Source organism: Rattus rattus, chromosome 15 (genome assembly GCF_011064425.1).
Source record: "Rattus rattus isolate New Zealand chromosome 15, Rrattus_CSIRO_v1, whole genome shotgun sequence".
Lineage (NCBI taxonomy): Eukaryota > Metazoa > Chordata > Mammalia > Rodentia > Muridae > Rattus > Rattus rattus.
Window position 1 is genome coordinate 33,916,768 of NC_046168.1, and position 284,006 is coordinate 34,200,773.

Consider the following 284,006-nt stretch of genomic DNA (forward strand, 5'->3'; position numbering starts at 1 on the left):
CAGTTGGCAAATGTAAGACCTTAACTAACAGTAATTTATATTACATAGAAAAAAAGCTAAACTACCAGCCCAGGCTCTACAGTAGCCAGTGTGACAGCACATGCCAGTAATTCCACGCACTCAAAAAGTTGAGACAGAGGGTCACTTAAATCGTCTGGTACTCTGGGTAACACAGTGAGACCTCATCTGAAAAATGAACAGAAACCCTATCAACCTTTCAAAGCAGTAGTAATCAGGACAAAATCGACTAGAAAACCCAGAAATAACCCCTGTGCAACCAGCTGGTGCAAAGGCTAATGAACAAAGAATGAATCGTCTTTGCAACAAATGACTCTGAAATAACTGAATACTGACATGGAGAATTATGGAAGAATCTAGACAGAGTCTACCTTTTAGAAACCTAAGTAAGTCAAAGGCCTAAATGTAAAACGCTAAAACTCTGAAAACCTAGAAGAAAGGGGAACACTGAAAATACAATCAACAAAAGGAAAAACTGCTAAAAACAGACTTGATTAAAACAAAAACAAACAAACAAACAAACAAACAAACAAACAAAAAGCCCTGCAACTAAGAGGGACATGAGGGTAACTGCCTATAATTTCAGTTCTACAAAGAAGCCAAGGTAGGATGGTCACAAGTTTAAAGCCAGACTGAGATGTGTAGTAGGACTGTCTTAAAAAAACAAAACAGGGCTGGAGAGATGGCTCAGAGGTTAAGAGCACTGACTGTTCTTCCAGAGGTCCTGAGTTCAAATCCCAGTAACCACATGGTGGCTCACAACCATCTGTAATGAGATCCGATGCCCTCTTCTGGCCTGTAGTCACATATACAGGCAGAACACTGTATACATAATAAATAAATACATCTTTAAAAAAAAAAAAAAAAACAATGGCAACAAAAAAACCCCAAAGAAACAAATAAAAATTCAAGAGTTGCGTAGAGTCAGAGCAGGATAGAGTAGCAGGATAGAGTAAGCAGCAAAAGCCTGGGTTCAAACAAAACCCAAAATCTGTTTTTGCAAAAGATACTGTTAGAAGGCTGGGGAGGTGGCACTGGTACTTAAGAGCACTGGCTGCTTTTACAGGGGATCAGAGTTCAATTCCCTGCACCAACATCAGGTGGTTCACACCTCTCTGTAACTCCAGGTCCAGGAGATCAGATGTCCTCTTCTGACATTCATGGCCACTGGTAACACACACACACACACACACACACACACACACACACACACACACACACACACACAGAGAGAGAGAGAGAGAGAGACACATAAATAAAAGCAATCTTTTTAAAAAAAAATCCTATTAAGAAAATGATAAGCAAAACCAGAAATTGGGGGGGGGAAAACTTGCTATTACCAATATTAAAACATATCTGATGACAGGTCAACATGTGCAAATAAGTCATTTATTTATTTATTTATTTATTTATTTATTTATTTATTTATTTATTTATTTATATGACTACACTGTTGCTGTCTTCAGACACACAGAAGAGGGTATTGGATCCCATGGTTCTCAGCCACCATGTGGTTGCTGGGAATTGAACTTAGGACCTCTGGAAAAGCAGTCAGTGTTCTTAACCACTGAGCCATCTCTCCAGGCACTACAAATAATTCTTATGAATAAAAAAACCCACTTAAGCCTGTCTTCTTTTCTCCATCTGAGGGGGTGCGCGAATCCCCAGTGGTGGCCGTGCGCTCAGCACCCCTGCAGCTCTCATGCCCTTCACGATGGCGGGCATCCTGTCGAGGATATTTTCGACATGAAAGACATTGACCCAGAAGGCAAGAAATTTGACCGAGTATCCCAACTGCATTGTGAGAGTGAATCTTTCAAGATGGACCTCATCTTAGATATAAACATTCAGATTTACCCTGTAGACTTAGGTGACAAGTTCCGGTTGGTTATAGCTAGTACTTTGTATGACGATGATACCTTGGATGATGGTGAATACAACCCCACAGATGGCAGACCTTCCAGGGCTGGCCAGTTTGAGTATGTAATGTATGGGAAAGTGTACAGGATCGAAGAGGACGAGAGCTCAACTGAAGCAGCCACACGTCTCTCTGCATGTGTGTCCTATGGCGGCCTGCTCATGAGGCCTCAGGGCCTCAGGGCGACGCCAACAACCTACATGGATTTGAGGTGGACTCCCGAGTCTATCTGCTGAAGAAGAAGCTGGCGTTCTGAACTTCTGGGAAACCAGACTTGCTGCTTAGTCACTCGGGTCATGGACATTGGTCAAGCCTGTGCACAAGCTGTTGGTGTTCACCTGTAAACGTGATTGGGGGCTCTGTGCCCACTGTGGTACATTTTCAGTTTGTCTGAATTCAATGGAAAACTGACTTGTCTGTAAAAGGCCAAGTGGGAGAGCTTAGCATGAATCTGAAGTTGTATATTATTTTAGTTAAAGTTTACTTTTTCAAAAAAAAAAAACCCACTTAATTAAAAACTGAGAAGACTTGTACAGTTCTTAAGGGGAAAGTACCCAGTGTTTTAAAGTAGATTGATTAAGCTAGCAACTATTATCAATACCAACTTGAAATCTTTACTAGTCAGTAGAAGTGTTCCCAGCAAATGTCAACCAATTATGTAACTACCAAGTTTGGAAAATCCCTTGTCCTGCTGCAACAACCATGATAAACAGGCAAGGCTTGTACTAGCCTGGGACCTTCTACACCATCCACTGTGCTGGAGAGGTTGGAGGGTCCAAGCTCAAGCTTGAATAAAGACTCTATGCTTTTGCATAAAAGATGGAATTCTGGTGGTTTCTGGTGGTCTGTGGGGATTTCATGTGTATAACACATGGCGGTTTTTAAAAGGACAAATTAATGAAACACTAAAAAATATCAGTGGTTGTCAAGATCAATAAGAAGGAATAGACAGAACAGACTGTTTTTAGGGTAGGGAAATTATTCTGTTTGGCACTACAATGGTAGTTACATGCTATAATATGTTTGCCAAGTCCCATGAAATGAACTGCATCAAAAGTGACTCTTCATAAGAACTATAGGAGATACCAATGTATGTTCATCAGTTGTCACAAGACTACTACTCTAATGTGGGATGTTGATGGAGAGAGAGGCTGGTGTGTCTGAGGAGGCAGGAATATATGGAAGCTCTGTAGTTTTGTTTGGTTTTTCTGGGAACCAGAAACTGACCTAAAAAGAAAGCCTATTAGAACAACAACAACAACAACAACAACAACAACAACAACAACAACAACAACAAAACAAAATTCAAGAAGGCTGATAAAACTACTGCACAATAAGAAAACCATTGAGATGAAGGAACATTTATTATTACACTTTAGAACCATAGAACGTATATCCTGAAGCCTTCTAGGGAGACCGGGCAGAAGGATAAATAATCTGAATTGCACTAGACTTCTCATCAGTAACCTAGATGCTGGAAGACAATGAGTTAATGCTCTCAAAAATGTTGCAGAATAGAATTTTATTCTTTCCAGTCCACACCTTCACCTGCAACCACAGATCAGCACAGGAAGACTAACAGAGTCAACTAACCTGGACCTCTGGGTGTTCTTAGAGACTGAGCCACTAACCAAAGAGCTGGACACACAGTCAGCAGACACGCAGCTCAGTCTCCATATGGGTCCCTCAACAACTGTAGCAGGAGCGGTTCCTAAAGCTGTTGCCTGACTGGTCTCCAACAGGGCTGCCTTGTCTGGCTTCATGTGCCAGGATGAGCGGGGACCAGGAGAGGGGCAGCATTTGGGATGTTAATAAATAAATAACTACTTTAAAGAATAGAATTTGATTGCACTGGAGGTTGTCCTCTCAAGGGCTCACATATGGCAGGCAAGTGCTGAACCACTGAAATGCATCCCTAGATTTAGAGTTCATTCTAAAGGGCAAATTAAAAACACTATGTAAAAACATAATTTTTAGCTATTTTTATTACTAACAAATACTTAAAAAACACAGATTTTATTGCAAATTAAAATGACTTGATATGAAATCTGAGAACTTGAGATTTGGTATTTATCTGAGAACTGGTATTTAGGGGGTAATGCACTTTTGGCTTTCAATTTTAGTATGTACAAGATAAAATGCCCCAGGAATGTTCATGAAAATACTCTGTATGCGAAATACATTTAAATTAATCTGAATTCTTTGAGGATAATGTGGGTGGATTTAATCATCTGTTGAAGATGGAAAGCAAAGCAGTAAAGAGAAAGGATGATCTTCTGAGGGTCTGGAGTTCAGCTCGGTGGTGGACTTGCCTACACTGAAAGGCCCTGGGTTCAGTCCTCATTACCAAGAGAAAAATCCTGAAATGCCAATTGCCCCTCTCTCTCTAAAGCAAAAGAACCTGAAAGAAATCTAAAGTAAAACTCTCAACTTCTTCAATTCCAACTAAAGCAGTAAGGTGATAAATCTTGTTGGTATATAGAGAAATGAATATTAGTAGTAAGCATCAAATGTTTCATAACATTCTAAACTTTAATTATTTTTAGCATACTTTATATATTTGAGATGCATGTGAAGAGGAGAGGACAACTTGAAGGAGTTCTCTGGATCTACCTTGTGCATCCTGAGAATAGAACTCAGGTCATCCGGGCTTGACAGGACCACCCTAACCTACTGAACCATATCATTAGTCTGAGTTCTAACCACAACCCCCGAGGCAGCTGTCCTCATGTCTAAGAAGGCAGACCCAAAACTCAGTCAGGATGCTTTCACACTTATCATTCAACCTGTCTGCCAAATCTAACCAAAGATGGTGAGAGCTCTCTCTGCAAGGGCTGTTTTCTGGTTTGTAGGGTTTGTAGTTTGTTTTGGAAAGGAAACTAACAGTCATGAAGTAGTAAGGGGATGCATTTTCCCCCAACAATAACACTGCCCGCTATGTTGATGTATGCTGCCTTGTTAGGACTAAAAAAAAAAATACCTGACAAAATTCTCCTCTACCCACAGATCCAGAAATAGATATCCAGTAGATCTTGGCTCCCTCAGGGATTGGGTTGCCATTTAGGGAGTGTGTGTGTGTGTGTGTGTGTGTGTGTGTGTGTGAGAGAGAGAGAGAGAGAGAGCGAGAGAGAGAGAGAGAGAGAGAGAGAGAGAATGCATCCTCTGCCATAAGAAATGTGAGGGTGTCATTGTGATGCTTATTTCTCCTGAAGTTTGCTGGGAAAATGTTAGTTTTGAGGAAGTATAAATAAGAAAACAAGTTAGAGGCCCTAAAATATAGGGGGAAATCTAAAATGTACCATTTTAATTTTACATTCACTTTACCCGTCAGAAAGTATTTACAAAAAGCCTTATAAAACTTCTTTTTTGGTAATGCAAGATGGCCTTGTATGTAGGGGTTGAATGCTTTAGTCACACAATTCTCCATTTGTTCTAAGTCTAATAGTTCTATTTTTAGAAACATGTAAACTACTGGATTTTCTGACTAAATTAGATTAAGATATTTGACTGGGGAATGTGAAATGGAATACTTCCAGGTCATGAATTTGGACAGCTTACATTGAAGGAGATTTAGGAAAAGAAGTATTATTGAGAAACAGAGACATAACACAATTACAAATGGGCAGTTCACAAAAGAAGTAATAATCTCTAAATATGCATATACCTAACAATGAGGCTTCAAAATATAAGAAACAAAAGCAAATGGAGATAAAGGAAACATAAAGACACCCACTACATTCAAAAGGCCTGGGCAACTATCAGAAATCAGTAGAACAATTAAGTTTTAAAAAACCTGTGAAGTACCTGGGGCTGGTGGTATAATTCTGTATTGTATTTCCTCAGGAGACTAATTCAGAAAGATAACAAATCCTCCCTGGACTACAGAGTGAGTTAAAGGTCACCCTTGGTATTTTGTTTCAAAAGCAAAAATAAAAGAAGGGTTCAGTGGTAGATTACTTGCCTAACTTTTCTAGCACATGGAGGCCCTAGGGTTAGTTCCTGGTACCTAACACACAAGAGAGTAGAGTATAAAAAGAATGACACTATTGGGAGCTAGAGAGACAGCTCAGCAGTTAAGAGCACATCTTGCTCTTTCAGAGGACCTGGGTTTGGTTCCCGGCATCTACATAGCAGGTCGCAACTATCCATAGTCTAGATCCAGGGAATATGACGCTTCCTTCTGATCTCTGTGGGCATCAGGCAAGCAGGGCACCTACATACAAGCAGATAAAGCACCCAGAGATATACAATAAAAAATAAATGATGATTGTTGGACCAACTTAATAATATTAACTTTTGGGGATTATTCCACTTAGCATCATCAGAATATAACAAAATAGAATAGCATGGACCTAAAGACAAATTGAGTCTAGAGAATTAAGTGCATGCAGCTTAAAGTAGCTGCAGAAAGTAAATTAGGTAGTATGAGGGGAAAATATAATAGAAGACACAAGAGTGGAGAATCTATTTTTTCTTTATAGACACAGAGTTTCTGTTTGAAATGGTAAAAAAAAAAAGGACAGGACAATGTTGATGGTTAGAAAATAATGTATTTTTATTGAAAGCTATTGAGTTGTTCACTTAAAATGGCTAACACCAAAATGACTATGAATTTTTTAATATAATAAAAATCAATTGGGTCAAAAATATGAATTTGAAAGAAAGAAAACAAGGAAGGTTTGGAGGAAAGAAAGCAAAAATGATTTAATTATATTAAAATCTAAAAAAATAAAAGTACTAAATGTTCAAAACAGTATTATTTTAAAGTACTTGCTCATTTAACAATTTAGAAAGTATAAGATTACTTTAGAGCTTTAAAAAAAATCAGTTGAAAGAAAACCATATTCATTATATAGTGTCTGATCAGAAGAGGGTTTTAGAAAAGCAAACAATAGAAAGATAAGAAAACATCTCAAATAATTAGAAATCAAACAATGAACTTCAAAGTAAACCATGTGCCAAGGAAGTAATTTCAAGGAGATTTTAAAATATTTAATAATGAAGCATATCAAAGTGTATAGAACACATCCAGAATTAGAAGAAACATAGACATAAATGTTCGTGTTTGCAAAGAATGTGCAAAATCAATAACCAAGACTTTATGTAATGACCGTATGTGAAAAAGAACAAATCAATGCAGAGCAAGAACAAAGAGAGGAATACTAAATGCAGGACAGAAGTAGAAGACGTTGAAAACAGAAAAATAATGAAGTAATGAGACAAAACACAGATTCAATGAAAATATCAAGGAATTGATAAATGGTTACCCAAACTAACAAAGAAAAAGGAAGAAAAACAAGTTATCAACCCTAAGAATAAAACTGAAGAAATTTCATGGGGGAAAGAGCTGGACTCTGAGAAGTGCGGTCAATCCTGAGAGCTCAGAGGAAACAACTACTTCTGCCCACATTCCTGACCCAAGAGAAAATTGCCTAGTACCATCTGTGCCCTCTGGGCACAGAAACCTAAGAGCAATCAAGGGCAGGACTCTTCTGGTTTCTGCCTGTGCTGGGAGCGGAAAGCCAGTTGCCAGGAGCACCTACACAACTGAGAGCAGAGGTAAGAACAACTTTTCTGCTCCAAGCGACCCTCCTGGAGGCTTCAGGTCACACGAACCCAGGAGCAGCTCTCTGTTCCCAGATCCAGCTGTTAGAAAACAGGTCTACAGGAGTGCTGACACACAGGCTTACATGAGGATCAAGCCACTGTCAGAAACAACAAGACAAGCTAACACCAGAGACAACCTGATGGCAAGAGGCAAGCACAGGAACCTAAGCAACAGAAACCAAGACTACTTGGCATCATTAGAGCCCAGTTCTCCCACCAAAGCAAATACTGGATATCCAAACACACCTGAAAAGTGATTTGGATTTAAAATCACATCTCATGATGATTTATTTTATTTTTTTAAAATTATTTTATTTATTTGTATATGAGTACACTGTGGCTGTCTTCAGACACACCAGAAGAGGGCATCAGATCCCATTACAGATGGTTGTGAGCCACCATGTGGTTGCTGGGAATTGAACTCAGGACCTCTGGAAGAGCAGTCAGTGCTCTTAACCAACGAGCCATCTCTCCAGCCCCTCATGATGATTTATTAAAAGTCTTCCAACCAAAAAGAGCCCAGGACCAGATGTTTAGTGCAGAATTCTATCAGACCTTCATAGAAGACCTCATACCAATACTGTCCAAACTATTCCACATAATAGAAACAGACAGAGTACTACCAAGTTCCTTCCATGAAGCCACAAATACTCTTATACCTAAACCACACAAATACCCAACAAAGAAAGAGAACTTCGGACCAATTTCCCTTATGAATATTGATGGAAATACTCAATAAAATTCTCGCAAACCGAATCCAAGAGCACATCAAAACGATTATCCACCATGATCAAGTAGGCTTCATCCCAGGGATGCAGGGATTGTTCAAAATACAGAAATCCATCAACGTAATCCACTATGTAAACGAACTCAAAGAAAAAAACTGGACAATCATTTCATTAGATGCTGAGAATGCATTTGACAACATTCAACACCCATTCATGAAAAAGGTCTTGGAAAGATCAGGAATTTAAGGCCTGCCCCTAAACATAGTAAAAGCAATATACAGCAAACCAGTAGCCAACATCAAATTAATGGAGAGAAACTTGAGGCAATCCCACTAAAATCAGGAACTAGACAAGGCTGCCCACTCTCTCCCTACTTATTCAGTATAGTACTCGTAGTCGTAGCCAGAGCAATCATACAACAAAAGGACATCAAGAGGATACAAATTGGAAAGGAAAAAGTCAAAATATCACTATTTGCAGATGATATGATACTATACATAAGTGACCCCAAAAGTTCCACCAGAGAACAACTAAGCCTGATATACAACTTCAGCAAATTGGCTGGGTATAAAATTAACTCAAAGAAATCAGTAGCCTCCCCCTACTCAAAGGATAAACAGGTTGAGAAAGCAATTAGGGAAATGACAGCCTTCACGGTGGTCACAAATAACATAAAATAGCTCTGTGTGAGTCTAACCAAGCAAGTGAAAGATTTGTATGACAGAAACTTCAAGTCTTTGAAGAAAGAAATTGAAGATCTCAGAAGATAGAAGCATCTCCCTTACCCATGGATTGGCAGGATTAATATAGTAGAAATGGCCACTTTGCCAAAAGCAATCTACAGATTCAATGCAATCCCCATCAAAATCCAACTCAAATCTTCATAGAGTTAGAAAGAATAATTTGCAAATTCATTTGGAATAACAAAAAACTCAGGATTTTGAAAACTATACTCAACAATAAAAGAACTTCTGGGGAAATCACCATCCCTTACCTCAAGCAGTATTACAGAGCAATAGTGATAAAAATTGTATGGTATTGGTACAGAGAAAGGCAGGTGGAATCAGTGGAATAGTATTGAAGACTCAGAAATGAACCCATACACCTATGGTCACTTGATCTTTGACAAACGGGCTAAAACCTTCCAATGGAAAAAAGATAGCATTTTCAATAATGGTGCTGGTTCAACTGGAGGTCAACATGTAGAAGAATGCTTATCACCCTGTACAAAGCTTAAGTCCAAGTGGATCAAGGACCTCCACATCAAACCAGATACACTCAAACTAATAGAAGAAAAAGTGGGGAAGAGCCTCAAACACATGGGCATTAGGGAAATTTTCCTGAGCAGAACACTAATGGCTTTTGCTCTAAGATCAAGAATCAACAAATGGAACCTCATAAAACTGCATTGAGGCTAGCAGTACTGAAAAATGAGTGGGGGCCCAACTATGAATGCAGACAAAAAAAACCCCAATCTTTAAAATTAGTATGCTGACTGCAGCAATTTATAAAGCTGATGATGTTTTAGGACAAATTGAAGGCTTAGTTAAGGACTGGAATGCTGGATTAGTTTTTTTTAATGAATATTACATTCATTTATTATATCAACAGAAAAAAAGAAAAGCTACCATCCCAAACCAACAACCAGAAACAGACCCAAAAAATCCATACCAGAACTTCTAAACAGATTTATCAAGCAACTGGCAAGGACACTACAGGTTAATGGGCAAGAGTGCTTGCTGCCCTTCCAGAGATTAGGTGTTAGTTCCCAGCACTTACATAGGGAAGCTCAGAAATGTCTTTCACTCTAACCACATGGGATCCAATATGGTTAGTGGCTCTTCTTGTCTCCACAAGCATTTGCACATACGAGGAACATATACTTATAGATATTTACACACGTACACACATATGTAAAAGTTAAGTCTTTTAAATGTTTATCAAATTATGTTGGGCATGGTGGGTTGCATCTATAATCCTAATAAGGAGGAGGCAAAGCCAGAGGATGACCTCAATTTTTGAGGACCATATAATGTGTACTGTGAGTTCTGGGCCAAGCAGAGCTATATAAGATGACTTTGTGTCAAAACAAAACTACCCCTCCTTTTGAAAAAAATCAATAAAAAAGATAGAAGAAAACACCCATGTTTTAATTGACAATACATGTAGCTACTATAATGGCAACTGTCTAAATGCTTCCGTCTAAGATTGGGGCAAAGAGGGTGTCAGACATTCTCATTGTGTCTAATCTCTGAGTCACAGAGACAACCCAGCACAATGAAACAGGCAGGATAAGGTGAATACGAATTACAACTAAATAGTTCTGGGCTGATGAAATGCTATGTGGCAGTTTTCTAGAGCTATGATTATTTATATATGTCCACCTACTCTCCCTGCTAAATGCAGTCTTCCACTCCGGAAGATTCAATGGACATGGACATAGGTCACCTGAGGTCCAAGAACTATCTTTCTATTTGAGAACTAAGGTTCAAATATGATCTCTTAAACGATGGGTAATGATGAAAATGAGCATTAGTTACCTGTAAGAGTGGCCAGTTAAAGGCTGACGCAAGTGAAGAGCTGCACATTGTAGGAGCAGGAAGCTATGCTATGAAAGCAATCAGATTAATGGTGGCAGCTGAAAGTGTATCATCAGTGACTTTTCTCTGAAGACTTACTATTCTATCACGTGCAGTCTTTAGGCTGGAGTGTGGTTCAGGACCTGTGCACATTAATAGCAACACTTAGTGACTATGCAGGAAGACAGTGAGAAGATGAAGAGGAGTCAAGAACTCTCGTGCTTGTCTGGAAAGGCAGGATAAAAAGCTGACCTAATCTATATATGCCTTCACAGGAGCACCCAGAGGCTTGTCTCCCCCTGGTGATTCTAGATCCTGTCAAATTGGCAATATTAGCCATCACAATCTTCATGTCTGTTTTGTAGTAGTGCTATGGTGTTTTGATTACCACACTGTGTAGTATTTTTGAAGTTAGCCTTCTGTTTTGTTCTTTTTGTTTGAGATGGCTTTTGGCTATGGCGGTTCTTTTTTTTTTTTTTTTTTTTCTTTTCTTTTTTTTTTTTGGAGCTGGGGACAGAACCAGGCCTTGTAACTTTGCTAGGCAAGCGCTCTACCACTGAGCTAAATCCCCAACCCCTGCTATGGCGGGTTCTTTATGGTTCCATATAGGATTTTTTTTTTAATAAAGCTCTGTGAATAAGTCATTAAGATTCATTGTTTGAATTCTTTTACAATTTTATTCCTTTATTTTCCTTCACTTTTGTTTCATGTGTTTATTTTTTTTTTAATTTTCCAATAAAACTTTATTTACAAAAGCAGGTAGAATCTCAGGCTTTGCTCTCAAGTCTCCCCTCACCCCATTTTATTTTCCATTTATCATGTGTTTATTTTTACCTTGTGTAGCTTATTGGTTGATACCTACTTCAAAGCCTTTGTCTGATCATTTTAACATACATGTCATCTTGAAGTTTGTATCTATCTTCCCCTGGAGAATTAGACATTTTTTTTTCCTGGATCTTCATTTTTAGAGTAATTTTATTGTGTTTAGGACTTTTTGAATATTCATTGTTTGGGATGAGTTGTGTGAAAACTTTGAAAGTATTATCTTAAAGTAATTATTGCTACTTTTGCAGACAAGCAAGTTTTAAAAATTTCCGTCTGTAGACAGGGTTTCTAACCTTTCTAGTTCTTTGTCATTTTTTATCTGTACAAGACTTACACCTCCACATACACTTTCAACTTATGTTGGGAGTTGGAGAGTTTGCTTGGCCCCAACTGGTGATTGGCATACAGTGAGTAGAGGTCAGAAGTGTTGTGAAACATCTTACATTGAACAGGACAGAACAGGGAGTTATTGGTCCAAAATAGCAGTGGTGTTGAGGTGGAATGACTTTATTCAGTTTTCAAAGTTCTTATAGTCCTGCCTCAGGCCTGTCTCATGTACACATAGCTCATTGGTGACTTAGGACTTTGGGAGCCTCTTACACATTTTGGGGTCACTCTCTCTCTTCTCCAGTTCACTGTTTGCCAGGATTCTTTTCATACTCATTTATAGAGGTCTCTCTTTTACAGTTCTATGCAGACAGGTAGTTTCCTTTACAAGTTTTAGTACCCTGTACTATTATTGCTACTAAATTCTGCAGTTCAGGGTTTTTTGTTTGTTTTTGTTTTTTGTTTTTGTTTTTAAGAGAAGAAAGGCCACGGGAGAAAAGAGAGAGAAAAGGAGGAAAACTCATTTTTCTATGTTTCACATGTATAGATGTTTTAAAAGCATGTATGTTAGTGCACTGTGTCTGCGGAGGCCAGAAGAGAGCACTGGATCCTTGGAACTGGAGTTACAGATGGTTGTGAGCCACCATGTGAGTGCTGGGAATTGAACCCGGGTCTTCTGAAAGAGCAGCTGGTACTATTAACCATGAACACCATGTCTCCAGTCCTGTGCCGTTTCCTTAATTTCCAAGTCCATGCTGCAGTCTGTCCACTGTGTTCACTTTGTAAAAGCCTAAGAAGTGCTTTAACATACATTTTATCCAGTTTTGATTTGTAATTAGCAGGAGACAGAGACTACTGTCAATGTCCTCATTCTTGGTCAAAACTTGAAGTTTTATTCTGTTAGTTAATCTAAGATAAAATGCCAAGGATATGTGTAGAGATTTGTAAAATTAGTATAAAGAAGCTCTGGGGAGATTACACAGGCCAATAGAACTCCATCAGTAGTTGCTGGGGGAGGAAAAGGATAAGTGCTATGTATAGACAACTAATCAAGTATACTCTTAAAATAACTGGCTTTAGTCAAGACACAAACATTCTAGTTATGCTATGATGTCTTGATATATTTTCTCATACTCTTCTTCAAGGGATAGCTTTGCATAAATATCTTTCCATGGTGCCTAGGATTGTGACTCAGAAATCATTTTACTCAGAGCCGTAAGCTAGGCACTCCATGGAGCACTCTCAATGCAAAAAGTCGTGTGCTGTGAGTGAGCTTGCTGTTCCAAGCCTCCACCTCAGTTAGAACAGCCCCCATTGTAATGTGTTTTTTCACATTTGGGCTGTTATAACAACCAAGATTTGTATTGGTAAATAAAAGCATAGAATCATAAGTAAAATCACCAGTTTACAGCAAACAATATTTATTGCAATTCTCTTTGTAATCTAATTACTTTCAGGAGAAGGTTCAACTTGGTGCTTTAGCATACATCTTTAACAATTCTGTTCACACTTTCACAGTTTTACACAGAAATAATTCAGTTTAAAGAATACCAATTTCTGATGTAAAATACCCTATCACATAAAGATGGTGCCCTTCTCTTTACTGATGTAATAATATCTATACAGCATTAATATGCCTTTTGTAACATGTGGTTTTATTTGAACATTTTTCAACTGTGTCACTTTTTTAGACTTAAGTTTCGCTTTAAAGGGGAGCTGTATTATTCCAGAACGTGGGAAGACAAATTTATTTTCCACAAGGGAAAATAAAAGCAAAACACAAAACAATACTATAAAATTCTGTTGCTTACTTAGGCTTCAAAGTCTAAGGCCAACTTTTTTTGAGGAAAAACAAAACACATTAGTAAACACCAGACAAGAGTCAGAGGGTGTCTGCTGAGATGGCTCAGGGTAAAAGTACTTGCTGCTGAGTCCCGCAGCCTGAGTCTGACTTCCAAAACCTCATGGTGGGAATGAAAACGGACTCCCACATAGTAGTTCTCTGACCTCCATACATATGCTGTAACACACACTCATCTACACATATACACACAAAATAAGTTAATTTTAAAAAGAGTGTTATATAAAATAAGTATACATCTTATAATTGATTCTGTCATATTTATGATGAGTTACAGTGGTTATTAAAATATACTTAAGAATTTCAAAATAATTAAAAGCTTATGGATACAATAGGGGATCAGCAGAATGGCTGGGTAAAAGTATTAAGCATCTGTTCCATACTATACTTCCATATAATCATGAAAAGCCCAAACCAAGCTCCCAGGTAGGGTGGCAGCAAATATACAAATACAAAATGTATAGATTAACCATAAATACCTACAGTAAGAAATATGTGTGGCCATGCTGATAAAAATCTAAGAACTATATTTTAAATTTTTGGGAGAAGATGGTATATCACAAAACTCTGTCTAAATTAAATTATACATTTAAAACATTTTGCTGCTCAGGACAGTACATGTCTGAAGTCCCATAGCCTCATGTGGCTGAGTCAGAAGGATCACTTTAGTCCAGGACTTTGAGGGCAGCATGGGCAACATAATCAGAACCCAGTACAGGGGTTGGGGATTTAGCTCAGTGGTAGAGCGCTTGCCTAGAAAGCGCAATGCCCTGGGTTCAGTCCTCAGCTCCGAAAAAAAGAAAGGAAAAAAAAAAAAAAAAGAACCCAGTACAAAAATAAACAAACAGAATAAAACAATTGCAGCAGAAGAGGGGTGGAGTAAGATGCTCCAAGTTACTTTATAAATCATAGTTAAACGCAAATGGTTAAAATATTTTAGAAACTTTAAACAAAGAAAAGGAATAATTTTGGTTAATGACTGATCATATATATGGTAGAAGTCCTCATAAGACGATCTTATATGGGGCTGACAGAGTATATACTCAATCTGTGTGAGATCCTGAGTTCAATTCTCAGCACTTAATAAATAGTCATGGTCTGGCAACATTCCTAGACATTTATAGCCATTAAGTACACTAAGTGTTTGTACAATAATTGCCTAAGGAACATACTTCTGGTGTGTGTGTGTGTGTGTGTGTGTGTGTGTGTGTGTGTGTGTGTGCACGCATGCACAGACTTTTGTGTCTAGCACTTTACCTTCTTACCTTATTGGCCCCATTTTCTGTTTTTAAGAGATATACAACTACATCTAGAATAGAAGAGTTCAAGAATATATATAATTTGTATCCATGTATACCAATCATTAAGAAAAGTAATGTTCAATGCTGCTAACAGAATTGTTTAGCAATTTAAAGGCTGGAGAGATGGCTCACTGGCTAACAGTGCTTGCTGCCATGCCTGATGATTTAAATTGAATCCCCAGAACTCAGATATTAAAAGGAAGGAACCAACTCCCCAAGATGCCCTCTGATCTCTACACACATACTGTGGTGCAGTGTCCCCACACATGTATGCCCCACACTCACACACATAAATGAACATTTTAAAATTGTTTAGCAATTAGAGAGCACACAATTTTCACTTTATATCAATATTTATTCCAATTAGACTTAAAATGAAAATACAGAGAACCAGGACATGGCAGAAGAGCAATAGAGCAGAGTGAACAAAAGAAAATAGAACTGGAGGCTGGAGAGAGGGTTCAGCAGCTAAGAGCTCTGGCTGCTCTTCTAGAGGACCTGGAACTGATTCCCAGCATTTATATGGAGCACTTACTCTCTGTAATCCCAGGCCTGGGGAATCCAATGCCCTCTTCTGAAACAATTCATTTTCTATTACATGCATGGGACATACATAAATACATCCAGGCAAAGCACCCACACACTTGAAAAGTTTGTTTGTTTGTTTGTTTGTTTGTTTGTGCATGCCTTTAATCCCAACACTCAGGAGGCAGAGGCAGGTAAATCTCTGAATTTGAAGCCAACCTGGTCTACAGAGTGAGTTCGAGGACATCCAGGGCTACACAGAGAGATCCTATCTCCAAAAACCTTTTATAAATAAATAAAAAGGAACTAAATATATTTTAAACCTTTAGAACACAGAAGGACATTATATACATAAAAATAGGGAAACTCTAAAGAAAAAAATGACATAATGACAGAACTTTTAAAAGAAAGTATTTGGTTGTTAAAAATGTTTAAAATGCAAAAAACTGGTAAAAATCTGCAATTAGTGAAAGGTTACAATGAGGTATGTACATAAAAAGATACAAATGAATTTAGGAAAAAAAGTGTAAAACCAGTAGACAAATAGATGTAAAGCATAAATTAATGCATAGAAAACTAAAAATCCTGAGCTGGTGGGATGGCTCAGTGAGTGAGAGCACTTGCTAAGGACCTGGATTCAGTTCTTAGTACCAACATGGTGGCTCACCATCATCTGTAACTCCAGGCCGAAGGGAATCAATGCTCAATTCTGACTTCACTGGGCACTAGGCATGCACATGATGTACATACGTATCGTTTTAATACATGTAAGAGAAATCTAAAAATTTTTAAAAAGTCAATAAGTATGGGAAAACTCAGCTTCAACATCAAAATTAAAGGTATATAAATAAATTAAAACAAACTCAAATATAACGAGCCAGCTGGTGCTAGGACGAGAATAAAAGGCACAAAAATGTTAATAGTGGCATTGTATGCTTGTATTAGCATTTTGAGAAAGAACTTAGCAAAACAACGTTCCCAAAAAGTGTTAAACTATTGTGAACTGATCACTTCTAAAGAAAAAAACTCTAAAGAAAAAAAACAAAATAAAACTACCTTTATATATAGAGAAGTATATAACAGCCAATAGGATGATGGTTAAATAAAGAATCATAATTGTCTGTAATGGAATATTATGCAAGATATATAAGCTGAGAAAAACAGTATATAAGAATTATATATGCAGCATGTAAAATAATCAAATGTTTGCACAGAGGAAAAAGATCAAAAGATATACTGCAGGCATATCCATGGTGATTTTTGTTCTATTCTTACTTTCTATATTTTCCAAAATATTAAAAAATGTAAGAAATATTCTTATAATCAAAAGAAACATGATTGCTGCTTTTAAAAATGTTAGGTATGTTGGGGCTGAAGGAATGGCTCAGTGTTTAGGAGCACTGGGTGTTCTTCTAGAGGATCCAGATTCAACTCCCAGTACTGGCAAGGCAGCTCACAACTGCCTGTAACTCCAGTTCCAAGGGTTCTGACACCCTCACATAGGCAAACATATGTACAAAACACTGATGCACATTAAATAAGTAAATGAATAAATAAATAAATATTCTAGCTATGCTCTAAGGGAACATATGAAGCAACAAAGACAAGGCCACATAAATCAAATGTATAAATTCAGCAAATAAAATATTTATATTATATGCAAATTTAAAAGACAAAGGACAAAAAATCATGTTTACAAATAAAGTGTACATAAAATAAAAATTGGGCATGGTAAAACTAACAGAGTAAGGAGGATCAGAAAAGTTACATAAGAACTTTGAGTCCAGATTATCTACATTAGAACTATTTAAAAAAAAAAAAAAGGTGGGTGGGAGTATAAACAATCCATGACTCTTCTAGCTACAGAGATTTCCAGGAGATCACTGAATGGTGAGAATGGAATGTCAAAAACATTCTTGAGTTTCTAGGTCCTTAGAAGGGCTTGGAGGTGGGACTGATGCATGATAAAGAATTGGGATTCATCTCAAGGAGAGGCTCAAGGCCTGACACTATTACTGAAGCTATGGTGTGCTTGCAGACAGGAGCCTGGCATGTCTATCCTCTGAGAGGCCCAACAAGTAGCTGAAAGAGTCAGATACTTAATACCCAACCAATAGACAGAAGTCAGGGACCCCTGTGGTTGAATTAGAAAAAAAGCTGGAAGACGGTGAGGAGAGGGGCAACCCCATAGGAAGACCAGCAGTCTCAACTAACTGGGATTCCAAGATCTCTCAGACCAACCAGGCAGCGTACACCAGCTGATATGAGGCCCCTGACACATTTCCAGAAGAGGACTGCCTGGTCTGGCCTCAGTGAGAGAAGATGCACCTAACCCTCAAGAGACGTGAGGGCCCAGGGAGTGGGGTGGTCTGATGGGGTGGTGGGTGGTGGGGACATGCTCTTGGAGATGGGGTAGGAGGTATGAGATGAGGAACAGTCAGAGGGTGGACCGGGATGGTGATAATGACTGGACTGTAAAAAAAAAAAAGATTAAAGAATAATAATTTCTAAAAAATGATAAAAGCTAAGTAAATAGTGGACGAGAGCTGATCATTTACCCAATGAAGAGACTTAAAGAGAAAGATGTAAAGAATCTGAAAAGCAGTGGTTCAGAAAGCAACCTTCGCCTTGGAATTCAGGGGAGTACTGTTTTCAGGCAGGAGGGGAAAAAAAATCTAGATTGGAGACTTGGAAAAAAAAAATAGGAGGGCATGTAGCCAACTGTGTGTGTTATTATCACTGCCCTGACCTGGGTTTCCCTCTCTTACTATGGTCACAAATAGACCATCTCAGAATGTTCACAAATACAAAACCCTCTACTTTTGGCATTTGCATTCTTGGACTTGGGGGTGTGGTAGCAGTGAGGTCTCCAAGACAGCAATGACATAAAGCAGGGGAGTAATTAGTTTACAGAAATCTCTTTCCTTCTATTTCTCCATTCTATTTCTAAGGTCAATGCAAGTATATTTGCAGTTGAATGGAATAGAAGCTTCTAAGAAATACAAAACAGATGTTAGAGGAGAACATTTTAGGGTGAGTCAGGAGAAGTGTAAGGGCACTGTGTCCTCACAGCCTGCTATATCTTTTCTTGTTGTGATCTTGACAGAGTCCCAAATTCCCAAGTTTGCCTAGGCAGGACCAAGGCTGTAGTAAATCTAAAAATGTCAAACTATATTTAATCCCAAGCCCTAATGTTTCTAATGGAAAGAAAACTCTCCCCCCCTCCCTTCCTCCCTCCCTCCCTCCCTCCCTCCTTCTCCCTTCCTATCTTCCTCTCGTCCTCTGTCTCTCTGTCTGTCTCTGTCTCTGTCTGTGTGTGTCTGTCTGTCTGTCTCTGTCTCTCTCTCTCAGCTGATCTCAGAAGAAATACTCTTTAAAAAAGGAACATTTTCTTCCTGATTCACTTGTCTGACCTAGAAAAACATGTAAAAATAAATGGGGGGTAAATATTAATCATGCAAAACTAACCTCTTGAAACAGAATGGACTCTAAATTCTCATAACTTTCTGTTTACTAAAGTTCTTTAGAATCTAGGAAAGTTGTACATTTTAAAAAATATGATGCCCTTTGGAAAACTTCATTAACAATAGTAAGTATCACACTTTCCTGGATGTGGCCTAAGGTTTCTATAGGGACTTAGCTGTATCACACTCTTACTACATTTATGGCATGCATTTTTGGGATAGTATGTAATTTATGAAACTGACATACAATTGATGTTCAATTAATAGTATGTATCTATTTTATGTGAATTTTATGTGTTCTGGAAATACCATAAAATGATTAAAGTTGAGGAAATATAAAAATATAGCTAAGGGGATAGGGAGATGACTTGGCAGTTAAGAGTACTTGCTGCTCTTACAAAGGACCTGGACTCGATTCCCAGCACCCACATGTTAGCTCACAATTGTGTATAACTCAAGTTCCAGGAAATCTGATGCCCTCCCTCTTCTGGCCTCCATGGGTACCAGGCATACACGGAACTCATGTATATGCAGGCACATATTCATACATATAAAATAAAAATAAATAAACCCTTTAGAAGTATAAGTAAAATGTATTTCTGTAGGAAAGAAGCAACTTAATAATTATTTAAACAATCTGGAAGTGTTTCTTGTGCTTACATGTTCATGTTTGTGAGGGTGCATGCCTGTACAGATGTTTATGAAGGTCAAAGGTCAAGTACTGGTATAGTTACTTGTGATCCATCCACCTTGTTCTTGAGACAGGGTTTCTCACTAGCCTGGAATTTACTGCTTAGGCCGGACTCATGCAGCAAGCCCCAAGGACCAGACTTTTCATTTCCCCAGCACAAGGACTACAAACGACACCATGTTCAGCTTTTTTTTTTTTTTTTTTTTTTTTAAAATCCCAATGTGGGTTTTGGGGGTTGAAATCAGGTCCATAGCAAGCATTTTACCAATTGAGTTATTTCTCCAACCCTGAATTCCTTAATTTGTTTGAAAACATTTAGGGATTTTTTGTACAATTCTCTTGGAAATAAAAGATATATCATGCATCAATCTGTTATTTCTTTAAATGCCCCACTATAGATATTTTGTATAGCCAATATTTTAAAAGTATATACTGTTTCCAGTTTCTCTTCTTCATATTTACTTGTGAATAAAACTTTTTTCCTGGGATACAGTATTTTGTTTTCTTTTTGTGGAGAACTACACCAAAACAGTAGATCAAAGCAAGAATCATCCTATTAGTTTATGATTCTGAAGTATAAGCAATACTTGAGGAATCAGCCAGCTTCTTATTCCCTGTCTCATCAAAAGCTGAGGTCAGCAGGTACCTAAGTATTTGAGAGGTTAAAGAAGGAAGGCTGCAAATTTAAGTGTAGCCTGAGCTGTATAAAAGGCCTGAGCTGGAGGAAGGGAGCTGGACTTCTGGAATGGGCCAAGTCTGAGTTGTGTGATCTCAACGTCTGATGGATTCTCAGGTGCCTTCCATGTGACTTCTTCTGGTGCTCAATAAGCTTGGGGTTTTTTTGTGCCATGTTGATTTCAGTTTAGTACAACTTCCCAGAGCACAAATCTGGTAATTGCCAGATACTCTCAAAACATAGGCCTGGCATAGTGCCTACGTTGCACCCTATTGGTAAAAGCCTCAGCCTGGCTTCAGTGTGGATGGGAGCTCCATTAGAGTATTTCAGGAGACATAGGTCACAGGAAGTCAATTTTGGAGGCTACCTCTCATAACATCCCCCCCCCAATCCTTGCAAAAGAAATTCTATAAGCATTTGACCAAGTATATTTTCTACGAAATAACAAATAAGAGGAATGTGCATGTAAATTGTTTCACTCTTTTGAAGTCTACACCCCAATCCAATTTCCCTACGATCTCTTCCAACAACTCCTCATTCCAATTCTTCCAGTGCTGTAGTTTCCTCACTGTAGGTTGGAGAATGAGTCTCATCTAAATGAAAAATTTCCAGAGGTCTGAATCCATAAGTCCAAAAAAAAAAATATGTGACCAACTTTAGACTGTATGTTTGAACAGAATTACCAAGTTTATAATCTTTAATTTCTGACTAAGAACATTAAAAAAATTCTTCCCAGGAGTGGCAAGACACATGCTTAGCATATGTGAGGTCCCAGCCTCCGGCCTGAGCAACAACAACAAACCAAAATAAAACAAACTCAAACAAGCCAGCAAATCCACAGACCATCTATGGTTATTCTTCATCCTAAAGAAAAGTTGTGTTTAATTTTCAGGATAAGAAAAAATTTCAGGATAAGAAACTTTTTTAACTACTGTTTTGTTTATGAAAACATTACACCCTTTAAAAGATTTTCTTTGTTGGACAACCTTTACGAATTTGCAAACTACGTAACACTCCATGGATGTGCCTGTTCTCCTTGCACCCAGGTCACCTGCCTCTCGTCACTTCAGTTGTAGTCATATGTGCTAATGTGATGATTGCATCTTTATTTTTCTCACTTTGCTACAAATCATGGAAACTCCAAGGGATACCACTGGTTCTTGGGCCCAGTATTTAGGAATGGTTAGCCAATCCAATATCATTAAACACTGTCAAGGCCTTCTTTACTCTGAACCTACAATATCATTTTACATCTTCCCCTAGGGATCACAATCATGTTGATCCTTCTCTTGCAAGGAATCATTTAAATCTGTTCTGATGCAAACAATCCAATGCATTTTTGGTTCTCCATTCAGATTCAACAGTGTTATAGAGTCAGTCGTTGCAAATCTTCCCAATATTACTCTGCTCCATTCTGGTTCCTTCATGATTAGTGAGCAAGTAAGCTTGTTATGATCTTGAGCACATGTTTTCCCATCTGTGGTATAGGCATAGGCATAACACACTTTGAAATTATTATATACATCTTCATTTCCACATGTATGTCTCTATGCCATGTATGTAGGGGATCTTCAGGGGCCAGAAGATATCAGATACTTCAGAGATACCCGGTGGTTGTAAGCTGCCTCAAATGGGTGCCAGGAACAAAACTCACAACTTCTAGAAGAGCAGCAAGTGCTTTTAACTTCTGAATGATCTCTTTAGCCTTTCAAATTTTTGTTGTTTGTTTTGTTGTTGTTGTTTTGTTTGTTTTTATTTTGAGACAGGGTTCTCTATGTAGCCTTGATTGTCCCAGAACTTGCTCTGTGGACACAGCTGGCCTTGAACTTAGAGCTCCACCAGCTTCTGTCTCCCCAGTGCTGGGATTAAAGGCACATGCCACCACTTCCTAGAACCTTTTGTTTACATTTTAATTGGACGATATATAAAAGTCTGAAGAGTCGTGCCTAGACCTTGGTAAGCTATTTGTATACACTTTAATAGACTAAGTTTTAATATAGAATATCATCTTCTGCTACTTTTGCTTCTAAGAGAAAAGTTAGTTTATTCTATAACATTTGTACATTGGAAGCAATGAATAATAGTCATACATGGTATTAGTATTTTGTAATTGCTTTGGGGGAATCTTAATATCCTTCAGAGTGATTTAAACTATAACTCTTTTGAAAAATTAGACATAATTATACAATAGAATTTTACTTTTTAAGATTTCTCTACCAGGGTTGGGGATTTATCTCAGTGGTAGAGCGTTTGCCTAGCAACCGCAAGGCCCTGGGTTCGGTCCCCAGCTCCGAAAAAAAAGATTTCTCTTTATTTTTTTTATGTGTATGTGTGTATGTCTGTGTTAGTGTATGCCTTATAAGTATGGTGCCCTAGAGGCCTAGAGGGAGTCCTGAGCCTGACCTGGGTGCTGAGAACCAAACACTGGTACTCTCCCAGAACAGCAAGCACTCTTTAACCATTAAGTCATTTCTCTAACCCTCCTGTCTCTAATAGAATTTTAAAGATGTCATGGTTCTGTTATACTTGGACACTTTTTAATGTAGAAATAAATTTAGCTTGGTGTCAGGGCATTCACCTGTAGTTTGGGTTATTTAGGAGACTTGACCTGTCAAAAACAAACATCTACTGTTAGGATATAAGTAATGGCATGTTACAATAGTCAGAGTAGCCTTGTAAGTAAATAAAGTACATATATACACTTCACATACACTGCATGTAACGTTGTCAACTGCTTATCTTTATTGGTGTCTTGTCGTCTTAACTATCTGTACTTTTCCAAATGGAAAACAGCATAATATTCAGTTCTCTGAGGGGGAAAAAAACCCAAAAACCCCAAGAATACCTAAAAATGGTAATAAAATAAAGGACAAGCAGTGTTTAGGAAATTTATTTCAGGGAAACGGCCAGATTATTTTAAGCCCTATGCTTAAAAATAAATCTAATTCACATGACTGACTTAAAATACTGGGCCAAGAAAAGTCACTGCAAAAGCATTTAATGAAATACCTGAAGTTTGTCCCTGTTTTTTATTTTGGCCATGACTTTCTGTGAAGACTTACTTCCTAACTTGATTTACACAGTGGACTTTATAGCTAAACATTTCTTGTATCTAATAAAATGAAGAAATAAAAAATTTCCAACAATGTACTGTTTTCCTAATTGGTCCCCTTGCTGATGTATTGTTCAGATGCTATGCATTGCTATTTCAATATCGGGACATTTGTTTTATCTGTAGTATTTTTCAGTGTGCAGTGAAACATATCCACATGTCAACCAGAAATCTTTCATTTGACCTATGATGAAACCCATGGGTTGATTAGAAACAAATACAGGTTGGACTCCTGCTGAAGGCAGGGAAAAACATAATCAGAAACCTTTTTCAGCCTGTCACCCTACATTAAGTGAAAAACTGAATTAGGAAATGCCCATTATTTTCATATCCTTCTTTATTTGTAATAAAAAAAAACCCCACTTTTTAAAGTTTTACTAAATGCCCTGCAGTTGTGCATCTTAAAGACAGGACAAAACTACAAGTTGCTGTGAGAAACGAATAGAAATAGCTTACAAACATCGATTTTCCTATGACTTTTCCCCCTTTAATTAAACTGCATTTGACTTCTATTGATTCTGTCTTCCAGAATCAACATTTTAAGGCTCCCCTGACACACAGGGTTTGGGAACGCTGAATGCGTGGTGATTTTCCTACTGAATCTGCGTGGTGGGCATCAAGGAGAGCCCACCAGAATGCTCCGGAAAAATCCAAACTCCACTGGTGCCGAATAACTTTCAGGTACCGTCAGAAGCAAAGCACCCTCCTAGCCCGCAAAAAGTATCTATCAGTGATAACAAGCGCCTTCTTTTCCTGTCAGAAGTCTCCCGACCAGAGGCCCAGTGGAAGCAAATCTGGGGCGCCTGCCAGCTCAGCCACCAGAAGCTGGGAAAAGTTCCCTCCTCCCTGTCCTCCACTGGGTTTCCGACTCCTCTTCGCCGTCCGCCTGCCAGGCCCCGCCCGCGTCCGGCTCCGCCTCTCTCCCCTCCTTCCTGTCGCGACCCGGCCAGCCCCGCCCTGGCGGGCGTCTGCGTGCGCGTGCGCGAGCGCGAGGCCCGCTCGCTCCCCTTCCGAACGCCCGCGCCGCGCATGCGCACTGCGCGCCGGCGGTCTCCGTTTGTTTGAACAGGAAGGCGGACATATTAGTCCCTCTGAGCCCTCCTCGCCCCACCCCCCCAGGCATTCGCCTCCGCGACTCGCCCTTTTCCCAGCTCGGACCGCGGCCCCTCCCAGAAGCTCCCGCATCAGCAGCCGCACGGACCCTCTGGTCGCCTTCCTCATCGGCCCGCTCCAGCTAGTCTTCCTCTGAGACTCCCTCGGGCCACCGACCTCACCCTGCCCCGCCGGACACCGTAACCCCAGCAGCGACCGGATAAAATGGGAGAGTGAGCCTGTTCTGTGGAGACCAGCTCTTGGCCGAGGATAAATCAGTGCGTCTTACCGGGCCGAGTGGAACCCGGGATGCAGGGCTAGACAGCCGCTAGCGCCTCAGAGCGGAGTGGGGCCGGCCTGGGGCCCAGGCGGCAGCTGGCGCAGCTCCTCACCCGCCCTTCGCTTTCGCCTTTCCTCTTCGCCCTCCCTGGCTGCCCCGAGGGAGTCTCCACCCTGCTGCGCTCCCTCTTCCCGCCGTTGCCCTTCTCTGGACTGGGCCCCGCCATGGCGAAGGCAGCCGGGGCCCGCTAGGCTGAGGTGCCTCGCCGGAGCGACCGGGCTGCTGGCGACGGCGCTGTCGGCTGTCGCGAGGGGCTGCCGGGTGGGATGCGACTTTGGGTGTCCGAGCGGCTGCGGGTCGCTGTCACCCCCAGCCTGGGGTCTAGAGAGCAGAGGTCCCCTCAGTGAGGGGAAGGAGGGGGAACCGGGCGCACCTGGTGACCCCGAGGTTCCGGCTCCTCTGCCCCGCGGCTACAAACCCACCGCGGAGGAAGTTGGTTGAACTTGCTTTCCGCTGCGGGTACGAAGGTATCGTCACAAGTAGCAGCATCATGTCGACTGGGGACAGTTTTGAGACTCGGTTTGAAAAAATCGACAACCTGCTGCGGGATCCCAAATCGGAAGTGAATTCAGATTGTTTGCTGGTGAGTGCTGCTGTTTTCTCTGGGTTGCCTTGGGTTGCTGTTTGCAGTCTAGTTAACTGCAACGAGTCTCAGGTGTGCATAGTCATCTTGGGAAGATGCCAGATTTCTCTTTTGCAAGAATTTTAGAGCGCCAGTAAATCTGTTGTTCACCCCCTCCCCTTTTTTAGCAATTTCATTGGTTCTATGCTACCTACTCTGAAATTCTGGTTTTGATTCAGCTCGTCAGTCCACCGAGCATACCTAGAAAGTAAGATCGCAGCCTTTGTATCAGAAGGTTAACACGTCAAAGTTTATATTGTGTAGTTTGTTAAAAGACAGTCTTAGCATTAACCTCGCCGATTAGTTTGACAGTATTATTGAAAAATGTACTTTCTATTTATAGAATTAGGGAATTTATACTTGGACATGATAATGGAAAATTGATATTGAGGAAGTGATTTTTAAGATAAAAATTTTAGGTGTCTTGAGGCTAAAGAAACTGTTGAACGTTAAATGCCAACACCTACGACAACTAATCTTAGGCCAACACAAGTTTGGTGGCTTTTAAAACACTGTTAGTAAATATATTTCACATATATTAAGAATCGTTTTTTGTTGGTGGTGGTGGTGCTGGTGGTGGGGTGTGTGTGTGTGTGTATGGTAGTAAACTAATTATTGCCACTTTAAAAACATTTTAAAGTTTTTAGGTCACAAAAAGCCAAAATCCTACCATAAAAATTACCCAGTTGTTGATAGCAAAAAGAATTATTTGTAAACAATAGGCATTTGAGTACTGCCAATACAGTTATCAACGTAATTTCTCTGTTTACTACTAACTGAAAATTGTATACGAATATTTTTAGTTTTTAAACAATCACAAGATCTCAAATGTTTCAGTGTCTATCTGGACATGGAGATTTTAGAGAATTAACGTTGTATACTCAATAGTTTGGAGATTTAAGAATAATGCCATTCAGAGAGAGAACATTGTAAAATTTTATACTGAATCAGGAAATTTTGTAGATTAAAATTAGTGTGTATTTCAGTTATTCTAAAGTATATTCAATTATTCTATACTTTTAATGTGTAAGGTTTCTCATTAAAGCTTTCAGAATTCCTCTAAACATACTTAACTATACATTGCTAATGTCCATGTCTGATGTAATTCTATAAGTTGTTCTTAGGTTTATTATTGTTATTAGTGGTCCTGACAGTTGAACCCAGCACATGCGAGGCATGCACTCCACCATCGATCTGCTCATCCTATTTTACTTTTCTGCTCCTCCTGTTAGGAAGGAGATTATAAGAAGGGCTTCCGAACTTTCTTTTTTATTGCTAGTTTTCTCTCGTTACAGTATCATCAGTAGGAACCCGAGGAGAGTACAAAGGAAATAAATGCACAGTACATGGGCTCTTTAGAAAGAGTTGAATCTGCATAGGAAAACATTTTTATATACATGTGCAGAAACAAAGTAAGCAGTTTACAGATTGAGAAAACAACTGGTTAATTCTAAATGATTATTCAGTATTTTTTCAATCAATCATCTGTCTATATAATGGAAACTGAAGGGGAAAAAATTGCTGTGAGTTGAGAGTGCCAGAGTGTGCTTTATGATGAATTGGCTACTGAATTGAGGATAACAGATAGAGGGTGGATGGGCATCCATGAATGACCGTGACATATTTAGAAAAACAAGATAAAGTTGGGAGGATAGGGTTAGATTTGGAGAATTAATTAAGTGTAATTAGGCTATCACAGAGTGAATGAAGATTAATCCAGTAGTTCTATGTAAGATAGGTTTGTATGGAAAAAGACTGGGAATAAGTGAGATTGGAGAATTTTCAGATTAACATAACAGTCCTCACTCAATTGGAGCCCTGAGCTAGGACATGAAAATGAAGAAGGAAGAATTGATGGAACATGATTGAGTTGAAAGAACCCAGGGGCACTAGTCCAATGACTCCAAAAATATTGAGCCTGAGTTCTATATATTAAAAATGGTGAAAATAATCAAGTTTGGGAATTGCTTGAGAATAGACCTACTGATATATTTTAAATTTGCTATATTTGACAAGATAGTGGGATAAGTGTGGAGAAATTGCCTGTAGACTATTGTAGATGTGGAATTAGACTTAAAATAGCAAGTAATGACTTGGAAATCATGTCTATAGAGTACAAATTGTAACTGATATAATGATAAGGGATAACCTAGAGAGAGATGAGATGATAAGGGTGGTAGATGAAGGTTGAATAAAGAGTCAAAGAAGCAACTTACTCAAGGTCTTCAGTGTTAAGGTAGCCAAGTACTAGGAGCACAAGACTTTAAAGGAACATTCAGAGAATGAATTTGATTACTTTCTCTGTTTTCATCTTATAATCTTGATTGTTTGAAAATTCCATTATCGAAAGTGACCATTGAAATTTTACTATCAGGTCACAGTGAACTTGAAAGATTGGAATTTTCTTTGGAAACAAATCTGCTTTCCAGTTTTATAATGTCTAGCATGAATTTTCTTTGTACAATATTTTATGTTTATCATTGAGCATTCATTCATTTATTCACTCACTCATTCCCTTATTCTACTATCCATAGTGACTTATCAGATCCCTACACTTTCCTTTTGTGTTTGTGTAGAGTTGGACCTGTTTTAGATTGGAGGTTAATACTCCTTTCACCTCCATTGCCTCTCTAGCTTTGTATTTATGTGTACCATGTGCATATAGGTGCAATTAGAGGCCAGAAGAAGGATGTCAGATCCCTTGGTTCCTGTGAGTCACCCATTTGAGTACTGAGAACTGAACTCATGTCCTCTGTAAGAGCTGAAAGAGCTCTTAGCAGCCCTCCAGCCTCTATCTAGATTTTTTTTTACCCTTGTTGACTGATTTCTGATTTAGCTGATACTTAATGTTCATAATATTTGCCACATTGAGTACTTGCCATTCTAGTCTTTTTAAATCTCATTATTGATATGTTGTGAGATTGTTTGCTTCTAGATCCATTCTTCAGTAATGAAAGGTTTCAAACTTTTTGCTGGCAAATGTATTTAAATCTAATTTTACTCAGAAAACACTTTTTTTTTTTTTTTTGGGGTCTGGGGCAATAATAATGCTATCAGTTTTACTTGGAAGAAACACTAATAAGTGGATGTCCAACCATTTCTTCAAGAGCATGACTTTTTTTTTTTTTCTCTTCTTTTTTCTTTCAGTTTTCTTCTATCTGGGGAAGTGTAAGATATGTAGGTTGATGATGGGGAAGGAAACCGTATTACTTAAACAGAATATGAAAGGCAAATGTAAAGTGAAGGTTTGGATGCTGATTTTCATTTTTTTCCCCATGAAATTCTTTTTTTCTGTATTTTTAACTAGTACCTTCCCCATAGTTTCATTGCAGATTTGTTTTTTTCTCTTTGCCTTGAATGTAATGGATAATTCATTCCAAACTTGAAACATCAGTTTCTTATCACTTTTTCCATTATCTATAAATCATTTTATTTACATATTTATTTTGTGTGTGTGTGTCTGTGTGTCTGTGTGTCTCTGTGTGTGCGCCTGTGTATCTGTGGTTGCCATTTGGATGTCAGAAGACAAATTTTGTGGAGTTCTTTTTTCTACCTTTATGTGGTTGCTGGAGAAGTAACTCAGCTTGCCAGACATGTGCTGCAAGCATCTTTATTGACCGAGCCATCTCATTTGCCCTTTATTCTTTTATTTATTCTAAATCATAAACATTCAACTGTCTTTTAGGTATCTCCACTTGAACATTATATTATAACCCATATTTCTTATATTCTAAAATAAATTATTTGTTAGTATCACTACTATCACTAAATTGGGCATTTTGTTGTGAAGTTTTTGGCAGTAGTAGTCTAGCTTTTGAGTTATTAAAAAAGACTGAGTAGATTGCTGCATAATTTCCTTACCAGTTGGATTAATTACATTTGAGAGCAATGCTTCTGTTAGTAGAAGGAAAGCACTTAAATAATTAAGTCTTTGGACCTCAGTGCCTATGGTTTATAGTTGTCTGCCTACTGATGTTCAAAGTTACATACCTACTGTTGTCCATAGCTGTGTGCCCATTAGTGCTCATAATTTCAAGGCTATGGGTTTTACTAGTGTTAGTAGGACCAAACCTTTTTTGTTTGAACATTCGTTTTATTTGTTTTGTTTTAAAGAGATGGGATTTTGTCTTAGTCACTGTTCTATTATTGTGAAGAGATACTATGGCCAAGGCAATTTTTATAAAAGAAAGCATTCAATTGGGAACTTGCAGGAACTTGGCAGGGAGCATGGAGGCTAGCAGACATAGTATTCAAGATGTAGCTAAGAGATACATCCTGATCTGCAAGCAGAGAGAGAGAGAGACAGAGAGACAGAGATAGAGACAGACAGAGACACAGACAGACGGGGGTGGGGGGGGCAGGCGGCAGGGGTGTCAGAAAAAGACAGACAGAGACAGTCAGAGACACACAAACACACAGATACTGGGCCTGCTTTGGGCTTTGAAAACTCAAGGTCCACTCCCAGTGACACACCTCAACTAAGGCCACACTTCCTAACCCTTCTATGAACCTGTGGAGAACATTCTTAACTCTAGCCACAGGTTTTCACTGTGATGCTCAAGGTAGCCCCAAGAACTCCTTGGGCAAGCAATGAAATTCTTGTTTCATTCTTGCAAACATGGATACTTTAGACTAGACTGTTCTGATGTTCTGATTGTTAGTTTATTGCTAGGACATTTAAAAAGCAATCCTTTTATATTTACATTTAGTAAATCTGTAGATCTGAATGTGAAGTTAAATCTAGGCCTTGTCATTTGTGAACTGGAGGATTTTAGGTGAGTTATTTTATCCCCTGAAAGTTCATTTTAGCTTCAAGAAAATGAGAGAGAGATTATCATATAATTTGTTATGCAAATTAAGTAATCCTGTTATGTATTGTTGAAACATCCAAACCAAATATAAGTGAAAATGTAGACAGTAGATAGATTTGATTAGGGGAGAAGTTTTTGGAGACTGTTCCCTTAGTCGTGTTTTATTTTGTAGTTATGGGCATTAAGCCTAGGACCTTGTGCTTTCATGACAGATGTTTACCTTTGAGTTACATCTCCAGCCCCTTTGTCAGGATATGGCTGATTGAGTGGTGGTTTGAATAGGAATGGCCCCCATAGCCTCATCTGTTTGAATGCTTGGTCATTAGGGAGTGGTGCTACCTGACAAGAATTAGGAGGTATGGCCTTATTGGCATAGGTGTAGCTTTGTTGGAGAAATTTGTCACTGGCAGTGGGTTTTGAGGATTCGAAAAGCCCACTCTAAACCCAGAGACTTTCTTCCTGCAGAGCTCTCAGCTACCATTTCTACCTGCCTGCTACCATGTTCCCTGCCTTGAGAATAATGGACTAAAACCTCTGAAACTGTAAGGGAGTCCCCAATTAAATGCTTTCTTTTATCAGAGTTGCTGTGGTCATGGTGTCTCTTCACAGCCATGGAATACTGACTAAGATAGTACCTAATTTTACTAAAGTTTTAGATTAGTATGAAAGGCAGTTGGGAGCTAATTAGTTAAGATTTAGTTTTCTCGTTTTCTTTTTATTTGTGTCTTCTGTACTTTCAGTAGGTCTTCAATAAAGGAGGGGCCTTTTTGCACTACAAGAAAACTGGGTATATAGAGCTCATAGTGAGAGTCAAGACATGATTCGTATCATTAAATTTTTTTAAAAAAGATGTATTTATTGTATATGAGTACACTGTAGCTGTCCTCAGACACACCAGAAGAGGGCATCAGATCTCATTACAGATGGTTGTGAGCCACCATGTGGTTGCTGGGATTTGAAGTCAGGACCTCTGGAAGAGCAGTCAGTGCTCCTAACCTGCTGAGCCATCTCTTCAGCCCAGACTTTATACTCTTACAGTTTAGTTTTATATCATCGTTATAAATCTTGGTATATATTCAGTGAAAACAACAAATTCTATAGTAGAAATTACAGAAAAGCTTACATGTCAGAAAGTAGTCAAATAGGGCTTTACTGAAGAGCCATTAACATCACTTTCCTATTCTGGTACTGAACAAAAAAAAAACCATCCAATTAGTATAGCTAATAGTAAAGCTGTTTATAGTATGTATGTTCATGTATAAGAGGATAGATATCGGTGAATTATTAGCTCATCACTTACAGGCATTTAAGTGATATACTTAGCCCGATGACCTCAAAACCCACATGGTAGAAGGAGAAAACTGACTTCTGCTAGTTGTTTCTGACCTCCACTTGTGATATGTATGCCTGCCCACACATACTTTCTTAGTCACTATTGTAATGCAGTGAAGAGACGCCATGACTGTAGCAACTTTAATAAGGGAAAGCATTTAATTGGGGACTTGCTTACAGTTTCAGAGGTTTAATACAATCATAGCAGGGAGCATGGTGGCAGGCATAGCAGGCATGGTACTGGAAATGTGGTTTGAGAGACACCTTCTGATCTGAAGGTAGAGAGAGTGAGGCTGGGTCTAGCGTGGGCTTTTGAGACCTCAGAACCTGCCCCAAGTGACTGTTCTTCCAGCTAAGTCATGCCTCTTAATCCTTTAGTGCCACTCCCTGAACACTAAGCATTTAAATACATTACTCTGTGGGACCATTCTTATTCAAATGACCACATATACACATACAAAATAAGTCTACATTTTAAAAAAAAAAGGACATCTAGGTAATATTGTAATTTATAATAGGAAATTTTTTTAAAAAACATGTTGTTGGGAGGATATAATGAAAAGAATATTGGATTGAAAGTTCAAGGCATTCTCATAGTCTTGTCATTATTAACTGTTTGTAACCCATTTCTTGTCAGTTTCTTTTTGTAGAATAACAAAGAGTTGTATCAAATAAGTTAATGATGTCTTTTGTATTTGTGCGGTCTATAAGTCATTATAATTTTTAAATTATCTTTGTGGATGGAGAGATGTCTTAACAGTTTCAAGAGCACCTGTTGCTCTTGCAGAGGACCCAGTTTGAGTTCCTGGCATTCAAATTGTGGTTCATAACAATATGTAACTCCAGTTCCAAAGAGCTCTTATACCCTCTTCTGACCTCCAAGATCACTAGGCATGCATGTGACGCATATACATGCATGTAGGCAAAACAGTCATGCACATCAAGTAAATCTAAAAAAAAAAGTTGAAAATTTATCATTGGTTTATTATTTAAGAAATAAAATTTACAGATTTAAATGATGTTGGGTTAGGAATACAAGTATAGGAACTATCTTTGGGTCTTTCTGTTTTTGGAAGTTTTCTAAACTGATTTTAATTGTTCTATTTGGCACTTGGTTTTGTATTTTCTAACTTCTTTTTATAACTCTAGGGCAGTGGTTCTCAACCTTTCTAATGCTGTGACTGTTTTATATAGTTCTTCATGTTGTAGTGCTCCTCCCCAGTCATAAAATTAATTTCATTGCTACCTCATAACTAATTTTGCTACTGTTATAAATCATAATGTAAATATCTATATTTTCCAGTGATCCTTGGAGACCCCTGGAAAGGGTTGTTTGACTTTCCCCAAAGGGGTTGTGATCGACAAGTTGAGAACCACTGCTCTAGTAGCTTATGCATTTTGAACAAAATTGATAATCAAGATACTTGCTTTTATATCTACTATAATATATGTGTGAGCACAGAGTGGTGGTACAAATTTGTAATCTCAACACTTAGGTACAAGCTGGAGGATCAGGAGTTCAAAGTCATCCTCAGCTACATTGTGAGTTAGCCTAGGCTGCAAGAGATCCTATCTAAAAAACAAAACAGAATACAACCACCCACTGAGCAGATGAATAAAATATGTATATGTATTTTATTTTTCTAATACGTGGCCCTTTTCTGTTTGGAATTATAAAATACAAAGCGTATTTTCTTATAATTGCTAAATGATTATTAGTAGGAGGCTAGGTTCTCAAAATCTGATATTGTAGAGAGGCAAGAGGTTGTCTTTATTCTTATCATTATTTAAAAGGTTGGCTAACCTGCAGCGATACTTCCTGTACTAACTTTTGGCACGAGACTGAAATCTTTTCTCAGATTGTTGTCTTATACTAACTTAGAAACAGTGGATCATATTAACTTTTTTCCCCCTATCATTCATTCACTCAATAATATTTGCTTGATATAAACTCTGCTTGGAACTCTAAAAGGCATTGGGGGCACCGTGGTGAGTTTAAAAAAGTAGATCCAGCTTTCATGGAATTCATAATTGTAGGGAAAGGATTAACTAACATCTATCACACTAAGATAGTGTTGGTAAGGCTTGAAGGGGAGGTAGGATATATGTGACCCATGCTTTTATTTCAAGGTTTGGGATATATTAAAAAGACTTGTGGTAAAGCTGTCTGAGTATATGAGTTTTATATATGAGTCTGGATTTTCTGAATTAGATTCATTTGAGGAACTTTGGTAATTTATACTGGTTTCAAACATACAGAAGTAAGATAATGTGCCCCTATTGGCCAGAGTTTGTATTTCTTAGACTTTTGTGATGCTTCACTTATCTATCATTCAACCTTTTCTTACTGGGTGAGATGCTAAATTTTGTTTTATTATTTCATCCTTGAGATGCTATAGTATCTTGTAAAAAACAAAAGGACACATTTTTATAACCACAGTGAATTATCATATCTAACACAAACATTCCATGTTATTATTAATTTCAATTTATGTTTACATTTCTGAATATCTAAAATAGATTTTTTTAACTTTTTATTGATTATTTGTGAGTTTCATATCATGCACTACAGCCCTGATCATCTCCCCATTCCCTCATAAATCACCCTTTGCCCTTGCAACCACCTGCCCAATCTCTCTCTCTCTCTCTCTCTCTCTCTCTCTCTCTCTCTCTCTCTCTCACACACACACACACACACACACACACACACACACACACACACACACACACAACAATAAGAACAACAACAAACAAAGCATAGAAAACATCTCATCATAGAAACTGTAGTATGTATCCCACATATATCCCTCTGTCCACACATCTTCATTTGCAGATGTTCCTTGCTGTGAATCAGTGGTCTGGTTTGAGATCTTTAGCTTTTGTGACACCATCAATATTGGATACTTATTGGAACTCCTCCTGGTTATTCTGTTGTTGCCCTTTGTCATGGACATCTTGCATCTTTGGAACAGCAGGACTAACCCTTTCACACATCCCAACCATTTGTAGATGATGGAGATTTGGGAGTAGGCCAAGTCAGAGCTCTGGATCTGGGCCTGAGTGGTAGCTGAACTAACTGGTTAGTCCACCAGTTCCCTCTTATCTGTACTACCAGGGCAGACTCTGTAGCACAGCTCTCCTGCTCTCACGCTCTTGGGCTGGCTCTTACTCCCATGCCTCTAGAACCAGTTCACTGTGCTGCCCAGTTATGGTGAAAGACCCACTCTCCCAAATTCTGCAACCTGTGAGGGGCTGGGCCAGCTTTTCACACCTTCTAGGATCACTCACCCATGCTTTCTTCAGGGCCAGCTCCACTGTGTTGCCCAGGCAAGGAACCAGACTAGTTCTCTTACTTTCATGACTCCAGGGCCAGCTCTTCCAGTTACTGCAGGTGATGAGGGGTTAGGAGGAGGGCATTACCTCACAGTAGACAAGTGATGGAGCAAGCTCCCTTGTCCTCTTTCTGTCAGGGATGGCTCACCTGTGCCCTCTCTAACAGGGCTAGCCCTAATGTGCTGCCCAGGCAAAATGCAGGTTTGCTCTTCTAAGTGCTGCAGCCAACAAGGAACAGGGCTTGTTCTCCTGACTACCTCAGGTTGCAAGGGGCAAAGGGGCAGAGGGCATCTCCCCCTGACCCAGGTTACTTCACAGCAGAGAGGTGGCAGGGCCAACTCTCCCTCACTTTGTCCTCAGGCCTGGTTCCCTGTTCTCTTCAACAAGAGCCCTCACTACTATGCTGCCCAGGAAAGGTGCAGGGCCCACTCTCTCAAGCGCTACAGGCAGCGAGGGGCAGGGCCACCTTACCCCCCTGCCTCAGGTAGCAAAGGGTGAGGGTTGAGGGCATCCTCCCAGGGCTACCTCACAGCAGAGATTGGCAGAGTCCGTTCTCCTTCCCTTATACCCAGGGTCTGCTCATTTGCACCCTGCCACCAGGACTGGCTCTATTGTGCTACTAAGACAGGTGCAGGGTCCACTTTACCAAGTGCTACAGCTAGCGATGGGTAGGACTAGCTCTCCCCAGGTCATGACCCTGTGGGTAGCTTTACTGACCGCCAGATCTGTCAAGGGATGACAGTAAGAAAGGGCATCACTTCTGTACCTCTGCACCTGTGCCTCTCTGCAGCAGACAAGCAGTGGGGCCAACTCTCCCAGACTCAAGTCCTTGGGGCTGGCTCACCCCTGGCTCACCCCCACCATCAAGGGCAGCTCCACTGTGCTGCCTGGGTGAGGTGCTGGTCTCGAGTGAGAGATGGGGCCAACTCTCCCAAGCGTCATATCCCCTGGATATCCACACGGTCCCCGGTGGATGTCCTGACCAGAGACAGCCCATGTTCCCTCGTGGTAACATGAGCCATGAACATTGACACTGACCCCTGCTGCTGCATACCCATGGACTCAGACATGGCCCCCAGTGGCAGCTCAGGCAGGGATCCCATCATGGCCCCATATGGTGGGACTGGCCACTCACAAGAGGCTATTCCTCTCTACCTTTGAGTCTCTAGTTCCATCTCTCTTCCTTAATACTTAAGCTGCTCTTTCCCATCTGACCACCACATATTCACATTGTGGTGGCTCCTGCTTAGCACAGGCTGGCCACACAGCTGGTGGGCCTCTGGGTGACATTCTCTACTCCATTCACCACTTGCTGTGTGCGCTATGTGCTGGAGGGCAGGTCTGTGGGTGCCATGCTAGTCTGCAGGTCTCTGTCTTCCTCTTCTGGTGCTGCAGTATCTGGATTTGATTTGATTTTTATGAGTTGTAGGCATGAGACAGCTTTGGCCACCAAGCCAGGCATCAAACTAGGATGAACAAAGGACTGCTCTCTGCCCAAACTGATAGAAGACCACCACCACCAAGGTGTCTTTTTTCCCTTTGTCCCCTGAGGATGTTCCTGGTTTTGCTTTTTTTGGTCTTTTAAAAGTCTTTAAATGTAGAATCTCCCTATTTCAATTTCTCCTCTGTCAACTGATACCTTTTTGAAGAGACCAGGGCAGTGATACTATATAACTGTCTTACTAGCTAGATTTTCCTATTCCTATACATACCATATTTCTTGGATAAATTGATAAATCTAAAACCTTGATTTAACTTTGTTGGACTTTTTAGTAAATATTTTCATACATGTGTCTGTTTTCTTTTGTAGCACAGCAAAAAGCATGTATAATTTTAGTATTCCTTCCACATTTATTAACTAATTCTGTTAAGAGAAGAACTTGTCATTACCTGTGGCTATTTACCTTTAATACAGTTCATGATACAAAGGATGAATGCTTCAACTTTTAATTGCTACTTTGCAGAGGGAAGGCATTTTTTGTGCCTTGCTGTGAGAGGCTTGGCTTAGACAAACTGTTATAAAGGTAAGGTAGAACTCAAGGAAACCTTTCAGTGAGGTGATGATGCAGTGCCCTTGGGACTACCTGCCACTGTCATAGGGTCTGAAGGAATGAGAGAAGAGAGAGACTGGGGAAGGAAACTTTTTGGAAAGGGCTCACAGGTTCTAAGTTGAAACAAGCATTTTGATACAGCAGTTGGCAATAAAAGGAGCCCAGGGCATGTCTCCTGGCCTTCTTCTCAGGCCTAAAGTTTCCTGTGGTCTTTCATTACCGGAAAATCTGCTGGGAGTAGCTTTTTCCTTCTATCATCTGGGTTGCATGGATGAAACACAGGTTGCCAGGCTTAGTTATGAGTGTCTTTCCCTGATGAGCAATCCAGCTGACTGGACTGTTTGACGTATTTTTGACTAATAGTAGTCTCTTGATGTTAGTTCTCTTTCTCTCTTCTTTATTAATTCACTTATTTTATGTATATGAGTATACTACAACTGTTTTCAGACACACAAGAAGAGGGCGTCAGGTCTCATTACAGATGGTTGTGAGCCACCATGTGGTTGCTAGGAATTGAACTCAGAACCTCTGCCATCTCTCCAGCCTGATATTAGTTCTCATATTTGTATGATCCTAATAATTTTTGGCAGAGCCCTTGATTTTGCCATAAAATGATTAGGCTCATCTTGCAGGTTTCTTGTCATGGACTTGAAAATTAGCTATTATTCCAAGAAAATTTCTTTTTGATGATGTTTTGAATTGTCATTGCTACTGGCCTAGCCTAAGTTGTTTCTTGTCCTAGTTTGGTCAATAGAACTTTGTAATATTTTATTTTTGAATTTTAAATAGCTTACTGTTATTTAGGTTATTTCAATGCAAATTGTTTTTGGCATTTAGGAATTTATTTTCTCCCCCCCCTTCACTTCAAGATATAGTTGATAAATTCTCATTTGTATATGTTATCTCTATCCTGTTTTTTCCTTATTTTTATGTTTTAGTTTTATATGAAAATATTTTTAGATTTATTTTTATTTTATATGTGTGTTTTGCTTGCATGCATATCTGTGCACCATATGCATGCATGGTGTTCATGGAGACCAGAGGGTATTGGATTCTCTGGAAGTAGAGTTATACATAGTTGTGAGCCACCATGTAAGTGCTAGGAATCTTAGCATGGATCTCCTGGAAGAGCAACCAGTACTCTTAACTGCCCGACCATCTCCTTAGCCTTCTATTTTTGTGCTTTAAAAAATTCATCCTAGCATCTCTTATAAATACAAATACACATGGACTTCATGTATGTATAAGGAATATATTCATTTTTCTACCCTTTTCTGACTTAAAAATATTGAACTGTGGAATGGAAATCTTCATTCATTTTGTAATCGAATAGTGCCCTACTTTGTGGCTATTAATATTATTTTTTTCAGTCTCATATCCATGATTACTATGTTAAATATTTGCTGTTAGTAATATTGTATATGAGTTCATATTTTACCATGTTTATTCACACACACACACACACACACACACACACACACACACACACACACACACACACAGAGGTTTGTGCATCTTTACTCAACTAAAATCCATTACTGACAGAAGTATTACTTGATCACTTATCCATTGACAATTTGGATCTTTTATTCAATGCTATATTAAATAGTCAGGATAGACTAATAGTTCCAAGTTGCCCAAAAGTTTAAGTGAGAGTTAGAGAATATTAGAAACCTTTATTTAGAATGCGGAGTGTTTGACTTCCAACTTCAAATTCTCTGTGGACAAGAACAGACCATTCTTTTATTTATATTCATAAAACATATTAACATGTTTTGTCCTGTTTGTGCTATGAATTCAGTATTGGTATCTATAAATTTACCTCAAAGCTATTAACAATGGAAGGCTTAAAGAAGAATGAATGCTGCTGGAATAATGCTCTTTCCTTTGTGTGATGGATGAACATCTATCTTCTTCTCCCTCAGAAGATTTGTTCTGCGTGTTATGTGAAGAATGGTTTAGTCTCAATCCAGAGTGTCTTTATTTAAGTTGATTTCTAAAAGTGAGATTGCACCATCGAAGGTATATACATACATAATTTTGCTCATTATTTTATGAGTGTCTTCTAGGAATGATACTATTCCCATAGTAATAAATGAGATTATCTATTGTTCTTACCAATAGTAATGCTTTCCAACTTTAGTAGGTTGAGAATTAGTATCTTAGTGTAATTTTAATTTCCTTTTCTTTTACAAATAAAGTTAAATATATATGTATATATTTAATTTACTTATTTTATGTATGTGTTTTGCCTACATGTATACATATGTATACCACTTGGCATGTCTGGTGTCTTCCGAGGATAAAGGTTGGTTTTTTGAAACTGGAGTTAGACATGGTTGTGAGTGACCATGTGGGTGCTGGGAACTGAACCAGAGTCCTCAGCAAGTGCTCTTATCTGCTGAGCCCATCTTTTCATATTGCTATGAACTTTGAAATTTCTACTTATTTTTGTCTAGCTTTACAACTCCCCCCCTACATTTCAAGGATTCTTTATATATTAATAGTCTTAGTCCCCTTTCTATAATAAAAGACATAGTAAAAAGAGTAAAAGGAATTACTCATCTCATCCAACTTCTGTTTCCATTACTTGCTTGTAATAAACTCATAGTGGTACAGAGGGTAAGAGCATGAGTTGGGTAGGATTGGTTCTGAAACCAACAAAGTCAGCTACTTATTAGCCTGGTAATTTGGGCAAATCTCTTATGAGTTTTAAGATTCAAGCACATCATCTTCAAGTAAGAGTAAGCATAGTTTTTTCTTAGAATTCCTAGGAGTGTTAGAAAGAGTAATGCCTAGACAGTGCTTATGTAGTTCCTGATACTGAGTCAGTATTAGCTATCATTGTCATAATCCATGTTGTTATATATCTTTATTTTTTTGTCCTTGTGTAAAAAAATTTTTGGTTGATCAAGTGAATTATTAACTACCCCTCATTCAACAGTTCAGCTTTTTATTTAGTTATGATATTGAACATATTATCTAACTTATTTGAGCCTGAAGGTACATAGTTTATAAACGTGAGGATCATAATACCTCCTAGGTTTTAATTATGCAGATGAAATGAACTGGTGTCAATATTTACTTTTCTGAGGTCTATAGAGACCAGGCTAGCTCAGGGGTTACAGAGCCCTAGCTGCCCACCTCTGCCTCCCAAGTAGTGGGATTAAGGAGTTATGATGCCACACTGACTAGGTACTTAATCTTAAATGGTCCTTGACTGTGATCTTTGTTTTCTGTTACTGTTTCCTCCATCCCAAGTCCAAATATTAGCTCAACCGTTTTAGACTAATGGGCTAGTCTAGCAGTTTTCTAGTTGTGATCAGTACTTCTTTCTTTCTTTCTTTTTTTTTTTTTTTTGGTTCTTTTTTTTGAGCTGGGGACCGAACCCAGGGCCTTGCGCTTCCTAGGCAAGCGCCCTACTACTGAGCTAAATCCCCACCCCCTCAGTACTTCTTTCTTAATCTCAGCCCTACATGTTTGTTTTGTCTTCATTTACACCATTCCCCAGAACAGATCTAGACTTTTCTATAGTATTTCATCTTGTTTTTACCATTCTGCTCACATAGTTCCAAGGCCTTTTTCTTGCCTTGACTTCTTTTACCACTTTTTTCATCTTTTAGTCTTAACATTCATTGTAACTGTTGGATTTTCATGTTTTGAGCTCTTTCCGTATTTATCATACCTCTTCTATGGTTTAGAATTCCTCTATATAGTTGTCTTGTATCTGTTTGTGTGCTAGCTTTACCTTTAATGAGAATTTCCTAAGATCTCAACTGAATTTTGAGTATTAATTCTATGCATTATAAATAATTATCTTGGGGTTGGGGATTTAACTCAGTGGTAGAGCTCTTGCCTAGCAAGTGCAAGGCCCTGGGTTTGGTCCCCAGCTCTGAAAAAAAAAAAAATTATCTTGCACACACTCTTTTCTTTTTTTTCTTCCTCTGAAATAGTTTGTGAGTGATACAACCCAGCTTAAATTTTTGCATGCAAAATGAATTTATAGATATGGAGAAAACTGATGTGATGAAATGTGAAGATTCAGTAGCTCTTTCTCTTCTCTCACTCTCTTAATATTGGCATCATTTCTTTCTCATCAGACTGGTTTTAGTCACACATGAAAACACTACTGCCCAGAACACCAGAGTGTCTTTGACCACTAACTTCAAGTCAATGTAATAATATAAAAAATAAAAAAAGTATAGTGGTCTTTTACCTCGCTTGGTCCAACACCGTGGTTCCCCAAGGTATCTGCTTGATATCTTGATGGAAACACATCCCAACTCCTCGGTGGCCCAGTGTCTCCTGCTGCTGCACACTTTGCTACACTCAAACCTTCACGTAAAAGAACACACAACACAATAATCTTTGACCCAACTGGTAAGATATAATTGCGCACCTAAACATACAGAGCCCAGTACCATCCATCCCTTAGGAACCTTAATAACAACCTGTAAATACACAGTGCGGAATCTTAACGTCAGCCTCCATCGTTCCTGCCACGGCTTCTCTCCTGTCCCTCCTGTCTCTTCTTCTCTTCTAGTCTCCTCCTCTTCCTTCAAACTTCTCTCCTGCCCATCCTTCCTTCTTCTCCAGTGACAGGCCTCCTTCTTTCCTGTACCTGCCCCTCACCTGTACTTTACAAATTCAGTGGGGAGAAGGTTCTGGTGAAGTCACCTGATTCCTGAGTACATGACTAGGCAGCTATACTTGGGGCAGTGGAATTAGTATCAAAATACAGATAACTTCAGGGCAAGCCACAACAATTGACTGTCAAGTCTAGATCTTAGAAAGAAAAATTGGTTAGAGTTGGAGAGATGGCTCAGTGGTTAAGAGCACTAGCTGCTCTTCCAGAAGTCCTCAGTTCAATTCCCAGCAATCATGTTATTGTAACCATGGCTCATAACCATCCGTGATGAGATCTAGTGCCCTCTTCTGGCTTGCAGTCAGAACACTGTATACATAAATCTTTTTTTTTTTTTTTTAAATTGATTAGTTAAGTGGACAACCAACTTAAGTATAACCAGTCAGTTATGATGAGGATCACACAAGAACTATGGGAATGGCCAAACAGTTTCTAGGAAAATGACAACAGTGGGAGAAGGTAGATGGTATCGTTGATGTTCATCATTTATTCTTAGATGTTGGCTGAGTAACTTAAACTCTCCTAAACTGCAGTTTTCTCAGTGTATAAAATGGAATTAAGAAGAAATTACTTAATAGGTTGTGATGAGAATGATATAAGATAAGCTTTGGACATTTTCCATAGCAGTGTTTGAAACCTCATAAAAACAGTGGTATAACCTGATAATTAGTTGGCTTTTGGTCCTCTTACCAATGTGTCACATATTCACCTGGTCTGGCTGCAAAGGTTTTTACCTGTGGGTGTTTATCTTGCTGTTGCAGGTTGCTCACTGGCCTTCTAGTGGTACCTTATTCAGACACATCTCCAGTATACCAACAGTTTTACTAAGTCGAAGTTAGTAACCTCATGTATCTCTTAAACAACAGGCTTGTTACTTCCTCTCTCTTCTGACAGAGTATTCTAATTAGTTCCAAGGACTGAATTGAAAACCACCATCTGGGATCTTTAATGCTGCTTTGCTGTGAACACTGTTTTTGGATGACATGTTGAAGGATTTTCAAATGCTTGTTCATTGGTCAACTACCTCAGAACCAAATACATTTACCATGTAAGAACAAGCATTCATAGTAGTGGAATTTGTATTCTTAGTAGGGCTTAGGTAAATGTATGTATGAATTGCTAGAAATTATGCCTCCTCTCCTGCATCTGTTTTGGGAAACTGCTGGTAAGAAATCAAAGCAAAACAAAGTAGGAACTAATAGAAAAAGTCTTGGATCACCCCCCCCCCTTTAATTGGAAATACTCTTTTTAAAAGAGAAAAATAATCACTAGGCTATGGAGAGGATTAGCATATTCTGTTGGCAGGAAAGACTGGTTTGTTTCATTTTGCTTGTTAGACCTATGTTTTGTTCTGAGAATCAAATTTGATATAGAATCCAAGGAAAGTAGATAGATTTGATTTTTAAGTTTTACTTGGTGTGTGTGTGTGTGTGTGTGTGTGTGTGTGTGTGTGTGTGTGTGCGCGCGCGTGCTCGTGCTCATGAATGTTATTATGTATAAAGGTGTGTGTTGTGGGGGCAGGGGTCAGAGGATGATTTGGTAGGAGTTACTTCTCTCCTACCATATGGATTCCATGGAATAAGATAATTGTCTACTGAGCACTGAGCTGCCTGTGGAAGCAGCAGGACAGAATCTAGGAAGAGAGGCAGTGGCCATGCTTCAACTTTAGAGAAACAAATAGCTGTCTTGTCTGCATAATTACTTGAAAACCCCATGTACCTGGGATGTGGATTTATGTGTTGTCTCCAGTGCATTGACTTAGTGCAAAGCAACCCATTTCATTGTTTTGTGTTTTTTGAGGAGGACATCAAGGAATTGGAGCTCTAATAAAGCTGCTTTACACATAAAAACAATTTCAAGGAGATAGTGTTCTGTGTGGACACAGCCAGTAACCATCTTGACATTTGGGTAACTTGAACAATGTCTGTTAATGGGTATTAGCAAACAGAATTGGAGGAATGTGCTGAGGATCAGCTACTCAGCCAGTGTTCTTGGTTTTCAAATAGTTGACATCAGGCTGCTACTACTGTGAATTTGATGTAGAAATAAGCAAAGATTGGAATGTGGATGTTTGCAGACTCATATGAGGTAATTTTATTGTCTGCAGAACTTGTCTTCTGTAGTGTATGTAGGCTTGGGAAATCGGCCATCATCACTAGCCTTTGAAAATTCATCTGTGGATGAATTTTTTGTTATATTGAATGGTGATTTTTCCTTGCTGTGGTTTGTTGACACCATTTGCTTTTCTGATATTAGCTGTGTATCATGACTGTTATTGTTGAAGAGATATTGTATACATTACTCATCCTGCAGATTCAAATTCAGGATGATCCTGGTTTCCAAGTAAAATGTCTAGTGATGGGTACCAGCATGGTAAGTCCTCTAGTTTATCCTGGGCAATCAAATAGACCTTTAAACACCCATATGTATATACATAGACCTCCCCCCACACACACACAGTCACAATCTTCTGTTAAAACATGGATTTGTAGTGTATTGCTAGACAATATAAGTAATCGAAATATGAAGCATGGTGTTCTGAAGGGTAATGGTGAATAGTTATGGAGTGATGATTAATGACACTATTATGCATATCATTCAATATTAAATAATAGTAACATGTTACCAAGTTAGGTAGAATAAAATAGGGAGTACCTTAGTTTGCTTTCTATTGCTGTGATAAACTAGTACCAAAAGCAACTTGAAAAGGAAAGTGTTTATTTCCGTTTAGAGGGCTTATTTCATTGAGGGAAGTCAGAACAGAACAGAAACTTAAGGCAGGAATTAAAGCTGAGGCCATGGAGGACATCTGCTTACTGGCTTGCTCTCTAGACTCATTTTTAGATATGTTGCTTATATTACCCGGGACTACCTGCCTAGGGGTGGCACTGCCCACAGTGGATTGGGCCTTCCCACATCAATCATTAATCAAAAAGATGCCTTACAGACTTGCCTACAGGATAATGGAGGGTAATGGGGACAGTCGACCTATACTTATTTGTGGCTGTAAGGATAAATATATAAAATATAGCTTAGGAATTATGATTTAGTGAAGTTAGAAGTTATAGGTTCTCCTCCCAAGATCCATGACTTAGTCTCAAGTAGTTGGCTAGGTTTCCAGTACCAGGTATTGTTTTCTTCCTGTTGTGCAAACTTAAGTCCAGATAGAGAATAGTTGGTTACCACCAAGGTATGCATGCCACTGTTGTATCCTTTAGGTGCCATGCTAGGTTATAGCCAATACAGCTGGGTGGGACTATTTGTTACTTCTCTCCATTGGAATCTTCTGTTGTACCTTCTGATAACAAGTAAGTCCTCAGCGTTGAGGCCTTTGGGTCAGAACAAGCCAGGATCCATTGGGTCTTGTGTTTGAAGTAAATGGTATTTTCAGCAGTAGGGACTAACCTTTAATCCCTGGAAGGCAACCAAAGGCAACAGCAGTAGTTTATGTTTTGGAATTTCTTGGACAATCCTGATGAACAAAAGGGGGCGTTTCAGCCTGCTACTGGGGTTCTGTTAATTTATGGCTCTTGTGGGAGCATTTTCATTCCAGATGGGGAATTTTACTATCTATGTAAATACAGACTTACACGTATTATATGTAATTTTAGGTATATAGATAATATTCCTTAAGACGTTTCAGACATCTTTACAACAGTAAAATGTGTTTTATTTAATTTTACCCTTTTCTCTTTTCTACTTGTTTTTATTTTACTCCCTCTTTTTTTCTGTATTTATCTCCCCTCTCCCTAAATAAAAACCTTCCTTTACCATTTCCTCCAAATCACTTTTTGTCCTCCCCGAGACAAGGTTTCTTTGTGTAGCTTTGGCTGTCCTCAAACTCACTGTGTAGACCAGGTTAGCCTCGAACTCCCAGAGTTCTGCCTGCCTCTGCCTGCTGAGTGCTGGGGTTAAGGGCATGTACCACTGCCCAGCTTCAAATCTCATATTTAAAACCCCTTAACCTGGGTATTTGGGAGGGCAGTGTTAATTTTGATTAAGACTGGTGTGTTGGTTTTGTTTTTTCATTCTGTGGGTCATACTTTTTGTGATGTCTGAGATGTCTCTATTAAGCTGTAGATCTCAAAGATTTTACCTTAGTTTTCCCTAAAGGTTTAATTTAACATTTAAATCATCGAGTTAATGTAAATTGTGAAGTTTAAGTTGAAGTTCCTTTTTGTTGTTGTTGTTGTCGTTGTATCAGAGTCATCCATTGAATTGCTCTTCTGCAAAATGATTTGGTTATGCTTTATTGGTCTTTCTGGTGTTCTTCCAACCCCAGTCTATTTTCAGCTTTGTCCCTCTGTGAATAGTATAGAGTCTTGATTATTATGCCTATGCAATAAGTCTTAAAACTTGGCTAAAGTGGTTTCAAAATTTTATTGCTACTATTTGGTTCTTTGCCTTTCTATATTATTTTAAAAATGTGACCATCGCTGTGAAAATGCTTGTTAGGATTTTATAGGAATTGCATTAGATCTATAGTGATTACTATTTTGGGAGCACTGAGGTCTGTTTCTTTTTTTGATTTATGAACACCATATTAACTATTCTCATTTATTTAAACATTTATTCTGTTGGCATTTTGTGATTTTATTTTATTTTTTTAGAATAAATCCTGTATGTTTTGTTAGTTTTTTTTTTTTTAAAGAAAATTTTAAAAAATTTAACCTTTTAAAAAATGTATGTGGGTATTTTGCCTGTATGTACCTTTGTCATGCAGTGCCCTCTGAGGCCCGAAGAGTGCATGGGATCCTCTGTGAGTAGAGTTGAACCTTAGTCCTCTTAGGACTCTTGCCTGTTAGATTTTTTTGTAATACTAAAGTAGTTCCTTCTTATGTGAGCAGATGTACAATAAATAGTATTACATTTTCATTTTCAAGTGCTCATTGTTAATATTTAGAAATGCAGTTAGGTTTTGCATGTTAATCTTTTGAGACCACTAGTTCTTTGTTGTTTGGGGTCACCTATAAATGTTAATAAGCTTAATTCTGTTTCAGCCTATGTGGTGTTTTTAATTCCCTTTATTATTGAACTGGCCGCAAGTTTCAAAACTGATAACTGAAATGTCTCACTCTAGACTCTCCATCTTTGAAGGAATGCATTTGTATAAGTGGAGATTTGCTTTAAAGAATGTTTTATCAAGTTGAGAAAGTCAGCTATAATTTTCTGAATTTCTCTTGAGTAAATATTGGACTTTTTCAAATGCATTATTTGTATCTGTTAACATAACCAGGTGATTTTTCTCTCTAAAAATTTAATGAGCCAGTCTGTAGTAGTGGTACAGGCCTTTAATACAGGTACTAGGGAAGCAAAGGCAGGTGCATCTCTGTGAGTCCAAGGCCAGCCTGGTCTACAGAGTGAACCATGGCTACACAGAAAAAAGAAACAACAACAGCAGCAAACCTGGTTGGGGGGCGGGGGAGGGTTTTGTTTTGTTTTTTGAGACAAGGTCTCATGTAGCCTTGGACAGCTTTGAATTAAAAAAACAAAACAACAACAAAATTCCTACAACTGTAACCCCAGATCATGGGATTTACCACTCTTACAGAGACATACTTGGAGGTGAAACGCCAGTGCACATAAAATGAAAATAAAATAGTCACTAAGAAGCAAACAAGCCATGGTAATGGCATAATCCCAGCTCTTGGGAGGTAAAGGCCATGGATGGATCTCTCCTGAGTTTGAGGCCAGCCTGGTCTACAGAGCAAGTTCAGGGCAGCTAGGTCTACACAGAGGGACTCTTGTCTTAAAAAACAAAACAAAAAATAATTAATGTGTATATGTATGTGCCTGAGTACATGTATATGTATAGTACATATGTGCAAGAGCCTACAGAGGTCAGAAGATGGTATCATATACTTTGGAACTGGTTACAAGTGGTTGTGAGCCACCATATGGCTTCTATGAACTAAATCCAACACCCCTGCAAGGACAATGATTGCTCTTGATGATTGATTGGACCTTCTCACTGGACCCTGATCTTGAATTCCCTTGAAGGGAGCAGAGGCTAATCTTACTGCTCTATCTCCCAAATGCCAGGATTAAACTGCTCATAGTATTGAATTATAGTGGTTTACAGTTTTTAGAAAATCTTTTTAAAATTTGTTTTTAATATGTGTGGGTGTGTGCTATGTCTCAGCACATGTGTGGAAGTCATAGGACAACTTCTGGTAATCATTTTTCTCCTTCCATCACTTGGGTCATTCAGGTTGAACTCTGATTGTCAATCTTGGTATTAAGTGCCTTTATGCACTGAGCTATCTGGCCAGGCCCTGTTTCCTTTTTAAATACTTTTTAAGCCTTGTATCTTTGGAATAAGCTCTAATTGTTTTTATATATCATTCTCTTTATATGTTGCTGGTCTACATTTGTGAATACTTTGTAGCCATATTTGCAAAACATACTGATTTGTAGTTTTCTGCTTCTTCTGACTTTGATATTAGGTTATTACTGGCTACAAAATGAGTTAAAAGTACTCTTCTTCCAGTTTTCTAGAAGAGATTGTTTAAAATTGGTGTTAATTCTTAAAAGGTTTTATAGAATTCTCTGGAGAAATCATCAGGCCCCAGGCCTCTTTTTTTTTTTCTGGTAGGAGTTATATAAGTAATATATTCATATTTTCCTCTGTATAATTTTAATAATGTTTGTTTTCTGCAGCTTCTTTTCTCTGGTTTGCTTTAGGTTTAGTAAGCTCATTGTCTAATTTTTTTTTTTTTTTTTTTTTGGGGGAGAAAGAAATTCAGGTTGTGATTGAAATTCTTTACTCTTTGTTTTATGCAAGCTGGCAATTAACACTTGGGTTTTTCTGCAGCCCAGCTCTTTTCTGATCAAAGCATTTAGTGGTATACCCTTTTTTTCCCCAACATTGCTTTAGCAGAATTTTACATATTTTGGTATGCCATATCTCCATTTTTTATTGGATATTTTTATTTACATTTCAAATGTTATTCTCTTTCCCGGTTTCCCATCTTTTTTTTTTTTTTTTTTTTTTTTTTTTTTTTTTTTTTTTGGTCAGTTCAATATATATTGTTTGGTATTTTTTATGAGACTTCCTTTGTCTGCTGAATTACTTAGAAATCTGTTATTTTCCAAGTGGTTGGATGTTTGTTTATTGTGGCTTGATTACAGTTTTATCAGAAAACGTCTTGTATGTTTTTAATTCTTCTAAATGGTTGAGATTTGTTAAGTAAAGGAGACAGTATGCTGGTAAGCACCTGTGAGCACTTAGAAGCAATGTGAATATTAAGCTAGAGAGGTAGCTCAGTGGTTAAGAGCACTTTCTGTTCTTTCAGAGGACCTGGGTTAAGTTTCTAGCATGCACATGGTGGCTCATAACCATCTGTAATTCAGTTCTTTAGGACCCATCACCCTCTTTTGCACATGGCATGCCTGTGGCACACAGACATAAAAAGGGAAAGCACTTATACAAATAAAGTAAATAAATAATTTTTTTAAAAATGAATGTATACTTGTTTTAGGGTGGATGTTTTATGTCAGATCCTGTTGTTTCCTGTTCTTTTACCTAGGTCTGTCAGTTGTAGAAAGTGAAGTGTTTATTTAGGTTGCCAATTTTTTTGTGTATTTTTTATTTCCATTAGTTTTTGCTTCTTCATTTCTAGTTCCATAGGTATGTGCATTGACGTTTAAGATAGCTTTGCTTTCTGGTGGATTGACGCCTAACACAGTGTCATTTTTGCACTTTGTTTTGAGAACAACATTTAAGAGATGCTGTTGGAACTTTTCTCTCTTTTGTTGAATGTGTGTGCTTAGTAAATCTTTAATCTTTTTGTCTTTCAGCTTAATGTGTATTACATTTGAAGTGAATTTTGTTTGCTTAGTAAATCAAATGTTTAGGCTTCCTGGAGGATGCTTTTTGTACATTTATTTTATTCTTCTAAATTAAGGCATGTTTTTCTGTGCCTTTGTCTATTTGTGAGTTTTAAAATAAAAAATTAACTATTTGTTACAGTATGTTAACTTTGAAATCATGTTAGCTTTTTCTACTTTCCAGAGTATTGTATTATCTTTGTTTTTTGAAACAAGGTCACTTCTCTTGCATGTATCCCAGGCTGACTCTTGAACCTGCTTTGTAGATGAAAATGATCTTGAACTTCTGATCCTTTTTCCCTATGGGCTTGAGCAATTGTGCCAGTTTTTCAGTGCTGGGAATCAAATATATAGAGCTTCCAGCACATCATACAATCACTCTACCAATTGAACTACATTTGTAGTCCTGGTTTCATTACGATTGCAGTACCTCTTTGTTAGTTATTACTCTTAGTTTTTATCCGATGTCTGTCTTCAGCTGTTTGGATGGAAATTTCTTTTACCACCATTAGATGTACAAACACCAAAACCACATAAGAGTCTCACCCAAAAACAAATCCAAAACAAAACAAAAAACAAACTACCCCTCTTAGTCTCTGAACTTACTCTATGCTGGCCTATTCTTTAACCACCACCCAGCTCTCTAGGCTTGTCTTGTGGAAAAACTTTAATGCTTAGTTTTTAAACTTTTTTTGCATTAGCGTACAGATGGGATGATTTTATAAATATTGTCATATACATGACTGCTTTTGAGAATACAAGTCCCCCAAATAGTCTCACTGGACTTATGTAGTCTATTGTATCAGAAATCTCTCAGAGGAGACTACTCTCTGCCACCATTCCTGACTCTAGAGGAAAATGCCTAGTGCCATCTGGGCTCCCTGTGCACAGGGTCCCGAGCGAAGGCGGGGCAGGCCCTACTGGTTGCTGCCCTCACAGAGAGCTGAAACCCGGCTCTGAAGAGTGACTCCAGGCCCGAGACCAGAGGTGAGACCAACTTTTCTGCTGCAAGTGACCTGCCTGGTGGACTCAGGACACACTGAGGCAAAATTCCTCCGGGACCGGGCCCTTCCGGTTTCTAGCTGGGGCCCAAACCTTGCTGATCCTGGCCCAAGCTCCCTGCTCCCAAACCCCGTGGGAGAAAGAGCTCATCACCCAGAATGGTGGGCACTGCCGAGACTGCAGGGCAAGAGAGACCACCAGTACTGCCCACCTTTGCCCACATCCCTGGCCCAAGAGGAAACTGTATAGGGCCTCTGGGAAAAGGAAGATAGGGGCACTCAATGCTACGATCCAGACACCACTCGGATCTGAAGGGACCTGGTCGAACAGTTCCCTGCACCCAAATCCCGTGGTAGGGAGAGCTAGACTTTCAGAGGGGCAGACACACCTGGGAAGCCAGAGGAGACTACTCTCTACCCACATTTCTGACTCTAGAGGAAAACGCCTAGCGCCATACGGGCCCCCTGTGCACAGGATCCTGAGAGAAGGTGGGGCTGGCCCTTCTGGTTGCTGCCCTCAAGGAGAGCTGAAACATGGCTCTGAGAAGCAATTCCAGGCCCGAGACCAGAGGTAAGACCAACTTTTCTGCTACTAAGTGACCTGCCTGGTGGACTCAGGACACATGCCCACAGGAACACCTGAAGACCAGTAGACAGGAACGACTACACGCCTGAAAGCAGAACACTCTGTTCCCATAACTGGGTGAAAGAGAACAGGAAAACAGGTCTACAGCACTCCTGACACACAGGCTTATAGGACAGTCTAACCACTGTCAGAAATAGCAGAACAAGGTAACACCAGAGACAACCTGATGGTAAGAGGCAAGCACAGGCACCCAAGCAACAGAAACCAAGACTACATGGCATCATCGGAGCCCAATTCTCCCACCAAAGCAAACAACACTGAATATCCAAACACACTAGAAAACCAAGATCTAGATTTAAAATCACATTTGATGATGATGATGGAGGACTTCAAGAAAGATATAAAGGACTCCAATAGAGAAATGCAGGAAAACACAAATAAACGAGCAGAAGCCTATAGAGAGGAAATGTAAAGATTCCTGAAAGAATTACAGGAAACCACAAACAGGTGAAGGAAGTAAAAATGGAAATAGAAGCAATAAAGAAAACACAAAGGGAGACAACCCTGGATGTAGAAAACCAAAGGAAGAGACAAGGAGCCGTAGATACAAACATTACCAACAGAATGCAAGAGAGAGAAGAGAGAATCTCTGGAGCAGAAGATTCCATAGAAATCATCAACACAACTGTCAAAGATAATGTAAAACAGAAAAAGATACTGGCCCAAAACATACAGGAAATCCAGGATACAATAAGAAGATGAAACCTAAGGATAATAGGTATAGAAGAGAATGAAGTAAATATCTTCAACAAAATCATAGAAGAAAACTACCCTAACCTAAAGAAAGAGATGCCCGTAAACATACAAGAAGCCTATACAACTCCAAATAGATTGGACCAGAAAAGAAACACCTCCCATCACATAATAGTCAAAACACCAAACGCACAAAATAAAGAAAGAATATTAAAAGCAGTAAGGGGAAAAGGTCAAGTAACATATAAAGGCAGACCTATCAGAATCACACCAGATTTCTCACCAGAGACTGTGAAAGCCAGAAGATCCTGGACAGATGTCATACAGACCCTAAGAGAACACAAATGCCAGCCAAGGTTACTGTATTCAGCAAAACTCAATTAACATAGATGGAGAAACAAAGATATTCCATGATAAAACAAAATATACAAAATATCTTTCTACAAATCCAACCCTACAAAGGATAATAAATATAAAACCCAACACAAGGAGGCAAGCTACACCCTAGAAAAAGAAACTAATCGTTTTGCAACAAGACAAAGAGAAGACAAGCACACAAACATAATCTTATATCCAAACATGAATATAACAGGAAGCAACAATCACTATTCCTTAATAACTCTCAACATCAATGGACTCAATTCCCCAATAAAAAGACACAGATTAACAAACTGGATACACAGTAAGGACCCAACATTTTGCTGCCTACAGGAAACACACCTCAGAGACAAAGACAGACACTACCTCAGAATAAAAGGCTGGAAAACCATTTCCAATCAAATGGTCTGAAGAAGCCAGCAGGAGTAGCCATTCTAATATCGAATAAAATCGATTTTCAACCAAAAGTCATCAAAAAAGATAAGAAAATCCACCCAGATGAACTCTCAATCCCAAATATCTATGCCCCAAATACAAGGACACCTACATACATAAAAGAAACCTTACTAAAGCTCAAAGCACACATTGCACCTGACACAATGATAGGAGATTTCAACACTGCACTCTCATCAATGGACAGATCATGGAAACAGAAATTAAACAGAGACATAGACTAAGAGAAGTCATGAACCAAATGGATTTACAGATATTTATAGAACATTCTATCCTAGAACAAAAGGATATACCTTCTTCTCACCACCTCATGGTACTTTCTCCAAAATTGACCATATAATTGGTCATAAAACAGGCCTCAACAGATACAGAAAGATAGAAATAATCCCATGAGTCCTATCAGACCACCATGGGCTAAAGCTAGTCTTCAATAACAATAAGGAAAGAATGCCCCACATATACATGGAAGTTGAACAATGTTCTCCTCAATGATAACCTGGTCAAGGAAGAAATAAATAAATTAAAGACTTCTTAGAATTTAATGAAAATGAAGGTACAACATACCCAAATTTATGGCACACAGTGAAAGCTGTGCTAAGAGGAAAACTCATAGCTCTGAGTGCCTGCAGAAAGAAATAGGAGAGAGCATATGTCACCAGCTTGACAGCACACCTAAAAGCTCTAGAACAAAAAGAAGCAAAACACTCAGGAGGAGTAGAAGGCAGGAAATAATCAAACTCAGAGCTGAAATCAATCAAGTAGAAACAAAAAGGACTATACAAAGAATCAACAGAACCAAAAGCTGATTCTTTGAGAAAATCAACAAAATAGATAAACCCTTAGCGAGACTAAACAGAGGACACAGAGAGTGTGTCCTAATTAACAAAATCAGAAATAAAAAAGGAGACATAACAAAAGAATCAGAGGAAATTCAAAAAATCATCAGATCCTACTACAAAAGCCTATATTCAACAAAATTTGAAAATCTGGAGGAAATGGACAATATCCTCGACAGATATCAGGTTCCGAAGTTAAAACAGGAACAAATAAACCATTCAAACAACCCCATAACTCCTAAAGAAATAGAAGCAGTCATTAAAGGTCTCCCAACAAAAAGAGCCCAGGTCCAGATGGGTTCAGTGCAGAATTCTATCAGACCTTCGTAGAAGACCTCATACCAATACTATCCAAACTATTCCACAAAATTGAAACATGGAGCGCTACTGAATTCCTTCTGTGAAGCCACAATTACTCTTATACCTAAACCACACAAAGACCCAACAAAGAAAGAGAACTTCAGACTAATTTCCCTTATGTATATTGATGCAAAGATACTCAATAAAATTCTTGCAAACTGAATCCAAGAGCACATCAAAACAATCATCCATCATGATCATGTAGGCTTCATCCCAGGCATGCAGGGATGGTTTAATATATGGAAAACAATCAATGTAATCCACTTATATAAACAAACTGAAAGATAAAAACCACCTGGTCATTTCTTTAGATGCTGAGAAAGCATTTGACACAATTCAACACCCCTTCATGATAAAAGCCCTGGAAAGAACAGGAATTCAAGGCCGATACCTAAACATAGTAAAAGCCATATACAGCAAACCAGTAGCTAATATTAAACTAAATGGAGAGAAATTTGAAGCATTCCCACTAAAATCAGGGACTAGACAAGGCTGCCCACTCTCTCCCTACTTTTTCAATATACTTCTCGAAGTTCTAGCCAGAGCAATCAGACAACCAAAGGAGATCAAAGGTTTACAGAGTCAAAATGAAGAAGTCACAATATCACTATTTGCAGATGATATGATAGTATATTTAAGTGATCTCAAAAGTTCCACCAGAGAACTACTAAACCTGATAAACACCTTCAGGAAAGTGGCTGGGTATAAAATTAACTCAAGTAAATCAGTAGCCTTCCTCTACACAAAAGAGAAACAAGCCAAGAAAGAAATTAGGGAAATGACACCCTTCACAATAGTCTCAAATAATATAAAGTACCTCGGTGTGACTTTAACCAAGCAAGATCTGTATGATAAGAACTTCAAGCCTCTGAAGAAAGAAATTAAAGAAGATTTCAGAAGATGGAAAGATCTTAATATAGTAGAAATGGCCATTTTGCCAAAAGTGATCTACAGATTCAATGAGATCCCCATCAAAATTCCAACCGAATTCTTCATAGAGTTAGACAGAACAATTTGGAAATTCATCTGGAATAACAGAAAACCCAGGATAGCTAAAACTATCCTCAACAATAAAAGAACTTCCGGGGGAATCACTATACCTGAACTCAAGCAGTATTACAGAGCAATAGTAATAAAAACTGTATGGTATTGGTATAGAGACAGATAGATAGACCAGTGGGTGGAATTGAAGACCCAGAAATGAACCCACACACCTATGGTCACTTGATTTTTTTGACAAAGGAGCCAAAAACCATCCAATGGAAAAAGATAGCATTTTCAGCAAATGGTGCTGGTTCAACTGGAGGTCAACATGTAGAAGAATGCAGATCGATCCATGCTTATCACCCTGTACAAAGCTTAAGTCCAAGTGGATCAAGGACCTCCACATCAAACCAGATACACTCAAAGTAATAGAAGAAAAAGTGGGGAAGAATCTCGAACACATGGGCACTGGAGATAATTTCCTGAACAAAACACCAATGGCTTTATGCTCTAAGATCAAGAATCTACAAATGTGATCTCACAAAACTGCAAAGCTTCTGTAAGGCAAAGGACACTGTTGTTAGGACAAAACGGCAACCAACAGATTGGGAAAAGATCTTTACCAATCCTACAACTGATAAAGGGCTTATATCCAAAATATACGAAGAATTCAAGAAGTTAGACTGCAGGGAGACAAATAACCCTGTTAAAAAATGGGGTTCACAGCTAAACAAAGAATTAGGCTGAGGAATGCCTAATGTCTGAGAAGCACCTAAAAAAATGTTCAACATATTTAGTACTAAGGGAAGTGCAAATCAAACAACCCTGAGATTCCACATCATACCAGTCAGAATGGCTAAGATCAAATACTCAGGTGACAACAAATGCTGGTGAGGATGTGGAGAAAGAGGAACACTCCTCCATTGTTGGTGGGATTGCAGACTGGTACAACCATTCTGGAAATCAGTCTGGAAGTTCCTCAGAAAATTGGACATTTAACTACCTGAGGACCCAGCTATATCTCTCTTGGGCATATACCAAAACGATTCCCCAACATTTAACAAAGACACATGTTCCACTATGTTCATAGTAGCCTTATTTAGAATAGTCAGAAGCTAGAAAGAACCCAGATGCCCCTCAACAGAGGAATGGATACAGAAAATGTGGTACATCTACACAATGTAATACTACTCCGCTATCAAAAACAATGGCTTTATGAAATTCATAGGCAAATGGATGGAACTGGAAAATATCATCTTAAGTGAAGTAACCCACTCACAGAAAAAAACACCTTGTATGCACTCATTGATAAGTGGATATTAGCTCAAATGTTCGAATTACCCTAGAAGCACAGGACACATGAGATTCAAGAAGGAGGACCAAAATGCAAATGCTTCATTCCTTCTTTAAAAGGGGAAGAAGAATATCCTTGGCAGGGAATAGGGAGGCAATGTTTAGAACAGGGGCTGAAGGAACACCCATTCAGAGCCTGCCCCACATGTGGCCCATACATATACAGCCAGCAAAGTAGATAAGATGGATGAAGCAAAGAAGTACAGGCTGACAGGTACCAGATGTAGATCTCTCCTGAGAGACACAGCCAGAGTATGTCAAATATATAGGCGAATGCCTGCAGCAAACCACTTAACTGAGAAGGGACCCCCAATGAAGGAATCAGAGAAAGAACTGAAAGAGTTTGAAGGGGCTTGAGAACCCATATGAACAACAATGCCAACCACCCAGAGTTTCCAGGAACTAAGCCACTACCCAAAGACTATACATGGACTGACCGTGTGCTCCAACCAAATAGGTAGCAATGAATAGCCTAGTAAGAGCACCAGTGGAAGGGTAAGCCCTTGGTCCTGCCAAGACTGAACCCCTAGTGACCGTGATTTTTGGGGGGAGGGCGGTAATGGGAGCATGGGTAGGGGAACACCCATATAGACGGGGAGGGGGAGGGGTTAGGGGGATGTTGGCCTGGAAACCAGGAAAGGGAATAACAATTGCAGTGTAAGTAGGAAATACCCAATATAATAAGGATGGAGCGGAGAGAAAAAAATGAAATCTCTCATTTGCTCCCAAACTCATCTTGATTCTCAAAGTTTGTGATAGCCTTCCACATAGCAAAATTTTATGAACAGCACTTGCTGCCTACCTGTCCGCATTCTCTGTTATGTGAAACAGATGAGGCCCTTGGTCTCTTATCTCTCATATAGATAGAAACAGACATAAACATTATATTCTTTACTGTTGGGTTCAAGATATATGGGAATGAAATTCATTCTGCTAGTTGCCCATGCCCTATAGGCTGTCCAGAGGTAGGTTGGAAAAGCAAATAATGTAAAGAGGCTCCTTTGTTCAGGTTTATAATGACTTATTGTCTGTATACCTTAGTGTTATATAATCCTACAAAATTACTTCAGCCGCTGTCCAGTTTGTTTAATTGCTCGTTAATAATATTTATGGGGAGAAGGTATCTTAGAGGTCCCCAGATTGCCAACTAAACAAAACACAACATATGTTGAACTAAGGTATTATGAAGTGTGCCTATAGTCCTAGCAGATGAGGCAGGAGGCTCATAAGTTAAAGGCCAGTTTGGCCTGTAGTGAGACCCTATCTCAAAAACAGCAAACTTGGAAAACAAAACAGTGAAATATGTGTATAAATATAAAACTCAGTATTTTTATTATTTCTGAAGTGTATGTAGTTCTCTGGCACTAAAAGTCATTCAAACATGTACAACTATCTACCATTTAAGTCCAAATGATTTGGCTTCTTTTACATTCTTAGTTCTATTTGACCTCTTTGTTACATTTCACTTGTTGTTAAGTTCTTTCTAAGTGTTTCCTTCAGGTTCCTTGAGGTTCTTATTTCTTTATTACTCTGTGGTTCCCATTGTACATTTTTGCATTGTTTAGCTATCAAATGCCGTTGTTTCTGAGGATTTTATTCTTCACTCTTTTAGTTCTTCTTTCATCTACTTTTGTTGTATAACTGCATCTGTTTTCACGGGCTACAAATACCCTTATGACTTCCAAATGTGACTCAAAGGTGTGGGGGGGGGAGACGTTTGAAGTAAAACTCAAATTGTTAGCTGCCATTTTGTTATCCGTAACTTAAGTTCCTTGGAGACCTTTAATTTAGTGTGTCCAAAACATTTTCTAGTTTATAGAAGCCACCATACAGGCTAAAAAATATAGTATAAACATTCTTAAACACATATAATCGTTCTCAGCTCATCCCTGTTAGTTATTCAGAGAGTTCTTTTGCTTTTTGTCTGCACTCAGTCTTAATGTTTAATTCAGTCTTTTATCTGGTTGTGGTTATGTTTTATAACATCCTCCTAATTGCTCCTTTTCTACCCGTGTCTTCTAGTTCTAATGCATCATCTTATTTTATTGCCAGATTGTACTTAATTAAAGATGTCATATGCCACTCTCCTTTTTCCTCTTAAATTCTTGTTTCCAAATGGTATTGAAAGATAAAACACTCAAATTCCTACCCTGTTGTGTCATACTTTTAATGTCCCCTACCTTATTTTTTTTACAGTTTTACCACCTACATATTGTTCTTACCCTTTCTAGTCAGGAGCACTCTTGTTTTCCTCCAACTCCTTGCTTTTCTTCTTTGCTTTACCCGGTCTTCATCTTACTCATGCTTAGGTTTTAAAAGCCCTCAAAATTAGTCTTTTCTGTTTATGTATACCCTACTTAAAATAGTTGGCAGGTACTTTGTATTTGGTTTCTTGCTTTACTTCTGAACTTTGAGAGTGATGTTTTTGTTATTTTCTTCTCCAATTCTCTACAGAAGAAAAGATGATTTATATAAATGATAATATCACCTTTTAAGAAATGCAGAATTCTTTTTTTTTAAATTTTAAACATTTATGTATGCATATATGTGTGTGTATACACCATGTGTGGGTAGATGCCTTCAGAGGTCAGAAGAGGGTTTTCAGAACCCCTGAAACTGGAGTAACAAGCCTGATGTGGGTGCTGGGAATCAAACTCGGGTCTTCTGGAAGAGCAGCAAATTATCTTAACCACCGACTGAGCCATCTCTGTAGCCCCATATTCATTTTATAGAACTTTGGAGGCATTCTTGCCCTAATTTATGGCTGTATATTCACATTGCTTGTATTGCACAGCTTTTCTACTGTATCAGAGTGGAAGCCTGAGCCCCTCTTCTTTACTCTAGTGTCTAAACTCTCCTTAACCTTAGTTGGTGTATGCTTTAATTACACTAGATAATCTTTCCATTAATTTTATTTCTTAAAACATCTTGTGTTATGTCTATGGATGGTACTGAAAAACATAGATCATCCCATCTTAATATAAAGTTAAAATATTTGATGGTAGGTCCAAACATCTAGTAGACAGATGCAGCTTGTAGAGGTGGCCAGATTTTCATTAATAAGTATATTACCAAGCTCAGTCATCTAGCAAAAGGCAGGCAGAATTGTTGCATTTAACAATATGACCTGAGTTTACTCTTAAGATTTTTAACTACATGACTAAAATGAATAAGTTGTCTGTTATTCCTAGCAATAGGGAGACAAACTGTAGTCAAACTAAAAGTGGGAATATTCAGGACTTCACATGCTTAACCTAGTCTCAATGTGATATGAGTTATAGAGATAGCTGCTAATTTTCACTTTACAGTCAAGAGAACACAGGCTCACAAAGGTTATTTCATCTGTCTTATCACTAGCCTATAAGTACAAGTGTGTTTTTTCTTTGGAATGTAATTGTTTAATTTTTTTTTTAAGCTTGAAAAATTGTGACCTATCTGGAATTCATCACTTTATTAGTATGATCCAAAATCTTTGTTCTCTATAATAGTAATCATAAACTGCATAAAGAGGAAGAGCAATTCTTTGTAATGAAGACATTTTAGGATTACCTGTACTGTGCCTTCTACTCTATCATATAGCAAGATACAGTCTCAGTACAAGCATTCCCTTGGGTGTTTGGATTACTACACTTTCACAGTGCCCACCACTTGTTTACATAGGTAAATGTTAGTTTTGAAAAGCCAAAAGCTTCTGTTTCTCTTTTCCTGTTTGTTGTCCTAGAAGGTACATTAAGAAAGTAAGCCCTGTGAACACACCTAGTATGTTTTTGTAATTAAATATGTGTACAACTTGCATATGTGATTATGTATGTTTTAGTTTAAATTTTATGCTTCGTTAATTATTAGGTATTATGTAAAGCTTTTTTAGTCACAAATGTAGGACTTTGCTGAACACCTGTGAAATGAAGATAAATTTAGAAGGGTAAGTGGAATGTAAAATTTCATATTCTTGTAAAGTGAGTATGTGAATCATAATCACATGAAGTCAGCCTAGTAATTTTCCTACTCTACTAGAAGATTTAGAAAGTTAAAAAAAAAAAAGCTATATATGAAATTAAAAAAAATAGAACCTTGCTCTTCCCTATGTAACCTTGTAAAGGGTTAAATATTCAAACCAGAAAATATTCTAGTGTGCTAACACTAGCTGTTTGTCTTTTCTTTAGGATGGATTGGATGCTTTGGTTTATGATTTGGATTTTCCTGCCTTAAGAAAAAACAAAAATATTGACAACTTTCTAAGCAGATGTAAGTACTTTCTATAGAGTTTATTGTTGCTGTACATGGAACTGTATCAGATATTCAAGCCTCTTTCCCCTTCTGTTGCATTCTTATTATTTATCTGAATTCTATGTAATATTAGTACAAAGAATGACACTAGCTGCTGCACTAACAAGGTACCTTGTGAATGAAATTTTAGAAGCTAGTTTAGATGCCTATCAAGAACATGTACCAAGTAGTTTGGGTAAAGGAGGATGAAAAGTATATAGCTAAAATAAAAATATGTATTTTAAAATGTATATATGTGCATATTCAAGTTTTAACACTATTATTTGATTCCTATCTTTGTTTATAAAAGAGTTAATTACTGTATTTGGAAACCTACAGGTAAAGATTGGTACATATAACAAACCATCATAAAATTAAAATGTTTTCTCCTTGACAGCTGTTTATATATGCTTATTATAGGTGTTCTTTTCTAAAAGTTTAGATTTTGAAATCATTTAAAAATGTGATTTAAGTTAAATTAGTTTGGAATTTAAAAAATTTGAAGTAAGAAGTAGATTGTAAAATCCTTCCTAGCTCATTTATTTCTGTTCCAAAGTCTTAATTTAGTCATATAAAATAGTTGTATTTTTTGTTGTTGTTGTTGTAATTTCTTTTTGTTATTTCTACACAGTAGAGTTTGAATTACTTATTTTGTACTTTTGGCGGATTTTTCTTCTAAATCAGTTTTAATTTTGTCATGGGAGTTTGGTACCAAGTCTGATTTGCGAATCATTTTTTTCCTCAGAAATGAAAATTTAACTCAGTTCTTTGCACATACGTGCAAGTAGTCTACCATTGAGTTACATCCCCATCTCTCTAAATTGAGAAACTTTAAGTAGAAAGTTCTTGCTAATGTCTTGTAACTGAAAGAATTGGACAGTTCTATCAGTTTATGTTTGTTTATTGCTGTACTACAGAACATAGTGAAATAACCAAAGATGGCCTACTTTTTATTTGGTGGTAGACAAAGGGCAGGGGGTGATCATTAGTCTAGAGATAGAAGGTAGAGTATAATTTTGATATAATATGACATACTGGGAAAATAACCTTTTTAATCTACTATTCTTTTCTATCTGTTTCCTTTGTTTCAAACCACAACCCAAGATAACCTTGAACTCACAACAGTGCCCTGCCTCACTCTTGAAAACTAGCATTCTGTATGTGAGCCACAATACCCAACTTAATTTTACTACTTTATTGCTTTTGTAATATTAAATATTCCGTGTACTACATTTTATAAATAGAAACTTTAGCTAAGAGAGAATTAGTGAAGTCAAATGAAAGTAAAAATTTAAAGTGACCTTTTAAATTTAAATTTTAATTTATATAACTTTTTTGAATATTAAGCTAGAGAAAAATGCAAGAAAAGTAATATTAATAAAACAAAACTTGAACAAATCATGCATACTGATTGTTTCTACCATAGTACAGAAATCAGTGTATTTTGTGATAGTAGTATATTATTAATAAGGGAATATATATTATTAGATGCAGAAAAACAATGCAATAAAATTTATATTCATAAATATCTTATGAAAGAAGTTTATCTCAATAAAGGAAACCTGTAACTTAGATTTAATTCTTTTGTATGCGCATATCCAGTTTTCCTAGTTTTATTTGTTGAAAGGTAGTCTCTTTTCTTAGTGTATGTTTTGGCATGTGTAAAGGTAACTTTTATTCCCCTAATGTAATTATCATCTCCAAGGCTTAATGCCTCAGTCTGCTAACCTAGTCCTAGAACCTTCTAGCTTTCGTATAGTCTTATCAAGGCCTAGACTTACTGATGAATAAGCTCACCCTTCTTTGTTCTTTCTGTTCTGGATTGTTCAACTCAGCTATTCTGTCTCAAATTCCTCTCTAAGCTGATTGATTCAATCTAGCTTCTCTCTAATCCTCTGACTGAATTGTTCTCATACTAACTTTGGCAATATGTTCTAGTCTTCTGGCTCCTTCTCATTCTCCCTTCTCTTTGCAACCTGTCTCTCTGTAACTGTCCTTGTAAGACTGCCTCCTTTCTTTCTCTGCAGTGCTTCCTCAAGTAGCTTCCCTTTCTTCTCCCTTCTCATGTGAGTTGAGCATATCCAATTCTGTAAAATCTTTCTCTGATCTGCCACTTCGTCTGCCACTCAATTAGACATAACTTTGAAACATGGGTGCTTCCTTCTACAAATAACTTTACCTTTATTGTTTGAGATTAAAAGTTTCTAAGGGTCTGTTTGTATTCCAGCCAGAGGGATTAAAGGTGTGTGGTAAGGAAGGGTATGTCTGTATTCCCGCCAGAGTAGCAGCAAAATTTATAATTATTTGCAAACTGAAAAGTTTGCTTATGACCTATGCCTGTAATCTTGCAGTTAAGAGGCTTGCACTTGAGGCCATCTTGAACTTCATAGTGAGGAAAAAGCTTAGAAGAAAGAGGGGACACTTACTGGACATGGACTGCAGGCTAGTAAAAATATAATGGTTGAGAGATTGAGTTAAGATAGGAATATTGTTAAGATGAAAAGCAAATATATGTATATGCGCTAGAAGGTATTCATTCAGCATATACAGGCATGCATGGTGCTAACCTGTCAGTTCTCTAGTCCTTCATTTGTTTTCAGCATAGGAGTCAGGAAGAATTTGCAATGGGAGTGCAAATAAGTGGGAGGTTTATTGGCGATGAGAAAAACACAAAAATGTGGAATATGGCGTCTTACTTGGGGTTTATATTATTGTCATAAAACATCAGGACCAAAGACATAGAAAGGAAAGGGTTTCTTTTGACTTACATTTCCACATCGTAGTCCATCATTTAAGGGACTCAGGGTAGAAACTTGGAAATAGGAACTGATGCAGAAACAATGGAGGAATACTGCTTTGCTGGGCTGCTCCTCACAGCTTGCACAGACTCCTTTCTTATATCACCAGCCCAGGAGTTGCAGCGCATACTATAAACTGGCCCTCCCAAATCAATAATTAATCAAGAAAATGCCCCCAACAAGCTTGCTCAAAGGCCATTATAGTGAAGATATTTTCTCACTTGAAGTTTTCTTCTCACTTTTTAAATGACTCTGGCTTATGCCAAGTTTACATAAAAATAGCCAGTACATATGCTGTGTTGTAGAGTGGGAGAATATTAGAAATTAGAGTGTATATTGAAAGTAAATTAGGGGGACTCCATGATTATTAAAGCTAGCTTGATATGTATGATTATGAGTTTAAATAAGAAATGAAGTTTTATGTGCTTATCTAGACATGCTGAGCTGCATAAGTGCAAATTTCGAATAACTGGAGAATTCAATTTAAAATAGGATTGTGGTTTTGCCAAACTAAGTGCAGAAGAATGCAAGGTACATGGAAGAGAGTGATCATCTAAGTCTTTAAGGATTAAAACAAGAGAAATTTGGAGAAATCAGTAAACAAAAGACTTGTATAGTTTTCCTGAGAGTCAGTAGATTTGCAGCCACAGTGGCGACTGACTTCACCTGTTCTGCGTCTGGGACCAGTGTCTTAAGTGAGGTGAGAGAAAAGAGGCCATTTATCACTTGAGAGCTTCAGAAGAAAGTGTCCCCCGGTGAGAACCTGGTTTCTTTAAAGCCCAAGATAAGGGTAATTTTTACATTTTTAATAATTGGAAAGTTAGAAGAGGAGAAGGAGGAATAATATGAAAGTAAAATGATCTCAAATCCAGATTTCAGTATTTATAAATAACAGCTTTATTGGAACATTGTCGTGCTTCGGTGTTTGTTTGTTTGTTTCTTGTTTTTTTTTTTTTCCAGATAGGGTTTTTCTGTGTAGACCAGGCTGGCCTTAAATTCTGAAATTCACCTTCCTCTGCCTCTTGAGTGCTGGGATCAAAGTTGTTCTCTACCACACCCAGCATCATACTCAGGTTTTAATGCCTCATTTGTGACTGCTTTTATCATACAGTGGTTCAGTTGGATACATAAGTGGCCATTTCATTGCTTATGCAGTATAGTGAATACCACATGTATCAAATGTTTTAGTTTTTATTTTAGTATATACTTGTTCTCAGGTACATACTTTGTGTATCACAGGAATAGAAAAAAATGTACTGTAAATGTCCTTTTGAGGCATGTTGGAATATGGGTTATTCTTATCAAGTTAGGTAGTAAAACATTTCTATTGTGCAGTTGACATAATAGCTGTGCTAAAGAGTATAGTGTGCAGTGATATTATCAGACTGAATACTAATACTCCCAATGCAGAGGACGGCAATAGTTATAAAGAACTAGAGCACCCAAAGTGGAATAGTTTCATCACAGTAGAATTTCTTCACCAAAAAATAAAAAATAAATAAAAGCAAAGGAAGCAAGGCTTCAGTCTTCTATGTTTACTACTGACCTGTTTTTTAGCCCAACAAAGTTATTCACTAATGGTATGTGATAAATGGCAGCCAAATAAATGTGACAGAGAAACACTTTCTTAACATTGTTAGCTTTAGGGTAGAGTGCTTGGACCTGGGTGTAGTTAGAATTTTGACAAGAATAATTGCTCAAAGAATTAAGGAAAAGGAACAGCCATTACAATTTAAATTTTTTAAAGTCTATTTGAGCTTCTTATGTAGTAGCCCAGGCTTGTCTGAAACTCAGTCCTTTTGCCTCCACCTTTCAAGTGCTGGGATTGTAGGCATGCATTTCCATGCTCAGTTTTGGCTTCAGTCTATCTGAGATACCAGTGCACCTTAGAAGTTACCTGTCGGGGTAGACTGTAGAAAGCTTGGTCTTATTTCCTTTATCATATACATTATTATTTATGAAAGTTCTCTTAGGGTTTTACTGCTGTGAACAGGCACCATGACCAAGGACAACATTTAATTACAGATTCAGAGGTTCACTCCATTATTGTCAAGGCAAGAGCATGGCAGCATCCAGGGAGGCATGGTGCAGGCAGAGCTAAGAGTTGTACATCTTCATCCAAAGGCTGCTAGTGGAAGACTGACTTCCAAGCAGTAAGAATAAGGCCCTAAAGCCCACAGCCACAGTGACATACCTACTCCCAACAAGGCCACACCTCCAAATAGTGCCACTCCCTGGACCAAGCATATACAAACGATCACAAAAGTGAAATAAACATAATTGCTTATTTATTTCTCTTCTCTCTAGAACAATGATTCTGAACTGGTGAGTTAAAACCCTTTTGGGAGTCAAACTACCTTTTCACAGGGATTCCCTAAGACCATCAGAAAACATAAATATTTACATTCCAATTCCTAACAGTAGTAAGATTACAGTTATGAAGCAGAAATAAAAACAATTTTATGCTTAGGGTCACCACAGCATGAGGAACTGAATTAAAGGGTCACAGCATTATAAAGATTTGAGAACCATGGTTTTAGAACATGGCCTGCATGGGCCTGTTTCTCCCCATGTTCAAGAATAATATGCACTACTTAGTGACTCTGAGTGAATATTTATCTTACAAGTATCCTTAATTCTCATCCCCACATCTTGTTCCTTTATAAGTTCCCTCATTTTAAGATGTTATATATGCCTCCTGCTTCTGTTTTTCTTAGTGCTGCTATGAGATGATAATAGAGGACAAAGCTGTGCTCTCTAATCCTTAATGGTTTTCCTGTTTATTCATGTCCTAATCTTGTGTATTTTGATATTAATTGGGATTTTTTTATAAATCTGATTATATGCTAGTAATGAGGACTAATAGTCATATTTTAGAATATTCTATGTTAGCATAATATAAGCTATAGAGCTCCCAAGATTATTTATATGTAAAGGAGAGGGTAAAATGACCAATAGTGTGAGAGAGATTAATTTATCTTGGATTCTTACCAAGCAACTATTAGATAGGAAGAGCTAGGTGTAGAGATGCACACCTTTAATCCTATTACTTAGGAGGCAGAGCCAGATAGATCAGATCTCTCTTGAGTTCGAGCCCATACAGTGAGTTCCAAGATAGCTAGGGCTGCATAGTTGAGACCATACTTAACATCCTCTTGGTTCCCACCTCCCCCCCCCCCCAAATAATAAAAATAGGAAGGTGCTGTGCCATGGAAAACAAATGAGACTATTATACTGGTCTTTTCTTGACTGTTACAGTGGAGATTCAGCCCAGGTTTCCTGTTGTTGGAATTTACAGATGCAGTAACACATTCAGTTATCTAAAACAGACTTGGGAAAGTCATCTAGCTGTGATCTGTTTTAAAGGAATCATAAATAGCAATCCCTCTGCTAGGGAGTGCCTTTTGGTTAAGTAGTCCCAACTGGAAAAGTAAAGTCTGCAAGTTGGACTTTACTGTTGTCTGTGCTTAATTCTAAATTGATCCCTTGGTGAAATGATCTAGGGTGACTAGAGCCATAGAAAACTGAGTTTGACTCAAAGCTGACCTTTTTGGCTGGTCTAGAGCTCACTATGTAAATCAAGTGACCTTCAACTCACAGAGATGTGCCTGCCTCTGGAGTGTTGTTAAAGGCATGTGTCACTCTGCCAAGCAAATGATAATTTTCTGACAAGTGACTTAGAGACAGAGTCAGGCTCCTTAACCAAATTGGGGCTCCCCAGTCTCTTCTACTACTTCACCACAAACATACTAATCTAGGCAGAGCCCTTGTATACACAGTTCTGCTGTTCCATCACTTAAATGTTCTGTCTTCATGATCTTCCGTGGCTAACAACTACTTTTCATTTCAAATATGTTTCAGGTTTTTTCCTAACAGTTTTCTGTCCATGGCAGGCTTTAATTGATACCTTCTTAGTTCCTCACAAACCATGCTTATCTCTTTTATTTTAGATTGTTTTGAATTAGAATCTCCCCACTCCCAACTTCCCAGAAAAGGTTTCACTGTGTAGCCCTGGATATTCCGGAACTCACAACAGTAACAGAGTTACTATTACCTTTCCATATTTCTAATAATTACTTTAGGACCTGATGTAGAGTAGGCATAAATATTTATGTAATAAATAGGTGGAATATTGACTATAACTTTGTAGTAGGTCTTGCAGTACTGTGACCTGGGAAGTTATTAAATATATTTTCCCTGTATAGAAATTTATTAACTTTATATATGTCTGTTGGTCATAACCTACACAAATATTTTAGTTTGAACATTTTAACAGAAAGGCAAGAATATTATAGCTACTTTTATTAGGAACTAGAACTTTAATAGTCTTATGTGTGTAGATAACATTGAAATGGGAAGCTTTTCCATGCCATCTCACTCCAGTGTTGACCCTCAGGGATTAAAAAATAGTCCTATTTTAATCTAGGACCAAATTAGGAGATAACTATCTAGGGGGAGATTTGTAAATTATTGTTATCTGTAGCATGACAGGTTGATATAAGTAATTGCATTAATTCCCCACTGCATGTTTTAAATTCAAGTGTAGCTTCAGATTAATGCTACAAGTTTAAAGATTGCCAGTTAGAAATTTAACTTTTATTCCTTAGTACATGTGCCTTTGATATATTGAATTTGGTTTTTGGCGGGTATATATTTGGGGGGGGGGGAGGCGAATAGGGTTTTTTTATGTGGCCCTGGCTGTCTTGGAACTCACTCTAGGCCAGGCTGGCCTCAGATTCACAGAAATCTTTCTCTGCCTCCCAAGTACTAGGATTAAAGGCATTTACCACCATTCCCAGCCAGAATTTATATATTTTTTAAAGGATCATCATACATGATTCACATAAACAACATAAACAAATTTTTATTTGTTGATATAAAACATCTACCTATGTTTTCTTAATAAAATCTGATATTTACCTAAAACCCCAGAAATAATAATATTATTATCATTAGCAATAATAATAATAATAATAATAATAATAATAATAATACAGCATTTGCATTTAGCTTGGGCATGTAGTTCAGTTGGTAAAATATACTTGCCTAGCATAAACAGAGCCCTGGGTTTGACCAGCAGTATTATGTAAATGTAGGACGCATAAGATACTTTCTTAAAAAAATAAAAAATAAAACCACAGCAGTTTTAGTGTTTAAAACTTTGTCATTAGGTTTCTATTAAAATTTTTGGTACGATAGTGAAATCATTACTGAATTTGAAACAATTCTCAGCATATTAAGTATTTTTCTATATTATAACTTTAAATTTCACATATATCAATGATATCAAGTGATAGAGTACTGGAGCTTAAACGGAGGACAGTAAGTATTTCACCATTGACCTACATCCCAGCCCTAATTTGTAATGAAGTGATCTTTTTTTATTGTGTTTTTGAGTAATTTGGTTGTAAAATAAGTAGTGTTCATTATAATAATGCATTAGTGACTTAATTATATTTTTCATACAGATAAAGACACAATAAATAAAATTAGAGATTTACGGATGAAAGCTGAAGATTATGAAGTAGTAAAGGTAATCGGCAGAGGTGCATTTGGAGAAGTTCAATTGGTAGGTTATCTTACTCAGATTTTTCTTTAAAACAACTTTTTTTTTTTTAATGAAAAAGCATTACCCCATTTAACATATTTAGAAAAATAATTGTTTTCATAGAACTGTTTCTTAAAATGGCGCTGGCATTTTTGCCTAAAGCCAAAACCTTAGAGTAGATACCGTAGTAGTCGGAAACTGTTTCTCCAAGCATTGCAGTAAACGTGTTCTGTCTCACAGAAAAAAAACCTTTGCTCCTAATTCTATGTAGAGTGCTATGGAATAAAGTTCTATGAATAGGGCAGCATATATAATGGGACAAACTGGGAAATACAGGAACCAGAAGGTTTGTTGATTTATTTTATCTTTAATTGTATTCTGGTAATTAAAGTCTTTACACTACCTAATTGTGATAAGCAGAAGAGAAGAAACAGAAATAGCTAAATCATTAAATATTAAAGTCATATAGTAAGTTGTTGAATGAAACATTGAGCTTTACGTGTTAACTAATGGTTTGTTTTCAATTTTAAAGGTAAGGCATAAATCTACCAGGAAGGTTTATGCTATGAAGCTTCTCAGCAAATTTGAAATGATTAAGAGATCTGATTCTGCTTTTTTCTGGGAAGAAAGGGACATCATGGCATTTGCCAATAGTCCTTGGGTTGTTCAGGTATGGTTTTGATTATATTTTCTTAATGCTGTACTGGTTTGTAAAAAACATATCTAAGAAGTTTATTTTTTAGAACAGTAATAACTTATTAGTGGTTGTAAAATTGTCATTTTTAAAGTCATAAAATTTATTTTGTTGAATTATGTTTAGAAAAGTGAGAATAAAATGATTACTTTTTTGTAGAATTTAATCTGCTTTAAGTATTCTACATTATCTTTAATGATATTTTTTGTGTGTAAACATGAGGTCCCTTTACTTTTTTTTAACTGCCTAGTTATGCAAATGTGTCTCTAATTTAAATTAAACAATGGGGAAATCAGAAGATTGAGTTTCACTAAGTCCACAAGTATCCTGTGTTGGCCTTAAGTTGTCAGTACCAAGGAATATATGAAAAAAAAATATATATATATATATCTCCACCCTAAGGTAAACATGGTATAGTGCAGCCGTGCCACATTAATGTAGAGGCAGCAGAAGCACAAGGCTCTGGAGTTCCAGGTGCAAGACCCTATTTCCAAAGGAAATGACATAAGTCATGGTAGTCTTGACTGCCAGTGGCCAAATTATTTAAAATTCCTGGGCTATAATTTCCTTGCTTGTAAATATGAAACAGTCTTTAAGATTTTTTGTTTGTTTTTACATTTCAGACAGGATCTTATGCTAGGCCACTTGCTATGTAGTTAAGGGTAGCTTTGAACTCCTACCTCTACTTCCTGAGTGATGAGATAATAGGTATGCACTACTTCTGGCTAATTGGTTATTTTAATTGTGAAATAAAGTCCTCACTAAATTATTCTGAGTTTTCCATCCATGCTTCAACTAGGGTGTCTCCATTTCTTTCTTTTTTTTTTTTTTTTTCATTTCTTTTTCTCTTTAATTTTGAAGTCTTTTTAAACTAAGCTAGACCATTTCTAAATTCCTAACATATATTTTATTGTTTACTTACATTATATATTGAAGACTAAATAAGCATTGGAATAAACAGATTTGGACAGTGTCTGTTTTTGTATAATAACATTTAAAAAATATTGTGCATGTGTATGCCTTAGTGTACATATGTGTACCACATGCTTGTAGGAACCCATGGAGACCAGATGACATTGACTCTCCTAGAACTGGGTTGCAGATGGTTGTGATATTATACCAAGTGTGTGTTGGAAACTTAAACCCAGGTTCAGTTGCCCTGCAAGGAGCAACAAGTGCCTATAACCATTGAACCATCTCTTTATCGTCCCTTGTTTTAAACTTAAAGTCTCCATTTTTTTTAATTATCTATGTATATCAAGGTTCCTCAGCGTTAGTATTTGTATGCCAGATAATGCTTTTTATCTCTCTCTCTCTCTCTTTTTTTTTTTTTTTTTTTGTTTGTTTGTTTGCTTGTTTTTGGTCAGGCCAGCCTTGGGTCATTAAAGGCATGTGCCACCATATTTGACCTTAGATAATTTTAGATAATTCTTTATTATGAACTATTGTACTACTTACTTTTCTGTTTCTGTGATAAAACACCATGACTAATGCAACTCAGAGCAGGAAGGGTTTATTTGGGTTCATGGATCCAGAGGGATGAGTCCCATGGTGGGAAGGCTTGGCAGCAGTTGGGAATGGTGGCTCGAGGAAAAGGTAAGAGCTTATATCTCGAACTGCAAAAACTAGAAATGACGGGAGGGGGCATTAAATTGTTAAAGCCTTCCAGTAACGTACTTCTAACAAGGCCATACATCCTAAGCTATTACAAATGGCCCTCAACTGAGGACCAAATGTGAACGATAGGGTATATTCCCATTCAAACCACTACAGTTATCCTATGTATTATTGCTATTACTAGTGTTTTTATGACATTAGAGAACATCCTTATTTTCTATCTAGAATATACCAGTGGCAACTCTTCTCCATTCCACATACTAGTTGTGACAACTAAAACTGCATTTTAATAAACATTGTTGAATATCCTTTGACTAGTAGGGGACAAGAGAGCGGGGAGGCAGTATTGCCTTTGGTTGATAACTTCTGAAAATGTATGTTCATTATATCTGTCAAAGATTAAAATATTTGTCATAATTATTCAATTTGTAATTTAGATATCTTAGAATTTTGTTTTACTTATTACACTGTATATAAATGGGGCAAACTACCACCAGAATAACAATGCTTTAATTTTGACGCCTAGGTGAAAAATGTTACATTTACTCTAGGCCAGTCATGCAATACTTCTATTTTTTATCCTTACTCCTAAATTTAGTTTTGTTTTTTTGTTTTTTTAATTTAATGATATATGTGGTCACAAGTGAATGCCAGCACACCCTGCATTTTCACATGGGTTTTAGGGATCAAATTCAGGTTCTTGTATTTGTAAAGGCAAGTGCTTTACCAGCTGAGCTATCTTGTCCTTGTGTAGTTTTTAAGTTAATATAAGTGGGACTGCTGAGACTGCTCAGTGGGGAAAAGCATTTGTTCTTGGTAGCATTAAGACTTAAGTTCAAATCCCCAACACCTGTTAAAGAAGGAGCACTTTTGGCTGTTCTTCTACAGGATCCAGGTTTAGTTTCAAGCATCTACATGGCAGCTCACAACCATTTGTAATTCTAGTTCCAAGGGATCTGTTGTCCTTTTCTGGCCTCCATAGTCAATAGGCATGCACTTTGCACACAGCCTAATTTTAGACAAATCCATATACATAAAATAAAAAAGCTGAAATACAGCTTCATGTGCCTGTAATCCTAGCACTAGGGGACAGAAGCAGGCAGATCCTAAGTAAGAACTTGTTGGAGATTGAAACAGCAAGCTTCCAGTTCAGGGGGACACCTTATCTCACTGCCAAAGGCAAAGTGATAGAGGAAGATACCCAGTGTCACACTCTGACCTCAGCATACTGAATGTGACTCTACCACCACACACATAGCACAAAAACATACAAAATAAGTGAAATAATTTAAACATATAACTAGAATGATTAAACCTGTTGAGAAAAATGAAACATGAAGGCTTTAAGAAATCTATATACGTCTGGTGTTTTTTCCCTGGGGTTTGCTTTTTAGTTTTGTTCTAAACTTGTGTTTACTTAAAATTTGTTTGATTTTTTTTTTTTTAATTTTAACTTCAGCTCTGAACACATAATAGATTAATGCTTGATATTCTTAGTTTCTTGCTAATGATTTGGTCTTCCTTCTAAGAGTCCAGAAAGTCAATTGTTATTAGGTTAGAGGTTAATGATTGATTATTTTGTTTATTAGAAATTTGGTAAACCTGTGCCAGCAACCAGGCATCCAGATGCTATTGAGTAGTAAGTTTGTAAGTAAAAAAGTTTAGTTCCTTATCCTCTTGTAGAAGAGATTACAGTCAGTCAGAAACATGGAGATAGAGAGGCTAAGCAGATTTCCAGAGCTAGGCAGCTAATACACTATAGTGGAGCCAAAGCCCAGTTTATCAGACCTCAGAGCTCTGATGTTCATTGTAAAGTCAATACTAAACGTCTCACGTGCATGTTAAAAACCAGAAGTACAGTATTTCCTTGCCTAAGAAATTTGTTTGTTCTTATTGAAACTGTTAGAAATAAAAACCTCTCAGTATAAAAAAAAAATTAGAGCTGTGAAGAGGAAGTGACTCCATTTGCCTCTTGGAATATTCAGTTTATAGCTCTTTGGTGTGTATAGTATTCTTGTGGCATTTATGCTTGTGCTGAGTTAGCCTGAACTTATAGCTCTTCTACAATTAAACCATTTCCTTCCATTTTACATTAGTATCTTTAGCAGGTTTTATATGAAAACAAAATGCTGCAAAAATCATTCTAATTTTTTTAATTTGTAGCTTTTTTATGCATTCCAAGATGACCGATATCTCTATATGGTGATGGAGTACATGCCTGGTGGAGACCTTGTAAACCTGATGAGCAACTACGATGTGCCTGAAAAGTGGGCACGATTCTATACTGCAGAAGTAGTTCTCGCATTGGATGCAATCCATTCCATGGGTTTTATTCATAGGTAAAGATAGCAATTCTTTCAGTTTCTTATTTTTTGAAAGGAGTAGTTGAAAGAAAATGTAAACATCACTTAATATTTCCTATTTCCAAAATACCTCATTTCCTCCCCTGTATACAGATAGCATTTTAGAATTGTAGTGCATTTAGTTTAATCTTGTTATAAATAATATTCTTTAATAATCTTAGTCTAATTTTATAACTTCTATGTTATACATTAAAAAATAAATTGTAAAGTGCTTTCTAAATGTTGTGTGATGAACATTTTATTACTATATTATACATAATAGGTTTGTTCTTTATCACACCTGTATATAATGTATTTTGATCATACTTACCTTTTCATTACCTTTTCATGTCCCCCTACTTATTTTCCTGTACCCAATCAATTTCTCTCATACTTTAATATCTTTTTACGCCTCTATGACTTTTCTGGTATCCATACTATGGTCTGTCATGGTCTTATTTGGAGTCCCTTACAAATAAAAAAAATTAAGGACAAATAATTAATTAAATTTTATATTACACCTAGAAAATTTTTGCATCTTTAAAAAATTGTTTATCTTAGTAGGTTCTCTACAGAATTATTTGTGTCTAAATTTACTCCCAAGCTCAAGGTCATGAAACCATTTTAGAATGGTTACATGAAAATATTGTTTCATATTTTGGGGATTTAAATCATGAACTACTCTCATACATAAATATAAGCAAACACCACTTTAACTGAGGTTGCTTATAGAGTAGTTGAGGTGTTATTTTCAGGAACATAAACATTTACAGTGGCAATACCACTGAACCCCAGGCAGACATTAGCTACCAGTAGCTCCTGAGAGGGCTGAAGCTGGGATTTATTTTAAATACAGTTTATTAAAGTAATGAATAATTAAAAGTACATTCATTGTAATTTAATTTATTCTGAAAACATCCCTTGAGTCTTATGTACAGCTACTGTGCTGCATATCAGGAATCCCAAGTGAAAGTGAATTAGATTCTGTTCTGGGGTCATTCATACCTTTCTTATTATAATGTTTTGTCTGACATTTATTTCTAGATAACATGTATTTTTGTGCTTAATCTCTCAAGTTACTCATTTTCTTACCATCAAATTATAGCTCAGGCCTTTAACCCTAGCACTTGAGAGGCAGAGGCAGAGGCAGAGGCAGGCAGATCTCTGAGTTAGAGACCAGGCTGGTCTAAAGTTCCAGGACATCCTGGGTTATACAGAGAAACCTTGTCTCGAAAAACAAACAACTAAACCAAACTATGTTTTGGGTTTTTTGTTTGTTTGTTTGTTTTGTTGTTTTTTAAAAAAGTCAATGTGTAAGGAATGTTTTGATGTACTTGAGTCTCTAGGTGTGGATAAGAAGCACATGCAGTGTAGGTAGGTTAAGAGGATTTGATGTACAGTAACTGCTTCCTAGTTTTTATCCGTGTCTGATATGTTTGATCAGTATTTTGTTGTTTGTCTTTCCCTCCCTTAGAGATGTGAAGCCTGACAACATGCTGCTGGATAAGTCTGGACATTTGAAGTTAGCCGACTTTGGTACTTGTATGAAGATGAATAAGGTTAACTTCAAAATTCTAATTTTGTTTTCTAATTGAAGAGGGTATTTCTTTAGAAAGTGCTATTAAGAATTCACTAACTTGGGGCTGGGATTTAGCTCAGATAGTGCGCTTACCTAGGAGGCATAAGGCCCTGAGTTCGGTCCCCAGCTCCGGAAAAAAAAAAAAAAAAAAAAAAATTCACTAACTGGGGGAGCTGGCAAGATAGCACTGGCTGCTTTTCCAGAGTTCAATCCCCAGCAACCACATGCTCACAGTCATCTAGCAAGTGTATATGCAGATAGAGCACTCACATGTACTCATAGACATAAAAAATAAGTAAATCTTCAAAAAAAAAAAAAAAAAAACCAAAAAGAATTCCCTAACCAGCTTGGGGGGTATGGTCCTTGCCTTTAATCCCAGCCCTTTGGTGGCAGAGGCAGGTGGATCTCTGAGTTCAAGGCCAGCCTGGTTTACAGAGTTCCAGGACAGCCAGGAGTACACAGAAACCTGTCTCAAAAACCAAAACAAAAGAATTCACTAACCATATCTGGATTTGTCCAAAATCAATGTGATATATTTGTTGTTCTTAACACCATAGTTTCAGTGTTGTATTCATTAACTAGTAGGTAGTTTTCCCTCTCTAGGGTAAGTGTAGATAGATTGCCATATTGACTGACACTTTCATAACAGCTCTGTCACATACATTACTGATAACTAGAAATGGAATTAGTGTAAATGTCACTAAGTGTTGACATTAAGATTTTCATAAAAATTAGATTTAAATGTCTTAGAAATATGAAAACTTTAGTTGTCTTCTTAACATAAAATTTTGTCACAGTTTAAAAGTAAGAGAAACTTACATTCACTGTATACTAATACATACAGCTGAAAGGAAAATGCTACCTTTTTTTCTTTGGTTGTAAAGGTTAATGTATTATATTTCAAAACAGAATAGCTAGAAATGTGCAGTTATTTTGAAAGATATATTAATTAAAAGGAAACATTACATGCAAATTATGAAGAGGACATTAAAATGTGGATCTGGTAGTTACTTTGAGTTAACACTATCAAGTCATTTGCCTTATGTACTGGTCCATGTCATATCTGTACAGTTAACTTCTGTGTATTTTTATCATGGTTTCTAGCATGGCTAAATCAGTCAGATATTTTGGTTAAAAATAATGAAGTATTTATATGCACTAAAATGATTTATTATGTAATCTCAACCTGTTTGCCTTGATTTTGTCTCTGGAATTGCTATGCAGTCATCACATTAGCGGTTAGAGTATGAAGTGGTGGCCTCTTGTGAGTACTATAAAACAAACACATGGTTTTGTGCACTCAGTGATACGTAATTAGGTTGTGAATGCAGTATCTATGTATGATTTACATTTAGGTTTTTTTCAAATTTGCACTTTAAAAATATTTTTGTTAGCACATACAAGTGAGTTTTACTGTGCTGTTTCCATGTATTATCCTTTGTATTCATCTGCAACACCCTGTGCTTCCTTATTGGTCCCCTTCCTGTGAATAGTGTTCTCCTTGGTTTTCATGTCCCATGTGCTCCATTATCATCATTCTTTGCTTCCCTTGCCTCCTTTCTTTTCTTGGTCTCTTTTCTGCCTGTGTGTACACATGCATACATACTTACGTGTGTGTGTGTGTGTGTGTCTGTGTGTGTGTGTGTCTGTGTGTATGCACGCATGAGCTTAAACCCAGATTCAGTGTGTGAGAGAAGAAATGCATTTGTCTTAAGTCTGACTTACTTTGCTTCATATGCCTTCTAGATCGTTCATTTCCCTGAAGATGCCATGATTTCATCTTTTTATATAGCTGGATAAATTGCATTGTTTCTACTCATTTAATGATGGATTTCTAGACTGTCTCTGATAGCAATTGTGAATAATGTGTTAAATTTTGATAAGGCATTTATAACACAGTTTTTCTTTGGGTTATATTAAGAAGAAAACCATTAAAGATAATTAAATTCTAATCCAGGCTTGCTGCTCTTTTTAGGAAGGTATGGTACGATGTGATACAGCAGTTGGAACACCTGATTATATTTCACCTGAAGTATTAAAATCACAAGGCGGTGATGGCTATTATGGACGAGAGTGTGACTGGTGGTCAGTTGGTGTATTTTTATATGAAATGCTTGTAGGTGAGTAAAGGAGGGCTTTTAGTTTGTGTGTGTGTGTGTGTGTGTGTGTGTGTGTGTTTTATCTCATATTTGTCTGTGTACCACGTGTGTGCCTAGTGTCTGCACAGTTCAGAAGGTGGGGAACAGAGCCTGGGTCCTGCGTAACACAAGTGTTCTTTAGGCATTTCTCTAACTCCTGTTTTTGTTTTAAGTATCTAATGTTTTTCATCTCAAACCCACCACTTGGCTTTTTCTCATGTAATACTTAAAATATTAAATTTGTAGGAAATAAACAAGATCCCTAACCTGTATTGTCTCTTTTAAAAGGTCTTTAACAGGCTAATTTTGTGATGTGTTCATTTTACTATATTAAATATATACTTTTAGTTTAATAAGTATTTTTTTTTAAACCAAGTAACTGATTCTTCCTTTAAAATACGTATTTTTGTATATGTTTTCCTGTCATTGTTTTTCAGGTGATACACCTTTTTATGCAGATTCTTTGGTTGGGACGTACAGTAAAATTATGAACCATAAAAATTCACTTACTTTCCCTGATGATAATGACATATCAAAAGAGGCGAAAAATCTCATTTGTGCCTTCCTTACGGACAGGTAAATAATTTTGACACTGAGTTTGCTTCTGTTATTACAGTGTGCATGCTCACGCCCCAGCATACAAGTTAGCCCTTCTCTCTTCTCAAATCCAGGTCGTCAGACTCCTACAGCATGCACTTTTTCTGCGCAACCATCTCATCAGCCTATATACTTCTTTAAGTTCTAAGGCATTCTCATTTTGCTGCTCAGTTTTTAAGGTTCATATTTGACCTCTCTTGGCAGGTGAACTATTAGAATATAAAAGCTGATGTCTTGAAAGTTTATGATAATAAAGCCTGATACAAGGTTAGGGTTTTCTGGTATCTTTTCTGTCTGTCAGTTTAGTGCACAAAAGCAGTCACCTGATAGCCAGATAATTCTTTTAACTTGATTAAATTATCAGACTGATAATTATCGAATCCTAATTTCTTTTCCTTCCCACACAGCCCTGGCTGTTTGGGAACTCACTTTGTAAAGCAGACTGGTCTTGAATTCACAAGGTGCTTCTGCTTCCCAAGTGCTAGGATTAACATTACCTGACACCACATCCAGCTAGGTTTTTCCCCCCCTTTTTATTCTTGATGTATTAAAACCTCTGGAATTTGGATGCATCTTTCATCACTGATTTACACTAATGGAAGGCATGTTTCTCTTAGTTAGATAAAAGTGATAACATTCCTTCAATTTATGACAGTTTTGATTTGGTAATTTATAGTATTTAAATGAATGCCTTTCTTGTAGACATAGCTGTTGTGCCTTCCAGATGTAACAAGTGCTTATGAATATATGTGTTTTGAATTTAAAAAGTGGGACTTTGCATATACTTTTGTAGTTCACTGTAATATGTTATAGTTCTGGAAATTGATTCTAGGACTTAAGATACAGGAGAAGGAAAGTGAGAGTTTAGTTCAGTACTTATGTAAGAACTTGGATTAAATTATTTTTAATTTATGCACTAATTAATTGAAAAAAAACAAAATCATGTTTAATGTTGATCATATATTGTTAATTTAAGTACTAGCAGAAGCCTAGTACTTATAAGTATATTTTAATTTGAGGATTACTTTAATTAAAATTAGTTTATCCTCAGTATTGTCGTTTAGAGCTTGAAAGACACATTTTTATTTAGATTTTTACATTTTAATGTATGGAACTATCTTGTGCTGTATGTTTGGTGCTAGTCATATAGGAATTAACAGGTTACATGGCATCTACTTCAAGTAACCTCATAGTTCTTTTGTGAGAAAATAGATATTATGCAGTGGTAATTACATTGAGGCGTAAGCTCTATAAGCTAGAGAATCTGCCCTGAAAAAGAGTGAAAGCAGCGAAAGCTGCTAACAAACTGTTATACATACAAAGCAATGTTTTTAACTTTTGAAAAATTTGGATTTGACGGTATTCCAATTAAACTCTTGATAGATAACATGTGGCACCAAGTCCCCGTTTTCCCTTTTGTTGAAGGCAAATTCTAGTTCATGATGTTTTCCAAAAAGGGGCTAATGATACTTTAAGGTTTTGTTTCTGTTCATTTTAAGATGGATGTGAATGACAGTTTGAGTGTAGGCTGAACCCAGGACTCTAAATGCTGTCACTGGACTACAGCCTCAGAGTAGCTCTAGCTGGTCTTAAGCTTTCAATCCTCCTGCCTCTCTACACATACTATAGTCACTTTCCCCATTATCAGGTTTTAATTGATAAAAATGCTGAATAATTTTTAAAAATAAAGTAGAAATTAAAATTTTAAATGTTTCTGGAATTTTGGGTAAAATTTGATATGAATTAAAGTTGTTTATACTAAAAGTTTACCACAGGCTTTAAAAGCAATTAAAAGTCATTGTGTTTGATTAATCATATAAATATTTTCATATGGATTTTATTAACAGAAAATAGGAACAAGTTCATGCTTTTATGTATTTTTCCCTTTTTAAATAAAATTTATTTAATGTCAGTCTGTGCTTTATTTTCTGAAAATTTTGCTGATAATAGATTTTATAGGTGACAGAACTGCTCAGGTTTGGTGTTCTGCCATAAAGAAATCTATACAAGCTATAATAAGATCTTAAATGATTACTTTTCTCCTCTATTTAGAGAAGTGAGATTGGGCAGAAATGGTGTAGAGGAAATCAAACGTCATCTCTTCTTCAAAAATGATCAGTGGGCTTGGGAAACGCTCCGAGACAGTAAGTTCTTTTTCCCTGGACATTCTAGAGTATTTGAAAGTTGTTATAGTAAGTTTGTCTTTCAAAATATTTTTGTACAATTGATGAAATTCCCTAAACTAGTTAAAAAGAACACTTGATAGTTCTGGAGAACTTTGGAGCTGTTCTCGTCATGCCCCTTGCACAGCATGCCATTCTGATAGAAATGGTTGGGCTCTTCAGTCACAGTTGATACTTGAGCATTTTTGAGTTGCTCTTCATTTAGGCCTAGTTATTTCTATATGAAAGCAATAAGTTGGAACAAATGGACAAGTTTTTTTCCTATTTCAATTAAAATTAAACTGAAAGGTGACTGTGTTACTGCTAAGTCCAGAATATAACAAAGTTTTATTTATGTTTACATTTTAACTTGGGGTAGAAATGCAGTTGTGAAATAAATTTAGTATGCTACAATTTAATTTTCAGTTTTTTTTTATTTAATGTTTATTGTATATGAGTACACTGTAGCTGTCCTCAGACATACCAGAAGAGCCCATCAGATCACATTACAGATGGTTGTAAGCCACCATGTGGTTGCTGGGATTTGAACTCAGGACCCCTGGAAGAGCAGTTAGTGTTCTTAACTACTGAGCCATCTCTCCAGCCCATAATTTTCAGTTCTTATAGAACATTTTCTTATTTTGTATAAAACAAAGTTAAATTATAAGGTAATCTGAAGAAAACTTTATGTAATAGTTATATTAAAATCACATATAATATTTTTAATATATTATGTATAATATGTGCTATATAATATATAATAAATATAAAAATCAGATTGCATGTTATCTAATCATATATGTAATTATGTAAAATATATTAGATGTATATTTATTATATATTGTAATTTTATGATTATTAGATTGTTATGCTGTACATAGCATCAAGTTATATAATAGCACTAAAGATGACCCAGACTTAGAAGAACAAGAATTCATCTTTTTCAATACTGAAGTTTCAGAAGTTTTTTGTTTGTTGTTGTTTTGTTTTGTTTCAGTTTTACTTATTAAAAAAAGGACAGTTCTGCTAGCCCACCACCTATGAACAGTAATGGAAATGAGCTTTCCTGGATAGTGTTAGGAACATTAGGACTGTGGAGTTCATTGAGACAATGAGTAGTAGTTCTTACTTGAAGAGAACATTTTACAGTTAATTTTGAAGTTCATGATGTAGATTTGCTAGTTTTAGTGATGTATTCTAGTTGTCAGCGATAACTGAAAGAAGCAGGTACATTGCTTACAACATAGCATATATTGTTCTACACTATAAAATTACTCAAGAAGAAGGGAAATTACTCCAGAGATTGGTAGCTTGTACTATAGCAAAGAGTGTCTGTCATTGACTGTACTTGCAGGCTTATTAGAGAAGCTATAGCAGCAGTGTGGCCTTGGGAGATCTTATTAACAGTTATATCCAGTCAAGAAATGTACAGCAGAGAACAATAAACTGCATAATAAACCATTCTAAAAAATAGGATGGTTTTAATGTATAAGTATTGTATGTAAACATATGATTATATTTGTTATATATTAAATATTATATATATGCTTGAAAATTGATATTAAGTATATGAAGCAAGGTATTCGAACCCCTTTTGCAGGCCAAGCATGATTTTATTCTAGGCGTTGGAAGAATAACAGTGTCAAACAAAGTTCCTCCTTGTAAAGCTCATAGTTGTGTGGAAATTTGGGTCCAAATTTATGTCATTTACTTATACCTCACATGTCCTTAATAAAACTGCCTTTACTTGTGGAAAAAAGTGAATTTATGTATTTAAAGCAAGTGAACTTTATACTTGAAGATTATTATTGGCTTTTGTCATTTTTATTAGTCTTGTCATTTCTTTTTATTTTAAAGAGCTTCATTGCTGTTTCTTAGAGAGGTTTTGTTGTTATTGTTTTTTTAATAATAGTGAGAATCAAGCCCAGGACTTCATGCATTCCAAGCAAGCGCTCTACCACTGAGCCATATGCCTGCCTGACCTTATGGTTTTATTATTCTTTAGATGCAACAGACTTAGGAGCATTTTAATAGTTTTTCCTAAACTTAACCAGTTCTGCTTTGTGATTATTAAAAATCTAAAAGCTGTAGAACTTACTGTCAAATTTCTTCTCCTTGTTTCTTCCTGTCGTCACAGCCCACTCCTAAAATACCAAGAATGTTTTGATTTCTTCTGAACTGAACTGACTAACCTACATTATAATGATTATAATTCCTTTTAAAGATTTCCTTATTTTTATTATTTTGATGTTTTCTTACATGTATGTATGTGCACCATGTGTGTGCCTGGTGCCTCCAGAGACAAGAAGGTGTTGTGTCCCTGGAACTGAAGCTCTAGAAAGTTGTGCACTGCCACATCGTATGGGTTCTAGAAACCAAACAGGCTCCCAAGGAGCAGCTAATACTCTTAATGGCTGAATGTCTTTACCGTTTCCGTTAATAATGCTTTTAATATATTTGAATTTCCTTTTTTTAGGAAAAATTGCTCTCTTTCACTAATTTAGTAAAACCAATGTAAGTTAAATGTTTTAAAGTCATCATGACAATTAGTCTCCTAGTCAACCTGTTTTTCTTGATTGTGCAGTAAGTACTTTTTCCAAGTCTCTTGAATCTGTTCACCTTTTATTTAAAGTCATAAAATATTAAGATTATAAAATTACTTTTATATTTACTTGAGATAGAGTTGAAGAAATAACAGGGTTGTGAGATTAAGAAAGAAGACTAAGGGGGTTGGGGATTTAGCTCAGTGGTAGAGCACTTGCCTAGCAAGTGCAAGGCCCGGGGTTGAACCCCAAGACGGGAAAAAAAAAAAAAAAAAAAAAAAAAAAAGAAGAAAGAAGACTAAGGAAATGAAAACACCCTTTCCCCTGAAAACAAACTTTACCACACTACCACATGCTATGAGCCAGTGATAGCACAGGGATTCATTCAGATCCAAATCTGTGTGAGGTTCTAGCCCTTGGTCATTGTAATATTATGTACCATTTAATGACCTTTTTCCTATTTAAAATATTTAAAAGAAATGAAAGGAAGTTACATATTAGTTAAGTTGTGTATGAAAGTATGTAATCCACTATTTATTACACATAATAATGCTATATTAACAATAATGTGGTGACCTGCAAAACATTTCTTATTCACCATCTCATTGGAAGTAAAATACTGCCTTTGCTTAATCTATTTGTAGCTGTTGAGAAATACATAAGATACTATCCATGACAGTCTGTCTGTCTGCTTAATGTCCTGTATGTTTAGCAAAAAGCAAACATGTACTGAATCTTTTGGACTTATTAAGACTAATACAGCCTCTCAGAATTTTACATTTTCATGGTAAAGATTAATAATGTGGTCTTTGTTAATAAAAAATTTAGGGCCTGGCTTACAAGTCAGGGCTCTTTAAAAGTTTAGGCTTTGTTGACATTGTAATGAATTAATTTTGATTTTAAGTAATTTTTTCCCTTTCTTGGTTAGTAAAGTAGGCATGACAAAATTCTGTCCTTGAGTTGTTTAACTTTTAGTCACTAGCATCACAGAGAGAACATTGCCATACAACTGTTATCATTTTGTTTTTCTAGAACTTTCACCATTCTAGATTTAAAAATATTTATTCATTAAATACTAATTCTCCTTTCTTCTGCCCAATTGGCCCTCAGTAAGTATTGTGTAAATTTCTGTCTCCATGAATTAGATTATATAGGGTATCTCATTTAAGTAGAACACTTTAGTATTTACCTTTTTATGACTGGCTCGTTTGACCTAGCAGATATCTGTCTGTCTCATCTTTGTTGCAGCATTAATCATAGTTTTTGTTTTTGTTTTTTTTTTTAAGAATTATTTATTTATTTTATGTATAGGAATAACACTGTAGCTGGCTTCAAATACACCAGAAGAGGGCATCAGATCCCATTACAGGTCTTTGTGAGCCACCATGTGGTTGCTGGGAATTGGACTTGGACTGCTGGAAGACCAGTCAGTGCTCCAAACCACTGAGCTATCGCTCCAGTCCCAGTATTAATCATAGTTAACCATTGTTTATATGTGTGACATTTCATTAAATCCATTTGTCAGTCATTAAACATATTAGATTTTTCTACTCTCCAGCTTATTAGCTATTCTTCCACCAATGTTTATTTTGAAATATATTTGTTATGTTACATTATGGCTATTTTATAACTATGTAGAGTATATATGGACACTTGGAGATTGTCTACTTCAGTAACTATCAACAAAGTAGAATTGAAGAATTATTTTGCATTTCTGTTTTTGAACAATCAGTCATTACCCACCCTGATGTTATCTCATAGTGGTTTTGGTTTGCAATTTCCTATTGACTACTGATATGACATGGAAGTTAAATACTTCCATGTTTGTTTATTGACCATCTGTATAATTTTAATTTTTCCCCATTTTTTTTTTTTTTTTTCAGAGCTGGGGACCAAACCCAGGGCCTTGCGCTCACTAGGCAAGCGCTCTACCGCTGAGCTAAATCCCCAACCCCTATACCCCATTTTTAATTGGTTCAGTTTTGTATTATTTCTATATGAATTTTTAAAAAATCACACAAGTAAAAGAACAGTTACTAATAGTTTTGGCTTTTAAATTCATCTATGGAATTATCTTTTCCTATTTTTTCTTCATGGCTGAGATTACACTGTTGACTGTAGGCATCCTTTATTTTGTCTTCAGTTTCCTAGATGTGTGTATTGATATGTTATATCAGATTTGGGGAGCTCTGGACAGTATTTCTTTAAATGCTCTTTCTGCCTCTTTTTCTCCTCTTGTGCCAGATGTCTTAGATGCACATGTTGGTTGGTTAGTTGACAGTGTGTCACAGTTCCTTTAGGCTGCCTTCTTTTTCATTCAGTGCCAGGATTTCTACTTTGTTCTTTTTTTCCCACCTTTATACACACACACACACCCCAAATTTTATTCTCCCCGCCCCGTGTCTCCACCAAGATATCCCTATCCCCAACCCCTGCCCTACCAGACTTCTAAATTCCCTGTGGCCTCTAGTCTCTTGAGGGTTAGTTGTGTCTTCTCTGACTGAACCCAGACCCAGAAGTCCTCTACTGTATATGTATGGTCCAGTGTCTAAGAGGTCTTGGGGGATCCAAATTAATTGAGACTGCTGGTCCTCCCTCCTACAGGGTGGCCCTCCTTTTCATCTTCTTTTAGCTTTTCCTTAATTCAACAGAGGGTCAGCAGTTTCTGTACATTAGGTGGGTGCAAATATCTGCATCTGACTCTTTCAGCTGCTTGTTGGGTCTTTCAGAGGGCATTCATGATAGATCCCTTTTTGTGAGCACTCCATAGCCTCAAGTAATAGTGTCAGGCCTTGGGGCCTCCTCCCCTTGAGCTGGATCCCACTTTGGGCCTATCGCTGGACCTTCTTTTCCTCAGGCTCTTCTCCATTGTTCTTCCAGACAGGAAGAATTATGGGTTAGAGTTTTGACTGTGGTATGGCAACCCCATCCCTCACTTAATGATGTCTTTCTGCTGGAGAAGGGCTCTACAGGTTCCCTCTCCCCCTGTAGGGCATTTCATCTAAGGTCCCTCCCTTTGAGTCCTGAAAGTCTCTAACCTCCCATGTCTCTAGTACATTCTGGAGGGTCCTCCACCCAATACCAGATCATGTATCCCCTTTCCCCCACCCTCCTCAGCCTTTCCCTCCCAGGTTCCTCCCTCCCCACTTGTGATTGCTTTCTTCTCCCTCCCAAGTGGGACTGAGGCGTCCACACTTGGGCCCTTCAGCTTGTTGATCTTTTTGAGTTCTGTGGACTGTATCTTGGGTATTATGTTACTTTTTTCTTTTGCTAATATCCACCTATTAGTGGGTACATACCATTCATGTCCTTTTGGGTCTGAATTATCTCACTCAGGATGATATTTTCTAGTTCTATTTATTGCCTGCAAAACTCAGGATGTCCTTGTTCTTAATAGCAGAGTAGTATTCCATTGTGTAAATGAACCACATTTTCTTTATCCATTCTTCTGTCATGGGACATCTGAGTTGTTTCCAGCTTCTGGCTATCACAAATAAGGCTGCTTGAACATAATGAATGGAACATGTGTCCCTGTGGCATGATGAGGCATCTTTAGGGTATATTCCCAAGAGTGATATTTCTGGGTCTTTAGGTAGTAGGTCTATTTCCAATTTTCTGAGGAACCTCCAAGTTGATTTCCAGAGTGGTTCCCTAATATGCGTTGTCACCTGAGGTTTTTTGATCTTAGCCATTCTGACTGGTGTAAGGGTCATTTTGATTTACATTTTTCTAATTACTAAGGACTTTGAACATTTATTTATGTGCTCCTTAGCTATTCGAGATTCCTCTATTGTGAATTCTCTGTGTAGTTCTATACCCCATCTTTTGATTGGGTTGTTTGTTTTTTGGTGGTTAGCTTCTTGAGTTCTTTGTATATTTTGGATATTAGCCCTCTATCGGATGTGGGGTTAGTGAAGAGTTTTTCCCCAATCTGTAGGTTGCCTATTTGTCTTATTGACTAGGTCCTTTGCCTTACAGAAGCTTCCGGGAGCTTTCTTACCAAATGCTCTAAACGCAGTGGATCTTCTGGGATGCCTCAGGATGTGGTGTCTTCCAGGGAACAGACTAACTAGCAGTCTGTCCCAGCAGAAAGGACTGGGCAGAAGGGCTATTTTATTCTTTTTTTTATTGCCTAACAGTTAAGACATCATTCTCCTGCTTCCTTATAGTTCGTTGTCTATAGTATTCTTTAATGTTTATACATATAAAGAAGATTTATTATAAAGTTGTATTTAGTAGTTTAAATGCCTAGAGTTCTCTGGTGGTGTTTTTTTTTTCCTCCAAAACTTCCCTGTGTCCTTTTTTTTTTAGCAAAATATATATGCTTTGTAAATTTTTATGAGCTTGACACTTTAAATGTTATAGTATTAACTCTCAAAATCACATTACTCCTCTAAAGGTTATTATTTATTGTCCAAACCGGCTTTACAAAGTGCATGTCCCCTGCCTCATGTGATTGCTATTATCTCTTTTCTGTTAGCCAGTGACAGAAATTTCCCAAACATGAACGTTACGAGTTACTTGTTTGGTTTCTTTTTTTTTTTTTCTTTGTTTCAATTTTTTTAAACTTTATGTGTATATGTATATACCTCTGTGCGCGCGCGCGTGTGTGTGTGTGTGTGTGTGTGTGTGTATCAACAAAAGGCAGAAGAGGGCATTTGATCCCCTATAGCTGAAGTTAGAGGTGGTTGTGAGCCACTTGATGAAGGTACTGGAAATAGAGCTTGGGTCTTCTGCAAGAGCAGCAAATGCTCTTAACACTAATCCTTCTTTCTAGGTCCTTTGAGTCACTTTCTTTATTAAACAACCCCTGTTTATTTTAAAGAATTATTAGATTATACAATTCATAAGAAAGTTGCTTCTGACAGTTTTTGCCAACACAATGTTTACTTCAGTAGAGAAAGGTGTTTTTAGGATTTCTTCTTTGTGTTCTTGATGCCCATCAGGTTATTGGTTATTTATTAACAAAGCCTGTAACTGATTACACTGTTGATGATAAGTCAGTAAAGTAGACCTCACCTCACTAACTAGTTCTCATTTGATTAGGTGACATTATGCATAGTCTTAAATGTGGCAACTCAGTAGCAAGGATTTCAGAGCTCTCTCAGCATATCTTACATCTCGACAGTTTACAAAAAAGATAAAGAAAGGAAAAAAAGAAAAACCTGGACACATTTTAAATACTCTAATGGGTGGGTAAGATGGCTCATTATGTAAAGGTGCTTGCCACCAAAGACTTATACCAGAATTTTTCTGAGAATTCACATTACCTACAAGTTGTCCTCTGACCTCCATAATATGCCACGTCATGGACACGTATATACACATAAGTAAAGCATAATAAACTATTTTCTAAAAATTAAAATAACACCTCTTAAAACGGAGTCCATTGGTAGTGACAAGAGAAAATACACACTGGTTGGCTTTTTTAAAATACTACGTGATAGTATTAGAAAGAGATTTTGAAACTTAAGCAAATTGACAGGATAAATCTGTCTTGGGGGTGCGGTAACAAGGACCATTGTCCTTAGCATTATAAGGTATTTAACAGATACCGGTAGCATTTCTCCCCCTATTCATGATAGCTGCAAGTGTATGCAGATTTTGTCAAATGTTACCTTCAGTGGACCAAAAATTTAGATGGAAAGATACTGCTTTAAGAAGTACATTTACTGGGCATGGTGGCACTCAGGAGGCAAGCAGGTCTCAGTGAGTTTGAGGCTAGCCAGAGTGGTTTCAAAAACATATAAAACAGTGAGAGGAATTCCCAAAGGAAGGAGGGAAGATAAGAAAGATTGATTTTGCCGAGACCATAATTTTCTTTCAGGAAGCAGTGATCTTTTATGTACTTCTCATTTTACAAATCAGTTGCTGTGACCGAGGGGGAGGGATTATTTAGTCAGGCAGTTCTTTTGACCATGAAAGTGAAAGGCCCCCTTTTCCCTCTGTTGCTACTGTTGATTAATGCCTCAGCTTTGTTGAGCTAGCTCTGTTGCTTTGTTCCAAAGTTGGCCAGTTAGTTTCATGTGCCTAAAATTAAACTTGATAGATTTTTTTGACTGGATCTCAGTGATTAAAAAGAAAAATAGTACATGTATATAAATAAATCAGTGAAACAAGTTCAGTTGGTTTTGCTCATAGTCATCTTTTTCTCTAAAGGAAAGTAAGGTAATTGTATCTAAGGTAGTGATATCTAGTATTTTCTTGGTTGCCCTTGTTTTTACACCAAAGACTTTATACTTTGGTCGGTCCGTCGGTCAGTCAGATGGATGTTTGTTTGTTGTTTTTTTTTTTTTTTTTTTGAAGCAGGGTTTCTCTATGTAGACCTGACTGTTCTGGACCAGGCTGACCTCAAACTTAGATCTGCCTGCCTCTGCCTCCCTAGTGCTGGGATTAAAGACATGTACCGCCACTGCCTAGCTTTATACTTAGATGTGCCCTTTTATATCATATTCAAGCTCCAGAAGATATTAGAAACATTAATTTCATGTGGATGCTTTCTCTTATAAGAAGCCCATTAACCACTCCCCATCATGTATGATTCCCTTCCTCCTCTTTATTTCTAAGACAACTAAGAAATAATCTTGACTTTTGGTTTTCTCTATAGCAGAAGAACAACTCAGTACTTAAAATGGCCTTTTTTTTAAAAGTACACTTTGTTAAGCTATATGTTCTGAAAATTAACACATGCATTTTCAAATGCCTTTGAGTATTTTAAACTATGTTGTGTTTTATATCAAATCCTAATTTTATTTGTAGCATTCAATGTAAGCTTGAAACATAAGTACGTGCAAATATATAATTTTCATTTAATTTTGAAATCTAGTAAATCTTAGTATTGTAGAATTTAATGCATTTTATGTTGTGATCCACAAGCTATTTAGAAGCAAGAAATCATCAGGATTTAGTATGGATCCTGTTTGCTTACTTTAAATGAAGTCTGGTCTTGTTGACCAGTTGTCTAGCTAGCCCTAAACTCCTGGGCTCAGCACTTGACCAGCCTCTTGAGTAGCTAGTACTATAGGTGTTTGCCACAGTGCTGGGTTGCTTTATCTTTGTGCCACTTTATTTGTATACTACGTTTGAAAAGAACTACTACTTTCTTTTTGTTTTTAGCTGTAGCACCAGTTGTGCCTGATTTAAGTAGTGACATTGATACTAGTAATTTTGATGACTTAGAAGAAGATAAAGGAGATGAAGAAACATTTCCTATTCCAAAAGCTTTTGTTGGCAATCAGCTACCTTTTGTAGGATTTACATATTATAGCAATCGTAGGTAAGTATACCAAGCAGTAATTTAGGGGTAAGTGATAATTCTTTTATATTCACCGTATTTTCTGAAAGATAATGTTTTTAAGTAGGTTTAATGATATCTAAAGTTAGATCTTTTTAGTATACCAATTTCTATTTGTAATATTTGGCATTTGATGGTTTTTTTCTGTCTCATTCATGTTAAGAATATAGTTTTTCAGGAAAATTTGTTGAATTATGTAGCATATCTTCAAGTGAAAATAACAGATGAAATAACTTTATTTTTAAGATTTATTTATTTTATGTATACTGTTGCTTTCTTCAGATATACCAGAAGAGGGCATCGGATCCTACTAAAGATGGTTGTGAGCCACCATGGGGGTGCTGGGAATTGAACTCAGAACCTCTAGAAGAGCAGTCAGTGTTCTTAACCCATCTTTCCAGCCCAATAATTATGTTAATACTGACATTTCATTTATTATTTTTATTTAAAAATTTAACTGCCCAGAAATTTCAGAACAACACAATCCATTTACCTAGCACTTTATCACTGTATTAATGCTATTAAAAAAAACCATAATTTTTAGTTTTTGAAAAACTAGTTTCTCCTTCCTCCTCAAAAAACCAAAACATTTAATGAACATTTCCATCATCTAGAACATACAATTGTACCTATAGTGTTATGTTTGACAAATAACTGTAGCTGTATGTTATGTTTCTGTCCCCTGAGGATAGGGACAACTTACCTAAATTCTGAGTTATCTGAAGGGTTATGCGAATAAAAACATAGTAAAACACAATTTGCATGAAGTAAGCATTCAGTGTTAACTGTTTCTAACTGATAACTTCTAATGTTAACTTCTGTCTTTACATGTACGTAAGGTATAAATTAAAATTAACCTTTAGCTTATTTCATTGTGTTTGGCATTCATCCATTCAACAGATATATTTGATAATTTGTTCTTTGTCACATGTATGGTCAGTACCATGGTACAGAATATGATAAAGTACATGTCCAGTGAGGAAATGAATGAACTTAGAATGTAAGTTCTACTTAACAGAAACAAAATGCCAGACCAGTATCATGCAACAAAGTACTTTTGGTTTAAATCTGCACACCCGTTATTTTTCATTGTTTTAAACTTTTATTGTTTTAAACATTTATTGTTTTAAACATTTTTATTAGCCTTGTAATTTAATTGTTTTAAACATCAATTTATTTCTCATGGTATGGTTTTAAATATTTGACTTACTTGGAGTGATTATTAATTTGAATATTGTAACTAATTTCACGTTAACTAGTCTTATCATTTAAATCAGAACTTTCATAATGATAGATTTGGGTGTACTGTAGAAATCAAGAAGGCAGTGTAGTTCTGCCTCCTAAACTCACTTCCCCAGGATTTTCTTAGTGCTACACTGGACGCTGGAGCAGCATCACTACCAGCGAGCTCACACTTGAGCTTTTACAATAAAACCTACTGTTTAATCTCTTCCTCCTGACACTTACATAATAACTTTATTTACCTTATATTGATATATGTAAACAGGAGATCTTCTAGATAGGTTTTCTTAAAGTCTATCTTATATTATCTAGGGTATAATGGTACTTTTATATTTTTATGAAAACAATATGTTGACAAACAATCCCCAGTATTTTTGGATTCTCTATATGAGTCTAGCAATTAATTACTTTATGTTTCTCTATACAAAGTTAATTTTTAAAATTTGTACTACATTATCGTACACTTCATTGTATTTTCTGATTTTCCTTTATATTCATGATTCATGTTCCTAAGTAATGTTTATATTTCTTAAAAATAGGATATATTGTGTTCTTAAGTATCGTAGTCTAATGTAAATATTTCTTTTTATTATTTTATATGTATGTGTGTAGGCCTGGGTATATGTCTACCTAGACCATGTGTGCAGAAATGTAGTGCCTTTTAAAAGTAGTTGCTTATAACATGAAAAGGTGAAAAATGCAGGTGTTTTTCATAAAGAACCAACAGTTGGCCATGATGGTACATCTCTATAATCTGAGTTCATGGAAGGCTGAGACAAGAGGCAGGTCTGGGCTCACTACATTTCTTTATTGTACATGTGTCTTATTCTGTAATATAGTGTTGACTATACATGTGACAAAGAGCAAAACTCTGTCTTAAAAACAGTCAACAAAATATTTAACTAGCTTACTATAATCTCAAATGTTAAGTTTTAATATACTTGTGTGAGATAGAAAACTTGTGAATCCTGAAATCCAAAAGCTTTATTTCTAAAGGGTAACTATAAAAAATGATTATCAAAATACCTTGAGTATATTCAGCTGTATTCTTAAAGACTTTTATAGAAGTTATTCAGATATCCACATTTTATATAAAAGCAACACTATATGCAACACAAAGAGCTCTTGAACACAAGATAAAGGTGGAGAGGATATGGAAAGAAGGTGTCCTTGTATTCCCCTTCTGCATTCAGCCTTTTACTACCAGTTTGTAGAATGCAATTATATAATCTATTAAATCTGCAAAGTTCTTGCTCTGTCTAGTTCAGAGTCCCAGACAGGATTTTTTGGTACTATGGAGCTTCCTGGCCTTAAGCACTTTTTTTTTTTGTGCTATTTTATGGATTTTAGCATACCTAAAATCTATATATATTTATAATCTAAAATCTATAAAAAAGTCAGTGAGAGAGCCTAAAGTGTGTTGTTAATGTTGTATATGGAATCCTTCTCTTTCTCATGATATTAAGAGTAAAGAATTTAGAAATAAAAAGCTAAACTTTAATGGAGTTAAAAGCAAAATAGAAGAAGAGCACTGAGGTTGTGATTTCTTTGAATTTCAGCAGCAACTATTGCACTACTTTGTGTAATAAATACCACTTTGTTTTTGCTGTCGATGCATCATTAATGTTTTCATTAAGTATTTTTAAAAATTGGCTAGTTTTTGTTTTTAATGTTCCTGAACAGTATAAATATTGATATATATTTCCTATAAAAAACGTTGAATTATAATTGTTACTTAGGAACTATCTAACTTACATATTGTTTCTAAAATAAAAATTAAACGTACTTAATTTTTAAAATATTAGCTAGTAAACACTGAACATAAAACAGGCACACAGTGCTTATTGTTTGTTACTATATGTTAAAAACTATTTTCTTTTAAATTCCATACTCTCACTCTATAGATACTTAACTTCAGCAAATCCCAGTGAGAACAGATCTAGCTCCAATGTGGATAAAAACGTGGTAGGTATTTCTTACTCTCAGTTTGGTTTTTATTTTTAAATTCACAGTTAATGTATTTGTGTGTGATATTAAGTAAGCATATGAATTGCTTGTGAATGTGCAGTTAGTTTAAATATTTATGACACTTAAATTATTATCTATTCAGTATTTCTTATCTGAGTATCATATATATGTTATATTTATATATATAATATGTATGTAAATAGTTAAGAAATTATAAACTGCTACTGATTAACAATTATTATCCTTTAAATCATTAGTCCAAGCTGGAAATTGTATTAAATGATAACTACTCATTTCATCACCCTTTCCTCAGGCCCTGGTAACCTGCTCTACTTTGTCTCTCAATTTCTTCTACTCTCTCCTATAAATGGAATTAGATATATTTGTCTTTATGTGACAGGCTTATTTCATTTACCTAAATTCACCCATATCGCATTATATATTAGACTTCCCATTTTAAAGACTGGATAGTATCTCAGTGGACATATTTACTACATTATGTGTATACATGCATTAAATTTAAAAAGTTTTAAGTAAAAGAATGTTATACTACAAACATCAATCAGACAGAACAGTAAAGGGTTGGAAAGCGCCCTTTTACTAACAGCGGTAAAAAGCCATTGCTCTTCTACTGCTGAAAGCAAGGAGGAAGTTTGGCATGATAAAGAGGAGCCCAGAATGTAGAACAAGAGTGTTGAAAGAGTAGCTTCATATCTCCATCTGTCTTGTGTTTGGGTTTTTTTTGTTTTTTTTTTTTATTTTCCCTTATTGTCTGAGACTAAGCACAACAGACCCAGGCAGTGTAATCTGTAGATTTTATGAAAAGTAGAAGGTAGATCTTTAAGACTGAAAAGGAGTTGGGGAAATAGAGAATAACTAGTATTGCCGGCATAACTTAATTTCTTCATTCTTTGGAATTTGTTATATATGATAAATAAGCATATTATTAAGGAACTTGGTATGTTCTAGTTAGGAATTCTTTCTGTTGTTCATGTGACTGAAAAGACAAGCCTACCTGACTTCTTTCCCTCCTTCTAAGAATAATTACCTTGTTATCCTTAAAATACCTGGTGTACACAAGACACTTTTTTTTTCTTTTTTTAATTTTTAAGATAGGGTTTCTCTGTGTAATCCTTGCTGTCCTGGAACTTGCCGTATAGACCAAGATAGCCTCAAACTTACAGAGATCTACCTGCCTCTGCCTCCTGAGTGCTAGGATTAAAGGCATGCACCACCACTGCCTGTCTCATAGATGTATTTTATTTACGTTTGCTTTTTGATTTGTGTGTTTTATGGTCCTGGATATCAAAGCCAGGTTCAATATAAATTTGACTACTGAACTATATATACTCATCATCTTGGTTATATGCTTTTAATCAAGAAGCAAAGGAGTAGCAATTAGGTTTTTTAATTGTTGTTTCTTACATTTTTTTCAAGATTAAAAATTTTTAATGCATGCATTTATATATACCTGGGTTTATGTTGGTTGGTACACCATGTGAGTGCATGTACCTGTGGAATATAGAAGAGACCATCAAGTTACCTGGGACTGGAGCTACAAGTGGTTGTGAGCTACCTGATAAAGGGTGCTGGGAACTGAACTCTTGCCTTCTAAGAGTAGTAAGTGCTCATAACCACTGAGCCCATTTACAATGTTCTGTGTAGCTCTTACTGGCTTCAAACTCAGTGTCTGGTTAAAGATGAGCATGAACTTGATCTTTGTGCCCCTCAGTCCCTTGTGTTGCCATTACTAGTATGGGTCATTTATATCTAGTTTATGTGGTACTAGGGACTAGAAGCTAGGGCTTCATGCATCCTAGGTAAGCAGTCTATGAACTGGGTCATTTCCCCAGTATTATTTATTTTTTACTTGGCTTTGGTTTGGTTTCTTGAGATAGCCTCAGATAGTTTGGGATGGCCTTTAGCTATGATGACCTTGAACTTCTGATTCCACTTCCACAGTGCCAGCAGCCATTTTTGTGAAGCAGATTCTTTTGATATATTTCCTCTTGAATGTAAGAGAACATATGATAAAAAGAGAAAAGGGAGAGTTCTATGGTAGTACTCTTCCTGCTCTGGTCATTTTTAAAAATAATTTTTTTTGTTCGTGTGTGCACGTGTATATGCAAAGGTCAGATTCAGTGTCTTTTTTATTCTCTCCAACCTTTTCGTTTATTCTAGGTCTCTCCTTAATCTTGGAGCTCATTGATTAGCTAAGCTAGCTGAGCAGCAAACCCCAGGCACATCATCCTATCTCCTCCCCAGCTTATCTAGCACTAGAATTATAATCATGTGCCACTGAACCTTCTTCCTAGCCCTGGAATACTAATTATTTTATGATGTCATACTGTGTATACAATGGTCCTACTTATTTCTTAAAGATTGGTATGAGTTAATTCCTAGTGATATTTTTTATCTTGTGCTGCGTTTGATTTTTTTTCCCCCATTATCCGACATCCTATTTTCTTATCTCTCCTTTCTACTTCCTTCTCCTTTGGGCTCATTTTTCCATCTGTTAGGTGCACCTTAAAGCATTTATATTTTTGGTAAAATTAGAAGTGACTCTTTTTCTTTAGTACATTCTATAGGCAGTCTTATTAACACCACATCGTAATATTTTGTGCCTATGTCTTTGAATTACATATTTTTAACTGATACGTAAAACATAAAAATGTACATAGTGGGCTAATGTTTTGATACATTTGAATTATGAACAACTCTATTGAGAAAATACGAACTAACATTATTCAAAAAGGTAAAGGATTAAATTAGTCATTCTAAACAGCCATAAAATGCTAATAAAAGTGTTACTTTTAATTTCTCTGAATATTAGCAGAATGAAGGATTTTTTTCTTTTCAATTAAAGCAGGAAAGTTTACAGAAAACAATCTACAAGCTTGAAGAACAACTGCATAATGAAATGCAATTAAAAGATGAAATGGAGCAAAAGTGCAGGTGAGACTGTCCTTCAGTGAAACTCTAATTAGAAGTTAGGTATATATTTTAGAATGTATACTCTGTCAACACCTTAGAGGGATATGGAAGATGGGGATATCAAAGTTGCTACTTATGCACACCCATAAAAAGCTTCTTGGCCAGAATTGACAATAATACTGATAGCTTGTCATGTAGGTTGACTGTAGAGTGGTGCTTAGCATACCCAGGGCCCTGGCCCTGAGTTTCATCCCCAGCACTGCAAAAAGAAGAGTAAGGAACATTTGTGTTGGCATTAGGTACAGAAATGTTTTGTCAGGTTTTTAAAAATTAGTTGCCACATTCATTTCCCTCCACTATGTTTTAAGTAGCTAATTGAAAGGAATTTCTGAAATGCAAAATAATCTTCTGAGCTAAAATGACTAATTTTCATTCTTCCACTGAGATTTTCTAGAGTATAATTCATTTAATTATTTTTTTTTCCTGGTTGAATCAAATTCTTTTGGTAACATGTATTTATTTACAGAATAGAATGACTCTCATCCTGTAGATTGCAACCCTTTTATGGGTCAAATGACCCTGTCATAGGGATCTCTTAAGACCATCCTACATATTGGATATTTATATTACAATTTATAACAGCAAAATTGCAATGAAGTAGCAGCAACTTATTGTTGGAGGTCACTATACCAAGAGGAACTGTATTAAAGGCTTGCAGTAGGAGATTGAAAGTTACTGAAGTAGATGATGATCAAGGTATTTTAAAATAACTCAAAATAATGTCCAAACTTTTCGCTACAAATAATTTTATAATTACATTTTATGACTATTATTGAGTAAGTGAAATATAATTGTAGCAGATTTAGTATTCTGTAAATGGTATTGGGAAAACTTGAGAATACTAGAAGCATAGAAAATAATTAAGTTTTTTTTTTTTCTGCCTACCTTTCCTGGTATATTATATAGCTAACTGTATAATTTAAAATTAAAAAGGCAAGAAGCATGTAATGAACAAACAACTGCAGCTGGATTTGGAAGGAATTTCTAAGAGTGAAGTGTAGAAATAAGGGAGGGAAAGAGTAGATACAAACATGAAAATACTGAGACATTTCTACTTTAAAACTTAGGAGCTGTAAAGATGGCTCCTGCTTTTGCAGCCATGTAGTGTGGCTCACAAGCATCTGTAACTCCAGTTCCAGGGCATCCGACACCTTCTCATGGACTCCGTGGACATCGCACTCAAGTGTTTACATAACTTGCACACAGGCATACATGTGTGCATATTTTAAAATAAAACAACAATCTTTAAAAATTTTTAGAAAACCTAAAATTTTGTAGGTGTTGGTGAAGAAGGGTTTGAGGAAGAAATCAGAATAGCCAAAGCAGGTGATCATAGAAAAATATGTAACCTCAAGAAATGGAAATGACAGACTTAATCCCAACTCTTTAGGAAGCGAAGGCAAGAGGATTAAGAATTTTTTTTTTAGCCCAGGCATTCAAATAATTTTAATTACATTCATTTACCAAAGATTGTGGGGCTGGAGAAATGGTTCAGAGTTTAAGAGCACTGGCTGCTCTTTGAGGTCCTGAGATCCATTCTCAGCAACCATCTGTAATGGGATCCGATGCCCTCTTCTGGTGTGTCTAAAGACAGCTATAGTGATCTCACATAAATAAAATAGATAAATCTTAAAAAGTAAGATTTTAGTCTGTGCTAAATAATGTGCATACCAACTATATAGTATTAAGTCAAAGAAGATATGACCCCTATTTATGTGGAGCTAGTAAACATTAGGGAAGGCAATATAATTATAAATTAATTGGTACATGGTAAGTTAGGAAGAATAAAATGATACAGTGTAATGTATAGCATGGTAGAAGAACACCATGGTTAATCCCCCTTACCTATAATCTCAGCACTGAAGAGGTAGAACAGGAAAATCACAAGTTCAAGGCCAGCCTAGGCTACATAAGACTATGCCTGCTCCCTCAAAAAGAAAAAGAAAGAAAAGGAAAGGAAAAGAGAGAAAAGAAAAAATGAGGATTATATCATCAGATTCCTATACCACTTTATTGAATGTTTTCAAAACTCAGAACCAAAAAGTTGGGTGAGAAGACTAAAGTGTTCTTTAGAAGAAAGTGTTAAAATCCAGGAATTATACATTGTGGAGGTCTTGTAAGGGGAGTTGATTAGCTGTTCGATAAGAAGAAAAGACGGAGATGAGCCTGGGAAAGTCGGGACAGTCAACATCTTAAAAGACTTTGTTTCTTCGACAAAGGGATTTGAAATTTACCTTAAGAATGGTGGAATATACAGAAGGTCATTAAAGAATTGGAAAATGTTTTTCCATCATCCACGCACCATCTTACAGGCCAGGTATAGTATAGGCATGGCACTACCTATACTGCCAGTGCAGAGAGGGTCGGTCCTCCGCACTCCGAGACTGCCTAAGTAGAAAAGTGGAGCATCATCAAGGAAAACACCTAAGGTCAATGTTAGGAGCCTCACTCTGCTTACGCTGTGCACCTGCACACATGTATACACACACCTACAGATTAAATACTCACACTGTGCACCTGCACACATGTATATACGCCTACAGATTAAATACTCACACTGCGCACCTGCACACATGTATATACGCCTACAGATTAAATACTCACACTGTGCACCTGCACACATGTATACACACACCTACAGACTAAATACCTCACTGGGTAATTGGCAGAACTTGACTTCTTCATTTTTTCACTTTTTTGTTTGTTTTGTTTTTTTGTTTTGTTTTGTTTAAAAGAAACAAAAAAGGAAGATTAGTCAAGGATAATTCCCTGTTGATATAAAGTACTTGTATGTTCTAGAAGAAAAGGAAATTAATATTGAAGGGATCTGTATAGGACTATAAAATTTTGTTGCTACATCATTAATGTAATTTGGTACTGTTATAAATCATAATGTAAATATCTTGATATGCAACCCCCAAGGGACATGACCCACAGGTTGAGAACCACTGTATGAGAAGGTCAGAATTAGCTTAGAGACAAAGAAAAGACATCATGGTGGAGATAATACAGTTTGGGTAGATCTCAGACTTTGCCTACATTACCCATACATTTACTTATTTGATGTATGCCACTTTCTCATTATTCACTTAGTCTTTTAGGATAGATTGAGTGGCTTTTACTTGATAGCATACTGATTAGGAAGTTCAGAAATTGCAGGGCTGGGAGTTGAAGGCAAGATTTCTCTGTATGTCCTTTACTGTCCTGGAACTCACTCTGTTGACTAGGCTGGGGTCAAAGGCACATGCTATCACCACCTGCAGTTGAGAAATTCTTAATGGTAGATCCATAGACCTTTTCCCAGGGGGTCTTTAAACTTGGAAGAGAAAAATATTACCTTTAAAAAAATTTTTTACTAGCATTGTGTGTATGAGTACAAAGGCATGCATTTGTGACACACACACGTGTGTGTGTGTGTGTGTGTGTGTGTGTGTGTGTGTGTGTGTGTGTGTGTGTGTGTGTGTGTGTGTGTAAGGTGTTAGATTGGGTTCCAAGGCACTGTTATTGCTGAATCATCCTGCTGTCCCCAGAGCTTTCTTTTTCTTTTCCCCAAGCAACAATCTATAGATAATAGACTGTAGCTATGAGTTTTTGCCAATAAAAGACAAGATGTTTTCCAGTATTGTTATTGATATTGCTGCATTATCTCTGCATCTCAATTGTATTCATCACTACTTTGAAATTATTGCTACATACCATGCCAATTAGAATATTACTAAGGAAACACTGAGCTATACATGTTTTTAAACTTTTTATCTGTATTTTGGTGTAATTGACACCTTTTAATCTTACATAATTTGTGTGCCTTCAAAAATATACTTATTGCTCCACAGAAGCACACGTCTCATTAGACCAGCCAGACCACACACACACACACACACACACACACACACACACCCCAGTTTTTAAGACAATCAAGTGAAAAAGACTGTTGATATTAACACTGGGTAATGAAAATAAATGGATTTATAATCTGTATTTTGTTGTGTTTTGTTTTTACAGAACTTCAAACATAAAACTAGACAAGATAATGAAAGAATTGGATGAAGAGGTACTTTTTAATTTATTAAGTACAAGTAATTTTTCTTTATGTCATTTTTCCCCCTTTCATTTGGGTACGTTTCTAGAGGCAGTTTCATTTGAAATCACAAAGCATAATGAGAAATTAAGATGAAAATTTTACTTTAGATTCCAGGTTTAAGTTTACAGATTATACTTTGGTTCCCTTTGTACAACTTTATTCTAAGACCATTTTGAAATTTTAGTACATAAATTTCAACTTTGTGGTTCTTGAGAGCTGAAAAACAAGAAGCAAGATATCAAAAGTAGAAGCTACAACTATGTCAGAAAGGCAGACTGGGAAGAAAGATAAGAAATATTTCAAATGATTGATACAGACATGATACCACAGGATTAGTAGGGCTTAGAATTGAGTTTACAAGTATTCATGTTTTCTATGATTTCCTATCAGCCTGGTTTAATTAGCAGAGAAACAGTGTTTCCTGATAGATGTTTGTGCACAAATATATAATAAACTTTTAGTCTTGTTAACTTTCTATTTTGTGATGACTCTCTTAGGCAGAAATAGACACTCTTTATAGTCTTCTTCTAATGTAAATATCCTTTGTCTTTTAGACTTAATCTTTGATAAATTTTACGTTGTCCTGTTTTTCTTCCCTAGAGTAATTCTACCTGTTAGTGACGTTTTTCTCTTTAATTTGTGGCTTAGGATATAAGTGTAGTCATCTCAAGATTTTGACAACTTTTTTTTCTATTAGTCTCAGTACGAACTTAGTCTTAATTAGCCCTTAATATTTCATTCTGATTGGTTAAGGAATCAGTCCTAAATTCAGATAAGCTATATGCTTAAGTTACTCATCCTTCTGAGTTCAAGATCGAGAGGTAGGTCTTAATTATTAAATTAATATATTCCTACTTATGGGCAAAGTGAAAGTACTGTTTCCTCTTCTTACTACTAAGTACAGGTAAGATTCCTATACATTAAATGTAAAACAAATATGAGGCGATCCTGAGAAGTGGGAAGAAAGCTGACCAGCTCTGAGGTACTTGATTTCTAAGAAACACCACAGGTTTCTCAGTTGACAGAGTGCTTGAGTAGCCTAAATTCTTACAACCTCATAAAATAGAGATGTTGGCACATGCCTATAATCCTGTATGTAGTGCTCCACAGAAGCACACATCTAGCATGTGCTGGGAGTAGTGGAAATGGATGCTGGGAGAACAAAAGTCCAGGTCATCTTTAAGTATATAGCAAGTTCAGTGCTAGCCTGGAACACATCAGATCCTGTCTCAGAGAATAAATAAGTAGTAGGAATATTATGGGTCCCTCCTTCCTGGCCTCAAAATAACAAGAGCAGACTTTATAGAACATAACCACATCATTAACATCATCTGTTCAACTGTGGCAGAATATACAGTCTTTTCAAGTACTTGAGAACCACATACCAAGATAAGTCTTGTCCTGTGCCATGAAGTATACTTAAAGGAATCAGAATGATAGTGTGTACTGACCAAAATATAATCAGGCCAGAATGAGTAACAGGTAGATAACAGAAAAACTGAACATGTAAAAGTCAAATGAGAAAAAGATGCACTCAGAGGGATAAAAATACATTGGGATGATGATTATTTATATATTCAAGTTTTTTATGTTTCAAAAATGTAAAGCTTTCCTCATTGAAAATATGTAATCAAATGTAAGAAAAAAGAAGAAAAAATACAAAATCAAAATTTGTGAGATACAGTTAACACAGTGCCTAATGGAAAGATTATATAGCATGCATGTTCATATTAGAAGGAAAGTTGATAATGACGAATCTTAACAAAAACAGTGAAAAGAATAGAGGTCACTGCATTTGGAAATGACAAGGAAGAAAATGGGTGGAACAAAAGAACTTGTTTGAAAAGATCCACAGAATTGGTAAATCTCCAGCAAGATTGACAGAGGAAGAAAGAATCAGAGTAACGAATGAAAAAGAGTTGTGAGGGAATGATGTGAACAACTCTAAACATGTCTTTTTTATTATTATTGAAATTTTTATTCATTTACATTTGAAATATCCCCTTTCCTGGTTTCCTGTCCATAAGCCCCCATTCCATCCCCATCCCCTTTCTATGAGGGTGTTCCCCCACCCATCTACCCACCCTTTCCTACCTCCCCGCCCTGACTTTCCCCTACACTGGGGCATGGAGCCTTGACAGGACCAAGGGCTTCTCCTCCCACTGGTGCCCAACAAGGCCGTCCTCTGCTACACATGCAGCTGGAGCCACGGGTATGTCTTTGGATGGTGGTTTAGTCCCTGGGAGCTCTGGTTGGTTGGTATTGTTGTTCTAATGGGGTTGCAAGCCCCTTCAGCTCCTTCAATCCTTTCTCTAACTCCTCCAGTGGGGTCCCCATTCTCAGTTCTATGGTTGGCTGCGAGAGTTAGCCTCTGTATTTAAACATGTCATTTAATTGAATTAAAGGAATTGCTTGAAAAATCCAACATGCCACAACTCTGTGTGGAAAAGATCATTTCTATAGCAATATATAACGCTAAGGAGAGTGAATCCATCATTTTAAAACTTTTCCCCACCAGCACGAAAAAAGAAAATCTCAATGACCAGATAACTTCACTAGATTATTCTGCCAAGTTTAAAGAAAACAACAAATAATTTACAACACGTCAAAATAAGAACATTTCCTAATTCATTTTGTTAGACTAATAACCTTATATAGACTATAAAAAAAGTAGAGATCACTACCACTCACAACTACAAAGTCTTTAGCACAATACTAGTGTACATCTCAGCAGCACATAAAAAGATAACCTATGCGGGCTGGAGAGGTGGCTCAGTGATTAAGAGCACTGACTGTTCTTCCAGAGGTCCTGAATTCAAATCCCAGCAACCACATGGTGGCTCACAACCATCTGTAATGCAATCTGCTGCCCTCTTCTGATGTGTCTGAAGACAGCTACAGTGTACATATATATAATAAATAAATAAATCTTTAAAAAAAGATAATCTAAGGGGTTGGGGATTTAGCTCAGTGGTAGCGCTTGCCTAGGAGCGCAAGGCCTGAGTTTGGTCCCCAGCTCCAAAAAAAAAAAAAAGAACCAAAAAAAAAAAAAAAGATAATCTAGCTAGCTAGTTTATTTCAGGGATGCAGCATTCATTTATATTATTTAATATTTAATATTTTAAAATCAGTCACTTAAATTCATCATATTAAGTCTAAGGAAGAAAAACCAAATGATCTTATTACTTGATACAGAAAAGGCATTAGAGAAAATGCAGTATCCACAGTAAAAAATTATCAGAAAATTCAGGTTAAAAAATGGCATATGTTAAATCCTATATTTCACACCATATCTAATTGTAAAAGAATAAGTACTTCCCTCAAGGTCTGTTAATAACAAAAACACATCATCTCTCATCTCATCATTATTCAGTTAGTACTAGAACTTGTGGTCAGGACATATAACCAAAAAAGGATCAGAGAAGAAGAGGGAAGCCTGTCTATGTGTCTTATGCAAGAGACACAATGATCAAAACTGTATGATCTTGACTTAAGAGGTTAAGAGTATTGGCTGCTCTTTCAGAGGTCCTGAGTTCAATTTCCAGCAACCAACTGATGGTTTGTAACCATCTATAATGAGATCTTGTGCCCTCTTCTGGCCTGTAGGTATGCATGCAAGCAGAATGCTGTATACATGATAAATAAATCTTTTTTTAAAAAAAAGAAAGAAACCCACACAATTATGGTCAACTAATCTGTGACAAAGTTGCAAAAGCATTTTGGTGGAGGAAAGATAATTCTTCAACAAACAGTACTGGAGCAATTGTGGACCAAAATTTGAACCTTAATGTGTCATACTTTGTGATCATTAACTTAATAGTAGATTTAAGCAAATATAAAAATATAAAGCTTTTAAGAGCTTTGAGTTGATGACTCATGGTTATAATGCTACCAACAAGTTTCCAAGTGCTGAGACTACACATGAATGCCTCCGTGCACAGCTTCAAGTTAGATTTAAAGTTAAAAGAGATGACGCAGTAGGCAGAGGCTCTTGTATGTAGGCCTGATAACTGAAGTACCACCCAATAAAGTGGCAGGAGGAAATGGATTCCTGAGAGTTGTACTCAGACCTACACATGCACACTGAATTTTAAAGTTAAAATGACAATCTTAGAGAAGTGAAACTACTATGGAGATCCATCTAGATCACCTCTACAAGTATCTGATAATATCTACATAAAAGATAATGTTTACTTACAGATAGGAAGATTTGGAAGAATCACATAGAAAAGCAGAATTTCCTGATGCCACATTTTAAATACAAAAACAAAGCAACAAAATCATGGCATGTCTTACTTTGTAAGACATGTTTTATATGTTACTGCAAAGCTGTCACTAGAATGTACTCCCTGGGTCTCAGGACATGGCTGAGTATGACTGGAACCCTATGAAGGGAAAGCAGTGCAGAGACAGGTAGGCCCTAAAGCTCACTGCCAACCTGATAATCAACTGGCCTCTGTGGAAGATCCTACTGCATTTCAAACTCATTTGTGGAAGACTGCCGCTACATTAAAAGAAGTTGTGTTTGCTAATGGAAGCTTTTCTGGGACTGTTCAATCTGCTTCTCAATATGATTTTAACCACATTTAAGAAAGAAAGGGTTACTACTTGTATTCCTATGCCATATTTGTTTTTAATAGGTAGATTTAATTTTACTAATGGATTTGCTTGTATTAACTGTCATTTGTATTCATGTATTAATTCATCTACTCAGTTTAATATGAATCAAGATTCTATTATGATTATTCAGCAAAAACTATATGTATGGATGCCTGTTAATTTGGGACGTCATTTGTCTCAAGATCCCCTTAATCATGTGATTATTGAAATTGTTTAGTAATCTGCTGAAGAGAAATAAAAGAATGACTGGAATTATGGTAGCTACTATTTTAAGCCTTTTTACTGTTGCTACTTTGGCAGTAGTGTCCAGCATAGCATTAAAAACATCTATTCAGACGAAACATTTTCTTCTCACGGGTGGTGTTTCAGCCCCTACTTGGACTTGTCACCAGTCCTTACTTGATCCTGCCTGGGAGCTGCATCTCTATGTCTCAACACCAACCAGTCTTCCAGTTGTTGAGCACAGGTTCAGTGAGAGACCATATCTCAAGTGATAAAGAGAAACAATAGAGGAAGGCACCTGACAGTGGCCACTGGCCTCCACACACATGTGCACACATGCATACACGCATATACATAAGCACAACTGAAAAAAATGGAATATACTACCTGATTTTAAGCAAAAAAATGGATCTTAAGATTTCATATGAAATATTTTTAAAGAGCAAAATACTCCCTGAACGGTGTGTCAGTTGTAATTGTTGTCATTATAATTTTAGGGGAATCAAAGAAGAAATCTAGAATCTGCGGTGTCTCAAATTGAGAAAGAAAAGATGTTGTTACAACATAGAATTAATGAGTACCAAAGAAAAGTGGAACAGGAAAATGAGAAGAGAAGAAATGTAGAAAATGAAGGTAAATTGTTCTTTTTAAAACGTTGGACTGTCTAGGTAGACACTACTGCTGGGCTATAACCGCAGCCCTCCGCCCATATTTTTGTCTAATATTGAACCGTCTTTATCATGAGGTTGCCTTAACTACAGTAATATGCAGATAAGTTAAATAACCCAAATCTTCAGTTACGTTTATGACTTACTAAAGCCTGTAAATGTTATTTAGCTACGCTAATGATGATTACAATTATGTTCATACCAGAATCATCTGAGAATCATTGAAGACCATAAATATCAGAGCTGGGGAGATGACTCTGTAATAAAGAGCACTGGTTGTTTTTTAAGAGGACCCAGGTTCAATTCTCAGCACCCATAAAGTGACAAGCACTTGTAATTCCAGTTCTAGGGTATCCAGTGTCCTCTTCTGGCCTCCGCACACACTATACACACACCGTGCACAAGCATACATGCAGGCAGAACTCCCATACACAAAAAACCTAAAAGCAGACTATTCATACCCAAAGTCCAAAGATTTCTATTTGAATTATGATATAGATACATGATCCGGCAACAGGATTTCTATAAACTCAGACATTTCTAACAAGTGGCTCATTTGAGAACTGTTAAGCTAGAGTTGCCACACTCCCATCCCCAGTAGTAGCGCAAGCTAGCCTTGAATTTATATCTGCCTCTATCTTCCAAGTCCTGGGATTAAAGTCATGTGCCATGACCTTTGGCTAGAATTTTATATTTTCATGCCAGTATTGCAATTATATTACATTTAAAAGTGTTTTTATGCCATTTGATAACAATGGTTTTATTTCTAGTTTATTTTATAAATGTACATACATGTATGCAATCTCATGAATATTATACAGGGTTCTTATAGAACTGATAAAAGTATAAACAGTGTATTCAATGATATAATAGATATTGCAATATCTCTCATAAAAAAACAGCCTAACAAAAGAAAAAGCATCTCCTTATATTACTAAATATGTATATATTTCTGTAGATACGCATATATGGTATATTTAGATTCATCTTAGGGTTTGATTCATAGATTCACCTAAAAAGGGAAAACAGTAGTTGTAGAAGAGTCAGTTAAGGGAAAAAAAAAACTGTAGAGGAGAATCCTCATTATTCTACCATTTACTATCTTTTGATTTTTGTACCATTTTAAAAATACTGAATTATTCAAGTAATTTTGATATTCAAAAGTCAAAAACTAGCTTTATAACTAACTTTGGTGGTATATTCCTATATCCCAGCACTCAGGAAGGCTTAAGGCAGGAGAATAATTTGAGCTCTTGAATTTGAGAAGAGCCTTCAGGGTAGATCAAATTACCCCTTGGGAGCAGGGGGATTCTGCAAAAGTAGCTTTGTACTATTATACCAATAGATTTGTCCCATGAAGGCAATAAAAGAATTTGGAATACTATAGTATTGGAAATAGTTGTTTTACTTTATTGTAAAGCCATGCTCTATTTTTTGATAGATTTAGAATATAAGAACTTGTAAGATAGAATTTGTTTTGGGAGTGGGAATGGACCTAATTTCACTGATTGTTGTGGTCTAAGAATAAATTTTATTACTAAAAAGATGGATTTTTTTTTTCCTAACAAAATATGTAATTTCTACATAATCTTCAACTTCCAGTTTCTACACTAAAGGACCAGTTGGAAGACTTACGGAAAGCAAGTCAGAGCTCACAGCTTGCTAATGAGAAGCTGACACAGTTACAGAAGCAGGTCGGTTCTTCATCAGAATTGCTTTAAATTATAGTTAATTTAAAGAAACATGGTGTTTGATCAACCTTCTTTCTTTCTTTTTTAACAGTTAGAAGAAGCGAATGACTTACTTAGGACAGAATCAGATACAGCTGTAAGATTAAGGAAGAGTCACACAGAGATGAGCAAGTCAATTAGTCAGCTAGAGTCTCTGAACAGAGAATTACAGGAGAGAAACAGAATGTTAGAGAATTCCAAGTCACAAGCAGACAAGGATTACTACCAGCTGCAAGCTGTATTGGAAGCTGAGCGAAGAGACAGAGGCCATGATTCTGAGATGATTGGAGACCTTCAAGGTAATACTTTTTCTTATGTGAAATATATGTCACAAGATTTACCATTGTAAGTTTTTATTTTATTGTATATGTTTTTGTGAGGTGTGTGGTGCGTGGTAGAGAGAGCTGTGTTGCATGGGGCACATGTGAGTGGTCAGAGAAAAACTTGGTAGAACTAACTCATTCTCTCTATCTTCACTGGGTTTCTAGGGATTGAGCTCAGGTTGGTAGGCTTGCGTGGTAAGCCCTTTACCTTCAAAGCCACTCTGCCAACCCCTCCCTCCCTTCCTTCCTGCAGTGGTCTCTAGCCATCATCCGACTTTATGGGCCTGGGACAACTCCTTACCAAAAATGACCAAGGTGTTAGGAAAGGTCGGGATTAGTTATTAGCATTCTTTGTTTAACTAAAAAGCAAGTTAGACATAACTGACAGTGAATAAAAGGAAACGTTTTAGAAGGTTAATACCATTTGGTTTGTTTTCCAAAGATAACTGCCTTCACTTCCCAGATATTTTCCTGGGTTTTGTTGCTGTTCAGTAGCAGCATCCACACTATCTATACAAAAAACACACATGAGAATTGCCAGGCCTCTTAGAAAAGATGGAGGATGAGAGGAGAGAGTGTGTTTTAACATTAGTCATGGAAAGGAACATATTTTGGGTCTCATGAGACTTGATCATTAGGTATAATTCTGTGGACAGAGGTCAGGTCAGTTTTTGTGACTATGGAAACGGAAATTAGGAGTTCCCATTGGCTCATAGCTTAAGAAAGTTGTACAGTCTTATCTCTCAGGCACCAGGCTTAAAATAGGTCTAGATATAGCCAAGAAAGGAGCCTCTTTGTAATTACTGAAAAGCCTCACTTATTTAAGTGTAGTTTTTCTCATTGCTTTTATACAGCAAATTAGCCATGTAAAAATCTCTTTGGTCAAGGATTAATTCCATAAATCCTTCTAGTTCTTAAAATTGTTGATGTTTGTTATCTCTTGCTTATGACTAAGCTTTGGACTACTTGGTTCCAAGTTTTACACCATCATCATGTGTTGTAGTATATTTTTAATCTCAATCGGGCGTTTCTACCATTCCTTAGATCATTCAGTTCCCAGATAAAATATGCAAGCCTTTTATATTTAAGCATTAAAGCTGTACAGATAACTACCCTCTATGCTGTAATGTCTACTTCCCTGCTAATAATCCTGAGATAGGACTTAACGTGTTTCTTCTGGGCTGCTCTTACTCCAATTGGCCAGCCCTGGTGTCCCTTCTTCTCCATCTTCTCTCTTCCCTCCATGGTACTCTCTCAGCCCCCAATCCCTGGGAACCTAAACACTGCCTACCTCCCTTCTGCCCAGCTATAGATTACAGGCATCTTTATTCAACCAATAGTTTTAAGGAGAAAAGTTACATAGATGTGAAGATTTTCTCGTTTCTGGACACAACCAGAACTTGGGGGCCAGTATTTAGCATTACAAGACATAGCAAAAAACCAAACTTCGATAATTATGTTTATTGTCTTTTAACAGAATCTTTTAAATATTGGTGAAAGCTAAGAAAACTTTATAGTATGATTAGGTTTATCTTTTTTTCATTGCTTATTTTGTTTTGTTTTTTTTACTTAAGTCTTATTTTGAGGTTTTGTTTTGTTTGGAACCATCTCAGTATGTGTCCATGGCTGACCTGAGAACTCAAAGATTAGCTCTTGAAGATTGAGGTGTCACCCATTCTGATTTTGCTGTTTGCACCTAACTCTATAATATGTTATCCCAAACTCATAGCAGTTTATAGTAGGGTTTAAATCTAAAAGTCTCTGCTACCCTGAGTGCTGGAATGCCAACTGCATTCTTTTGAATATTCTTTTTGAATTTTGAATTCACACTTAGGTGTGAAATTGCTAGGTCATGTAGTAATTCTGTGCTTAACTTTTCTTGGACTGCTAAACTTTTTTTACACTTGCTGAACTATTTGATTTTCCTCACCGAGAAATTAGGATTCTGATTTTTCCATGGCGTTAAAATTGACTGCCTGAATAGGAATGAGCTCATGTATTACTGTGGTTTTAATTTATTTCCTAATAAGTTAATGATGTTGAACATCTGATACCCAGTTGTTTTGGTACCATTTAAGAGGCTTGTCCCTTGGCTGGAAAGATGGCTCAGTGGTTAAGAGCACTCACTGACTGCTCTTCCAGAGGTCCTGAGTTCAATTCCCAGCACCTACATGGTGGCTCACAAGCATCTGTAATGGGATCCAATACCCTCTTCTGGTGTGTCTGAAGACAGCAGCAGTGTAGTATAGTATATTCACATATATACAATAAGTGAATCTTTAAAAAATCTTTTTTAAAAAAGAAGCTTGTTCTCTCTCTCTCTTTCTCTCTCTCTCTCTCTCTCTCTGTGTGTGTGTGTGTGTGTGTGTGTGTGTGTGTGTGTGTGTGTGTGTGTGTGTGTGTGTGTGTGCGTCATTACACAAGAAAAGTATATACATACTCTTGTGGAGCCAGAGGTCACTGTATTTCTTAGGCCTTATCCTTTTCTCTTTAAATGGTTTTGACATTTTTGTTAAATATTGTCTGTGGATAAGATGTAGTTGAATTCTTGGGCTGGAGAGATGGCTCAGCGGTTAAGAGCACCCGACTACTCTTCCAGAGGTGCTGAGTTCAATTCCCAGCAACCACATGGTGGCTCACAACCATCTATAAAGAGATCCGATGCCCTCTTCTGGTGTGTCTGAAGACAGCTACAGTGTACTTATATATAATAAATGAATAAATCTTAAAAAAAAAAAAAAAAAGAATGTTTTAAAAAAAAAAAAAAAGATGTAGTTGAATTCTTAACCTAGCATTCATCATTAAGGGCCTAGGTCTAATTCCTGGGGCTGGAAAATTTTTTTTTGACTGAATGAAAAAGAGAGGCAAAAATTTCTATTAGTAAATGAAAGGATTTGGCTGTGAAGGAGGCATAGTGGGTGAAGTGCAAGAATGAGCACCTGATCCATGTCAGCCGTGTAAAAACCATGTCAGGAAGTATGTTTCTGTAACTTTAGCGCTGATCTGAGAGACATGCAAGTCTCCAGGGGGTCACTGGCCAGCCAGTACAGCTGAAATAAAGTAGATGAGTTTTAAGGTTAGTAAGAGATCTGTCTTTAAAAACCAAGGTAGAAAAGTAATTCAGGAAAACACCCAGTGTCAACTTAACACCCTCTATTCTCACCTGTACATAGATGTGTTCTTGACTGATATATCACACTCATACACATACTTCCCCGCCCTCTCTGTGTATGGCTTTACTTCTGTTTTTTCAAGTCTCTTTTATTCAAACGTTATTTTTGCCATATGTCAGCACCATATTTTGACCAAAGTAGTTTTAGAGCAGGTGTTGAAATTGGGGGATTTCATTTGTTCAACATTATTGTTCTTCCATAATATTATTTTAGCTTTTCTTTAATTAGCTTTTTCATTTCTGCAGAACATACTTTTAGAATTTTAATAATGATAAAATGTCTTTATTCATTATTTTAGGTCGTTATTGTCATCTTAAAATTCTCCCAATCTATGAACACAGGCAAATTTTCATTTATCATTTTTTTTAGAGTTTTTTTTATGTTTTGTGTTTTATTTGGTTTTAAGACAAGGTCTGATTGTGGTGCCCAAGGTAGCCTTAAACTGCTGGGCTCAAATACTCTTGCCTCAATTTACTGATCGGGTGAAATTATGGTCATCCTTCTTTTGCATCTTCATTTTTTTTTTTTTTAATTTTTTTTATATTTTTTTTTTTTTTTTTTAATTAATTTTATTTGCATCTTCATTTTTCAGTGAATGAGCCCTGTTCTTCCTTGACTGTCCTCCTTTTTTTTTTTTAATTTACATTTCAAATGCTGTCCCATCCTCACTCCCCATGCTTCTATGATGGTGTTCCCCCACCCATCCACCCACCCCTTCCTGCCTCCCTGCCCTAACATTCCCCTACACTGAGGGGGTTGAGCCTTGGCAGGACCAAGAACTTCTCCCCCCATTGGCCATCCTCTGCTACATATGCAACTGGAGCCATGGGTCTGTCCATCTGAGCATCTTTTGGGTATATGCTTGGCTGTCTTTCTAGGCCAGCGGTTCTCAACTGGTGGTTCGTGGCCTCCTTTGAGATTGAAAGACCATTTTACGAGGGTTGCCTAAGACCATTGGAAACCATAGATATTTACATTATGGTTCATAATAGCAAAATTAGAGTTATGAAGTAGCAACAATGATAATTTTATGGTTGCCAATTACCACATGAGGAACTGTATTTAAGGATCACAGCATTAAGAAGGTTAAAGAGTCTGGGTGTGGTGGTACTCGCCTTTAATTCCAGCACTTAGGAGGTAGAGACAGGTGGATCCCTAAATTTGAGGGCAGCCTAGTCTACAGAGTGAGTTTCAGGACAGCCAGCGCTACACAGAGAAACCCTGTCTGGGAGGGCAGAGGAGAGGAGAAGAAGGTTAAGGAGAACCACTAGGCTAGTGAGTTAAAAGTTTGCTGTTCTTGCAAAAGGACCTGGGTTAAGTTATTAGCACCCATTTGGCAGTTTACAACTATCTAATTCCAGTGCCAATGAACTTGTTGCCCATCTCTGGCCTCCATCAGCACTGCACACAGTGGGACATATAACATACATGCAGGCAAAACATTCATACATAAAATAAAAATTCAAAACTGAGCATTAACAAACACCAAGTCCATCAAATTCCTCCATCATCCACCTCCTCACTCCCAAATAATCAGTTATGATTTATAATACTATAAATTAGTTTTGCTTTAACGTTTTTCCTCACTTCATAGCACGAATTACATCTTTACAAGAAGAGGTGAAGCATCTCAAACATAATCTTGAAAGAGTAGAAGGAGAAAGAAAAGAGGCTCAAGACATGCTCAATCATTCAGAAAAGGTAAATGACTTACTGTTCTAATATTATGGTTATCAAAGGTTTAAGGTAGTTTTATAACATTCATTATAATGTTTGTTTTTTATTATGAAATTGTTTTCATGTGTGGGAATGTATGCATGATATATTTGGCATCTTGTTACCATATTATTTTGTGTGTACTCTAAGAAGTTAGAGATTTTTAATAGGTAATTATATTACTTTGGTTTGGAAATAACCTTTTAATAAGAAAACTGTTCCTAGTTCCTTTGTACACAGGTAAGAGGAAGGTTTAACCCTTGTATATTAAATCATACAAAGAGAGAAATAAAGGACTGGATCCTAGCACACTCTGTTGTTAGTAAAACATAAAATATAAAAAGACCAAAGTAATTGGCTTTTGTATCCTCTCCCTCTATCTATCTGTCCCCCTCCCTCTACCTGTAGGGTCATGCATCATGGCACATATTTGGAGTCAGGACAACTTGGTGGGAGGTGGCAAATTTCAGTTCTCTCCTTTTACCATATGGATTCCAGGGATATAACTAGGGCTATCAGGCTTAGTGACAAGTGTTTTTACCCAGTGGGGTCTTCCTTCTGGACTCTGCATTTATTTACAATTTTATCAAAAATTCACTGCTAAGTATCTTCCTTGTTGAAGAAAGTATCAGTTACTTTACAGATCTAGTGTCTCCCTCAAGAAAATGATTTTAAAAGCAACTGCTTTGGGATGTTCTATCCCTGAGTAGTTTCTGTTAAACAAGCTGATATAAATGTGAAATAGGATGAAAGAAAGAAGAATAAACTTTGAAAGGACTGTAATCTATTCGTACTGTTCTCACCTAAACATTTCACTACCTTGTCCCAAGATGTTTCGTCTTTTAAAGAGAAACAAACCAAATTTAGATAGAAATATAGATTCTTAAATTTTAAAAGAGTTTTTAAAGACAAAAATGAAATAACAAAGTAAAAGGTTGTTGCATTCATTTGTTACTGCAGTGTAAACTGTCCTGAATGTACCTAGGAGCAGAGGGAGCTCTGCATCAGCTGTGGTTTATGCTCCAGGAAGGGGCACTTAGGAAAGTGTTCATCTCCAGCAGAATATTGAGAAATGTAAGATTTAATTATGCACCCTTTAGTCAGTTTATTATATCCCATGGCTCTCATTCTAATTTTCTTAGGAAAAAAATAATTTGGAGATTGATTTGAACTACAAGCTCAAGTCTATTCAGCAGAGGTTAGAACAAGAAGTAAATGAACACAAAGTAACCAAAGCGCGGCTAACTGACAAGCATCAGTCTATTGAAGAGGCAAAGTCTGTTGCCATGTGTGGTAAGTGTCACTTATGTGCATATTTTTTATTAGGTTTAAATAATACTTAGAGAAAGTTGATTTTGATCTGTGGTAGAGAGAATAAATAAACATTGTTATCTGAGAAGAGAGTACCTTTTATTATATCTTCTTTTTTATCACAAATTTACCTTTTGTAGTTTTTCTTTACCTACTATGTCTTTACTATAAAAGTTAGTGAACTCATCCTAGGCATGGTGGCCCCATCTGTAATCTAAGCACTAGAAAAGCTAAGGCAAGGCAGTTTTGGTGATAGAGTTTGGGTCTAAAACAAAATAAAATTAGTGGACTCTTTTATTTTCCCAGTTTTTAATCTATCTGTAGATTTTTTTTTTTTCCACTATACATTCTGGACCTTATTGTTACTTAACTGCTTTTTTGCCTTAATTTCTTATGTTTACTTTGCTTTATGGTCTCCAGTCACAATCACAGTTTAGAGCAGCCAGTTGCCTTGTATTATTATTTCAAGTATACTTAAGATCAGTGATCATCCACTATGTTATCTCCAATGACAAGTCTAGTGCATGCTCTTTAAAAACAACTCTTGCTATCTGGAGATGCCTTACAAAGAGGAACAGTGGAAGTAGGGTGATCTGGTGGTAGCAGAATGCAAAGAAGCACAGAGGACAAAATTGTGAGGAAAGGGAGACAGTAAAAGAAGCAAGAAGGGGAGGCTGGAGAGATGGCTCAGCGGTTAAGGGCACTGACTTCTCTTCCAGAGGTCCTGAGTTCAATTCCCAGCAACCACATGGTGGCTCACAACCATCTGTAATGGGATCTGATGCCCTTTTCTGGTATGTCTGAAGACAGCTGCAGTGTACACATATAGATAAAATAAATATTAAAAAAAGAAGAAGAAGCAAGAAGGGCTCGCTCAGGTGTTTAGTTTAGAACAAATGAATCAGTGATTATATCTTCCACAGAGGGTGATAGAAGTGTGGGGTAGAAGTGATTAGGGGATAGAAAAAAGTAATTCTTTCTGTATGTTAAATTTGGGGGCTAGAGATGTGGTTTCAACGGCAGAACACATGCTTAGCCTACTTGAGGTTCTGAGTTCAAACCTCAGCACATTCCCCCAAAACAGCTTTTATAATTGTATTAGGTAGCGATCTAGATGGATATATTACTCCATTGGTATGCAAATCTGAAACTCAAGGATAGGTATCTAGAATTAAAATATAACTGAAATGAATTTCTGTTAAATTGGAGAGAGGACTTAGGGGGTAATGATTATGTTATCACAGCTGAATTTATAAGGTTAGGGAAAAAGTGAACTGCCACTTTGTCACCTCAAGAGCAGGCTCCAAGAAAAGACTTAACTATGCAACTCTACTGGCATGACTATGGAAACTCTAAAATTCTTAACTTACAATATTCTAGAATAAGGCAATATTCTAGGTAAAGGCTAGAATCTTCTCAGAATAATTGAAAGAGGGATTCTGCAGCCATAGACTCCTGTCATTGAGTTGCACATTCGAAGTTCCTATTCGAAGAAGCCTCTTTGAAAAATTTTCCAGACCAATACAAGGTAGAGATTAATAACTATAGTCATATTTTTCTATTCTTTACCTTCATTTCATTTCCTAATTACTCTTTTCAACTACACCCTTAATCTTCTAGTCTAAATGGTATTGAATTTTCCATCTCTTTTGAGCAGGGGCTAGATTGAGACATTTTAAAAATTATTTTTATCTCTTACAACTATTTCTTCAGAAATTCTTATATATATTATTCAAATGTCCTTAGAATATTTATAATTAATATCTATTGTAGTAGCAGAATAAATCAGATTTTAAAGATCAATTTTTAGGCCATTTAAAGGGAAAAGTATTGAGGTGCTCTTTAAATGCATGTTTGTAATTTTTTTCTGTTGCAGAAATGGAAAAAAAGCTGAAGGAAGAGAGAGAAGCTCGAGAGAAGGCTGAAAATAGAGTTGTTGAGACTGAGAAGCAATGTTCTATGCTAGATGTTGACCTGAAACAGTCTCAGCAGAAGCTAGAACATTTGACCGAAAATAAAGAAAGGCTGGAGGATGCAGTAAGACACAGTGCTCATTTTCCCATCTTTTAAGAGAAATTATTCTAGATTGTAACTGGAGAATCTTGTGTATATTTGACACACGGGAGAAAATTTGAATGAAGTATGTGTTCACTGCTTATACGATTATCCCAGCACTTAGAGTTTTCATTTCAAATAGCTATTTAACATTCATTCCCTAGGACCGAACACATTGTGTATTACAGCAGTGCATTCAACTGTATCAAAATTTTTTAGTTCCTCCTAGAAGAAATAGATTGCTTAAAAAAGCAAACTATTAAAGAGAATATATGTTTAGAAAAGCATTAAAAAATTAACTGCTGTTGGAGTGGCTTGCATTAATAGAAAACATGTATTTATAATACTATCGATAAAAAGATAAAAAACATTTGTGGATGGTTACTATCTGAGTTTTAGAAATTATTTGTAAGTAGTTCTAAGACTTGTCTTGGTGGATTGTCAGTACAGATTGTGTATTTGGTAAGAAGGTAGGTAAGCCATGGGTAAGAGGAAGTAAAATCAGAGAAGAAAAAATAACTTGGAGTTGTCACATGGAGCCAACCCTTGGGCTCTAAACTAACTGGTATTCTTTTAAAATGTACAGAAATGTATAGGTGAAAACAGTCTTAGGAAAATTAATGTATTTATATATAGACTTGATTGACTAAGGAGAGATTAGAAATAAACTAGCAAGCAGGATAACTATATATTGAACCTTTGGAAGATGGAGCTAGAGATGACTCAGATATTAAGGACATCAGCTGCTCTTCAGAAGAACCCAGAACCCACAATGGCAGCTCACAGTTACAACTCCAGTTTCAGGGGATCCAGCACCCTCTTCAGGCACCAGGAACATATATAATACACACACGTAACCCATAGGCTAAACAGTATACACATAAGGTAAAATAACTTTTTTTAATCTAAAAATTTCTTTTAAAAGGCTTCTTCATTCTTTTGTTATTAAGGAAAGTAAGGTGCATATGATCTGTATACTATTGGGAACAGGCAGCCTAGAAAGATTACATTCAAGACCTCCAATAGATATGGGATTCCATGAGCGTTAAGGAAAGCCTTGCTATGGGTGTGTCATTCAGGAGCTTAAGAATAGACTGCATTTAAGATCATTCATTAAATCTTGGAGCATTCTGTAGTGTCTGAGCATCCAGAGAAGGGGCAGACAGGACAAGGACATATACAAGACAGGGTGAGGGACTCTGTGCCGTTTGATGATTTCTGTGATAATCGTTTTGCAGATAGTAGGTGAAGAGCATGTTGTACACTGCTGCAAGAGTTTTGATTGGCTAATAAGTACTTAATAAATATTAACTATTTCCTGAGCTTTAAGATTATATAGAATAGAAACACTTGTGGGATAAATTAAAATTTGGAGTGTTTCCTCACACATGACTTTTATCTTTCTTTTCTCAAATTTTTGGACTACTTGAAACTAAGGTTTTTCTTTTCCCCACAGATTTCATACCTAAAATATACTACTATTTTCACTTAGTAATAAATAGGCAGTAATAGACACAAGGAATGTACAAGGGATGATGATGACAGCAGTGACGATGTACTTGTACTCAGCTGATTTGTATTCTTTGATATGTGTTACTAATAAATGAGTAAGGTGGCTAAGATGCCATTGTTTCTCTCACTCATAGGTTAAGAGTCTCACCCTGCAGCTGGAACAGGAATCCAATAAGCGGATCTTGCTACAGAGTGAACTGAAGACTCAAGCGTTTGAAGCAGACAATTTAAAAGGGTTAGAAAAACAGATGAAACAGGAAATAAATACTTTATTGGAAGCTAAAAGATTGTTAGAATTTGAGTTAGCTCAGCTTACAAAGTAAGTTTTAAAAATACCTTTTTGTGTTTTCATTGGCTTATAGATACTTTGATATTTTATATGTTCAGATGATCTCAAAATTTATGAAAAAGACAAAAATTGTGATGAAAGAATTTACTTGCAAAGATTTGCAAGGAAGTTCAAGCTTTGGGAGGACGGGCTTATTAAGTTTTTTTTCCCCCTTCTCCCCCCCCCCCCTTTTTCCCATCTTTATTAACTTGGGTATTTCTTATTTACATTTCGATTGTTATTCCCTTTCCCAGTTTCTGGGCCAACCCCCTAACCCCTCCCCCTCCCCTTCTATATAGGTGTTCCCCTCCCCATCCTCCCCCCATTACCGCTCTCCCCCAAACAATCACGTTCACTGGGTGTTCAGTCTTGGCAGGACCAAGGGCTTCCCCTTCCACTGGTGCCCTTACTAGGCTATTCATTGCTACCTATGAGGTTAGAGTCCAGGGTCGGTCCATGTATAGTCTTTGGGTAGTGGCTTAGTCCCTGGAAGCTCTGGTTGGTTGGCATTGTTGTTCATATGGGGTCTCGAGCCCCTTCAAGCTCTTCCAGTCCTTTCTCTGATTCCTTCAAATGGGGGGGGGGGTGTCCCGTTCTCAGTTCAGTGGTTTGCTGCTGGCATTCGCCTATGTATTTGCTGTATTCTGGCTGTGTCTCAGGAGAGATCTACATCCGGTTCCTGTCAGCCTGCACTTCTTTGCTTCATCTATCTTATCTAGTTTGGTGGCTGTATATGTATGGGCCACATGTGGGGCAGGCTCTGAATGGGTGTTCCTTCTGCCTCTGTTCTAAACTTTGCCTCCCTATTCCCTCCCAAGGGTGTTCTTGTTCCCCTTTTAAAGAAGGAGTGAAGCATTTGCATTTTGGTCCTCCTTCTTGAATTTCATGTGTCCTGTGCTTCTAGGGTAATTCGAGCATTTGGGCTAATATCCACTAATCAGTGAGTGCATACCATGTGTGTTTTTCTGTGATTGGGTTACCTCACTCAGGATGATGTTTTCTAGTTCCATCGCTTATTAAGTTTAAATTACAAGTATTTAAAGAAAGAAATATAGATTAGCAAGACTGCTAGCTTTACAGTCAGTCTGTTAATAATGGAAATACCAGTTTTCTCACACTTTTCATATGTATAAACATCAACACATCTTTCAAGACTAGCATTATAATAAGAAGGCTACCCTACATGAGAGGAAGTGTTCCAGGTCGCTTTATTTTAGAGATTTAGAGGTTAGATATAATCTTGGGAGTGGGAGTTTGTTTTCTTTCTTTGATTCCTTTCAAAGTTGTATAGTCTTTTTTTCTGTTAACTGCTAAGATGCTTGCTTACTTGAGATCAAGACAAAGCCAGGATGTCATTACTTGTAGAATATATATGGGCCTGCTTTAAAAATACAGTATGAAAGATGGGTACTCTTTATACCAAGTTGTGATTTTATCTCCTCCAGATATATATGTTAATCATACATTAGAGATTCACATGTCTTTACCTCCTGAATGTTGGAATCAAAGGCATGTTGCCACCACCACCTGTCATTTAGGCATTTTTCATTGGAATAATTTATCAGTTTTTAATTAAGTTGGATTTATATTGGCAATTTTTTCTTCATATACTAGCCCCATTTTTGCCAGTTAATTACATATATTACTTTTTCCCACAAGCAACTCTCACTCAGCCCTCAGTGGACATTTAGTATGTACTTTCTATCAACTGCATCACTTATTACTAAACTACAAAACAATTACTATATAATATTAAACCCTATAGCCTAGGATAAAATTGGGTCTTCGAGGTCTATTGCCTTCTTGTGTATTTGAGTCTTTTCCTCTCCTGAGTGTGACCTTTTTCATGTGAGATTGTGCTTGTTTGTGATGTATACATATTTCTGTCTTTCTCCTTGCTGATTTATTACTCTTGCTTTCCTTTTATATTCCCTGTGTAATTGTTTTTATACTCCTTCATGTGTTCAATGGCCAAAATATTTTATACTTTATTTTTTACTTAAATAATTTATGACGTCTGCTTTTGTTATTACAGAAGACATTTAAAATACAGTTCTGTGATTTTCCTGCCTTTCTCTGCAGATATTTACAGGGTTTACAAACAAATCACAGCACTGTTGATTTCATTTTCATTATCACTTTTATAGGTGAAAGATGAAGCCAGGCACTATGGCCTTACCAGAGGAGCTTCATAAAAACGTGATGCTGAAATATTTTTCTTGCAGAAGTTATTTTATAGAAACTTTTGTATTTTAGCAATTTTGGTGAAATCTGTCATAAATAAGAAAATTTAATTACTGATTTTCTTTTATTTAAAGGCAATACAGAGGAAATGAAGGGCAAATGCGGGAGTTACAAGATCAGCTTGAAGCTGAGCAATATTTCTCTGTAAGTGAAAATTATTTTTAGTATACAATTTAAAAACTGACTTAAACAAGAGCCTTTTAAGAGTTTTTTTCCCTGCAAATTATATTTCTTTTCAAGGTTCGTGATCTATTCAAATTGTGAAGGAGGAAAAAAAGACCTTTTTGTGCAATTTTTCAGCAATTACTCAGCATCCAATTACAGCTGTAAATAATAGTTTGATAGCTGGGCATGGTAATTTGGGCCTTTAATCTTAACACTCTGGAAGCACAGGCAGGTGGATCTAGAGTAGCCAGGGCTACAGAGTAAGACCTTGTCTTAAAGACTTTGTTGCATGGAAATCACATGCCTGATGTACAGCACTTGGAGGTTAAGGTAGGATTGGGATGGAGTTTCTTGAGTTTTTTAGTCCAGAATGGGCATAATAATATCAGATTGTGCTCTCTAGTACCATCTATCTTGCAAGCATAGTCCATATAATTAAATACATGGTTTTAACTTGCCTTTTTGTTTGCTTGTGGCTTTTTCTTTTTCAAGACTTTTGGGTTTGTTTTGTTTTTTGAGATAGGGTTCTTCTGTGTATCCCTGGGTGTCCTGGAAATTGCTTTGTAGATCAGGCTAACTCTTAAGTCAGAGGTCCACCTGCCTGGCTCCCAAGTGCTGGGGTTAGTGTTGCCGCTTTCATCACCACCCAGCTTGTTTGTCTTTAATGATTTGTTTTTTTGTACATTTGATGTTTTGCCTGCAGGAATTTCTCTGTGAATCTCCTGGATCTGGAGTTACTGACAGTTGTGAGCTGCAATGTGGATACTGGTTCTCTAGAAGAGTAGCCAGTGCTCTTAAACTGTTGAACTGTCTCTCTACTCTTGGTTTAACTTGTTTTAACTTTTAAGAAAATAAAACTTTTTAAACGTTTAAGATAAAGAAACTGCTGAACAGTTCATAACTTACTACAAGCACTTAATTCCTATTACTTGTTTTACAGACACTTTATAAAACCCAGGTAAAGGAACTTAAAGAAGAAATTGAAGAAAAAAACAGAGAAAATTTAAGGAAAATACAGGAGCTGCAAAGTGAAAAGTATGTCTGTTTTCCTTTGGAATAGAACAGAAAAAGCATTCATAAATTTAAGTTCAAAGGTAGGGAGTAAGGGTACCATCATTCTGATAAGGCTAATTTATTGGGCTAACTGATATCAAATCAGATGAGTCTACCCTAAGATTCAACTATTTATAAGATAGTGCACTTATGTACATGCAGGTAAAATACTCATACACATAAAGTAAAAATAATGTTTTAAAAAACAAAGAGGAGGTAATTGTGGTCATAGTTAGGGATAGTTCACTACCCAAGTTGTCTGAGAACCTACAAAAATGCAGGAAGTGTACAGATAACCAAGATGGCTTGTCAAAGAGAGAATCTTAGAGACAAACAGACAAATGAATGTCATCTAGTCTCTGTAAATGCCAGTTCTGAAAAGTTAGTGTTTTGAGACAAAATCTTTTTGTACCCAAGGCTGGCCTTGATCAGTCCTGCTCCCTCTGTTTCCCAAGTAGACAGAACTCAGGACATAACCACTGAACTCCAGCAATTCTGCAAAGCTTCAAAGTGTATTTTCTAATAACATTTCCAAATAGTTTACAGTGGTTTGAATCTTTATGTTTTCATAATCTCAAATATCAGATAATTTAGTTTAATCTCTCAGTACAAACTTGGTCAAATTAAGCTCCAGGAAGTATAAGGAACTTCCCCTGTTAAAATGGGGTTGAAAGTGTCTTGAATCTGACTTCCTGGTCTACCAGTGACTTTTCAGTCTTGCTTTGTTGCCTTTATTCCAAACCCACAACAGTCTTTCTAAAATTAAGAAGGTAAAGAACTTAAAGAAGTTAAAGACTTAAGTTAAAATTGTTACCTGTATTAAAAAAGGTGGATTTAAAGTTTACTTTAAAAAGTAGAATCCTTGGATCTGTCATTTAAAGAAAGTTGTATGGATTTTTTTTTTAAGGGGGAGGGGCACTTTTGGGTTGTTGTTTCCAGAGAGATTCTCACTTTGTAGTCCAGGCTGGCTCTAAATTCTCAATCCCTGTGCCTTAAGACTACACTTGTCAGAATTACAGATGTAAACTATCATGTCTAGCAAGATCATTGTTTTCATTTACATGATCAAGTAAGGAGATTAAACTGAATTTGTTTTTATTCATTTCTCATAAAATTGTTGCAGAGAAACTCTTTCTACTCAGTTGGATTTAGCAGAAACAAAAGCTGAGTCTGAGCAGTTGGCTCGAGGAATTCTGGAAGAACAGTATTTTGAGTTGACTCAAGAAAGCAAGAAAGCTGCTTCAAGAAATAGACAAGAGATTACAGATAAAGATCATACCGTTAGTCGGGTAAGTGATAAGTGAATATCTGAGATTGTGAAAATAATTCACAGTTTAAGGTATTGGGGGTATGCATGAATATATACTTATGCTTCTTACATATAGAGTGACATTTCTGTACTTGTGTTTATTTTATCTAAAACAGTTCGTAATGATAGAAAGTCTTATTCAGTATACTGGGCTTTTTTCCCTACTGTAGATCTATTTTTTATTTTATGTGAAGAAATGCTTTTTTCTTTTAAGATTTATTTATTTTATGTATATAAGTACACTGTAGCTGTCTTCAGACCCACCAGAAGAGAGCATCAGATCCCATCACAGATGGTTGTGAACCACCATGTGGTTGCTGGGAATTGAACTCAGGACCTCTGGAAGAGCCGTCAGTGACTGCTGAGCTATCTCTCCAGCCCACTTATCTTAAACTCATTTTTTATTTTCTATAATTTATTTTTTATTTATTTATACTGTGTAAGTGATGGTGTAGACTAGATTTCTTTGAAGTTCAAAGAAGCTATTCTGGAATAAGAAACTCGTAGTTAATAGTCAACTAATCCATTGTGCAAAAAAAAACAATCCTACAAATTCCCTATTCTTATGGTTCATACTGTAGTCTATATAATAATGTGGGATAAATGGGAGTTACAAAAGCTTTTCTTTGTTAAATTAACAAGTACTCTGATGTAAGTGTATTAGGTTCAAATCCTGGCTTTGACTCTTAGAAGTTAGGTGATCTTGGTAAATCTGGAGTTTAGAGGATTGAGGCAATCTGCCAAGATCACATAACTTATCCTCAAAGGCAAAAGACCTGAATTTGTATCTCTTAACACCCATATAAAAACATAGACATGGCTGCCCATGTGTATAGTCCCAACATTGAGAGTGGAGACAAGTATGTCCTGAGGGCTTCCTCAACAGCCAGACTAGCCAAAATAATGAGTTTCCTGTTCAAGAAGAGACCCAGCCTCTGTCCTATAGGGAGCTGTAGAGGAAGATATCTCACGTCCTGCTCTGGAGTTTATGCGTGTGTGCTCCAACACATGCACACAGACACGTGCGCAAAAAACCTTGCAAGCATGGTAATGTATGGCTTATAGTCCCATACTTAGTGACTGATCATTAGGTCTAAGACTAGCCTCACTTACATAGCTTCAGGCCACCTGGACTGTATTACTATATTATATCTCAACTGGTTCTCTCCCCACTTCCTCCCTTACCCAACCAAAGAGGGGGAAAATAATATTCCTTCCATAAATTGTTTAATCATTGTTATGATTAAAGAAAAACAATATACTTAGAATAGTTGATGCTGGGCATGATATTTTCATCATCTTTAGTGAGGAAACTGAGTCACAGGAAGATGGCTTGCCCAGGGTCACATAGGTTATTAGTAGAGTTGGAAACAAGTACATTTCCTAGTCTTCTGCCTACTAATCTTTAAAATATTTTTTCACTTTATTAAATATATATACATAAATGCACATGTATATGTACACATACTTTTTGGAATGTAATTGTTCCTAAAACATTTAGAAATTAATTAAATATTGAGTTCTTTTCTTTTTTTTTTTTTTTTTTTTTTTTTTGGAGCTGGGGATATATTCAATTTCTTATTGGGAGGTTAGTTTTGTTTTTTCAAAACAGGGTTTCTCTGTATAGTCCTTGCTGTTCTGCAACTCACTCAGTAGACCTGGATGGCCTTAAACTCAGAAATCCAACAGTCTCTGCCTTCTGTGTGCTGAGAATTAGAGGTGTGAATCATCATGGATGCCTCATTCATGTATTTTAAACTGGAAACTAGGCATTTTTTATACTTTATACCTGCTTCACTTCCAGAAGATGTTATAGAAGATTTTAAAGATGTTTAGCTTTCAGTATGAAATAACCTTTGTGTGCTTTATTTAGCTTGAAGAAGCAAACAATGCGCTAACCAAAGATATTGAACTACTAAGAAAAGAAAATGAAGAGCTAAATGAAAGAATGAGAACAGCAGAAGAAGGTACGTAGTTTCCTTAACAAATGACGGTGTGGGCTAGGCTAGGTAGAAAGTTCAGTAATGATCCCAGTACCCACACGCTGGCTTCCATCTGGGGATTGGACCTCATCTGTAGTCCAGCTCCAACTCAGCAGCTTCCTTATGGTTTCTGAAAGAACCCGGTATATGCATGTTATCTGTCTCCAGACAAAACATTCATATACATAAAATAAAAACATTTTTAAAGAAGTTTGAGAGCTCATCCTTTAAGAGAGCTTGTTGCTCTTCTAGAAGCCTCAAGGTTGGTTCCTAGCACCCACATAGGACAGCTTAACACCCCCTGTAACTCCAGCTCCAGGGAGTGTGATGCCCTCTTCTGGCCTCTGAGTGTCTCCAAATGCTCCATGCTCTAGAGTGGGCTGTTCATGATAATGCAGAGTTCCAGGTTAACCTGGTTACACTGTCAAAAAAGAAAGAAAATGTAATCATAATTCTAAGATGAATCTGTAGTTATGTTTTACTTTTTTCTGTTTTTGTTTATAAAGAATTATTTATTTTATGTATATGAGTACATTGCCGCTGTCTTCAGACACACCAGAAGAAGATATCAGATCCCATTACAGATGGTTGTGAGCCACCAAGTGGTTGCTGGGAATTGAACTGAGGACCTCTGGAAGAGCAGTCAGTGCTCTTAACCACTGAGTCATCTCTCCAGCCCCCTTATTTTGGGCTTTTAAATGCTTGTTTTCATATATTGACTAACTTATGTACCCTTAAGAATTATATTAATAAGCAGTCCCAGTACTTGGGAGGTAGAGGCAAGAGAATTGGGAGTTCAAGGGCAACCTGGGTTACATGTAATTGAAAAGAAACAAAATCAACCAGTTATCATAATGAAATTACTGAAGAGTACTATGTATTACTGTGTAGTGTATGGTAATTTTAATAATTGAGAACTTCGTTAATTTGGAATGCAGGTAAAAGTATTTAATGTTGCACAATAACAGCTTATACAATTTATTGGCAGAATATAAATTGAAGAAGGAGGAAGAAATAAGTAATCTTAAGGCTGCCTTTGAAAAGAATATCAGTACCGAACGGACCCTTAAAACACAGGTACATTTGCCATCAGCTCTTCCCAATGGTTTGCATTTGAGTATCATAAAAACCAGAAACCTAATAATTGTTCTTTATGTGTGTTTTTACTAAATGAAAGGCATAGGGTTTAGCTTTTCATTAAAACAAATAGTGTATCCCTGTTAGATATAGAAGACGTACATGAGATGCATTATTGATCACAGTGTATATCAGAACGTGATCACTAGTCTATGGCAAGTGTATAATGACACAGGTCAGTACTAAGGCAGTTGCTTAGTATACATGAGGACCTGAGTTTCATCCCCAGCACTGTAAGAGAAAGTGTGATGTGGATTGAAAACCTATTTTTAACTGTAGGAAACAATGAAGTGAAGATGTATTAGATCAAAAGCCAGAGAGGTAGCTTGGGAATAAGAAAGAAACTCCAGGGTGGTAGCTTACCAATTTTGTTTTGCATTTGAACATGCATCTAGGTCAGTTTTTGTTTGTTTGATTTTGTCATTAAAACTTGATGTCATAACATGAAACCCTATCTCAAAAGAAAGGTGGGGGACAGGGAAGGCAAAAAGTGGTGTGTCTTACTAAGTCGCCTAGTAGGTCAGAAACTGAGTGCTACAGTTGTTAGTTTGTTTTAAAAAGACAGTAATTGTTTTCTTCTGCTTTTAATATAATTTTTAAATAATTGAGGACAGTCAGTAATTTTATTTTTAAGTAAGTACATGTTAGGTTTATTATTCAATAATCTAAATATGTATTAAAATTACTTAGAGGTGGGCACCTCATCTTAAGGGGAACTTTACAATTAACCTTTCTTTCTTACTGATCCTTTATGTTGTAGCTAAAAATAATCTTTTATAAATGCACTTGAATCCCTCAAGTATAGATTTAATCTTTAGTATAAAACAGAGACTATGAAAGAAAAGATGCATTTATTACATAAAAGTTCATGCGTCTATGGAGGACCTATCAACAAAAGTTTAAATGAGACAAACTGAGGAGAATACTTGCCAACAAAGAATACTAGTACAATAAGAAAAATATTGTCTAGCAAACATTTGAAAAATACTTAACCTTAATAATAAATCAGGAAACGGATATTAAACAAGACCTGAAGAGACAGTTCTACACTTAAAAGCTCTTGTAGAGGACCTGGATTCAGTTCACAGCACATAACACTGAGCAACTTACTACCATCTGTAACTTCAGTGCAGGAGACCTGACACCTGAGGTTTCTGCTTGCACCCACATTCATACTCAAATATAGACAAGCATATACAAAAGAAGACTGCTCTTCTAATTAAAACAATAAGGAGGCATATTTTTAATGGCCATTATTTAGAGATTTAAATTAGACATATTTAGGTTGGTCTATTTATTCTATTTTTCTACATGAAAAACCTAAGAAGCTTAAATATACATCCAGAAAATTGAAAGAAATGCAAAAGGCTTTAGTAGAGGTTGTCTTTGAGGAGTGTGGTGCCACACTGACTTTTCTTTCTTCATAATGTTTCTGAATTCATTTTTAACGTATGTGTTAGATTTTTATTGCAAACTCTAAATATGCATTAAAAATTATTCCAGGGAACCTAATCAGTGTAGATGAGGTCTAATTTAGGACTTTTTCTCTCTTAATGGGGTAGGATCTACCATTTTCATGTTTTATATTCCTACAGAAAAAGCCATGAATTATGGCCTCCATGTGTACTATGTATACATATGGTAGACACATTCAAGTAAACAAACACTTGTACACCTACAATAAAAATAAAACATAATAATAATGTAGAGAGCAATTGAGGAAGACACCAAATATCAACCTTTGGCCTCTGTCCACATGTATATACACATGAACATACACACAGTACACATAAGCATGGCAAAAGAAAAGGGGTATCTATATGACCTAATCAGATGGTTGGTCCTCTTGCCTTCCTACTTGCCCAAAGGAAAGAGACCTCTCTGTCTGTTTTTTACCTGTGCTTACAATGCTATCTCTACTGTTCATATGCTTTTCTTGGTTCTCCATCTCCTAATCCTCTAAGAAACATATGGAACAGAGTGCAGTGGCATACTCCTTTAATCACAGTGTTCATGAGACAAAGGCAAGTGGATATGAGTTTAGACCAATATGATCTGTGTAATAAGGCCCAGGCCAACTACCTACATATTCAAGTGATGGGGGTGGTGTTGGGGGAGAGAGAGGAAAGAGAGGAAACATGTGGCACATTCTAGTGAGCTTTTCTTAATTTCTCAAGGGGTCTTCATAGGGGCTGCTGTCTCCATAGCACCAGTGCATGTATCTCACGTTCTGGATAGCTTATGTGTCTGCCTCCTTTACCAACTAGAGTATTTGGAGCATAGTTATATTATGTGTGCAGTAATATAATGTGGTATTATTGAATAATGAACTTTTTTTTACAAGCCTTTCTTACATAAATAAGACATAGGTTTTAGTTATCTTAATCACTGTTCATATCCTAGCCTTGATGAGTTTGTTTTGTAGAAACATAAATTTGCACACAGAAAGGAAGAAAAAATCCTGTATAACTTTGAAAACCAATACCTTTTAATAAACAGTAAAATTGAATAACTGCAGTATATTGATTCTCACAAATACTATTTTAATTCTTGAACAGGCTGTTAACAAGTTGGCAGAAATAATGAATCGCAAAGATTTTAAAATTGATAGGAAGAAAGCTAATACTCAAGATTTGAGAAAAAAAGAAAAGGAAAATAGAAAGCTACAACTGGAACTTAACCAAGAAAGAGAAAAATTTAACCAAATGGTGGTGAAACACCAGAAGGAGCTGAACGACATGCAAGCGGTAAGGTCTGTGTATGTGCACCAGCACGGAGTCCATCTCCTCCGTTGTGTTAGTCTCTACTTGGTACCTGCCATGCTTAAAGTAGACTGACTTTGTTATGTATTCTAATCAATAGCGTCTAATCATATGCTCTAATACTAACATTTCTCTTTAAAGAATTTAAAGATTGTTTTTTCTCTCAGTTGCAGCATCTACTTTTCTGAAGTCAAAATACCAATCAATAAGTTATACTTGTCACTTAATAAAACACATGACAGTAGCATAAACTTGTTTTGACTCATTCACATCCAGGCTTTGATTCTGTCATTTATGATTTTATTTTCAATTTTCTGTGCTTTTAGAATTAATTCATTTGGAGCCAGAAAATAGCTTACTGATGTTTTAAGTTATTTATTATACCTCATAATTTATAAAATAAAAAGAAAATTTTCTTAAAGTAAGGTTATAGGCTGGAGAGATGTCTCTAAGTATTTGTTGTGCTCTTGCAGATAACCTGGGTTTGATTCCTAGAACCCATATGGCAGCTCACAATCATCTGTGACTCCAGTTCCAGGGGATCCAACAGGCACACATGCTATATATATACGCTTGTGCAGGCAAAACATTCATACACATAAAGTAAATCTTAAAAAAAAAATTGAGTAAGAGGAAAAGGAATTTGTTTACCTTTAGCACTGAACTGAGAAAGAACCTAGTTTCTACAAAACATCATCATCTGTGGCAGTTGCAAGGCACAGTAGCAACTCCTGATCTGGCTACTTAGAGCAGCAGGAAGGCTGCTTGAGTGAAGACGTTCTGCACCAGTCTAGTCAACCAACCCCATTTCCCCAAGAAGGCCCAACCATAGCAATAAGCATCCACAATGTACAACATGTCCACACTCTGAGTTTTCAACTACTCGTTTACATTTCAGTTACGAATGTCGAAATTATTTGAGTCTGGTTATTTTTATTATCTTTTTTTCCCAAAAAATAGCAATTGGTAGAAGAATGTACACATAGAAATGAACTTCAAATGCAGTTGGCTAGCAAAGAGAGTGATATTGAGCAGTTGCGTGCAAAACTTTTGGACCTTTCGGATTCAACTAGTGTTGCTAGTTTTCCCAGTGCTGATGAGACTGACGGAAACCTTCCAGGTAAGAATTATGTTCTGTCACTCAGGTTTGCTCAAATAAACAGGTTATTCAAATGTACTAAGGCTGTTTGTAAGGAAACCCCTGAAGATGTTGAAAGAAAATATGTTGTTTTGTTTTGTTTGCCAACATGGGGTTTCTCTGTGTAGCTCTGGCTGTTATGGATCTCACTCTGTAGACCAGGCTGTCCTCATAGAACTCTCTGCCTCTCCCTTATCCTCAACCTCCATCCTGAGATTAAAAGTGTATACCTCTTTGCTCTGCTTTAATGTGTTTTTATGAGTACTCAGTGCTTAATGCTTATGTATTTGAGGAGACAGAGAGAGAGAGAGAGAGAGAGAGAGAGAGAGAGAGAGAGAGAATGAGAGGATGAGAGAGAGAGAGAGAGAAAATGAGAGAATGAGAGAGAGAGAGAAAATGAGAGAATGAGAGAGAGAGAGAGAAAATGAGAGAATGAGAGAGAGAGAGAAAATGAGAGAATGAGAGAGAGAGGGAGAGAGAAAGAGAGAGACCAGAACTTTAGCAGCTGTAAGTAGAAGCCTATCTATTATATTAGTGAGAACCCTTCTGTAGATTTTGTCAAATTTGTAGATTATTGGAAAAATAGAGAAAAGGTAATACAGTTAGAGAACAGGGAAGGAGGGACAACAAAAAAATGAGAAATAAATTCCTAATGTTTCGTCTTTTTCCTCTTTCCCTAATTAAAGTAAATAAAATATAATAAATGAATAAATATATATTCTTGGCTTAATTGGAGTTCACACAAACACAAATTATATGATTCTAAAAAGTTTGAAAAATGCATTTACAAATACTATGCATACATTCTATGCCAACATTCTGGTTCAGTATTTCTGAAGTATTTGTTTTATTTATTTTTTTAACCAAAATAATGGAAAATATATTTTAGTATATTTATTTCATGAGTAAAAAATATTTTATTAAGCCAGACAAGTAATACATTTCACCAGAATATACTATAATTTCTATTTTTCATAAAGTTGATAGACTGCTTTAGAAATTTTTTGTTGCTGTTCAGGAAAGTGGTACTTAAGGGACCATGTCCTTAGTATCATGTGATCTCTGCCCTCATTCTTTACTACCGTTACAGTTGCCTACCCCAAATCAAGTTTCTGTGAGGGTAGATGGAAGGAAACAGTACTTTCTGTTCTTAAAGTCAGGGATTCCTTCTGTCTTACAGTGTTTGCCTCTCTTACACAGCTTCTGCCTCTGAAAACTTTCAGCTTTTCCTCCTAGGAAGATGGCTGTGGGTTAATAAGAGCCTCTGCTTTGGCCGTTTAGATATCTAAGGTCAGACAGGAAGCCCACTGTCTCCTAGACTCCGTAGCAGTAGGTACTTAGGTGTGGTGCACAGGTAACTTGCAGGCGAAATACTCATAGACTGTACATAAATAAAGGAAATATTTTTGGTAGCTCTCTGAGAGAAGTCAGGGAAGTTTACTTTTGGGTATTCTTCATCATCCCTGTAATTTCAGTATTGGAACTTCAGAAAACAATAAAACAAGCTAAATCCTGACTTTCCTATTGAATGTAGAAATTTTAAAGGGTAATCTTTAGCAAAATCACTTTTCCCCTCCAGGCTTGAAAATAACTCAGTGGATTAGAGCACTTGCTGCTTGGCAGAGGACTTGGATCTGGTTCCCAGCATTTTAATTGTAAACTACTTTATCCTCTTTGCATTACATATTTTGCTCCTCCATTGAACATTCATGTTAAATTTTTCACGTGCTATATGCTTAAAAATAGTTTTTTGACAAATAAAAAATACGGTTTTATAGTAATACGTAGGAGAAATTCTCTAAAGTATTTTAATATTCATCCTTAATATAGATGGTGTTTCATTCAGTTGTCTATAATAGTTCCTAAAGATGATTAAAATTTTATTTTTATGTCAGCTTAGTAGTTGGGGGCTGGAGAGATGGCTCAGGAGTTAAAAGCACTGGTTGTTTTCCTGAGGTCCTGATTTCTATTCCCAGCAGTCACATGGTGGCTCACAATTGTCTATAACTGAATCCTATGGAATCAGATGACCTCTTCTGGTGTGTAGATATACTTGCAGACAAAAACATACATACATACATACATACATACATACATACATACATACATACATACATTTTTTTTAAAGATCAGTAAATGAATTTACATATTACAAAAGGAAAACCTTGAATGGATAGTGATTTACAAGTTAAAATAATGACATTTCTGTAAATACAGGCTACTTTTAGTTGAATGATTTGGCATTCCAATTGGTTGTATAAATGAGTGATGTGACATTATTTCTCGGAATTATCATTTAATACAGAAATTCTAAAATATCTTAGATGTCTAGTTTTCAGCCTCTATAGTGCTTTTCATGGATATTTTGTCATCAGTTAGATCCAAGTTTCTCCTAAATTTTCCAAATCTGAAAATTCTAGAAAAGTATGTTATTTCTCTAATCACTGAAGTTCTAAAAGAAATTCTTTGTTTACTTGTTCTGTTATGATTTCTTCCTGTCCCTAGTTCTGCCAGCTGGTCATCTGGCAGACTGAATATGGAGATTACCATAGAGTTACAGTTTGTCTGATGCCCAAATGACAAAATAACTTCTGTGTGATAATGGCCTCTTCTCAGGCTGGAGAGCCAGTTCAGCGGTTAAGAGCACTGGCTGCTCTTCCAAAGACCCTGGGTTCAGTCCCAGCATCCTAATGGCAGCTCACATTTACCTGTAACTTTAATTCCAGGGGATCCAACACCCTTACACAGACATACATGCAGGTAAAACACTGATGCACATACAATAAGAATAAACTAGTCATTAAAAAAAAGGGCTTCTTTCTCAGTCTTTCTCTTACCTTCTTTTGGAATTGTTGATTGTTATCTGAGGAGCATGTAGGGTATAAAGCATTAGGAAAGCACTTGCTGTCAATCCTCATTGTCTCTTATTATCTGTTTCATTTTCTTTTTCATTCCCTTGGATCTTATGCTCTGTAACTTAAGCTGCAGAGTAGGGATCACTGAGTGAGTTTCTAATGTTCCAGGGTTTCTGACCTTACATACTCCGTGAGTTGGAAGCCATGCTTCTGTGTATTTGAGCATTAATTGATGGCGTTTGCTTTGTATGTCACTTTTGAATATAACTAAAACATTACATAGTGGTTCTCTACCTCTATTAAATTGTATATAATATATTAAAATAAACTTTGGTAGTCTTCAAAATGACTGATATTTAAATTGCCTCTGCTAACTATTAATTGAGTTCAGTCTGTCATTTGGGTAAAAGAGTCAGTTATTGGTGTTGCAATACTACAGACATGTTTGGTTTTTTAAGTTAAAATTACTTTATAAATACATTCTATAAAAGCAAGGGTGCTTTTATAGTTCTGTGGCAAATTGTTATATAGGAGAGGAAATAGAGAAGCCAGCGTCATGATCGTTATATTGTGAGCCTAGCCTCTAAGCTGAGCCATCTCTCTCTCTCTGTGTGTGTGTGTGTGTGTGTGTGTGTGTGTGTGTGTGTGTGTGTGTGTGTGTGTGTATGTGTGTGTATGTGTGTTTGTGGAGAGAGAGTGTTTAAATCTGTAATCACTGATTTTAATTCAGTTCTGAAGTCAAATGACTTGAGAACTAGACAAAATAAGTAGAAGCAGTTAAGAGAAGGCCAGGTAGAAATACAGAAAACTTTAACTTACCACAGTTTCATTTAAAGAACTACAGTTTTCAGGGGAACAACTAACACAAACAAAAGCTTGGAGACATTAACTGACAGAAGTAGCAACAAGAGGAATATTTCGTTTAGTAACAATACTGTGAGACTCATTTGAGAATAGACTACCATTGCATTTTAGCAACATAAACTCAGAATTTAAGATGGGGGGGTGATCCCTAGAGCTTTACAAATACAGATAGAGAAGGCACCTTTCCTAAGCCTTGGTGCAGTGATGGGTGAAAGTGAGCTATATGCAAGAATATGATATCCTGGGGAGAGATGGCTTAGCAGTTAAGAGCACTGACTCTTCTTACAAAGGTCCTTTAATTCAATTTCCAGCACCCACATGGTGGCTCAAAACCATCTGTAATGGGATCTGATTTTCTCTTCTGGTGTCTGTGAAGGTAGACTACTCATATATAAATAAATAATTTTTTAAAATATTATATCCTATAATCCAAGACTGTACAAATTTTAAATATGATGTATCACTTTCAAAGCATTTTGACAGTCAAATATTTAGTAATGACACCTGTTATTATTCCTGTAAGACTAAGCTTTCAGCTTTTATGTAAAGGGAATTTTTTTATGTTTGTGAGTACAGTGTTGCTCTCTTCAGACATACCACAAAAGGGCTTGGATCCCATTACAGTTGGTTGTAAGACACTATGTTGTTGCTGGGAATTGAACTCAGGACCTCTGGAAGAGCAGTCTGTGCTCTTAACCTCTGAGCCATCTCTCTAGCCCTGCCTTCCTATTACTTGTATGTGTTTAATATGAGATTAATATAGAAAGAGCTTGAGTTACCTTCATCCTAAGATAACCATCTCTAAAAGAAGCATCTTTATTTCTCAGACACTTCTAGTAAACTTTAGATATATTTAACCAGATTTTGTATTATACACCTGTGATCGCAACACCTAGGCGATAATGAAGGCTCACTTGGGCTACATGGTAAGTTTAAGTAAGCCACTTAGTGAGGCTGTGTCAAGAAGTTAGAAGCTGGTGATGTAAGTCTAGTAGAGAGAGCACTGGCTGAGCATGCCCAGTGCCCTGAGGTTGATGCATAGCACCACAAAAGGCATAAACAGTAATAGTAGTAACAGTTGCTATAAAAAGCTTTACTTAAAAATAGTCAGCAACTTATGGTATAGATACTAGCAGCTAATCTACTTATTTCTGGTTTTGTTTCTGTTTATTGAGTTAAATAAGCATAAAAGATAGCATACTTCATTCATAAGTTTGAGAAGGTTTGAAATTAGACTTATATATAGAATTAAGTACCTCCCAACCAAATTTGGACAATTTTACTGAAGTTGTGTGTTTTACTCATTTATTAGGATATCTTACTGAGAAAACAAATGAAATGCTTGTCTCTTATTCTTTGTATCTAGTTGGTTCTGCCTACATTCCTTATTTATTTATCTTCTACTCTTCTGTGAGTAATAGGACACCTCTGTATTTTTGCCTGCTTTTATGTAAATTAATCATGGCTCTGAATTGTTCAACATGCTGCATATTTTTTTTTTTTTTTTTTTTTTTTTGCTGAGCATTAAAGTATTATCTGTTATATCCCATTTAAGCTGTCATTCATTCCAGTCTTGCCTGGCTCTTACAAACATTATTATTTCATGTTTTCAGTTGAGTACTATATGTTAATTTTATGGGGAAAGTGGCTTTGAATTTTTTTCCTGCAGTCTTTATTTGGCCATTAAGGCTAACTTGTGTGATTGAGGCATGAAAGAGCAATGACAGCCTTTGCTTACCTGTTCTCTGTTGCCTGTTGCTGTTCTCTGTTGCCCGTTGCTGCATGCTGTCAGACCAAAGTCGTAGTTTTTCCTTTGGTTTTAAAATCTAAGGTTGACCACGATACCTTTTTTTTTTTTCTCTCCTAGAGTCAAGAATTGAAGGTTGGCTTTCTGTACCAAATAGAGGTAATATCAAAAGATATGGCTGGAAGAAACAGGTACCATATATCTAATTTCTTCTCATTTATAATTTTGTTAAATGTTTTACTATAAAGTGTAAATCTTAACTGCTCTATTACTAAAATTGACTTTAAATTAATACAGTATAGTGGAAACACAAATAGAAGATATCATGTTAGTCAATTTAAATCAAGTCAGTGTTGCTCTTTTCATTCTTCTTCTCTTGTTATCATTTCAGTATGTTGTGGTGAGCAGCAAAAAAATGTTGTTCTATAATGATGAGCAAGATAAGGAACAATCCAGTCCATCTATGGTGTTGGACATAGAGTAAGTTGCCTGTGGTTGAAATTTTTTTCATTGTTTGACTTTTTGCTTACGAGTTATTTTCAGAACTGCTTGTTTTGTGTTGGTTGGAAGAGGGTGAGCATCTAATCCCAGCAAGTGTTGGGGACAAGTAGGAGAGTCTCCAGAAGTGACAAAGGCAGCCTGTCTCAAAGAAGATGAAAAAATGAGAACCGACACTCAAAAGTTTTCCTCTGACTTCCATATATACACCATGGCACGTTTGCTACCACACTGACACAAATAAGCACACATGTACAATTTAAATAAAGTCTAGCCTTAGCAAAATGTGAGAAGGAAAAGTATGTATACAAGATTTATGTACCTTGAAAAGCAAATTTCTCTTAATTGTTTGAGTTCCGTGAGCATCTCAGAAAGTAAAGTTGGGGGCAGTAGAGGTGTCTGGGAGGTGAGGAGTACTTGATTCTCCTTGATTCCCCATGCAGAGGGCGCAGGTTTCCTTGTCAATGGCCACATGGCAGCCCACAACCTTAGCTGCAGTTCTAGGGGCTTGAACAGCATCACCTGGCGTCCAGAGTACCAGGCACACACATGGTTCACATATATACGTGCAAGCAAGACACTTATCACAGGAAATCCTTTTTTTATTTTAATTTTACTTTATATTTATTGTTGTTTTGCCTGCATATATGTCTGTGTGAGGGGGAGAGTGTTGGATCCTCTGAAACTGGAGTTATAGACAAGTATGAGCTACCATATGGGTGCTGAGAATTAAACCCAGGTCCTCTAGAAGAGCAGCCAGTCCTCTTAAATGCTGAGTCATCTCTCCAACCCCTAATTTTGTTTCAAGTTTTAGAGATTATTCATCAGTGTAAGAAACAAAAAAAAAAAAATCAACATGATTTCATGCATTCAGAGACTTATTTCCTGCTTAAGTGGAAAACTGTGTGGATGGCTTCTGCAAGGTCTTCATTGTAAGCAGCTTTGCAGTGAGCTTCATAGTTGAGAAGTCTAAGCCTTCTTCCTTCAGTTTGCTGTAGTCCACATTCACAGAGTAGAACTCATATTGTTCATTGGGACCCAGTTTGTTCCAAGGCTCTGGGTTATTCTTCCTGTCCCAGCTGACATCTGGATTGAACAGTACCAAGCACATCACATACAGTGCTGCTCCTGTACCCCTGCTCCAGTAGTTACGGAGAGGAGTCAAGCTGGGATGCTTCCTGGCTTGCCCGAGCGAGGATCTAGTGGAGCATGTTTGCGGCACAGGCCTACCTACACGGAGAGGGGAGAAGATTAGGACACACTAAGCGGCTTCTCACCCCCAATTTTTTTAAGTGTAACATTATTTGGTCATCATAATGACACCATCAGTGGTTTATTTTAATTAATGTAAACAAGTAGCTGTTCTTTTTAAATAATATAGAGTGGGTTTTTCTATGTGTATTTATTTACATTCCATTTGTCTATATTATCATAGAGGTGATATATAGTATATGTAAAGAAACTAGGTTCTATGTTTAAGAACCTTAGAAACAACTAGTTCAAAATTTTTTAAGTGCACAATATAAATTCAAAATGAGGTTTGGTAAGTGCTATTCAAGAGTTATATAAAGTTTAATAAAGGACCATCAAAATGGCTCAGTGGGTAACGTTGCTTGCTGCCATGCCTGGTAACCTAAGTTTGATCCCTGGACTCCACAAGATGGAAGAAGGGAATGAATTTCAGAAAGTTGTTCTCTAGCATCCACACATACACCATGGCATGTGTACTCACATACAAAGTGTAACATGTTTACATGTTCAATAAATGTTTTTGGAGCTAGTACTGGTTAGAATATAAGCAAAATTGAAAAAGCTCAGGTAGTATTTCATACTGCTTTAAGTATTATGGTGCTGGAGAGATGGCTCAGTGGTTAAGAGCACTGGCTGCTCTTCCAGAGATCCTGAGTTCAATTCCCAGCAACCACATGGTGGCTCACAACCATCTGTAATGGGATCTGATGCCCTCTTCTATGTGTTTGAATATAGCTACACAGTACTCATAAATAAAATAATCTTATAAAAAAAAGTATTAGTTTTGAATGATAAGTTTGAATGGAATAGTAAAAGTAAAAGCGAGTCTAGTTTTATAAAACGAATAGCCAAGTCGTTTTTCAAATGGATTTGCAATCTTGCATTTCTGTCAGCAATATGTGAGTGATCTAGCTTCTCTATATTTTTGTCGATATCTGTTTTACTTTCAGAGTTTCATTTTTATTATTTTTAATTATGTGTATGTGAGGGTTATATATACATGGGTGTAGGGGCCTTTTAAGCCTCTTGAGTTGGAGTTAGAGGCAATTGTGAGTCACCAGACATGAGTGCTGGCAGCCAAACCAGTGAGCCATCACTCCAGCCCCTGTTGTTTCTTTTAAAATTCCTAAAGGTATATTATCATGACATGTTTTTACACACACACACACACACACACACACACACACACACACACACACACACACGATTATTGATGCTGAACATCTTTTTATTTGCTTCTTTGCCACTTATATTTTTTCTTTGATGAAATGTATGCCTTTGTTACCAATGAGATTATTATAATGGGTTTATATCATTTATTTCTATCTTAGTAAATTGTTCCATGTCCGACCTGTAACCCAAGGAGATGTATACAGAGCTGAAACTGAAGAAATTCCTAAAATATTCCAGGTACAAATGCTCTAATTCTAAAAGCTCTTTTACCTAAGCAATAAGTGATTTGTGAAATAGGTATCAGTGTTTTTATGCATTGTAGAATTTTTATTTACAGATTAATTTTTTTTCAATCTTCACCACTCCTGAATTTAGATACTGTATGCAAATGAAGGTGAATGTAGAAAAGATATAGAAGTGGAACCAGTTCAACAAGGTGAAAAAACTAATTTCCAGAGTCACAAAGGCCATGAATTCATTCCTACCCTCTACCACTTTCCTGCCAACTGCGAGGCCTGTGCCAAACCTTTGTGGCATGTTTTTAAGCCACCGCCTGCCCTAGAGTGTCGAAGATGCCATGTTAAGTGCCACAGGGACCATCTAGACAAGAAAGAGGACTTGATTTCCCCATGCAAAGGTAAGGTGCAAGGTGTGAGATGACTCAGTGGTGAGGTTTTCTCAGATGGGTACTAATGTATTCCTGAGGGACTGTGCAGCGGTCTTTTCTCAGAGCTAGTAGTTCAGCTTTTAGCAGTTGTGAAAGCAAATCATCCCATTTTCAAAAGGCAGGCCGCTGAAAACCTTGTCAGGTGAGAGAGGAACTTGGGGTAACTCCTCCTGCTCCCCTCGGAGTTTTCACAGTCTGTATTTCCCATGTACCTCCCCTGTGTGCCCCTCACAGTTAAAAAGCCAGAGGACATAGACATACACTGTCTGCTTTAAGTAAAAGATGTCCGTTCTATAGATACATTTGTTTGTTTTACTGTTGTATTTTTTATATTTCTAATTTTGTACTATTTTTCCTGTGTTTATGACTACTGATTTTGATCTTTTTGATTTTTAGAAAAAATTCACTCTTAGTCGAATTGATACACAAGATACTTTCCAAGTATAATTAAGTATAGTATCTTTAAAATTAAGAACTTGCTAGGTGTTGGTGGCACACACCTTTGATCCTAGCACTTAGAAGGCAGAGGCAGATGGATCTCTGTGAGTTTGAGGCTAACATGGTCTACAGAACAAGTTTCAGTACAGCCACGGCTACACAGAAAAATCCTGTCTCGGAAAAGCCAAATTTAAAAAAAAAAAAAAAATTATTAATGTAATTTGTTTTTTAAATATTGTATTATGGATTTAATTGTAAAAGTTTTATTGGTTTTTCTTGTCTTTTAATGTAGTAAGTTATGATGTAACATCAGCAAGAGATATGCTGCTGTTAGCATGTTCTCAGGATGAACAAAAGAAATGGGTAACTCATCTGGTAAAGAAGATTCCTAAGAACCCACCTTCTGGCTTTGTCCGTGCCTCTCCTCGAACGCTGTCGACAAGATCTACTGCAAATCAGTCTTTCCGGAAAGTAGTCAAAAATACATCTGGAAAAACTAGGTAAATGCTAAAATATTAAAGTGTTTAGTCATATAAAAATTGTTGGAACCTATCTATTAAAATTAGAAACCTCATCAGTCATGATGGCCACACCTTTATTCCCAGCCCTGGGGCGGGGGGGGGGGTGTGCAGGCAGGCATGTATGTCAATGAGTTTGAGACCAGCCTAGTCTACAGAGCAAGTTCTAGGAAAGTAAGAGCTAAATAGGAAGATTCTATCTCAACAAACAAATACTACTATTACTACTAATAATAATTAAAAGCCTTCAGTAGCACACATGCTAAAATCAGAAAACTATTTTCACCACACAAAGCATCGTTTATAGATAGGTCCTTAATGCATGCCTTTATATGTAAGCATAATTGATTGCTATTAGGAATTACTATGTAGGACATTTTCATACCCAGTTTCATTACAGGTTAGGATATATGTGACATATAGTTTATCACTTGTTATTTTAATCCACTAGAATTACATTTTTTGAATGTAAATGAGTCATTATAAAATGTTCCTCATCTTTTACACTGTTTTGGAATTGGGTTCTTTTAAAAATTAACATCATTTGTTAGTAATGATAAATAGTATATTAGAAATAAACCCAGTTAAATCCTTCTTTTTAAGTCTTTGGTGGGTGGGACTTTTTCTCAAAAATATTTTATATGCTACAACAGTTACAGGACCTGATTAAACCCTGTCCCCCTACCCCATTTGTTTTTTGTTTTTTTGTTGGGTTTTTTTTTTTTATTTTTTTGTTTGTTTTGTTGTTGTTTTTGTTTTTTGAGACAAAGGGTTTTTTGTGTAGCCCTGGCTGTCCTGAAACTCACTCTGTAGACCAGGCTGGCCTTAATCTCAGAGAGACCCGCCTCCCTCTGCCTCAGAGTGCTGGGATGAAAGGCTTGAAGCTATCTTTAATTCACTTACTTTCATCAGTCTGTTCTGTCTGTAATGAAATGAGGTATACCCTTTTCTTCTGTATTTTCAAACCTCTCTACTATCACAGCATTTACCTGAACCCTGTAGAATGCTATTTCAGCCACCTAGCTGTAGGATGTAAACTTAGGACTAAAACAATTTAAAGTCAGTGAATATAAGAAAATGTTTTAGGAATACAAAAGGAAATCATATTATAGTGCTTTTCCTTTCCTCTGCTTTCCCTAAACTTTGTGTCATTTCTTACTCTTCTGTGTGACTGTACACATGGCCTTTCCCTATGTTTTTAGGAGTAGGAGGGGTGGTATTGATGGGATTTGAACCTAGGGCCTCATGCGTGCCAGCCAGGTAGTCTACCATTTAGCCATACTCACACCACTCCTTCCAGCTATTGTTGTATCTTGTATTTTTGAACCAAGCATCTTTCTTAAATTACAATATTTTTTTTTCCTTCAACAGTTAACCATGTGACCTACTGCTGTGTTGGAATCATATGGGATGCTACCTGATCAACCAGGCTGTTTAACCATGTGGAACAGACAGGCTGTTTCTTTTGACACAAATACCACAGGCTTTTCAGGGTTAAGATTGCTGTTGTTCTGTCCTTGTTTTGGCACAAAAAGCACACTGAGGATTGTTTTTGTTTTCTTGCGGGTTTGCCTACAGGTAGTTTAGATTAATTATTACTATGCAATGCAAGTACAATTGGGGAAAGCTTTGCTAGGTTTTTTTTTTTTTTTTTAAGGTGCTGCCTTTTTGAATTTATAAGGAAATGCCTGTCAGTCATGATAGAACAGTTTTCCTCATATGAACAAGAGGAAAGAACTTTCACTTTCAGTGGAATGGCCATCACTATCAAGATCAGATCGTGGAAGAAGTAAAGAAAATATCTCAAAATGAGACAAGTTTTTCTGTTTTGTTTTTCAATAACTAAGTTTTTTTGTGCTCTTGCAAGACTATACGAACTATTTTAAGAACACAGTGATGTCACTTGAAGCTCAGTGTCCTTACTGTAGAATTAAAAGCCTTACTGTCAATTGCCCACAGTGGGCTCTATGGAGAAATTAAATATCTTACATTATGCTTTACAAAATATTGTATATGTTTCAGCAAGTTTGTAGATTGGGAACTGGGAGAAGATGAAAGAATTACATTTAATCTATGCATTTTTGCCAAGCCATATCAAGATATTTTACTACTAAAGACATAAAGAACTAACTGTACAAGAGAACCATGTTTAAAAGCCTTTTGTGGGGTACATCATTTCTGTAATTATATAATGTATTTCTTTGTGGTTTTAAGTGAAAAGACATTAAGTTAACAAACATATAAAAATGTATGCACTGTTTGAAATGTAAATTATTCTTAGAACACTTTCAGTGGGAGTTGCATTACCCTATTAGTGCCTTAATTTGAGAGAATTTTTTTTACTGCCATAAGTACAGACTTTACAGAAAACAGATTTTACAAAAATTATGTTTTTTCATTGGTAATTGGTTTAATTTAAAATATAGAGGTTTGTCAGACTTACATAAATTGAGTACAACCTTTGTACCAAACTATCTGCTACAATAATGAAACTATCTGCAAAAACATACAGTTGCACCAATAGTAAAGAATTATGAAATATGTCCATGATGTTTTCCATTTAACATAGGAATTACCATATAAGTACTGTTCGACTCTCTGTTCAACTGTAACAGGAGTTGATTTGTATGGGTGGTGTGATTTATTGTTGTTTTTTTTTTTTTTAACCAAATACCTCCTCAGTAATTTATAATGGCTTTGCAGTAATGTGTATCAAATAAGCACTGGAAAACCGATCTTCTCTAGGGTGATATGCATGTTTCAAGTGGTATTGAAAGCCGCACTGATGGATATGTAATAATAAACATATCTGTTATTAATATGCTAATGGCTCTGTGCTCATTTAATGAGAAATGAAATAATTTATGGATAGATACTTTTAATATTGACTTACTATGGTATTTTCTCATGGCTGGAATGAATAGATGGCATACTAAAAATTATTCAGTGATTGTATACAAATGTTTGCTAAATTTTGTAAATAGATTAAAATTATTTTTTAAAGATAAAACTTGGTTTGGGCTTTAAAACAAGAGGTGTTATTCTTCAAGTAAAATGATGGCCAGTGTTCGTTGGAAACCATTCCCCATGAATCTATTGCAGTTCTGTACATCTTGTGAGCAGAGGCTGTGATAACTTATGTTTGACCATCACAAATACCATAACAGCCACCCACAGTCTTAGAAGGTAGAATGTTTTCCTTCAGAGGTCCCTATACTGCCAGGGTCTCCCTGCACGGTTAAAACCAAGCAGTTTGCTTAAGCCTATTACTAAAACATTCAGATCCCAGTGCTGAAGACAGGATCCATTGGTCCAGACACATTTGCCTTTCTTCCTAAAGGACCCAGTTCAAGTCCAGAACCCAGTGTCAGGCAGCTCACAACTTCTAACGCCAAGGGATCTGATGCCCTCTCCTGGTCCCTTTGGCAGCATACACATACATACACATTAAAAAGATGGGCTGGAGCGATGGCTCAGCGGTTAAGAGCACTGATTGTTCTTCCAGAGGACCTGAGTTCAAATCCCAGCAACCACATGGTGGCTCACAACCATCTGTAATGGGATCTGATGCCCTCTTCTGGTGTGTCTGAAGAGAGGGATAGTGTACTCATAAAATAAATAAATCTTTAAAAAAACAAAAAGCAGTGGTAGAGTGGGGTTGGGGCAAGGCCTGGGTTTCCCCAGCTCAGGGGTGGATTTAGCTTGCCTAGCAAGTGCAAGGCCCTGGGTTGGTCCCCAACTCAAAAAAAAAAAAAAAAGAAAAAAAAAAAACCAAAAGCAAAAAAAAAAAGATGGGCGCCCTAAACTTGTAGTTCCCTCACCTGTTATACAAGACCATTCAGAGTTCAGGACCCACCTGAAATATCCTCCATTGTCCACCCTGAGCTGGTGTAAAAAAGTGTTCATTTCTCTCTGTCATATACATGTTCCATGTTGTCTCCTAGGAACTGTGATGAACTTAACTTGTGACTTGGAGATGGGATGCAGGGTACAGATCCTTTGTCACCTGACTTAGTACATTCTTAGAGCTGTCCCCAATAAGTATGTCAAGGTTGAGTAGCAGCCAACACAGTTAATACTAAATATAAGGATTTTTTTAAATGAAATATTACATTTAATTTTACAGTAGTACAGTTAATACTAAATATAAGGGTGGCTTTTTTTTTTTTTTAATGAAGTATTAGTCTGAGCATCACAATGCTCAGAACTGAGTGTCCTGAGGAAGGACTCCTAAGGCTGACTTGCAGAAGAGCTGCTTCTCTACATTCCCAGCATACTCCAATTCTGTGATGGCCAAAGCATGCTGGACCAAGTGCTCCAAGTGTCTGCTACGTCTACAGACCAATCTGGCACCTTGTACTTTTTGCCACTTAGGAATTTCATAACCTCATATGTGAATCACTGTTCATCCTGCCTCAGAAAACCACTTTAGCCAAACATTGTCTTACCCAGAACCCTAGCTCAAGGATGTCTAAGAAATGTATTACAGCTTCTAGAATTCTCTCCACTCTGTTACTGAAAGACACACGAATGGAATGGAGATTTAACAGTCCATGAGAGAGAGGGGATGGGGGAAGCTGTGGGGGCACTTGCTGACAGAATTTGGTGTTGGGTATTTTTCCAATTGTGCCTGGAGCTCACCAGGACTAGCTGGCCATCAAGTCCCAGGGAGTATCTGTCTGTGTGCCTGGTTCGTTTACATGGGAACTGACAGATTAAACTCAGGTTCTCATGCCCCATGTTCCACTTTACCAGTTAAGCCATTCCCTACCCCTATTTCTGACCTGAAATTACTTCTTTCTGTATACCACTTTCAGGTTTGGTTTATTCTTGTTTTTCCAAGACCTATTCAATGTGCATTATTTATTTCAGTTCTTTCTGATTTTTTTTTCTTATATAAACAGAATACCCTCTGTTCCCAGAAACTTGTCTCACCGCAGGAGTTCCTCTGTGAAATAGACAGTTCTGTCTTTAGAGTTCCCATTGGAAATGTTTACCCCATGCTATTCAACCCTCTGTAATACCTAGCATGTTGCTTGGAGTCTGATAGTTCTCCTGCAGACCTTATTATACTTAACACAGTCTTTTAGTGACTCCAAAACTACTATTAAAAAATATTCTTAAGGGGCTAGAGAGATGGCTCTGTGGGTAAGAGTGCTTGCTTCTCTTCAAGGACCTGAATTAATTCCCAATATCATGACAGGAGACTTACCACTTCCTATAACCCCAGCTTCAGGGATTCTAATGCTGGAGGCACCCACATACATACATAGCACACAGTTCACAAAGGTGCACACATAAAAGGAAAAATCTTTGGCAGGGCTTGGTGGTATACACCTTTAATCCTAGTACTCTGGAGAAAGAGGCAGATATATCACTGAGTTTGAGGCCAACTTGGTCTATGTTGTTCCAGGCTAGCCACAACTACATAGTGAAACCCCATTTCAAGTATATAAATCTCTTTTTAAAAAATTCAGTTGGTTAAAAAAAAAAATGAAGGCTGAATACATCCTAAATGTATCACACACAAAGACGCCACATAAATTTATATATGGGCTGACCAGAATTAAAAAATTCAAAAGCAGATTTTGAAGTTTGAGGCTCATAAAACAGGCTGGGGAGAAGATGGACTAAAAATGACTAAAATAAGCAAAACAAATTGGTGCTTTGAGTGAAAATGGCCCCCTTTGGGTAATAGGGAGTGACACTATTGGAAGGTGTGGCCTTGTTGAAAGGGGCACATCACTGGGGAATGGGTCTTGAAGATTTAAATGCTCAAGCCTGGCCCAGTGTCATTCTTGCTGCTACCTGGAGATAGGGATGTAGAATTCCAAGCTACCTCTCCAACACCAACATGTTTCCTGACATTCCTATAATGGACTAAACTCTATAAGCAAGCTCCCAGTTAAATGTTTTCCTTTATAAGAATTGCCATGGCACTAGAGTCTCTTCACAATAAAAACCCTAAGAAGTTGGTAGCAGGGACTGAGTTATTGATGTGATAGACCTGACCGTGCCTTTATTTGGAGGAATGTGGATTCTTGGACTAGAAAGGTTGTTGAATGCTATTAAGTGAGGCTTAATGGGCCATGGAAAACTGGTGCTGATGGGGATTTGAAATGTGGGGGTCTAGCTCAAGAGGTTTCAGAGAATATTAATATGTGGCCTAGAGACGATTCTTGTGATAATTTGGCAACTAATGTGATTGCTGTCTGCCCTTGTCCACAAAAATCTGCCTGAGGATAAATTGAGTTACAGATTAATAGACTTGGGAGAGGGGTTTCCAGACGGCCTATTCACCGTGTTGCTTGGTCATTAGCAGCCACACTTACGCAAACCTATAATGAAAAGGAGCAAGCCAAGCAAGGAAAAGCATAAAATGTACAGCTGGAGGAGAAAAGGAGCACCTGGGAAAAGTTTGAAGAAAACCCTGGTCCTAAATTGAATAAATGGAGTAGTTACCTCAGGGCCACACCCTGCTCAGCTAACCTTCCCATCTCTGAAAAAGAATTCAAGGAAAGCTTAGTGGCAAATGCCTTTAATCCCAGCATTTAGGAGGCAGAGGCAGGTAAATTTCTCACTTCAGGGTCAGTGGAGGGAATTCTAAGATTGTCAAACTTAGGCAGTGAAGGAAACCATCAAAGACAGCTAGTGAAATGTGTTTGAACAAGGGGGCCATGTTCTAGCCCGAGCAAGGAGCAGAACTTGACAACTTGGCCCTGTCATAGAGTCAAGAATACAAGAAAGGGGCTGTGGAAATTTCCCTCTGCAACTAAGGAAAACCACTGAAGGAATCCAGGCATGTGTCAGGGGTGTCCCTGCATGGAGGTCTAGAGGAGCCATTGAGTGAAGCAGTGAATGTAAAACCTAGATTGGCTTAGAGACCACAAAATGTTAGAGATGCCAGAGCCATGGGATACTTGCCTAAGGAAGTTGCTAATAGGAAATGGAACTAGCCCAAAGAAAGAAGTGTGTGAAGTCAAAGCTAAAAGGAGTAGAGATCTGAAGAATGTTTTGATGTCAGACATGGAAATGGAGAGTTTGGAATTTGCCCAGCTAATTTCCAGTCTTGCTTGGTCCAGTATTCCATCACTATGCTACCTTTCCTCCCTTTTAGAATGGTAATGTGTATCCTGTGCCACTGCGTGTTTGAAGTATGTGATCTGTTTTTTATTTCAGTTTTATAATGATTACAGTTTTAAAAAGAGAGACTGCCACTAGTTCAGAAGAGACTTTGAAATTTTAAACAAGGCTGAGACTGATGAATGTGTTTCTGCATTATGAAATAGCCACCAGCCTATGAGGGCCAGGGAGTGAAATGTAGTAGTTTGAATGAAAATGAGGCTCACAGGAAGTGGCGCTCTTGAGAAATGTGGCCTTATTGGAGTAGGCCTAGGCTTAGCCTTGTCAGAGGAAGTGTGTCACTTGAGGTGGGTTTTGAAGTTTCAAATGCTCAAACCAGGCCCAGTGTCACTCTTCCGGCTGCTTGGCTATCTGGATGTAGAACTCTTGGTTCCTCCAGTACCATGTCTGCCTGTGTGCCTCCATGCTTTCTACCATGATGGTAATGGACTAAACTTCTGAAGCTGTAGGGTAGGCACAATTAAATGTTTTCCCTTATAAGAGTTGACAGGGTCATGATGTCTCTTCACATCAATAGATACCTAAGACACAAATAAATGAAATCTAAGAAACAATACCTTTGCCTTCCTGGAAGACAGGGACCATGGGTCTAAGAAAGTGGAAGAGTGTATTAGTCAGGGTTCTCTAGAGAAATAGAATTGATAGGATGGATTCCTATGTATAAAAATAGCATTTCTTGGGGTAGCTTATAAGCTGTAGTCTGGCTAGTCCCAACAATGGTTGTCACCTGATTAAAGTCCAAGAATCCAAGAATTGTTCAGTTCACGAGGCTGAATGTCTCAGCTGGTCCTCAGTATATGCCAGAATTATACTCTAACACCAGTGAAAGACTGGACTTGCAGTGAGGGCAAGCAGGCACAAAGCTTCACAGAAAACCTTCACAAGCACACCCAGCTGCTTGGGCTTTAGTTAATTCCAGATATGGTCACCTTGACAACCAAGAATGGCCATTTCATTCTGGGTAACAACAATGCAACCATAAAGTTAACTGAATTGAGGGCTGGAGAGATGGCTCAGTGGTTAAGAACACTGGTTGCTCTGCCAGAGGTCCTGAGTTCAATTCCTAGCAAACACATGGTGGCTCACAACCATCAGTAGTGGGATCCGATGCCCTCTTCTGGTGTGTCTGAAGACAGCTACAGTGTACTCATATAAAAAAATCTTTTTTTTTTCTAAAAAAAAAAAAGTTAATTGAATGAGCCATTGCTTAGTGACTATATCTGTACTCTACAAAGATCAACATGGAACAGAAGCCCCCCAATACCAGGCTGGGAAATGAGAGAACAGAAGCCAGGAGTGGTGACACTTGTCCATAATCTCAGCACTTGGGAGGCAGAGGCAAGAGAATTGTATGTTCGGACCTGAATTGTGAGTTCCAGGATAACCTGACTACCAAGCAAGACCTTACTTACCTCATAAACAAAAAACCAGAAAACAACAAACAACCCCAAACCCAGAAGAAAGGAGAGCTTAAACCAGAGGAGATTCTTACTCAAAATAGTAATGATCTGAACCCCTCTCACTGTTCGAATGAAATTGTGATGAGTGGGAATGAACAGGAAGGGTGGGCACTACTGCTAACAACTGGAGCACCAATGTCAGATACTAAAAGTTTGCAATAAAAAAAAATTAAATACTTAATCTTGCATGCACACACGTTGTCTGTCTGTCTCTGTCTCTTTCTGTCTCTCTGTCTCTCTGTCTCTCTGTCTCTCTGTCTCTCTGTCTCTCTCTCTCTCTCTCTCTCTCTGTGTGTGTGTGTGTGTGTGTGTGTGTGTGTGTGTGTGTGTGTGTGTGTGTGTGTGTGTGTAATGTTTGGAGAACAGAGATCAATGTCTAACATGTTTCTTTATCTCCATGCACCTTATCACCTTATTTTATGAGACAGAGCTCGTCACCGAACCTGGAAGTCAGCGCTGCAGCCAAACTGGATAGCCTGTGTCCAACACTGGATTACAGGCATGCACTACTGTGCTCATCTTTACATGATCCTGGGAGTCTGAGCTCAGGCCTGTGGGACAGTGAAAGGCACCCTGGTTCCCGGTTGAGGAAATTTGAAACCCTGGTGACCCTGAAAAGGACAGTAGGATTTCGCCTAACTCCCAGGAAACCAGGCCTTCGGCCCTCCATAGACTTGTGACCATCAGTCTCCTAAGAGCAATACCCCAAGCTCCTTTCACAGGTAGAGGACAGGATGTGACCACAGGTCACGTGTAGGCTCAAGACTGAAGTACCTAAAGGCCTGGAGGCTTAACCAATGAATTTCCCTTTCCTTCTCCCTGCAAAATCTCAGGCCCACTTTGAGAAGTGGGGTACGGGTTTACTCATCCACTTTCCACCATGACAATAAATGCCTTAAAACCACAGACTGTCTCTTTTCATCAGGATCCGCTGTGGGGAACGACAGAGAAGGCCTTCACCTCCAGAATTGCCACCTAATCTTCTAAAGAAAGCCTCCCTGTGCTCCCAGGGGCAACCATCTCCAAGCCCCTCCCAACCCCCCCAGCAGGACCAATCGGAGTTCCCCCTTGACCCCTTCGGCCCCTTCAGCTCTTTGGATCCTTTCTCTAATTCCACCACCGGGGGTCCCCCTTCTCAGTTCAGTGGTTTGCTGCTAACATTCACCCTGAGTTCGATGTGCTCTGGCTGTGTCTCTCAGGAGACATACATTTGGTTCCTGTCAGCATGCCCTTAATGCCTAATGGATCTTAGCTAGTCTTGGTGACTGTATATATATGGGCTACATATGGGGCAGGCTCTGAATGGCCGTTCCTTCAGTCTTTGCTCCAAACTTTGCCTCCATATCCACTCCTATGAATATTTTTCTTCCCCCTTTTAAGAAGGATTAAAGCATTCTCACTTTGGTCATCCTTCTTGAGCTTCATGTAGTCTGTGGATTGTGTCTTGGGTAATTTCGAGCTTTTATGGTAATACCCACTTATCAGTGAGTGCATACCATGTGTGTTATTCTGTGATTGGATTACCTCACTCAGAATGACACTTTCTAGTTCAATCCATTTGCCTATGAATTTCATGAAGTCATTGTTTTTGATAGCTGAGTAATATTCCATTGTGTAGATGTAACACATTTTCTGTATCCATTCCTCTGTTGAAAGATATCTGGGTTCTTTCTAGCTTCTGGCTATTATAAATAAGGCTGCTAAGAACATAGTGGAGCATGTGTCTTTGTTGTATGTTGGAGCATCTTTTGGGTATATACCCAAGAGTGGTATAGCTGGGTCCTCATATAGTGCAATGTCCAATTTTCTGAGGAACCTCCAGACTGATTTCCAGAGTAGTTGTACCAGCTTACGATCCTACGAACAATGGAAGAGTGCTCTTCTTTCTCCTCATTCTCCCAAACATCTGTTGTGATCTGAGGTTTTGATCTTAGCCATTCTGACTGGTGTGAGGTGGAATCTCAGGGTTGTTTTGATTTGCATTTCCCTGATGACTAAAGATGTTGAGCATTTCTTTAGGTGTTTCTCAGCCATTCCATAGTCCTCAGCTGAGAATTCTATGTTTAGCTCTGTACCCCATTTTTAATACGGTTAGTTGGCTCTCTGGAGTCTATCTTCTTGAGTTCTTTGTATATTTTGGATATTAGCCCTCAATCAGTTGTAGGATTGGTAAAGATCTTTTCCCAATCTGTTGATTGCTATTTTGTCCTAATGACAGTTTCCTTTGCCTTACAGAAGCTTTGCAGTTTTATGAGGTCCCATTTGTTGATTCTTTTTTTTTTTTTTTTTTTTTTTTTGGTTCTTTTTTTTTTTCGGAGCTGGGGACCAACAGGGCCTGCGCTTCCTAGGCAAGCGCTCTACCACTGAGCTAAATCCCCAACCCCTCCATTTGTTGATTCTTGATCTGAGAGCATAGTTTTCTTCAGGAAATATTCCCCAGTGCCCATGTGATCAAGACTCTTCCCCACTTTTTCTTCTATTAGTTTAAGTGTATTTGGTTTTATGTGGAGGTCCTTGATCCACTTGGACTTAAGCTTTGTACAGGGCAATAAAAATGGGTCAATTTGCACTCTTCTACATGCTGACCTCCAGTTGAACCAGCACCATATGTTGAAAATGCTATCTTTTCTGAACTGGATGATTTTAGTTCCTTTGTCAAAGATCAAGTGGCCATAGGTGTGTGGGTTCATTTCTGGGTCTTCAATTCTGTTCCACAGATCTATCTGCCTGTCTCTGTACCAATACCATAGAGTTTTTATCACCATTGTTCTGTAATACTGCTTGAGGTCAGGGATGGTGATTTCCCCAGAAGTTCTTTTGTTCTTGAGAATAGTTTTTGCTATCCTGGGTCTTTTGTTATTCCATATGAGTTTGCAAATTGCTCTTTCTAACTCTATGAAGAATTGAGTTAGAATTTTGATGGGGATTGCATTGAATCTCTAGATTGCTTTTGGCAAAATGACCATTTTTACTATATTAACCCTGCCAATCCATGAGCATGGGAGGTCTTTCCACCTTCTGAGATCTTCTTGAATTTCTTTCTTCAGAGACTCGAAGTTCTTGTCATACAGATCTTATATTGTGAAGGGTGTCATTCATTTGCCTAATTTCTTTCTCAGCCTGTTTATCCTCTGAGTAGAGGAAGGCTACTGATTTGTTTGAGTTCATTTTATACCCAGCCACTTTGCTGAAGTTGTTTATCAGATTTAGTAGTTCTCTGGTGGAACTTTTGGAGTCACATAAGTATACTATCACATCATCTGCAAAATAGTAATATTTTGACTTCTTCCTTTCCAATTTGTATCACTTTGACCTCCTTTTGTTGTCTGATTGCTCTGGCCAGGACTTAGAGAACTATATTGAATAAGTAGGGAGAGAGTGGGCAGCCTTATCTAGTCCCTGATTTTAGTGGGATTGCTTCAAGTGTCTCTCCATTTAGTTTAATGTTAGCTACTGGTTTGCTGTATATTGCTTTTAGTATGTTTTGGTATTGGCCTTAAATTCCTGATCTTTCCAGGACTTTTATCATGAAGGGGTATTGAATTTGGACAAATGCTTTTTCAGCATCTAATAAAATGATCATGTGGTTTTTTTTCTTACAGTTTGTTTATATAGTGGATTTCCATATATTGAACCATCCCTGCCTCCCTGGGATGAAGTCTACTTTATCATGATGGATGATCATTTTGATGTGTTCTTGGATTCAGTTTGCAAGAATTATATTGAGTATCTTTGTGTCAATATTCATAAGGGAAATTGGTCTGAAGTTCACTCTCCTTTTTGGGTCTTTGTGTGGCTTAGGTATAAGTGTAATTGTGGCTTCATAGAAGGAATTGGGTAGTGCTCCTTCTGTTTCTATTTTGTGGAATAGTTTTGACAGTAATGGTATGAGGTCTTCTGTGAAGGTCTGATAAAATCTGCACTAAACCCATCTGGTCCTGTGCTATTTTTTGTATGGAGATTTTTTTTTTGCTAGAAAAATGTAAGGATTTTATTTATGATAATAAGAAATTGTTTTAATCCTTTGCTTTAAGAGCATCTATCGACCTGGTGTTTCGCAGGAACCAAAAAAGAAAAAGGATTAGTATACATTGTCATAGGAGAGCATAACCATATATGCATAGTTTTTTAAAAATTTTTTATTAGATATATTTCTTTACTTATATTTCAAATGTTATTCCTCTTCCCTGTTTCCTGTCCATAAGGCCCCATACCTTTTACCCTCCCCCATGCAGGTATTCCCCCTATACATCCCCCTTGTTGCCCCCCCATATTCCCCTGCACTGGGGGTCCAACCTTGGCAGGACTAAGGGCTTCCCCTTCCACTGGTGCCCCAACAAGGCTATTCTCTGCTACATATGCAGTTGGAGCCCTGAGTCAGTCCATGTATCGTCTTTCCGTAGTGGTTTAGTCCCTGGAAGCTCTGGTTGGTTGGCATTATTTTGGGAGACTTTTAATAACTGCTTCTATTTCTTTAGAAGTTATGGGGTTGTTTAGATGGTTTATCTGATTCTGATTTAACTTTGGTACCTGGTATCTGTCTAGAAAATTGTCCATTTCCTCCAGATTTTCAAGTTTTGTTGAATATAGGCTTTTGTAGTAGGATCTGATGATTTTTTGAATTTCCTCAGATTCTGTTGTTATGTCTCCCTTTTCATTTCTGATTTTCTTAATTTGGATACACTCTCTGTGATCTCTGGTTAGTCTGGCTAAGGGTTTATCTATCTTGTTGATTTTCTCAAAAAACTAGCTCCTGGTTTTGTTGATTCTTTGTATAGTCCTTTTCTTTTCTACTTGGTTGATTTCAGCCCTGAGTTTGATTATTTCCTGTCTTCCACTCCTCTTGGGTTTATTTATTTCTCTTCATTCTCGAACTTTTAGGTGTGCTGTCAAGCTGCTGACATATGCTCTCTCCTGTTTCTTTTTGCAGGCACTCAGAGCTATGAGTTTTCCTCTTAGCACTGCTCTCATTGTGTCCCATAAGTTTGGGAATGTTGTGCCTTCATTTTCATTAAATTCTAAAAAGTCTTCAATTTATTTCTTTATTTCTTCTTCGACCAAGTTATCATTGAATAGAGCATTATTCAATTTCCGTGGGCTTTCTGTCCTTTTTGTTGTTATTGAAGACCAACCTTAGTCTGTGGTGATCTGATAGGATGCATGGGATTATGTCAATCTTCTTATATATGTTGAGGCCTGTTTTGTAACTGACTATATGATCAATTTTGGAGAATGTACTGTGAGGTGCTGAGAAGAAGGTATATTCTTTTGTTTTAGGATGAAATGTTCTATAAATATCTGTTAAGTCCATTTAGTTCATGATATCTGTTAGTTTCTCTATGTCTCTGTTTAATTTGTTTCCATGATCTGTCCATTGATGAGAGTGGGGTGTTGAAATTTCCTAGTATTATTGTTTGAGGTGCAATGTGTGCTTTGAGCTTTAGTAAGGTTTCTTTTATGTATGTAGGTGCCCTCGTCTTTGGAGCATAGATATTTAGGATTGAGAGTTCATCTTGGTGGATTTTTCCTTTGATGAATATGAAGTGTCCTTCCTTATCTTTTTTGATAACTTTTGATGGAAAGCCGATTTTATTCTATATTAAAATGGTTACTCGCTTGTTTCTTGGGACCATTTACTTGGAGAGTTGTTTTCCAGCCTTTTACTCTGAGGTAGTGCCTGTCTTTGTCTCTGAGGTGTGTTTCCTGCATGCAGCAAAATGCTGGGTCCTCTTTACATATCCAGTCAGTTAGTCTGTGTCTTTTTATTGGGGAATTGAGTCCATTGATGTTAAGAGATATTAAGGAATAGTGATTGTTGCTTCCTGTTATTTTTGTTGTTAAGAGGTGGAATTATGTTTGTGTGTCTCTCTTCTTTTGTTTTCGTTGCAAGGAGATTACTTTCTTGCTTTTTCTAGGGTACAGTTTCCCTCCTTGTGCTGGATTTGTAGAAAGATATTGTGTAAGTTTGGTTTTGCCATGGAATATCTTGGTTTCTCCATCTGTGTTAATTGAGAGTTTTGCAGGATACAGTAACCTGGGATGGCATTTGTGTTCTCTTAGGGTCTGTATGACATTTGCCCAGGATCTGGCTTTCATAGTCTCTGGTGAGAATTCTGATAGGTCTGCCTTTATATGTTACTTGACCTTTTTCTCTTACTGCTTTTAAAATTCTTTCTTTGTTTTGTGCATTTGGTGTTTTGATTATTATGTGACAGGAGGAATTTCTTTTCTGGTCCAATCTATTTGGAGTTCTGTAGGCTTCTTTTATGGTTATGGGCATCTCTGTCTTTAGGTTAGGGAAGTTTTCTTCTATAATGTTGTTGAATATATTTACTGGCCTTTTAATTTGGGAGTCTTCACTCTCTTCTATATATTATCCTTAGGTTTGATCTTTCCATTGTGTCCTGGATTTTCTGGATGTTTTGTGCTCAGAACTTCTTGCATTTTACGTTATCTTTGATGGTTGTGTTGATATTTTCTATGGTATCTTCTGCCCCTGAGATTCTCTCTTCTATCTCTTGTACTCTGTTGGTGATGCTTGCATCTATGACTCCTGACCTCTTCCCTAGGTTTTCTATCTCAAGGGTTCTCTCCCTTTGTGTTTTCTTTTTCTTTTTCTTTTTTTTTTTTTTGGAGCTGGGGACCGAACCCAGGGCCTTGCGCTTCCTAGGCAAGCGCTCTACCGCTGAGCTAAATCCCCAACCCGCCTTTGTATTTTCTTTATTGTTTCTATTTCCATTTTTAAATCCTGGATGGTTTTGTCCATTTCCTTTACCTGTTTGGTTTCGTTTTCCTGTAATTATTTAAGGGATTCTTTAAGGGATTTTTGTGGTTCTTTTTTAAGGGCTGCTATTTGTTTACTTGTGTTGTCCTGTATTTCTTTAAGGAAGTTATTTATGACCTTCTTAAAGTCCTCCATTATCATCATAAAGTGTGATTTCAAATCAAAATCTTGCTTTTCCGGTGTGTTTGGAAATCCAATATTTGCTTTGGTGGAAGAATTTGTCTGTGATGATGCCAAGTAGTCTTGGTTTCTGTTGCTTAGGTTCCTGCAATTGCCTCTAGCCATTGGATTGTCTCTGGTGTTTGCTTGTCTTGCTGTCTCTGAAAGTGGCTTACTCCTCCTGTAGGCCCGTGTGTCAGCACTCCTGTAGGCCTGTTTTCTTTCAGCCAGATCTGGGAACAGAGAGCTCTGTTCTCAGGTATGTAGGCGCTCCTGGCAACTGGCTTCAACTCTCGGTGCAGGCAGAAACCAAAAGGGTCCTGCCCCTGACTGCCTAGGTCCCTATGGCTAGAGGGCACAGATGGCACTAAGCGATTTCCTTTTGGGTCAAGAATGTGGGCAGAAAGTAGTAGTCTCCTCTGGGTTCTCTGGAGTGACTGCACTTCTGAGGGTTCAGCTCTCTCCCCAACAGGATTTGGGTGCAGGGAGCTATGGTACCGGTTCGGTTCAGTTCAGTTCAGGGCTCAGGCAGAAACCAACTGGTTCCTACCACTGACTGCTCTTATCTATATTCCTGTATCCAGAGGCACTATGCAGTTTCCTCTTGGGCCAGGAATGTGGGCAGAAGTGGTCAGAAGTGGTTGTCTGTCCTGAGGTCTCAGGATTGTCCGCACTGCTGGGAGTTCAGCTCTCTTCCCCATGGGATTTGGGTACAGGGAGCTGTGGGATAGGTTCAGTTCAAACCAACAATTTTTTATCAGCAATAAAAGAGAATGAAATACCTACAAAGTGTTGAAGGAAAGTTACTTTGAACCTACTCATCTCAGTGCAGCAAACTGATCTTAAACCAGGCAGTGGTGGCATTGGGAGCCAGGACTACACAGAGAAACCCTGTCTCAAGAAAACAAGAATAAAGATAGTGGCTGGAGGTGTAGCTCAGTGGTTGAGTGCTTAGTAGCATGTATGAGGCCCTTGTTCTGATCCCTAGCACTGCAAAACTAAGCAAAATAAAGCAAAATTATTTTTCAGACAGTTAAAGGTTCACCACCATTCTCAGAATCTTAATGGAAGTTCTAGTAAAGTCTAATAGTTGTTAGCCTGAGTGGGGGTCGTTGGGGAAGGGGAATCTTTGATCCCAGGCAGTAGCAATTCAAGGCTAAGCTTATCAACATAGTGAATTCCATGTCAGTTAGGTCTATAATGGGAGAGCCTGTCTCAAAAAGTCATTCCTATGTTGGAGGCTTCATGACCTGCATCCATACTTACCCCAAAAGCACTATCAGTGTAGCCAATATGACAAATAATTTGTTCATCTGAAAATATTTTAGGCATATTCACTACCAATAGATAATTTTCTGTCTAATTTTTATTATTTATGTGTATATGCCTGTGTAAATGTATGTGCACATGTACATTCTTGAGGCCAGAAGAGGATGTCTGATCTTCTGGAACTGGAGTTATAGGCAGTTGTGAGTGAAATGCAGGAAGCTGAATCTGAGTCCTCTAGAAGGGCAGCAAGCATTCCTAATGATGAGTCTTCTTATTAATTGGATCAGAGGTTATTGTGTTGTGTGTTCTTTCATTAAGTTCAAGAGAGTATGTGATGGCTGGAAGCACTAGGCTGCCATGGAATTGGGATGTATATTTCTGACATGGTGGCAACCTGCCTTGGGAATTGTTGCCAAGCTCAGAGAGAAGCCATCAGCAGTGTGATACAAGATGGAGCACAGTGGGTGAGACGCTTTGCTGACTGAGATGAAGACATCTACCAGATATCTTGGGGCACTGTGGTGCCGGACATAGTGCAGGGTAAAAGATCCCCTTTTATTTTTTATAATTTTACAACAACAGTGAAGGTAATGAAATAAGAAACTGTGGGGTAATAGAAAAAGAAATTGAGGTTTAAATATGTTTAGTGGATAGTTATATCAACTTGACACAAGCTAAAGTCATCTGAACTATCTGAATTTCAATTAAGAAAATGTATATGCCAGGTGGTGGTGGCGGTGGTGGTGCTGGTGTTGGCACATGCCTTTAATCCTGTCAGAGACAGGTAGATCTCATGAGTTTGATGCCAGCCTGGTCTACAGAGTGAATTATGTTAGTACCGAGGTTAGTATTTATTTATTTATTTATTTATTTATTTATTTATTTATTTATTTATTTATTTTTGGAGCTGGGGACCGAACCCAGGGCCTTGCGCTTCCTAGGCAAGCGCTCTACCGCTGAGCTAAATCCCCAACCCCCGAGGTTAGTATTTAAATCTTGGCCTGCACCCAGATAAAGCACACGGAGCCAAAATGGTTCCACATGGAGAGGTTTAATGAGAGAAGAAGAAGAGAGGAAAGGAAAGGAGGCTGGCCATGAGCATGTGGAGGGAAGGGGTGGGGAGGAATGGGTTGAGAAGGGAAAGGGACAAAGAGGGCAAGAGAAGAGGAAGAACAGAGAGAGCAAGAGGGGGAAGAGGGAGCAGGCAGCCCCTTTTATAGTGTCAGAAACATCTGGCTGTTGCCAGGCAACTGTGGGGTGGAGCTAAGACAGAATACCAACAAGTTACACTGGGAGGAGCGTCAAGAGGGGAGGATGTGGTTGATGTCTTTGAGAAAATAATAAATAAAAAGAAAAAAAGAAAATGTGTACATAAGATATAGCTATAGACAAGCCTACAGGGCATTTTCCATTCACTGGAAACTCACTCCAACTCTCCTGAGTCACCCTAACCCTTTCAGCCCTGTCTCTCCAGATAATTCTTTGTTTTACTGCAATCAAACTCTGACTCTCTTGTTGTGAACAAGGGCCCCCTTAGCTCTTTCCACACAGCTCCTCTCAGCCTTTCCTCCTAGCTCTGCACTATTCCTCCATGTCATTCAGCAATCTGCAGAAGCCTCTCTACCAGATCTTTACCAATTACTCATCCAATAGACGGTTAACTCTAAAGTATATAAAAAAAGTAGACATCCGGAATACAAATAACCCAATTTAAGAATGGGGTGTAGAACTGAACATAATTCACAAAGGATGAAACATAAATGGTTGAGAAACACTGAAATGTTCAACATCTTTAGTTATCAGGGAAATCAGAAAATCAAAACTACTTTGAGATTTTGAAAGGTAGAAGTTTTAAGGTTGCCTCCCCACCTAGACAAAGGTTCAGAGTAGAAGAAAAAAACCAGTTAGGCCCTGGGATTGTATGTTCCAGGAAGCTTCTCCTAGGACCATAGAATGGGTAATTACATCGGCCAGTTCAACAACTCTCTCCCAGGAACTAGCTGACCATAAAGTTAAAAATCTTGAGAAACAGATTGTGATTTTTCACTGGTATTCTCCACACTTTCCAATGACACCATCCCTGCCCCCTTGGGTTGTGGTTTCTTCCTTTAAATACCTCTTCTCCCAGCCTCTCAGGGTCGAACTCCACTGCCCCTGCGTGGGATGCGAGTCTCGACCCCAGTGCGCTGGTTCCTATCAATAAACCTCATGTAAATTACAGCAAGGACGGTCTTACATGAGTTCTTGGAGGGTCACATCATCCCGAGACTTGAGTGAGGGTCTCCCTGCTCAGGGGACCTTTCAATTTCATCACTCAGAATGGACAAGATCTATAAAACAAATGATGACTGATACTGAAGACTATGCAGAGCAAGAGGAACGAACACTTGTTTGTTACTGGTAGGTGTGCAAACCTGTATAGCCACTATGGAAAATAGATTCCTCATAAAGATAGAAATGTATCTAGATTCAGCTATGTACTTGGGCATATACATAAAGGATGCTTCATCCTATCACAGAGACACTTACTCTGCCGTTTTAATTGATGCTATTTCAAAATAGCCAAAAATTGGAAACAGCCTAGATGTCCATCAACGGATGGATGAATAATAAAAATGTAATACATTTACACAATGGAATGTTATTTAGTTGTTAAAAAAAATTAAATTATGCCGGGCAGGAGTGTCACATGCCTTTAATCCCAGCACTTGGGAGGCAGAGGCAGGCAGATCTCTTGAGTTCAACTTCAGCCTAGTCTATATAGAGTTACACAGAGAAAGCCTGTCTTGAAAAAAACAAAGAGAATAAAAGAAAAAAGAAATTATGAAATCTGTAGATAAATAGATGGAGCTAGAAAAAATTCATAGGGGTTGGGGATTTAGCTCAGTGGTAGAGCGCTTGCCTAGCAAGCGCAAGGCCCTGGGTTCGGTCCCCAGCTCTGAAAAAAAGAAAAAAAGAAAAAAGAAAAAAAAGAAAAAATTCATAACTCAGATCACAAAAACAAATGTTGTATGTGCTCTTATATGCAGGTGTTAGCATGTTTGCTTTTAAGCCTTCACTAGGCATTCTATATTCCATATGACATAGAGGTTGGGTATAGAGTAGAGTTATTGAGGGATCCTCCCAAGGATCTCCCATGGAAGGGGAAAAGGAGTACATAATTATGGAGAAATAGGGAGGCAACTGTAACAGGAGGATTAAATGGTGAGAGGGGGTAGGAAAGGTAGACAAGGGATGAAATAAGGGGAGAGACAACTAACATCAGGTCTTTTGAGTGGCCATATGAAAACTTACAGGGGCTAGAGAGAAGTTTAGCAGATGCTCTTCCAGAGTTCCTGAGTTCAATTCCCAGCAACCACATGGTGGCTCATAACCACCTGTAATGGGATCCTATGTCCCTTCCGTGGTGTCTGAAGACAGCAACACATTTTTTAAAAAAAAGAAAGGAAGGAAGGAAGGAAGAAAGCTTACTATTCCAGATTCTTCTTTAAAATATACATATATTGCCAGGCATCACCATGCACACCTTTAATCCCAGAACTTGAGAGGCAAAGGCAGGTGGCTCTCCATGAATTTTAGACCAGTCTAGTATACAGAACAAGTTCCAAGCAGCCAGGGCACAGAGAAACCTTGTCTCAAAAAACAAAAGCAATTTATATATAAAAGAAATCTAAGTGGAGCCACCAAATAATGGGGGAGAAAATGCTCCAGGTAGACAGCTCTTGTTACTAAATGGAACCTCTAGTGCCAGAAATTGGCTACATCTCATTGAGTCATTAACCAAATGACCAAAGGAGCCCTATGGAGACTCTCAAACAAATCAGGACTATTGCCAAAACTATTGGTTGTTCTCCACAAACTTATGGTAGGACTTAGCTGCTGAAGACAGCATTGAACATGGAGATGTCAAATTGTTGCCTAAATAGAGCCTTCATTTCTACTAGTGTTCATGACTAGTGTTCATGGTACTGGAATGTACTTACATACTACCAGAGGAGAAAGATAATCACCAAACCAGCAACAAACCCTTTGATTTACTGTGGTGACATGTCCACATTGATATGTTGGTGCAATAGTGGTACAAATATGGAAATAACCAACCATTTTCTGATTGCATTTAAGGCCCACTCATGAGATGGAACCCCACCTGACATTGCTCAAGTGGCCAATGTAGTAAAACTCAGTTATGTTTCTTTTAAAATCCAGTTATGTTATGGGAATATGTTTTTGTTTTACATAAGAGGCTGCTTCAAAGCCGGTGACTGATTTTTGCCAGCCTCAGATGGTTTAATTCTGGAGACTCTGGAGAGGGTATGCATTGAAGAGCTTTGAGAGGACCTGTGGAGGTTGCTGGTTGCCCTTCTGCTCTTGGTTGCTGGTGTTGCGCGGTTTGATGAGAGAGGTTAGAGATATCCTGACAAACAAACAAAGATTGGACTTGCCCTAAGAAACTCAACACCCCTAATCATCAGGAAGCAGTCCAAAGAGATATACTATACCCCCTTCCCCCTCTAACTTTCTTCTGTCCTCCCAGTATATGAGTGTTTGAAGGGATTAGGGTGGAATAAGAGTTGAAAGGGTAGTAGATATAAGAACCCAATAGAATAGCTTAAAAAATAAAAACAAAACAAACAAACAAAAAATCCCAACAGGCCAAGACCCAAGACTGATTAGGCCATGAGCCTTGGGGAGAACCAAATACTATTATTCTGCTAAGGAACATAACAATAAAAGGATGCCTAAATGGCATTCTGCCATACTCACTCAGTGTCTCATTCAGCCATTGTCAGAGAAGCTTCTTCCTCTTGTAGTAGATGGGTGTCAGAAGCCATCTAGGAAAGGGCATGACAAGCAAGTGAGTTTTCTGGAGATGGCCCACCATTTTGCATGGATGCAATGAGTGAACTCTGAGATGCTGGGTCCTTAGAGACTTCATCCCAGGATTATTTCTCAATGTCGATATGCTTTTCCTGCCCCTATTTGATAGCCTAATGATTCCTGTGTATCAGCTCATAATAGATTTCCTGAAGAATCAATATAAAAATGTACTTTCATGTAGTGATACTGTGTAGATGAAGTGATGATTTCATGGTTCCTGATAATGATTTTATAGAACTCCTGAATTGATACAAGTAACCTCAAGCCCCCAATAGAATAAAAGCTGCAAATAGAGCCCTGTAAACCTTCATGTGTCATGGGCTAATTGCATAAGGAAAAGAAAGCAAGCTTGGAACAAATTTACAATCAAGGAAAACATTCCTACTAGGTTAGGAATGGAATCAATATCTGGCAACTAAAGGTCATAAACTGGGATTGGGCAATTCATTGTAGGTACAAGGTCAAGATAATAAGACACAAGCCAGAGTGATTTCTCTCTTGATAAAACCATGCTAACTTATGACATAAGAATTATTGTTTTAAACTTATAATGAACTTATGGTGTCAGAGCCTCCTGGGTCCCCTGCAGTGTTTTACCCCCCTTGTCAGACCCTTCTGGGTCCCTTGCAGGGTTTGACCCCTGCTGAGCCTTGCTGATGCATGTGGAAACCTTTTGTTCCTAACAAAGGAACAGTCCGGCCTGGTAACAACACACCTGGGCGATGGTCAATTCTTTCCTGTCTTTTGTCTTCCCAGTCTTTTGTTTTTGAGATTTAGGCTGGTCTTCCTGGATTTCTCCCCAGTAAATTGGGGGCACATATTCGGTCTTTTGTTACCAAAGCCTTAAGCTGGGGTTTCCCACTGTGCTTCCTAGATTTTTCCACCTGGTCAACTTGGGGTATATATTCAGAAAATAAAGCTACAAAATGGGCATTCTTTCTTAACACGAATAAGTGTGTGTGTGTGTGTGTGTGTGTGTGTGTGTGTGTGTGTGTGTGTTTTATAATCCCCCAGGCTTATGCCCAGTTCTCCGTGCCGTGTTGGTGTGGGCATTGACAAATGGAGGTCCCACAGAGATTGGGAAAGAGAAGGCCTCCTGACAGGATGTCCCCGGTAGTCAGCTGGAGAAGAAGCAGGGATGTATTGGGGTAAGATGGGCTAGAAAAAAGGCCTCGGTGATTTGGGCTAGCATAAGTAAAACTTGTAATAAAAAAGGGACAAGGTAAGGGTAAAGTGTTTTAGCGTATGTGTTCTTTTAGAGTTATGTTTCAGTCTTTCGACCCTGACTAGAGAAAGTTTACACCCTAGACATGAGAGAAATGGGTTTGGAAAAAAACAGTCTTCCCAGACTCTCCACAGATGCTTTGGAGAACAAGAAGGAAACTTTTTCAGAGCTCTCCTAGGAACAGAAGGAAGGCAGGAGACGTCCTACCTCTCTGCTGGCTCCTATTGAAGAAATGCTTATTTCTGGTTCTGGGTTCCATAGGTAGGATATCTGGGTTCCTTTGGTGGGACATCATCTAGTTTTTCCCCTCTATGTCTATTGTCTGTCCTTGGTGAACCAAGCTGTCCATGTCTGTCAGTTTATGTCTGTGGTTTTTGTTTCTTGTAGCTTAAATGTTTTACGTTTCATGTTCAAAAAAAAAAAAATGGTAAAAACTTTATCTGCCGGTTGTTCACACCTTGATTTGGTTTTAACTTGTTTCAAAAAAGGAACAAATGAATAAAAAGCAGTTTCAATCGGCCTTTGGAGCCCTGTATCTGAAGCTAGGAGCCTAGGACAGCTTGAGAAGCTGCCTGTGGGCGGAGTGTCTGCATGAGCTGATCTTAAAGGCACCAGCAGCTCCTCAGCTTCTATGTTAAGGGAGCTGATGGCTGTTTCTCTTAGAAAAATCCCTGACCTATTACCGGACTTATCAGGTGACAAGGTGCTTCTCTTAAAATTACAGCTAGAAAAAGTAAAAATGGTGTTTGGTCCAAATATTAAAGATATGTTTAAGGGGTTGGGGATTTAGCTAAGTGGTAGAGCACTTGCCTAGCAAGCTCAAGGCCCTGGGTTCAGTCCTCAGCTCCGAAAAAAAAAGAAAAAAAGAGATATGTGTAGCCACTTCAATTTTGTTTCTGATTGGTTTTAAATGTATAAAAATGCTCTACATGCCTTGGTTATGGACTATTGGCTTTTAAGTTATTGGACATGGTTAAAAAATTGTAACATTGGTAACAAAAAGTTGGCTTAAAACTGGTGATTTGGATGGAGTCATTCTAGACAATGTGTGGCATGAGCCAACCTAGGGAAACAGGTCTAAACTGAGATAATATTTTTATGGAATTCTTATCCTAGAAACCAGGCTTCTAAAAGAATTTAGGGCAATGTCTCTTTGTTGAGGTATTGGAGACTGCACCATCATTCGTTCATACGTAGGAATTGTCAGTCAAACTTTGTAGCATGAAGGACTGAAAGATCCCCTGTGTTTTGGAGACCTGGACCAAGTTTGGATGACTAGATAACCCCAAGAACTGGAGGTAAGACCATTTGCCGTAGAATTTGGGGTTATTGGTGGAACAAGGAGGGTTTAAAGACTTGTATTAAGGAGGGGCCAGGGAGTTCAATTACCAGTAGCTGGGAGAAACTTATTTTAAAGGAAGAAAAACCAAAGGGGTAGGATGGTGTCATTGGAAAATCACAAAGTTTAACTTTATGGTTTTAGAACTAGGAGAAGCATCCTGTTTGCTTCTCAAGGTTGTTTCAAGATTTTAATTAATTTTTTATACAGTTTGTTTTCCTTGGGAGAGTTTTCATTTAGTGAGCTTCTTTATTTTCGGGAAGCCCATGAAGGGCTTATTAAAGTCCTTTTCTAAGAATGGGAGAGCAGGCCTTATATTATGTAATTTTACCTACTTCAAGGTAGAGGTTAGGTCTGGAATTTGAGGTATTTATTTTTAGGGTACATTTTAAACTTCTTGACTTTTACAATAATTTTAATATTTCAGGACAGACTAGCTGTTTTGGAGAAAGATTTTGGAGATAGATTTTTTATTTGAAGTTGAGTTTTGCTTTCTAAGAATTGTAATTGGTGTTACAAGGAGAACTTAAAGATTGACTTAAGCCTTTGTTTGATATACATTGACTAATAAACTTTTTTGTGTTAATAAAAAAAACAGGTAAAGATTGGAAGGATTTTAAAAAAAAATTGATGAGGTTTTGGAATTGTGAGAGCATTAAATTGGTTTTGCAAAATACTGATATTTGGCCTATTTCAAGATAGATTTAGATTGATTGTTTTACTCAATTTGTTTTACATCCTGTAAATTTGTGATGAGCCCATTTAGTGAGCTTGTTTATAATTTTAGAGAGCCCATGAATGGATATCAAAACTCAGGTTTTGGCAAAAAGATGGGCTAAAGCCTTATATTATCAATTTTGTTGGACTTCAAATGTAAAACATTTAAAATTTTAAATCTTTCAGTGTAAATGGAAATTGAACTACAAACCTTTACTCTCACAATGAGCTTTAATATTTGGGGTAGTTGATGCTCAAAAAGATTCAATATTCCTTTTAATATTTGAAACTAATTTTAAGCTTCTAAGGATATGTTAATTGGCTAAGTATCTCCCTTCACCAGAGGAATGGAAGCCTTTGTTTGATATCCTCATTGGAGATCAAAAAGCTTTTGTTAAATTCACAGAATTGTAAATAGAGATGGAAGTATTTTAAAAAGAAACCTGGTGAAACAACCTTATTCCAAAAGCAATTAAATTGGTTATTACAAAATACTGATATTTGGCCTGAAAGACCCCCGGAGTGGGGAGACCCTCACTCAAGTCTCGGGATGACGCAACCCCCCAAGAACTCACACAAGACCGTCCTTGTTGTAATTACATGAGGTTTATCGATAGCAACCAGTGCACTGGGGTCGAGACTCGTATCCCACCCAGGGGCAGAGGAGTTCGACCCCGAGAGGCTGGGAAAAGAGGTATTTAAAGGGAGAAACCACAACCTGAGGGGGCAGGGATGGCGTCATAGAATAACAGTGAAAAATCACAAGGAAGAACTCTCTGTCTCCCAAGATTGTTTCCTAGGGACCTCTTACTTCTCAGATTGTTTAACTTCATGGTCCGCTAGTTCTTATGGAGACGTTGTTTCCAGAGCTTCTCAAAATTGTTCTACCTAAGATTTATGATGGCTAGTTTCTGGGAGAAACTGTTGAGCTGGCCAATGAATATCTATTCTATAGCCCCAGTGGAGAGGCCCTTGGAACATACAAGACTGGGGAACCCCTAACCTGATTTTTTTTTTCTGCTCTAAACTTTGTGTCTAGGGGCAACCCTTTAAACCTTTAGGGATAGGGGATTTCAGGCCTATCACATATACAAATTTTTCAGGCAAAATTGATAATTTTACTCTTTGCATGCTTTTGTATTTCTTGTAAATTTGTGCATGTAACCCATAGAAAATGTGTTTACTGTATTTATAGATGGGTCATCTAATGAGAAGGCAGCATATGTAATTGGATCACATGTTTATTCTCTTGATTTTCCCTTTGCTTCAGCACAGAATTTTGAATTACATGCTGTAGCCACTGCTTTTTAAATGTTGAAAAATCAAGCTTTCAATTCATATACTGATAGCCAATGTGTGGCTTGTGGTTTACAATTGATTAAAATTTTTTTCCTTTTTTAGATACTACTACAATTACTTAATGATTTATCAGAGGCAAGTTTTCTACATGACATCAGTGAGTGATAATTTCAGTGTGAATGTTTGACAACTCACTGTCTTTTCAGTGCTCTAGTTCAAACAACTAAACAAAACCATAGACTCACACCCAGCTCTTTGGAAATGGTAATGGAGTTGATAGCACACCCTCACGAAAAGAAGAAGACTCCATTTGCTTAATCTCAACTCCCAGCTTCGCCCTGCCAGCTCAGGGATTTCTAAGTAAGGCTGAATCTGGACAATATTTACAAGATTTGGAATTTCTAATTCATGCTTAATGTTTAGGTAAATAAAGCTTGTGAGGGGCTAGCGAGATGGCTTAGTAGTTAAGAGCACTAAGTACTGTTCCTTTATAGGCCATTTAAGAACTCAAACTGGATTACCTGGACCCCTTAGCAAGGGAGAGCAATGATACCAGGCAGATTATAGGCCTTACCTAGGAACTATTAGTCAAACAATCTCATTCTTTATATCACCAAAACAATAATGCTGGAGACGATAATTTGGTATAAAAGTCAAATTATAAATACAAGTGCTCAGTGTCCTCAATTTCTTCTTGTATCACATAATAGTGTTAATTCTCAAGGACTTATCTTAATAAATAATATCTTAACAATATCTTAATAAGTAAAAAGGGGGAGTTATATCCCTGTATGCTATACAATTATTTAAATAATGCTCTTTTTATTTCAATTTTAAATTTTAGATGCCAAGGAACACTCTGAGTTTATGGCACCCTACAACTAGGCATACTTCTGCCTAGGTGAAATAGAAAGATCCACATATTGGCATGATCCTGTCCAGGTATTTTTATGGGGAAGAGGGAATCTTTGTGTTTTTTCTACAGGATGCTACAGGAGTGTGCCAGCTGCCTGAGTGGCTGGTGAGACTTGCTGATCCTGGGAGCATGAAGATTCAGCTCTCCTGGTTCAGGTCCCTGAAGTCATTCCTGTGCCTTTGGAGGAAGATGGAGGATTCCCCCTCATCTTTTGTCATCACAGAGATTCTGGCGTTGCTGCAGTCATTGTTATCGCCGCGCCTGTCTGGTCCCACTGCAGCCTGCGCTCCGACCCTCTGTGCACTGCTGCATGCCTGAGAAGACTGAACTCCAGCCGTTACCCCTGCCTCCCTCATTCCCCTGGTGGCTGTCGCCGCCGTGACTGGTGTTGCCATTTTGTAGTCTGTGGCTTCACAGGAATGACATCTGCATGAAGCTGCTGGAGACGTGGGAACTCCGCCCTGGTTATGTGGATCTCAGACATGGTTCCATTGCCTGTTGGTTGTTCCAGAGAAGGATGGCCGATCCTGAACTGTCTTGAGAAAGACTTTGGCATCTCTGCCGCTATTGTAGCAGTCATTGCTGCTGCAGCCACTGGGTCTGCAGTGTCTGGAGTTACCCTCCCCCAATCTATTGTTAGGCAAGCACAGTGGGTTAACTTTCTGGAGTAGTTGCTGACGATTGGAAATTCTAAATTTTAATACAGGAACGGCTTGACAATGGTCCTTGGTGTTATGGCCCTCCAAGTTTCAGCCCTAGGGCGCCACAGTAGTCGGCCTTCTGCTTCTTATCACATGTGAAAACAGCACTCTCAGTCCTGGGCAGCAACTAAGCAGGTATTGTTCTCCTTGACAGGAGACAAACCTTCTGCCCAAATTGAGCTCAGCCTTCATGAGAAGCAGTTAGCTAAGAATGGGCAACTCTTTGAGACCAGGCCTTGCATAAGACAGGAAATTCTGAGACTGGCAGAATTTTCCAGAGATGGGAAAGAGGCTTGATATCTCAAAGTGTCCTAAGACAGGCACCACTTAAAAATTAATATAGGGGGACTTGCTTAAAAAAAAATAGGGGGACTTGTCAGAGCCTCCTGGGTCCCCTGCAGTGTTTTACCCCCCTTGTCAGACCCTTCTGGGTCCCTTGAAGGGTTTGACCCCTGCTGAGCCCTGCTGATGCATGTGGAAGCCTTTTGTTCCTAACAAAGGAACAGTCCAGCCTGGTAACAACACACCTGGGTGATGGTCAATTCTTTCCTGTCTTTTGTCTTCCCAGTCTTTTGTTTTTGAGACTTAGGCTGGTCTTCCTGGATTTCTCCCCAGTAAATTGGGGGCACATATTCGGTCTTTTGTTACCAAAGCCTTAAGCTGGGGTTTCCCACTGTGCTTCCTAGATTTTTCCACCTGGTCAATTTGGGGTATATATTCAGAAAATAAAGCTACAAAATGAGCATTCTTTCTTAACACGAATAAGTGTGTGTGTGTGTGTGTGTGTGTGTGTGTGTGTGTGTTAATCCCCCAGGCTTATGCCCAGTTCTCCGTGCCGTGTCGGTGTGGGCATTGACATTATGGAGCTAATAATGAATGTTTAGGCAGGTACTCACCTTAATAGAAAGACATATAAACAATTCTGCTGTAACTCCTTAAGACTTAGCAACCTATAACATAAACTATTGCCTTGAATGTACTACAAACGTATAGAATGTAAAAATGTTTTTAAAACCATATGATCAATTATCCGGAGAAGGTATAAAAACTAAGAACTGCAATAAAGTAGAGTGGAGCCTTTTGTCAGCTTCATCCAGTGTGTATGTTGTCTGCGTGCATGACTTTTCTTTCTTTCCTTTTCCACTTAGAATTTTATTTAAATTTCTGGACAGCGTATAACTAAGAGAAATGGTTTAAATATGGAAAATACGGAGAATGGTAAAATTCAGGTACAGAAAATTTGCAATGAAATGTGAATTATTTATGTGGATAGAGAAAACTACTACATGTATTATATGCAATATGAGCAAATACAGCATTTTATGGCATATTATATAAAATTTATTAAAACTCTTGGACTATCAGATGAAATTATGGCATCAATATCAAGAACAAATGAAGTTTCTCTCCTTTTCTTTCTTTTCTCTCTGGTTCATGAAGAGTTAAGGAACGCCAAGCTCTCGTCTGGCCAGTGAGGGATCCCTGTAGCAGTACCCAATTAAATATTTATGTAGATCATGGTGGTGGCATGTTCCTTGGTACCTGCCCCAATGTTCTGGGTTCCCAAATGAAAGACATGCACACTGCCTTTATATTTTGATATAGATCAATAGTTGAACCACTTCCTAACCTCCACACGGCTAATCCACCTCCCTCCAATATTCCCGAGTTATTACTTACTAAATCCTACATCCCATCTTTGCTGCCCTGGACCCAGTTGAGCAGTCTCTTGGGCCACTATCCCCCTGGCTCTTTGATGGCACCTTCTCAGGAATGGCATCTTTCCTTTCCTTCTCCTGGCCTGGCAGATCTTCTCTCAGTCCCAGCCCGGGAAAAATTCTAGGGTCCCACCTCTGTCTGCCCTGCCTAGTCATGGGCTACTGGCATCTTTATTTACCAATCAGAACCAACTGGGGGTTCTTAAGTGTCTTAAATGTGGACTCCTGTGAAAACAATTTTAGGGACCCAAATTAGCATAAGAATACAAGCAGTCACAGGTCCCTGAATCAAAGAGAAAACAATCCAAGTAATTTTTCCCCTGCTGCTATCAGCAGGAGTTAAATTGCCAGAAGTCATCAGCTTTTGGTTCTGATTGCTGAAGCCATACCCCTTTGATGTCTGCCTTGGTTTACCCTGAGACGTCAAAGCAGGTCCTTGACAGATGAGAACTAACACAGACTCACAACTGGACAATGTCCAGAGAGTGAGTGACTTTGGAGCACTCAGTCCTAAGTGGAATGTCTTCATCAAACCTTCCTCTCAGGGAGCTGTCGGTAGAGGAGGCAGAAAGATTTTGATAGCTACAGTCAATGGATAACTCCAAGGAAACAGTGTCTTCCAGATACAACAGGACTGATACACATATGAGCTCACAAAGAGTGTGGCAGCATGCACAGGTCCAAGCCAGTAGGGGGTCCCAGCCCTGAGAGGGGGTAGTGGACATAATCTCTCATCCACAACAAAAAATAAGTGACCTTCAATTGAGATCCAGTAGCAAAGGAACAATTAGTCTTCTCCAATGGCATTTCACTGGGTGTATAACCACACTGAAGGGTAAGCCTAATGCACAGCAGTAAATAGACAACAGAAAAAGAGTTCTGGTATTTCCATAGACATTTTGTCTCATGCTGCTTTGTTTGGACATCTTTTGTGTTACTGGTCTTTCATTGCCTGTATGTATTTCTGCGTTTCTTTTTTTTTTTTTTAATATTTTTTTTAACATTTATTTATTTATTATTATGTATACAGCTTTCTGCCTGCATGTATGTCTGCAGGCCAGAAGAGGGCACCAGACCTGATTATAGATGGTTGTGAGCCACCATGTGGTTGCTGGAATTGAACTCAGGACCTCTGGAAGAGCAGACAGTGCTCTTAACCTCTGAGCCATCTCTCCAGCCCCTATTTCTGCGTTTCTTGTGCTTTCTGTATATATATATATATATATATATATATATATATATATATATATATATATATATATATTGTAATAGCTTTAGTTTTCCAAGACAGGTAACCTAGGTTAGCTTACAACTCACAATCCTCTAGCTTCCGTTTTTTTTTAAAGATTTGTTTATTTATTTTATGTATATGAATATTATTGTAGCTGTCTTCAGATGGTTGTGAGCCACCATGTAGTTGTTGGGACCTTTGGAAGAACAGTCAGCACTCTTAACCACCGAGCCACCTCTCCAGTCCCCTTGTTTCTGTTTCTTGAATGCTAAGATTACAGGTGTAAGCTAGCATTCCAGGCCATATATTTTAATATATTTATTTTATTTTGAGACCAAGTCTCACTATCTAGCCCTGGAACTCACTGTATAGATCAGGCTGGCCTCACATTCACAGAGATACACCCACCTCCTGTATTTGCTGTAAAGACTTGTGCCTGGCCTTGTTTCCTTATTTTCTGATGGTTGGTTAGTTCTCGGAACATAGGGGTCCATGAGTATATAATTAACAAATAATTAGCAAATCAATGGATTTGATTGCTTTAAGGTTTTGCATTTTTCTGTAATTATCTTGAGCTCTGATGTCCCCAAATGTCTTCAATATCCTTCAATTTGTTTCTTCTTTGAATTCCATTGTCAACATTCATATATATATATATATATATGTATACATATTCATATATGTATATTGCCTAGTTTACGGTGGTCTGAGCTAGGCCTACAGAAGACACAGATGAACAAACTAGATGCAATCATTGTGCAGGCATGAAGTATATCATATAGATCAGAATATTTGTTTATTTTTATGTTCATGTATGTAAGTGCAATGTGTGCATGCCATGGTACTCACAGGAAAGCTCTCAGGACTCAGTGGTCTCCTGACACCTGTTGAGATATGGGAACTGAACTCACGTTTTCAGGCCTGCATGCAGTTACTTCTACCCACTCTGTCACCTAGGTGACCCTACAGATATAAAAATTACCATACCTCAGGACATGACACAGTTGAAGAGGGTAGAATGAACTATTCATAGACTAAGGGGAAATACAAAATATAACTGCTATATATCTACATAAATAGGATAGATACTACACATCATTTTTTAAAAAAAGAATTATTTATTTCATGTATGTGAGTAAACTTGCTGCCTTCAGACACACCAGAAGAGGGCACCAAATCCTATTACAGATGGTTGTGAGCCACCATGTGGTTGCTGGGAATTGAACTCAGAACATCTGGAAGAGCAGCCAGTGCTCTTTTTTTTTTTTTTGCAGCCAGTGCTCTTAACCTCTGAGCTATCTCTTCAGCTTGATACTCCACATCATTAATTGCTAATAAATAGTAACTACCAAAAGGGCAATTGTAGCACTAAAAGGCTAATAGATACAAAGAGCAGTTTTTTTTTTTCTCTTTTTTCAGAGCTGGGGACGCCTTGTGCTTACTAGGCAAGCACTCTACCACTGAGCTAAATCCCCAACCCCGTAAAGAGCAGTTGTTTACAAAAGGCAGAGAAGGGCAGGAGAGCTGGTTCTAACCATTGGCTGCTTTTCCACAGAATGTGTGTTCAAGTCCTAGAACACACATTGCAATTTACAATCATGCTAACTCTGGTTCCAAGGAATCCAGTACACTCTTCTGGCCTGTGTGGGCACCAGATACACATGTAGTACACGGACATACACGAAGGCCAAACACACATACACGCGATACATTTTTGAAAAATAAAAAGGCACTAGAGACCATTACAGAAAAGCATAACCTATCAAAGATCAGTGTTATGGAGCCCAGTCCTAGCAGACACATCTACCAGACACTCCAGCACTTCAAACTCAGGAAGCAGTTTGGAAAGGGAGGTAGAATCCCCAGGGACCAGGGAGTTTGCTGTGAGATTGTATATCCTAGGAATGTCAGACACTACATTCATAAAGCCTTACAAACATGGCTGCCTAAACGTAAGCTAAACAAGGACGACATCAGAAGAAATGCCAAAGTGGATGAGGGAGAAGCCACAAGATCTACGGGCAGCTAAGGGATGGAAAGAGGGAAAGGATTAGTCCTCTTCAGAGACGAGCACACCAACTGGTTACCCAAGCCAAGTAGTAATCCATTAAACATCCGTACAAGTAACATTATACAGACTAAGCATGTTATATTTAGAAATATGCACGTAACAACAATTGTTGAAAAAATAGACCATGAATTTGAAAAAGAGCAAGAAGAGCATATGAACATATAATTTAATGTAATGTAATTTTATTATAATCCCCCCAAAGAAAAACTTTTAGCATACAAAATAGAGAAAAACTTTCAGCCTGTAAGGTTTAAACATCTATCAAGGGGGTAAGTAGAGAGAAATTGGGGTGTGGGGACATTTCACAGTAGGAGTAAAGAGCAAAAACTGGAAGATAGGTCATCAGGGGAAAGTCCTTGATATGTAAGTCTGACAACCTGAGTTCTATCCCTGTAAACCACACAAAGGTAGGAGAGAAGTGACCTATAATGCTGTCCTTTGACTCACACATGAATAGTGTGGCACACACACACAGACACACACGTGCACACACATGCACAAACACTATCACTGACGACGACAACAACAACAACAACAACAACAACAGCAGCAGCAGCAATAATGACAAAGTAAAAGCTGGAAGGCACAAAAAGACATTCTTTAGTGTCCAGTAGGTTCTTGGAATCCATGCAGATGCTCACATTTTCAAAGTTCATGTCTCTCATACAACATGATATATTTGCTTATAACCTATTCATATTCTCTTATATATGTGGAATCATCTTTGTTACTTATAATACCTTGTGTAATAAAAATGGTTGTTATAGTGTTTTGTTTAATGTTCAGTTGTAAGAAAAACTGTTATTTTTTGTTTGTTTTTTGTTTGTTTGTTTGTTTTTTTCTATTCTTTTTTTCGGAGCTGGGGACCGAACCCAGGGCCTTGCGCATGCTAGGCAAGCGCTCTACCACTGAGCTAAATCCCCAACCCCTTTATTGTTGTTTTGTTTTTTGAGACACTGTTTTCATGGAGCCCAAACAGGCTGCAAACTTGCTAGGTAGCTAAAGCTGGCTTTTAACTCCCTTCCTGAGTTCCCCACTTCCACTTCCCAAACACTAGGATTACAGGCATGTACTATTTTCCTTGGCTCATCTGTGAAACTTTTGAGGGTAAAAATTAAAAATTATACACTTCCATTTGGGCTACAATAATAAAGCTTTGGTCATTAAATTTATTCTGAAAAGTAGATGTTTATCATTCATTTGTTCTGTCATGGACTAGCTTTGTTGGATAATTATTTTGACACATAAGCATTCATTGGCCCTTTTAACTTTACAACCCTGAGGAGGCCCAGTACCAGTATCATCATCATCCATGCACAACTGACACAACTGCATGGGCAGGAGCTCTGTCACACAAACAAACAGAAGCTTGGACATCATTTGCAAAAGGATCAATATGCACAAAAGAGATGCTGTTGGTTTTCTGTTAAGACCCACTGTTCTTCCTGCACACTGATGGGTTTAAGCATGTATACTTGTGCTCTGCTAGGATTCCATTTCTCAGGATTCCACGTTGGCAGGTATGACCATATAACTAGTTTTGTTCATGAGATGTGAGTAGGGGTAGCTGGTGTACATTCCTTCTCTTCTTATTTAAAAGGAAACCTCTGGGGTTGAATCGAAGGCTCAGCAGTTAGTACTTGCTGCTTCTTGGAAGAGGTGGGTTTGGGCCTTGTGCCCACAGGGATGCTTATAATAATTCTAGCTTCAGGGTATCCAGTGCCTTCCTCTCTCTCTCTCTCTCTCTCTCTCTCTCTCTCTCTCTCTCTCTCTCTCTCTCACACACACACACACACACACACTCTCTCTCTCTCTCTCTCTCTCTCTCTCTCTCTCTCTCTCTGCAGGCTAAGACACATGAAAATAAATATTTTTTTCCCCCCTGGAGCTGGGGACCGAACCCAGGGCCTTGTGCTTGCTAGGCAAGCGCTCTACCACTGAGCTAAATCCCCAATCCCGGAAAATAAATCTTTAAAATTTTTTTTTTGTCTTGTACTTTTTCTTGCTTCTTTCCTTGGGCCAAAGTCTGCATATACATGCAACCTATTAAATCCAAGGGAAAAAGCAGAAAGAAAAGTTTTTTAACACCTTCCTTCTCAATGAATGATTTTCAGACTGTGTCTCAGTATTTCCTGAGACCTTGTTAGTGGTTTAGACTTATCTAAGATCTATGGAGGAATCTAAATCTACATTTGAAAAAAAAAACCAAGTAATTCATGTTCACATTTAATGTGTGCGTGTGTGTGCGTGTGCGTGTGCGTGTGCGTGTGCGTGTGTGTGTGTGTACATGTATACACAGTTTGGTTCTTGTGCCTGCTTAGAAGTCAGAGGACAACTGTGGTAGTCATCTCTCTCTTTCCACCAGTGGGTTCCAGAGATCAAACTCAGAGCCCCAGTCTCAGCAGCAGGTGCATTTGCCCACTGAGCCATCTGATAGGCTCCATTCACTTTCAGTCAGAGATGTAAGTACTTCTATACTAGGTGGCAGATGAATTTTACAGATTCTTGGTGTTTATGTTTTGTTTGTTACTATGTATTGTAATGCTAAGTTGCCCCAGAGACAAGAAAGTTCACACTGGACCCAAGTGATGCTATGTGAACAGGCCCCCAAGTTATTTCTGATTAGTGAATAAAGATGCCTACAACCTATAGCTGGGCACAACTGAGATAGGTGGGGCTTGGGTTTGTGGGTTTGGGGTCAGAGGAGAATAGAGAGAAAGGGGAGAGGGGAGGGGGAGGAGGAAGGGGGAAGGAGAGGCGGAGGGGAGAAGGGAGGAGAGGCGAGAGGGGAGATGTCATGAGTTAGGAGTCAAGAAAGCACGGCCATGAGAGCTGGCCAATTGGAGTTAAAAGCAGATCAGATGAAACATAGATCTAGTGCTGACTAAAGTTAATAAATCTAAGGGTTGTATGCGTCTTTTACCTCAGAACTAAATGATAAAAGGCGGGTAGAAACCCCAGTTTAGGATTAAAAAATTTCATCAACATATTGCCACCCACCATCTGATAAAAACTCACTCTTATCAAAGTTGCTTTTACATTCCTAGGTTTAGAAACAAAACCAAAAATGTGCGCGCACTGTCTTTTTAAGACTAGGAAGGCAGGGAAGTGGTTCCTTGGTGAGTAGTTTTTTTCCCCAAGCCCCTCAGGTTCCCGCAAGGGTTGAAATGCTGGCTGATTTGGTGCATGTGATACCAGGGGGTGGTTTCAGGGGCTAAAGCAAGAGCTAAAATAAAGCTGTGCCCCCAAAACTGAACACGCAAAACAACAGAGCCCTACTGCAATGGCAGACTTAAACAGAGCCAGCTGAAGCTTGTCGTGGGCGTTACACTGCACTGTTGCTAAGCACAGCTCCGAGCAGGAGGGCAGAAGTCAGTTTCGTTGCCTGGGTGCAACACAGCATCTGAGCTGAGAAAATAAAAGACAGATCTCTAAATTTTGATACACATCAATCTTACATTTATGTAAGAGAAGGGGGATTATGAGTGTATTTATAAGGCATGTTTATAATTTTGTTGTTAATTTCAAATTGAGGAATAATGTTTTCTGTTGCCCTAGGAAAAGTATATTCAAAGGTCCATGTGAATACCCAGAATTGGGGTTGGGGCCGAATTGTTTTGCTTTTATCCAACAGAAAAAGAAAAGCTATGCTCATGAGAGCTAACATGGGGTAGAATTTCATTCTACTCTGAAATGTCTCTTCAAAATGTAGGGTTCCCACAGAAGAACTATAGGAGCTAATGAGAGGTAATTTAAAAATGGGTGTCCCACTGAGATGAGCAACCAGTCTCTATAAACGTGGGCTTTCATGGGAGAATTGGCGAATGCTCGGATTGGCACATGGCACATGGCACATGGCCTAAGCCACAAAAACTCAGCAAATACATGGTGGCTTGGGAATATGTGTATACAATATATAGAAGGAAATGTAAATAAAGCTAAATGTAGAAAAGGATATTGACTCAATTTACATAAACAGAAATGGAATATATTTATCCACAGATATATTAATCGCCAAAGAAGGGAGAAGGAAATGAGAATTGATTATAAATTACAAATTACAAGTCCTCTATGAAAGAGGTCAAAATAGAACATATCTAAATATAAAAGAGGCTCCTAAACTAAATCAATCTATACTTTTGATGACTTCGACTTGCTGGACCAATGACAAGCTATTTTGGGAAAGAGGCTCTATATTTGTGTTACAGAAAAGAAGAAAAGGCTTTGGACTCCTTCCAAAGTAATAAGGATCAGATTTGATAGGGGATCTTGGCTGCAAACAGGAAGAAAGAAATCAAGAAAACCAAACAGAACAGGTAACATGATTTGCTGATCTCTCTACATGGGAACAGTCCTGAAACTGGCTGAGACATAAAAATGTCTTTTGCCAGAACTTCAGCTGGCTACAGAGTCTTCAAAATTCATCAAGCCATCCTTTCATATGGCATGAATGGAAATTTTTAAATTTTTTAAAAAAGATTTATTTATTTATTTATTATATATACTGTAGCTGTCTTCAGACACACCAGAAGAGGGTATCAGATCTCATTACAGATGGTTGTGAGCCACCATGTGGTTGCTGGGATTTGAACTCAGGACCTCTGGAAAAGCAGTCAGTGCTCTTAACCACTGAGCCATCTCTCCAGCCCTATAAATGGAGATTTATATTACAATTTATATAGTTATACAGTTATATTACAGTTTGATTATATGATCAAACTAACTCATAAAAAAAGACAGTTGACTTTCACTTGCTCAAATAAGGAACAAAAAAATTACTCTTTAACTGATCTGTGCACATTGTACATTCCATACATTCTGTTAATATAGAAACATATATTTACTTCTAAAAGTTTTATATTCACACCAAAAGACCAAAAGGACCCCCTCATAAGATTCACTCTCAGGGATTCTGAGTTGATGAGACTTGTTGTTCCAGCTCCCTGATTGATCCTGCCTTAAACTGATGCTGTTTCCAGAGACTTGCTTTCAAAACAGCCTCAGGAAAGACTGCTGATACCAGATGACCTTGGTTCATCCAGCCTTTCAGACTCTTCAGCCAGGACTTCAGTTAACTCCCGAACTTCCTAAACAAATAATATCAGAGAGATTTATTTTATTTTTTATTTTATTATTTTTTTTTTTTTGGTTCTTTTTTTCGGAGCTGGGGACCGAACCCAGGGCCTTGCGCTTCCTAGGCAAGCGCTCTACCACTGAGCTAAATCCCCAACCCCGATTTATTTTGACTTAACCATTTTTCAATTTCCTTTTGGACCCCCAAACAAGAATTCTTTGTCTCAGTTCAGCAGGAAGCAATTATAAGGAGACTGCCATCCAATCTCTTAAATTGGGGCAGATAATTTTGGTCATTTTATAAATTATAGATATGTTGTCACTTTAAGGAATGATTTACACATAATTATAGTCTTGGACAGGGAATAAACTAGAGAGCTTAGACTTAGGGATTTCTATCTTTTCTTTCCTCTTCTCTATGCTTCTTTCTTTTTTAGGTAAAGGGTTGAAAAGAAAAAGGGGATATATTAATATTATAAGAAATTAGATAAAGAGGGATAGATTATTAGACTCTTAAAAGCATTTTATAGCCACAATTGGTAGAAATCTTTATATTTTGATGGAGAATTAAAGTTATATTTTGTTACATTAGTACAGAATGTTGTTAAGTGATACAGGTTTAAGGTTTTCATTGGTATACATTTTGTATATTGATACAAAATTTAAGATTAACTTTGTTATGATATATGTATGTTTCAACTGTTAGATAGGAATTGTGCCTATGAACCTCATTTAAAAATACAAGGTTTAATCCCATTCCTTTTAATAGCTGCTATTATAAACTGTTTAGGATAATTAAGTGATGCAAGCTAACAGTCACTCAATTAAATTCATGGTCTTGTCAGATACTAGTCTGGATTATCACAGAAATATATGTCTGGGTGGTCTAGATAATAGGTAGCTGGAGACAGGCAATATCTGCTTTTTCAGATATGCTATGAAGAGAGAGATGGTCTTCACACCCTCAGAGACTCACAAATATAGCATTTCAAATGTTTTTATTCATTTAAGGCTTTTTTGAATTGAGACACATCAGCTCCTGGCAGCACCCCATTAGACCTGGAAGATGATGATGAGAATCAAAAGGCCTCCATATGGAGTTGTTTCAATTGTGGCAAGCTAGCGACTGTGCAAGAAAATGCCCTAACTTTATCTGTAGACAGAATGCTGCTGTCCAGAATGGACAAAGTGCAGCTCTGCCCATACAGGGTAAGCTAGTCCTTCATATTTCCCGCTTCACAAAAGGTCTGTCAGATATTCTGGGTCAGAAGGCCGAAAATAGATGCTCTAGTGTTGTAGAGAATATTGGGGACTGTCCAGGCAGTCAGCTGTCATTGTCATTTAAGATTTGGCATATAAATTGCCAAATATAATGGGTCAGATATTATAAATGCATGTCATACCTTATGATTCCCATAATTATTATAATTTTGTTCAATTTATATCTGAGAGAAAAGGAGTCTCTTTTGGACAAAAAGCAGAATTTTTGAGATTTGGTCCCTTGCTATGTACTAAATGCTATGAGTGAGCCCCCAAGACCTGGTTGCCTCAGAGACAAGAGAGTTCACACTGGATTCAGGTGATGTTATGTGACCTTGCCCCTAAGTTATTTCAGATTGGTGAATAAAAATGCCTGCAGTCTATAGCTGGGCACAGTTGAGATAGGCAGGGTTTGGGGTTCCTGACCTTAGGGTCAAAGGAGACCATGAAGGAGAGAAGAAGGTGGAGAGAGAAGAAAGATGCCATGAGTTAGGAGTGAAAAAAGCATAGCCATGTGAGTTAAGAGCAGCCCAGAATTGAAACATAATAAGTAATAACTCAGGGCTATGGATAGGAAAGTAGATTCTAGCAGTAACATAGAGGGTAGATATAGTCCTGATTAAGGCGTATTATAAATATAAAGGTTGTATGTGTCTTTTATCTGGGAACTAAATGGTCAAAGGCAGAGTAGATATCCCGGATTGGGATTAAAATTTTTCAGCAACATCTTGTTCCATCACTAACCTTTCCCTCTTTCTTCCCTGACTCTTCCAAACCATCTATCTTCTTCCAACAGCTGGATTTTGAGGTCCTTTTTGTTACAGAATCATGCATTTATTTGGCATAGTCTGAATCTTTATTGATTTCCAACTTTGTATTACCTTCACTTAGGAAATAGTTACTGAAAATCTTTTAAGGCAAAGCACTGTCCTAGACCTTCTTTATTTCCTAAATTATTTAAGAGTAGGCCCTTTTCTCCAAGAATTAAGCAGCAGAAAGGAAAACACTGGAATGGAAATAATAGATATTGGGCTGGAGAGATGGCTCAGTGGTTAGGCCTCTTCCAGAGGCCCTGAGTTCAATTTCCAGCACCCACATGATGGCTCTCAACCATCTGTAATGGGATTTGATGTCCTCTTCTGGTGTGTCTGAAGACAGTGATAGGGTACTCACATATATAAAAAAAACAAATACATCTTTAAAAAAAGGATAGATGTAATGAGAAAGCACTGTGGTGTTATTTTTATTTTACATACTTGTTTTTGGAAGTACCTAGCAGATAAAATAATGCTCCTGCAAAATGTCTACATCTGAATTCCCTGAGCTTATAAATACTACCTTCAAATAATGACTTGCTGGTGTGTTTATGTTCAGAATTTTAAGATGAGCCAATTGGCCTGAATTATCTAGGTGAGGCCAGTGTAATCAATGGGAGCTTATAAAGACAGCTGCAGCAGTCAAAGTCAGAAGAAGCTGGTGAAGACAACATGATAACCATGACAGCGATGGAGTTGGCAGCCAATGAGCATGGGCAGCTTGTAACACGGGAAGATTTCTCCACTGGTACCTCCAGAAAGGATACAATCCTGCCTGCCCACACCTTAAGGCTAAGGCTTCCCAGGCTTTTGACTACAGCACTGGTAAGATAATTCATTTATGTGGTTTGGAATCACTAAGTTTATGGCTGAGTTTCAGCAGCTCTGGGAAACTACTAAGGGGCTTTTTCATTTGGGGAAGTCCATGTCCTATGCCTCAGTGCATATGGAGGAGAGCCTGAGCCAGACAGTTCTTTCTTCATCCATGGTTATCTCTGGCTTCTGTTGCTTCCAGCAAAAGGCTCCATTTAGAAATGGAGTTCATGCCCGCATGTATTAATACTTTGACTTATTCTAGGTCCTATTAAGACAGGATCTGTGCTTGATTCATTTTTTTATCCTATACTGTGTGCTTCAGACTCATATACACGCATGGGGAAAAAGAGAATAGCCACGAATGTAATAGTACATGATAGGGAAGGAGTGGTTGTAGGAATAGGCTTTATTTCTATGAAAAAAAAAAAAAACAGAGGAAGAGGTCTTTAAAGATGGACAGAAATCATGTCGGCCAGAAGAACAACCATCCTAAACAGTAGTATTTTATAAGTCCCCTTAACAAATGTGATTAAAAGGCCTTGCTCTTTTGTCCTGGGTACATTAACAAGGGATATATATATATATATATATATATATATATATATATATATATTCTGCTATTTGGCCATATTTCTCATAACTTGTTTATTGATTAAATATGTAGGTTAAGATCTTACCAATACCTGCTGGGTGTTGGTGGCACATGTTTTTAATCCCAGCACTGGGGAGGCCAAGAAAGGCAGATCTCTGAGTTGGAGAACAGCTTGGTCTGCAGAGGACACCTGTCTACCCCAGGACACCCAGGGTTACACAGAGAAACACTCTCTCAAAAAATAACCAAACCAAATGGAACCAAACCAAAAACCTTACCAATGTATTTATTATGTAGCGAATAGTTGAACATAAAAGTCTATCCATTTAGCAAAGTATAATGAAGTTGCTATTGTCCTGGACTCCCTTTTTCACTGAGCAAAGATAGCTTTGCAAAATAGTTTTTTTAAGGCTCCTTTTCCATAGCTAGCATGTTTCCAAAGGTTGCCATTTATTTTAAATATAGACAAGCAGGTCTCCAGAGATTCTGGGAGAAGTTAGTGTGGTACCAAAGTATGTACTGTAAACAAACTTGATGTAGTTAACTCACTGGACATCTATAGGATGGGCATCTTAGTACATTCTTAGTATGACATGGGAATCTGTTCGCATCTGGTTGTTACACATCATACAATGTCTGAGCACACGTTTAAGAAACAGAAATGTGATGAGTTAGTAAAAGACAACAGATGGGTTAATGAAAGCACAGCAGTGAGGATGACCTAGTCATAAGTGGTAATTTCCAGGTTTATGCCTTTGGTAGGACCTAGAGCCACAGTGTGCAAGAGTGTACGTGCTCTGGGGGCTGGAGAGATGGCTCAGAGGTTAAGAGTAATGACTGCTCTTCCAGAAGTCCTGAGTTCAAATCCCAGCAACCACATGGAGGCTCACAACCATCTGTAATGCAATCTGATGCCCTCTTCTGGTGTGTCTGGAGACAGCTACTGTGTACTTATATATAATAAATAAATAAATAAATCTTTAAATAAAAAAAGAGTGTACGTGCTCCTGACTGCACTCTGTCAGCACCCCTCCTTCCTCTCCCTTCTGGACCTCAAGCTCCACTTCTACTTCTTGCCTCCATTCCCGGTCCTAAGCCTGCCTGTTGTCTTCTAGATTCTGCTTACCCCACAATGGCTGTTCTTTTTAACTTGTCGGTACACCTCCGTGCTCCTTTCCCTTTCCTCCCCCTCAGGCCCCGCCTCTATTCCCTCAGCCCTCCGTAGGCTCAGCCCTCCCTAGGCTCTGCGGTACTTCTTAGGCTCTCCCTCGCTCCCTTGCTCGCTTGCTCGCTCTCTCGCTCTCTCTCTCTCTCCCTCTCTCCCCCCCTCCCTCCCTCCCTCCCCCCCCCCCCCCCTCTCTCTCTCTCTCTCTCATCTCTGTCCTGTCCTCTCCTCTCTCATCATTCCTACCACCCCCACCCCTGCCCCAGGTCAAGCTTCTCCCCCAGCCGCCCGGGCCCCCACCCTTACAACTTCAGCCCTCCCACTCACGTCCAGGCTCCACCTCCACTTTGGCCTCCTGGCCAGCCTCTCCCTTTTTTCCCCTTCCTCCAGGCCCCGCCTCTGCCCCGTGCTGCACTCCCCGCACTTCCTCGCCTCCCCCCTGCCCCCAACCGCGGTGGCTTCCTGGGCGAACAGCGTGCTGCTGCGTCATCGCCAGTGGCCGGTTTGAATGAGGCTTGTCGCACCTGAGCTGCCGCTACCACTGCGCTTCCTCTCCGGCCGGCTCCACAAGCTGCTTCATATTCCTCGGCTGCCCTTGTCAGGCCCAGCCTCCCGCGCCGTTTCTTCCCTCCTGCCTCGCCATGCCACTCTACTCTGGTGAGCTCCGTCCTCCCTCGTGCCGCACCCTCGCAGCGGACGCTAGGCCTCCGCGTAGGCCCAGCCTGCAGAGGCGTGCGCAGGGCATAGCCGCCATGGGCCACGGTGGGAAATGCGGAGTGGCTGCCGCGCGAGTCGGAGCTCAGCTAGGCGTAGAGGCTTGTCCGCTGTGTCTCCGAGTGGGTGGGGTGGGAGAAGGAATAGAGACAGGGAAAATCTCAAGAGTCGTGACTCTGCAGAATAGTTTCTGTCGCTGTCCTAGAGTGTACTGGGAAAGGTGAGGGTGTGTCTTGGGGCTCGGGTGGTCAGGCTGCTGGAGTGTGATTGCTTTGAGTTGCTGGATGGTGGCAGTGGGCGGAATGAGCTTGGAAGTGAAGGTGGAGATGGAAGGTCTCAGGAATTAGGTTTGCTTACTTACTGCTTGTGATTGCTCTCAGTAGCTCCCTTCGCTCACACATATGGTTATACCGCCCCCTTTGTACCAATTTCAGTTCTGTCTTGAAGCCGGTGCAAATCAGTCTTTGATGCTTAGTTTTAATTTCAACATACATCGTTTTGGACTTCGAAGTTGAAATACACCGTTAGTTTCGAAGGGCAGATGAATACAAATACTGGCAAATGCTATTTCTTTCACTTTGGCATTTGGCAGGAGTCTTTTCTTGATGTCTTTACAAGGTATTGACCGAGCATCACGTCGTCCTTACTTAACGGACTTCCCTGTACCTCATCTTAGTCAAAATGGCCTCCGAAATGTGTGTGGCGACTCTGGTTGGCTATAGATATGTGATTTATTGATTGTCTCTGACTCTCCACTTTTGGCATACATAATTCCTTTACAAGATAATTGCTTTTAAAGAATGATATGAACCTAGAAAAATCGTTGGTTTTAGGGTGGATTCTTTTATTCATTTATATATTTGGAGACAGGGTCTGCAGTGTAGGCTTAGCTGGCCTGGAATTTAAGAGATTGCCTGTCTTTGCCTCCCAGTTACTGGGATTAAAGATGTGCACCACAGTGCCTGGCCTCCTCTCCTTTATTTCTAATACTGTTTTCATTTAGTCCTATGTTATCTTTAGCTTGTACTATTATGTATTACTTTAAAACTTGTAGGCTTACCTTTGATCCCAGCACTTGGGAGGCAGAGTAGGGTGGACCTCTGATTTTGAAGCTAGCCTGGTCTCACCCCTCGGCCCCCCTAAAAAAAAAAACCAGAAAGCAAAAAAAACCACCACCACCACCACCACCAACAATAAACAAAACAATGACAAAACCAAACCTAATGAGCTGGAAAGATGGCTCAATGGGGTGGGGATTTAGCCCCGTGGTAGAGCGCTTGCCTAGTAATCCCAAGGCCCTGGGTTCGGTCCTCAGCTCAAAAAAAAAAAAAAAAAGATGGCTCAATGGTTAATAGCACTGACTGCTCTTCCAGAGGACCAGTTCAATTACCAGCAACCACATGGTGGCTCACAACCATCTCTAATGGGATTTGATGCCCTTTTCTGGTGTGTCTGAAGACAACGGCAGTGTACTCACATACATAAACAAAAAAACCAACCAAACGGAAAAACATCTTGCTGCTCTTATGATCTTGAGGAGGTTCAAACCTACCCAGGACCTGTGCATGCTAAGTAGAAACTGTCCCTCTAACTTATATCCCCAGTGCTGTTTCCTTTGTTTCTTTATGATTCCACTTTGTGTCGCATTTGAATCAGCTTTCCTGCTACTGCTAGAGATGTCTTAATAATCTAAAAGACCAACCAGCCTTTATTTAAATTTATAAGTGATTAGACATTGCTTATATCATAAGAGGCCATATGTATGTTTTAGTATGTCACATGCTACCTTTTTGGTTTGTTTGTTTTTTGAAATAGGGTTTTTCTATTGTAGCCTTGGCTGTCCTGGAGCTTGTTCTATAAACAAGACTGGCCTCAGATTCAGAGATCCATCTGCCTCTGCCTTACAGTGCTGGGATTAAAGGTATGCACCACTGCCTGGCCATATGCTACCTTTCTGATTTGGCCCTTATTAACTAGCTTCCAGTTTACTCTTTTTTTAAATTTTATTTTCCTTGGATATTTTATGTATTTACATTTCAAATGTCTCCTTTCCCCACCTCTATTACCCCCCCAAGTTTACTATTCTATTATCTCATTTACAGTGGGAATTAACTGCTATCTCAGAACTCATGCTAAGTGTTTTTCTTGTCTGTTTTAGGAATTCACTAACTAATACCTTTGTTTTGAGATTCATTCAAAGTTGGCAGTGATAATTCAAAAGTTTCTTCCTTTAAGAAATTGTTCCTAGTTGGGCTGTGGTGTCTGTCTCATATCTCTAATCTCAACATTTGAAACACTGAGAAAGAAGGATCATAAATTTTGGTACAGTGTAGGCTACAGAGGGAGATCCTGTTGCAAAAAGCAAGATCAAATAGAACAACAAATAGAAATATTTCCTTACTCAAGATCTTTGTTTGGCTGTTTGTGGTGGTGTATGCCATTAGTCCCAGCACTTGGGAGGCAGAGTCCTCCTGTGAGTTCAAGGCCACTATGTAGGGCTACATAGGGAGACCTAATTTTAAAAAAAGTAAGATTGTTGCTCTTTAAGCTTTTAGTTTTTGTGATAAACATCATTGTAGTACTGTGTCCCCTCTTTATTAGACTGTGTTAGATTCTCTCTAAAAATGGATAACTTGGTTGCTATTAAATCAATGTTTATTTAGTGTGTATGAGTGGGTATTTACATCAGAATGTGTTTGATGATCAGAGGAATTGGTTTCTTCTTTTTCTTTGTGGGTTAAATTGTCAGTGACCTTACCTGCTGAGCCATCTCTCTGGACTCACTAAATCAGGCTTTAACACATGTAGTGAACTGGTGATAGCATCAAGGTGTGGAGTCTGGATTTAGAATTAAGATTTTGATTTTAGAAGTTAGAACTTTGTTAAAAAAAAAAGATACAATTTTCAATGTATGTGCTTGTTTTATTATTTATATATTTTAAAAGTTAGCTATTTGGTGAACTTGAGCAAAGCTTTTTAATTGCAGTAAATTTTATCTTTTTGACCATTTTCTTCCTTTTCTTTTTGAGGAGGCCTGGCTCTAAATCCTGAGTACAAGGTAGTATTCTGCCTCAGTTTCTTGAGTAGCTGAAATTACAGGCACATGTTACATCTCAGATATTTTTAAGTGTTTTAAGTTCTCTGTCACCTAAATTCATTTACATTTTTGTGCAACCATCATTATTTCCAGTCTATTCATTCTCAAGCCGAAACTCTTGCTATTAAAAACATTTCTTTTATTTATTAGCTTCTGACAACCAACATTCTTTTAGTCTTTAAAAACTTTGATTTTGAGTGCCTCACATAAAATAGATACATATTCGCCCTTTTATGGTTGATTTGTCTCACTTCATATCATGTCACCACACTTCATCTGTGTTGTAGTATATGTAAGAATCTTTCTATTTAAAATTGAATGAGAGGGCTTTTCCCAGCATGCCCCTTCCCTGCCTTCTTTTTTCCCTCCCCTTTCCATTTATATTCCCTTACCTTCTTGCCATAGGGATCAAACCTAGAGCCTCACACTTGCTAGGCACTCACATTGCTCTTCCACTGGCCTCATCCTACTCCTTTCTCATCTTTTGTCTGAATCATGCTGCTCTGATTACAGGTAGCAGCTTTGAGACCTTGCTTCTATATTTCTAGGAAGAATTTAATATGATAATTCTCTGCTTAATTTTTTTTTAAGTCGGTGTCCCATAGCAACCACCGTTGAACAGGATTCTAGTTTCTCTACATTCTCCCCAACCCTTGTGATTATCTGTTGTAAGCACCATTTTGGGTGGCCAGCAGAGTGGAAGTGTGTGTTGCACCACCTGAGTTCATCTGCAGCACCTACTCACGCGGTGCAAGGAGAGAAACCAACTCATGAAAACCCTCTGACCTCAACAGTTGCAGTGGCCTGAGGACTTCCCACATACATGTGTACTCAGTAATAAGTAAAATGTAAAAAAGAGTGAAAAGACACTTTTTTAAAAGCTACACTTACATGCTTGTCCACTTTGAAGGCTGAGGCAAAGGAATTACAAAATTGAGCCCAGTCTCAGCTATATGCTAAGATTTTAAACCTCAAGAAACCACCAAATTGGGTGAAAACAGCTATTTTATGTAGCTAAAGGATATTTAGAGTTTTGAATATTTGAATACCTCTTGCTTGGGAAACAAATTTTCATTTTTCTTATGCCTTTCTTATAGTCTAGAATTGTAATACTTTTTCAAAAAATGGGGTGTGTGTGTTGGGGGGTGTGGGTGTTTGCATGCTTGCGCACGTGCAAGTGCACCTGTGTATTTGTAGGTACACATTTGGAGGTCAGAAGTCTACTTTCGGGGGTTGGTTCTGTCTTCCCACTATGAGATCTGGAGATTGAATGCTGGTCATTAGACTTGTGAGCCAAGGGCCAAACTTTATCCACTGAACCATCTCATAGGCCCAAGAATTTCTATAACCCCCCCCCCCCTTTCTATCTCAATTGAGGAAACCTCATTCATATCTTGGCTTGGAACTCTGGAAAGGCTGTCAATGAACTCACCTCTCTCTGCCTCCTGCCTCCTGAGTGCTAGGATTAAAGATGTGTATCCACATATCCAACATGAATTATATAATTCCTTACCCTATTCTCAACACTCTTTTATTCTCTCAAGATTTATTTTCTCAGAAATTCTCTTTTGTTCTAACTGTATGTATTGTTTTTAAACCAATGGTTTTAACCTGTGGATCTTGACCTTTAATAGCCAAGGACTGCCTAAGACCTTGAAAAAACACAGAGTTAAATTACAATTATAAAGTAGAAACAAAATAACGAATGGTTGGGGTCTCACCACAACATGAGGAACTGTATTAAAGTTTCTAATGCTAGAATTAGGAAGCATTAGGAAGGTTGAGAGCCACTGCTTTAAGGCTACCCACATCATGAAGGCCAGAAACTTTGAGATATAATTCAGTGTTTAGAGGTTCACCTTAGTTTACAGAGATTGTTACAGGATGATGTAGAATTCTTGAGTATTTATTAATCAAGTTTGCGCCATTAGTTATCAGTCACTTCTCAAGTCAGTCAGTCTCCCCTCCTCTTATTTCCTCTTTCCCTTTCTTTTTGTCCTCCTGCCTTCGCTTTCCCTTAGCCTACAGCACTGGGAATTACGCAGATGCTGTACCACTGAGCTGTACTCTCAACACACTTGTATTTAGATAATGGGAAGTGAGTTAGATCCAGTAAAGTTTAGTTTTGGATCCATTGAGTGTATATTACTCATTGGGAATGAAACAACAAAGGACACACTTTGACTTGGTGAGTAGGGGTGGGATTGAAACAGGGTCTCTCTGTGATGTCTTGGCTGGCTTGGAACTCAGACCTGGTATATTTTCACCTTTAAAAGGTTATTCCCTAATGATTTTCTAAATTTGAGGTCTGTAAATTTGAGAAGTATGTAATTGAAAAATAATTATGTTTTTGTTTACAGTTACAGTAAAATGGGGAAAGGAGAAATTTGAAGGTGTAGAATTGAATACTGATGAACCTCCAATGGTGTTCAAGGCCCAGCTTTTTGCATTGACTGGAGTCCAGCCAGCCAGACAAAAAGTTATGGTGAAAGGAGGAACCCTGAAGGTAAAACTGATGTAAAATGTCATAAATGCTGCTTAACAGAACGAATGCTAGAGACTATGGCTATTGGAGACATGATCCCATGATGTAGTCCTGACTGATCTGAATCCCAACCAGGCTGGTTAAACTCTCAAACCTGCCTGCTTCTGCTTCCCATTTATACTGTTCTAGTGATGTTGTGTTGGTGAGGAGCATCATGTGTGTTTCAAAATACAGCATTACAAAGTGTCATTTAAAATTTTATTTAGTAGATAACCTCCAGTGGTCAGGACTACAGCATGTTATAATTATCTGTAATGTTTGAGTTTTTTTGGTATGAAGATGTTAATTTTATTTTTGTTTGGACTAGTATAAAATGGATTGATATATCTTTAGTAATTTATATAAAGGGATAGAAAATTTTATCTGTTATAAGTATATAACTAAGGATTGGAGAGATGGCTCAGTAGTTAGGAGTACTTGTTTCACTTATAGAGGAGTCAGGTTAGAGTCCCAGCACCTGCCTTGGGGACCCATCACTGTCTATAATTTAAGCCCCTTCTGGTTTCCCAGAGCATGCAAAACACCCACACACATGAACTACAGAATAATAAAAATGGCAGCAGTAGGAATTTTTTTTTAAACCCTACAGAATGTGCTGTTGTAGTATGTATTTGAATGTTGAAACTTAATTTAACAGCTTCATCAAAGCCCTGGTTCTCAAGTAATGGGATATATTTTATACATTAATTTTACCTTTTCTCATAGTTTACATTTTAAAGAAGAGTCTTTTTCTCTTAAGAGTAATTGCTATCAGGGGCTGGAAAGATGCTCAGTGGTTAAGAACACTGACTGTTTTTCCAGAGGACCTGGGTTCAATTCCCAGCACCCACATGGCAGCCTACAACTAACTATCTGTAACTCCAGGAGATCTGATACCTCATGGCAATATGGCAAACCCACTCTTGCACATAAACTTTTGAAAAAGAAAAAAGAAAAGAGAGTAATTGCTATCTAATTTCTATCTAGAGCTGGAAGGAATAGTGTTTATTTAAAAGGAGAAAAAACCCATTTTCCCCTTTGGAATGATCATACAAACTCTATAGTAAGAGTTCAAGCTTAGTAGCCCTTGATGGAGGGTCAAAAACAATGAGTTTTTTTTTTTTTTTTTTTGTTTTTGTTTTTGTTTTTGTTTCCTCTTATTGTTCATAATACCACATAAGGATAGTGAAAATTATTTTTATTGGGCTCGATGTGACATTCTGAAGAACAGTCTTTAAGGATAAAGACTGCCTGCCTCGATGGTTGGATATAGATAAAGATATTGATGAAAACTTGCTTACTTCACAGATTCTATGAAGCGCTTTGGCCTTCAGGGACTTGGGTAACTAGTTTATGCTGGGCTGTGTCCTAATGGGATACTTTGAATATAGCAGAAAATACTAACCAAACAAAACTGACTAATATGATTTTTCATTAATTTTGAATTGTATATTACTTATATTTAAAACTAAGGGAACAGAGCATCAAAGAGGTTTAAGTTTAAAGGCATAAAAACATGAGATGTACAAGTCAAGCATTTCTAGTTTTGCGGCAGGCATGTAAATTTTATTTTGAGGTAGCTTCAAATTTAAAATTGTGCAGAGGTAGTTAAACATTTTTGTTTGTCTTTGAAATAGGATGATGACTGGGGAAACATCAAAATGAAAAATGTAAGTATTAAGAACACTCATTACAATGAATTGAGCCAGTTGTCTCTCCAAAATAAATCTCAAGGTCCCCGTTTAAATGTGTATTTCCAGTTGTTCAGCACCATTTATTATAATTCTTTTTCTTTTTAACCCCAACTGATCATTTTAGTCTTTCTTGAAAATCGACTACAGGTCTATGAGCTCTTGTCTCATTGATCTAGCTGATTAAAGTTATATTAGTTTATGGTCTTGAGAACAAAGACAAGTAAGTATGAAACAATAAGACTGTGAGTTCTCTATATTTTTTCTATTTTCAAAAATATTTTTCTATTCAGTTATAATTTTAGAAGAAATCAGTTTCCACAAGTTAATTTTGTTTGAAAATACGTGGGTGTTTAGACCAATTTGCAGAGGATGGACCCACTCTGAGTACCGTGTCTTGAGAGTCTTAGAGTGTGTTGGTACCTGTTTTGTTCACAACAGAGTTGTGTTTCAGTGTAGAGACCTTGCCTGGCTTTTGTTAGATTTTCAGAATTTAGTGTTCTGTTGCAGTTAGAGCAGTATTTTTAAAATTGTTTCTCAATGTTTATGGGTAGTGCATAAAAATATGATTGATTTTTTTTTTCTATTTTATTCTTATTCTATGATCTTAATTCACTTGATATTCCAGTAATGTTTTTGGAAATTGCTTTGCCTTTACATACACAGGAATAGTATCTTCAATAACGAGTTTGCTCTTTCCGTTTTAGTTTTTGTATCTTTTATTGAAGTATAATTGCTAAAACAAATAACTTCTGTTTTGTTTTTTCCCTGAATTCTTAGTAGAATTTCTAGTATACTGCTTTCTAGTAAAAGTGGAGATTTTATCTCAACTCACTAACATTTAAAATTATGAATGACTGTTAAATGTTAAGTCTTTTTTCTGTTTCTTGTTAAAATGATCATCTGATTATTTTATTTTATTTTTTTATACTTTGTTCAGTATCATTGTTACCTATCACCCATCCTCTGCCCTTTGGACTGGGGATGGAACTTTGGGTCTAGTGCATGCTAGGCAAGTTCTTTTAACACTGAGGTGCACGCCAAGTGTGCTCTCATTGATTCTCAACCCATTCCTACCACCTGATATTTCTGTATGTTGCCTAGGCTGGCTCTGAACTCCTAGGCTCAGGCAGTCTTGCTTCAGCCTCAAAAAATGTAAAGTGTGTGTCTGGTGGATATGGTATACATGCCTTTAATCCCTGCACTCTGGAGGCAGAGCTAGGTAGATCTCTGGGAGTTCCAGATCAGCCAGGACTCTATAATAAGACTCCATGTCAAAGAAAAAAATGCAATTAACCCCAAAGGGGATTTTGTATGTGTGCTTTATCCATTGATATTTATCATATTGAGATATTAAAACAGACACTTAAAATATTATTCATTCATGTAAAAATAATTACAAAGTGAATTGGCAATTGACTTTGTGGGTAAGGAAGGGTGTTGCAGCTAAGCCCAAGGACCTGAGTTCAATCCCTGGAACTCATATGGTAGAATGAGAGAACTGACCTTTGCAAATTGTCCTCTGACCATTACATGTTGTGTACACACACACACACACAAAAAAAAAAAAAATTAAAAATCATAAATAAAAAAATTGAGAAAAGTACCTAGCCCAGTTTCTGACTTGGTATTTTCAGGAATGATTACCTTGAGAACTAGCATCACTCAGTGGAATATATAATATAATACAGAGTATCAGGTGTATTCAGAAATGAGATTTATTTGTGATAGTATTTATGATTGTATGTTTCTAAAGGAGTTTCAGGGCCCAGTGGTGGTTCACAGACAGTATCTAGAGTACTGTGTTTCTTAACGAGGAAGAAACATTTACTTCCTTAATATATTGCTGGGTTCTAGTTATTTTATTTTTTTAAGATTTATTCATTTAATGTATTAGAGTGCACTGCAGCTGCACTTCCAATACACCAGAAGAGAGCATTGGATCCTATTACAGATGGTTGTGAGCCACCATGTGGTTGCTGGGAATTGTGGTTGCTAGGACCTCTGGAAGAGCACTCAGTGCTCTTAACCACTGAGCTATCTCTGCAGCCTGGGTTCCAATTCTTAATTAGGATGTTTGCATGTATGTTTGTGAGACTTGTTAGTCTTCATTTCTATATTGATTTAGTTACTTATTTTGAGACTCTGGTTAGCCTTGAACTCAGTATGTAGTGGAGGATGAATGGCTTTGAACTAATCTTCTTGCCTTTGCCTCCTGGTGCTGGGATTAGAGGCCTGTGCCACCACACCTGGATAGTCTATATTTTTATTTTATTACGTATTTAATATTATTGTCAGAATTATGCTGAGCTCATTAAGAGAGTTAGAGAAGTATTTCTCAATGAGTTAAAGATTAGATGTTCTTTACATATATGAAATAATTTATGTTAAAGAGTAGATGTTCTTTACATATATAAAGTAATTTACCAGTGAGATCTTTTGGACCAGGATTTTACTTATGTGTGATTATTTTTAATTTTCTTAAGAGATTTGTAACTTTTCCTTTTTTCCTACATTAGTTTTCGGTGAGGATATTTTTAAGGGAGGGAGAGAGAACATTGAGCATCAGTCCTTGTCTTCCACCATGTTTGAGACAGGGTCTCTTTGTTTGCTGCTGTGTAAGCCAGGAGAGTTGGACCCTGCTCTTCTGGGGATTTTCCTGTATGTGGTTCCTTTCTTGCCTCAGAGCACTGGGATGAGAGATGTATGCTAGTGTGTCTTGTTTTATGAGTTGTGTCTACTCAAACTCATATCCTTGCTTCATGGCAAGTCCTTTGCCTATTGAGTTATTTATTTGCCCAGTACTGTAGGATGACTTTTAAAGATGCCTTACGCCCATGGATTTTCAGATCCTCCTTCTGTCTCCCAAGTTCTAGGATTAGAACATATAGGTATGTGCCATCATGCCTAGCTTAATATTGTTTCCTGTTTTTATACTGAGTATATTTAAATATTTGCATCCTTAGACAGTTCTGGAAGAAATTTCCTTAGTCATGCTTTGGTAATGTATTATAAAAAGTCCATGGAAAAAAATAAAATGAAGGTTTGAAAGTTATTGATATACATAGATAGTCTTTGTGTGTGTGGGGGGGGGTTTGTTGTTTTAATCCTGACTGCAGTTTCCCCTCTACTCTTTTCAGCCCTCTTTCCCACCTCCCCTCTTCCCTAGATCCATTCCTCTGTTTCCCTTCAGAAAAGGACAGGCCTCAGGAATATCAACCAAACACAGCATAGATGAGGTAACCCAGTAGAAGGAAAAGGAGCAGGCAAAAGAGTCAGAGACAACCCTCATCTCCAATATTATGAGTCCCTCAAGAACACTAAGCTATACAACCATAATGTATGTGCAGAGGACCTAGTCCAGACCCATTCAAGCTTCCTGAGAAGCCCAATGAGCTCTGCTCAGTTGATTCTGTGGGCTATATTCTTGTGGTGTCCTTGACCCCTCTGGCTCCTATAACCCTTCCTCTTCTGCGGAGTTCTCTGAGTTCTGCCTAATGTTTGACTGTGAGTCTCTATATCTGCTCAACTCTGCATCAGTTGCAGGATGAAGCCTCTCTGACAGTTGGGTTAGGCACCAATCTGTGAGTATAGCAGAATATCATTAGTAATCATTTCACTGACTTTTTTTTTTGGCCAGTTGAGTTTGGTTCTATCCTAGGTTTCTGGGCTATCCAGCCTCTGGTTCCTGGCCACCCAAGCATGTCAGGCATGGGTTCCCTGTCATAGTACGGGAGCCTCAAGTTGGACCAGTCATTGGTTTGTTGTTGTTTTGAGGCAGGTTATCCCATATTACCATAGCTGGCCCGGAACTTGCTATGGAGTCCAGACTGAACTGGAACTCAGAGTACTCCATGTTGTGACCACCAAGTGCTGGGATTAAGGTATGTGCCATGGTGCCCAGCTCGTAGATACTGCTCACCTGACTAAAGAAACAGGCCCGTTTAAAGTCACTGCTAACTCCCACCAGGGCTAGGTTGCCGACGCCTGCTGTTGCAGACTTCCTTTTTTCAGCTAGTGGAGACATGCTGTAGTATGGGTGCTTTTGAGATTTCCTTTATGAGCATAACATTGTCAGTTTTTAAGTATTTTCATGAATTTATTTCTTTTGTAACAGGGAATGACTGTACTAATGATGGGGTCAGCAGATGCTCTTCCAGAAGAACCCTCTGCTAAAACTGTCTTCGTAGAAGACATGACAGAAGAACAGTTAGCAACTGCTGTAAGACATACCAGATTTTTTGTTGGGTCACTACTTTTTGAAGGACAGTTATTAAGATGTCTTCCAGAAAGTAGTATCTAAAGGTTCTAATTATTCACGTTGATGTATAATGTTAGCAATAGGTAGAATTTTAATATTTTTGTAACTAGCTTAAATTTGTCCTATAGTCAGGTCATCATAAAACTCAGGAGTTCCTTAATATTGTATACTTTGATTATTGTTGCTTTTCTCAATTTAGAAGTGATTTTAACTTAAACTTAATTTACATTTAGCATTACATATGAGATTTCTAATTCAGGGCTTATGCTTTGATGTTTCAAAGCTATGAAATATATTAATAAAAGTTAATATTAAATATAATAATTATTAATTAAATATATTTAAAAAAGTTATTTGGGCTGGACAGATGGCTCAGTGGTTAAGAGCATTGACTACTCTACCAGAGGTCTTGAGTTTAATTCCCAACAACCACACGATGGCTCACAACCATCTATAACGGGATCTGATGATCTTTTCTGGTGTGTCTGAAGACAGCAACAGTGTACTCACATACATACAATAAATAAACCTTAAAAAAAACAAAAAAAACCTAAAACCCCAAAACATTAGTTTACAGATGAAGGTGTTATAAAAAGCGCACATAAATATACAGATATAAATTGATATATAGTAAATATATATTGGGAAGATAATTCATTTGAAATATTTACTACTTAAAGCAGGATCAAAGAGTAGTTTAAATAATAGGATATTTAAAAACTTAAAACCTTCCATGTTAAATGCAGTTTATCTTCATTTTTTTAAAACAAATATTACTGAGGATCAAAATAAGGGCAAGCTCAAGTGCTCTCCCGCCAAGCGTGGCCTGGCCTGGCCGCTGTCTCAGAGTAAATATAAAATCAGTAGACAAGTTAAAGTGAGCAAACACCTACTATTATGCACATCTTCTTTGAAGTGAGGGGGGATCTTTTGAGGCTGAGACTCGCTGTGTTACCCAGACAATCCTGAATCCATGGCTGTAAACAAAGTCTTCTCAGTCTTTCTTCTGAGTATGGAGATTACAGGCATGCACTACCCAGCCCAGCTCATCTGTGTGTTTGTTTTGTGTACTCGTTTTTAAGTCTTTCTACCTGTTTTGTTACCTATTTGGTTTTTTGTTTTTTGTTTTTGTTTTTGTTTTTGGCCAGGTGAATTGATAGGCTTGTCCTCTTACTTTCTAGACAATAATTAAACAGAATTCTTGCCAACATGATGCAAGTAAAATTTTTCTGTTGGGGGAAATGAGACACTGTTTTAGTTAATAGGACTGGTAAATGATTCCTGACGCAGAGTGTGAACTTTAGTGATTAAAGTATGACATGTGATTTTATAAGTGTGTTTATCTTACTCCATCCCCTTCTATTAGATGGAGTTGCCATGTGGATTGACAAACCTCGGTAACACTTGTTACATGAACGCTACAGTTCAGTGTATTCGCTCTGTGCCTGAACTCAAAGACGCCCTTAAAAGGTAAGACTGGAAAGACTTTATTAAAGCCAGGAAGTAGTGGCTGCACATCTTTAATCCCAGGCAGAGGCAGGAAAATCCCTTAGTTTGAGGCCAGCCTGGTCTACAGAGGGAATTCAGAATCTCTGTCTCAAAACAAACAAACAAATGCCTCTTCCCCTCCCAAATTAAAAAAAAAAAAATGGTCTCTGGGTAAAGGTGGTTTTCTTTTGGATGAGTGGCATGGTGTCTTCCATGGCAACTTCTTCGAGATACTCATTTATCATAGTTTTTATTCACAGACTTGTACAACTGTTACCACATTAAGTTTTGAAACCCTCCTTTCTTCTAAGAAAGGAAATGTGACCAGACATGATAGTGCATACCTTAATGTCTCTGGTCTACATGTGAGGTCAAACAAAGGAAAAGCGCGTGCTCACTGTAGTCACTTTTATTTTTCCACCACCTTCAGCAACATACATATATACATACATATACATACATACATATATACATACACACACACACACACACATATATATATATTTATATATATATATACACACACACACACACACACACACACACACACATACATCATATAATATGTGGTCTTCCAGTTGGTTTTATTCTTTTTCCATAAAGTTTCAAAGGTTTACTCATGAAGAACATGTATTACTCTGTTACTATTTCTAGGTATATGCATATAAAACTTTATTTAATTATTCTGTTGATAGGCATTTGGATGGTTGTCTACTCTGTCATGAATAATGCTGGCATGGACGTTGTGTTAATTTCCTAATGCTGTCATAAATACTATGACTAAATTCGCAGCTTAAAGAAAGGGCTCATGTAGGAGACACGTTAAAGAAAGCATTGGAAGAACCAGATTTGTTGAACACTCGGTCCTGTTTTTCTTCAAAGGAAGAAAATCACTGATGCCTGGTTGAAGGCTGGAGTGGATGTTTAACCTTGTGATCTTTATGCTGTTCTGTGGAGCCAGCCTTCCTGAATCCCCCATATCCTGAGCATTGGTTAGCTCTTATTCTGAGCTTAGTTTGTCAGTGACTAGAACTCATCGTTACGATAGAGGCCCCATGTACTTTGTATCCTCCATCAATAGACTCTATCCTTAATGTTTATTACAAATCTTTCTTATGTCCTTCCCCTGAGTACTATTCATTAGTCAATACAGCTCATTCTTAGTGTAAAGGTCACAGGTGCTTTGCTGCATTGATAGGGAGTTTTGATAAAACTATGCCTAAAGCTTTGTTGTGATAATTGTCACATGGAAACCTTTCCCCAAAGTTTTACTATGCTCAAATGTGTAAGAAAAATAAACCCTAAGGTCGCATTCTGGAAGTTTTGATCCACCTTGCTTCCCTGCTGGCCATGAGGCATGCCGGGTACCGACAGGTTTATTTTGACTTACAGCTCTAGACTCACAGTGTCTTTAATTGGCAGCAAAGAGGAATGGCTGCAGGAACAGGAAGCAGACATGGAAAACAGGAAGTGTTAGCACTCTAAAGCCACCCCAAATGATGTACTTACTCCAGCAAGTTCATAGCTTCCCCAAACAGCAGCATGAACTGGGTGGGGGCTGTGTCCAAACACATGAACCTGTGGGAGACGTTTCTCAGACTACCGCAGGCATTCGTGTCAGAGGTTTAGACGGTTTTCTTTCATTTCTCTTACTTCTGTACATAGGAATGGATTGCTTAGTCATTGGATAACTGTCCAGATTTGAGAAACTCATGACATTTCTTCCAGAGAGGCTGCAGGGTTTTACATTTTACCAGTTGTAATCTCTCCGCCTTTCACAGTCTGACTCGGACTGCAGCCATCCTGCAGATGTGGCATGCTGACTGGTGAATGCTCTTGTTTATGTTCCCAGTGTCTAATGATGATGAGCATCTTTGTAGGTTGATGTCAGTGTGCAGGTGAGGGCTGGCACTAGTCAGGTCAAGGCCATGATTGGACAGTAAAAAAATAAGGCGGGGACAAAGCTTTTGTAAGGCGGGAGAAGGAGAAGGAAGGAGAATCAAGATGGAGATGGAGAAAGATGACCCAGAGTTGCCAAGGTAGTTGGGATGGATTTCTGTAGGCAAATTTATCTTATCTAGGTGGACAGTTTATATCCTTATCAATTGGTTGTAAGTTTATTGTGTGGATGTATTGTGGATTGAGAATTTAACATAAAAATCTGACTGTTGGGTTACAGAGTTGTTGGGAGTTTATACCGTAACTACTAGGGGGCGGATGTTGGGAATGTAAACATCAGTGGCAGAAAGTTATGAGCGGGTAGCTGCTGAGACCAGGGCTGGAAATGTGAACAGAGTCCACAGTGAGAGAGCTGCGAGGTGGGTGGTCTCTGCACGAAACTGGTGTGGCAGCAACCTGCCTGGGTCAGAGATACTTGAGGGCAGCGTGGAGCTGCTGAGATAAATTAGTGCTAGTTCCAATGTCCCACTGGACTGGAACTAGTGAGGGCGTGTACACATGGGAATGGTTCCACCATTTTTTAAAATTTTTTTAAAAATTTTTACCGCAACGTCTTTTCAGTTGCCTATTGGACATTTGTATATGTTTAGAAAATATCTTTTTAAATCCTTGGTCTGTTTTTTAATTATTTGCCCTTTTAACAAAATTTAGTTATGATTTTCAAAATATATTCTAAATTGACTTATTGGCTAATTTGCAAGTACTTCTGTATTCTGAGTTGTTTAACTTTGTGAATTGTATGTTTACCCCACATTAAAAATTATTTTAGTGTACTAGCTGGGGAGATGGCCCAGTGGGTGAATATGGTTGGTCTGAGTGTGGTCCCTATGTAAATTGCATCTGTAATCCAGCACTTCTGTGGCTGAGTGGGAGGCACAAAGACAGGCAAGTCATTAAGTTGGAAGCTTATAAGCTGGCTAGCTGGAGTATGCTATAACACTTTCCTCAACGAAGTAGAAGGAGAGAATGAACTCCTGAAAGTCCTTTAATCCTCACGTGTGCACTGCAGCACATGAGTGCACATGGAGTAAACTTAAAAAATACTTTAATGTTTAATTTTAATTTCTTATTTTATCTCATACTTTTGGTATCAGGTTAGAAATTAACTATGTAATATAACATCACAAACTATGCTTTTTTTTTTTTTGAGACAGGGTCTCTGGCTTTCCAGATAGACCTGGCTGGTGCTGAATTTATAGAAATCCACCTGCCTCTACTTCTGCTGGGATTAAAGATGTGGTCTACCATACTTGGCCACATTTCCTTTTTTAGGGAAGAGGAATATTTCTTGAGGCATGTGGGTCATTAGTTAATTTTTATGTATGGTAGGAAGTATATGTCTTACTCTATCTTTTTTGCATATATATAATGTAGTTCTTCCAGCAGTGTTTGTCAAAGACTGTTCTAATTCATTCAATTGTGTTAGGAGCTTTGTTAACAATAATTTATATCTGGACTTTTTTTTTTTTTTAAGATTTATTTATTTTATGTATGTGAGTGCACTGTAGCTGTTTTCAGACAAACCAGAAGATGGCATTGGATCCCATTACAGATGGTTCTGAGCCACCATGTGGTTGCTGGGATTTGAACTCAGGACCTCTGGAAAAGCAGTCAATGCTCTTAACCGCTGAGCCATCTCTCCAGCTTCTATATCTGGACTTTTAATTTTGTTCCCTTTACCTGTATATTTAACTATGCTAGTTGAATGGTAGTTTTAAAGAATGGAAACTTTGTTTTTATATACCATCATACAAGTAAATAAAAGTCTTGAGAACCTATGAATGTGTCTATAAATCTCCTCTCAATAATGTAAGTTAAAAAACAGGGCTTAGATAGATGGCCCAATAATTAAGAGCACATAACTGCTCCTATAGAGATCTGTATTTACTTCCAAGCGTCCACATGGCAACTATCTCTCTTTAACTAGTCCAGGGGATCTGACACCCTCTTCTGCTTCCTGTAGGCACCAGACACATGCATTGGTGTACATACATATATGCAGACAAAACACTTAATGCACATCAAATAAAATTAATGAATCCTTAAAAAATGCCCTAAGGGATCAGTGATATGTCTCAGTTGGGTATGCTTGCTGCATACCCTAAGTTCAATACCAGGTCACATGGTGGACTAGGATTCGCAGGAGAGAACTGACTCCTGATAGTTCTCAGTTGTGGCATGCATGCACTGCATGTGCACACACAATAATAGTGGTGGTGGTGATGATGATGATGATGATGATGATGATGATGATGATGATAAAATAAAGTTGTAGTTTATACAGTGGCAATTGGGAGCCTTTATTGAAAGATCTCCCCCCCCTTATTGAAAGATCTTAAGGAGAATACATACATTCAAATTACTCAGTTCTTGATACCTGCAGTTTTATTTTATTCTTTAGTAATTTTTTTCTTCTTTAAAAAGATTTATTTATGTATGAATGCTCTATCTGTGTGTACACCTGCATACCAGAAGAGGGCATCAGATTCCATTATAGATGGTTGTGAGCCACCATGTGATTGCTGGGGATTAAATTTAGGACTTCTGGAAGAGTAGACAATGCTGTTAACTGTTCAGCCAGCTCTCCAGCTCTCTTTAGTACTTTTTTATTGTTATTCTTGCTTAATAACATGGCCTGATATAAATTATACCATGCCTTTTGTAATTTTTTAAAATATGGGTTTACTTTACCCATTTTTCTTGGTGCAAATATCCTAGGTCAAAATTATGTTTCTTCAGTAATTATTTCTCTAAGGTTTCTTATGACTTTCTGGTCTGAGAGTAGTTGGTATTCTTTTTTCTTAGTAGTTTTTAGATTTTCCTTTATTTTTAATTTTCTAAAACAATTTTCTTAGAATCTGTTTCTTTTTTTTTGAATGTGGGGTGATCAATTAGGCACTTTTAGTTTAACTAAATTAGAACTTTTCAGATATAATTTTGAACTAGTGTTTTGTGTATATTGAGTGTGTTGCCTGCATATACATCTGCAGGTGTTTCTGATTTCCTTGGAGGCCAGAAAAAGGCCTCGTATGTCCCTGGGAGTCCAGGGACAGGAACTGGAGTTAGAGATGGTTTTGAGCTGCCATGTGGGTACTGTGAATTGAACCTGGATCCTCTGCAAGAGGACCTCTAAAGTGCTGAGCCAGCTCTCCAGCCCAAAATTTTGGATCAACTTTTCAAACTTTCTGTGCTTTTATCTGCAGTTTATGAAAAATTATGTGTTATGGTTTGGGACAGACTTCATTGTACCACAATCTCTGTCATTGACTGGTTCAGTACTTACTCATTATGACCTTTCCAAACAGTGCTCGGCTCTGTTTTGTACATTTGTCCTACAGTGATTTCTTTGAGATTCTGAAGTTTCTTAAAGATGTTCTCTGTCCCCTGCCTCCATATGGTCCTGATAGTTTAAAAAAAGAAAAAGAGAAAGGTTTCATCATTGTAGTTCTGAAAGTTAGGGATGATGACAGGAAAGCAAAGCTCTTGAGCTGGAGCCAATTTAACATCTTTTTTGTGCCCTTTTTCATCCTATTAATGTAAGCAAATTGCTTTTATGTTTTTAAATTGAGATATACTTTATGTCTATAGGGATACATGCCAGTCATGTTTGATTTGATAGTTAATTTTTTTCCTTGTTGGATTTGATTGGTTCTGAGAGCTGTGAATGCTCTGTAATCTATTTTCCTGTCAAACTGGAACATTTCATATTCTAGAAGTTAATGCTTTTTCTACAGTTAATAATCCTCATTCCCTCCACATACCTCCAGCAACTTAAGCTTTCATGTTACTTTGCAGTTCTGGAGTGCAAATGGATCATGTAGGCTTTCTTTTGGATTAGCTTTTCACTCAACCTAACATTGAGATTCATGAAGGTTGATCATACTTTAGTTCTGGTTGTTCTCTTATGTTAGTTACTCTAGTGGATAGGTTAGGAAAACTGTGTTTTACCATAGTGACTTTGTCATGAATGGAGATTGAGATTGTTTATAGAAAGGTTATGGGTGAGCAGTGACCATGGTTAAGTTTTTTTTCCTTTGTTTACTTCATGTTCTGTGTTGCAAATTAACTGAGCATCATAAAGTTGAAAGTGAAAGTAGAAACTCTATACTAGGACTTTGAGCTGAAAATGACTTATTTAATTTGTTAGACAAGTTAATGCTGAAAGTAGGTATATGGCTTTTGCTCTAAGTATTATATAGGAAGTTAGTGCAGAATTTAATGTATATATTTATAATTTATTTTTATTTTTTCTGTACATTGGTGTTTTCCCTGTAGGAACAGGAGTTACAGACAATTGTGAGCTGCTGTTTTGGTGCTGGAAATTGAACTTGGGTACTCTGGAAGAGCAGCCAGTGCTCTTAAAGCTATCTCTCCAGCTCCTGGCTTTTAAACTTAAATAGCCACTTAAGGTTCATTTTAAGGCCAGAAGGGAAAAAATACTTTGAGAAATTTGAATTCAAGGGTATCTAATAAATTCTTTTAACTAATTTCTTCTCATTTTAATTTCAGGATGAATTCAATCATGTTATATTTAATTTTCCTAGGTATGCAGGTGCCTTGAGAGCTTCAGGAGAAATGGCTTCAGCACAGTATATTACTGCAGGTCAGTATATGTACTGAGGGGGTGTAATATTTAGTAAAGTTTACTTTATGCATGTGTGCATGTAGGGTCAGAGGGACAACTTACTGAGTTGGTTCTCTCCTTAGATTTTATGGGTCCTAGGGGGAATTGAGCTCCCATTTTTTAGACTTGGCAACAAGCATCTTTACCTCTTAAACCATCTTTTCAGGTAAAGCCATAGTACTTTTTTATTTGAAAAAAAAAATGAAGAAGAAGGAGGAGGAGGAAGAGGAAGAAGAGGAGGAGAGAGGAGGTGGGAGGTGGTGGTAGTGGTGGTAGTGGTGGTATTGGTGGTATTGGGTGTGGTACCACAAGTCTTCAATCCCAGTGTTTAGGAGTCAAAGGCAGGTAGATCTCTGTGAGTTTAAGGATAGCCAGGCTACATAGAGACCCTGTCTCAAAACAGATTGACAAACAAATAGCAACAAATTTCTCTTTTTGTATGTCACTTCATTCATATTTGAGTATCTTTACCTTTGCACTAAGAAGCTTGGACTATATCCAGATTATAAACCAGTGATAGATTTTTTTTTTCTTGAAAAATAAACTAATGAAGTGGAGCCAGGCATGGTAGTCCCATGTCTAGAATCCCAATACTTAGGAGACTGAGGCAGGATGATGACAAGGCCAGGGCTAACCGGGAATATCAAATAAATCATCCATTTGAAACGTGTTCATCAGTATTCATAGTGTTGTACAATTTTAGAACATTTTTACTACAAAAACAACCACGTATTAAATGTGTTACTTTTTTTCTTAACCAATGTTTGTTTTCTTTTTAAGCTCTTAGAGATTTGTTTGATTCCATGGATAAAACTTCTTCTAGTATCCCACCTATTATTCTGCTGCAGTTTCTTCACATGGCTTTTCCACAGTTTGCAGAGAAGGGCGAACAAGGACAGTATCTTCAGCAGGTAAAGAGGGACAGGTCTTTCTCATCTTGTAATAATTTACATTATCTTTGTGTGTTTATGTGTAAATGTGGGTGCATACATGTCACAGTATGCATCTGATGGTCAGATGATAACTTCTGGTGTTGGTCCTTGATTTCCAACTTAAGATGGCCACTCTTGTTTTTCTACTGTGTACTCCAGGTTAGCTGGCATACAGGCTTCTGAGGAGTCTCTCTAATCGTAGCACTGGAATTTCATATGCTCAAGCTACAGGTCTGACTTTGACATGGGTTCTGGGCATTCAAACTCAGGTCCTATGCTTGGACAGCAAGGATTTTCCTCACTTAGTTGTCTCTCTAATCCAGGGTTTTTGTACTCAGTTAGTAATTGGAGTGTATTTGGACACACAGGTATCAGTCTACTCTTGTTCATATCAGTATCTCTTGTCTAGTGTGTGTCTATAATCTTAGCTGGTCATCTTGATGTTGTTTTAATCCTGTTTTAATAGTTTTTAACATTTTGTCATACAGGCCTAAGTGTCCTTTTAAACATTGAAATAAGAGGAGGGGTACAGCTAAATGATTAGGCACTTCCTTAGCAGAAATGAAACTCTGGGTTTGATTTCTACCCTCCCAAAATAGACAAATTAAAAATAAGTGGGATTTGGGGTTGGAGAAACAGATGACACTCTTCCCGAGTCCCACTTTTGTAAAGGTTTGTTGTTGCTCTTCCATAAGACCCAAGTTCTGTTCCTAGCCACCCATATTGGGTAGCTTACAACTACTCTTTAACTACAGTTCCAGGAAAACATGCTGCTGTGTTTTCTGTAGGCACTCACACATGTGTCATACACTTACACATGCACACATACACATGAAGCAAAAAGTGAATACTAGAAATTGGCTATTTGGTACCAATAAGATAACACTATGAGTGATTTTCTGCCCCAGTCTAAATCCTTTTGATGCCTCTGATTTTATCACATATATATGACTTGCTCATTTTTTTCCAGCCTATGGCTCCTCCCTCTTGTTTAAATGTATGAAAACCCTTTCTTTGTAGTGTTTTGTTCTTGTTCTTGATTGTCGTTTATGTGACGGTGTCTCTTTTAGGTCTCGCCACTCTGTGGCCCCTTCCCCACTCTTCAGCTTTCATCCTCTCTCTAGCTCCAGCCCTACATGCAAATCTCTATTCCTGTGTGTATGTGTTCACTACTAGGACCTTTGTATTCACTCACATTTTGAAATATCTGCAGTAGTGTAGTGCAATTAGGAGCACGAAATTTGTGGACGAATCTTCTGAAATTCTTTTTGAAAAATCTTATACTAGTTTGACTAAAGCTGTTATTTTTTTGTGAATGACTGAGCAATAATTAAGGATGAAGGCATGGCCCAGTGGTTGAGAGTGCTTGCTGCTCTTCAGAGGACCCAGGTTTGGTTCTCAGCACCCACATCAGTTGGCTCTCAGCTCCAGTTCCAGTGATATAACACTCTCTTTAAGGTCTTTGTGGCATCCACACACACAGGAACGTGCACACAGATAAATGTTTAAAAATTAAAAATTGGAATTACATTTCTATTCATTTTGTGTGGAATGCGTGTATGTGTGTGGGCTTGGGATATGTGTGGCACTGTGCACATATGGAGGTTAAAGGACAGCGTTCTGGGGTCAGGGATCAGTTTTCCCTTTCTACCATGTGGATATCAAGGATCAAACTCAGGTTATCAAATTTGGCAGCAGGAGTTACCTGTTGAGATAGAGTTTTGATATATAACTCAGGCTGGCCTCCAACTTAGATGTATGTAACTTAGGCTGGTCTCAAACTGATGGCCATCTTCCTACCTCATGCCTTCTGAGTACCAAGAATAAGATGTGCATTGCTGTGTCCAGTTAATAGTGTTTGTTTTGAGACAGGGTTTTCCTGTGTAACCCCAACTTGCCTGGGATTATGTGTAGATCAGACAGCCTTGGATTTGTGGCAGTCCTACCTCTGCCTACCAAGGGTAGGATTCTAAGTGTGCATCATCATACCCAGATCTGCTTGAGTATTTTAAAGAAGAAATTAGCACAAGGCCCTGGGTTTGGTCCCCAGCTCTGAAAAAAAAAAAAAAAAAAAAAAAAAAAAAAAAATCTGCTTGAGTATTTTAAAGAAGAAATTATCTTCCTTCCCTAAGGAAACAATAGCTTGAAAAAATTTTATAGATTAAACCCTGTCTCATTTTACATCACAGGATGCTAACGAGTGCTGGATACAAATGATGAGAGTCCTGCAACAGAAACTAGAAGCCATAGAAGATGATTCTGCTAGAGAGGTAAGTGAAGTGTATTTGTGATTAGAGATTTTCCTAATGCCACTTTGTGCCAATTTAGGCTTATCCCCAGGTAGCTTACAAATAAGACTCAGACTGGTTATTTTATTTGGTTTTGACAATTACTGGGGGTCACCCTAATCTACTAACTATTCTTACTGCTGGCCTGGCCATGTCCCCAGTAGTTTACCCCAAATATTTGCTGTTTCACCTAGACATGTGCTCATGGTCCATCTCCCATCATAGCGGCTTCCTCCTCTCTTGTTCTTTCTCCTTTTCTACTGGGTCTTTCCTCACTCCCGTTTCTTTGCTACCTCCAACCAGGTAACTCAAAACTACCTACCTTTAATCCCTCCAGTATGAGAATTCACTGTTAGACCTAGACTTCTGAGTATAGAATTGAGTATTAAAATACATAGCAACAGACCAAACCTCAACAATCCTTCTCCTTTTTTGTCTAAATAAATAGGCTCTTTCTCTTATAATAATAAACAACATAGCCTAGGAACAATTATGAAATTATTATGTAAGAGATATATTAAAAAAGTCGGGGGCTGGAGAGATGGCTCAGTGGTTAAGAGCACCCGACTACTCTTCCAGAGGTCCTGAGTTCAATTCCCAGCAACCACATGGTGGCTCACAACCATCTGTAAAGAGATCCGATGCCCTCTTCTGTTATATCTGAAGATAGCTACAGTGTACTTATACATAATAAATTAATAAATCAAAAAAAAAAAAAAGTCCAGTCTGTTCATACTTGGCAACTCACGAGAAAGTATTCTATTATCTATCCTATCATGGTGAGTTTAAGGTTCTGTATCTAAATTTTTATCCTAACTTGTATTACCATCCTAAAATTAACTTCTTAGACCTAGAATAGCTTTTTTTTTTTTTTTCTTTTCTTTTTTTCGGAGCTGGGGACCGAACCCAGGGCTTGTGCTTGCTAGGCAAGCGCTCTACCACCGAGCTAAATCCCCAACCCCAGATCTAGAATATCTTAAATCCTAAATAATGTAAGCTTGTAGTGAGACTATGGCTTTTAGAGACCTGAGAAGGAAATAAATATTACCTGAGTATATATGAAGCATAAGGATGCAGCTTCCAAAAATCATAGAAATGACAGAGACAGCTGACTGCCTGAACAGTCCCCAATATTCTCTACAACACTAGAGCATCTATTTTCGGCCTTCTGACCCAGAATATCTGACAGACCTTTTGAGAAGCAGGAAATATGAAGGACTAGCTTACCCTGTATGGGCAGAGCTGCACTTTGTCCATTCTGGACAGCAGCATTCTGTCTACAGATAAAGTTAGGGCATTTTCTTGCACAGTCGCTAGCTTGCCACAATTGAAACAACTCCATATGGAGGCCTTTCGATTCTCATCATCATCTTCCAGGTCTAATGGGGTGCTGCCAGGAGCTGATGTGTCTCAATTCAAAAAAGCCTTAAATGAATAAAAACATTTGAAATGCTATATTTGTGAGTCTCTGAGGGTGTGAAGACCATCTCTCTCTTCATAACATATCTGAACAAGCAGATATTGCCCGTCTCCAGCTACCTATTATCTGGACCACCCAGGCATATATTTCTGTGATAATCCAGACTAGTATCTGACAAGACCATGAATTTAATTGAGTGACTGTTAGCTTGCATCACTTAATTATCCTAAACAGTTTATAATAGCAGCTATTAAAAGGAATGGGATTAAACCTTGTATTTTTAAATGAGGTTCATAGGCACAATTCCTAACAATTGAAACATACATATATTATATCATAACAAAGTTAATCTTAAATTTTGTATCAATATACAAAATGTATACCAATGAAAACCTTAAACCTGTATCACTTAACAACATTCTGTACTAATGTAACAAAATATAACTTTTTCAAAATATAAAGATTTCTATCAATGTAAGATTATGTCTATAAAATGTTTTTTGGTTTAAGAGTAGATCCAATAATTATGCCTATTTGTCTAGTTTCTTACAATATTTATATATCCCCTCTTTTTTCATTCTCCTTTCTGTTACCTCGGAAAGAAAGAAAGGTAGAAATCCCTGAGCCTAAGCTCCCTATTTTGTTTCCTCCCTATTTAAAAACCATAATTATTTGAAATCATCCCTAAAAATGACCGTCTGTAACTCATAAAATGACCAAAACACTCTATCCCAAATAAGGGCCTGAGACAGTGTTCTTATAATTGTTTGCTGCTGAATTGTGGAGGAAGAATTCCTTTTTTAGAGGCCCAAGAAAATTAGAAAAATGGTTAGTTTTAAGAAAGCTAGTATAGCCTTTGTTGTCTAATCTCTGTATGTTGAGAAAGTGCAGGCTTAAATGAAGTCCCTGTTGGAACAGTCTGAAAGTCTGGTCCTAGGCTGTTTTGAAAGTATCCAGTCTTCAGAGGAAACAGCTTTGATTCAGTTGTTTGGATCAAGCAGGGAGCTGAAACAGCAGGTTTTAGTATCTCAGCATCCCTGAGGGTGAATCCTGTCAGGGATGCTCTCTGTTTCATCTTATAGTGACAAACCTTGTAAGCAATACAGAGTTCCATAAAGACATTGTATGGAATATGCAGGGTACACGGATCAATTAAAGATGATTTTCTGCTCAGTCTAGGTTTGAGCAGGTGAAAGACAACTTTTCTATTAAAGTTATTTTGATTATATGAGATTGTAATATCAATTTTTATCTATACCATTTAAAAGAATGGTATGAAAAGTCTTGTGAATTTCAAAGTCAATAAGAAATAAGATCTATTGGCTATACAAAAACTTTTTTATTTGGTCTCAGACTCAGCTGCTCTCAAGTAGCAGGATCAGTGCATGCATTACCTGTCTTGTTGATCTTGCTAATATCCTTTTTGTCTATAGCCAAGATCTTCAGGGGTCTTCTCCAGTCAAGCCTTATTTTCAGTAATTTGGATAGAAGATAGAGCTTTTCTTTTCCTGTTGGAACAAATTAAAATCTTCCCAACACAACATAATTTCCTTTCTCTCATTTTGGAATTAGGACTTCTATAGGCTGATCTAATTTAGCAGTTCTTTCTAAAATCCAGTGTCTCTTAGCATTTGTGCTATTTTTTTCATTAGCGTTTAAAATATTTAGTCACCAAAGCACATTTTAAACCGTCTTTGGGGGAAGATACTCCTTCTGTTCTATGAACATTTTTTTCAGAGTCCTGTTAGGTCTTTTTATGATGGCTTGACCTGTAGGACTGTATGCTATGTTTAGAATAGGCTTCATGCCATAATGTCCATACAATTGTACTCTTATGTCTGAGCATCAGTTTCAGTCTGTAAAGGCATCTCTAAGATAGCCATCATTTCTAATAAATGTACAGTCTCAGAATCATCCTTCTCAGAACTCAAGGTAGAAGTCCATTGGAACTCTGAACATGTATTAGTTGTAGTATGTATCAATGTGTTCTCCAAACACTACAAAATGAAACACACTACATAGCAACAGACCAAACCTCAACAACTTTGTGTTTTATTTTAATTTTCTTTCTGTCTTTTCATCTGAAAGGCTTTAAATCAATCCATCTTAATAGGTAAGATATCAGGCTCCGCAGTTAAGAAAACTGGATACTAGTCCAGAGGTTATGATCAATTTCCAGACATCACATGGTGTCGCACAACTGTCTATAATGAGATTGATGCCCTCTTCTGTCATGTAAGCATACATTTATATAGAGTATTCATATAAGTAAACAAACCTTAAAAAATTAAGTATCTTCTGCAATACTTTAGATGCTCAGCCTAAAATTCTATGCCTAAAAACTTGAGGACTTGCATTTTATTCTATTTCTAAACATAACCTATTAGTGTTTGTCTACATGTTTAATCTTTTGATAATGTTTTTGAATCAGCATGAAATATAAAAAAAGTTCTCATTTAAAAATCTTATGTATTAGCAAACTGAATTGTGTTGAAATCTACAAAAAGTAAAATTTGAATTTTCTTTTTAATTTTGCAGACCGAGTCTTCATCTGCATCAGCAGTCACACCTTCTAAAAAGAAAAGCTTAATTGATCAGTTTTTTGGTGTTGAGTTCGAAACTACGTATCCTTTTTGAGCCAAGATATGTATAGATTTTCATAATTTTTAAAAAGCAGTTGTCACTAAAAAGCATAGTTGGCTAATTGGCACCGGAGGCCTCAGGTTTCTATGTCTAAAAACTTAAAATAGTGAGAATTAGAAATTAATAAAATAGTACTTTAGAGATTTTTGAGCTTTAGATAAATGTATATATCTTTTTTTTTTTTTTTTTTTTTTTTTTTTTGAGCTGGGGACCGAACCCAGGGCCTTGCGCTTGCTAGGCAAGCGCTCTACCACTGAGCTAAATTCCCAACCCCAAATGTATATATCTTAAGGATATTCATTATTCTTTTTTCTTAAGAACATGTTTTTCTGTGTGTCTCATTAATTTATCTCAGAGAAGTTTCAGTTATGAGAAATTGGTCTATTAATAATGTACATGAACTCAAGGAACTTGTTTTCTTGGTTAAGGGTAGAAATTTGGAGATTATCTCTGTCATCTTTGGATTATGGAGATACATAAGAATTATAATGACAACGTCTATTTTGTAAGAGTTCTTGTTTCTCTTCTTATTTTGTAAGAGTTCTTGTTTCTCTTAAACACATACTCAGTTTTTAGTAAAGTTGATAGGCAAGTGAATATTCTTAAGCATGTTGCAGAGACTCTTTATTGGGAGACTAATATTTAGAATAAATTAACAAATGACTATTACAAATTCCATGACAGCTTATTTTTTCAAGATTAATTAACAAATTGAATATCTGTTGCCGTTCCTTAATTTGCAAAGCATGAAATGTACAGAATCTGAAGAAGAAGAGGTCACCAAAGGAAAGGAAAATCAACTTCAACTTAGTTGTTTCATTAACCAGGAAGTGAAGTATCTTTTCACAGGGCTTAAATTGGTAAGGAAATCATGGTTAAACCTTATTTGTAGATTTCTTATTTGTGGATATGGCTCTTGGCTAAAATTCATTTGTAAAGTCAAAGGTGGTCCTTTATTTTTGTTGGTAATTTTGGTGTTTATAATTTATCACTAGCATATAGCATTCCTAAGTTTGAGGATACTGTAGTGTGCCTTACGAAGAAGAAAATGCATTTGATTTGAGGGTGAGTTAGGGTGCTGTGATATAGGTTCAACACTGTAGGTAAGGAAAGATACCTTTACATGGAAACACCCCATAGGTTATCTGCTCATTGGTTATCTGTTATCTGTTATCTGATATCTTCTCATGGAAACACCCCATAGGTTATCTGCTCATTGGTTATCTGTTATCTGTTATCTGTTATCTGATATCTTTACATGGAAACACCTCCTAGGTTATCTGCTGATTGGTTGATGCGCTATGATGTAGGTTCAACACTGTAGGTAAGGAAAGATATCTTCTCATGGAAGCACCCCATAGGTTATCTGCTGATTGGTTGATGGAAAGGTGGCCCAAAGTCTGCAAGAATCTGCCCAGGCTTCTCCTGGAGTTGGCTTGGTGTTTACTATTTCATTGCTCATGGCGTCATTAATAAAGCACAGCTGCTCTGTATACCAGGAGTTACCTGTGTATTTGAGAGTCACACTTCAGTTGGGCTTTTATCTCATGAAACATTAACAATAGTTTCACACATTCCTGAATTCCATTTAGAGGACATACAAAATAAAATGAATGTTATTGAGTTACAAAATGAATGATTTGGCAAGGATCCTGTAGGCAGTTCTCTTAATTTTGTATAATTATAGCAAAGGTGTATTTGGGAGTCCTAGGTGACAACTTGATAGCTAGTGTATGTGAGCATGTGTGCATACAAGCCCAGCACTTGATAGCTAGTGTATGTGTGCATGTGTGTATACAAGCCCAGCACTTTACAGGCCTCCTGGCTCCTCTTCCGTGGTGCTGGACTTACTGTGTTCCACCACACCTACTTCTAGCTATACTTGATTGAAAACATTTTTGAATTATTTTCTTCATACTTTTAAAGATTTTTATTATTTGTTTAAATCTTTTTTCTTTTCTTTTTTTCTTATTTGGGCTTCTCTGTGTAGTCCTGGCTATCCTGGACATTACTATGTAGATCAGGCTGCCCTCCACCTGCCTCCTCAGTGCTGGAAATAAAGTCACACACCACTACCAGGACATAGCTATTTGTTTAGATTTTCTTAAGTTGTTTTACTCCATGTTTCACCTTTGCATAGTTATGTGTTAAAGCTCCACAGTGGTTCCTTTTATAATGTGATTGGTGATTTTTATAGAAACCAGATAGACTTTAAATTACACATTTGTAAGATACTAAATTATAAACTTGCCAAAGATTAGCAAGTTTTCTAGTTCATATTTGTTTAGCTTTGCTAATTTATATGTATATATATTATCATAGTGCAATATTAGAGAATCTTTATTACAGATGAGCTATATGCCAGATTGTTTCCCAGGTTTTCAGCATGCACTAATTTGTGTCATTTTTGCATCACTCTGAAAATGGAGACAAATGTGACCAGAGGAAATAAATGATACCCAAAGCTTTTCTCACATCCCTTAGATCAGTGATTCTCAACTTTCCTAATCTGTGACCCTTCAGTAAAATTCCTCATGTTGTGGTGGAACACTCATAAAATTATTTTTGTTACTTTATAACTGTAATTTTGCTACTGTTATGAATCATATGTATATAATCTGATTTTCAGGTTATCTGATGTCCAATGCCTGTGAAAGGGTGGTTCATCTCCCAAAGAGGTTGTGATGCATAAGTTGAGAATTGCTGCCTAAGATTAGCAAGTTTTCTTTGTTAATTCTTCTCAGATTTAAAATTAACCTAATTGATGGTGGCAGGCTTTCATATGTAATGCATGAAGAACAAGGGTTTCCTACATTCTCTTAATTTCTAGTGTGAGTATTCTGATAATTCATAGATATAGGGTGACAGAAGGCCTTATTATTTAATAAAATAACAGTATGCCTTCTTGACTTAGAGCAATATTGTATTCAGAGCCGTTTTTTGTTCTTTTATTAATTCATTTTCCTCTTCTATAGTACATCCTAACTGCGGTTCCCCCGCCCCAATCGCACTTTCAGTCTCACTCCCTTCCTCTGTTCCCCTCTATCTACTCCATTTCAGTTCAGAAGAGGGCAGACCTCCCAGGGATATCAACAAAACATGGCATATCAAGTTGCAATAAGACTAGGTACTTCCCCTAGTATTGACTAGATGAGGCAACCCAGTAGGAAGAAGAAGGTCCCAAAGTAGGCAGAAGAATCAGAGGTACCCTCACTCCCACTGTTTGAGTTCTACAAGAATACCACGCTCTACAACCAAAACATGTGCAGAGGGCATAGCTCAAACCCATGTCAGGCTTTCTGATTGTCACTTCCATCTCTGAGAGCCCCTATGAGCCGTGCTTAGTTAATTCTGTGAGCTGTGTTCTTGTGCTGTCCTTGACCCCCTCAGAGGGCTTCTTAATAGTATATATTATATGATTCCTTAGAAATGTTGAGCAAATTATTTAAAAAAGCCTCCTATATCATGTTTATTCTAATTGTTGTTTGTTGGGATAAATCCACTGATGTATTTACTATATGGTGCTGTTTTTAAAAATTAGATATGTGGTTTTATGTTGTAGGGAATAGTTTTTAAATCTGATGTTTGGTTGTTTGTAATGCCTTTTTTTAGCGACTTCAGGAAGAAATTACTAAACAGTCTCCAACATTGCAGAGAAATGCTTTGTACATCAAATCTGTAAGTTACGCATTTCTTTTTGAGATTGAGTTCCATTTCATTGAAAGGGTTCAAGGGGAGGAGGTGGCTCAGTAGGAAAACTTGCTATGGAAACCTGAGAACTGGAGTTTGGAGCCTCAGAGCTCATGTAAATAGCTGGATAAGCATGGCTTCCTGGCTCTAGTCCCAGGGTGCTGGAGGTGGAGCTGGCTGGTTGGACTAGTTGGAACAGTGACTCCATGCACATTCACACATGTGCTCTTGGCACATATACAAGTGCCTACATACTTGTCAACATGCATGCAAATGCACAAGCAGATGCTCACCCACACTACACACATATGCAGAAAAGAGAGAGGGTGCTAGTTAATATAAAGTCTTTGTTTTTATAACCCCCCCAAAAACCCAAAAATGTAACCCCTTACATGGCCTTAGATATTAAAGAATTTTTCTCATTTCTCTCCCTTAGTCTAAGATCAGCCGGCTACCTGCTTACTTAACTATTCAGATGGTTCGATTTTTTTATAAAGAGAAAGAATCTGTGAACGCCAAAGTTCTTAAGGTTAGTAATGAAGTTTAGTCTGTATATTAAATAAAATCCTTTGAATGCAATTCCCAGCATGCATTAGATTTATTTATCCTATTAAGGACAGCTTTGAGGTGGTTAGAGGTGATTCTTAGCTCACAATTTATTGGAATTATGTATTATCCATTTGTTTCATACATGCCTGGCTTCTTTCTGCAGTCTCAAACATTTAAGCCTTAGAGCATACATTTTATATTTTTCAAAAGATTCACAGATAATTATTAGTTCTTGAAGTCCCCAGAAACTCTGCCCTGGATTAGATTGGAAATGAGGACGGATGCAGTAAGCACACTGTAATTGCATTTAAGCACCACAGAGCTTAAGTGTTGATTCCTTGAGCTGTGTAGTCTAGTTGTGTGTAGTCTTCCTTTGGAAGAGGTGTATGAATCTACCCTCTGAGCTGAAATTCACATTTTCTGATAGTTATATGTGAAGGTTAAATATAGCTTGGGCCTTTTTTATTTACTGTAACTATTTTAATATGTTCTTTGTTTCAGTGTTGTGTGTAAAATTGTTTTTTTTTTTTGGAGCTGGGAACTGAACCCAGGGCCTTGCGCTTGCTAGGCAAGGTCTCTACCACTGAGCTAAATCCCCCAACCCCATAAAATTGTTTTTAAACACCACATTGGGACCTATTACATGTGTAGTATCTTACCTATTCTGAATCAGTGTTCTGTCATACAAGTGCAGCTTCTGTGGTCATGTGTATGGGCTTGATTATTTAATGGGAAAAGATCATGAAAAGTAGTTACTGTATAAAAGTTAGAATCAGATCATTCTTTAATTTTTTTTCAGTGTTGGGAACTTTGACTATTCATGTAATTTGTTTTGATTAGATCTACTCACTCTTTCCTTCTATGTTCCCTCAGCCTTATAGCACTATTGCTTCCCAATTTCATGGGTTCCACTGTAACATCACAGATTCATTTTCAACTTTACTTGACTTATGAAAGTATTATTTTGAAAGTATTCTATGGCCAGGCGGTGGTGGCACATGCCTTTATTCCTAGAACTTGGGAGGCAGAGGCAGGCGGATCTCTGAGTTCCAGGACAGCCTGGGCTACACAGAAAAAACCCTGCATTAAAAGGGAAGGAAGGAAGGAAGGAAGAGTTTTATATATATATATATTAAATAATTGTGCTTTTGCATTTGTATTTTTGTTTTTGGTTTGTTATAGGATGTTAAATTTCCTCTCATGTTGGATGTGTATGAACTCTGTACACCGGAACTTCAAGAGAAAATGATCTCTTTTCGGTCAAAATTCAAGGATCTAGAAGATAAAAAAGTGAATCAGCAACCAAATGCAGTAGGTTCCTTTTGCTGTATTTTTACCACTGCCATTTAAATCTTCATTTAGTGCCCAGGAATTACTACTATGAAATGATCAGGCCTTTTCCTTTTCCTCTTCCGGGGATGGTGCTTAGAGGCACTCAGGATGGTCCAGCGTTTAACATACTATAGGCCGTCCTCCGATACAGCCTCTAACAAAACAAGGCAGTCTCGAACCCTGGCAACAGGATGGTTTACCTTTACACTAGAAGGTTGGGAAAGCACCTAAATCCTCATGTGAATGACCAGGCAGACTGTGAAGAGTTCACACTGTGAGACCCAAACCTTATGAGATTGTCTAGGACAAAGAAGCAGGTCAGCAGGGCCTATGGTAGTTCCATGTGCACCAGGATCAAGCGGGCTTTCCTTACTGAGGAGCAGAAGATCATTTTGAAAGTGTTGAAGGCACAAGCACAGAGTCAGAAAGCAAAATAAATATGCAACTTTTTAAAGTAATAAAAATCAAGACTTGGTCAAAAAAAGAGAGAAAGAAACCATCAGCCTGCATTTCAGTTAGGAGATGTATATATCTTGATGCGGGTCTCTTAGAGCTGTAGATGCACTAACGTAGTGCAGGAAGCAGTGCTCTGCAGTGGTGAAGCAGCTCTATCATCTTTGCTCTGCATGAAGTCTGCATTTCTCTATGTGGTGATATTCCTTGTGAGGCATTTTAGTGGGGAGTACAGAATATACATACCTTAGTCTCATCCTTCATCATGTTTCTATGATTTTGTAATTTTAAGAAAGTTATTATATGAAATTAAACTCCCAATTTTTTTGACATAAACTTTGAATTGACTCCACATTTTCAGTTGTCTATTATGAATAAAGCTGGTAAAATGTTTGTTTGCAGAACTTAGTGTAAGCAGGAGTTTAATTTCTCTGAAATGAATATCCAAAAGTGTATTTGCTGTGTTGCATGGTGGTAGCATACCCAGTTTGTCAAGAAAGTGCCAAATGATACCTGCTTTTTATTTCTGTCAGCAATGCCTGACTGACTCATGCTCTGACTAGCTTTTGCTGCTGTTAAGTTTACATTTGAGCAGATGGTTAAGTTTGTGGTACTACCTTAATGATTTTGACTTTTTCATGTTTTGGTTGCCATGTGTGTCCTCTGCTGAACTGTCTGTTCTGTTGTAGATTATAATTCTTAGCTATGCAGATTGTAAGTGTTTCTCTCAGGCTGTCATTTTATCTCGTCATCTTCCTTATGGCAAAGAAAAAGTTTGAGTTTGATAGCTTGTTTATTTAGGTATGTGGTTGGTTCATTTAATTTCTGTGGGATAAGATGTTCAGATCCATTATTTTGGGTCTGAATATCCAGATCTCCAGGATATTAAACAAAGAGAGAGAGAGAGAGAGAGAGAGAGAGAGAGAGAGAGAGAGAGAGAGAGAGAGAGAAGAGGGGGAGGAAGAAAGAAAGAAAACCTAGTATTTGCCAATTGACTATACCCTGGCATCTTTGTAGATAATTGGTTGACAATAGATGTGACTGTGTTTATGAAGCTTTCAGTTTTATTCTAATCCTTTGTATATCTGCTCTTTGGCCATACTACAATTTTTTTTTTTTTTTATAAGATGGGATTCATGGGGTCCAGGCTGGCCATGAATTTGCTAGATAGTTGAGGCAAGCTTGAACTCCTGATCCTGATTCCAGTGGATTTCAGGCATGTGTCCACAGTATCGTATATAACAAATACAGGTTCCTTATAAGGACTGGACTTGTGATCTCCACTTTGTTCTTTTTAATGCTTTTGCAAGTGGCCTCATTTGCTTTGTTGATGTTGATCTTAAATTCTGAGCTATTGCCCCCCCCCCCATTGTCCTATTGTCCAAATAGACTGGGTAGAATTGCTTTCTATTTGATGTAATTGTGGAAATAATGTTTGGAGACTTCTTAGTTTTCAAAGGTTTGATTCAGTTTTCTGAAACTACAGGACAGGTACAGGATTATTTGAGTCACTTGTTTCATAATGTATTTGCTGCTCTTACATAATTGACTATAACTTCATTTAGCAGGTCCCATTTGTCTGTGGAATTGTTCTGGGTGATTTGTATTAACTGTAGGGTAAATCTAGCCCATTTCTTTACTGTTAACTATAATTTGTCTCTTTTCTTGAGGGTTCCCAATTTTACTGATCATTTTAAGGTCTGGCCCTGTTTTGTTGAGTTTCCTGTTTTCTGTTATTTTTATTTGATTTGAGGCCTGTTTAAATTTTCCCCATTAGTCAGATGAGTTGAGGTAGTGGATTTTTATTAAATTCTTCCATCATTTCAGTTAATCATTTTACTTGAAGCTGGCATGGCTTCGATCAAGTGCAGAAACTTTACTGAGCTTGTTTTGTTTTTTTTGTTTTTTTTTTTTTTTTTGTTTATTTTTGTTTTAAGGTAGCTTTTGCTCCTGCAGGTTCACAGACATGGATTATTTCCAACAAGTTTGGCTAATAGCATGCGGATAAAGTCATGGAGTTATTTTATTTTGCTATTCTAGAGTACGTCAACCTCACTGCCAGACCTCTGCTTTGTTAAAAATTTTAGTTAGTGGCTTAACTTTAGCCATATATCCAGGCAACACGTTATTGTACTGTGGTAATATTGCATATTATTGAAGAGTAGAGCCTTTGATTTTATAGTTTTTATGGTAAGTATAGTTTATTGCTTATTTACTTCACAAGGTAGACCATTATGTTGTCTGTGATTCAGTGATTTGTAGACAGTGTAAATATTTATATAAGTACTCAACAATAATGTACGCTCATTTCCAATATCACAATTTAAAATTAAGATTTTTCTCTTTAGAACGACAAGAATAGTCCTCCAAAAGAGATTAAGTATGAACCCTTTTCATTTGCTGACGGTAAGTGGATGTCTCAGTTCGATTGTATTAGTTAGATTGCATGTTTTATTATTTATCTTTTTAATCAGATTTCATGCGCTCTGTGTACTCAGCAGTTATAGCTGAGAAAGTTAGCTTAAAATGACAATTTGCAAAGGAAAAAAATCATGAAGTGGTATGGATTTACTCAGTGTAGTCCAGAATTGTCTGGAATTCACCATGTAGATAAAGGTGGTCTCAAGGTTATTTCTACTGTACCTTAGCTCCCCAAGTATTGGTGTGATAGACATGAGCCACCATTCCTGGCCTAATTCAGGGTTCTTGACAAATAATTTCCGTAATGTAACTTAAATAAAGTGGTACTTGAAACTTAATTGTAGCTCTGCACAGTAGTATTTAATGGAATTCAGTAGAGCAGTGTTTCTCCAATCTCAACTTGATAATTATTACTTTGAGAAGAGCACGTCTATTTGTTGCCTGTTTTAATTGAATCCCTTCTCTTTAAGATATTGGCTCCAATAATTGTGGCTACTATGACTTACAAGCAGTGTTAACTCACCAGGGAAGATCTAGTTCTTCGGGTCATTATGTATCATGGGTGAAAAGAAAAGAAGGTAAGAATATTATTACAGTTGTTAACTACTTGATTGCAAATTTCATAGCATTGTGGGTGTGTTTCTGTTTGTGAACTTCATGCCTTTTAAAAATGAATAATTGCCTAGTCTTTATACAGGGGTGTGTGTGTGTGTGTGTGTGTGTGTGTGCGTGCGTGCGTGCGTGCGCGTGCGCGCGCATGTGGGCATGTGCCTATGGGTGCATGTGTCCATGTTGGATATCTTCCTTTAGCATTTTCTTGACAGCTTCTTGCTGAGCCTAGAGCAAAGTTGAGCCAGACTGGCTAGTCAGGGAGCCCAGGTAACTGCTGCTTTCCCTAGCGCTTCAGCACTAGGGATGTAGTCAGGAGCCATCACACACAGCTTTTACCTGGAGATCAAACTCAGATTTTCATGTGTGTGTCATGTCACTGAGTAAACTTCCTAGTACCTTCTCAGTATTAAGGGCCTCAAAGTTTGCTTCTTCCTTTATATCCAAATTTATAATATCAGCAGTTACGGCTGAGAAAGTTAGCTTAAAACGACAATTTGCAAAGGAAAAAAATCATGAAGTGGTATGGATTTATATTTTTGTTTTCTTGTTGTGCAGCTTAATATGGCTGGATTCTTTTTTTTTTTTTTTTTTTTTTTTTTTTTTAATGATGCTGGGATCAAACCAAAAAGGTATCTTGCATATGCTGAGCAAGTACTTGGCTACCAGGGAAATGCCTACTTCCGTTTGTATTGTCAGTGTTCATACTTGCATTGGCACACATCATGAAGCTTTGGAGAACGTAGTGTGTGCTGTAATCAGTGACAGTAGAATGGTAGATCATGCTTTAGAAGTAGTGTTGAGATAGCTGTGATGTCATGGAACTCTTGAAATTATACTGAACCTGCATGGCCTAGGGTACAGCCACATTTGGAGAGCTGTTCATAGTCAGGGGGAGCATTGTATATCCAATCAGTTCCTTTTGCACCAGAACTCTGAAAATAATGGTGTGTATCTTCTTAATTTAGATGAATGGATCAAATTTGATGACGATAAGGTCAGCATTGTAACACCAGAAGATATTCTGCGACTGTCTGGAGGTGGAGACTGGCACATTGCTTATGTTCTACTTTATGGGCCTCGAAGGGTTGAAATAATGGAAGAAGACAGTGAACAGTAACCTTCAATTTAGCTATTTATGCCTAGGTGTGATATAAATGTGTGTATGTGGTGGTTTTTTTTTTTTTTTTTTGAATATTTCTATAATCTTGAGCTCTAAAGAGAACGAGAACAGAACCAAGCCACTTGTGTATCATCAATCTTAAGACTACAGATAATTACGTTTGGGTGCTACCTAATATAAAGGTAGCTACAAGACATTCTTTAAAATCTTATCTTTTGCATTAATTGTTACAAATTCTTGGCTGAAATCCATTTTATCCCTTGCCTTTTCAACCCAAGATTTAGCAATGATGTTTATTGCACACCTATGTGTTGTTCTTGCATGGTTAATACCACCGTTCAGTAGCTGCCCGTCCTTTGCCTTATCTAACCAATATTTTCCTAGGAGGTGGAAAATGAAGTGTTGCTCTCATCGTGTAACTCAGTGCTGCTGTCCACATCCCATCAACTGGGTGCAATCAAGTATTGTCCAGACTGACTGTTGCTGGCCTTTCATGACTTTACAATAAATTGTGATTAATACGAACACACTTGATTATACACTTATTATTGTGTCTCTAATGTGCTGTGGTTTATGTGTAACTTTGCATTGGTCTTTGTGGTAATCATATGTATAAACAAGCTCTAGTTGCTTATTTTTAGAAACTAAGGATATTTAATAATTAAAAATAAGGAAAAAGAGGGATTAACAACTTTTGACCTGGTCTCTTTTTAGTATTAGAGCTTGGCTGAAGAGTCAGATGAATTCAATACTATACAGTTTCTGCAAATAGCTAATAATCTAAGCAGTTAAGCATCCATTTAAAATACAAGAAACTTTAGGTTGGCCAGTGTTATTTCAAAAGAAACACAAAGTTGTAAAAGTGATGAATTCCTTTGGACACTGAATTCTGTGATCAGTTTCATTACCTCACATATCTGTTGCTTATGTTTCAGGAACCTTAATTTCCTTAGCAATCTAAGGAAAGGACCAAGTGTTGAATATTGTAGCAAGTTGGTCGATTTGAGTTGATTATTAATAAAATTTTGGGAATATAATGACATCTTGGACTATATGTTCTAATGCTCTGTAAAGTACCCAAGATTTTTATTTGATAATAACTCTGTAACACTGTGGGTAAGCCAGCAGGTTTGTAAAGTTTGCTAACTTACATGGAATGTGTACTGTAATGGTTTTACTCAGTCTCATCGGCTAGAACAGTTGGAGAAGGAAGTAACTTGGCACCTGTGTTTTCCCACTAAACCAGGTGAGGTGGGTTTACAACAAATACACCAAAACCATGTTTAGAGTGCACTGAGAATTAAAAACTATTATACAAAAAGCTTCTCGATAGTTTATTTGACCTAGAAAAGCATTCCAAAGATAATTCTTTAAAGTAGAAATTGGATTTCCACAGTGTTGTTTTAAATAAGGTGTTAAGTATTTTAGAATGCATCCTTGAATGTAAGAGAGAAGAGGCAAAAAATCCATTCTCCCTTTCAGTTCCTGAGCATGCCTTAATTTGCTTAGTGCAGAGGGTACCAGGAAGCTGGAGCTGTGCGCAGCCACTGCTTCCCCAGCTAGCGGAGTGTGCACGGTCCAGGCAAGAACACTTTTAACCTTCACCAGACACCAAACACCCACAGGAAATGTTGTATGGGAACAGAACATGAACCTTCAGCCAGCACTGCACATGCTCTGCTACATACAGTGTATTTTCACAAGTGAACTGACAGGAATCCCTGGGTGTTTAGAGACTTGAGGAGGTCAAGTAATCTTTATAAAGCTAAAGGAGTAGTTGGGTCATAGACTCCACTTCACATAAAGTTAGAGGCTAGCAAACATTTTCTGTATTGGCCAAACAGCAAATGGTTTAGGTTTTGTAGGGCCCCTGGCTATCAGTCTGAACTCTTGCTGTAGTAGAGTAAACATGGCAGACTGCCAGTAAAACACTTAAACTATCCATCCTTTGCCAATCCTCTGCTTTCCAGCTTTCCAGTCCTAAGGTTTCAGAAGTGTCATCTTGTGATTTCAGAATACATTTTATAACTGATAGCATGCAGGAAACTAATTTGGGACAGGACTCTAACATACTCATAAATAGTACTCATTTAACTTCATTATAAAAATACTTACAAAACGTCGTCTGTGATCTTGTGGTCCTTTTACTTTGGCCATTTTCCCACCCTGTCCTCCTATACTCCAATGCCTGTTCGGTATGTGGTTTTTTGAGCACCAGCTAACTGTACAACAGCTGTTATAAAAGTGTTTATTGTTTACCAAAACCAGTGGACCTTTTATCAAATGCTGCTTGGTAACAAAATCTTATCACTTTTCAATAAAAAAGGAGAGAAAGAAAGAAAGCTAACTGTTTGTTTCAGTGTCATTAGTTAGACTTTCTGCAAGGTCACTTAACCCAGACTTGTTCAGTGCACCAATCAGGTTATCAGTTGTTGCGTGAACTCCTTCTTGATCTTGCCAGGCAACAAGGAGCTGTTTGGCTCTCATCTTCATGTCCTCACTGTCACATTCAATCTGCCTAATGTCAGAGTCTTTAATTTCCAGGTAAGGAGCCAAAATCTTCCACTGCTCACCAAGTTTGTTGGCAAATGACTCTATCTGTTCCCCTGTTATAGGTTTATCTCGCCGAACATCAGGACCTAGAAAACAGGGGATTAAATTATGTGCAAAATATAGAGATGTGCATTTAAAATATCTGAAAGAACTGCAAAGCTAGAATTACCACTGGGTTACTAATCCCCTAAAACTTTAAAACTTGAAAATTTCCATAGGCTGTATACGTCCTTTTAAAGCACCCATCTTCTTTACCTTTTAAAATTCATCTCCAAATTTCATTCTATAAAATGGACTTTAAGTGACCAATGTTTTTAACTTAAGTCAAAAGTAAGATAAGATGGTAGAACTGAGAAGTAAATCAAATTAAATAACTCAACAAAGATCCCCCAGTCTTTTCCAATTTTGTAAAACAGCCAAGAAAATTCGATTCTTACTTTCATTTTCCTTTAGTAAAGCATCATTATCTTCCTCATCTTCATCCTCACCTGTTTTTATTTCTTCAGAAGGGGGCTATAGTAAATGAAGAACAATGTTTAAAAGAACTTCAGTTTCTGAAGATAAAAGATCTTAGGTAGAAAGGGTGAGAAGTATGGGCAGGCAGGTTTGCAAACACCTAAGCTTTAAGGCAGTTCTGTCTAAGGGGTGACAGGGATTGACCATGTCCACCATTACCATACTGTAAGGAAACAGTGGGAAAGGCTCTGCCAGGTGACCTTCTGTCACTCTTAGATCCTGCTTTTGACAAAAGACAGTAAAACACTAGTAAAGAGGAAAATCTGATCTAGTTTACTGAAAATAGTAGTACTTTGGGTAAATTGCATGCTGCACAGAAAATTACCGATATCTCTATGTTTTACTTTTTCTCTGTAAATTCAACAACATCCTTGCTCCCATTCTAAAACACGGTGGTCTGCAGACAACTAATTTTGTAGGAAAAGCTAAACTGAATTCTGCTCAAATAATGAGAATAGTTTTAAAGCAGATAATATCTAGTAAGGAAATGGGGAAAATGAAGTACATCACTTACTGGTAGTTCCTTGGCTAGCTTTATCACCATGTTTTCAAGATACTCTGGCAGACTCTTAAACTGCTGGTTGGTTGGCTGGAAGAAGTGAGGGCTTCTCCGGGCTAAGAGTCTGAGAGCTCTCCATCCATAATTTGAATTATTTACGGCTCTATAAGAAGAGATGTCAGCCTTGTAACCAGTTCCATAGTTATTTTCACATAATGAGTCACAATTTTATGTTCTATTGCAAATAACAGCAAAGTGTACCATCTTATAATTTGAAAGTCTATATAATATTTTGCTTTATTTTAGCAAGTCAATGTTCTATGTCCCTAGTCCTGGCTGTTAGACACTGTACAAAGAACCATTCATGCAGTTACACAGAAGCAAGGAGACAGGGAGAGAGACAACTGGTGAGCTGTCCCACATTGTATGGCACCAGAGGCGAGCTTCGGTTATTTCACACTCCTGTTTGACTCAAAGTCTAGTTTGTCTTATCTGCTGGAGTCTAAAGTGTTCCAAATCTGGACAAACCTGAAATCTGAAAACACGTATAGCTTCAAGTATTTTGAATAAGGAATCTATGTGAAATGAGTGGTTATTATGTAGCAAATGAGAAATGGGGCACAGGGATCGTTTGTTAGAACCAGATATCTGGCCAGTAAGTGGTACATGGGAGGGGAACCCTATGCATTCTGACAGGAGGGCCTCTGCCTTTAAATCACAACTCCAGAACACCTTCCTAAAAACTAAAACTGTGCTGTCACATGGGACACTTTAGATAAAAGACTGCCTCTTAGACGTTACCACAGGAATTTTGAATAAGGCAGCAAGGTTAGTGTAAGTGGTTCTACCAATACTGAGACAGGTCTGCTAACAGATGCTGTTGGGAGCTTAAAAGGAAAAAAATACTGTGGGAGCTATTGCAGTGGAGTGACAGGGAACACAGCCTCAATTAAGTAGATGGGCTGAAAAGAAAGTGAGGTGGGTGAGGAAGGGAGGACAAAAACTAAACTGGCTAGCAGGGAGAGACAGTTGTAGAGAACAAACAGACGTAATGGTCAGGAGGAGGTATGGGATGAGGGATGAGAGTTCTTCAACTTCATCATGTTTGAGAGCCAAAAGGAATAGACACTACAAAATAAAGAAGTTCTGTAGCAATGTGAACTGCATGCATAAACTCACCTAAAAGCACTACTCTGCTGGCTTAACTGTAGGATAAGAGGATTCCTAAGAAAACATGCTGAAAATTAGCATCATTTCATTATAACATTACTTACTTATATTCACTTTCAACCATGTTTTCAGGATCTGCTTGTTCAATGGCTTCTTCAAAGAACTCCTCCAAAGTTGGCATGTATTCTCTGGTCATTGTAAAGTAAACAGTGAGGTTTATGTGTAATACTCTAAAATGGTGGCAATATGAGTTTAACAGTATCCATGTGTGTTAATTACACCTAAGACCTAAATGCAGGGACTCTCTAGATCTCTTTAAGAAGATAGAGACTGAAAGCTCAATTCTGAAATGGGACAATAAAGAAGGTATAGGTCTAAAAATTATTCACTATTTCATCAAACCATGCACTCTGATAGACTGTACTATTCCTTTTAACAAAATGGTGATAAACAAAGGTAAGCAAACAGTGAATGGCATCTGAAGTTCATCAGCAAGTAAGAGAATTTCAACTTCTGATATCTGTCCTAAGCTCTGTCCATGACACCTTTTATTCTTTTAGTTTTAACATTTTCATATCTTTGTTTTTACGGTATGTGTCTTATCAATATGTAGATAAAAATTTAAAATACCTATCATTCTGTCTTCACACCAGGATGACTGACTTTTGTTCATTTGAATTTAACTTTTTCTCTGTGTACCTTTGGGTCAGTCGGTCGGTCTGTCTGTCCCCCCCCTTACACTCATTTACTTTAGAAATTACATACTGTTATTACAGTTCTTTGAGGCTCTTATTCCACTGTCTTCTGATTTTGTTTCTGAAGCCTGCTGTTAGTTTAATTTTACTTTTGTAACCTGTTTTCTCTTTTCATTCATCCTTCATTTTTCACATACATAGACATCTTGAACGAAAGAATTTATGAATTATGACTATTTCGTCCTGATCTTAAGCAGTGCTTCTTTCACACCCATGTGTTCTCTCTGCTGGGTTTTTGCTCAACTCTGTATTGTATTGTTTTTTAACAAGTCTCCAGCTGATGGGATTACCGTAATGAGCTACCACCACACCTGACTCTCTGGTCTTTTTGACAGTGCCAAGTTTTTCTTGTTTTTAGCTGCTACTTCTTAATTATCTGAAAAATAACTCTACAGCCTTTACCTGATTCTAGCTTTATTTACTTATTTATGAGTATGTATGAGTATTTTGTCTTCATGTACATCTGTGTACCACTTGTGTCCTTGGTGCAAGAGGGTGTTGGATCCCCTAGGCCTGGAGAGAATGAGTGTGATGAACAGATCTCGGGTCCTCTGGAAGAACAGCCAGCATTATTAACCACTGAGCCATCTCTTTTGATTCTTTATGAAACTCATGGTAGTTGTTTCCTTGACTGTAAATTTGGATGATAAGTTTTTTAGGCTTTTCCCTGTGTTAAGAGCTCCATCTGGAGGTCTGACCTTCTGACAGGTTTTACCACCAGCCTAGGATTTCCTAGCTGACAATTTTAGCTTTGGGTTCCCAATTGCGGCTGGTACCGGAAATGTCAGCTACATGACATGTTCTTGTTTCTCAGGAAACCTTTTGGTTTCCATTTCCACTTCCAGGAAGTGTGTCCTGTTCTTGCCTTCCACTGCTTCCCTTCCTTTGCAGGCAGTGTCTCTCCTAACTCAGGAGACCAAGCCTAGGCTCGTCTCCTGCATCTCTGTGAGTATCTCAAACTGGACCACCTCACTGCTTACTCTCTTGGAATACCAAATCAATCCTAAGTTACTCTTTTGGTGTTGAGTTCCCATTTCTTTGTGAACCTTTTATTTTTTTGTGATTTCTAAAAATTTATCAGCATTTTTAGGTGTTTTAAAGTAAACCATATTCTGCCAGGCCCAAATTTAACCACAATAAACTTTTAAGCTTTGATCATTCCTAAGGAAAGATTTTATTATACTTTACTGAACATTGAGAAAACTAACAAAAGTTTACACTTGCCTTGTCTCTGATTTACAGGCTTCCATGTTATCAGGACAGAGATTCCAAAGCCTTGTTAGCTCCTCACTACAAAATAAGGCAGACATAATTTTGTATTGATAGCATCCTCACAGAATGTCATAAAACTGCATATGTAACATAAGTAGTGGGTCTGGGGGTGGTGATAGTCATTTCTATGTAATATATAATGATAACCATTTCTCAGAAACTATTCAATGATAATAAAGAATGGAGGATTAACTGAAAGGTGACAGACCTGAACGATCAGTACCCTTTCAGTAAATGTAAGTGAACTGCACTGGCCCAGATAGTTGTACTGTCCATGACACAGAAAAGATGGCAGAGCCTAGAGCCAAGGGCTTTCAAAGTGGGAGACAATAGGAAGGCTTACGTAGTTACATGAATTCACATAATGACAGTTTTGAGCAATGGGCTATGGTTAGCTTTAGTTACCCATACACACACACACACACACACACACACACACACACACACACACACACACACACACACACACACACACACACACACTAAATACAAGTTCATGTACAGAGTTTCTGTCTTTTTGGTTATGAGCCTAGCCTTAACAGCTGAGCTATCTCCTCAGCCAAACTGGAGAGTTCTATTCATAATATTTTCAAATAGAATCAAGAACATAGGAAAATGAGTAACATACTTTCCAATCAGGATTTTCTTATTGGGCCCTTTGCCTAAGAAGTCTTCTGGGGCTGCTCTCTTCCGTACCACTCTTGTGGGCTTGGTATCTGATGCTCTGTGAACAAAACATTCATATTCTGGGGACAGTATATGGATGTGTGTTAAGCAATTTCCTAATGTGCTGTATTTATTTAATTCTACTTACAGCAAAACTGTAAGTTGGGAGCTAAGTATTTCTTTTACCCTAAAATATAAATGCTTCATAGTATGATAGAACACTTATCAGACAGAAGACAACAGACACAGCATTTTCAATAACACCAACTTATCCTGTGTTCAATCAACTTATTACCTTTCTTTCACAAAACTTGGGCAACCTTCATTTTTCCATGAGTTCCAATTTTCTTCAGTGTTTAATATATGCTAGGATAAACAAGAGACATCTCTGCATAACAATATTTTGAAATCATAATTCAGTAATAAGAAAACTAATGATCAAATACATACCTCTACCATCTTTGAAAATCTTTCTCCATCAGGGGGATTTTCAGATAGCAGCTGTGATTAGAAAGAATATACTAAGGTTTCAACAACTTTCTGCATCATAGGAGTGGTTTGTAGGCAGAGAACCAAGAAGTGTTTGTGTTCTTGTACCTGAGCTTAACTTTATCCTTATTTTCCTATTTGGGGCTGAAACAAAGAAAATTCTAAATTTCCATTTTTTCAATCATGGGTTTGTTGCATGTTGGACTTACTTGGTAGACTGACTTTGTAGTATCTTCAATCCAGAGTGATTGCTCATCAGTTAAAACATAATTTGAACTAGGGAAAGAACAAATGCATTCTGTGTTATAGTATTTTCATGTTGAGGCTATTCATGGCACCTTAAATTAACCACACTGTGTGGAAAATTACCAAGAACTATGACAAATATGGGGAATATTGAGAAAATTCTTACATTTCATGGTCAGGTGTTAAAATTGAAGTCATGAAAATATAAAGGCAAATAAGACATTCAATTAACTGTTCTAACCACAGAGTAATAAATATTTCACACATTTAACAGAGAAAAAATCTGAGAAAACGGGGTTGGGGATTTAGCTCAGTGGTAGAGCACTTGCCTATAGCAAACACAAGGCCCTAGGTTGGTCCCCAGCTCCAAAAAAAAAAAAAAAAAAAAACCTGAGAAAACATTAACATAATGTTCTATATGATACATATTCATATAGACATGTTATATTTTCCTTTAAAACGGACTCAAAATACAATGGAAAAGAATATTGGCAAAACTCAAATTTTTTTTTTTTTTTTGGTTCTTTTTTTCGGAGCTGGGGACCGAACCCAGGGCCTTACGCTTCCTAGGCAAGCGCTCTACCACTGAGCTAAATCCCCAACCCCAAAACTCAAAATTGTTAACAGCTCCCATTAGCTATCCACTAATTGCTTCAAAGTCATCAACAAAGACAGCTAGCACTGTCATCTGAATCTGCAGAACCATTTCATGCACTTATTAAAGAGAATACAGTGATCTAGTGACTTCCCTAAAGCCCAAAGCTTGAATTCAACCTATGTCTGATTTCAAGTCCTTGATCTTTCTATATCACACTACACTAAACTTTGAAATAGAAAAATAAAAAAAATTACATTTTTTGGGTGGGTATCATGTGCCACTTGACGACAATTCTGAAGGAGCTGCACAAGTGCTGACATGGGACTATTGATCCGGCAGGCAACAATGCCATGCCCTTTATGCACCAATTTGTGTACAAGCAACAGGCTCTGGCTTCAATTACGGAAGAAAAGAACAAATGGTATGCTTTCGGTTGGCAGGGCTTAGACACAAGAGATCCTGACGAGGCTGCATGAAAACCTAAAACAGCAGAACAGTGTGTAGGGCATATGCATGTGGGGGTCGAGGTCAATCCTGGGTGTTACTCCTCAAGTGCCTTTCACCTTGTTTGTGGGAAAAGGGTATCATGGTATTCAATGGTTAGACTAGGCTAGGTGGCCAGCAAGCCTCAGAGATTCTCCTGTCTTCACATCTGCATCATTGAGATTACAAGGTGTGATTTGTACCTGTCTGTATAGGTGCTGGAGAATGAATTTGGATTCTCATGTTTTCGTGTCAGTCACTTCACCAACTGAGCCTAGTGCCTAGAATTCACTTTTGTTTTGAGATCTTCTTTGGTTCTTTCAGTTCTAATATCCTTGAAGGTTTTGCTATTAGAAGGTGTTATTTCCTTAGTTTACAATTTAGCATGATACCTACGTGAGGTAACAGAGACTGTCATGCACTAGAAACAAAGACTGGGAAAGTCTGGAATTCTACAGGAGGCTCACATTAGCAAATGTATATTTTGACACTTTACCTAAAACAAGTATCATATATCTAAAAGTTCCCAACTAGTGGTCTGGTTGCTGCAGCAGAAGTACTTTTAGGTAGTAGCCAGCGAGATAGATCGCTCAGTGGGTAAAAGCTGTGCAAATCTGAACCTGAATTCCATACCCAGATCCTATGATAGAAAGAGAACTGACTTTTGAAAGGTGTCCTCGGATCTCTACAGGTGCACCATGACACCCCTCCCTGTAATAGTAATTTTTTTTTTTTTTTTTTTGGTTTTTTTTTTCGGAGCTGGGGACCGAACCCAGGGCCTTGCGCTTCCTAGGCAAGCGCTCTCCCACTGAGCTAAATCCCCAACCCCAATTTTTTTTTTTATAAAGATTTATTTATTGTATGTGTATGAATACACTGTAGCTGTTTTCAGACACACCAGCAGACGGCACCAGATCTCACTATAATGGTTGTGAGCCACCATGTGGGTGCTGGGGTTTGAACTCAGGGCCTCTGGAAGAGCAGACAGTGCTCTTAACCACTGAGCCATCTCTCCAGCCCTGTAATAGTAATTTTTAATTAAAAAAATATGCTAGGTAGTGATGTCGTACACCTTTAATCCCAGCACTAGGGAGGCAGAGGCAAGCAGATCTGAGTTAGAGGCCAGCCTGGTCTATAGATCAAGTTTCAGGACAGCCAGGGTTACAGATAGAAACCCTGTCTCCAAAACCCTATGGTCTATGGGCCTAAAACATGAAAAATTCTTTGCAAGGTCTTCCCATTGTCATTGTGTATATACTACACATATTAACTTACCTTTTGAATTTGACCTGTCCCTTGAGATACTGAAATAAAATGAGATACTGCAACAGGATGTGTCGACGAAAGTTACTGTCACTCAGTTGTAAATCCATCAACTATTCAAAATATAAGCACACACAGAAAAACAACACATCAAAACCAAGTATGAATAAAAGCACTAAAAGCATAAATTATACAGTCATAGAAATGGAAGATTGTTTCATTAAAAAAAAAATGCGTAGAGCTTCTTCCTTGCTCAGCCCAAGAACAGAGAGGCAAGGGTACCACTCATTCTATGGCCCTGCAAAAAGGTAGGGTTGAAGCAGAAGCAAGAAAGAAATTATATGTAAATTAAAAATGGGCCTTTTCTCTTTAGATTTTGGAGAACTAAACTGCATTTTAACTGTATTACAGAACATAGAGTAGAGTGACCAAGGATCATTACCAAGGGTGTTCTCTAGCACCTACCACCTGGCTGCTTCTACTTTGAGAGTGGTGGTGAAAAGGAAAGACATTCTGATAACCCCTGCCTCGAGCTCAAGGATTACTAAAGACTTTCTACACACTTGTAGCTCTGCCTTTTTTTTTTTTTTTTTTTTTTTTGACCTAGACGGTCAGTGGGAAGTTGCCTAATTCTAAATGAATTATCAATACAGTATCAGAAAGCCCTAGTGACTGGCTTTGAGTTCAAAGTCCCAGGTTCTATTGGCTCAGCTTCAGCTGGTATGTTTTAATAGCCGGCCACTTATCAGGCTGTTCTAGTACTAGCACCTTCTTTCACACTTATGACTCAACAAGCTCCACTGTTGTCTTAACTACAACCGGCCTTAGCTCAGCTTTGGGAAATGAATATCTGATTCTGTAATTTTCCATGTTTACCCTCCCACATGTGAATGGCACACCAGTAGTCTTCCTTTCCTCTAGATCCCAACTGGCTTTACTCGTATCACAAAGGCTCTTAGCTTCTGGATTCCACCCCATCTGACAGCCCTTCTACTTTGATGTTTGTGGCCTGGTTACAAGTTAGACTACTGATCACTCAGTCATTTCAGCTCTGGAGTCTTCCTCTCATAGTCCTGTCCATGAGGAACAATTATAATCTCACAGCCTTTCTCACCCTGAACTGCTTGCTCCCAGTGTAGCTAATACTTCAGAGAGTCCCTGAGCTTTCTGTTTTCTGCTGATAATAAAAACAGCGAATCCCACGCTGTTTTTATTATAACTGGATTTTGGTTTAGTTGTCAGGAAGAAGTTTCCTTATGGTGTTGTGGGCCAAGAAGTACTTTAAGAGTATTGTGTAAATACTTACATAAGCACTTAAAGTAGAAAAAACAAAAACATAATTAATTAGTGGGACAGATTTGGCTAAACCATTTTCAAGCACTTACTGAACACTTTTGTACCACACACAGTCTGTCACATCTACCAAGCCCACAACTTGATTATGACAACTGCAGTCACCTTCTCCATATCTACCCAGGTAGAAAGCTAAGCTGTTTGAATGAACAACAGACAAATGATGTGGCTGGGCAAACACTGTTACTACTGATACCCTAAAGGGGATAGATATCCTTGTTTTACTCAGCAATCTTTATTCTTTAAAGCCACCTCTTCTATTCCCCACGGCAACTATTTAAAACCTTTCCATTTTCCAAAAACACTACTTATTTCTCCTCAATTTCTATTTGCCTTCCAAGAGGAAAAGAAATTTGTTTAATCGGAAGCAATTTAACTTCTTGCTTCCTCCCCAAAGTAAGACTTAGCTTCAGCTACTAGACCTGCTTTCTCATCTGCTTCTGCTGCACCTTCCTGCTCCAAGAAAATCCTTTCATCTGTATGCCTCAGTCTAGCCAAGTCCCATTTGTTATCCATGCCTCCTGGACCCTTTTACCTTCTCTCTCTTCTTTCCAAGTTCCATTTTGTTAATATTAAATAGCTTCCCTGAAAGATACCTCACCATACTTGCTTCACCCTCCCCAAATGACAAAGACAAAAGAACCAGCTCTATCTATGGTTTTTAATTTGTTCTTTACCTGCTGATTTGGCTTTCTTACCGTTCTGTATCTGAGATCACTAATGAGTATATGCTGATGAGTATATGCTGATGAGTATAGGAGTCTGAGCACTAGTTCCATTCTACTGGGCATGCTTGGCTCCCATAAACTCAAGCTTTCCTATTTACTAGTCATCCCTGCTTTCTCAATCTTCTACATTCCCCACTCCTTTCTGAGTCCACCCTTAGTCTTCTATTTCTCCCCACCCTCTTTCCTACTCATTAAGTCTTGGTTTTCTTCAGACTTTGATTTCACATTTCTCTTTTAATCTATACTCTCCTCTCCAGCTGATTTCATAGACTGTATACATTACTTAAAAACTAATCAAATCCCAAATCTATACTCTTAACCCAGATCTTGTTCCAAATCTCCAGAACCATATACTTAACTCTTTTTCATGTTCAACTGCTATCTGGTTCATGAATAAAACAAAACACATCAGTTTTTCCTCATAAGCCAGTTCTCCAGACCTTGCTAATTCACCATTCACTTGCCTAAGCAATAGTCATTTGTCTAAGAAACACTAAGAGGCATCTGGAGGAAGCAGTACTTAAATTGCAACCCCCAGCAGAAATCTAAAGGGATAAAGAGACAGAGGCAGAACACAAAAACAGATACCAAGCCATATAAGAGGACTAAGAAGCTATATCAAGTCTATAGAACACCCAAGTGTCGAGGAACTGATTACTAATTCTCTGTCTTCATTTCTAAGAGCCCTTTACCACATTTCTCTTTTTCATTTATCTCATGCTGGAGGCCGACTCTTATTGCTAGGAACATGGATTAAAAGTCGCACTTAACTAGACAGAGTGGGCTGAGATGAGACTGTGTGACCATGCACACTAACTGCTTATCATATTCTGAGGGAGATGAAGCTTAGAAGACAGAACTACAAGCCAGCCAGTGACGACCAAGACTAAGTATCTTCAACCTTACTCTTCCTTTACAATATTTACAATTTGTAGTTCCACATTTTCTTTTCTATTAGATGCCATCATTTTCATTGTGTCATGGATCAAATATTGCTTTGTAAACATTTTTGTTTCTAGAACAAAGGGCCTTTTATTTTGGCTTTTACTAATTGCTTAGCCTTAGGCTTCAATCTGCCTCAAATTATTCTAAACCTAAAATGGTTCATCTTTGGTCATTTATGCTTTCTATCATCAATTTTCCATGAAAAATTTCCATGAAATATTCTTGGTAAAACAAAAAGGCTAAATCTGAAATCTTCCATTTCTATTAATTCAACATAAAATACTTTAAAAATCTGTACTAGGAAAAAAATTCAGTGCACTTCATTATTAAAAAATTCACTACCTGTAATAATATCATGAAACAAAAATATTCCATCTAAAAATTAAATATTTCAAATGTTTAAAGGGCACAAACAGTTCAATATTCACATATTATCACCTAGTTACATGTTTCACATTTGTTTAAAAATAAAAAATACATCCTGAAACTGCTGAGTCCCTAACACCCTCCATATTCCTATTCCCCTCTTCTGCTATTCCCACATATTGGTAATTATGATTCTTATGCATATTTTATAGTATCTATATGTACACAAGGCATTTATAAATACTATACAAATATACTCAAACTATATTGCACTCATTGTTCTGTAATTTGGTATTTTCACACAATACTAGGTTTGGAATCTACCCACGTTAATACATGTAGCTTTAGGTTCAGGGACTAAAAAAAAAAAAAAAGTGTGTGTGTGTGTGTGTGTGTGTGTGTGTGTGTGTGTTAAAGGAGAAATTTTAAGTATTTTTTGGCCATGGGAACTATATGGTGTCTTGTCATAACTTGCATTCATACAAAAGCAGTCAGACAATACATATATGAGGGATTATGGCCATATAAAGTAAAGCTTATTTACAAATAAGTCAGATTTGGAGATCATTGTTCCAGGTCATCCACTATGACCTGGATTGAATAAATTACTGCCATCTGTGTAAAAAAAAAGTTTAAAGTCTTGTTTTCAATTGTTTACTTATTCATCATTTTTGTGTGTCAACTCGATACAAGCTAGAGTCTTCTGAGACGAAGGAGCCTCAGTTGAAGAACTGCCTCCGTGAGATTCAGCTGTCAGGCATATTTCAATGGGGGAGGACCCAGCCCCTGCTGGGTGGGGCCATCCCTGGGCTGGTGGTCCTAAGTTCTTTAAGAAAACATGCTGAGCAAGTGATGGAGAGCAAGCCAGCAAGCAGCACCCCTCCATGGCTTCTGTTTTAGCTCTTGTCTCCAGGTTCTAGCCTTGCTTGAGATCTTGTCCTGACTTCCTCCAATGATGGACTATGATCTGGAAATGTGAGCCAAATGAACCCTTTCCTCCCCAACCTGATTTTGGTCATTGTATTCTGTCTCAGCAAGAGAAACTCAGACACCTTGTGAAAGAGTCAACTCCCAAGGTGTTGTGACCAACACATTAAGCACTGCTGCTCTAGGAGGTATAATTAGTAATAAAAGTTTTTAACTTTAACACTTAAAAAGTTATTTAAGGTGGTTGATTCAGTATTTTCTCATACTTTTGTCAAAATAATTTATCTTGGGCTTTTCTTTTTTCTTAGACAAGGTCTTGCGATATAGCCCTGGCTATCAAGGAACTTGCTCTGATAGACCAGGCTGGCCTCAAACTCAGAGATTGGCCTGCCTCTGTCTTCTGAGCACATTGGACCACCTAGAGCGAGTGCAAGTGCGAGTGCAAACAAAACTAATAAAATCCTAGACGGCATACAACCAGGCCCACTCTGCAATCATTTAACTTCTAGGGATGCAGATATGCTACCAAATATGCCTCTTTTTAAACGATCCTCGTAATTTTAATTTAATTATACTGTAGCCAGACACTATGTTTGGTACAGTATGTAATCTTTGAAATTTGATAAGACTTCCCTTGTGATCTTAACATAAAGAGTGCACTACCCCTGCTTTGTGCAGTCTCCAGATGTACTCTATCTGTCTAGTGCGTCTGTTGTTCAGTCTTCCACAAGCTTTCTAACCTTTTATCCCTAATCCAGCCCTTACAGAGTTCATCATAATTATGAAAGTAGCAGTTCACATAATTTTAAAACTTTATACTTTTTCCTGACAATTCTTTGATGTTCGAGTAACTTTGTCTTTTTCAAAAAGTTCTACTGGCTTTATACCTATTTTTGTTTTCCAATTTCTTGTGTTTTTTGATGGATATTATCTCATCAATTACCTGAATATAATACACACATATGTATATATGGGGCATGTGTGTGAATATATGTTTGATTAGGTTGGATATTATATGTGTATATAGTTTTTTTTTTTTTAATTTTATGTGAGTGCACTGTAGCTGTCTTCAGACACATCAGAAGAAGGAATCAGATCCCATTACAGGATGGTTGTGAACCACCATGTAGTTGCTGGGAACTGAACTCAGGTCTTCTGGAGCAGTCAGTTTTCTTTCTTAGCCATCTCTCAAGTCCCATAATTGGGTTTTTGGTTGGTTGGTCTTCTCTTTATTTTCTCTCTCTCTCTCTCTCTCTCTCTCTCTCTCTCTCGATGGTGATCTTTAACTAGAGTTCCCTAAACTGTGGAGTTTTAATTACTCAGAGTGTTTGAATGGGAAGCTTTTCTTGAGGTACTTACTTATTTCACTTTCTTTTTCTCATTGTGTACACTCATCTTTATCAAGTAGTTTTTGCATTTATATGGGGCCAAGAGCCCAAGTGTGGAGAAGTATTCTGACTTCTGGGGGGTGGCTGCTTTATGAGATCACAGGTGTCATTATGTATGCAGTCATAGAGTAAGCAGACAGAGACAAACCTAGAGCTTTGTTATTCCTGGGCTTGCTCTTGGCAGATATTGGCAATACAGGTAAAATTCTACAACAGTCCCAGTTTCCTGGTCCTGTTGGAGCACACTTGGCCTCTGTTCCTTGCAGTCAAACACTGTGGCCACCACCTGCTTTGGATACAGTCCAGTGGGCCTTGGCTTCAGTTTCAAGCTCATGACTTGCTATTTCCTTATTATTAATTTATTTATTTAGTATTTTTATTTTGTTTCTGCGACAGGATTTTTCTGTGTATCCCTGGCTGTGCTGGAACTCAATTCTGTAGAGCAGGTTGGTCTTGAACTAAGAAAAGAAACTTCCTGTTTCTGTCTCTCAAATGCTGGGTGGAATTAAAGGCATGTGCCACTACCACTGGGCATAATATGCTCTTTCTAATCTATGGAGATACTTATTTCTGGAAGCACGGCTTTCTTTTTTGTGTTCTCTTTTTATACCTTACTTGCCATTCCTATATGTCTGCCACAAAAGGAGTAAGTCAAAACATAAACTCAATGTGCCACTTTGAACAAAACTCACTGAAATGCATATAAAATTAACAGGGAACTTTAAAGCCCCTTATTTTAACTATATAATAAATGAATTGCAAAATATTTTTATAAATACAAATTAAATCCTAACTTAAAATTTAAAATATATACACTTCAAAGTAATTAGGTACTTTGGTTCTAAAGTAAGTCTTCTAAAGTGACTTAATGGAGAACAACTTCGTTACTAAATTGGTCTTATTCAAGTAAGAAGTAGAAATCTCAAACTAAAACTAATTTTGGCTATAACCAGAAGCAAAAAGCAATGCTACTGAGCACAAACAGACTCTGCATGTTACTCAGTGGGGAAGAGGACGCATACCTTCTCACTTGTTAAGAACTTTGCGAAGTACACGTGCTCCCCTCCTGTTTTCAGTTCTTCCATCTTCTTCCTGGAGGCTTGAGTATCATCTAATTTATAACTTTTAAAGACAGCTAAAACTTCTTCAGAATACTGTAAAGAAAAAAGTATCCTTTGACACTTACAAAAAATTCATTCAGTGATTTTCTCTATCGAATACTTTAGAATTTATTCCCAGTCAACATGTATAATGTAAGGCATATTTTCAAAAAGGCATAAAAAATTCTAACAGCAACATGGGGACGGGATGTAAAAGCACATTTGAATGAGACTTCATAATATTTAAAAGCAGGAATAAACACTATTCCTCAAGAATTATAAGATTTTTGTAGCAGGGCTGGAGAGATGGCTCAGCAGTTAAGAGCACTGGCTGCTCTTCCAGAGGTCCTGAGTTCAACTCCCAGCAACCACATGGTGGCTCACAACCATCTGTAATGGGATCTGGTGTGTCTGAGAGCAACACTGTACTCACATTAAATCAATCAATCAATCAATCAATCAATCAATCAATCAATCAATCTATCTATCTTTAGGAAATAAAGACTTTTGCAGCAAACAGAAAAAGATATGCTTTGATAGCACAATCATCTCCCCTGGGTATCCACTGTCTCTGGGATAAAAAATCTTAAGCTACTGAAATGTCTCATTTATGGCATAGTATCTATACATACCCTCCTGTATAATTCACTAAATCATCTCATACCACGGTAGAATCTAATGCAATGTAAATGCTATGAAAATACTTTTAAAAGAAATCAGTCTGCATGTAGTCAGTATAGGCACAAATTTTCCAAATATTTTAAATCTATGGATGACTTACGCCATAGAACCTACTGATATGAAGAGTTGTTGTATATAAAAATTTACCAGTGAATTGTTTTGCTAAGTGCTGATGATGTCACTGTATGCTGTGTTCTTTTTTTTTTTTTTTTTTAAATGTACATTGGTATTTTGCCTACATGTCTGTGTGAGGATATCAGATCTTGGAGTTACAGACAAGTATGAGCTGTCATGTTGGTGCTGGGATTTTGAACTTGGGTCTTCTGGAAGAGCAGTCAGGGCCCTTAACCACTGAGCCAACTCTCCAGTTGTCATTGCATTCTAAAGGCTCGTGTTTATATGAACAAACTAGTGATGTGCTTGGATTTCATCAGAGAAGACTCTTACTGCAACAGGGAATAGTTGATACAGAATCCCTGAAGTGGCCAAAATGTGAGAGGCTCAAGCCCTAAGGAGAACATATATGTCATTACCACCAAGTGCAGAGACCATGGTAGAAGTAGGGGCTGAAAGATGTAAAGGTCAGAGGACTAGGTGAGAAAGGCAGCAAAAAGCTACCTTCTGGATAGGACATAGCTATTGTACTCAAGACCTCACTACAGCTGTGGTTACCTGCTCAGGAACTGCATGACACTGAGCCTGTCAGCACCTCGGATCATGAACTGGGGAAGAACCCCTAAGTCCCCTTCACCCTGCAGGTCTGCCAGCAGCTAATGGATATTGAGAGCAGATCATTTCCTTCTGGGTATAGCCACTGATTCACTGCTATATTCAGGTAAGTAACTCCTTCACATGCATGCAAGCAAATCTAATTAAACTTAGCTGGGTCAGATGCAGAGAGAAGACATGAAAGAAAGAAGAGAACTTGCGGGGAAGGAAGGTTTGGGAGTGGTGGTAATGGAAAGGAACAGGGTAAAAATGCCTAAAATTCATGTGTTAAAACTGTTAAAGAACTTTAAAAAACTTAGCAGTAAAATCGATTGTTTAACCAGCTATGGAAACCTCAAAGCCATTTTATGTGCAAAGACTAACAAATCAATAAGATGGTAATTCAACTGAGAAGAAACTCCCTTATCTCACTATTTTAATCTCAATTTGGAAGGTGCCATTCCTCTAAGATGCATATAAATTAACACAGAACACTTATGTTGCTTTAAAAACTATCTATGTTTTTTATTTGAATCTCAATCTTCCATGTCTACAAGACATATATGGGGATTCTTCTAAGACAGGGTTGGCTAATGTTTTCTAAAGGTGAATACAGCAAGTATTTTGGGCTTTGTGGCACGAATGTTCTCTGTTCCAAATACTCAACTGCCACAACATTGTAGGAAAACCACAGATAAATGAACCTTCATGGCTGTAGTCCAACAGCCTCTTTATAAAGCAGACTGACTTGGTGTGGGGCTACAGCTTTATGAGCTCTGTTTTAATAGGACGACTAGAGTAAAACAACAACTGAGCAGGGCGACCTCTTTCAAGCTCCCTCCCTTCCGTGGGCTTTGCTCCCTGCCTCTCAATAAATTTTGGTGTGCGTTCTTCAAAAACACTTCCAATAGAGAAGACATCCTGAAAAATAAATTCATCACTTTATGTTGACAGCAATTATTATGAAAAATAAACCCTTGAGGTTTTAATTACTAACGTTTATACCACAAAAATCAGTGGTTAAGAATCAATTCACGGGCTGGAGAGATGGCTCAGTGGTTAAGAGTACTGACTGCTCTTCCAGAGGTCCTGAGTTCAAATCCCAGCAACCACATGGTGGCTCACAACCATCTGTAATGAGATCTGATGCCCTCTTTTGTATCTGAAAACAGCTACAGAGTGCTTATATATAAAATAAATAAATCTTTAAGAAAGAAAAAAGAAAAAAAGAATCAATTCACAATTTAGTTTCTGTATATTATAATAGGTATCAAACTATCAGAGGGAGTTTTATAGTGAAAAATATTTGAACAAGATAAAGTCTACCTCTGCCAGTATCTGTGAAGTATCAGTTCAGAGGTCTGTGACTCACCTTGAGAAAAGTTTTCCAAGAAATCTTCTCATAGCATTGTACTGGGTTCCTGAAGTAATCCTGAAGTGACCAGAATTTTCTGTACAGGTTGTAATCAATTGGAATAGAACTATAAAATAAATAATGTATTAAATCACTTAAATTATTTGATAGTCATATAAGTCTTTTTCCCTGGGCCACAAAACTTTTTCAGAAGCTCATAAAAAGTTTCTATCCCCTGGAAAGTATATATTAAAAAAAAATGATATAAACTTTTAGAAACAGTCTGAAAGGATTAGAAAACCTCAATTGACCCTCTATATACTGGTAGAGCCTCTGAATTTTGACATGGCTCTTTAGAATGAAAGATTAATGACTTTTGATCTTTCACACTAGTGATCTTTCACTAATCTGAAATTAGTTGGAAGAAGTCATATGTGTAATATGTGGGCCATGTTTTAACATCTGTGTTCTTGCACTTTAGGGAAAAGGACAAACATGCTGAAAAACAAGGGAGAAATGAGTTCCTAGGCCACCCCATGAGTAAGTACTATCTTTCTCCAGTAACTTCATTATTGCATTACTAATTCAATTTCCAATTTGGCTACGATACTATGTGGGACCAGGGGATTCTTCCTAAGAAGAATGAAAGGTTATTGCTAGCAGAGAGAATCATGCAACCATTCATATGTTCATCTTTGTCTCAGGAACTAGATGATCTACATATAATTTAATGTTTGACACCAATAAGAATCTTGTTTATTTAAGGCCCGGAGAGATGGTTCAGCAGTTAACAGCCCTGAGTGTCTTGCAGAGGACTGGAGCTCAGCTAGACAGCTACATTAGGCACATATGGCAGCTCAAAACTGCATGAAACTTCAGTTGTAAGTAGACAACTCTCTAGCCTCCTGAGGCACCTGCACTTGTGCACATATCTACACACAGATGCACATACATATAAAAAAAAAACCAAAACAAATCCCTTTTTAAAAAGGATCTTTTGTTTTTAGCTATCTTTATTTGTGTGTGCATGTGTATGTGGGTTTCTGATATATGCTGTCTATGTGTGTGAGTGCAGGTACATGTGTGGACATTGGAAGACAACACATTGGGTGTAGGCCTTTGCTTTCTACCTTCTTCAAGGCAGAGACTCTGTTGTTTGCTGCAGTGTACAGTAGGTTAGCTGATCTGTAAGCTTTCAGATATTCTTTTGTAGGAGCTCTGGGAGTACAGATGCATGCTATAGTGCCTGGTTCTACATGGGTTCTGAGGATTCAAACTTAGTTCCCCACAATTTCATCCCCTAAGTGTATTCCCTTACCCTCTGAAGAAGAATTTTATTGCAAGTTGCCAATCGTCATTTCCAACCTTCTTTAACTGGCTTGGTGGTGGGGTATCAGTTTCACATATCTTCTGTGGTACTGGGGGGGAATTGAACTCAGCAAATACTTTGCCATTGAGATATATCCCCATTCTATAGTAAATTTTCAAGCAGTATCAATATACTAAGAAACTTTTATAGTTGAGGCATTAAAATATCTCCCACTTGATGGTTATAGTCCCCTTTGCTTGATATATTTTTTTTATGGCTAAATGAGTTGGTCTTTTGGTGTTGAGGGTTCAATCTAGGGTTTGTGTTTGCCAGGTAAGAACTTCACTGAGCTACCTCCAACTCTTTAATACCAATTTACTGTCGACTTGTACTATTCTTTAAAAACTTACAGATTTCCTATTTACCCACACAAGGTATATAACGCACATGCACGCATACTTGCACACTCTTGTGTGCACAATGTTATGGAACAGGATGTCCACAATGTGACAGGCAAGTACTCAGGTACTGAGCTTCATCCTTTGCCGCATTTGCTTTTTGTTATGTTCTGTTGTTTTTTGAGACAGCGTTTCTCTTTGCAACCCTGGGGCCTTGAACTCACAGAGATCCACTTGTCTTGCCTTCCTCTGCTAGGATTAAAGGCATGTACCACTACTACCCCCAGCTTTTTTTTTTTTTTTTCCTTTCTTTTTTTTCAAAAGGCAGGTTTTTGCAATCTTTCCATCCACATAATGGAAAAAGAGAACTGACTGCTACCAGGTGTCCTCTGACCTTTGCTTTTGTGTTCTGGCACATGCATGTACATACACACTAAACAAATAAATCCACAAATGTAAAAGTACATAAACTTATCCATAGGGAAATTGTTTAAAGAGGATCTGGCATACTCTGAACCTTGAACCTTCCTACCTCAGCCTCCCCAGCAGGATGAGAATAGGATTATAGGCCTGTACCAGCAGGCCCAACTTATTACATTTGTAATAACAAATTAGAGGTAAGAGTTACTGTCTAACTCTGAAGTAAGATGCAGTCAAACCCAGACATTTCGATATGAGGCAGGAAGGTCTCTTGAGCTTAGAATTTTAAGAACAGTATGGTCAACAAAGGAATATTCATCATAATATGAACAACAAAACAATAGACTGTTACCTAAGTATCTTAAACTAAATGTTTTAAAAAACAATTTAAAAAAAAAAAGGGTTGGTTGGGGATTTAGCTCCGTGGTAGAACGCTTGCCTAGCAAGTGCAAAGTCCTGGTTTTGGTCCTCAGCTCCAAAAAAGACAAAAAAAAAAAAAAAAAAAAAAAAAAAAAAAAAGTGTTAAACATTTTTGGCGTCATTATTTTGAGACAGAATCTTACTATATTACCCAAGGTGCCTGCAAATTCAGGGCAGTCTTATCCTCTCAGGTACTGGGATTACAGGTTTACATTAACATTCCTGGTTCACTGAACCATCTTACAGAATCTTATACATGAATTTTAGTATAAAAATATTTATTCAGGGGCTGGAGAGATGGCTCAGAGCTTAAGAGGATTGGCTGCTCTTCCAGAGGACCCGGGTTCAATTCCCAGCACCCACATGGTGGCTCACACCTGTCTGTAGCTACGAGTTCGAGGAAAAACAAAAAAAGAACAAAACATTTATTTATTATTTGAATCAAATCTAAAATAGACTCCATATTATAAATTTATGAATAATGTTATGCTTTGTAATCTATTTTTTTTTTGGTGGTGGTAGTGGTTATTATTTTTACTTTTTGAGGGAGGGTCTCACTGTTCAGCCCTAGCTGGCCTGATACTTGCTATGTAGACTGAGCTGGCCTTAAAGGCATAGAGATCTACTTGCTTTAGCTCCCAAAGGCTAGGATTAAAGTGCCACCAAGTCCAGCCATGAAGTCAGCTCTTTTATTTTAGGTTTGTTAAAATAATAGTACAACAGTTTTACATGTAAGGATGTATATGCATTATGAGATCAGAAGAGGGCATCAGTTTCCCCTAGAACTGGACTATTATATAGTTGTAAGCCACCATGTGGGTGCTGGGAACCAAATCTGGGTCCTCTATAAGAACAAGTATTCTCAATAGCTGAACTATCTCTCCAGAAGCTAAATTCACTTCTTAAGGCTAACTGATAACTCAGGTACTCATGAAGAATTATAATTCTCCATACACTTTCTTCCTCCATTCATAAAATTGTTTACAATAGACAAGGATAGCTGAGTGCCTGATCCTATTTAAACAATATCCCCATGGTTGAGCTTATTTTTCTATCGATTGATTGATTGATTGTATATGTACATATGTGTGCTATAGGATGAGCGGAGGGGTCCTTGGACTTGTGGAAGTTAGTTCTCCCCACCATGTGTGTCCTAGAGATCAAAGTCAGGTTGTCAGAGAGGGGAGCAGGCACCTTTACTCATGGGCCATCTTCACCAGCCCTTTGGACTAGTTTATGATCTCACAACAACAGACCTGAATGTACTCTACTAGGCTAAGCAGTAACTAGCTAGCCGAGTATTTCTGAGATCTATTTACACTTTCAGATAACTCATTATCTTAGTGCCTACTTCTTTTGCCCAGTGTTGCACAGGCAGACCTAAAGGTTCATTTTATCCATGATAGATCGGTGTCTATAAAGAGAGTAACCACAACTAGAATAATGAATACTGGTTAGAAAAATGCTAGAAAATGAAGAGATACTTTTCTGTGTGCTTTACGTTTTCCGGTGTTTCATTAGCAACTACCATGAAAAGTACTAAGTACCTAAGTAGACTACTTTTTATCATCATCTTTCTGAATCCTTTCAACAACCACAGTGAGTAGGTGGCATGGCTACATTTTAAAAGTGCAACTCAGCTGTAGGAAACCACTTGTTTAAGGCAATATGACTAGCAAGCAAGCCTAGAATCAATACTTCTAAATGTTTCTTATGTGAATATATGAATGAATTTGAAATCTGGGATATCAGAAATACCTTTCCCTATGCAGGCAGAGGAATTCCTTTTTGAACTTCTGGACAGCAATTATAGAAATTCTTTTATTTACAACTGACAGTATTGCCTATTGTTTCAGACATGGACGAGTACTATAACAGCTCAGGAAGACTCTGGTCTTCTGGCCCCCATTCTCATCACAGCTTCTAAACTAGCACTATGCAACAAAGGCTCAGAACTCAAAGAGTAAGAAAAAGAGAAACGGAGGATTCTAATTCTTTACATGTCATTAAGTCAGTACACTTACCATGAGTACCAGGCCCATAGTTTAATGGAAGGAAAAAAACGAGGGGCTAAGGTTGCCATGGTTAGGGTATGTGTAAGATGGGCTGCTCAAACAGTTTTAAGTATTTGTCCATAATTTAGAAGGCAACTGATAACAGCCTACTAGTGATTCAGGATTTATTATTTTACTTAGCACACATGAAGGGATATATATAATAAAAACCTATAAGCATTACTTCCCCTCCTTGTCTGTATCTTCATTCCAGTATGTGATATGTCATTAAAGGGTTATCTATGTAAATCAGGAAATCAAAGCTCTAAAAACTCACCAAGTCGTGGGGGCTTCATCATCTCCCATTTCACCTTCTTCTACATCCATCCCTTCCTCTCTATCCTCAGTATGCTGAATAAAACAAAACAAAACCCATTCTGTCATCAAGTAGTCATTGAGCCAAATATGACGTGTTATATGATTAAGGAATTTCTATATTGCTACACAACTATTATTAGGGAAGCCTAGTTACAGTAATTGTTCAGACCTATAATCTTTAAGGCAATGGGCATTTTAGATGAGAGGAAACCAAGAGTAGTTTGACAATAACATAACATGGCCATGTGTAAAGGCACAAAACATGCCTTATTTTTCAAATATTGTTTTCATCACTGAAACAAATAGTATACTACTACTACTACTACTACTACTACCACCACCACCACCACCACTACAACCACCACCACCACCACCACTACAACCACCACCACCACCACCACCACCCCACCCACCACCACCACCCCCACCACCACCACCACCACTACACCCACCACCACCACCTCCCACCACCACCACTACTACTACTAAAAGATAGACGCTAACATGGGTGTTAAGGCTGTAGAAAAATGCACAGGCTGTCTTCCCTTATCAGTAAGGGAAGTAATACTTATGGATGTACTTTTTCTGAGAAGTAACAACAAAATCTGAAATGCATGTACATTTTGGCTAAGCAATTTCACTTATCCTATGGAGATATGTGTACGGGTTAGTAATTATACACACAGTTCACTCTAATGTTAACAATTTTTTTGTACTACATACTATCTGAGCTGGGCAGGGTAACACAAGCCAGCATTGGGAGATGAAGGCAGGAGGATCAAGAACACAAGGTCATCTCCAGCTATACAGTGAGTTCAAGAGCAGCTTGGGCTATATGAGACCCTGGCTTAAAATTAAAAAACAAAACAACACGAAACATGATTTAAAAGTGTACTAACAAGAAATTATTGTACATCCATTCTGGAATCTAATCTGTAATTAAACTGAAACATATCAGTTTAATAAAGAAAATGAAATTAAGAACTTTATATAGTATATCATCTTATTTGGGAAAAATAACATTACTTTGTATAAGTATTCAAAAAAAGTCGTATAAGATTAGATAGTGAATATTAGGAGCGGTTATAGAAATAATACGCACTTACAGAAAACATGTAAAAACCATAAATAACGTTCAAAGTGGAAAACAACCTCCCTCTATAATTACCTTATAATTATGTCCATGAAAGAGCTGAGCACAACTTCTCTAACATTGACTTTAACAGAGGACAAGCTACTCAATAACATGATCTAATTTTGATTACAGTCAATATCCTTTGTATTCTAAATATGGTTTGAAATTTTTACACATAACACATATTATTTTAATATGTTAAAAAAAATGAAGAACCAAATGCGATCTCTCAGCAGGTAAATTCATTTGCTGTGCAAGCTTAGTCACCCAAATCCAAACCTTGAGATTTACACAGAGGAAGAAGGGTAGGACCAATTTCACACAGCTGTCTTCTGATTTCTATGTGTCTGTTCCCTATATGCTCACATACACACAAACTAATAACAATTTTTAAATGAAGTTAAAGGTTTTTAAATTTTTGGTGATTTAAAGGCCCTATTTATACCCATTATCTTAACAAAAACTTCTAAGAATGCTCTGTGAGAAGGTTTCTTATGAGACTTACCTTTTGACCCAGGGTGCTCTCCTGTTCATTTGTATTGAAAACAGTGACGTTTTCCAGGTTAAACTGACTTTGCAAATTAAGACCTAAGGAAAAGAGATTTTCATGCAAATGCACTGTCAGTTTTCTACCTGAGTCTCTTGAGTACTAGAAATAGTCATGTGCTACTATACCAGGCTGAGTTAGTCCTTTTTATTCACAAAATTCAAAACAAATCCACAGAATATATAGTATTTAGAATTTTGCTAAAACATTTATTTCAGTTTGAGAGAATATAATTTATTAAAATACTATAAAGATGGCCAAATTATTTAGCTTTTCCTTGCTCTGCCTGCTGAGAGTGTCTAGACACAATAAATGTATCTTAGGTTCAGACCCTGGCTTTTATTTAGGGCCCAGATCTTGGCTTTAACTACCATTCTGAAATAAAAGGCTCTCTGGAAAGTGGGCAACTCTAAGGCTAGGAAAGGAAACAGAGATGACCCTGGGTAATAATATATATATAAGAAAATCTGAAGGAGCTCCCAGTGGCAGAAACAGGAACAATGAGAGGAAAAAATTAATATATTGTAAAAGTCCACGATTTGCTGAAGAATCAAATACTGGACTCAAATCGTATGTAAACAAAAAGAGTGTTTTATTCTACTGAAGTCCAGCATGTTGAGGTATCCTGTTACCAAGACAGACAACAAATGAGCTCGCAGGACTGATTTAAAGTATATTAGGGGACTCTAGGATAGGTGACCTTTACCTTGTTCCATCTCTAGGGACATTTCATTAACAGGGCATGGGGGCTGGAAACTGTTGCTGGGGAGGTCTGGACAATATGACATTATAATTCAAGGAATAAATACCCACAGTTCATTTGGAAAGAGGTAACTAAACTAATATGCCAGTGAGAAGACAATTTTCCCTTATGGAAGGATCACCATTAATAAACATAGAAAAAGTAAGAAAATTGCCACGATGGCCTAATAATATTCATATCAGGCAAGATCCACTGATGGATATTAGCAGACAAAGATTAAGGAGAAAAGAAGTATCTGTGTATTGTCTTAAAATACCCCTCCTCTTAAGAATTACAGATCACAAAGGGAAACGCTGCTATCCTAATATACAGGGACAAATAGAAGACACCATCTTAACTAAGCAGTGAGTGATCCTAACACTGCCAGTATAAGACATGTCAACGTCAACTTCAAAATGATGCTTTGAGAAGGTACAAAAGTTCCCTCTCTGTTCTTCAAAAGTCTAACTTCAATTCCTATGTGTCCAGTCACTAATGACAAGAAAGACTAAGGGACTGTGACTGGAAAGACTAGGTAACATGAAGATGAAATGTAACGTGGATCCTAGAATAAAAAAGGCAAGTGGTGATCAAGCTTCTGGAAAGAGTACTGTAGCAATGTGGATTTCTTAGTGTTAATAACTGTATTAGAGTTAGACACCAGTGATATTACTTAATAGTATTCAGATATCTCTACTAACCTTATAATTCCTGTCACAAAGAATCAGCTGTGAAACTCAATTGTTCTATTAGTAGTTTTTTGGACCAAAAGAAGAAGAAAAATCTAATAAATGGAGAAATCTCTTATTTTTTTTTTTTAAAGGTTTATTTATTTCATGTATATGAGTATACTGTCGCACCAGAAGAGAGCATTACAGATGGCTGTGAGCCACCATGTGGTTGCTGGGAATTGAACTCAGGACCTCTGGAAGAGCAGTCAGTGCTCTTAACCGCTGAACCATCTCTCCAGCCCCCGAGAAATCTCTTATTAAGCCATCCTCAACTCTACATCTTTAGGTAACAGTGAAAAGCTGTAACCTGGTGCTGAATTCTCTGGATGATGTTGAGAGTAACAGGCCCTGAGCTCAGAGGCACCATATACAAGCAATAAAAAACCCTCTCTAAAGAAATGCCCCCATCTTGGGGCTCAAAACTATTTTTCTCAAAAAACAAACAAACAAACAAAAAAACCAAAACATGACAGTTAGGAGAAACATAAGACATTTTAAGTTAAAAACAAAAAAAGGCAAAAAAGATATTACAAAAATAAAAGACACTGAAATGATCAGTGAAATGATCAGATATAAACAAAAAATGTTTACCGTATTTTAAAACTAGAAAACAAAGTTCAAAGTATCAACAGGGAGTAAAAGGCTAAAAAAGTGAAAAGACCTCCCAGAAATGAGAGCTCTCAAATTATTGAGAGTGTAATGAAGAGAGACAGATTAATATTAATATTCAGATAGGAAGGTAAGTAGGTAGAATAAAAGACCGGATACTTGTTGAGGTGTGATCTGTTGCTATGTACTGTAATGGTAAATTTTATACCCAATGTCTAGGCCTGCTAGTGAATTCTCTTGATTATAAGCTTTTGTTGTGCAAACCTTGTTCCTTGATTTAAAACAATTGGTTATATAAAATTGGCTACAGTCAATTACTAGCGGGATTAGAGGTAGGTGGGTTTTGAGTTACCTGGTTGGGGTGGAGAAGAGAGGGGAGTGAGGAGAGGCCAGGGTGAGGAGGAAGAACAAGAGGAGAGAAGGATGCCTCCATGAAAAACAGCAGTATGGGATATACTGCTGGTAAGATTGCCAGGTCAGCAGTTAGAAGAGAAGATTAAGGATCACAACCTCCCTTCCCACCAGTAATTGTCAAACCCAAACAAAATAACTATAGTATGAATCTCATTTATTTTGTAAGCTAGTCATAAAGTGGTTGTACTACAGAAACAGTCAAAGAATAGATCATATATAATTGGAGATGCAAAAATAGAAAAAAAAGGCATTTATAAAATGATAAGATGTAATCACTATAATTTTTAGAAAGTGGTAAAAGACATGAATCCAAATTTAAAATGTCAACAAATCCAAAGAATATTAGGTAAAAAGCAATCCACAATACACATATCAGAGTAAAATCAAAGAACAGCTTAAAAGCAGTAAAAACATTATCTTTCAAAAGTCAGACATCTGATTAGTCTATAGAACATAGGACGAGGGTCATAAAATGGCTTAGCCTGATAACATGAATTCAATCCCCAGGACCGACATGATAGGAGGGAACTGATGCCTATAAATTGTCCTTTGATCTTCATATATATACATGTACACACACACCACACACACACACACACACACACACAGTTATAAAAAAGTTTAAAAAGAATAACAAAGAATGAGACTAGAAGATTAAGATTATTACAAATGAAATGAAATTTATCTAGTATCAACCTAGCATTTTAAAGCCACTGAACTAATACAAGAATTAAAGAGAAAATAAGATTTCATGAAAAAGATGTTATGTATGACAACAGTTCTTTGTGTGTTTGGTGTGTGTGTCAACTTGACATAAGTTAAAATCATCTGAGAAGAGGAAGTCACAGTTGAGAAAATGTCTCTATAAGATTGGCCTGTAGGCAAGCCTATATGGCATCTTCTTAATTAGTGATTAAAGGGGGAGAGAAGGGCAGCCCATTGTGGGATGTGCCACAACGGGCTGTGCTGCTCTAGTATCAGAGTATGTAAAAAAGGAAACTGATGTATTGTGTGTAGTATTGTGATGTATTGTGGTGTATTAGGTATAGTAGTGGCTTTTAATCCTAGCACTCAGGAGGTAGAGGCAGTGAGTTCATGGCCAGCCTGGTCTACAAAGTGAGTTCCAGGGCAGACAGAACTATATAGTGAGATCTTGTCTCAAAGGAGGAAAAAAGGCAAAATGAGCAAGCCATAAGGAGCAAGCCAGTAGGTAGCACTACAGTTTGTGTCACTTCCTGCCTTTAGGTTCCTGCCTTGAGTTCTTGCCCTAAATTCTCTTAGAGATGGAGTGTGATGGGAGTTGGAAGCTGAAATAAATCCTTTCTTCCCCAAGTTACTGTTGATGATAGTGTTTATTGCAACATTAGAAATCTTATTAAGACAAGTTCTGTACTAATGAAAAGATGAGGGCCTAAGAGATGGCTCAGTGGTTAAAAGCACTGGCTGCTCTTCCAGAGGTCCTGAGTTCAATTCCCAGCAACCACATGGTGGCTCACAACCATCTGTAATGGGATCTGATGCCCTCTTCTGGTATGTCTGAAGACAGCTAAACTGTACTTATATATAATAAATAAATCTTAAAAAAAAGAAAAAAGGAAGAAAAGACTAAGGGATAATGACCACAGAAGGAAGTAGTATACACATATTAAGACTAAGCCAGAAATGACTAGGAAAGAGAAAACCTAGACCTAGCATGACAAGAAGAAAGCACACAAATCCACCATTAACATATTCTATAAGCTTACTATAGGCATGCACCATTGTATGTACATCATGTTTTAATACAATCATCACAATAATATATTAAAGGCAGGGAAAAACCAAATCAAAGAGATATTAAAATCTGGTACATCTGAATAGATCTAAGACAGGGAAGGCTCCAGTTTTGGAGCCAAGCAATGGTTCTATAAGTATTTGCTTCATCATTTCATTTATGTTACATACTTTGCAATGAGTTACATTTCACAATAGAACATTGTGAAATAGGGGCTGGAGAGATAACTCAAGTGGGGCAAGAGCACTTGCTGCTCTTACAGAGGACAAAGCCTCTACATAGGTGGCTTACAACCACCTGTAATGCCAGCTCCATGGGCATCATACACATGGTATGCATATACATGTGCAGGTAAAGCGCTCATTGATATGAAATATCAATTTTTTGTTTAAAAAATTCTAAAATTAAAGGAGTTAAATATAACTAAACAGCAATTATTGTAGGAGAAATGGAGACAGAATAGGCTTATATTATGAAATGAAATATAGACAAAATAGTTCATACCTACATATATTACTATGATTCAGTAGCACATTTTTAGTAAACTTTGAATTTCAGATTATATCATAGCTAGAACTGGTGAATTTACAAGAAAATAAAGCAATTTTCTAAGCTTTCAATAATTTATGTTAAGTTTTCATATTATGACAGATTTTACTCCAATAAAAACTGGGAGAGATTTCCTTAAAAAAGAATATAATGTATAAAACCTTACCTGATTTCTCGGATAGTGGAAAAAGTCTGGCCAAAAAGAGCTGAATTCTTCCACAGAAAACTGTATTCTGAGATTTAGACAATCTTCTGAGGAGATCTAACAATGTTCGGAAATGAATGTTGAAGAGAAGAGATGATTTTATGTTTATTATAATCGTACTTGAATTTTTAACTATTTGTTCAGAATTTTTCTGAAGCAAGGGTTCTTAAAATGGAAGTAGCAGTTATTGTCAAAGAAAGTAATGTAAGTTAGAAACAAAGTTCTGTGGACAAGTCAGTGAAAGTGAATGATGAGTTTAATAAATAAGACAACTTAAAAACCAAGACCCTAATCTACTTTTAAGATACCTTCACTGGGGGTTGGGGATTTAGCTCAGTGGTAGAGCGCTTGCCTAGGAAGCGCAAGGTCCTGGGTTCGGTCCCCAGCTCCGAAAAAAAAAAGAACCAAGATACCTTCACTGTTAAATCATAGTCCACCTATTCTTCTGGTCACAGTCAGTTTTAGAAGCAGTAACTTAGTACTGAATTACTTACCATTGCACATACGCAGTAAATAATTTTTGCCAGCAGAATAGAATGTATTCTGAAATTAAGACCAAAATTATTACTATACTTTGGAAGTTGCCCACTCCATTCAGTAAGTCATAGGGATTAAACTATGAAAGAGTACTAATATATAAGTCTATTTCACTACTTTAACTTATTTCAAAGCATTTTCATTTGAATATGTATAACAGTATGCGTTGAATAACTAGTAAACACCTAGAAGTGTGTTTGTGTGTGTGTGTGTGTGTGTGTGTGTGTGTGTGTGTGTGTGCTTGCTTTACCTTTAAGATCTTTACTTATCCTATATCTGATAGAGGGCTAATATCTAATATATACAAAGAACTCAAGAAGATAGACTCCATAGAATCAAATAATCCTATTAAAAAGTGGGATACAAGGGGTTGGGGATTTAGCTCAGTGGTAGAGCGCTTGCCTAGCAAGTGCAAGGCCCTGGGTTCGGTCCCCAGCTCCGAAAAAAAGAAAGAAAAAAAAAAAAATGGGGTACAGAGCTAAACAAAGAATTCTCAACTGAGAAATGTTGAATGACTAAAAAGCACCTAAAGAAATGTTCAACATCTTTACTCACCAGGGAAATGCAGATCTAAACAACCCTGAGATTCCACCTCACTCCTGTTAGAATGGCTAAGATCAAAAACTCAGGGGACAACAGATGCTGGCAAGGATGTGGAAAAAGAGGCATACTCCTTCATTACTGGTGGGATTGCAAGCTGGTACAACCACTCTGGAAATCAGTCTGTAGGTTCCTCAGAAAGTTGGACACAGTACTGCCTGAGGACCCAGTTATACCACTCCTGGGCATATACCCAAAAGATGCTCCAATATACAACAAAGACACATGCTCTACTATGTTCATTGCATCTTTATTTATAATAGCCAGAGGGCTGGAGAGATGGTTCAGTGGTTCAGAGCACTGGCTACTCTTCCACAGGTACTGAGTTCAATTCCCAGCAACCACATGGCAGCTCACAAATGTCTGCAACTCCAGCTCCAGGGAATCTGAAACCTTCAAACACTGATGCACACAAAATAAAAATAAATATAATAGCCAGAAGCTGGAAAGAACCCAGATGTTCCCTCAACAGAGGAATGAATACAGAAAATGTGGTACATTTACACAATATAGTACTACTTAGCTATTAAAAACAATGACTTCCTGAAATTCATAAGCAAATGGATGAACTAGAAAATATTATCCTGAATGAGGTAACCTAATGGCTATTAGCTCAAAGCTCAGATTACCAAAGATATAATCCACGGATCACATGAAGCTCAAGAAGAAGGACAACCAAAGTGCAGATGCTTCATTCCTTCTTAGAAGGGGAAACAAAAATATTCATAGGAGGAAATACAGAGACAAAGTTTGGAGCAGAGACTGAAGGAAAGGCCATTCAGAGACTGTCCCACCTGGGGATCCAGCCCATATTCAGCCACCAAACCCAAACAATATTGCTGACGCCAAGAAGTGCATGCTGACAGGAGCCTGATATAGCTGTCTCCTGAGAGGTTCTGTCAGAGCATGACAAATACAGAGGCGGATGCTCACAGCCAACCATTGAACTGAGAATGGGGTCCCATTAGTAGAGGAGTTAGAGAAAGGATTGAAGGAGCTGAAGGGGTTTGCAACCCCATAACAACAATACCAGCCAACTCCCAGGGACTAAACCACCATCCAAAGAGTACACATGGACAGACCCATGGCTCCAGCTGCATATGTAGCAGAGGAGAAGCCCTTGGCTCTGCCAAGGCTCGATGCCCCAGTGTAGGGGAATGCCAGGGTGGGTGGGGAAATGACCTCATAGAAGAAGGGGGAGGGGGTATGGATTAGGGAGTTTATGGTCGGGAAACCAGGAAAGGGGATAACATTTGAAATGTAAATAAAAAATATCCAATAAAAAAATTGTAAAAAAAATTTACATTCATTTATTTTATGAGTGTTTTTCTGCATGTATGTATGTATACCACATGTGTGTATGGTGTTTGCCCAAAGGTTAGAAGAGGGCATCAGATGGCCCTGAACTGGAGTTATGGATGATGGTAAGCCACCATGTGTGAGTGCTGGGAATTAAATCCAGGTTCTCCAAAGGAGTAACAAGTACTCTAAACTGTTAAGCTGTCCCCCAGCCTTCTTTATTTGAGACAAGTTCTCCCTGTGTAGAGCAGGCTAGCTTGGAACACAGCTTTCCTACCTATACCTCATAACTTTACAATACTATGCCTGATTGAAAAGTTGTACTTTCAAATTACTTTAAGTTTTGTAGTTCAAAATTTTCTCTATATCTAATTCTTATTTAGTTCTCCCAAGAAAACATAATATATAATTTTTTCATAGGGACAAATGTTTTGGCAACCACCAATATTAGAATTACCAGCACATAAAGCACAAACAAAATTATCTTCTGAATTCTATCTCTACACTGCTAGTATTAGCAGGAAAGTAAACCAAGGCACTTACTGACTTCCAAGTGGCAACATTTTTTTCGACAAAAGTGAATATTGTGTCACACTGATCCAAAGGAAGGCAGTCCAAGACATCTCCCAATAGCACAAATGGTGTAGACGCAGTACAGACACCTGCAAATGGGGTACAAATCAATGAAGAGCTAGTGACACTGCCTTCCGACCCAAGAAAAAGAATCCAAGGACAGGCAAATTACAAAGTAATAATAAAGTGAAAGTTACTATATGCCTCTAAAATCAATAACGAATGTTTCAGTCATCAACTGTTTGACATTGAATAGAAGTTCAATAAGTATGTGTCAAGCTGAATTAAACCTATTTATGGACAAACTGGAAACACAAAACAAAGTATTACTAATAATAATCTCTTCAAAAATAAGACTTTCCCTTGCAGAAAATTGTATTTAAGCCTTTATTTGCAGCTTAAATAGAGAAGTCCGTGTTTTTCTAAAGTTCTAGGCATAGTTCCCAGTTTGTAGTAAAGACATCACCAATCTTAAGTAATATAGTAAGTCAATGAACTAAGCACATATTATAAATGGAGGAACAGGTGAGGAAAACTGTTTACTGAATAAACGAATGAATAACTAATAAACAGCTTATACAAAAGTTTAATAAGTAAATCAAAATTGAGGAAGTTAGATTTACAAAACAGCTCACTTTGACACTGGGAAACCATTTTTACCTTGTGTGCTCTAGGTATATAAAGCATCAAAAGAATGTGATACAAATGATACTTAACAGGTTCAAAGGCCATCTTTGCATATATTATTTAAATTAATCAAATGAAATTTGAACCATAGGGTTAAGAAATATTGATGAACTGTTTTTCATTTCACTTTCTGAAAATATTTAACAAGATCTTATCATGTATCAGGCTCTATGTGCCTATGTCCTGTGTTTAAAGTCTTAAACCAATCTTATACTTGTATGGCACTGATATATTTTTACAGAAGATTTATTTATTTTATATGTATGTGTATATTCCTGAGTATATGTATGTGCACCCCACATGTGCAGAGGCCAGAAGAGGACTTCATATCCTATGGAGCTGGAGGTATAGGTAGTTATGAGCTGCCTGTCATAGATGCTGGAACTGAACATAGGTCCTCTGCAAGAGCAGCAAGTAATCTTAGCTCATGAGCATCTCCCAGCACCCCACTGCCGTTTTTCTTAATAGACCTCTTACTAGTTTTTCTGCTAGCAATCTACCCCAATGCACTTACTGTTCTAAGGGTGTCTATCCCTATGAGATACACTGGTCTTTAAACTAACCCACACTTTTTTTTTTTGCCATTCTCATTTCATACAATTTTCTAGCTATGCTGAACTTGGTCTTTGTATAACTATCTCCTTCTCTATTTCTGGCAAACTTAATCCCTTATGTTCCTATTTGTAGGCCAGATATTCCTTTTTTCATTTTGTCTTATTTTGTCTCAAATTTCTGATTGTCCTGATTCAGCCTGACAAGTGCTAGATTATAGGTAGGTGTTATGGATCCCAATTCATCTTCCTTTTTAAAATTCTTCCTGATTCCTTTAGATTTTAATTTAGAGAGCCACGTTCACTTCATTATAATCAACACACTTTAACCACAGCACTTATAGCACAGTAATAGTCACACATTTCTGTCCTCCATTAACCTCTAGACTCTTACAGGTAGGCTCTACAATTTACTCATCACTGAATCTCTAAATCTTTTTTTTTTTAAAGATTTATTTATTTATTATATGTAAGTACACTGTAGCTGCCTTCAGACACACCAGAAGAGAGCATCAAATCTCATTTCAGATGGTCGTGAGCCACCTTGTGGTTGCTGGGAATTGAACTCAGGACCTCTGGAAGAGCAGTCAGTGCTCTTAACCACTGAGCCATCTCTCCAGCCCCGAATCTCCAAATCTTAACGTAGTACTATGCATACAATAAGTGCTCAGTAAGTATTTGTACATGGTTAAAACACCTGAAATACAAGGAAATTGCAAATGTACATGACATGATAGAGATGAGAAATAAGTATGAACAAATTCTTGGCAAAAGTAGAAGTCAAACAATGAACAGGGGGCTGTGAATGTAGGTCAGTGGGAGAACAGCATGCATGAGGTGCTAATGCTTGGTCTCTAGCACCACACATAAAGAATCAACAAAACTAGACAGAGGTAGAGGTATCTTGAGATTCTTAAATAAAACTGGTCAGATATAAAACAACTTTAAAAAGAAAGAGAAAAATACTTACTTTCTGTTACTCCCCCAATGGCAAGAGAAATAATAGCTAAAACGTTCTCACATGCTGAATGATTTATCTACCAACAGAGAAACAATTTTATTTAGAAGCAAGAATTTGGACTAATTGTTAACAATAAAGACAAGTTCTATGAAATTAAGCAGTAATACATCCAGGAATTAAAATATCTTACACAAAGTTATTTTGTAAGATGAAAAACCATGAACACTATAGAAGTGTATCAAGCAAAGTGAACACTATAGAAGTGAGTCAGTCAAAATCCAGTGGGCTCGGGAAATGTTAACTTTTACATGACTAAGGTTTTAAGCTTATTGGGTATAGAAGTTCTAAGGCTGTGAGTAAGTCAACAGCAGGACAAAAGCAGGGCCTGGCTTGAATCCATGTTAACCCTGGAGCGTTAGCTGAGGGTCTTCTGCAGGAAGGTGACTGCAACAGTGAGCACTCTGACTGCTCTCTGTGCTGTTACACGGCACCAACAGAATGTTATTGCTCTTCTTACAAACAGAACTGAAGCTCTGAAAGAAAAGGGACTTTCTCAGCACCTCATAACAGAGAAGTGATGAAAAAAAGATTTTTTTAAGTCTGAAAAAGTGATCAATTGGTCTGACCCAAAATTATCTGAGAAAAAGGGGGGATACTATTATATTATGGCCATCAGAAGAGAATCTATCACCATGGGCCCCAATTTCTCCTTAATCAAAAATAAATGTTAAAAATTTTTCTTTCATTCAGGATCCCTGCTAAAGGCAATATTTAGATTCTTCATGGTTAAATTTCATCAGCAAGGTTAAACAAGCCTTAGTTACTTATGTATGCTTATAGCTGAGGAAAATCCCACAAGAAAATGAGGACATGTAATCCTCACTCTAGGCTTAACATCCTTGAACTAGACTGCTTATGCCTTTACACAGTGTGTCATCATTTATCTAACAAAGTGAGAGTCTACTTTTAAAAAAATGTATTTTGTATACCTGTGTGCATTCTGTATGTGTATGGAGGTCAGAGGACAACTTGCAGGAGTTCTCTCCTTCCAACATCTAGGTTCTAGAGATCAAAGTCAGGACATGGAGCTCTGTAGCAAGTGCCTTGACTTGCTGAGCCATCTTCCCAAGTCAGTCTTTACTTCTTGCTCTTTAAGACTGAATGTCAAAATTTTTCTTATCATCAAAACCTTAAACTGTACCTGAGCTATCAAGAGCCTAAATTAGGACTATCCTACTCAATACAGCTTCTAAAGGCAGAGTGTTCATGCTCAGAAAACATGTCATGAAACATCCATTCCAACAATAAAGCAATTTCTAATAACATGACTTATTAACTGGCCAGCAAATTTTAACAAATGAAGAGGGAAATACTTACAATTTCTTCTTCCAGAACACCTCTGAAAGCTTGGTCAAGGGTACATTTTTTTTCATTTTCACTATTAAAAACATAAATACCTTCATTTCACAAACAATTCACTATTATAAACATTCATAAAGTCCTTTTTTATGAACATTGCGCTTTACCTGCCAGGTAACTGACTGAAGGCATTCAACAATGGCTTGATAGTTTTGTTATTCAAGGCTTCTCTGGTAGATTTCTACAAAAATAAAAATGACAAGTAAGTAGAAAGCTTTTGTCGTTTATGAAAATTTACTGTTCATTAATTATAAGTCTTTCTAACTAAAAAATGTTTTTAACTAAGAAACATTTTCTGCCAGTCATTTTTATTAATGCAACTTAATGATCCTGATCTTTGTCACATGAAACTGGCAAGAGCTAATTTGACATTTGCATCACAGGTTCACCTTTCCTATATATCATATCCATGCACATTTCCTGCTTTTAAAAAAAAAAAAAATCTTGCTAAGTTTAATGGGGCATCCTGCAACCAGCACTGGAAACAATCAGCTTAAGGTCAACCTGAATTCTGAGTTCCCAGCCTAGCTTGGGCTACATAACAAAACCCTGTCTAAACAACACCAATTCAGTTTGGTTCATGAATTACATGTTTGGTTTTCAAATGTTGTAGCTCCCTTAAGACCTATTCCCCACATTACTCTATGGTTACCAGTCTTACACCCACCCTCTAAAAATACACTGAAGCATGGCAGTGTTTAAAGACATTTCCTATCAATCTCATTTCAGCATGTTCACATTCTCACGCTGTTTTTTCTATCTGTTCATTCAAAATCTATATATTCTTTCAGATTCAGCTCAAGGCCTATTACTTCCAACCGTTTTGCTCAGCTGACACAGTACCAGGGAAATCTAAGGATGAATAAATAAATGATTGTCTTAAACTGACCATAATTTATAGAGGACAAAAATATTGCATATATTTGGAAAGCTGTCTTATTACTTCATAAAGGCTTCGATGTGTGTTAAGTGTCCATTACTGGCTCCATCACTGGGTAAGTTGAATAACCTGGGGTTCATTCTCTTCTTGATTTCCCACCCTCACCAGTTAAAGATGAATGGCGCTGCAGATAGATCCTTGCTATTATCAGTGGCACTGCATGGGAACTTATTTAAAATGCAGAATCTAAGCAGGGCAATAGTAGTACGCACCTTTAATCCCAGCACTCAGGTGGCAGAGGCAGGTAGACCTCTAGTTCTAGGACAGCTAAGGCCTCACAGAAAACCCTGTCTCCAAACACCCAGAATCTCTGGCTTAATGAATAAGTATCTTCATTTCACAAGATCTCTACATGGTAATACCACACAGCAAAGCCGAGAACTACTAATCTAAATGATCCCTAATTAAACAGTGCTGCAGTTCAGTAGTGGAGTTCTTTGCTTCTACTCCCAGGACTGAGAAAAAGGGTCGGAGGGAGATGTTCCTTTCAGGGCTACTGTAACAGAAGAAAACATCTCTAATGGCATAAGCAAGGCATAATCTTTCAAAACCAAACACCTTGCAAAGCAGAAAATGGTTAAAACAACTACTGATTATGAAGAATCTCTCTTCTCTCACATAATTTTCCTTCTGGCATCAGTACAATTACCTAAACACAGTTACATATCTAAGTCGAAACGTGCATGTAATCTTAGTACAAATGGTATAGATTATGGGCCCAATAGCTTATAAGAGTGTTCTTTATACATATATTGCTGTGATGGGCAACAGAAAAAGGACCGTGGATTTAAAGTCAGAAAAACGAGAAAAGTCAGTCAACTTAATTTTGTTTTTTGAGGGGTTAGAGGTGTCTTAGTTTCTAGCTCACGCACTAGAAAAAAAAAAAAAAAAAAACAACAAAAACAAACAAACAAAAAAAAAACTTTTAGTGTTACTGACACATAAACCATCATAAAGTGTCTCTTAAATGCTCAACAACCTTTTCCCAAACAGGCAAAAACGAAACAGCAGCTGGTAACTCTTCGGAGTTGGTAACCCTTCCCAAGGTGATCAGTTTGCCTCTTCCCGGTTAGGAGCTCCTTATCCATCTCTGGATGAAATGAGCAAGACGAAGGGGGACTAAACTGACTGCTAGATTAGCCACCAGGTAGTGTAGGAGGCGGGGCGGAAACAGACTTCAGGGCTCCTGCCCGAGAAACCTGCTCCGCCCAGCTAGATGAGCTGAAGCTGACTGAGCTAATCTATGGGTGAAGTTTCCATGCTCGCCCGCAAGAAAACGGCAAGAACCAGGGATTCGCCAGCGGAGGGGCAGAGGACCCACAGACGAGTAGTCAGTGTGCCTTTCCCTTAATGTCAGTCTCGGAAAGGGCCAGGAGCAGACCCAGCTGTGAAAATCCTTCGGTCTCTTGGAAATTTTCAGTGAGAGAAAGGAAAAGAATAGAACCAGGTCAGAACCACGGCCGTCAGCCCCCAAGCTCACCGTAAACCGCGTCCGCGCCTCGGGCAAACTGAAAAGCGCCGGCGTCGGAGACATCTTGGTTGCGCGTGCCCACCACCGTACTGCGGCGCACAGTGATGACGTCAGGTTGGGAGCAACGAGACGGCCCGGCACACACAGCTAGAGTGGCCAGCAGTGATATTCTCCGGTGCAATCTGGCTCAGCCATGGCTCATAGGCCGGGCTCTGGGACCACACTAGAGTGGAGCGGTCTAGGGTGTCTCGCGCAGTCAGCTCCGCCTTGGGCACAGACAAGGCTGGTTTTCTCGGCAGACGAATGACGGCTTGGTGCAGTTTCAGGTGTGGCACCGGAAGGTAGCGCTCGCGAGAAGCCAGTTTGCCTGAAGAAGCAGACGCACTGTGGCAGCACTCTTATTACTTCAAGGGCTGTGATGAATATTGAACTGATACATCTTTCTTACTGCTTGGAGGATGCTTAGCCTCAGAGAAAAATGGGGTCAACACATGAAACAGTTGAAAGATGGGTTGAGAAAATTTAAAGGGGGCGGGGGGAGTAGGATCTTAAATGGGATGGAGATATGGATTGTAGCAGCTTGAGCTCTGAATTATTTCATGTTCAAGTATAGCTCTACCCATCCGTCTAAGTTGCAGGAACCCAGTAAATCCTTTCTATAATAGCCTAATGCTATTAAAAGTTAGACTTGATCTCTTATCAGTCTCATCTGATTAATGCAAGAACTGAGGGGCAATTCATTTGCAATTACTTACATTTCCTTTTCATTTTTCAAACTCAAAATGAATTTGGGCCACAGACGTCCTGAATGGGATCAACTGATGATCCAGGGTCCCCATGAGCCTAATGAAGTTAGTAGCTGGATTTGCCTCTAAGCAGTACTTTGTGAATCTATACATAGGATGAAAGCTGAATTCAGTGGACGTGGATGAGAATATGAATCTTATCCCCACACTGACTGGAGAGATACAGTGAGAGTCTTTTCTAGTGTTGCATTACTAGTGGCTCTAAATAATGTCAGCAGAGCAGTTGTAGAGAGAAAAAAAAAAGATTATTATTTTAGTCTGAGTTATCACTGAACACTGAGTTCTTCTGTCCAGGTAATTTACTCTGAAGGTTTTCCAAGGAAGAAGGGCAGTGGAACTGGGGACAATGAAACAGAAAAGCCAATGTATAAGGTATATTTTTAGGATTGGGCAATTGTGTTAGGTTTTTTTTTACAGTTGTGACAAAAATGCCTGACAGGAATAACATATGGGAAGAGAAAGTTATTTTGTCTCATGGTGCAGAGGATATCATCTGCCATGTGGCTGGAATGGAGTGGTTCATGGAAGTAGGAACTACTTGTTGATATTGTCACAGATCAGGAAGCATAGAGCACAAAGCAAGTAGGGCCAGGCTGTAACCCTTAGTGGTCTGTACTTAGTGGCCTAAATCCAAAATGTAAGGTTCCACAGTCCATCAAAATAGTGCTACCATTTGAGGACCTGGTGGGCAAACACATGAGCCTGTGGGGGACATCTGAATTCAAACCATAGCACTGTTTGGGTGACTGGGATTCAATTTTTGTAAAAGTAACTTTTATTTACCTGATGTGATTGTCATCTCAGAGGCTCACTGCTGAATAAGCTCACCCTTTCTTGGTCTTTCTGAACTCTGGCTAGCTGGTTCAACTTAGTTGCTCTGGCTCAAATTCTCCAAGCTGACTGATTCAATCTGGCTTCCCTCAGCTTCTTAGTGAATTGTTCTGCTTGGCCTCAAACTAATGCTGGCAATTTGTCCTAATCTTCTGGCTCCTTCTTCTCTGGGTTCAACTGCCTCTGCTGACTTGTGCCGAACTCACGAATAAACTCAACTCCACTACCCTGCACTGATTCCCAATTGACTGAACTCCCCACTCACTCAACTGACTGACTGACTGACTGACTGACTCCCTGTGCTGCTCTTAAATAGCTTCCAGGAGAGTGAGCATATCCTATCTCTGACTCATTTTGTCAAATCTTTCTCTGATTGGTCACTTTATCCATCAATTAGATGTAAATATTTGGGATTAAAGAGCATGACTATATTCTAGCTAGATCACACAGATCTAAAACGTCTTTGAATGTGATCAGAGAAGTCGTGTTGCTGGATTAAAATTCCTGTACAAATTTTACTGAGACCTTTTGAGAGGCTGTATTTAGTACACCATTATATGATTTGTCCAATGGGAATGGGCAGCCCCTATAAGTATAAATTATGATGGGAGATGGGTTTGAGGATGCAACTCGTGTTGATAGAGTGTTGCTTATCAGTGGTGAAGCCCTGGGTTTGATTGGCTATATAGTGAGTTCTAGGCCAGTCTGGGCTACGAGAGACCCTATTTCAGAAAACAAAGTAGTAAAAATAAATTATGCTGATTAAATCAGATGTCAGAACATGGATAGATCTTGCTTAGTATTTATATGACTTGGGAAGTTGAGTATTTAAGAACAGTAATTCAAGAATATGCAGGATGTGATGATGTGTGCCTATAATTCCAGGTACTTAGATAAGTAAAGCAGGAAAGTTATGAACTTGACACCAGTCTGGGATATATAGAAAGACCTCCTTGTTTTCAAAAAGGTAAAATGAATACATATAATTTTAGGAAAGTTAGATGACAGTATTACAGCTATCATAAACATAAAATTCAGACTGTTTGATATCCTTCTGTAAGCATTTCCATATTTTAGCTGTGTATTCCTTTATCCATGCAAAAATGGTTATGTACTATTTTATCAAGGCTAGAAAGATTTGTGATTCATCCATGACTTATCTGCAGCTTCTGGTTTTAGTAGTGTTTCTTAGTCCAAGAACTGCAGCCATTTGGTATCTTCTAGTATTTTTAGCACCTGACATCTACAGCCAGAGCTGGCCCAGCTAGACACGTTTGTAGCCCCATTGGAAAACAATAATATCAACCAACCGAACCCCACCAGAGCTCCCAGGGACTAACAACCAATGAGTACACATGGACAGATCCATGACTCCAGCCTCATATTGTCCAGCATCAATAGGAGGAAAAACCCTTGGCCCTGTGAAGACTCATTTCCCCAGTGTAGGATAATGCCAGGGCAGTGAGGTAGGAGTGGGTAGGTGGGAGTGGGAGCATCCTCACAGAAGCAGAGGTGGAGGAATGGGGGCGGGGGGAAGGGGATAACATTTGAAATGGAAATACATAAAATATCCAAGAAAAATAAATAAATAAATAAAATGTTTCTTAAAAAAATAAATGGATTTCATGTCATAAAGATCACTTAGTATCATTCTTGACTGGGTGTGGCAGAAGCAGGCAGATCTCTGGGAGTTCACAGCCAGCTTGGTTTACATAAAGAGTTCCAGGCCAACGAGAGCTACATAATAAAGCAACCCTGTCTAAAAAGAAGGTTAAAAAAAAATAAAGGAATAGTTATAGTGTAAAAGGACAGAAAAATACTCAAGCAAGTTTCACTCATGAGAAACACCATACTACCAGATAAACATTCATTACGTTATTCTTGATTTATTGTACTTTGTAAGGTGATCAGGGTTTTGTTTTTTGTTTTGTTTTACAGATGGAATATTTGTGGTAGCCCTAACTTGAACAGCTCTTGGGATGATTTTCCCCTGCAGTTTGTTTTCACTTTCTATGTCTGCCACTGTTTATTGTCTTCCTGGGGAGGAGCACACATGGGAGTGTGCCTCTGGTCTGATCTCTCCTTTCATTTTCACATGGATCCTAGGGCTTGAACTCACGGCCAGGCTTGTGTGGTATCCAGCTTTACCTGCTGAGGCACATCTCTGTCATATCGATTTTCATAAATTTTTAAATTATTTTCTGCCATGGTAATCCAGAATGACTTTGTTTTTTAATGATTTTTAATAAACGTTTAGTTTTAATCCATAAATGTGTGTTATTGCCCCACAAATCATATATTCTTTAACACAATATTGAAATTAAATAAGCAATGAATGCTTAAATGTTCAAGTCAATAGAGAATAGCATTAAGGCTTACACGGAGTGACTAAGCTTAGTAAGGAAAGTTTACTAAAAAACGGAGATTGACCCAAAGTGGGGCTATCTATGGTCCAGCTACGCAAGTTGTAAATCCAAATTAAAATTTGTTGAAGGAAATTGTTATTCCAGTAAACATACAAATAGAATTGAGATAGGCTTATTTATTATTGATAAAGTGCAAGGGTCTATAAAGAATTTTATATCTGCACAATACTTCAACTCAGAGGGTAATCACAAAATTACCTAGATCTTCAATTCTGTGAGTTCTGAAAGGGAAAGAAAAGATTGAAGTTAGCAGAGATTGGTTATGGAGGTTTAAGGAAAGAGGCTAGCTAGTCATTTGATTTAATGGTGAAAGGCAAAATAGCAAGTACTTATATAGAAGCTACAGCAAGTTACCCCGGTAATTTGATTAAGATGATAAGGTGGCTGCACTCCACAATAATTTTCAGTGGCAGAAAATCATATCCAGGGTGCTTTCCTCAGTAGAGATACAGCAATTCTTGACCATAAAGGAAAGGGAGACTTTCCTGTTAGGGGCTAACATAGCTGATGCCTTCTAATTGCTCATTTACCATTCTCTCTCACTTTTTTAAAGATTTATTTATTATGTATACAGTGTTCTGCCTGCATATATGCCTGAAGGCCAGAAGAGGGCACCAGATCTCATTATAGGTGGTTGTGAGCCACCATTTGGTTGTTGGGAATTGAACTCAGGACCTCTGGAAGAGCAGCCAGTGCTCTTAACCTCTAAGCCATCTCTCCAACCACCATTCTCAAAATAAATAAATAAATAAATAAATAAATAAATAAATAAATAAATAAATAAATAAATAAATTCAGGATAACAGTACACCTGTCTATAATATGATTCTCTCTTCCTGTCTCTGTTTCTCTCTCTCTCTCTCTCTCTCTCTCTCTCTCTCTCTCTCTCTCTCTCTCTCTCCCTCTCTCTCTCTCTCTCTCACACACACACACACAGACACACACACACACATTTGCTGGGGACTGAACTCAGAGCCCTATGTGTAATAAGCTGACATCCTACCACTGAGCTCCACCCCACTTTCTACTTCTCAGCAAAAAATTCCTGTTCTTGCCTATAAATGACCTTCTCAGTCAAGAGCTTTGATGGTGCTGTACAATGAAGTTGATATTTTCATATCTGTTAACAGCAGCCATTTTGTAGCCTACAGATGAAGAAACAATTTCAGCTTTCTTTTTTTCTTTAAGTTTTATAAAGGACAACATTTGATTGGGGCTGGCTTACAGGCTCAGAGTCTCAGTCTATTATTATCAAGGCAGAAGTGTGGCAGCATTGCAGCATCCAGGTAGGCCTGGTGATGGAGGAGGTGAGTCCTACACCTTCACCCAAAGGAAGCCAGGAACAGACTAAATATCCCCAGGCAGCTAGGAGGAGGGTCTCCACAGTGACACCCAATTTCAACTTTCAAGTAACATTATTAAAGATGAGTTGGGGGTCTGCATTCTGCCTCAGGGCACAGCTGCTTGGAAGGCGAAATGCAGGGAGCTTGACTGTGCAAATCTGATGTTGTAGTCGTTGGGTGCTGGGTTTCAGGGAAGTGCCAAGACACAGCTCATGGGGTGGGAAAACCCAGTCTGAGATGTGGGAAAACTGAAGCTGGGGTTACTAGATTCCCGGGCACTCAGTTATCCATAGGATGTCTCACAGAGGAGTTGGGAACGAAGTGTTGGGGGTCCCCAGGCCTGTGACAAGGCTGAGGCCACGGTGGTTCTTAGACCCGAGGACATCTGGGTGCCTCTGAGAATCACAGAAGAGCCAAGAACAGAAGAGGGGGATGCAAGCTGAGGACGAGCCTGGGCCTGGGGGAAAGAGGGAGCTTTGTCTTAGTGCTGCAGTGATTGTCCTTAGCTTATTGGCTGGGAGAACAGAGAGGCCTATGGGAGATTAAGCTGCAGCTCTGTAGGCGAAGACCTCCATGTTCCCCATGGCACTGGTAGATGTAAGAGACAGCCTTTACTTCCAAACTGTTTATTGGTTGTTCATCGAGGAAAATGGATGCGAACCAACCTCTGAGGGTGGACCAGAGACTTTGCAGGGAGGAATGTACTGGAAGGGTTTATTGGCTAAACCCTTAGGGCCTCTAGGTACCTCATTAGCATGTAGAATTCTGGTATGGGCCCACGTGACTACGGGTCACAGTTCCTTTTGTGGAAAGTATGGCGTGTGTTCTAGGCCAGGAATTTGGCAGGGAGTAGGGGGGTGCCTACCGTCTCAGGTGTGTACCCACCAAGTTTCCAGGGTGTCAGACCTGCTCTACCCACCAAGCTTCTTGGCATGGTTTACTGTTCCGTAGCTCCTCCCTTTTCCTTTTATAAAGGAAAGGTGTCATAGGCGTGACTGTCTCTAATTTGTCGTGAAAATTTTGGGTGGGGGTGGAAGCATCCCACAACACAGGCTAGAGATGTAGCACAACATAAGCCAGAGGGGTAATGTGGGGTGGAGGCTAGGTGGACAAGGGGTTATTAAACTAATTAATTGTTCAGTAGATTGTACAATTTATCAGGACATTAACATCTGTTTTAAACCTTTAACTAATCTACATAGACGTCATGTTTTCCTTACTATCATATAAAATTCCCCAAGTTCGATAGCCATTTGGCTTTGGCAAGAGAGTTCAGCTGTCACTGGGAGGTCCCAAGTCTGTCATCCGTGGGTCTAAGCTGTCATCAGTCAGATATGATGTCTGGATGAAGGCAGCATCTGGCCTGTGGTGGCAGTGTTTTCTTTTCTTTTGAAACGATAAACCTGTAGAGTAATCATAACAGAGGAGCAGAACCCCAGCAGAAGGATGTCTGCACAGGGTGGGTAGTGTGTGTTACACCTGTCGTAGTTTGCTTGGGAGCACATTATGGCTTGTTGTTATGGTCTTAGATAAAGCAAGGGCATTTGAGGAATTTAGTTCTGGAAGGCATCCTTTAAGTGGGGAGTTACCTTTGTTGTATTAAGGAAAGCAGAGGGAAGAGTGGAGAATTTATCTGCTTTGGATGGCAAAGGAAGAAAATTCCATGTTCATTATATATCTGGGATAGACAGTAACTGCTTGTCTGAAAAAGGAAACTGGGGGAGGGGGAGAGTTAGGAGGATGTTGGCCTGGAAACTGGGAAAGGGAATAACAATTGAAATGTAAATAAGAAATACTCAAGTTAATAAAGAAAAAAAAAAGGATTAAATAATGGTTATCAGCAAAACAAAAAGTGGTTGTTTGAACTGTGGGAGGAGATTAAATATAATTTCGAACCTTAAAAGAAATATTAAACAAATTGAAAAATTTAAGGACAATTTTAGGTTAGAAGGCACAAATGCTAGGGAGAAAAACGTTTAAATAAAGAAGTATGGGAACTTTGGGTTAAAAGACATTGTTTTAGTTGTACCTGTTAGGGAGAACAACAAGCATTTAAACAAAGAAGGCTGAAAATTTTTGGGTTAAGGGTTACAGTTGTGTGTGTGTGTGTGTGTGTGTGTGTGTGTGTGTGTGTGTGTGTGTGTGTGTGTGTGTTTTCAAATTCTCAGCTGCAAGATCTTATCTACTGTCTTTTCATGGTGGGCTCTTTTAGCCTAAGTGCAGGAAGGAGAGGCCTGCTCTGCTATGCTGCAGCTGTGTGCCCTAGCCATCGGGTCCGCCCCCCACCCCCACTTGTTTTTTTCTTGGTTGATATACCCTAAAAGTAAAGGAGAAAGAGAGGAAGCATAAGAACTTGGTGACACCATATTGGCAGGGCTAGAGAGAGTAAGAGGCACCCGTAGTAGCAGCAACAGCAGCAGCAGCTTAGGTGGGTAGTGGGAAAGAGTGAGTGTGTCAGCTTTTCGGTGCCCCATGAAGCTCTGGGGTTGGGCTAGGGCTGGTGGGGTAAGACAGAGAGCTCAGGGCACAAGCTGTGTGTGTAGCAGTCCTTGCTGTAGAGCTGGGGGAAGGGCAGAAAGTGGAAGGGGAGGCTAGTCACTGTGGTAGCAGAGTGAATTAAGTCCAAAATTAGACCTGTAGATTGTAGCTAAGAGTCCAAGGGGCGGGGAGCCAGGAGTGGAGCTTGTTTTAGTGGAGTTTGGATGTGGATCTGAGTGGGTCACCAGCTGGGATATGCTTCATCTGGGTGTGCTCCATGTTGTGGGCCAGTTGTGGGAAGTGTGGTGTATGTTCCAGGAGAGGAATTTGGCATGGAGCAGGGAGACACCTTCCTCAGGTGTTTTTGGAGTCTCAGATCCGTTCTCTACCCACCAAACTTCCTGGCATGGTTTACTGTCCCACAGATGAGCATATTGGAAAGACTTATTTGCCGTACATGCAGATTCCTCATGTATCTTGGCAAAGAAAAGTGAAAATATTATGAAAAGGTTTCACATTTTTTCTTCTTCCATTTTTATTAAATTGGGTATTTCTTGTTTACATTTCTTTCTTTTCTCCATCTTTATTAACTTGAGTATTTCTTATTTACATTTCGATTGTTATTTCCCTTCCGGTTTCCGGGCCAACATCCCCCTCCCCCCTCCCCTCCCTTTCTCTATACGTGTTCCCCTCCCCATCCTCCCCCCCCATTGCCGCCCTCCCCCAAACAATCACGTTCACTGGGGGTTCAGTCTTGGCAGGACCCAGGGCTTCCCCTTCCACTGGTGATCTTACTAGGATATTCAATGCTACCTATGAGGTCAGAGTCCAGGGTCAGTCCATTTATAGTCTTTAGGTAGTGGCTTAGTCCCTGGAAGCTCTGGTTGCTTGGCATTGTTGTTCATATGGGGTCTTGAGCCCCTTCAAGCTCTTTCAGTCCTTTCTCTGATTACTTCAATGGGGGTCCCATTCTCAGTTCAGTGGTTTGCTGCTGGCATTCGCCTCTGAATTTGCTGTATTCTGGCTGTGTCTCTCAGGAGAGATCTACATCCAGTTCCTGTCAGCCTGCACTTCTTTGCTTCATCCATCTTATCTAATTGGGTGGCTGTATATGTATGGGCCACATGTGGGGCAGGCTCTGAATTGGCGTTCCTTCAGCCTCTGTTCTAAACTTTTCCTCCCTATTCCCTCCCAAGGGTATTCTTGTTCCCCTTTTAAAGAAGGAGTGAAGCATTCACATTTTGGTCATCCTTCTTGAGTTTCATGTGTTCTGTGCATCTAGGGTAATTCAAGCATTTGGGCTAATATCCACTTATCAATGAGTGCATACCATGTGTGTTTTTCTGTGATTGGGTTACCTCACTCAGGATGATATTTTCCAGTTCCATCCATTTGCCTATGAATTTCATAAAGCAGAGTAGTATTCCATTGTGTAGATGTACCATATTTTCTGTATCCATTCCCCTGTTGAAGGGCATCTGGGTTCTTTCCAGCTTCTGGCTATTATAAATAAGGCTGCTATGAACATAGTGGAGCACATGTCTTTGTTGTATGTTGGAACATCTTTTGGGTATATACCCAGGAGAGGTATAGCTGGGTCTTCAGGTAGTACAATGTTCAATTTTCTGAGGAACCTCCAGACTGATTTCCAGAGTGGTTGTGCCAGTCTGCAATCCCACCAACAATGGAGGAGTGTTCCTCTTTCTCCACATCCTCACCAGCATTTGCTGTAGCCTGAGTTTTGATCTTAGCCATTCTGACTGGTGTGAGGTAGAATCTCAGCATTGTTTTGATTTGCATTTTCCTTATGACTAAAGATGTTGAACAATTCTTTAGGTGTTTCTCAGCCATTCGGCATTCCTCAGCTGTGAATTCTTTGTTTAGCTCTGAACCCCATTTTTTAATAGGGTTATTTGTCTCCCTGTGGTCTAACTTCTTGAGTTCTTTGTATATTTTGGATATAAGGCCTCTATCTGTTGTAGGATTGGTAAAGATCTTTTCCCAATCTGTTGGTTGCCGTTTTGTCCTAACAACAGTGTCCTTTGCCTTACAGAAGCTTTGCAGTTTTGTGAGATCACATTTGACGATTCTTGATCTTAGAGCATAAGCCACTGGTGTTTTGTTCAGGAAATTTTTTCCAGTGCCCATGTGTTCCAGATGCTGCCCTAGTTTTTCTTCTATTAGTTTGAGTTTATCTGGTTTGATGTGGAGGTCCTTGATCCACTTGGACTTAAGCTTTGTACAGGGTGATAAGCATGGATCGATTTGCATTCTTCTACATGTTGACCTCCAGTTGAACCAGCACCATTTGCTGAAAATGCTATCTTTTTTCTATTTGATGGTTTTGGCTCCTTTGTCAAAAATCAAGTGCCCATAGGTGTGTGGGTTCATTTCTGGGTCTTCAATTCTGTTCCATTGGTCTATCTGTCTGTCTCTGTACCAATACCATGCAGTTTTTATCACTACTGCTCTGTAATACTGCTTGAGTTCAGGGATAGTGATTCCCCCTGAAGTCCTTTTATTGTTGAGGATAGTTTTAGCTATCCTGGGTATTTTGTTATTCCAGATGAATTTGCAAATTGTTCTGTCTAACTCTTTGAAGAAATGGATTGGTATTTTGATGGGGATTGCATTGAATCTGTAGATCGCTTTTGGTAAAATGGCCATTTTTACTATATTAATCCTGCCAATCCATGAGTATGGGAGATCTTGACTTTCTTTGTTGGGTCTTTATGTGACTTAGGTGTTAGTAATTGTGGTATCATAAAAAGAATTGGGCAATGTTTCTTCTATTTCTATTTTGTGTAATAATTTGAGGAGTATTGATATGAATTATTCTTTGATAGTCTGATATAATTGTGCACTAAAACCATCTGGCCCTGGGCTTTTTGGTTAGAAGACTTAATTACTTCTATTTCACTAGGGGCTATAGGTTCGTTTAAATTGCTTATCTGTTCTTGATTTAACTTTTAGGTAGTGTATATCAAGAAAAAAGTTAGGTGTTATTCTGAATGGTCTGTCTTTATATGTTACTTGGTCTTTTTCCTTTGCAGCTTTTAATATTCTTTCTTAGTTATTACATTTAATGTTTTGATTATTATGTGTCATGGGAGTTTCTTTTCTGGTCCAGTCTACTTGGTTTTCTGTATGTTTCATATACCTTGATAGATAGAAACCTCTTTGTTTAGGTTAGAAAATTTTTCTTCCATGATTTTGTTGAAAATATTTTCTATACCTTTGTCCTGGGTTTCTTCTCCTTCCTTGATTACTATTATTTGTAGATTTTGTCTTTTTATAGTGACCCAGATTTTCTAGATGCTTTGGGCCTGAAATTTTAGATTTAGCATTTTTTTAAACTTAGATATTCATTTCTTCTATTTTGTCTTCAATGCCTGAGATTCTCTTTTATCTCTTGTATTCTATTGTTAAGGCTTATCTCTGAGGTTTTTGTTTGACTTTTTTTTTAATTCTTTAATCTTTTTTACAGACTAGTCTTCATATGCCTCCTAGTCTGACTCCTGTCTGCTCCTCATTCTATACTTCACCCCCACCCCACCCCCATCTCCAAGAGGATGTCCCCACCCCTCGATCTCCCTCCCCACCAGACTTCCCCATTTCCTGGGGCCTCAAATCTCTTGAGGGTTAGGAGAATCTTCTCTCACTGAGGCTAGACCAGGCAGTCCTCTGCTGTTTATGTGTTGGGGGCCTTATATCAGCTGGTATAAGCTGCCTGGTTGGTGGTTCAGTGTCTGAGGGGTTAAACATTTTATTTTCAGTTTTCTCTCAGTTTGGATTTTTTTTTAAAGTGGTTCTACTCTTCTCGTCCTGAACTGTTTTCATTTAATTTCATTCCACTGTTTGACTTTTCATAGATTTCACTAATGAATTTATTTCCTCTTTCAGGTCCTTGAACATATTCATAACAGCCATTTTGAAGTCCTTGTCTTGTGCTTCAGTTATTTTGCATTTCTGAAGGCCTACTGGAATAGGATTGCTGCGTTCTTATGGAGCTATTTTGTCTTGCTTGTTATTGTGTTTTTGTGCTATAGTATAGGCATCTGGGTTTGGGGTGATTGTGATTCTAGGTGTGGATATCTCATCTTGTCTTTGTTGACTGCATATTCTTCTGTTCCTTGGATTTGGTGCCCTCTCTGAATCTTACAGTTCTGTGGGAGTTGTAAGATGTCTGGTAGGGGCTGCTTCTGAATCCTTTCCATGGATGGACAATGATATTCCCAGGTAGAACACATTTCTAGGTATTAGAGGCTGACACAAAGGAGTGGGGATGGACTACAAGTGGTGGTGGTGGGGGCAGGCTAAAAGGGTTCACAGGAAGGAGGAAAACTGGTTCTGCCATGAAGGCTATCAGAGTCTCCAGGGTGTAGAGTCAGAGAAGGAGGATAGGTCCCTGCAAGTGGTCTGCTATAGAGCTGGGATGAAATGGGGGGGGAGTAGAATTGGAGGACAGGAAGGAGGGTAAATATTACCTACTTGATTCTCAGAATAGAGGGGGGGAAACTGGTTCTAGCAAGAGGATTTGCTTAGTCCCTAGGCAGTAGATGCAGCCCTTGCCAGGGGTCTGCTTCAGGGAAGAAGATAATCTGGGGAACTGGATACAGAGGATAGGAAGCATAGTGAAGGGTTCCTGGAGGAGTACCTATGGTCCCGGTGGGTAGTACCTATGGTTGTTGGCTGCTGGGGGAAAGGGATGGGACAAGAGAAGAAGGCTAAAGGAGAAGATCTGCTGAGTCCTCAGGGAATGGGGGTAGAGAGTAAGGGGAAGCACTAGAAGGTGGGCTGCTACAGTACTGAGGATAAGACTGGGGGACAGGGTGAAGAGTGAAGATTTCCTAGCTGATTCCTGAACTAGTGTGGCCAGTGGGGTTCCAGGTGAGGATGGTCCTTGCCGTTCTCAATTCCATTCCAGTATCTTGAAGCAGAAGTGTCAATGTCCTAAGAAAAATAAAGTCATAAAATGAATAGAGAGCCTGGAACCTCAAATCACCATGTACAGAGATCTGTTAAATAAGCAGGAGCAACTTCTTTATACCAAGTATAGGCTTATGGCTGATAGGCAGTATTTGAAACATTATGTATGTCCTCGAGGTTCTGGTTGCTATAGCAGCTACTTTTATGTTAATCAGAATGTAACTATCATCATGAAACAGAACCCATGGAAAGGATGGATACTTTGCAATCAAATATTTATTATAGGGGCTAGAGCAATGGCTCAGCAGTTAAGAGCACTTGCTTCTCTTGCAGAGTTTCTGGTTTTGGTTCCCATATCCACATAGTAACTCACAGCTGCCTGTAACTTCAGTTCTAGGAGATCTAGAGCTCTCTTCTGACCTTGATAGGCATCAGGAATGCCACAGTGCACATTTATACAGGCAGGCAAAACACTCATACACATAAAAGTTTTTTTAAAAACATGCTTTGTAGTTAAAATTTGGGGATCATAAGTACAGAAACAAGCTAGAAAAGGAATCCTCTACCCACAGAGCCAGACCCTACTCAGAGGCTGTTGGTCTCACTGTAGTATCTTGTCTTGACCAGTGCTTCACAGTCCACCCATTATCATTTCTTCACTGCCCAGACTCCCAGGCAGCAGCATCCTCAGCTCCAGCATGGATGGCATCCACAACAAGGTCAATTCCTCTTTAGTATCTGGAGTGCCTTGTGTATCTTTCTACAGTGATGTGATTCTTCACCTTTATAGACATTCTGTTGCCTTCCCAAATGATCATTTTGCAATTCATCAACAAAATTTGACCCTTCCAACAGTTCATAAATAAAGTGACTGTCTAGGGTTTTATTGCTGTGAACAGATACCATGACTAAGGCAACTCTTTTAAGGACAACATTAATTGGGGCTGGCTTACAGGTTCAGAGGTTCAGTTCATTATCATCAAGGTGGGAGCATGGCAGCTTCCAGGCAGGCATGGTGCAGCAGAGTTCTATATCTTCATCTGAAGGCTGCTAGCAGAATACTGGCTTCTAGGCTGGTAGGATGAGGGTCTTAAGCCCACACCCACAGTGACACACCTACTCCAACAAGGCCACACCTACTCCAACAGGGTCACATCTTTTAATAGTGTTACTCCCTGGACCGAGCATATATAAACCATCACATTCTACTCCCTGGCCCCCATAGGCTTGTTCAAACATATGAGTCTGTAGGGGCCATACCTAAACATAGCATAATGCAAAATACATTTAACATTCTTCCAAAGTCTCCATAGTCTATAGTAGTCTCAACAATGTTAAAAGTTCAAAGTTCAAGGTCTTTTCTGAGATTTATCCAGTCACGTAACTATAATTCCCAAAGCAAGACAGGAAACCAGCTGGGCAAACTCCAAACTTTGCATCTCTATATCTGGTTTAAAGTGGTCTTCAGATCTCCAACTCCTTTTTCATCTTTGTTGCCTGCAATAAAGTTCTCTGTCCTGGGCTGGTTCCTCTCCCTGTTAGCAGCTTTCCTCAGGAGATATCCTATGGTTCTGACATCTCGAACATCTTGGGCTCTCCAAGGCAACTTCAATGTTACAGCTTCTTGTTTCAATATCTGGGATCCACACATGATCTTTTGGGCTCCTCCAAAGGGCTGCTATCACTTCTCCAGCCCTGCCCTCTGTAGCATTCTAAGCTCAGGTTGATCCACTCCACTGCTGCTGCTTTTCTTGGTGATTATCCCATGGTACTGGCTGGGTGTCACCAATAGCCTCTCATAGGCTCTCCTCATGGTGCCAAGCCATATCTCCTTTGCATGACCCTGTCAGTCCTAGGCCATCAACTATAACTGAGGTTATACCTTCACCAATGGCCTTCCATGGTCTCTCACAGTGTCAAGTCTCAGCTGTTCTTCATGACCCTTTCATGTCTTCAAAACCAGCACCACCTGGATGACTCTTAAACATTACCAAGTACAGTTGCAGCACAAGGTACAACCTCAGATATCTCTGGAACACAGCTTCTTTGTGCTCCCAGTAAACATTTCCCAGATTTTACTTTAATGATGTTGGTCTCTTCTTAATCACCACTAATTTCTTAGTTCCAGCTAACTAGCATCAATTGTCCCAGTAGTCTCCTTCTTCTCTTGACTATAAAGTCAGAGATACAAGGCCAAAGCTGCCAAGTCCTGCTGCTTGCAGGCACTGGAACATTCCCCCCTTGTTCTATTACATTATCAGAAGCTTTCACTGCCTGAGCTCAGCTGTCCTGAGCTCTTGTTTTGTAGATTGATCTTGAACTTAGAAATTGCATGCTGTCTCTTGAGATTAAAGGTATATACCACCATGGCTAGATTTGAGCTTCTCGAACTTGCCCTGTCTCAGGTTGGTCTTAAACTCAGATCTGCTTGGTTTTATTTATCTCCTGGGATTAAAGGTGGGTACCACCATGCTTGGATGTAAACTTAGCTGGGTAGACTCTTGCCCCAAAGTCCCACTCCCTTAGTTTGTTATCTCCTTGAACACAGGATTCAGTTCCATTTCACTTTCTGGTGCCCCTTTAATACTTGAGCCATATATTTTATATTTTTCCTTTCTCAGCTTGCTATGCTTGTTTAAGATGCTCTTCATGAGACTTAACCAGAGAACAAAGTCTATGATGGGGGTTTCTGAGATTTCCTTTATTAAAACTGCCACATTCTTCACCAAAATACCACAAAAACAGTCTTTGTGCCACATACTGAAATTCTTCTCTAAAGCCTCTTGGGCCAGGTCTGCATAGTTCAAATTACTCTCAGCAACACTCTCAGCAACAAAGTCTTCCATATTCCTACTAGGATGGTCCATTAAGCCCCATTTAAAACATTCCACTGCTTTCCAAATCCAAAGTCCCCAAATCCACATTCTTCCAAACAAAATCATGGTCAGGCCTACCATAGCAACACTCCACTCTTGGTACCAACTTCTCTGTCTTAGGGTTTAATTGCTGTGAATAGGCACAATGACCAACAAAATTATTTTAAGGACAACATTTTATTGAGACTGGCTTACAGGTTCAGAAGTTCAGTCCATTATCAACAAGGTAAAAGGTAGGAGCATGATGGCATCCAGGCATACCTGGTGCAGGCAGAGCTGAGAGTTCTATATCTTCATCTTAAGGCTGCTAGCAGAATACTGGCTTCCAGGTACCTAGGATGAAGGTTTTAAAGCACACACCTGCAGTAACACACATACTCCAACAAGGCCACACCTTCTAATTCTTCACACTTCCTGGGCCGAGCATATATAAACCATCACAGTGACTTATTAAAGGGACTTCATAAAACATCAGGCATGCAAGCTACTTCTTTAAAAGTGAGGTTTATTGCTGGTCTTGGGAAATGTTTTAAAGTTTCAGATTAATTGCAACATCTGTTTTCTGAAATAAAATACCTTACTTTGAATCAGGATTTTTCTGGAATGTCAGGTGTTTAAGCCCACTCAGTGGCAAGGAGGAGTGGCTCCTATAATGTTTTATCACCTATCTCCAGCTACCATTATAGATTTCACCAAGACACATCTTCAGACATGCACATGCATGTGTGCATGTGCACTGAGGGGACCTGAGCTACTTGGCAGGACAGGGCTTTTGAGAGAAGTGCTTGCTTGGGTGGTGCATCCTAGCATGGGTCTGTCCACTCTGGATCTGCTCCAGTGTCCCTGGAGGGATGTTTGGCTGGTGTCCATTTCTTTCCTAGGTACTGCCAGCATGTGGTCTTGGCCTAAGAGATTTAATAACACAACTCAAACAAATCATGGGCACATTTTTTAGCTGGAGTTGCCATCTGTCCTGGGTTGACTGTTCTCATCCAATAAGCAAGCCAAAATCTCCAGAAAAATAAGCATTTGGAACTACATTCCTCCTCCACATCTTTTCTTTGTAAACTCCCAAACCCTGGGAATAATAATATTATTATTAATATTTACTTCTGAAAAAATTATCCCTTTAGCAGGTTTTCAGGAAACAAATATTTACTATGAAAAACTTTAGAAAATTAATTTTAGAGAAATTAGTCAGTACTTTGAAGCATTTGTAACATCTAAATTCCTAGGAAAATCAATATGGGGGCAGACCTCTTGCTGATTTCTTGACTTTTCTATTCTCCTAAGAACACTAATCTCTCAGTGGGGAGAAATACAATTTATGAGTCAGGATTGGTCTAAACTAAAAAGCAATTTAAAAAATATTTATGGCAGTGCCATTGAAGTAGTCGGTAACAGCTACAGCCCAAAGAGTGTTCGTTCCTCAAATGCAGGTGGAAGAAGATGGGCACTGTAGGCCTCTCTGCTCTGCCCTGTAGAGGGTGTCATGTTTTGTCGGTTGCGTGAGGTGTGAGGCCATCTACTGAGCTCAGGCAGTTTATAGCAGGTGTTTAGGTACCCTGCTTAGAGTTACTCTCAAGATAGGCAGCTAGGGAAAACCCAGACTCAAGTACCAAAGGGCTTAACTCATACAGACATCTACTATGACAGGAGGATTAACCTGTCGCCTACCATTTATCAGCATGAGAGAGAAAGAGCGTAGGGGCTTGCTGTTGGTTAAAAATGGACTGGCATCATTGGCCCTGGTCAGGGTTACCTTAAGGGAAGTATTGAGGGATAATTCTACTAAGGAGCAGATATGTACGCAGCTCACTTTATAGAGACAGCCTGAGTCCAGATGGCACAGACTTTAGACTAGGGGTTGCTGGGGACAGAATACCATTTAGGGACTGCCAGCAGTAGGCCAGGATGTCGACATCTCAGAAGTTCACCTCAGCTCCTTGTAAAGAAGGGTGGAGTCTGGGACCCTGAGAAGAAGGAGACACATTCCTCCAGGGGACCCGCCATCTGAAATAAGAGGCTGCAGTAGGCTGGGATGCAGACAGCTCAGTAGCCTGCAGCAGCTCTTTGTAAAAAAAAGGTTGTTCCCATTTCTCCTAATCTTTGCCATGGACTATGGCTGTATAAATTTCATTTGTGCATGACTGCTTTTCAGTTGGCCTTGGTGTGCATAATTATTCTATTATATCTGACTTTCCTACTTCTTTCTCCTTCTGCTCTGGAGAATTCTGTAAAACTAGATGTTCCTTGATGTAATGATTCTTGAACTATTGGAAATTGAGGCATAGGGGCACAGTACAGCACAGTCCTAATGGCCTAGGTGCATCCTGTGTGTTCTCATCTTGGAAACAATGTAATAACTACACAATGGTAGTTCCAGATTAATGCTTGGCTTGCAAAGAAAGTTTGAAAAAATTATTAGAAAATGAATTAGAGCCAACACTGGGACCCAAGAAAAGAAAACGTTGCGGATGTTAGGAAATAGGTTTTGCATAACACTTGAGAGTGGTTCTTGGATAAGGAAATATAGAATATATAAAATTATATACTAGTAAAACTAAGTCAAAATACTATAATTCTTAGGAGAGTGCAATGTAAAGGAACAGAAAGCTAGTGGAACTACTGAGTTAAGGGTTAATTTGAGTTTTTCTGGCCACTGTCTGGCAGCTTTGCTCATGTCATTTATCATTAGAGCTTCACAGGAAAATCCAAGTAGCTGACCTTGGAGCTTGGAGCTTTGAAATATAGTAAGTCAAAAGTTAAAGTTTAAATAATGATAAACTTGCAATTATTATTATTTTGGTCACAGGCCTGGGAATAGGGGAACCTTGAAACTTTGGGGAACAATTGTAATTCTTAATTCTTTGTGGGATGTGGTTATTCTTTTGAATTTGATTTTGCAATGATTATACAATGTCTCTTCTTCTACCTGCTTTTGGATTATCAATAAAAGACTGGAGCAAGAGAAAGGCTTGGGAGTGTGAGCATGTAAAGAAAAAGTGAAGAGTGAGTGGAGAGTGAGGTGTACATGAGATTGTGTGTGTGTGTGTGTGTGTGTGTGTGTGAGAGAGAGAGAGAGAGAGAGAGAGAGAGAGAGAGAGAGAGAGAGAGAGAGAGAGAGAGAGAGAGAGAGACAGAGAGAGAGAAACTTTAAGCCTTGAAAAATTGCTTGTCAGTTTGTATCCAAAAAGTAGTCTGTGTATATTTATTATGCACCTTCCAGATATCCCTGCTTCCAGTTGAAAACTCCAATCCTGTGTCAAGCCTGGACCCATGGCAAGAGGTGAATGGCATAACTACTTGGTCAGTCTCAAGACACCAGATTGGAAGGCCTATGTGTAGGGAGTCTATGGGAGGAGGGATGAAGAGGAGCTCTCATTGTTGGCATCTTTGAGTTTTCAATTACTCACTAGAGAACACCCTCACAGAGGACATATCAACTGTGAGAGCTGTAGGACATTTCACTCTGTGGATGTGGACAGAGAATGCTGAACATTTAAGATGATGATACTTCTTAAGGAGACGAGGCTACCCAGTGGTAGCAGATTGATTTCAGTTTTTCTCTCCTAGGCTAGATATCATCCTATAATATGTCTCTGTTAACCCCACCATCCAGCTCATAGGAGAATTCATCAGTTGCCATGTGGTCCTGACTAGTATGTGACAATGAGCATATTACCATGAGACCCACACATTTCTCAGTTATCTCATTAGCCAGAAGTAGCTGGTCTACTGGCAGAAAGACTGTTGAAAGCTAGAGAGGTAGGTTTGCGGCTCTGAGGTTTATATTAACTACTGTTTCTTCTATGACCAAGTACATGACAGAGCTTAAGGAAAAAGGTTATCTTAGCTCTTGGTCTCAGAAATTTCAACCAATAGTCCTTGACTACATTGTTTTGGGGTCACAGTGAGAGAGAATACCACAGAAGTAGATGTGGTAGCTATGTGAGGAAGAGGCCGTTCATCTCATGGCAGACAGGAAGCAGAGTGAGACAGGGACCAGGACCACTGACAGATTTCCTCCTAAATTTTCCCCAAATTCCCAAAGTAGCACCATCTGCTACACTGACAAGCGTTCAACACATGAACCTGTGGGGGGCATTTCATATTCAAACCATACATAGGCAAGGGTGCCAAGAGGTAGAAATAGAGTTGAATCTCTATAATCATTGCTTCTACACCTTGTGACTTTAGGTTCTGACATTTATAGTACTGATTTCTGCAGGGGAAACCAAACTTGAAACTAACTGCTTTGTCTTAGTTGGGGTTACTATTAGAAGTTACATGGCACTTCTAATCCTTGATTCAGTAAGGTTTTCCACATGTCCTTCCCACAGAACTAGAACTCACATACAATTTTGGAAGGTCACCGAGCTACCTCCTTTTCTCCTCCACAAGCCACTGTGCCACTAGCAGAGACTCATTATGTCTTCAAGTGGAGTGACAGAAATATAATCCTTAAATACTTAATCATTTTCTTGATCCCAAAAATCACATGCACGCCAAATGTTACTTTTATATCTCATTGTGCCAAACACAAGCCAATTGAATGATTTGTAAAGTGACTGAATAAACTTCATTTAAAAATTACCCCAATTTACTTTATTCTAACTTTTACCAGATTAAAGCAGCAAACATCATATAATTATAGTGTTGGCAATTAGTGGTCTAAGTTCATCAAGATGAAAATTTGTTTTCCCTCCACCCTGCATTTTTCTCCCGAGATGGAGAGTAACAGCACATAAGCTGTTCACATGGAGTCATGGGACTGAATGGGCTTGGAAGTGCTTTAGCCTAGTGTAGAATTGTGGAAGCAGAAGCTTTGCAGGTAGAGATGGACATTTCAGCCTTTCAAGATAGCCTTTGTTTTTTCGTCCTTGGTCTGGCCTTGAACTCTTGATCTACCTGCCTCTTCTTCCCAAGTGCTGGGAATTATAGAAACACAACACCATGCCCGGCCCTCGAGCTTGTTCATGAATGGTATTAGTTTGGGTAGATTCTTGAAGAGAGAAAAATACTCAAAACCACAGTAGCAGTAATTACCATGTAGACTTAGTGGTGGTGTAATGCTTTCTCATGGAGACTGACATTCTCTTTCACTTGGTGGATTTTTTTTTCTTTTAAAAAATATTTTATGTGTATGGGTTATTTGCCTGCATGCATGTTTGTACATCATGGACATGCAGGAGAGTGCAAAGCTCAGAAGAGATCATTAGGTCCTCTGGAGTTCCAGGCAATAGTGAGCTACCATGTAGGTGCTGGAAACCAAACTCTATTGCTTTGTAAGAGCTGTAAATGCTCCTGACTGCTGAGTCTCTCTCTAGCCACTTGCTAGTGTGTTTTGTTGTTTTTAGACCCATGTTATTTGAGAAGAAACTTCTGCTGCCTTTTACATCATTTACCTGCTTAAATGAGCACAAAATTCGCCTTTGATGTAAAAGAGAGTGCTCATTTTTATTTTTTTTTAAAGATTTATTTATTTTTGGCATATGAGTACACTGTAGCTGTCTTCAGACACACCAGAAGAGGGCACCAGATCTCATTACAGATGGTTGTGAGCCACCATGTGGTTTCTGGGAATTGAACTCAGGACCTCTGGAAGAGCAGTCAGCGAGTGCTCTTAACCACTGAGCCATCTCTCTAGCCTGAGAATGCACATTTTTTTTAATCCCTTAATTATAGAAAGTTATTCATAGACCTTTATCACCTTTTGCAGATGTCTCACTCGTGTTCCATATCTGAATGTCTTTAGTAGCAAGAATTCTATCAGTACCAAGGCAAACTTTACTCTTCTGTTGATACTTGACAGCATGTTGGTGCTACCTGTATGATATGCCATAGAAGAGTGTGTGCCTACCGTCAAAGAACTAGAATATCTGCTCATTGTGGTGTCTGTGAAATAGGTAGAACGACTGTGAGATGTGTTTTTTAGGATGACACCAGAATGCTGATCCATTCATGCAAGCATTTTATTCACCTTGGTTGAGGTTTTTGTCTAACAGTGTACCATAATGCTAAATTGCAGGAATGGGGGCTTGACCTGGAGTCTGGTAACCTCTGTGACCCTGCCCCCAAGTTAATTCTGATTGGTAAGTGAAGATGCCAACAGCCAATGGCTGAGCAGAAGAGACATATGTGGGGTTTAGGTTTCCTGGGCTTGGGGTCAGAAAAAGAGGAAGAACGTGTAGGAGGAGGGAGGAGAAGCAGCTGTGGGTTAAGAGTCAAGAGAGTGTGGCCCTGGGGCTGGAGAGATGACTCAGCGGTTAAAAGCACTGACTGCTCTTCCAGAGGTCCTGAGTTCAATTCCCAGCAACCACATGGTAGCTCACAACCATCTGTAATGGGATCTGATGCCCTCTTCTGGTGTGTCTGAAGACAGCTACAGTGTACAGTGTAATAAAGAAAAAGAGAGAGAGTGAGAGAGAGAGAGAGAGAGAGAGAGAGAGAGAGAAGAGAGAGAGAGAGAGAGAGAGAGAGAGAGAGAGAGGCCCTGAGGGCTGTCTAATTGGAGCTAAGAGCAGCCCAGGTGCAGCCCAGGTGAAACATAGTAATAATTCAGGGTTATTGATAGGAAAGTAGATTTTAATGGCATGGAGGGTAGGTAGCTGCTCAGCTCTTGTGTTGCTTAAGACTTATTGTAAATATAAAGGCTGTGCATGTTTTTTATTTGGGAGCTCAATATCCAAAGGCGGGATAGAAGCCTTGGGATGGGATTTAAATAATTTACTACAACACATCTTAGGGCCATGTGACCTTGGCTCACTTCGTTTTTTTTTTTTTTTTTTTATTAACTTGAGTTTTTTTTATATACATTTCGAGTGTTATTTCCTTTCCGGTTTCCGGGCAAACATCCCCTCCCCCCCCCTTCTTTATGGGTGTTCCCTTCCCATCCTCCCCCTTGCCGCCCTCCCCCCCAACAATCTAGTTCACTGGGGGTTCAGTCTTAGCAGGACCCAGGGCTTCCCCCTTCCACTGGTGCTCTTACTAGGATATTCATTGCTACCTATGAGGTCAGAGTCCAGGGTCAGTCCATGTATAGTCTTTAGGTAGTGGCTTAGTCCCTGGAAGCTCTGGTTGGTTGGCATTGTTGTACATATGGGGTCTTGAGCCCCTTCAAGCTCTTCCAGTTCTTTCTCTGCTTCCTTCAACGGGGGTCCTATTCTCAAATCAGTGGTTTGCTGCTGGCATTCGCCTCTGTGTTTGCTGTATTCTGGCTGTGTCTCTCGGGAGAGATCTACATCCGGCTCCTGTCGGCCTGCACTTCTTTGCTTCATCCATCTTGTCTAATTGGATGGCTGTATATGCATGGGCCACATGGCTCACTTTGATACTGTATTGATTACAGCTCAAACTGGAAAGTTAGATGTTAATAAAGAGAATTCTGTTTTGGTTTTGCTTTGCTTTTTTTTTTTTTTTTTTGAGATA

The 284,006-nt window shown here is 38.0% G+C and overlaps 3 protein-coding genes and 1 pseudogene across 7 annotated transcripts; 3 read left to right on the forward strand and 1 right to left on the reverse strand.

The window, feature by feature from the left end:
• Positions 1-1,687: 1,687 nt before the first annotated feature.
• Positions 1,688-2,192, forward strand: LOC116884708 (annotated as a pseudogene).
• Positions 2,193-24,676: 22,484 nt separating this feature from the next.
• Positions 24,677-142,724, forward strand: Rock1 (Rho associated coiled-coil containing protein kinase 1). Of its 3 annotated transcripts, none has more exons than XM_032885865.1 (33): positions 24,677-25,647; positions 60,556-60,637; positions 68,925-69,025; positions 69,537-69,674; positions 73,479-73,654; positions 75,132-75,216; positions 77,212-77,356; positions 77,812-77,950; positions 80,024-80,115; positions 89,793-89,952; positions 93,117-93,177; positions 96,047-96,135; positions 100,177-100,225; positions 105,595-105,730; positions 107,368-107,459; positions 107,548-107,794; positions 112,586-112,692; positions 113,850-114,000; positions 115,895-116,055; positions 117,720-117,904; positions 120,232-120,301; positions 121,263-121,357; positions 122,499-122,664; positions 124,558-124,651; positions 125,655-125,743; positions 128,362-128,550; positions 129,526-129,685; positions 135,290-135,360; positions 135,561-135,649; positions 138,250-138,328; positions 138,467-138,728; positions 139,489-139,696; positions 141,086-142,724. In XM_032885865.1, exons 1-33 carry the CDS (start codon positions 25,555-25,557, stop codon positions 141,087-141,089), a joined length of 4,065 nt encoding a protein of 1,354 aa, XP_032741756.1. In that variant the 5' UTR covers positions 24,677-25,554; the 3' UTR covers positions 141,090-142,724. The 3 variants fall into 3 exon arrangements, with proteins under 3 accessions (XP_032741756.1, XP_032741757.1, XP_032741758.1); XM_032885866.1 differs by having other exon boundaries at positions 96,050-96,135; XM_032885867.1 differs by lacking the exons at positions 138,250-138,328; positions 138,467-138,728; positions 139,489-139,696; positions 141,086-142,724 and adding an exon at positions 134,789-134,832 and having other exon boundaries at positions 25,453-25,647; positions 135,561-135,577.
• A 39,947-nt stretch (positions 142,725-182,671) lies between these two features.
• On the forward strand, positions 182,672-222,505 carry Usp14 (ubiquitin specific peptidase 14). 3 transcript variants are annotated; one of them, XM_032886064.1, is made up of 17 exons: positions 182,672-183,002; positions 188,517-188,662; positions 190,318-190,350; positions 194,489-194,593; positions 195,999-196,102; positions 202,624-202,682; positions 203,484-203,614; positions 205,825-205,905; positions 209,882-209,967; positions 210,732-210,846; positions 213,599-213,664; positions 214,113-214,205; positions 215,408-215,536; positions 218,359-218,416; positions 218,902-219,009; positions 220,009-220,186; positions 220,548-222,505. In XM_032886064.1, the coding sequence occupies exons 1-16, from the start codon at positions 182,987-182,989 to the stop codon at positions 220,158-220,160; spliced, it is 1,482 nt and encodes a 493-aa protein (XP_032741955.1). In that variant the 5' UTR covers positions 182,672-182,986; the 3' UTR covers positions 220,161-220,186; positions 220,548-222,505. The 3 variants fall into 3 exon arrangements, with proteins under 3 accessions (XP_032741955.1, XP_032741954.1, XP_032741956.1); XM_032886063.1 differs by having other exon boundaries at positions 220,009-222,505; XM_032886065.1 differs by lacking the exon at positions 194,489-194,593 and having other exon boundaries at positions 182,783-183,002; positions 220,009-222,505.
• Positions 221,477-261,221, reverse strand: Thoc1 (THO complex 1). Its single transcript, XM_032886062.1, has 21 exons — positions 260,896-261,221; positions 258,583-258,656; positions 258,434-258,494; positions 257,066-257,132; positions 254,828-254,946; positions 252,343-252,391; positions 251,810-251,905; positions 246,783-246,865; positions 245,102-245,175; positions 240,242-240,350; positions 237,403-237,534; positions 230,686-230,786; positions 228,293-228,359; positions 228,045-228,095; positions 227,890-227,960; positions 227,557-227,652; positions 226,881-226,946; positions 225,006-225,089; positions 223,747-223,894; positions 223,154-223,229; positions 221,477-222,802 (listed from the first exon to the last, which is right to left on the reverse strand). The coding sequence occupies exons 1-21, from the start codon at positions 260,947-260,949 to the stop codon at positions 222,507-222,509; spliced, it is 1,974 nt and encodes a 657-aa protein (XP_032741953.1). The 5' UTR covers positions 260,950-261,221; the 3' UTR covers positions 221,477-222,506.
• Positions 261,222-284,006: the final 22,785 nt, after the last annotated feature.

What these genes read in the sequence shown, in the direction of transcription:
- Usp14 (XM_032886063.1), top strand. An exon ending in AAGAACAGTTAGCAACTGCT is followed by an intron (nt 194,594 to 195,998) that starts GTAAGACATACC and finishes CCCTTCTATTAG; the next exon opens with ATGGAGTTGCCATGTGGATT. An exon ending in AGCACAGTATATTACTGCAG is followed by an intron (nt 202,683 to 203,483) that starts GTCAGTATATGT and finishes TTTCTTTTTAAG; the next exon opens with CTCTTAGAGATTTGTTTGAT.
- Rock1 (XM_032885865.1), top strand. Translation starts at nt 25,555, where the DNA reads ATGTCGACTGGGGACAGTTTTGAGACTCGGTTTGAAAAAATCGACAAC. An exon ending in AAGAAATGTAGAAAATGAAG is followed by an intron (nt 105,731 to 107,367) that starts GTAAATTGTTCT and finishes TTCAACTTCCAG; the next exon opens with TTTCTACACTAAAGGACCAG. An exon ending in CAGGAGCTGCAAAGTGAAAA is followed by an intron (nt 121,358 to 122,498) that starts GTATGTCTGTTT and finishes AAATTGTTGCAG; the next exon opens with AGAAACTCTTTCTACTCAGT.
- Thoc1 (XM_032886062.1), bottom strand. Translation starts at nt 260,949, where the DNA reads ATGTCTCCGACGCCGGCGCTTTTCAGTTTGCCCGAGGCGCGGACGCGG. An exon ending in GATTTTCAAAGATGGTAGAG is followed by an intron (nt 227,961 to 228,044) that starts GTATGTATTTGA and finishes TGTTTATCCTAG; the next exon opens with CATATATTAAACACTGAAGA. An exon ending in ATGGTTGAAAGTGAATATAA is followed by an intron (nt 223,895 to 225,005) that starts GTAAGTAATGTT and finishes CTCTTCTTATAG; the next exon opens with AGCCGTAAATAATTCAAATT.